A 285,137-nucleotide genomic window follows, 5' to 3' on the forward strand; every position below is an offset into this window, starting at 1 on the left:
GTGGCTTTGGTCATGGTGTTTCCTTGCAGAAATAGTAACCCTAACAAAGACAATGTAGGTATTGAGAATTGAAACTTGGGACCTTGGAAGAATAGCCAGTGCTCTTAACCACCAAGCCATCTCCTCTTTTAAAAAAATTGCTTATTTAATTTTTATGTATTTATGTTGGGTGCACATGTGCCCCAGCACATATGTGGTCACAGAAAAGCTTACACAGGTCAATTTTTTTCCTTTCATCATGTGGGTCGTGGGGATGGAGCTCAGGTCATCAGGGTTGGTGGTAATCGCTCTTACCCACTGAGTTATACTGACAGTCCAGTCCCTATGAGTTGGATTCAACTCTATGCTTATTAGCTAAAAGTTGTGGGGCATGTGACTTCATCCTTCTGAATCTCCTTGTCCCCTGTGCAGCATAGCCAATAGCAGGGCCACCCGCTGGGAGACAGAACCTGCCAGTTTGCCCAGATGAGGTACCGAGAACGGTGAGCACAAATGACAATGGCTTAGAAAGTTACCAGGACCACCCTGGGGCCCTGCAAATGCACCCCTACACGCATTCTCACAACTGACTGACACTGTGAGTACCTGTGCCCCCCTCTTCCCAACAGCCCACCACAGGAAACAGGGAGATGGAATGTGCCGGACACTGCCGGGGTTCAGGACATGCTACCTGTGAATATGGCCCCGGCGACTTCAAGCTGGAAGCTGTTGAGAGAGAGCCTGTGTAGGGAAGACTTGTTCTGAAGCAGCTCACGGGAGCTTCCTGTGAGAGGAGCCTCCTCTCCTGGGAAGACAGAGGGACTCTGAGAGGAGCCTGGATGGACAAGCTTGCTGGCTCTTCGCCCACTACTCTCTTCCACTCCCCACCTTCCCCCAAACTTAGCACACAATGTGTCATGCCTGCTTCCCCAGCTATTCATTTCCCTACCCAGCCTCCCCACGTCACAAAACTGTCCATAAAATTTATATAAAATGAGTGTGCCTGTTTCTCTTGTTACTCTGTCTTCTGTTATGAAGATCCGGTTGAGAACTTAAAAAGTGAGAGGGAAAATCTATCTTTCAAGTCAGGAATGAGGCACACACCTATAATCCCAGCATGTAGGACACTGAGGCAGAAGGAACATGAGCCAGTCTGGCCTTCGTAGCCAGACTCTGTCTTAAAACACCAAGAAAGGCCAGGCACGGTGGTGCATGCCTCTAGTCCCAGTACTCGGGAGCAGAGCCAGGTAAGTTCCAAACAGCAACAACAAAATAGAAAAACAAAGAAAGGGGACAGGGGAGATGGCTCACTAAGTGTTAGCTTCAGCTGGAATTTGACAAACACCTAGATATATCTGGGGAGAGGGATCTCGGCTGAGGAATTGCCTCCATCAGATTGGTCTGGGGGCATGTCTTGATTACTAATTGATGTAATTGATGTAGCCCATTATGGGGAGGGGGAGTTACTATCTCTGGGCAGGTGGGCCTGGACTGTAAGAAACCAAGTTGAGTAAGCCAGTAAACAGTCTTCCTCTGCTGTGTTTACTTCAGTTCCTGCCCTGGCTTCCTGCCCTGGCTTCCAGCCCCCAGCTTCCCTTCATGATGAACTGTGATGTGAAGTATAACCCAGACAAACCCTTTCGTTTGGGATCTCCAGCTTGGGGCCCCTCTCCATGCTCAGGTTTCACTCCTCTTGTTCCAAACCCCACCTCCAGTGCACCTAGCAGCCGGCCCTTCCCTGGAGCTGCCCTCTTTGAACTCCACCCCTAAGACAGCCTGCCAGAAGTCAGCCCTTCCCTAGGGCTGATCAAGACCACATCTATAGGCTACTTAAGACCTGGTAGCCATATTTGCCATGTGATTACTCTCCTGCCCTCCTGAGAGTCACTTGGCAGTTGCTTTGCTCTGTTCGTTAAACCTGGATTTGATAATTTGGTTTGATTGGCTTATTACATCAGTGGCAGCAAATTTCCAATAACAGGGATTCCAGACATATCACTTTTCCTCCCCGAGTTTCTTTTGGGCACCACACAACAACAGAGAACAAACTAGGAGCCACTGATGAAGCACGCACCGTGCAGTGTGGTGGTTTGAATAGGAATGGCCCCACAAGATCCTAGAGCTGGAGGGAGGGAGGGGAGGTATGGGTGGAGGGAAGGGGAGGGAAGGGGGAGAAGGAGGGGAGGGAAGGGGGAGGAGGAGCGGAGGGAGGGGGGGAGGAGGAGGGAAGGAGATGGAAATTTTTAAATATAAAAAAAAAATAAACCATGAGGAAAAAAAAAATCCTAGAGCTGGATGTCTGGTCATTAGGAAGTGCTTGGGAAGGATTAGGAGGTGTGGCCTTGTTGGGAGAAGTGTCACTGGAGATGGCTTTGAGATTTCAAAAGCCCAAGTCAGACCTAGGGTCTTTTGTTGTAGGAGCAGGGCCCCTTGTTCCATCCTGCCCGGCTAGCTTACACCAGAAATAATCATGCAGAAACTGTATTCATTTAAACACTGCCTGGCCCATTAGCTCTAATTTCCCATTGGCCAACTCTTACATCTTAATTCAACCCATTTCTACCAATCTGTGTTCACCACGAGGTCGTGGCTTACCGGGAAAGATTCTAACCAGTGTCGGTCTAAGGCAGGAGCTTCATGGTGTCTGCTACACTGCCCTTCTTCCCAGAATTCAGTTCTGTCTACTCCACCTACTTAAGTCTGACCCTATCAAAAGGCCAAGGCAGTTTCTTTATTCAACCAATGAAAACAACACATAGACAGAAGGACCTCCTACACCAGTCTTTCTCTTCCTACTGCCTCTGGATCCAGATGTAAAACTCTCAGCTAGTTCCCTGATACCACATCTGCCTGCATGCTGCCACGTTCCCCACCACATCTGCCTGCATGCTGCCACACTCCACACCATGTCTGCTGCATGCTGCCACGCTCCCCTCCATGCCTGCCTGCATGCTGCCACGCTCCCTACCACATCTGCCTGCATGCTGCCATACTCCACACCATGTGTGCTGCATGCTGCCACGCTCCCCACCATGTCTGCCTGCATGCTGCCACACTCCACACCATGTCTGCTGCATGCTGCCATGCTCCCCACCATGTCTGCTGCATGCGGCCACGCTCCCAACCATGACAGACTGAACCTCTGAAACTGTAAGCAAGCCCCAGTTAAATGTTTTCCTTTGTAAGAGTTGCTGTGGTCTTGGAGTCTTTTTCACACTGACTAGGATAGCAAGCATGAGGAACAGGGTTTGGACTCAGTACCCACTTAATGGCTAGGCAAGGAGGCACACTTCTCTAACTTGTATTGGGGGTGTCTTGGCTTCTTTTCTATTGCTGTGATAAATTGCCATTACCAAGGCAACTTATAAAGGAACACATTCAACTGGACTTTTGGTTCCAGAGGGTTAGAGTACATGATTACAGCATGGTGTTGGGTGGAGCAGCTGAGAGCTCACATCTTCATCAGAGAGAGAGAGAGAGAGAGAGAGAGAGAGAGAGAGAGAGAGAGAACTGGAATGAGTCTTTTGAAACTTCAAAGGTACCCAGTGACACACTTCCTCCAATGGGGCCACACTATTATGGTAAAATGCTGCAGGTCCCCGAGTGGTGAAAGTGGGCAGAGGGCACGAGACCCACAAGACTATGGCAGGCCATGAAGATTGCCGGGTGGTCACTGGTCATTGGTCAGTCAGTCTAGCTGCAACAGGAGCTTATCTCAAAAATAAGGTGACAAGCTGGGGAGATGGTTCAGTGTGAGGCCTTGCTGAATGTGAGGGCAGGGGTTAGCATTTCCGGAAGTCAAGGAAATGCTGGTGGTGTGGCGGCCTATCTGTAATTCTAGTACTCAGGTGGAGACATGCTTTCTGGAGCAAGCTGCTTAGCCAGACTGGCATGTGTGTGCACGTGTCTCTATGTGTGCACGGGCACACGCGATTGTGTATGTGTCATTTTTTTGAGCAGGGGTTTCTCTGTGTAGCTTTGGAGCCTGCCCTGGAACTAGCTCTGTAGACCAGGCTGGCCTTGAACTCACAAAGAGATCCACCTGCCTCTGCCTCCCCAGTGCTGAGATTAAAGTATGCACCACCACCGCCCAACTCAGACTAGCTTTATCAGCGGCTCTGGGTTCAACCGAGAGACCCTACCTCAAGGAATAAAATGCCGAGTCATCAAGGAAGGATTCTGCGGGCAGTCTTGACCTACACATGTAACACATGTGTGCGCGCGCGCTCACACACACACACACACACACACACACACATTCATACATTCCCTGCCCACCCTCCATATATACCACACATAAAAAGTCGGATGCAGAGCAGTAGAGGAAGAAACCTGACATTGCCCTCTGGCCTTCGTGTGTGTACCTGCAGGTGAACACACATGCATGTGCATGCACACACACACTCATGCACACAAAACCAGGAGGAGAGATGTGTCTCACAACACAGCACTCTTCTAATGTACCTGGGTTTGCTTCCCAGCACTAAAAATATAAGCAGAAAGCCTGTTATTTTCACCTAACACACACAAACACACACTGGAATATTACCCGGCCTTAGAAAAAAAATGACATTCTGATGTTACTGTGGTGTAGGTGAACCTTGGGAATAAGGCAGATTGGTAAATATCGCATGACTTCAATAATGGTCCTGGAGTTGGCACCTTTGCAGGCACTGAGACTGTCCTCATTAAGCATAATTCTGTTTGTTTCCCTGTTTGAATAAAGCCTCAGTATATAACCAGGCTAGCCCAGAACTCAGTCTTTCTGCCTTGCTCCCAAGGGTGGGGTTATGGCCTGTGCGTCAGGCCTGACCGGTAACAGACAAGCTTACTTAGGAGCTGGGGCCACTGGGTCCTCAGACCTCGAAAGGACCGTTCACGTACCAGGTCTCTGGGTCTCTTGGCTTCTTGCACGGGAGAGGGCTGCACAGAACTTTTTCTGTACAGTGGCAGGGAAAAGCGCCTTGAAGAGCTGCTCAGGCCTGGACTGACCCCTGGACTGGAGCAGGCAGGACACAGGCATCTTCATCGCCCAGTTTTGCAGCTTCGACCCTGGTCTTTGCACTAAGCGCTTTCTGCCAAGCCGCTTTGTCAGTACCCGGACAGGAGTCTCCTGCCCCACCAGAGGGCGCCCGCGGGCCTTGCAAGGACCTCTCAGGGATCCAAGGGAAGCCAGGGACTGTAATGAGAAACCCATCCTGGTCCCCAGGTTTGCTGGGAAGGGGGACGCTAGGGCAAGCTTCACAGGCTTTCTCTCTCTTTTAAATTATTAACATGATTTTATTTTAAAGATGTAATATTTTAATTTTTTGAGAAATTCATGCTTCCGAGTCGCCTAGAAATCTTTGAAAGTAGGTTTTGATCGGGGCCAGAGTGGGCCGGTGGCTCGGCACTTCTGATAGGCCCCCATGTGGTATCCTCGTCGCTGGTTCTGGGAATTATCCAGGGGATTTTTCAGCTCTGGCCACTGATAAATTTCTGACCCTCGTGTCCTGAATCCCTCTGCTTGCCAGGCACCAGTAATTCCAGCACTCCAGAGGGAGGCAAGAATTCTAGGTCAGCCTACTACATAGTCGGGCCCAACCAACCAACCAAAGGCCCCTTGCGGAGTGGTCTGCTGTGCGCACCCACTCCCTTCATTCCTCACAGGCCTTTCTGGGCCTCTGCTGGGGAGAGAGACAGGTAAGACGGGTGCAAGGACACACAGGCGGGGGAGAAGGAAGCTGGGTGAAAACACGAGAGATCACCTCTCATGGGCACCAAGCATGTGTGAGAAAGGTCAGGGAAAACTTACCCCATTCTCCCCTCACCCCACACACACCAGGGAAGAGATTCTGCAAATGTGCAGGTGTGCAGGGCAAAGGGGAGGTAGATAAGGACACTGCCTTCCCAGGTGGAGGCGGGGCAAGCCAGACCCTGAGAAGAGAGGGCTGGCCACAGGGGCTGCACACACAGATGTGTGTGTTCACTCACAGCATGCACATGTGCCCCTCAGAAGGAGAGATGTGGGCAGAAAGCAGCACCTAAAATAGTCCTTTAGGAGCCTGGGGGTGGGTGTTGAGGCAGGCTCTTCAGTGTAGCCCAAACAGGTCCAAAACTCACAGCCATCCTCCTGCCTCAGCTTCCCGAGGGCTGAGATTATAGGTTCAGACCACTGTGTTTGATGGAATGGGAAGTCAAAGAATTTCCTTGCCTTTACATATGACTAGGATGCTGTAATGGTTTCCATGGCAACCTACCTCTGTCTTCTACTCAATGGCCAAGACTCCATGGTCTCTAAATTTTATAGTCCACCCCAGCCCTAACTCTGGGCCTCCAGAATCAGAGACCTGACCCCTAGAACCTGACCCCTACACATCTACTTCTCCACCCTTTACTCTGTGCTGTGCCCCAACAACTTTAGAAGAAACTCAGGAGTTGGCCTCTTGGAGGCATCTGCGATCCAGAGACAGACACACATCCATGGGGTCTGACTCTGAGATTGAGTTCTTGCTGGTTGGAGTGTGTTAGGGTGGCCTGCCCTCCATCCTAAGGCCTTCACCCATCCTTCCATCCCTTGTACTCTCCTCAGTGCCTGCCAGGAACCCAGCCCCAGGGCAGGCCCAGCCAGAGAGACCTCCAATCCCCAAAATGAAGCCCAAGAGCACACTCAGATCAGGGAGGCCACTGAACACCTGTCAAGGTTATGGTGTTCAACAGCTTGTGGACAAAGATGGCAGAAGAGAGCGCCCTGAAAATCTCGAGCCAGCGAGGGGACACCCCAAGCTTCAGGGTCTGAGTTCCCCAGATCACAAGGACAACTTTCCCAAAGAAGAGGGAGCCCATACAAGGGACTTTCCCAGACCATCAGATGTGGAGTTAGATTAGGGCCCCGAATAATAATTATTATGGGGTGTCAGGAGCATCCTTGGAGGAGATTAGCCTGGTTCAAGGGTGGAGAGGCCACAATAGTCGTTGATGATCCAGTAGTGGCTCGGTGTCCTCTGAAATGGCTTCCCCTTCCTTGCTTCCTTGGTTCCCACTAGCAGGTCGGGGTTAATCTGGGTGACTAACCTCAGACTCTCGTATAAGTGAGGATGCCCTTGCATGCCCAGTCCTCCTGCCTCTCTCTAAGTGATGAGATTACCTGTCTATGCCTAGATGGGTACTGGACTCGGGGCCTCTCATATGCTAACCAAGTCCTCTGTCAACTGAGCTACAGCCCCAGTCCACCGTGTAATTCCCAAGGTGACATCAAAAAGACATGGCCACCCCATGTTGTCACTTGGTGCAGATCCGGAGATCAGCCGGGCTCTCCTTCCGGGGGCAGCCTATACCAACTGCAAGTTTTCACTAATTTTTTGCCTGCTGGCCTATTTGAAACCAAAGAAAGGTTAGTGGCAGGGTGAGGTGTCTCAGAAACAAGCCCTCCAACCCTAACAAATCTTCATAACTGGTGTCCTCCATGGTTCAGGGGGTGCTTGCCGGCAATCCTGACGGCCTGAGTTCAATTCCTCAAACCCACATGGCATAAAAAGAGAACCAACTCCCATATGTTGTCCTCTGAGATAACACCTGCTCTGTGTTGTATGCATGCCCCCAACACATATATACATGCCCGCACATACAAATAAATAAATGTGTTAACAACAACAAAAATGACCACAGCTTGATAACATGTGATGGCAAATGCACAAAACACAAGCGACCAAAGTCAGAAGCCCCGAGTGAAGTTGTTTCCAAAATCCTGACCCTCAAAATGTAGAGGAATAAGAATGGGACTTTGATCTAATCATAGAGACACATGCTTGTAATCCCAGCACTCAGGAGGTGGAGGCAGAGCAATCATGCATCTCTCTCTCTCTCTCTCTCTCTCTCTCTCTCTCTCTCTCTCTCTCTCTGTCTTTCTCTCTCTCTCTCACACACACACAAATATATACACACACCACACGCACACACACACCACACACAAACATATACATACATATATACATACCACCACACACAAACATATACACACACCACACACAAACATATACACATATATACACCACACATACACAAACCCCACATAAACATATACACACATACACACCACACACACCCCATACAATCATATACACACATACCACACACACATACCCACATGCATACTTAAATTTCCTATTAACACATTTCAAAACACCTCACTCATGAAATATTAATTAAAAAAAGAACAATTTTGCAATGGACAAGTCAAACAGACACTATCTTAACCAAGCTGTCAATATGGAGACAATAAAAGTCCTAAGCCACCTGGCAGAGTGCAGTAACAAGAACATGACAGTATGATTGGCTCTTTTGTTTTAAGATTTATTTGTTTCATTTAATGTGTCTCATGTTTTGCCTGCATATGTGTATGTCACCATGTGTATGCCTGGTGCCATAGCGGTCAGAAGAGAGTGTTGTATCCCCTAAAACTGGAGTCACAGATGGTTGTGAACCACCATGTGGGTGCTGGGAATTGAACCCGGGTCCTCTGTAAGAACAACACAAGCTCATAATTTTTGAGCCTTCTCTCCAGTCCTTGTAGTTGGTTTTAAAGACAACCTTCCACAGACTAGAATCGGGAAGCATCTACTGTGGGTAGCTTCCGGTCCCCTCAGCTGACTGGCCATTCTATTGCCGTAGTCAGTGTGGGAACACATTCCTCCACTGCCAGGGGCATCTTCTGGTCCAGGTGCCTGGGAGAGGAAGCTGACTAGTCCTCTACTCCCTTCCCTCTCGCTGCAGTTGATTTGCCCCTCCCCCACTTCCTTCACTGTCAGCAGAGCCAGGGTTCCCAGGCTTCCATCGCTGATTAAGGATCAGCGGTTCTCCAAGAACCGTCCGGGTTTTGGGTGCTGGATTGGGACTCTAAGGCACTTAGCCTTGTGGAGTGAGCAGCTGCTGAGCTGTTGGCCTTCCCAGGGAAGAGACAGCCCGCATGGGACCACTCCACCTGCTGAGGCACCCAGAAGCAAGGACTAACCACTACGGCAGTCTCGGCCTCTCGGCTATGATTCAGCCATTGTTGCTATTTTAATGTAACTGACTTAATAAATTCTGTAATATATACTAATATATATTCATCCCATTGTTTCTGTCCCTCTAAAGAACCCGGCTTATACACCACATGCTCCAGTGCTGTTCTTGAGGATATATGAGGTTTTATTACTTTTTATGTGTATCTTCAGACAGTGGAAGAATGGGATGTTTATTTCTTCTTTCAGTTCTCTTAAATTTTTTTTTGCTTTATATATTTTGAAGTTATGCTATTGGTTATGTGCAAATTTAGAATCGTGTCTGCTTGATAAATCATTTCCCCCACTTTTTAGCTTTAGCATGGCTTTTCTCTCCTTCTGCTCAGAGGGCCTGCTGCCTGGAGTCTGCCTGTTAGAATGCTTGCTCGCCACACACTCTCCCCTTTTTTCCCCCTGAGACAGTGTTTCTCTGTATCTTTGGAACCTGTCCTGGAACTAGCTCTTGTAGACCAGGCTGGCCTTGAACTCACAGAGATCTTCCTGCCTCTGCTTCCCAAGTGCTGGGATTAAAGGCGTGCGCCACCACCCGGCCTCTTCCTGTTCTTTATCCGTCTCTTTATCCGTCTGCTTGTCATGCCTCCTCTATGAGCACCACAAGTTGTTGTTTTTAATCATATATATATATATATATATATATATATATATATATATATATATAAGATTTAATCATATATAATGATATGACAGTGTTGTCTTTCTATTGTACCATTTGGTCTGTCTACATGCAATGTAATTGCTTGTATATTCCTTTTTCTTCCTCCATCTTGCCGCTTGTTTCTGTCTGTCCCTCTTAGTCTCTGCTATTTTTTCTCTTTTTCTTGTCTCAACACCCTGGAATAACAAATAGCAGGGAAAGTGCCTTTTAAAAGTGAGAGCGGTGCTGGGCGGTGACTCAGCTGGTAAATTGCCTGCCCCACACGGACAAGTGCCTGAGTTTGGATTTCCAGCACGTGTGTGTCATTGTCGTGTGTGGTCGTGAACGTCTGGAACCTGAGCATTGCGTGGGACAGTAGCTACCGGTGGATCCCCGAGCTTGCAGGCCAATCCCTCTGGTCAATCGGTGGGTGCTGGCTCATTGAGAAACCCTGTCTCAAATAACAGGACGGAGAACAATAATGGAAGTCATCACCTGACAGTAATCTCTGACTTCTACACGCTCATGCTCATGTGTGCACACACAGATGTGCACTCACATACACTGCACAAATGCACACATCCATGTGAAATGAAGAGTGAAGGTGAAATACTATAAAACATACAATAAAACCCAAACTAAGCTTTCACCAGAACACTGCCATTAGTGAAGGGGGATTTCTGGGTGGAGAGAGAGTCCCAGAAGGAAATATGTGCATGAGGAAGGAATAAAGGCCAGAGGAGAAAATATTTGTTTAATTTTAACCAATTTGTCTGTACAAAACAATAACAATCACAATGCCATGTGGAGTTTGAGATATAGAAAGAACTCGAATGTCAGATGGTACCAGATGACGCCCGCGCATAAACCAGGAGGGGTAAGTGGGTTTAGGTGGCCTAAGGTTCTGTATTTTTGCACCAATGATAAGGACAACTGCATTAGTTTCTGTCAGACCTGAGCAAGCCAAGGTGTGCTGGTTTTAGCACAGCCATTAAAAGAAAGGGAAATTAACAAATTAATAAAACAGTGACCTAAACAACTCAGAATGAAGTTTTAAAAGGATGCCTATGTGTAATACATTTTGACTTTTTAAAAAATATTTATTTATTTATTATGTATACAATATTCTGTCTGTGTGTACGCCTGCAGGCCAGAAGAGGGCACCAGACCTCATTACAGATGTTTGTGAGCCACCACGTGGTTGCTGGGAATTGAACTCAGTACCTTTGGAAGAGCAGGCAACGCTCTTAACCGCTGAACCATCTCTCCAGCCCCCACATTTTGACTTTTAAAACATGAAACATAAATATCAAAGGTATTTTTTAAAAGCTGCTAACGAAAGTTGTTTCAATCCTCGGGCTTGGGGGGGGGGGGGTCAGAGCATAGAGCACCTGTGTGTTACTGTGATGACGTTGCTCAGATCCACAGAATATGCCAAGTGGGCCTGGCAGCCAGCCTTTCACCCCAAGGTTCTGCAGCTGGATTCAGGGGACTGCTGGGTCAAGCTGCTGAGGCAAGCTAGTCATATGACCAAGCTTTGTGCTCAGCTGAGAGAACCAGTCTCGACAGATAAGGCAGAGAGTGACAGGTGACAGAAGGCTCCCCTTGTCAGTCTCAGGTCTCCACATGCATGCCTACAGATGTGCATTCTCACATGCAGGAACACACACACCTGCATACATACTACATAGCCAAACACATACTTTTTTTTTTTTTCTGAGACAGGGTTTCTCCGTGTAGCCCTTGCCATCCTGGTACTCACTCTGTAAACCAGGCTGGCCTTGAACTCAGAGATTTGACTACCTCTTCTCCCTGAGTTCTGGGTTCAAAAGTGTGTTTCTCCACCACCCAGCCCACATGCAAATTTTGAAAGTTTACTTAAATTAGGCAGCAAGCACACAACATTCTCTTCAATATGGTTCATAGACTTTAATAAGCCAAATATTCTTTAGTCTCTGCTTCTTGGTTAGCAAAGATAAATTTAAAAAGCAAAGCAAATTTCAGAAAGAGGCATGTATAATATGGTCTCATTTGTATATACAGCACACACAGAGAGAGAGACACGCTCACAGTTCTCAGTAGAAAAAACTCTGAAGTCTATTTGACAAAGTGCAATTCACGTTTAACTTGGCAGACTAAGAGGTGATAATTCTGGAAAAAAAACCACTGTCCATTTTTGTCTTATAGAATCCATGTCATTGGGGGCTGGAGAGATGGCTCAGTGGTTAAGAGCACAGGCTGCCCTTCCAGAGGTCCTGAGTTCAATTCCCAGCAACCACATGGTGGCTCACAACCATCTGTAATGAGATCTGGCACCCTCTACTGGTGCGCGGGCATACATGGAGGCAGAATGTGGTATACATAATAAATAAATAAACCTTTAAAAAAGCTTTAAAAAAACAGAATCCATGTCATTGACATACTTATTAGATATATTACTTAATAATTGCCAATCACCACCAGACCAATGGTGTTTTCATCTTGAAGAAGTGAATTAAAAATGCATCATGAGCCAGGCAATGGTGGTGGACACCTTCAATCCCTGCACTTCGGAGGCAGAGGCAGGTGAATCTCTATGAGTTCAAGGCCAGCCTGGTCTACAGAGCGAATTCTGGTACAGGCTCCAAAAACTACAGAGAAACCCTGTCTCAAAAAAAAAAAAAAAAAAAACCTTGCATCATGAAAGTCTGTATTTAATGAAATGTTCTTAGCTGGGCCTGTGGAACTCAGATGGCTGAAGCAGGAGGATTTTGAGTTCAAGGCCTGCCTGGACAACTTAACAAAATCGTGTCTCAAAAAAAAATAAGAAAATGTTAGGAATATTTCCTAAGTGAGCTATCTGACAACGCAAAAATTCCCAATCAAGCCAAATCAAAACAAGCCAAATTAAGAAATATTCAGGTTTAATGGAAGATCTGCGCTCTCGGGTGGCCCCGAGGGGGAAACCTGGAAGCCGCAGGAACGCGACCCCCAGGAGGGAGAAAGAGAGACCACGTGTTCTTCTTTTGGGGGATCACTTAAGTACCCTGGGGAGTGGGATTTGAAGTCCAGACCAGGCCTGGGGGGCTGGGATAGATGCAAGGGACTGGGACCTACGCTCCCAACCTAACATTCCAGACTCTTTGGCTATAGGGGTGACAGAAAATTGGAATGGTAATTATGACAAACTCTTAGGTCTCTTTGGGAACAAAGGGCGTAGACTCAAATCCGGCTACTTCCTGCGGGTAGGGGGCGGCGTGGGGAAGGGGAGAGCCAGGTGTCCACGTTTAGCGAGAGGTGTGGCTGGAAAGGCATCCCATGAACAGTCTGTCGAGGTCCGTGTGGGCCCCAACATAGATAACTATTTTCCCTAACTAGACTGGAACGGAGTCTCGAGGAGTAATTAGACACAGCTTACATGGTCATCCTTGAAGGGCAAGATCTCATCCTCATTTATTCTCCAAACAGTTTATATATCATCACAACAATTGAGCAGGAAAACACATTAGGCTGTATCCTAGGTAACCAGGTGAATGGCCTTTTGTCACGTACGCATCTACCTGTTTGCCGGTATGCAGGCTGTCACGTAGGCCATGAATTAGCATCTCTATAAGACATCCTCCAAATTACGAAAGGAAGGAGCACCAAACATCCTGATCAGCTTCAGCCAACACCTCTCCTCAGGTGATCTACATTAATAACAAAAGAAAATAGGAGCAGCACATCCAGGCTGTTGTTAGGCTGAGACAGCTTGTCTGCAAAGCTACGTGACCACCTCAGACCGGGCCTATGGCTCTTGTGCCATACCAAAATATGGACCTACAACTGTCATCCTGGAGAAGGCAGGCATCTGTTCCTTAGGGGAGATGAGAAGGCAGATGTCAAGTGTCTTGAGTAGGTGCCCGCTTGAGCCTGGAGAGATGATACCAGCATGGGTGTCTCAAGAACTTGGCAGCCGAGGGGTGGTGAGGATTACCGTGTGAGGTCCTGTCCATCGAGGCTCTAGAGACCTAGGAGTTAACTGTTTGAGGAGTACTCTGTCCCCTGGGGAGAGCGGGGCAGGTTTAGGGGCATTAGGGTCCACTGGTGTGGGGGCAAGGAGACAATTGTCAGCATGTGAACGGAGAAGGGACATTAAAAGGGAGAGTTAGGGTAGGTACCCCGCCAGTGGGGGAGTTTGAACTGGTAGGTGATGGTTAAGGAGAAAGGGCCTGTCATAAAGCAGCTCAAAAGGGCTCAGGCCCGTAGGGGAACATGGGGTGGCCCTGAGGCGAGGGCCAAGATAACCTGAATTCAGTGGAGGGCTTGGTAGGTTGTTGTTTGATGAGTCCCATTGTCCAGGAGATGTTGAAAGCTTCTGACACGAGCTCTATGACCCTGAGCCACCGCATCTGCTGTTTCCTTGGAGACTGGAAATGCTTCTATTCATCTTGTAAAAGCATCCACAAGTGTTAAGAGACAACGAAGTTTTTTATGAGTAGGCATATGAGTGAAATTAACCTGCCAATCTTTGCCCGGTTGGTGTCCACGAAGCTGGTGTATGTGGAGAGCTCCTTGTGGGTTGGCCTGGACACACGTCTGGCAGGAGGAGTGAACCTGTAAAATAGAATCTTGAAGATGGGTGGGGTTAAAAGGGACTCCAAGAAGGGGAACAAAGCTTTGGGGAAGGGGCTAAGGATATCTCCACCCAGTGAATGTGCTGGGCAAGCCAGTATCGCTAAGAAAGAATAAGAAAAAAATGTCCTGCAAGATGGTAGGGCAGTGGCAGAGTTTTAAGTGGGGAGGAACAGGTCCCGTCTACCCCCATAGCTGAAATTGGTGAGGGAAACTTAAGGCCCGAGTGAGAATAAAAGTAATGGACTTACCCGCCACTTGTAGCATGATCCTAGGCTAGGAGAGGGTTATGGGCAGCATCAATCCTCTGCAAGGCTGAGACGTTTGAAGGCTGGCACAGTTTCACTTGCCGATGGTGATGAGCAGACCTCAGTGCCTTGGCATAGAGGACAAGCCCGCATGGGGGCATTGTGATTTCCAGTGTCCAGGTTGCTGGCAGATAGGGCACAACCTTAGAGCAGGTGTAGTGCAGTATCGTGCCATGTGACCATTTAGGCCACACTTGATAGAGCCCTGTGATTGACTTCCCTTGTCCTCCTTCCTGTGACCTTAGGGCAGCTGGTAAGGCCTGGGCCTGTAGATTGTTGTAGCTTTGTCTGTCGGGAAGACTCAGCTGTTAGGTTGGGAGCTTATGTCCCAGCCCCCAGGCCTGGTCTGGACTTCAAATCCTCAGGGTACTTAAGTGATCCCCCAAATAAGGACACATGGTCTCTCTTTCTCCCTGCGGGGGTCACATTCCCTCGGCTTCCCGGTCTCCCCCTCGGGGCCACCCGAGAGCACAGATCTCCCATTAAACCTGGATATTGGCTTGTTTTGATTTGGCTTGATTGGGAATTTTTGCGTCATCAGAGAGCTCATGGTAGGAAATATTCCTAACAGTAAAATGAAAAGTAAAGTAAAAAGAAGCTGTTTCAATCTTCTGTACCAAACATAAACGGTATCCTGACTGAATGGAACGTTCCACTTCCTGTTGTGCTGGTCCACTTCTCCCACACGATGGCGCTGCTAGGCTGCCAAGTGCTTCCAGCCCCAAGACTTTGGAGGGAAGGGGCGGGGTGTCTTGGTGAACACATTGATTTCTTCAGCAGTCTGCTGGGCCTCACTAGGTGGCATCCGGAGCACAGATGTCCCTGTGGGTGGCTCCTGCTGCCGTGAGTCAAATGGCTTCACATCTCCCAGGACAAGCCTGATTCCTGGATCACGCTCATATGGCCATTAGGCTCCACTCTAGATAGAGGACCTGAATTCTAGGTCCCTGAGAAGCCCAAGTTCTAGTGACCCATCCTGCTTGTCACGGGAACTGTCAGAGAAGGGGGTTCGTGGTGAGGCAGTTGGTCCCGCCTCCCTCTGCACAGAGACTGGGCGCTTTGACTCTGAACCACTGCTTGCCCACTCCACAATTATCCTTCTTTCAACACCCCATCCCCTTTCCCCGGACTTCTCTCCTCCCTTTCGCCTGTCAGGGTCCTCTGAGTTTCTGCATGCTGCTGCCATTCTTGCAAATGCTCTTCCACTCCCTGTAGCTTAAATACTGCATCCTTCCGGAACTCTCCCCAGCTCCCTCCTTTCCCAACATTACACTTGATTCTGGCCATACGTTGGGCAGGGTCCCATGAGAACTTTGAGCCTGTCTGCCTGGATCATCACCTTTCCCGTGTGCCAGGACCTGGGGCATCTGGCAGGCACTCACATGTCCCTGCCCTGTGTGAAGGCTGAAAAGCAGTCACTGCTTTCTTCAGAGGGTTTCTTCAGAGGACCATGAAGACACGATGAAGGCACTGCCAGGGCCCTGGTGGGGTGGAATGGAGACGGTAGGCTAGAATAGAAGACAATTGCCCAGTCTGGGCCTCCCAGGGCCCTGCTGCTTATGGGCACAAACCAGGGTGGCTGCATACAGCTCTAGCTGCACCAGGCTGAAGTCACCACATCAGATAGGTGCCATACAAGCCTGGCCCTGGGAAGCACATGCCACTGTCTCCCAGATCCCAGAACCTAGCCCTCAAGACTCACTGGTGATGGATGGCCTCTAGAAAATGTCCCTGCATCCTGTCCGCTGATTTTATATCTCTTCTCTACCTGCTTCTTCTTGGTGTAGCACAGGGTGGACCCTTGCCCACCCATCACCAAGGACTTGACTGACTCCTAGGATCCTGTGTGAATAATTTCATTCCCTGCCGCTCCTTTTCGGTTCCTTAAGCGAGCAGAGACAGCTGTTTTTCCTGCCCTGTGCCCATGTTACTCCCACAGACCGGGCAACCCGTTTCCGAGGGATGTGTGCCAAATCCTTCAGTTTCTGCTCCTGCCCCCTTTCTTCCAGAAAGCCATCCTTAGTTTGGTGTCACTCCTTGGGGTCCCCACCATCAGCTCAGCTACCACCACGAGGCGCACAACGGTGACCTACGTTTTTGGTGTAATAGCCAGCATTTGGTCCTTACCATAGGCGCTAACCATCCCTTTCCCTGAGTGCACCATCCTTACAGAATCCCCAGGCTCTGAGGGTTCCCTGCTCCCAAGTCGTCTCTGTCACATGCTGGTTCCTCTCCTTGGACGAGTTTCACTCCCATCCTCTATGGCATGACCTGCATCCTTAGACTTTCCCACCCGTATGGCTCCTGGGGCTGCCTGCAGGAATACACCTTTCAATCCCAGTTTCCCTGAAGGGCATGAAGCCGCCCCAAACCTCAGGCTCAGTTTACACTGGCTACCAGCCTCTCTACCGTATCCCAACACCTCAGAGTGCAAAGCAAGCTTGTAGCTCAGCCTCTCCAGCACCTGTGGCTCACAGACCACACCCTCTGCCCTGGGAACCAGGGACCTTGTTCCATTTCTTTTCCTCCTGTCACCCCACAGCCAACCCCTCAAGAGAGCCTGTGACTCCTACAGAACACACCAGAGTCCCACGCCTTCTCACATTCCCTTGGGGACTACCTGGTCTTAGATCCCTTGTCGGATCAAGTTCAGCTCCCTCATCCCTATCTCCCCACGTCAGTTCTGTTCCCATGAAGTCTATTCCGAATGGGTGAGGCCATGGTCCCTCCTCTGTTCTATATCTTCTCTGGGCCACCGTCCCACCTAGAACACACCGAGCCTCTCCTGGACCCCCAGGTTCTCAGGAGCTGGTCTTCTGTTTCATTGACAGCCTTGGTGCCTTTGAGCTGGCTACCCCCTGACTTCTGTCTTCCCCAGGGCTACACAGCAGGCCCTGCTCTTCCACCACGATCTCTGCTCAGTGAGGTCTCCCTGGGTTAATTCTTCCAAAGCCACTCCCTAGCACTTTCCATCTCCTCCCTGGCTCTCTCATCACCTCTGACACATTACCCTTGTCTATGTGTTCATTATCTGTCTCCTCTACCAGACTCTAAGTCTGGGCGGGCAGGGATTTTCTTTCCTCTTGTGTTGGAGTCTCAGTGCCTGGAACAATATTGGACACGCGGTAGACTCTCAATAAACAGTTGCCAAGTTAGTGGATAACCAAGTCCATCTTCACCAGACAGTGAAGACCCAGACCGCAGGGGCATGCCTATGCTCACCACCATAGCCTAAGACTCAAGTCATAGGAAATGCTCAGAAAATATTGGTTAGCTGCATGGTCCAGAGCATTGACTGTCCCCAGGGGCTGCCACTTGGACAGGTGTTTGGCCTGAGTGTGCAGGAGTAGGCAGGGCTAGCCACTCTGGAGATGCCTGCTTCCTGAGCCATTCAGGATTGCCTAAGATAGTCCTAGATTCTATTTGGTCTCGTAGGAACCCCACCCTCACCCCCAGGCCCTGGGGAATTGTGTTCCTTCCTTCCAACAAAGTGGGAATGAGTCCAGGGGGCCATGCTGCTCCACACTTTAAGTTCTCAGGCCCCTGAGCGGAGCAGCTGCCTCTAGATGCCCCAGCAGAAAGCCTAGAGCCAGGCTAGAGCAGGGTGCGAGTCTCCACGGCACTGTATGTCATCGTGCCAGAAAGGGACCGGTCAGGTATGTGACAGCTGGAAGGTAAAGATCAAAGAGGAAGATGCAGTTACTAAAACCTCAACATAGAGAAGTGGAGGACTGGCCACAGCCATGAGAATGACGGAGCCTGGGATGGGGCTACAGATGTGTGCATTGAAAGTGTGCCGGAATCACATTTAGCCAGCCCCTAACTGCTATCACCCCAAAGTGAGAAGCAGGACTTGAAATAAAACTCATGTGGCCCAGTTTGACGGTGCATACCTTTAATCTCAAAACCCCAGAGGCAGAGGCAGGAGAATCTCTGTGAGTTCAAGGCCAGCATAGTCCACACAGTAAATGGCAGGACAGCCAGGACTACACAGAGAGACACTGTCTCAAGAAAAACACAAAACAAAAAACTATGTTGTTGATTCTTCTATCTATTGGCCTAATGAGCTCTTAACAATTAGACACCTTTTCTTCTGTCTCTGGTTTCCATCTTTAGCCCTCACTATGGAACTCGCAATATAGCTTAGGCTGTCCTCAGAACTCAGCAACGTTCCTGCCTTAGCCTTTCTAGTTCTGGGATTACAGGTATGAGCCATCATAATGTTTTTTAAAAAAATTGTTCCTGTGGCTATGTCAGCGCTTGATCTCCACACATGGCTTCCGAGCTTCATGGTGGGTAACGGTTTGATCAGCAGGAGGGTAAGAGGCAGGCAAGTTGAATGGATGGTAGCTGATTCACCAGCCAGGACAAGGACCGCCACCAGCTGTCAGCCTCAGCTCATCAACCTGAAAGCCTTGCTCTGGCGTCCAATGACCTTTTCTACCTAACACTAACACAGTTTCCCAGCATCCCCCACACAAACACAGGTCAGCAAACGACAAACCATATAGTCCTTCCGGCTTCAAGCCATTGAAGAAAAAAACCCAAGAAAAATACTATTTCATGACATTAGAAAATGGTAAGAGCCAGGCAGCGGTGGTGCACACCTTTAGTCCCAGCACCCAGGAGGCAGAAGTAGGCAGATCTCTGCAAGTTCGAGGCCAGCCTGGTCTACAAAGCGAGTTTCAGGGCAGTCAGGGCTACACAGAGAAACCTTGTTTTGAAAAACCAAGAGAATCCAGGTGGTGGTGGCAGTGCATGCCTTTAATCGCAGCACTAGGGAGGCAGAGGCAGGCCGATTTCTGTGAGTTTGAGAGGCCAGCCTGGTCTATAAGAGAAAGTTCCAGGACAGCTAGGATTAATACATAGAGGAACCCTGAATCAAAAAAAAAAAAGCAAAAAAGAAAAAGAAAAAAAAACAGAGAGGGGGATGAGAGAGGGAGGGGTGATTAGAAACTCTTTCAATATTCAAAGTACTGGTCTACTTATCTGTGTGTCTCTGTGTTTGCGTGCTTGGTGAGGGTGCCTATTCCCTGTGAGGAGAAGAGGGCACTGTGCATCTTCCTTTCCCCTTGAGGCAGGGTCTCTCCCTGAACCTGGGGCTCACTCTTAGCTAAGCTGGAAGCCAGCAAGCTCCAGCAACTCTTGTCCTTCCACGCACCTCAGAGCTGGGGTTATAGGCATTTGTGGGGAAGTCCTGTTTGCTAGACAGGTGCTGGGATCTGAACTCTGCTCCCATGATTTCAGATCAAATGCTCTTAACTGCTGAGCCATCTCTCTAACCCTAAGAGTAATGTTTTATTGCTCCACAGTCACACCCACTCATTTGGGAGTTGCCCATAGCTGCTTTCCAATTACAATGGCAGAAGTGAGTAGACCCACAAAGCCTGTAATATTTATTGTGTGGCTCCTCTGGCATATAACTTGCCTGCCCTGTGATGGATGAGTTGTGTGGTCTGACGCTCTGGGCTTTGTTCTTTTTTTTTTTTTTTTTTTTTTTTTTTTTGGTTTTTCGAGACAGGGTTTCTCTGTAGCTTTGAAGCCTATCCTGGAACTAGCTCTTGTAGACCAGGCTGGTCTCGAACTCACAGAGATCCGCCTGCCTCTGCCTCCCGAGTGCTGGGATTAAAGGCGCGCGCCACCACTGCCCGGCTCTGGGCTTTGTTCTTGTGTTTCCAACACTCCAAAGCTCCACAGTAAAAGAGCTCTTGCAATGGTGGGCACCCCCACATGGTGATGCTTTGAGGGTCCCTCTCCCATGGTTGAAGATCTCCATGGCCGGCACTCTGGCTGACTCATTCTCAAGTCTCCAGCCTTTGGCACAGTCCTCGGGCAGCATTTGCTGGATAGCACAGACTTCTGTTGTTGCCCGTCTGTAAACACTTCAGACTTCTTGTGGTTTTTCCTGACTCGCCTGAGCACTAGCCAAGAGGCCCAGCATGGGGAGGTTAGGTGGGCTGCACAGGTCTGAGATTAGGTCAGGAAATCTGGTATCTCGGGAGCTCTCCCAGGTACACTCACTCTGCCTGGCCAGGGAGGTGATAGCCAAGACCCACTGGGCAGCAGTAGTGGGAATAGGCGTGGTGTGACTGACCAGCAATGCCTGGAAGAGAGAGAAGTTCTTGCTCTACAAGGCACTCTGGCAGTGTGGGCAGGGTGTCATGGAGGTTGCTAACTTATAGAAACATGTCCTGGATGGGGTCTCCAGTGGCTGCTAACCTGGGGACACCTATGACTCTCTTGGATGGCTACCGAAACCAAGCTTTTGATGCTTGAAGGAAGAGGAAAAGGACCACCCATGGGTCTGTGCTTGCAGACCATCCCTGTACTGGCCTAACCCCTGTAGGACCATCACTGATATGCCAGGGCTCTCAAGGACACAAGTCCAGCCAGCTCCTGGGACTTTAAGGTGGGCGTCCTGGTTCACTGCAATTTGGGGAACTTTGAAGACCCCCATACCACCCTTCTGATCCCATTATCCTGGAAAACCCTCTAAAACCCCAAACTCTGGTCATTCCTTCCTAGCTGGCTTTTTTTGGAAAGACTTGGGTTATGTAATGAGCATTCACGGACTCTGTGGCTGACAGATGGCCCTGGGGTCAGCGGTTTGGGAAGAACAAGGACTCATCCTCTTTGGCAGCACCCTGAATGACTGATTTCTTTCTTTGAGAAAACTTTGTCTTGCATGTGTATGTGTGTATGGTGTGTGTGCACGTATGCACACATATTCATGTGTGTAGGCATGAGAACGTCTGAGGCTGACATTGCTTGCCTTCCTTCACGACTCTCTCCACCTTTTCCTAATGAGGACCAGTTTCTTTCTAACCCTGGAACTTTCAGTTTTACCCTCCAATGAGCTAGCCTGTTCCAGGGATTTCCTGTCTTAGTCTCTGGGCCCTGGGATCATAGGTAGGCCACCATGTCTACTTGGCTTTTCATTTAGGTTCTAGGGAGCCAAACGCCTGTCCTGCTCACATGACAAGAACTTTCCCAGCTGAGCGTCTCCCCTTGGACGCAACTCCTGTGGGTATGCAGAGGTCTGCCAGGTGCTCTTCTGGGTGCTTCAAGTACAGACAGGAGCTGCTGTAAGGGCGGAGCCTGGGAGAGTATGCTCATGGGGGTGCAGAGGCAGGGTGGATGGGGGCACTTGAAGCAATCAGCAGCCTGTGGTCAGAACCCAGATAGGGTACAGCTGAGAGAGCCTGCACCCCCCCTCCGCTCAGAGGCACTGCAGCAGCCCTGGGGTGATGGTTAAATTCCTCAGTGTCACATACCTATGACCTCCACACTCCAGAAGCTGAGGTGGAGGATGCTAAATTCCAACCCTGCCACTAGAGCAATACCCTCTTCTAAAACAAAACAAAGCCCACGAGGCTAACATGTGGCTGGGGTAGAAGGCTGAGGTGGTTTGGAAGAGTGGCCCCACAGGTTTATAAGCACGTTTAACCCCTAGTTGAGCAGTTTAGGAAGGAGCAGGAGGTGTGGCCTTGTTGGAGAAGGTGTGTCTCTGGGAGTGAGTTTTGAGGTTTCAAAAGTCCACACCAGGCCCAGTGTCTCCTTCTCTCTTCCTGCCTGTCTTCCAGTGAATCAGGATGTGGTTCTCAGCCCCATGCCCGCCTGCCATGCCCCTTGCCATGGTAGTAGACTAACCCTCTGAAGCTGTAAGCCAGCCCCCAGTTAAATGCTTCCTTTTGTCAGAGTTGCCTTAGTCGTGGTGTCTCTCCACAGTAACAGGACTAAGACGCAGGGGAAAAGAAAGGGAAGGAAAGGGAAGGGGAGACAAGAAGAGGTGCTACTGGGGGCTACGTAACATACTCCGGACGAGGTTCCTGTCTGTACTCGCTCTGCCGGACTCAGAAACTCTCCTAGCATCCCTCCAGGACAGACCCCCACCTTCCAGAGATCAAGATGAAGAAACTGAGGCACTAAGAAAGGAGCTGATTGCTGAGAGTCACCCAGCAGGTGCCTAGTGGGGTTTGGACCAAGGCAGGTAGATTGGCACCTGGTCTAAGCTCTGAAGTCTGAGTTCTGCCATCTGTGCCCAGGCAGTGTCAAGAGAGCACCCAGCCTGGCCAGATTCCACACCACTTAGTCCAGTGGGAGCAAGGCACTCGGGCTCCTCCTGGGCTCCATGGCCTTAGATAGAAAAGTTCAGCCTGAAAATCTGGGGCGTGAAACTTGAAGGCTGTTGGAGCATACTCTATCTCAGTGTACAGAATAGAATCCCATGCCTGCCTCCTCCAGTTCTGTGAACTCCTCTTCATCCCTCACAGTCCTATGTGGCCAGCCCCACCTTGGCAAGTGCTTTCTTGAATCTATTGAGCTGATCACTAGTCCTCATGTTCCTACCTTGCCCTGTACGTACCCTCCCCTTCCTCTCAGATCTCTGAGCACTGAGTCTTCCTCAGGGCGCTGAATCTTCCTCCCTTAGATCTAGCGATCTCCTGCTTGGCCAAGCCTAGGACTCGATAGAGCTAGCAGTGTCTTCCTGCTGGCCTGCTGCTGTGACCGTTCTGGAGGCGATGATCAAGCTAGGGACCAGGCACCTGTCCTCTCTCCTCCAAGCCCTCCTCCGCAGGGCTCCCATTCCCTCTCTCCTCCTATCCATGTCTGTCCACTCCTTATGTCTTTTTCAGCTCTCCTTCCCCTTTCCTCCTTACTTTCCTCTTGCCCCTCCTTTTTCTCTTCTGATGGGGTCTCCTGTAGCCCAGGCTGGCCTTCAGTGTATCAGAGGATTACTTTGAACCTTTGATCCTCCTGCCTTCATCTCCAAATGCTGGGATTACCCCGCCCTGTTTAATGCAGAGCTGGGGATGAAATCCGGGACTTCCTGCATGCAAGGTGAGCATTGCACCAACTAAACTGCACCCACAGGCCCTGTTTAACCCTTTTCTGTTCATAGAGCAATAGGTCCTGGAGTCCAGAAAGGTCTTTAAGTGGGCTGTCCTGCCGGGCTGTGTGGGGAACTGCGGGTCTCACACTGATGCCCCATCTCTTCCTTCCTGCTGCTATGAGCCCTCCGAACTCCGTGTCTCTGTATTCCTCAAATGGGCAAACACCACAGCAGAGGTCCCTGTGCCCAGCCCAGCTCTCCTCCTGTTGTCTCCCTCAGCTCTCTGGAGGAGACCAACTACCACGGCAAAAGCATTCAAGTCATCCTGGACTTTCACCCCTTCTCTGTTGACCATGAAACTGCCCCCGAGATCCCCACGTGGGTCCCGAATCTGTGTACTTGTCCACCCACCCTGGCACACGGGCCGCCATCCCAAGCCTCTCACCCATCAGCCTTCACACCGGCTCTGCCCACTCCTACGTGATGGCCTTTGTACAACTGGGCCCATCACCTCACTACTCGGAAGGATCCCTCTGGGCCCCTATTTTCTTCCTCAGTGGCATCTGTCTCTGATGGAAGTGTGTGCTTCTCTTCGGCTGGATTACAAAGCCAAAGGAGGAGGCACGCTGGCTATTCCAGGCCTACGCCAGGGCTAGGCTGAGGCCAGTACTTGTTAGCTCTTGGTAGAGAGTCAGACTTTTGCTACCTCAGACAAAGGCAAGGCCTTTCTGCCCCATCAACCGTGTATTTAGCCTACAGAAGTCAGTAGGCAGATGTGCAGGGGGTACATCAAGGCATTCACTGCAGGGAATGGACTCTGTTGGCAGAGACTTTACCTAGAATGCATGAAACCCTGAGTTCAGTCCCTGGCACAGAAGCAAAGCCAGGCATGGTGCCACATGCTCATGAGTCCAGTTCTTGAGGGGTGGGAGCCACAAGATGAAAAGTTCAACGCCATCCTTGGCTACACAATGAATTCTTCACCACTATGCAAACTCTGTCTTTTTTTCTTTTTTATTGATATTTATTGAGATCTACATTTTTTTCTGTTCCCCTCCCTGCCTCTCCCCGTCCCCCTTAATCCTCCCCCAAGGTCCCCATGCTCCCAATTTACTCAGGAGATCTTGTCTTTTTATACTTTCTACTTCCCATGTAGATTAGATCTATGTATGTCTCTTAGTGTCCACATTGTTGTCTAAATTCTCTGGGATTGTGGTTTGTAGGCTGGCTTTCTTTGCTTTATGTTTAAAAAACCACCTATGAGTGAGTACATGTGATAATTGTCTTTCTGTGTCTGGGTTACCTCACTTAAAATAACGTTTTCTAGCTCCATCCATTTTCCTGCAAAATTCAAGCTGTCGTTATTTTTTCTGCTGTGTAGTACTCCATTGTGTAAATGTACTATATTTTCCTTATCCATTCCTCTACCGAGGGGCATTTAGGTTGTTTCCAGGTTCTCGCTATGGCAAACAATGCTGCTATGAACATAGTTGAGCACATGTCCTTGTAGCACGATTGAACATCCTTTGGATATATACCCAAAAGTGGTATTACTGGGTCTCGAGGAAGGTTGTTTCCTAATTTTCTGAGAAATCACCACACTGACATCCAAAGGGGTTGTACCAGCTTGACTCTGTCTTTAAAAGAAAAAAAAAGACACTGATCGTAGGGTTGCTTGTTTGTGTGGCAACCAGCAGTAAACTCGGTATCCCTGGGTCAGGGATTGATTCAACACTCACAGCCACTGGGTGCAATGAGAGATAGACAGGCCTGATAGTGCTGATGTGTCACTGAGGAAAAGAAGGGAACGTGTGGTGGTGATATACGTTTATCTTAGAAGAGCCCTGAAGGGCGGGAGCATTGCGTTTATACATATGTCTACCCGTGGATGGAGAAAGTGCCAGAGATTCAAACTCTGTGCCTTGGCTGGAAAAGAGAGAGGGGCCAGGGATAGTGAGTGGCACCCCATGGAGGCACAGCTAGCGTGGAAGCCCAGGTCTCCCTCCTAGGACTCACTTTCTGCTCTGGACACTCTTGTGAAAGGTTTAGTCAAACCCTTCCGTGTCTGACCGGGCTCTGTTCTCTCCACTGCTGCACCACCCTGTGGAGAGGGTCAGAGCGGCAGTTAGGGTGAGCCACACCTCTCTTGAGTGTTAGAGATAGGCCGGGCCTAGTCTTCCCCTCCCAGGTTAACAGTAGCCCTGAAGGATAAATGGCTTACTCAGAACATCCAGCTAGTTAATGGCATAATTCAGTTATGAGCCGACCATAACACTATCTTTTTTTTTTTTTTTTTTTAAGACAAGGGTTCATACAGCCTAACTTAGCCTTGAACTCATTCTGCAGCTGAGGATGTCCTTGAACTTCTGATCTCCCTGCCTCTACCTCCCATGTGCTGGTATTGTATTCATGCACCACCAGGATTGGATTAAGTTATACTGGAGATAGAAACTAGGGCTTCATGAAAGCTAGTCAAACACTACTTTTGTTTTGTTTTGTTTTATTTTGGTTTGGTTTGGTTTTTCAAGACAGGGTTTCTCTGTAGCTTTGGAGCCTGTCCTGGAACTAGCTCTTGTAGACCAGGTTGGCCTCGAACTCACAGAGGTCGGCCTGCCTCTGCTTCCTGAGTGCTGGGATTAAAGGCATGTGCCACCACTGCCTTGCTATTTTATTTATTATTATTGGTGTGTGTGTGTGTGTGTGTGCATACACACACACCTGCCGCACTCCTGTGGCCTGCATGCATGCGGAAGTCATTCCACAGATCAAACTGACAGGCTTGGGTAGCAAGTGATTTTACCCACCAAGCCATCTTGCCAACCTGCCCCAGTTCTTAGGGTTTCACCATGTAGCTGAGGCTGGCCTTGAACTCACTATCCTCCTACCCCAGCCTCCCCAGTGCTTGGAATCACAGGTGTGCTGTAGCACACTCAGCTACAGCCCTATCTCACCTGCTATATCCACACTGTGTGCTGCTCAGAAAGCAGCTTTGGCTGCCTGTCTGCAAACGGACCCCAGAACTCCCAGCACACACACCCCTGGAGCCCCAGTACCCCCAAGCCCCTAGAGAAAGCAACTGTTATTGGCTGGAGGAATATGGTCCCATTCCCTATACTTAGGCCTCCCCACTCCCCAGCAGCCTTCCCCAGCTTAGTGAGAGATCCAAGGAGCTTGGTGCCTACAGTTGGCCTGGGTAGGGCCTGGCCTCCCTGTAATTAAGGCAGCAGGAGACTGGGAGCTTGGATCCTCTCATCCAAGGTGGGGAGGAGGGGTGAAGGAACAGGAGGAACCTCCTTGTGGCCAGGCTGACCACGTCAGCAGCCCCTGGCTCTCTGGGACAGCTAGGCAGCCGCTGGCAGCTGGGATGGGCCCAGTATAGATGCTATCCTTGGCTCAGCGTCTTCTTGATCCAAGCCCACACTTAGTGAAGGCCTGCACCAAGGACTCATAGCAGGAAAACCTTCATCCGAGTCCTGTAGACGCCCGCCTCTCCCCCTTCTCTTTCCTCTTGATCCCTTCATCCCAACTCCAAAGAAGCAGATCACTGAGGCTTGCCTCCTAGCATTTAGCAACGCTGAGGGCCAGATGACTTCTCCTCGTCAGCAGGAAGTGCTGCATGGAGGGGGGGGGGAAGCTGGGAAAGAGCTGCTCAGGGGTCACCTGGGCCTCCTCTGGAGAGGAAGCCAACCTCTGAACAGATACTTGCAGCTTCCTGTGGCCATTGGAGCAATCTCACACTCCAATTATCCTCCTGGTCCTCCCAGCTCTGTCCCTTCGTTCTTGTCACCCTAACCTCCTCTAGCCACACAATAGGCTGCTCCCACAGATATTCCCTTGTCAGTCCAGGTCTCTGCTCCTGCCACCTCAACAGCCTGGGCACACTTCCCTCTTCCCTTCCTCCCCTGTTAAACCCATCTGGACCCCGGTCACATTTCTCCTGCTGGACCCAGATGAAGTTTTTCCTGCTATGAGCCCAGAGTACTGGCTTGGACCAGGATGCTGAGCTAATGCCAGTATCTTTGTCATCCCACTCTCCGGCACCAAGGCTGTGGCCTCTCTGGGGCACAGACCTACAAGCTGTGGCCTCTAAGCTGTGTTGTACTTGTCTATGAAATGGGTTTCTATAAGAAAGAACCCTTGGGAGGCTCACAGGAGCCAGCATGGGCAAACACTTCAAATGGTACCACGGTGGGTGGGGGCTTAGCAACCTGTCCCCATGTGACCACAGCTGCTCTTGTTGAAGCTACAGACACTCAGCTCATTCCTGCCCCATCATTCAAACTGTGACCAGAGAGGCCTTCCTAAGGCAACTGGAATCATGTCACCAACCAGATGTCCAGCTTGACCCTCTGTGCCCTCCCTCCCCAGCGCTCTCTTAACCTATCTATTCATTCTAGCCACTGGAACTAATCCCACAAATGCCCGATGCGCAGGCCTTCGGTCCTTCTTTAACTGGCTAACTCCTAGGTAGCCTTTAGACCCTGTCTGAGGTGCCTTTTTCTTCAGGGAGCCTAGTGACTATCTGCCTCATTCCAGTGAGCCTCTCTTCTCTGTGCTTCTGAGGGACGACTGCCCTGCACTCCCCACTGCAGTAGCTGGCGTTCCCCGGGTGCTGCTGCCCCTGCAGCGGACCAGACACTGCATGTTGCTCTCTGCTGCAGACCCAGCACAGAAGAGTGTCTGGCAAGGACTGGATTTTCAAAAAATATTTAGTGACTGAATGGATGGATGAGTCAATATCTGCATCCCACACTGCAGGAAATGTCTGAGAACAGATTTGAGTGGGAGGTTCCTGCAAGGCCTGGGAGAAGCCCCTGGGCTTTGGGGTGCTATGTGGCGAAGAGCAGACACCCCTATCCCCTCCCACCCGTTCGCGCAGGCCCCCGGGGTCCCAGAGCCGGCTTCCAGATGTTAAGCTCCGTGTCTGCCTTACCTCCTAGCTTTTCCATCTGCACTGCCTGACCAGATTCCCGCAGCCAGCATCGCGGGCAGCCAGGCCAGCCGTCCCCAGCGTCTTCCTATTTTAGACATCTCGCCGCCTCGGTCCCTTCTAATGTTTCCAGGCAGGCTGCGGGGGGAGGAAAAAGAGGTTACTGCTACTTTAAATGTACTGTATGAAGGCGAGGGCTGGAAAGGGGCCTGCTTGCAGGAATACCCAGTCATCTAGTTGGAGAAGCCGCCAGATGGAATACAAAAGGAGAAGCTCAGGCGCTCATGGAGACGGCCTCGGTTCATAAATCAGGTGGGGCCGCGGCCCAGGGGCCCACACACCATGGAGCCCAACTCCCTCCTGGACCCAGGCGACTCCTACGGTAAGTGAGCCAAGCCAGCTAAGCGGCTAAGTGGCAGAGTTTGGGATTTTAGCCCACTGCTCCAGCAGACTTTGCTTAGCTTTGGGAATCAGAGTTGAACCGGTGTGGGGAGGCAGGCATCTGGGTGCCAACTGGGATCTGGGCAGGCATTCATGCCCTGGGTCAGGGGTCAGGGGTTAAAGGGACCTCTTAGATGAGACATTGGCATGGTCCAGCAAAGAGTTTCTTGGCTGTTTGAACTTTGCTCTAGGCCAAGAAGGAAAGTAAGTTTATGGCCCCTGCTCCTAGGTCCCCCAGGTCTGCCTGCTGCTGTGGCGAATTCAATTAGTGAAGTCTATAGAGAAACAGAAATGAGCAGGCAACTGAGTGTACCTGTAATTAAAGGCCAGGGCTAAACTGAAAATTCCCAGCTCCCCTCTCTAGTACAAAAGGCCCTAGGCTGCTCTAGCAGGGGAGATTCTCCGCTCAGCTCCCCAGGGCCACTCGGAGCCCTAAGCCAGGCTGGAAAAGAGTTACTAGGGTTAGAGCCCAGGAGAGTGGAGCCGGGACCAGGGAATGAAGAAAGGTTCCTCCAGGGGAGGTTTCAACAGGCCCGGGATCCCCAGGACCTGCAGGTATCCGAGCCTGCTGCTTAGTTAGCTGTCCAGACTGCTGCCCGTTTGGCCAGGACGCTGGCACACAGTGACTGTCTCCCAGCAACAGAGAGAAGCAGGAGGGTGGGAGGTTAGCGGAGGGAAAGAGGCTGGGGGGCAGGTTGAGGGGTTCGCTGGGGAGACAGGGTTGTTAGCCTCAGATTGGGAGGTCTTCTGTAGCTAATGGCTTATGTGAATCTTTTCGGGGCTGTGGTCCTCTGGGGACCACACACTCCATTCAAGAACGATGGCTCTTCTCCCCCCAGACTCCCTTGCTCTAGCCAGGTCTGGCTGCCTGGCCCAGAGTCAAGGCCAAATTCCCTTCCTCCTGCAACAGCCAAGTTCGGTCCAGGGAGAGAAACTGCTGCCCTCAGGGAGCTGGGCCAGGCCCTACTGTGGACCTGACATTTTCAGACAGTCAGGCGACAGAACACTGCACCCTGAGTGACCTGTGGGTCACTTCATCCAAGTAACAATCAGTCCTCAAAATGGAGGAGGGGAGGGGACTACAGCTTCTGTTCTGGAAGACGTTTTGGTCTGGAATGGGAGGCCGTCCATGATCTCAAGACCTGCTTTAGGGGGATGTATTCCCGATGGGGGCCCTGGGACCCACAGTCTGGGCTGTGAAATAGGCTTGCTGCTTCTTGGGATTGTCTGCCTCAAATGTGGCAAGGCTTGGCCATGGTTCTTAAAGACTCCTTCATGCTGCCCAAGAAAGACACAGCTTCAATCCGACCTGGGAAATTGTGGGGATTGGGAAGTCTTGGCCGTGTTCAATGTGGCCAAGCAAAGCTCTGGTGGTTGGGGAGCTCTTCCCTAGCTAGGGACATCTCAGGAGCCTACAAATCCCCTCTGAGTTCCCTGGGATTGCCAACAGCAGCCTCTGGGCAGGATGAGATTGGAAACTGAGGCAGCTTCCATCTCCATGGCATGCAGCCCACTCCTTGCCTCAGGCTGTTGATCTGCGATCTGGATCTGCTAAGGCAGAGCGTTCACACACGTGTGTGTCTGTGTGTATGTGTGTGTGTGTGTGTGTTGGATCTGGGCACAAGGCACAGGACAGAAGGTTTCTGGGAAGGCCAGAGGAGGAGGCCTTGCACACGCACTCTCTCTGGGATGGTCCCAGGAGGGCCAAGCAAGGTCTGACTCCCACCAAGCCAGCCTCAGAGGTCTATAGCTGAAACCTTTCCTGGGGCAGGGCAAGAAATGAAACCTCCCCTCCTGCCCTCGTTCTGTACGCCCATTCATTCGTTCGCCCAACCTCTACTCTCGGGTCTTGAGCTGGGCTCCAGGAGCCAAGAGGCCAAACTTTGCCTCTGTCTCTATGAAGTTCCCAGGTTAGTCTATGAGTGGGGACTATTCCAAGAAAAGAGCCCAGGAATTATGGAACCCTTTGTCCCGGTGTCTAGGAGGGCTTTCCAGAAGAGGTGATTTCATGACATTGCTAGTCTCTGTCAGTGTGGATGTCCACGACACATGTTTTAGGCTGGCCAATCCTTACTGTCCCAGAAGCTAGAAGTGTACGACCATTTCTGGGTGACCTGGTTTCTGCAGAGAACTCTGCTCCCAGCTTCTGCATGGTTCCCTTCTGTTCAGTCTGTGCACACGGAGAGAAAAGACAAGTGCTTTGGGTTTCCTGGATCAGGGAGTCACCTCATTTAACCTTGGTTTCTTCTGTGAGGCTCCAGCACCATGCACAGCCACACGGGAGGTTAAGGCGTGGCCGTGGGAGTGGGCAGGTCACTCGTATCCTTCAGGACTTCCTCCTTGAAACATTTCCTTCTGGCTTCTGGGATGGCCACACCTGCGGCTTCCTCCCATTTCCTTACCCTTCTTTCCCTACTATCCACGTGGCCTCCTTCCGGGGCTGAGCCATCTGAGTGCACTTGCTTCTCTCTGGGCCAGGCGTGCTGCCCTGACCCACCCCAGGGCCTTTGTACCTGCAGCTTCTGTCTGGGGCATTCCTCTCCCTTTTCTTCACTGCTCTAACTCCTGTTTCTTGTCCTGGATGCAGAGAAGTTGTCTTTTCTGAGAAGCCTTTTTTCTCTAGAACATGTTTCCTGATCCCACTGGATTGGAGCTACTGTCTTAGTATCTCTTGCCCAGTCTGTTCTGGTCTGTGGATTGTATTTGGATGGCATTAACTGCACAGCACCCTGTAATCTCTAAACTCTCCGAATCCCCAGGGCACGTCTCTCTGCTTGGCATTAGTGGGTCCCCAAATAGACTGTTGCTGAATGAATGCAGTTCACCCCGGCAAAGAGGCCAAGAAAGACATTCCGGGCAGTCAGAACAAGGGTGGAAAGGCCGGGGGCCCAGAGACACTCTGGAAGGTTCTCTACTTGCAATGATACTCTCGGCAAGCTGCACTCCTTGAGGGGTCCTGGGAACTGATGGGGACAAAGCTGGATGTATCCACACTAGGTGGAAGGAACTCTGGCCCTCCTCCCTCCCTTCCTAGAGCTGTAAGACACCCCCTTCGTTGTGGACATAGTGTGAGTTTGGCTTCCATTCGTAGGTTTTCAGGGACTTGGCCACTGGGCAGTGTCATAGCCATCACACTGGTGTGGAAAAGGTTGCATCAGAGGCTCAGAAGGGTGCGGTGGCACACGCCTTCAGTCCCAGAATTTAGGAGGCAGAGGCAGGTGGATCTCCATGAGTTCGAGGCCAGCCTGGTCAACAGAGTGAGTTCCAGGACAACTGGTCTCATATAAACAAATAAATAAACAAACGCATAAATATAAAGTTTTGATAGTCTCCTCGGTCAAGGCCAAAGAGGGCTGGAGGTAAAGGCATACCAAAGAGGGTCTTACAGCTAATCAGAGGCAGGAAACTCTTGGTTCTCAGTGTCCCTTCAGGGCACTGGTCATTAGCCTGACTCCTACCTGAGACCATAAGTTGTCAGGGGGTGGAGGGTGAGCCTGTCTTGCTAGTTGTAATCTCATGTCGGCAGCACCTGGCCCTGAGGGCACATCTGCATATCGTTGGATAGATGAATGAATGAATAGCAGTTGGAGCCCTTGATAATTGCTCTGCTGTCCCCAGACTGCCTCCCCTTCTCTGGGCTGCTGTGTGGGTAACTGTCACTTGTGGGTCTTGTGCATGTTAATCTCCAAGATAGAACATTACCCATCTAAGATTCTAGAACCAAATTGACTCTCAGCACCTCTGGGTTGCTGGGTGGCCTGGAGCCAGTCCCTGCTGCTGGCTCAGCCTCAGTTTCCTTAGCAGACAAGTGGACAAGGCTAGCCCTACCCTGTCTGTTGCCGCCAGTTTGCCTACATACGCCCAAGAGAAGGGAGGACGGCTGCCACCGGCCCTTGCGGGGTGGGCTATGACTCATGGAGATGAGTGCTTACTGGACTGAATCCCGGGAGGCACTGATTGTTCTATGACTCTGTGACGTGGGACAGAGGCTTAGAACCCTGTTCCCCTGAACCACCAGCAATCACATTTGTCCAGGGCATCAGGATCTCGGTGGCAAGGAGACAGCCATGCTTCTGCTGTGTTCTGAGCATTCCAGGTGAAGCAACCAAAACATACTCCCCCCATTACTGGAGATTGAACCCTGGACCTCAAACACGCCAGACAAGGGCTCTACCACTGACTTACACACTCCGCCACCCCCCTTTTCATGTTGAGATAGGATTTTACTACATAGTCTTGGAAGTAGGCCATGTAGATCAGGCCAACCTTGAACTCACAGAGATTCACCTGCCTCTGCTTCCTCAGTGCAGGGATTAAAGGTGTGCGCCACCATGCCACAGCTTCTTTATATATTTTTTTTTTTTATTTTGAACCAGGGTCTTCACAAATTAGTTATCCAGGCTAACACTAAATTCATTCAGTACCTCAGTAAGGACTCAAACTTGCAATCTTCTTGCCTCTGCTTTCTGGGCAACTGGACCCCCAGACCTGTGGCACCAGGGTCAGCTAACAGCACTAGCTCTGGAGTGATTATGTCTCTGCTGGACATGGTCCACTTGAATCCTCATGCCTGGCCTGCAGGTATGGTTAGTCTATTTTCTTCTTTTTTTTTTTTTTTTTTTTTTTTTTTTTGGTTTTTCGAAACAGGGTTTCCCTGTAGTTTCTAGGGCCTGTCCTGGAACTAGCTCTTGTAGACCAGGCTGGCCTCGAACTCAGAGATCCGCCTGCTTCTGCCTCCCGAGTGCTGGGATTAAAGGCATGCGCCACCACCGCCCGGCTGGTTAGTCTATTTTCTAGAAGAGGAAACAGGCTCAAGGGAGTTGAGAGTGCAGGGGAAGAGCAGTGACCAAACCCAGGCTGCTGGGTTCCAGAGCCTGGGACCTTTCTCTTGCAGCCCTGTCTGAGAGCCATCGCTGGGCCCAACTGGCCTCCCATGGGTCCTTCCATTTGCTGTGGAAAAGCTCCCCTTCTGGGGACTGTTTCCTGAACTAGCTCAGGACTGAGCGTGACTATGTGACATGGCAAGAACCGGTGTCAGCTCAACAGGGGACAGCAAAAGGCAGGCGCAGCAGCTGTGACAGGATGGGCTAGTCTAGAGAGAGCTATTTTGGGCTCAAAGCTGTCACAAGCCTGATGTCATGATGCCCTGGACCTTCTCCTGAGCTGGAGACAGGCCACAGATGCTGTCCAGGGCTTTGCTTCAGCTAGCCAGGAGCGAGGCTAATGGTAATGACCATAGATGTGCCCAGCCCCCCACCTCCACCTCATCATCTCATTCCCCTCCTACCAACTCTCAAGACTGCAGCTCAGAGATGCTGAGAAACTTGCCCAAAGACACAAAGCTAGCGACAATAACTAAATTGGGCCTATGAGGTCCTGCTCTGAGGGTGCAACTGTGAGTTCAGGCCTAGGAGGTTGTAATCAAGCCTGCCCTGCCTCTCAGGTCTCCTCTCAATTCTGAAGCTCGGCAGGCCCTGGACCAAGACCTGGGAATACTCAAGCCTCAGTTTCCTCATCTGCACTGAAGCAATAATACCAGCCTGGTCAACCTGAAGTAGGGAAGGAAATGCACAATTCGCTCCTTCCATTGTGTGTGTGTGTGTGTGTGTGCGTGTGTGTGTGCATGAGTGTGTGTGTGTGTGTGTGTGTGTAATCTCTCTAGCTGCCCTTGACAAGTAAAGCCGGGTATGAAGAGCCAGTCCCCCTGATTGAGGACGTCCTAAGCACCAGTCTGTGGGCTGAACACTCGTGGATGGAGCCCCAGACTTCCCTGCCTGCACTCAGAGAAATTATCAGGTTCTGAAGGGACCCAGGATCTACGGCCACAGACGATACTTGTAACTCAAACCCAGGACTTCTAGACAATGTGACAGTTAGTGTTGTCAACTTGTAGAATTTCTGGGGAAGAGAGTCTCAGTGAGGGATTGTCTAGACTAAGTTGGTCTGTGGGGAGACTGTCTTGATTATGTAATTGATGAGAGAATGGAATACCCAGCCTCAAAGTAGGTGGCACCATTCATTCCCTGGTTTTAGGTTTCAAACTATATCAAAAGCAAAAAGCAAATTAAACATGAGTATACATGTGTCCTGCTCTTTTTTTTTTTCATGGTTTTTTTTTTTATATTTAAAAATTTCCATCTCCTTCCCTCCTCCTCCCCCCTCCCATGTGTCCTGCTCTTGATGGTGGCTAGGACTACCTGTGTCCAGTTCCTGCTACTGGACCTCTCCAGAACCATAGACCGTAACCCAGGATTGCGAGCCTACTGGGCCTGTCCAGAACCATATACGATAACCCAGGATTCCAAGCCTACTGGGCCTGTCCAGAACCATATACGATAACCCAGGATTGCGAGCCTACTGGGCCTGTCCAGAACCACAGACCATAAGCTGGGATTGCAAGCCTATTGGACCTGTCCAGAACCATAGACCGTAACCCGGGATTGCGAGCTGAAACAAACCATCTTCCCTGGGTGTTTTGTCAGACATTTCATCACCCAATGGAAGTGATACAGGTGCCTGCCCTCAGGTGCCCATTAACTCTGGATTTCCCAGACTCTGATCCACTTTGTCCTCTCCATTGCCCAGGAAGCCTCGGGTCAGCCTTACTGTGGCCTTCCCAGTCTTACTCCTCACACTTGTTACCCGCTGAGGTGCCAACAGGAAGAAAGAGCAGTAAGGAAAAAAGCAGCAGAGAGGCAGGGCCTTGCATTGCTGATGCACCCAGACCTATGCAGCAGAGAGGCAGGGCCTTGCATTGCTAATGCACCCAGGCCTATGTAGCAGAGAGGCAGGGCCTTGCATTGCTGATGCACCTAGGCCTATGAAGCAGAGTCAGGGCCTTGCATTGCTGATGCACCCAAGCCTATGCAGCAGAGTCAGGGCCTTGCATTGCTGATGCACCCAGGCCTGTGCAGCAGAGAGGCAGGGCCTTGCATTGCTGATGCACCCAGGCCTATGCAGCAGAGAGGCAGGGCCTTGTACTGCTGATGCACCCAGGCCTGAGCAGCCAGCTGGGTAGGAAGGCTGGGGACTCAAGGGAGGAGGAAGCTGTACTGACCAGGGCAGGGCCAGGACAAAGCCCTTCCAGAGGGCAGCAGCTGGTGTCCCCTAGCCCTTTGGGAAGGACACCAAAGGAGGGAGAGAGCATTCACACTCATGGGTGCTTAGGGCAATGGTTCTCAACCTTCTAATGCTGTGACCCCTTAATATGGTTCCTTATGCTGTGGTGACCCCAACCATAACATTATTTCATTGCTACTTCATAACTAATTTTCCTGCTGTTATGAGTCTTATTTTTTATTTATTTATTTTTTTGGTTTTTTGAGACAGAGTTTCTCTGTAGCTTTGGAGCCTGTCCTGGAACTAGCTCTTGTAGACCAGGGTGGCCTCAAACTCAAAAACCTGCCCTACAAGAGATCCTCTTGCCTCTGCCTCCTGAGTGCTGGGATTAAAGGTGTGCACCACCACCACCACCCAGCTTGTTATGAATATTAATGTAAATACTTGTGTTTTCTGATGGTCTTAGGTGACCTCTGTGAAAGGGTCAGTCAAAACCCAAGGGGTCACGACCCACAGGTTGAGAACCACTGACTGGGGGCAAAGATGTCACATTCATGAAATATGTAGTTTCTGAAAGTCCTTTTCCCTTCTACCTCTCCCCTCTGCTTTTCTTTTATGAGCTCCTCAAGGGTGTGTGGGGTAGGCAGAGGTGGGGAATGGGAGAGGCGGGACCTGGCAGGGCCGCTCCTCTCGTGAATACCAGCCCTATACAGAATGACGGATCCTATTAACTAGTCCAGAGGCTGACTCAGCTCCCCTAAGCTCTCCTGCCCCTAATGCTCTTTCTGGCACATGTCCCATTCTCATTTTGTAGGGGACAACACAGAGGCACTTGTCCACATTTTAGCCCCACCCTGCAAGAGACAAGTCCTGATTCCCCCCAGGTACCATGACCACTGCTTTGGACCTGGATGTTCTGAGGTGAGCAGGCTCTTCCCAGCAGACCTCCCTCGGCTCTGGGCTCAGCCTTTTTCCACTGTCCAGCCCCACTGTTCTGCTTCCTGGCTAACCTGTAGGTCAGCTTACCCCAGACCTTCTGAGGCCACAGCCCTGCCCTGATCTTTGAGATGGCTCTCAAGAAGTCACCTTTAGAAGCCCAGTTTGTTTAAGACAGGGTTTCTTTTAGCCCTGACCATCCCAGAACTTGCTCTGTACGAGGTTGGCTTCAAACACAGATCTATCCCTGTGTCTCCTGAGTGCTGGGATTAAAGGTGTGCGCAAGCATGCCCAGTTCTGTCTTTAGTTCCATCTCACTTCAGCCTTGGACACCTAGGCTGCTGCGTCACCTCTTCTTTGGGTTCCTGCATATCCTCAGCTCCATGTACAGCTAGTCTCCACGGTGGCAGGGTAAAATTTAAGGTCACTGATAGACCATGGTCTGACCCTTAGATGACACTTGGCTCTGGCCTCAGTGTCACGCATCCTCCCTCTCTGCTGCCACCATAATAACTCCCTGTGTCTCCTTGACTTTGCTCTGGATGGTCTCCTATCCCAGCTCTCTCCATTCACCCTGGTCTGTCCCACCCACACCTAGGCCACTGCTCAGGTCACCTCTGCCTGGAAGACTCAGTGTGCCGTTTGGGTGCCCGGGCTTCCTGCTACTCCCCTAACGCTGATAAGTCCAGCTGCCACTTGCCTTGTCCCACATTAGGGCTGGGAATTGCCTGGCCAGCCAGACTGAGAGTTCAGAGGCTGAGGAGCGGAGTAAGAAGAAGGCACAAGGACCCCAACCTCTTGGCAGGGATGTGGGGCTCACACTGAGAAGGGGGACACAGATAGCAGGGAGATTCTGAGTGGAAGGGGTGATGGTGTCTGTGTGCACAGAGCCATGAGGTGGCTTTTATGGGGCAGTCTGATACTTCTTCCAGATGAGACCCCAATTTCAACATGGAGGGATGGGATTCTCATGTGCCCCATCATGTTCCACACCCTTCCCCTGGGAAGTCAGCCTGACCAGCCACGGCTCTGACTTTTCTCCTGGGATAGTCCATGTCGGCGAATGCTTCAAGACATTTCTTTTGTCTTTTAAAGATGCCACCTTGCCCAGTAGGGGGAAATCTTAGCGAGGACAAGGAGGCCTGCCCTGCCTTCCCTTGGGCAGCAGGGTGGCCTGGGTCACAGTGACCCAGGAGAGTGGAGCAGAAGGGGTGGAGGGATACAGATGTCTATCCGATCCGATGGCTGTGCAGGCCGGCTGGATCACCACAAGCCAGACTTCCTGTCGGTGACCTACATTTCCCAGCGCCTCTGTGTGCAGACAGATGAGAGTGTGGGGAGCAGGGCCTGTCAGAAAGGGACAGTGTCCCAGCAAAGGGGACTCTGTGGCTGCAGAAACCCTCATTTGGATGTGTGAAGGAGTGGAAGGGTTTTCTGCTTACCACAGTCCCCATAGGCTAATTCTGTGTCCACAGTGGCCAGACAAGGCACCAGAGCTGCTGAGAAGATCGAGGTGCATGTCTCCAGAGTCCCCCAGTTCTGCCCAGTTCTCCCCCACTTGAGGGGGTCTCATGTTGCCCTTCGCTATTGGCAGGATACTGGACATGGAGTGGAAGGTGTAGCCTTTAGTGCTAGCAGAAGGAAGTAGAGGAGGGATGGGGAGAAGGTGGGGAGGGGGGAGAAGGGCAGTCTTCAGAGGGAAAAGGCTTTGGGTCTGTCCTTGAAGGCTAGGTGGCTCAGGGCCATATAAGTTTCTCTGTGGGCTACTGGCACCTGGGCATGAGGCAGAAGAATTTCTTCCTCCCAGTGAGGTCTGCCATTAAGGGAGGGGCTATGTGAGCTCCATGGTTGGAGCTGGCATGTGCCCTGATGAGAGATACCCACCCGCACCCATCCCAATGCTCTTTCTGCCAGCTTTGTGGAGGGCAGAGGGTAGCTGTCGACCTTGGTGGGCTCTCCTTTCAGACGACCCTCTGTGGGCACTTTCTTGGTCCATCTCTGTCTCTCTGGCTATCTCTATATCTTTGGATTTGTGCATCTCTTTCATTCCTCTCATGTCTCTGTCTCTGACCCCTCAGCGAGGCCCTACTATGTGAAGAGACAGAAGCACAGTGGGGGATTCTCCTGTTCTCATGCCCCCTGGTGGGGGCCAGTCCTGTACCCTCTGCCTGGCACACCCTGGTCTCTTCTCTGAAGTCTGCCCCATTCTTTCCTGCTGCCTCCCCTGTGCGATCCAGCCCAGTCTCCCTGCTCTGGTCTCCGCTCTCCCACAGGGTCCTTGGGACCCCATCTTCCCAAGGTCCTGCCCTAGGATGTGAAGGTGTTCTGGCTGCGACATCTGTCACTCCATTGATGGCTAGGGTTGATTCAGCTGATCTGGCTGGCTAGGCGGGTTTCCCTTTCCTCTCTCACTGCTCCATGTGCATCCCTCCAGCGAAGAGGTCTTCATCAAGGGTATACACGAGTAGCTGCGCTCCCCTGCTAGAACCTCCAAACAAGCCCAAGGTCCTGCCCTAGACCAGAGAGTCTCACTACTGTATGATCCCACAGCCCTCAGCCCTGTCTCCCTCGCATGTTCTGTTCAGGGAGCCAAGGCAGCCCTGTCACACTCTGTGGTCTTTCCTGCTGCACTTACCTTGGAGCCCACCTAACTCAATCCCTGAATGCTTTCTCTGGAGTGTTTGTTGAGTGAAAATATGAATGACTGAATGACTTGATGCAATGAGAAGCATTTTGCAAGCTACAAAGTGTCCCATTTGGACCAACACATGGAGAACATGGTTCCAACAGCAGGGGATGCTGGAGGAAGCCCTGATGGGGAGGGCCTTCAGCCTAGGCAGGAGTCTTCAACCTTGAATTGGAATCATGATAACTGTTGGGGTAGAGCGGTGCTGTCCTGTGAATTATAGATGCTACTTTGTAGAGTCCAGCTGGGACAAAGATGGCCCTAGGCATGGCCAAGTTAAGTAGCCAGGTCACTGGGCATGGGAGTGCCTATTAGTCAGTATTCTAACACTCATAAGGCTGCAGGGAAGGGAAAGAGGGTCTTGAATTACAGGATAGGTGGAAAGAGGGAGAGAGAGGAAGAGGGGGAGAGGAACGGAGAGGGAAAGAGAGAGTGATTACATGCTAGTGTAGCCATCACTGTCCTGGAGAGGAGAGGTTTGAGCAGGGAAGGCCAGGGTAGCCCTCTGTACCCAGGAACAGTCCAAGCCTCTCCCCGTGTTTCCACCCTTGATGGTACTGCCTTATCTTTGGGTTTGTTAAGATCTAGTTAGGGGCAGGCTGATCTCTGAGTTCGAGGCCAGCCTGGTCTTCAAGACCTAGTTCCATGACAGGCTCTAGAAACTACAGGGAAACCCTGTCTCGAAAAACAAAAAACAAAACAAAACAAAAAGATCTAGTTAGATCTAGTTAGGGCTGAGGGCCAAGCTAGCTGCCTGGTGAACAAAAGAACTTGTATTTGGAGAAAGGAACATTAGCCAGAGCCAAGGAGGACTGCAGGGCTGTGGGAAGCAGGGGCAAGATATGGGGTTGGGGCAGTAGCAGCTGTCTTCTGGGCAGCCTTGGTCTTCAAGGCACGGTGTGGGACTCCTGTCCCAAGGTCAGGAGTGAGAGGTCAGAGGCCACATTCCAGGCCGGGAACCAGGCAGTGTGAGATGGACAGGAGGCAGCCTGAAGTCTAGAGCCCTATGTCCGTGTGCTGTGTCTCAGAGGGAACCAGGTTGTCTGCACTGTGTGTGACAGAGGGGCTGGGAGGAGAGATTGGGTCATGGAGCTCGTAGGCTCCGCATTCTGTGCACGGTCAGATGGGGCTGACAGTCCAGGTCTTGGTCACCACCTCCCTAGCTGGAGTCTATCATCGGCTCCTGAAACCCTCAAGATTCACCTCCAGATCTTCAACAGCCCCTAAATGTCCTTGATAACCCTGGGTAGATAACTTTCCCTACCTGCAAGGGTCACCAAGACCAGGTCAGTCTTCAGCCAGACTGAGTGGCTGACAGCTCCTTAAATAGCTTATCCTGCCTATCAATTCTGGGCCTAAGATGCTTGCTTCCTCTTCACCTGTGTGCCCAAACCCACCAGCTCCTACTTAGGCGTTGATGTCCCTTCGGTGCCCATATCTTCTGGGAAGCCTTTTCAGGTTAGTGACAGTACCAGTGGTTTGGATGGTGCCAGTCACTTCAGGAGGAAGTGGGAGGAGCACTGGAAGGAACAGGGAGGCCTGCTCTAAGGCCCAGGAGTGGAGGAGGTCTGCTCTAAGGCAAATGTTGGGTGTTTCACTCTTCTGCAGCCTTGGGCCTGTGTGTAACCAGGATCACTGTTAGAAGAAGGGGAGAGAAGATAGGAGGATTAAAACGACAGAGAGAAAAATGGGCCACCAGAGTCAGGGCACACCTGTCCTTCTGGCCATCAGGGCGTGTTCCGGGTAGACTGAACCTCATCCTGGAGCTTGGGGATAGACAGACACTGAGATTTGATCCTTAGGCTGCCACAAGGATAGATGGGTGTTCAGAGATGGGGTGGGACCCAGGTAGGCACATTTCAGCCCACACAAAACTGCAGGTAACATCAGCCCTCACTAGACCCTGGTCCTGGACTTGGAGCACCTTAGGATCCAACAGACTCTATGTCTGAGGAAACATGCAGGGCTATGAGCTGGAGAGGCCCCTTTCATTAACCCAGCTTCCATCAGATCACCTTCTTTCGGTCTGTTGGTTTTCATTTGAAACGGGAGTTCTGATCCGGGCATTGTGGTTTATGCCTACAATCCCAGCACTTAATAGGTGGAGGCTGGAGGACCAAGAGTCCAAGGTTTTCTTTGTTTACACAGTCTGATGCCATTTTGGGCTACATAAGACTCTGTGGTGGTTTAAATAAGAAGGGCTCCCATAGGCTCATATATTTGAATGCTTAGTCACCAGGAAGTGGAACCGTTTGAAGGAATTAGAAGGATTAAAAATTGTGGCCTTGGAGGAGGTGTGGCTTTGTTGGAGGAGTATGGCATTGGGAGTGGGCTTTGGGGTCTTAAAAGCCCATGCCAGGCCCAGTCTGTCTACCTCTTCCTCTTTATCTCTGCCTGCAGATCAGGCTGTGGCTCTCAGCTATTGCTCCAGTGCCAATGCCCTCACCATGATGATCATGGAATAACCCTCTGATACTGCAAGCAAGCCCCCAGTTAAATGCTTTCTTTGGTAAGAGTTGCCTTGGCCGTGGTGTTTCTTCGTAGCAATAGAGCAGTGACTGAGAAAGACTGTCACAAAAAGACAACTTCCTTCCACCTCCTCCCCATAAAAAGAGATGAAAGAAGAGTCTATAGCTCATTGGTTTAAAGAGTTGGTTTGAAAACCTAGAAATGGAAACCCCAGTTCTGGGAAGTCAAGGGGACTGTTGAGTTCCAGGCCAAAAATCCATACAAAGAGCCTTACCCCTCTTTTCTTGTAGAGATGGGAAGGCAAAGCCTAGAGAGGCCTGGGTGTGGCCTCGGTCCTCAGGGAGAATGGTGACAGTCAGTTCACTTCCTGACCCTTCCCTCGAACCAGGCCACCCTCTGCCAGAAGCGCAGACATGGACCAATGAGCATCTCAGAGTTAACAAACACGGGATGACAAGAGGAGCCGCTGGCTTCTGAATGAGGAGTGGGGGATGGGGCGGAGACATGCTCAGAAGCTGGAAGCAAAGGACAGAGCTGGGCAGTTGGGCTGCTGAGCCTGCCTCTTGGAGAGCCGTGTATCCAGCCTCCACCTGCGGTGTCACGCGCTTCCTAAGTTCCTAACTATGGCCAAGGCAGCACTGGGTTTGGAATGAGAATCTCAGTTCAGTACTTGACTCTTGCATCTCCTCACCACATTCACTTTGGCCAGACCCACGCCCTCTGAGACATCCTATTCTTTCCCCCATAGAAGGTAGTAAGCCCACCTCCACCTCCCAGTAATTGTAAAAAGGGACTGAACACTTCCTCAATATTCTTAATGTTTTTTTAATGAGACAGGGTCTCTCTATGAAGCCCTGACCTCTAAAACAATGCAGACCTGGGTGATCTTGAGCTCGGGGATCTGTCTTCCTCTGCCTGTGCCACCATGCCTGGCTCCCAGTGGAATAGCTCAGTAAATGCCTTAACCTCCCCAGCCTCAGTGACCCCATCTGCACACGGTACAGTGGCAGCAGCCCCCTCCTCCACGGGATGTAATGTGTTGGAAAGTGTTAAAATAGCTAAAATTGGCTCAAATCCATGATTATCATTAGTTTTACCCAAATAGCAAAAGTGTCTGGGCTTGCTGAAAGAACGAGGTAATAAATGAATGGGAGGGAAATTAGGGTTCTCCCAGAAAATACCTGATGGCTCAAACTCCATCTAGTGTGCCCACTTAGCTGGGTGTCCACCTGACTTCCTGTGGCCCTGCAGCTTTTAGCATTTTTCTCTTGACACATAGAGGTAGTAGGCTCCATTCTGCTCCTAGATGACTCTAGGTGGCAAAGAAGGAACTTCAGGAGCCTTGAATCGAATCTTTGCTTCAGAAAGTGTAACCTACCTGGAAGTCAGAATTCCCTGAAGCCAATGATTCTGGGAGGATACTTCCAGGCATTAAAACTAAATTAGACCAAGGTAGCTCTGCTATTACCAAATAATTCCCCACGATTACAGAAAGCAGCCATGAATACTGTCGGCGGCTGAACTTCAGGTGACTTACTCCAAAAATCTGCAAAACTGCAGGCTCATCTAATTGCTTCTCTGCAGTGTTGCAGGCAGGTAATTATGCTAATGGGCCTTAAAAAAATCACCTTTCTGGGCTGGGACTGAGAGGGCTTGAAATGAAATGTGAGCATGCTGAAAAATGAAGTATGCTGGATACTTCCAGCAGCAGAGGCTAGAAGCCATGTCTGATTCCAAAGGGGCCCTTTGTCAAGAGGGGGAAAAACCTGGTTATGCAGCTAGACGTATAGTGGCTGTATTCTCGACTCTTCAGATCTTTACACACATTGCTGAGTCTCGGCCCTCTGAGAAGCAAGCAACCAACAAAGGCTCAGGACCTTTTATCTAATTCAAACAGGCAGGTGTAGTGCGCTAGGTTCCAGGCAAAGCTCTGGCCACAGGCTGGGAGACTATCAACACCAAGAGTGCTTCTGATGCGTGCTAGACAATTAAACAAGGAGGAAACAGCGATGTCCTAGCCAGGGTCACTACTGTTGTGATGAAACACCACGGCCAAGCAACTTGGGAGGAAAGGGTTTGTGTGGCTCACACTTCCACATTGCTGTTCCTCACTGGAGGAAGTCAGGATAGGAACTCAGAGCAAGAACCTCGAGACAGGAGCTGATGCAGAGGGGTGCTCCTTACTGACTTGTTCCTCCAAGGCTTGCTCAGCCTGCTTTCTTACAGAACACAAGGCCACCAGCCTAGGGATGGCCCCACCCACCATGGGCTGGGCCCTCCCATCAACCACTAATTAGGAAAATGCCCCAGGCTTGCCTACAGTTCATCCTATAAAGGCATTTTCTTTTTTATCTTTTCTTCCTTTCTTGCCTTTTTAAATATAATTTATTTAACTTAATTTTTTGTACGTTGGTATAACGGTGTCAGATTTTCTGGAACTGTAGTTACAGACATTTGTGAGCTGCCATGGATGCTAGGAACTGAACCTTGGTCTTCTGGAAGAGCAGTCAGTGCTTTTAACTACTGAGCCATCTCTCCAGACCCTAGAGGTATTTTCTTAATTGAGGTTCCCCTCAGGTGACTTCAGCCTTTGTCAAGTTGACATATAACCGGCCAGCACAAGATCATGCACATATATTATTATTTACTTATCAGTTTATTTATTTATTTCCTTCGAGACAAGGTTCTCTGTGTACCTCTGGCTGTTCTGGAACTAGCTCTGTAGAATAGGCTGGCCTTGAATTTAAAGAGATTTGCCTGCCTTTGCCTCCCAAGTGCTGGGATTAATGGCAGGTGCCAGCACCACCCAGCAATAATTATTTTCTTATGTTGCTGTTTTAATACCTGGCCTTCTCCTAAGTGTTAAGTTTTTTTTCTGGTCCAGTAAGCCTCTCCGCCAATGCAATAATCCAAATTAAACCAAATCTGACCGAATTAGGAAAAGCCCAGGTTTAATGGATGCCAGCGCCCATGGATGCTGGGGCGGGGGTGATGCTTTCAACCAAACACTAAGGAGCCAACCTTACTTTCTTCTGAGAAAAGTTATGGCCATGGCCCCTCTGTTTCCTGGCCACTCTTTCTGACATCATTCTAGTTTCTGCTTCTGTCTCAGGTTAACTCCCCCTCTTCCTGAGCCTTGCCTGTTCTCCTCTGCCGTTGTCTTTTCTTCCTTTTTTATTTTGTTCATTTCTACTTAAATTTCCATTTATTTTATGTGTATGAGTGTTTTGTTTGCATGTATGTCTCTGGTACCCCAGGAGGCCAGAAGAGAGCATCAGATCCTCTGGGACTGGAGTTCCAGATAGTTGTGAACCACCATTATGTGGGTACTGGGAACTGAACCCCAGGCCCTCTGGAAGAGAGCTGGTGCTCTTAACCACTGAGCTGTCTCTCCAGCCTCACTTTATTTTTGAGACAGGGTCATCACTGAAGCTGGAGCTCACCCACAGGCAATACTGACCGGCCAGTGCGTTGAGCTCCAGGGATCTGTCTGTCTCTAGCCCCTAGGAGCAGGACTGCCGTTCCAGCTGTACCTGGCTGTTAGGTCCAGACTCACACTCAGACCTCAGGCTTGCACAGAAAGCACTTCCCATCGATCCTTTCCCTAGCCTCAGAGGAGAGCTTGGAACACACTTGCTCACTTGCTCGTGAACTCTTCCCTTCAGTAGCCACGCATTTCTGGCTGAACTCTCCTGGCTGTGCATCTTCACTCCCTGTTCCCTTCCTGAACTATCCCCAGGACAGTCTCTTGTCTTTCCCTTTAAATCTGCCTTCCTCCTCCAGGTACATACCTCCCCTCCCAGGATCATTCCAGCCAATGCACCCCCTCCCAAAGTCCAAGCTTCTGGGCATGGCATTTGGGGCCCAGGGAACCCAAGCTTTCCCGCATGTCCCTGCCCAGTGGTGCTAGCTGTTGTTCCCTTCCCCTCAATTGTCACCTCCTTGGAAGCCACTCTCCTACTCAGGCTGACACTAGTTCCCACAGCCCCCTCCTCTGTCTTAATAGTCATTAGTTTATGCTCAGTACGTAATAGGAAGGGCTTACTTGTGGGCCATGGGGAGTTTCCTAGAGTCTCCGCTGATAACAGGGCCTGCCACTTTCCCTAGCATCTGGGAGCAGCTCCCTGGCCTGTTCACCTTTGTTCCCAGCCCTCTGCTCAGAGGCTGCCCAGAGAGGCCCCATATCATTGACTTAGAGTCCACAGAAACGGGAGAAGCTGCAGAGGCACGAACTAAAGCCCCAGAGCCTGGCTAGACCCCCACAGGCTGCAGCTCTCCAAATGGGCCCACCCTCAATCCCTCCTCCATGCCCAGTAGCTCCTACCAGTGTATAATTCCCAGACCCCTCCCCTCACCTTCTCTTCCCACCATGCCTGTCATTCTTGCTCTGGGAGTCCTATGAGCCCGAGCCTGAGTGTGCATCTGAGGGTACTTCAGTCCCTGGGTGTTTGGTTGTTTGTCTATTGTTGAGAAAAGGTCTCATGTATCCCAGGCTATCCTATGTAATAATTCATGATGACCCTGATCTCCTAATTTTCCTGCCTCCACTTCTGAAGTGCTGGGACTGCATGTATGTACTAGCATACCTAATTACCATTCCTACTCTACATGAATATATGGTAACTAACAGTGTTTGTCCTATGATGAGAGCCTATACATGGGGGTCTGCAAGTAGACCTGGATTCATCCTCCAGCAAACATTTACTGAGCACATACTATGTGCTAGGGCCCTTGCTGAGGACAAGGGGTGATCCCTGTACTCAGGGACCCCCAACTCCTGGTGATCACACAGTGAAGGTACAGCTACCACCTGCCACCAGCAGCATGAAGGAAAACCCCTAGCTCAAGTGTATAGTGAACGCAAGGGGAGGCTACTCTCAGGAAGTGACATTCACTGACTCCTGGAAGAAGCTAACCAGGCCAGGAAGGGAAAGGACAGAAGAGGTGAGGTCTGAGGAAGGAGTATTATTTATCTGAGAACTCTGAGATTAGCTGGAGTGACTGACAACAACGAAGGCAAGGAAAAGCGGCACAGAACGAGGCTGGGAGGCTTTTGATCCTCCAGCTCCCAGGCCAGACCCTAGGCGTAGGCTTTTGTTCAGAACCAGTGAACTCCCTGGGAGTTTTTTTTTTTTCATCAGCCACACAAATACAACCCCTGCAAGCTTTTCGGCAGAGGTGGGGGGATGTGATTGGATCTGTGTTCTGCCAGTCTCTTGAGGTACTAATGGGCAGGGTCCACAGGGAGGAAGGCACAGAGGCAGGGAAGTAGCCTGATGCTCTGAGAAGCTTGGGCAAAGGAGCACAAGTGCCTGCTGGGCTGGAGATGCTCACGTGCGAGTCACTGGTGAAGGAAGGACAGCAGGGTAAGGTCCCAGGCTCCGACACTTGAAGTTTGTTCAGAACATTAAGGGCAATCAGATTCTGAGAATATTATTTTCCAACTGGCCAGAAAGTAATATGAAACAGCCCAGAAAAAAACTAGGGGAGAAACTGGGAGAATGTGATGAGACAGAAGGGAATAGAATTGTCCACACAACTACACAGAGCAGATGAAGGCACAAGAGCATCCTTTAGTGTTGCCAAAAAGACTGATGGTCTTCTAGACAGCCATTAAGAAAAATGGTAGGGGCTGGGAGTGTGGCTCTGTTGGTAGAATGCTGGATTAACACACACAAACCTTGGGTTTGTTCCCCAGCATATCCCACAAAGTCATGCATACACACAAAACAGACAGAAAAATAAGCAGGGTAGTACACACTTATAATCCCAGCCCAGGAAGGAGGTACAGCTAGGAGGATCATAAATTCGGGGTTATCCTTAGTTGCACAGCAAAACTGAGCTAGACTGGACTACATGGGCTACATGGAACCCTGTCCCCAAAAGAAGATGGCAAAATTTAAGTCAGGCGGGATTCCTGCCTTCCACGGCCCATTTGCATGAGACAAAGGACCATCAGTGACTAATATTTATGTCACTTGCGTGATGGGATTTAAATCAAAGAGACTGGTTTATTAGCTTAGAAGATCTCTCGTCAGAACCCTCGATGTGCACAGAGCTGTTCTCTTCCAGTGACCAGCCAGCCCTCTCGACTCCAAGCTTTCGCTTGCATGGAGAACATGAAACCCGGCTGATTCATCCTCTAAAGTCTGGACCGTAAGCAAGTCCCAATCCTGCATGCTGCCTTGATGGAAACTGCCGGCAAAGAGACATATGTAGATTTTGCATATCCAAGTGAAGATGATGCATTTGGTAAATCATTTCAGACATGTCCCCCGGGGAAGGTGCCGCAGGTTCTGTCGCCCCTACAGATGGAAGCTGGCAAGGAAAAGACAGGTCCAGATTGAGATCCTGGGATATATGTGAGAACAGATTGGAGGGGAACAGGGTGGCTACGGGAAGAAAAAGAGGGCCTGCAGGGCTGCCATGCTGTGCAGCTCAGCCCCTGGGAAGGGGCATGCTGGCATGAGGGATGGAGCGAGGATGCTCGAGCAAGCTCTTGACTCTTGGCTCCCGAGCCCGCCTCCAGATGAATGCTTCTTTCTATTCAGGACTGGTTCACACCCTTGTTGTTGCTTAACCAGCTTTCTACTTCCACAGTGGCCTAACTGGGTTCCTTCCACCTTCCTCTGCAAATGTCTTCCTCTTAGTCAATATTCACATAATTGCTTGACCTAAGAATGGGGCCATACATTTGGTTCTTGTGATCTCATAGCTCATCCCTGTGACAATCCTCGCCACATCCTGGTTGTTCAGACCCCGATAGTGAGGCTCCGATATCACACAGCTAGCAAGTGGTTCAGCCTAGATGTGAACACAGCTCTCTCTGACCTCAAAGTTCATGTTATTCTCAAAAACATCCCTGAAGACCAAGCAGTCCATCGGGCAGGTGGTGGGGTTGTCTTCCTTTTGAGAGTGTGGCATGGTTCCTTTAGATTTCTGAGTATTTGGATTCACTCGGCTCTTATATTCCTAAACCTTCTTAGTTGAGTTCTGTACAGAGGGTGGGACTGCAGTGGGGGCCCAAAAAGGTGTGATATGAGTTGATGTGGTTGTATTCATCTATAACCTTTGTACTAAGGAGGCTGAGGCAGGAGGATTGCAACTTTGAAGCCAGCATGACCTAAGCAGAAAGACCTTGTCAAAAATAAAAAAAAGTCTGCTTCAGGAGACAAATCTCAAACTAGGTGGCACTGCCCATCTTGTGATAATACAGACAATGAGACAGGAACAGATGTGTCAATAATAGATGTGAGACCCCTCACCCAAGGAGTGTCTTGCACAGCAGGATTGCAGTGCACACGCACTGAAGCAGAGACAGAGAGCAGTGTGCTAGGAGAACACCCTGCCTGTGCAAACTCGCGAGAGCATGCGGGAGCCGAGGCCTTGGAGGCTTGGCTTGCAGGCTGCATCTGGGCTAAGCAGGGCTTCAAGGGAGAGGGACTAGGAAGCTATTAGTGTTCTTCAGGTTTTCTGAGTGCTTCACCGCAGGCCAGGCTATGTTCATGCATCAGCACCTAGACATGATGACATCATTAAATTAGGGGGAAGGTATCTTTTGGAGCAGAACTGGCTTTTAAAGGAACTCCTACCAGGCTTCCTTTGTGTCTTAAAAAAAAGTTTGGGAGGCTATGGGTGTAGCTCAGTGCTTGTCTTGTCTGACATTCAAAGGGCCCTGGGTTCAATTCCCCAAAATAATCACACACACACACACACACACACACACACACACACACACACACACACACACAGAGAGAGAGAGAGGGGGGGGGAGGGAGAGATTTATGTACCACTCCAGCCAAAAAACCTTACCAAATGGGGAAGCCTCTTCCTTCTGCATCGCAGCACCCTCTGCCTCCCTGGGGTAAACACTTGGCCGAAAGGCGCATTTCTCATGACTCTGCATGCTCTCTGCTTTTACATCTGTGCACAGCCATGTGATATATGGGTATTTGTTTTGTGAGTGTGTGTGTTTGAAGAATCCAAATGAATGATACCATGCAGTTTGTTCCTCAGAGCTTGCTGTCTCCCTTTCTTGGACATTCAGACTCCCTCTCGTCCTGGTCCCCGCAGTAGAGAACTTCTCAGATCGCTCCATCATGTGTCCATGTGTTCTTCTGCACACGACCGTAGGCGGTCTTGCTGCAGAGAACAGAAATTCACTAGGTGTGTCCCCAGAGGATGACCAGATAGCTGGGTGTTTCTCAGAGCTCCTAGGCTGTTTTCCAGAGTGACTGGACCCATTTCTCCTCCTGGCACGCGTGTTCTCCACACTACTTATGCCACTCTCCACCTTGGGGGATAATCCGGCAGGAGCAACGGGACACTTTACTGGGTTTGACATCGTGTTTCCCCAGGTATTGTAAGGCTCTCTTTAAATTTACGCACATTTTTCTTCTGCCAATTGTCTGATCATACATACTTTGAGTTCTTTTTGTAGCTGAGGATGCCCTTGAACTTCTGATCCTTCTGCCTCCACCTCCCATTTAGCTGAGATTACAGATTTTTGCCACCACACCTGGTTTATGTGATGTTGGGGATCAAACCACGGCTTCCCTAATGCCAAGCCAGCGTTCTACCAGTTTCTTCTGAAAACTCATGTGTGGGAGGCCTTTGCATATTTTGCACTTGACTTTCATTTGTCTTCTTTTGGAAAACACAGGTTTTACATTTTAATTTAATGCACCCATCTTTCTCTTGATGTTCTGTGTATCTTCAAGAAATCTTGCTCTCTGCCAGGTTTGTCTACTTGTTTAGACTCAGATTCTAACTGTTAGCACAGGCTAATGGCCTGGGACTATGTAACCCAGGCTGGCCTTAAATTCACTATAATCTTCCTGCCTCACCCTCCCAAGTGCTGGATTTACTAATGTAAGACACCATGCCCAGTTTATTTTTATATTTAATTATCTAGTATACCTGAAACTTATGAATGGTATGAGGTAGGGATTCCATTTCTTTTTTTTCTAATATGGACATCCAATTGCTTCAGCAACATTTATAGAAGAGTCTCTCCTTTACTGACCTCAAGTACCACTTCTGCCAAATATTAAGTTTCCATACATGTGTGAGTCTATTTTTGCAGCCTCTATTCTAATCCTCCGGCCTATTTATTGACCCTTACCCTAACAGCACTTGTTATTTAAGTGCTTAACCTCCTTATTTAAGCTCCTCCCACTGCTTCCTGAGTATACATCCCTGGCTGATTCTGCATCTTCGTGGAATGCACGTGTACGCAATGGTCTTGTTTACAAAAAGTTTCTCAAATATTGTCTTGGGACTTTAAAAACTCCCTTTTGCAAGAAGAGATAGATCCAGAAGTGAGATGGTTTACCAAGGCCACACCATTGAAAAGTGCCCGGTTTAGGTGTCCTCCAGCTTCCAAAGCCGCCTGGTCCATCCACGACAAATCACTGGCCTGTGTTTGACATTCCCCACTTCGTTCAGCAAGAAATCTCAGAGTGAACACTGTGTGCATTGTTGGGGTTCTGATTCTGCATCGAAGGGTCTCTTCCTAACAAGAAGTGGGGACTCTCAAGTCAGGTAGACATGCTCTGCCCAATCATCGGAGGCATGTGAACATAAAGAAAGTCGGGCCAAGTTCCAGGTCAGTTTCCAGAGCCCTCTTGGGGCGTGTACTTGGTCCCAAGGCACAGCTTCAGAGGACGCATGCTTCCCCCTGGAATTACAGGCGTCCTCCCGCCCTCCCGCCTCGAGAGGCAGGAATGCGCAGGATCAGCTTTCAGCAGAGCCACGGCTGCCTTTCCGGGGAGCTCCCCGGACAGGCCCTTCCCCAACGGCCGAATTAACTGGTTCTGTCTGTCCGACTAGGAGAGCAGCTCCCGCTAAAAATAGCGCCCTGCCCAGGGCGGCCTGCTCCCTCCGTGGTCCGCGCCACAGCCGTGGGTGTCCGAGCCGGGACTGCACGAGGAGGAACGCCGGGAGAGCCTCGGCACGCAAGGGTCTGACCCCCGAGGCCCAAGCGGCGTGCGCAGCCCTGGCGCCACAGGTGCCGCGGAGGGTGGAAGGGCGGACTCCGGCAGGGATGGGCGCTGGGCGCTCGGCCTACCGAGCGCTCGCCTGGGCCTCCCTGCCGCTGCTGGGGCCTCCCGCGGGCGCGCTCTGCGGGGACACGCTCTGCAGCCGAGGTAAGGCCGGGCGCGCGCCATCGCGGGCCTCCGCCTCCTCCAGTCCAGGCCACTCGCGGTCACCCCGGGGACAGGCGTGGCGGACCCAGGCATCCTCCGACTTGGGGACAGGAGCCAGGCAAACTCTGTCAACTCACCTGTCATCAGATCGGAAAAGCGTTTCTCCCCTTTCTGGTCTCAGTTTTTCTATCGCGGAAAATGGGGCGATGGCATCTGTGTAGGCCAAGGACGCTGGGGGACATCCAGCCCGCGGGATTGGGGGTGCTTCGGAGTTTATGTGAATGTGGGTGCTGTGGTACCTTACCGGCGACATCATAATCGCCGACCCTTTCTCAGGCCCCGGTACCTGCCTCCAAGCCTGAAGTTGGAGATTGGTGCTGGACGTATAGGAGGAAAGTTTAAGGTGTCAGCGCGCGGGGGACGATGCTTGCAGGAGGGGGTAGTCAGAGGGTGACCGAGAAGTAATGACAGAGAAGCCTTGGTCATCTCTCTGTCCCTGGGCTACAGCTAGGTAGGCGGGGAAGAACCAAGGCGGGCGGGCTGAGGCGCTGTGCGAGCTGGACGCCGCTGAGCAGGGCCAGAGAAGAGGCGTGTGGCCCCGCCTGGATCCCGGCCAATCCCGGGCGGGGGCGAGCGCTGGCAGCCCTGCCTAGTCCGGCCAGGCGGCTGGTGGAGATGTGGGGTCGATCGACCAAACAGGTGCGCCCCCGCCCCTCCCCGTCCGCCCCCGCTGGGGCCCGTGGGCGGGCGGAGCTGCCGCTGCGGGGCCTGCGATTGGCAGGGAAGGACGGGTCGAGTGGCCGGGGAGCAGAGAGCCGCGGCGCCGCGGGAGGCGTGGAGCCGGCCGGAGCTCGCTCCAGCCCGGCCTGCTCCGCTCGTCCCTGCCCGCCCCCACGGAAACTTTCCTGCCGCCGAACTGGCAGTCCAAAACCCTGAGACCCGGAGACTTGGTGACTACGCGACCCTAGTCCTGGGCTGTCCGACTTCGCTGCCTTAGGGATGGCAATGCCCAGCGGCCAAGTCAGCACATAGAGGTAATTAATGGCTGAAAAGCGCGGGTCAAATTGAGGGGATCCTAACACCTGCAGGGATCCGATAGGGTTCTGCTTGAGGACCTTTGGGGCCTTGATATTTTTATAGGACTACAGAGCTGAGGAGTGCGCCTCAGCTTCTCTTTATTTACTTCTCTTTTCTGCTCTGCGGCAGGACCTCTGAGTCTTGTCTGACCCTTTAAACTTTGCTGTTTTCTGCCTCTATCCCTGACCACAGCGGGGCGCAGGACTGAAGCTTTCCTCTGGAAAGGAGGGCGCAGGCGGCACCAAGAAGGCACCTTTAGCAGGGGCCTGCAGTCTACAGGAGTTGGGGTACAGGGTTCTCCAACCTGCCAATTCCAGAAGCTTCCACTGACCCCCAAACTTCAAACCCCCACTACACACACTCCCTCCCATGTGGTCCACCAAGTTTGGGATGTTTGTATTCATTGCTAGCTAGAGCTGTTACTAAGGACGCAGGTGGGCCCAGAGTTCTTTCCTTGGCCTGCTTCCAACCTCACCCTCCACTAACAGAACACCTTGAGGAGCACACAGCATGGGGGAGAGCGACCCAAGCCACCATGTTTCCAAGTTCCAGCCTGGTGAGGATTGCAAGCTTATCTGGGTCTGGTCCTTTGGCGCTGTCTGTGATGCCTGCGCTGGGCTTTATCCCATCTCCTTCATCAGTTGATGTCGCAGAGGGGAGTGGCCGAAGACTTAACTGTCAGGAAGAAAATTATTCGTAAGAAAATTATTCGTCTGTAGCATTAACTCCATTCTATTTTCTTGACCTAAAGACTGTAACCCAGAATTAACCAGACCTAACACCCAGCTCTAGACTCTAGAGAACGTGGGTTCAAATCTCAGCTTCCTCTGCTCACTGTGTGGCCTTGGGCAGTCTTCTAACTTCCCTGAGCTTAAAGCTTCCATCAAAATGATCCTGTGGGCATCCGCCCACAGGGCCAGAGAATCCGGTCTCCTGGAACTTGAAGAGTTTGGTGCCTGAAGGGACCCATATTCTTCAGGTTCCCTCCTCTCAGGATCAAGTGAGCCCTGGGCCTTTGAGAAATGTGCACACACTGCATAAGGACAGACGACTGTAGGTCCCCGATTGCAAATGGTCCCAGGACCTCCCTTCTCTGCTGGGATTGTGTTGGAAAGCTAGACCTTTGAAAGTGGAGGTGACCCCTGTAAAATACTGAGGAGCCGTGAAGAACCATCTCGCATGTGATGCGAAAGAGAGAGAGAGAGAGAGAGAGAGAGAGAGAGAGAGAGAGAGAGAGAGAGAGAGACCAAGTGCAGAGCCTGGTCTCAGCCTTGGCTGGGATGCTCTATACTTGTGCTCTCCAATGTCCCTTCCTTGGGCTGCATCTGCACCTGATACATAGCTAGGCCCTTTGCTCAGATCCTCCAGGGATGGCTGGGCATCTCCAGTCAGCTAAAACAGTCTTACTGTTCAGAATGGAAATCTGTATCCCTGCTACATCTACCCACTGAGTGCTCATGCCCTTTAGGCGTCTTTGTGGATCCTTAATCCTGGCTTTCTGTGCCTTCTCTTAGGCACTCAAGGCAATGGGACTGAGTTTGGCAGTGGCTACAGCACTAGTATTGTTTATTGTGTACCAGGTCCTGTGTTGGGGACATTACACGCGTCACTGCATTCTTCAGACAGCCGTGGAAGGCTGAGGCTGCCTCTGTCAGGAGGAAGGGACTCACCAAAGGTCATTCAGTCAGTGATGGGGCTGGGCTATACCTCAAACCCAGCAGCAGCCATAGTCTGTGCTTCTAATTGTTACCTTTGATTCTGTTCGCATGCCCACCATGGTGTGTGTGTGTGTGTGTGTGTGTGTATATATACACTTGTATGTGCCCTTGTATGTGTATGTATACACTTGTATGTGTTCAGGCTTGTTATGTGTGCTGGGATGCTTTTATCACAAGCACATGGGATACTGGTTGAAATACAAATTTCATCGTCTTTACTCCTGACCTAGAGACCTTCTCTGCCACAACTATCCAGGCTGTTTGCACAGCTCAGCTTAAGAACCATCACCCTCAGGTACTGAGGAAGAGATTGTGGGTGTTGGTGGAAATTGGGGCATAGGAGACAGGCCAGAGGGGCAGAGGAGTCCAGGGAAGCTTTTCATGTGTCATACACAAGGGCAGACCTTTGACCTTAGCTTTCTGAAAGGATTGGCACACCTTGCCGAGACCCCTGTGTTCAGTTACGGGGTGGAGGTGCGGATACTGTAGAGGTGAGTGTGACCTCCCCGCTTTCTCCGCATTCCAGTGTGGGGAGGCTGTGTGCCTGAGCCTCTGGAGGAGGGCATGGAGTAGGTCTGTGGCTTGTTAAATTTGTCCTTTCTGGAGAGCATCTCTGGGGACATCTGCGGGCTGGGCTGGCTATGGTGGGAAGGGCTTGTTCACATGGAGTTTTCCAACAGCACATTTCTGCCCTCCACTTTGAACCCCCCGAAGGCTCAGGGTTATTAATATACATTTTGTGGATGAGTTCTTTGGAGTCCAGGAAGAGGAAGTGAACATCTAAAGCCCAAGTGTGTTTATATGGGAAGAGTTGTAGAAACTGGTAGTGTCAGGACTTGAACTCGTGTCCCCTGACTATATACACAGGCCTTCTCTGCACTATGTCTTTTCATGGTTTTCTTGCTCACCCAGTGGTGGGTTGATATTAGAGATCTTGTCCAGAAGATGGAGGGCCTTTGTGGTCCCTTCATGTCTTTAGGCTCCTCAGATGTGAAGGGAGGAGAGATGAGGCTGTTCAGTTAAGTGGCCGACCTCCCCTGGCATCTCTGAGGAGAGAGAACCCGAGTGGGTTCAGGGCCCAGACGAAGTTGCTGACTTCAGAATGCAGCAGAGCACTGCAAGAAGGTGGTGGCAGAAGTAACTGGGGCTCCGAATTAGAGCCAACGGGAGCTTGGGGCTCTGGGAGCAACCCAGCTGAAGTCTCCTTCCCAGGGTGAGTAGTCTGGACTGAAGAACCTAGGCGTGAGTGTCTAGCTCCTCTGGTTTCCCTCTCAAGGCACGGCCTCTCTCTCCCTTCAGCCTTCCCTACTTCTGCCCCTGCCCAGTGCTCTGGTCTCTTCTATGAGCAAGCCATCCCAGGTCCCTCCTGTCTTGGCTTACCTGGGGTGCCTAGCAGACAGGCGTCTTGAAGCAGCCCTTGTTAGTTAGCTTCAGCTCCCCTGGCTCGGTCATAAATCTTGTTCGCCCTGATAGTGGTACCCTACCACAGCATCATGTACCCCATCCTGTACCCCACCACAGCATCATGGCCCAACCCCGGGCTTTGGTGTTTGGCTTTGATGTTCCTTTCTGCTCGCTCCCCACTGCTCTTCAGGCTTCCACCATCATGGTCTGTTCCTGAGGCTTCTGGAATGTCCTTCCCTCTCTATCACTGTTTGACTGCCCAGCAGGTTGTCAACTAAGTATGAGCCACCCCAGCATGATACTGGCTAATTTCTGTGTGCCAGACTGGCTGTAGACTCTGTGTAACTGAGACTTGAACTCCTGATTCCCCTGCCTCCGCCTCCCAAGTGCTGGGATTCCAGGCGTGTGCTATCATGCCTGGCTTATTATGCAGTACTGGGAATGGAGCCCAGGACTTCCTGTATGCAAGGCAAACACTCTAGGAACTGAGCTATGTCCTACCTCTGCACGCAGCTCCTGTTAGTGTGCAGACTGGCCTGTCTTCCACGGCAGGCCCTGAACTTCCACAGGTTGTCAGACCCAGTATTTCCGAGTGGCCACAAGATGAGCAAGCCAACCCGGCAAGGACCTTCCTATGCTTGATGGCCACTCATCTAGATTAGCAGTACCCTGCTGATGCTTCTGGCCCAGAACATTTGCCTTGCATCCTGCATTCTAGCAGAGGCAGGCAGGAGACTCTGTGTCTGCTCTTGGGCTGGGCTGACCATTGTTGAAAGACAAACAGATGTTTGTGTCTTCTAAGATGATCGTGGATCTGTTACCTCCGTGTGTGTGCATGCATGTGGTACTGGAAATAGTGTTTGGGACCTTGTATATGATAGACGCGTGCTCTAACACTAAGCCACTGCCCCCCCACCCCAGTCCTGAACTGCTTTTCAGAAATTTCCAGCTGGACGGCGGTAGTGGCACATGCCTTTAAGCCCAGCACTTGGGAGGCAGAGGCAGGCGGATCTCTGTGAGTTCAAGGCTAGTCTGGTCTACAAGAGCTAGTTCCAGGACAGGCTTCAAAGCTACAGAGAAACCCTGTCTCAAAAAAACAAAACAAAACAAATTCTCTTCTGGCCTTATGACGTCAAAGATGGACAGGTCTATAAACAGGTATAAGAGAGCTCTTGTCAGCTCATTTCTTCAGACTAGAGTCTGTCTCAAATGAAAACAGCCTAAACCTCCTCTAGACTCGAGAGAACATTTGGGGATTATGAAGGGGCTGCTGGGGTTTGGGGGACTATTCTGGGCGCATAGATGTTGTCCTAGGGGGAGCCAAGAGGGCCACATGACTTTCTGGGGTTGCACAGCATCTCAGAGAGGGTTTGTCTCTTAGCTGAAAGAGGGCCGTGGAGACCTAGAGGCTGAAGAAGAAGAAACAAACCACAGACAGATTTATGCTAAACACAGCGTTTGTTTAAGCCGCTTGCCTTGTGAAGTCCACTTGTCCAATGGGACAAGCTTAACCTAGGCCTCCTCAGTCTCCTGGTGGCTCACTCACCCCACCCACCATCGCCCGCATTTCCTTGCTTCCCTCCTGGTTCTCGGTGCACCTGGCTTGGAGAGCTGTTGTGGCCACCGCAGGAGCACAGGCAGGGTTTGTCCTATGTGATGTCCCTGTTGGACAGTGAGTGAATGTAGGCAGAGGGGGGCTGGGAGGATGGACAACCACATGGATGAGTTTAGGACTGGGATTGTGTGGTAGAGTGCCTGCCTGCAATGCATGAAGCCCTGAAAACCATTATCAGTATGAGACTCATAGGAATGTAGCTGCCAGCTAACACTCATGCAGGTGGGCCTGGGGACAGGTAAGACCAACATCCTGAGGGAGGAAGCTCCTTGTAAGTCATGAGGGCTGGGGATCCTGGAGGGACAGGTGATAGCTAGTGTTCCATAACTCCCTTGCACAGATCAGAACCCTGGGAGCCCCAAAGGCCCCCATCTTTGCTAATAAATGTTCTTTTCAGGTTGCTTTGTCAGCTTCCCTGCCTTTGCCCCACAGAGGACAGGTGTCTCAGAGTTGACCCCTGGAGGTGGCCCCAGAGCAGGGCTCACTTGTCAGAGAAGGGCCAGGAGGGGCACTGGGTAAAGGAATAAAGAGAATGAGCGTGGCCTTTCTCAGCATGGAAATGCGACTGTCATGGAAAATACATGACAACCGAGTCCACTAGGAAATGGCTATTTTCTGGGAACAGTGAGGACCCAGCCAGACATAGTGGAAGCTGGCAGCAGTTGGAGCAGAGACCTCAGGGCCTTTCCCGGCAGAGGGACCGCCATCAGCCGTCAACACTGGCTGGCGCTACTTCCAGGAGGAGAGCATTCTTAAAAGGCCCTGTCACCCCGATAGGAATTGGCGGGGTGTGTGAGGGATTTGTTTTTTCGGTCAGGATGTGGGGAGTTAAAAATAGACGTTGTAATCCCTTGGGTTCATGTCACACTTGAGGCTCTGCAGAGCCCTCTGGCTCCATTATCTCCCTCGAGTGGCTCTGTGGCTGCTGTTGAAGTGGGTGGAGGCTGGGCTGCCAGCTTTCGTGAGTACACAGAGGGGTGCACCCAGTTTCTTGCTCGGCACAGACACTGCATCCAGAAGTTAACAGCAGAATCCTAGTCTGTCCCCAGCCTCCTGTATCTGAGTTCCGAGGAGCCCACTGCGAGTCAGCAATCGGAGGAATGGTGGAATCACATGAACGTGTTCAGATAGATTTTTCAGCCAGATACCAAAGGTGGCAAGAAGGGCAGAGGTGGATCAAGGCTCGGGGCACAGACTAGGGGTGAGAGAGCAGCAGAAAGCTGTGACCTGCCAGATTTGGGAGCGGGAAGGTGGTGAGGAGGCTGAGGTAGAAAACTTCCATGGAGTTGTCCATCTGGGGACCTTCGATGATGTAATAGGATTGTGGGCCAGTTACTGCTAGCTGTTCACAGCTGTAATCTCAGTACTGAGGAGGTCAACATATGAGTTCTAGGCCAGCCTGAAACTATTTCAAAAACAAACGAACAACAAAAACAGAAAAGGGGGAGGGTTGGGAACGTTCTCAGTGGCTGGCATATACAAGGCCCCGGGTACAGTCCTCACCACTCAGAGAAACCCAAAAGGATTGTGACAGCCGTATTTCCATGCTGAGAAAGGCCAGGCTCATTCCTCTCTTCCTGATCCTTCTGTGATAACTGGGTCCTGCTCTGGGACCACCTACAGGGGTCAAAGGACATTACAGGCGATAAGGAGCCTTTGAAGACCACGGAACAGGGTGGTGACCTGCACTAGAAGGAGCAGTGTCTTTTGTCTTTAGTGTGGGCACCCTGTAAATCTAACTGTGTCCCCATTTTCTTCTGTCTGGGGAAAGCCGGAACATGAGTTTCTCTGCTCTTTCTGGTTTTAAAGAGGCGGTCCAGGTTTCCCATCTGTCCAGTTCCTGAGGTGGGAGAAGGGAGGCGAGCGGGGATGGGGCTGTATCCAAAGGCCCTTTTTCCAGGAAAAGGCTGACTCCGGGAGCCTCTGCAGGACGCTCCACTCTGTCTTACCTTAGAGTCTGTCTGACAAGCTTCCAGCCTACCAGCCCAGCTTGTTCGACTTCCCCTTCCAGCCTGCTTCTCCAGGATGCCTGCCCAATCTGCCCACAGCACTGCCTTCCCCTTCCACTTCTCAGCACCTCCACGGGCTCTGCTACCTCCCACCTCAGCTGTGGCTGCAGGTGAGCCGGGTAATGACAGTGCGGGTTCGGAGGGGATGGACGCCAGCGATCAGCTGCCCCGCTTATCCTTAGAACCGAAGTCAGGCTGCCCTAAAGCTTCATGTCTGAACTGGGGTTCAAACCCTGACCTCTAGGCCCCTGATGACCCCTGGCTGCAAGGCGGAGCCACCCTAATCTTAGCACAGGAACTGGGGATCCCCACCTCCGGAAGAACCCTGGTTTTGCAGCTGTGACTCCTCCTGGGGCTAGAAGCCAAGTCTTTGGGTTCCCAGAGAGGGCTCCTGGCGTCAGTGTGGCTTAGTCACAGGCATGAGCTCACCACTCACCTCTGGCTGGGGGAGGGTGCCAAGGTTTGGGAACTTTCACTGTGAGCCATTGCTGGCGTGCGTGTGTGTGTGTGTGTGTGTGTGTGTGTGTGTGTATGGTTGGAACTTTACACTTGGCCTGTGATGGGCTATGCCTTCTCAAAGCTTCCCTGTAGAGGGGGTCTGTGTTGAGAAAGGGGTTGGATCAGACCTGGAATCTGATGTCAACACTTGCTGTGCCTCTTCCTGGCTGTGTGAGCCCAGGCAAGGCACATGACCTTTCTGAGCTGTAATACAAACACCCAGCAGCTGGCCCTTTCTGAGCAGTTCCTGAAGCTGGGCAGTAGGCTTCTTGAGCATCATCTCTAAGTCTCGGCCCAGGCTTTGGGATCTTTGGGCTTGTTCGAGTCACCGGGTGGGGAAGGACCAGGGCAGGCTTTGGATGCAGGACTTTGTATTGTCCCAGCTTACAGCATGGCCACACTTTGCTCTTCCAGCAGCTCTGTGGCGGCCTCACGAGGAAACATGGAAGTAGAAATGGATGCTAACAGGCAGGGAAGGGGAAGCCGGAAGTCCCCCCCCTCAGTAGCCTCCTTCCCTGTCTCCCCTTGACTCTGTTCTTGAGCAGCCAGAGTGGGAACAGAGAAGAGCAGGTCAGGCATCCAGCTGTCCTGAGGGGAAGCACATGTTAGACGCCCTGGTTTCACAGCCCTAAGTCCCTCTCTTTCCATCCCTGTAGCTTGCTGGCTTGTGGGGGTGGGCTGCTGTCAGTTCCTTGCCCATTTCTGTGGTCAGCGCTCGGGATGGTGATGCATATTCCGTGGACTGATCGATACGATGTTGATTTGGAACAAGGTCTGTGATGACCCTTGGGGTTGGGTGCGTGTGGGGGACAGAGTCAAATGCCTTGTCCCCCACAGCAGTCTGGGAAGTACTCACAGGTCCCACCCGGGAGTGGAGAGAGGGTGCTCTGGGGTTTGTTCCTGGGTTTGAGACCAGGACGCTGTACCTACTGTCTCTGTAACCTCAGTCAAGCCACTTCACTCCTCCTCAAACCGCTCTATAAATTAGGGACAGTAGTGCCTATTTGTGGGGCGATGACATAGAGAGAACACAGTCCACAGGCACATAGACGTGTGACAGGTACCAGGGCCTCTGCCAGGCACTGCGTTTCTCCCCCCCCCCCCCGGGACTTTATTTAAGAAGACCGCTTGGTGATTGGAGGGTACTCTGGACAATGCCTCTTTCCAGCACTTTCTGCCCCAGCAAAGTTCTGGGTAGCACTGCCTGAATTTGAAAGACTGTGTGTATATATATATATAAAATCTTATTTTTCTTATAAAGTTACGTGAAACTTTTCATGTAAAGTTTGGTTGGAAGGATGAGGTTGAGGGATAGGCTAGGGTTAAGTCAGCCAAATAAAATGATTTCCAAATGTAGGTTTCAAGGGAGAGTTTGGCAAGTAGAGGAAGGAGTAACAAAGATTCTTTAAGGTGCTTGCAGTTCTGGGGCTGTGTCCACCTTTGTTCCCAGCTGCTGTGATTGCAGGCACTGTGTGGGTTGAAGTCCACAGTTTAGGGGAGAGGTGGGTAAGGCTAGAGGAGTCTGAGGTTGGCTCTTCCTCTTCCTTCCCCTTAGAGAGAGAGCATGCCCGGCCTTTGGTGGGCCACACCGCTGGTTGGTGTAGAGAGTGGGTCAGGGGAATTTGCAGGACAGGTGCCCAGACTGCAGGCAGCAGGCTTGTCCAGATAGCTCTCCCCAGCTTGCCTGCACTCAGTCATCCCACAACCTTTATTGCTTTGATGTGGAGAGCCCCAAGCCTAGCCTGACAAGGGGACCCTCGAGGATCCCGGACAGCCAGAGAGTCCATTTTATCTTGGGCCTTCTTGGAGGACAGGAGGAAGGTGGGGATTCGGGGTCCTGCTGGCCTTGTCTCTGCTACTGTGTGCCCACAGATGGGTCGGTTCCACCCCCTTTCCTCAGTTTCCGTCAAATGGCCCGACTTTCATCACTGGGTTGTTTGGATACTAAGGTGAGGTAAGGTGCTTATCAGGGCTGGCCCCGTAATTATAAACCACCCCCAGGGACACACCTCAGCCCCCCCCGCCCCCCCCGCCGCCTCCGCTCCCCCTCTCCTGGAGCTGGAGTTCCTGTTTGTTGTTGACATCTGCTTCACCCACGGCAGCGATTTAGGGTATTTATATCCTCGCTGGAATTTCTCCTCACATTGTTTAGTTAATTACCTAATTGAATTAAGGCACATAATTTTGCTTCCTTTCCAGTACGGGGACAGGAAGGGTCTTGTGACTTCTTCCTTCTGATGGAAGTGATTGTTGGGTCATATTTGGGATGATAGTGGTGCCCCGCTCCCCAGGTCTGTGTCCATCTATGACAGCAGCCGTGAGTCTGCTGATGCTGAGGGTGCTGATGGGTTCAGCCAGTGTTTCTCTCAGTGCCAGTTTCCCACTTGGGATCCTGTGCTCACTCACGGATGGATGATATCCTTTTACATACTTAAAATGCAGATGCCTAGAAAGCGCTGTTCAGTGGGGATATAAATTAAAAAACAATCACGGAGGCTTCTGTGGCGAGGGATCGCGACTCCTTTCTGTGCGGAGGGCGTTGGTGGCCATAGCCCCTGTTCTGCATCATGGCTCTGGGTGGGGAAGCGCAGTGGTTAAGCACACTGATCTGAGGTTGTGCTTCGATCCTCCGGTCTCTTTTCTCTTGAAATGACGCACCCATGCCATTTGGATAAAGAGCAGAGGACCAGAGAGAACTTGAGAGCTGTTTCCCACAATGCCTGGCATGTGTAAAGGAGCCCTAAGAGGGACATTATTTTTCAGCCAGGCACTTTGGAAAGTTCCCATCATTTTCTTTACGCTGAGTCCTTACCCCATTCAGCGCTGTCCTTGGCAGTTGAGGACCAGGCTGTCCCAGTGCTGGCCTCTCTTTGTGCCACCTTGTGTCTGCCCGCCTACAGATCTCTTCCTCTTAAGGACCGTTGTGAAAGCTTCCTATGGCCTTCCGTCTCCCCTTTAATGCCTTGTTCTGTCCTTCTTGTCCCAGTGCCTGCCACCATTGTCTGCTGGTCTGTGTTGTAAGGAAAAGGCCACGCTCGTCATGGTCCGTTGTAGACTGCCAGTCTACATTAGTGATTTAAAAGGCTCCGAGAAATCCTACTGCGGCTGACTTTTGTGTATTCCAGAAACTCCAGATCCTAACTGTAGGACGTTTTCTCCATGGAATGCCAACAGGCACGCTCTGTGACACTCTTGGAGTGGCACTGTAGGCCATTTTTATTTAATAATAGTTTGATGCCATCGCCCCACATCACAGTTAAGGAAACTGAGGCCCCAAGGGTGCCGTAACTGGCTCCAGAGACATAAGGGACCTGTCCCTCGATCAGCACCTGAGGCCATGGCTGGTCCTTGCTGGGGTGCCATAGTCAGGTGCAGGAAGGGCAAGGGGTGAAAACCAAGTTCCTACTCTGGAAGAACTCCTGTTCTCTGGAAGATCACCTGGAATACGAAGACCATAACCGAAGAGAAGCCTAAGACATGAGGAGCAAGGATCTGAAACTGGCCCCACTTCATCCCACCCCCTCATGGATCCTGATGACTTCATGGGGGCTCCCCTGCAGGGGATAGCAGCTGGGGCTGGGAGGAGTGCTCTGCTTATTCGTGTACATTCGCTCCCTGCCTTTTAGGGGGAAATGCTTTCTTTTCAATTCGGGTTTTATTATTTGAAATTCTCAACGGACCAATTACCTGCCAGTGGGAATTACCTGCCATTTTTATTCTAGTGTCTGTCTGCCTGAGTTCTTCCTTGGAGTAATTGATTTGGGTAATTCAGAGCTGCTGAACATTGTCTTAGAAGAGCATACTGGCACAGAGGCAGGGATTACCTGTCAAGGCTTTCTCGGTAAAGGTGTTGTTGCTGGCAGCTGCTGACAGAGTTGCCAGAATGCAGACTGTGGATAATGCATTTTTTAGACCTGGAATTCCCCCCTTACGTGGGTTGCAAAGCACTGTCTTGCCTGGACGCAGGGCAGGTCAGCTCAGGGAAATGACGGGAAATGCAGCTTGTCAACTCCCATGCTTTTCAGGGAGGTCCCTGCTGGGCATTGGTTCTGGTCTGACCCTGGCCTTCGCCCTTTCCATCTGTCTCCCAGGAGGTCTAGGAAGCAGAGAAGGACCCAGGAGAGCTGTAAGTTTCTGGGCAGATCCACATGCTGATATTGGACCTGGGGCTGGAGGCATGGCAGTTCCTTAGGAGGGGAGGATGGATCATTACACCTGGCTCCACAGGGAATGGGCAGAGCTTGGAGCCTGTCTCTCAGTGGGGAGCTCCGCCATGGCTGGAGAGTGGAGTTCCTTTACAGTCTGTCCCTAGTGACTAGTTCTCCCTTCACACTGCTGTGAAGAGCTTGGGGTGGGAGCTCTTCACCCTGTCCTCTCAAGGTCCCATGAAGGGGATCCTGTGGCTCCTTCTCCCCAAGTCCAGGGCTCTGTGTTCCTCTCACAGAGAGAGTCTTCCCTTGTGTGGCTTGGATGCTGTGACTTCCTTCGTGGGCTTTGTCCTGGACATCTCATTGGCACCCCTATTTTTGGGGGTTTTGTTTGTTTTGTTTTTGAGACAGGGTTTCTCTACAGAGCCCTGGCTTTGGAACTCACTATATAGACCAGGCTGGCCTCGGATTCCCAGAGTGCTGGGATTAAAGGCATGTGCCACCATGCCCAGCCTGGTGCCCCTGCTTTACAGATGAGGAGGAAATGGAGGCCAAGGATAATTTTTGGGGAGTAGGAGAGACCACTGTGTTTTCTGATGTAGGACTCATGGAATCTTGAGTGCTTGGGGAGGGGCAGTTTCTCTGGCTCCATTTGGCTCTCAACTGGAGTTGGCACCATGCCTGGTCACCTGAGTATGTGTCTGTCTACTTCTGGATGGGGATTCCTGAAATCACAGAGACCCCTGGGAACTCAGGGATCTTTGTCACCCTGAAATACCATTCAACTCAAGTGTCCAACTAGTGCTTGCTTGGAGGTCTTCAGGGGGCATCTGGCACCAGAGGCCAAAGTCCCCTCAGATCAGCTCTCTGGACTCTTGTCTATCTGCTGCTCTCGCCTTGCTTCCCTTTTCTCCCAGCTCTGTTTTTCAACTGAGCTGTGGTGAGGGGGGAGGGCTCATAGGGTAAATGGGGTACCAGCTCCAGAACGAATGGGGCCAGTAGACAAGAACAAAAGATCCAGGGACACACCTTCAGGATGGTGATTGGACTGGGGGCTGGAGCCATAGCTTAGTGGTTAAGAGCATTTGCTGCTCTTGCAGAGAACATAGGTTCATTGCCCAGCACCTGCATGCTGCTTTACAACCATCAATAGCCCCAGTTCCAGTGCCCTCTTCTGACATCCAAAGGCACCAGGCACTCATACGGTTCACATACATACCTGCAAGCAAGGTACTCATAAGAATTAAAAAAAAAAGCAAAACAAAACAACCCCCCCAAAAAAACCCTTAAAAAATAAGTAAATTTTAAAGTTAGTGATTATATTCAATGGATTTTTGTAGCAGATTTCGCCCTGATTGGGAATTGACACCTTGGCCACCCTGTCAGCCGAAATACTCCCCGGATGATAAACTAAAGGAACGGAACCATCCTGCAGAGAGTGATTCAGCAGCAGGGAAGGGGAGCACTGCTGGTGTCCTGGCCCAGTGGAGTGGCGGGAGTAGCAGGAGGAGGGCCTGTGCTGTGGGTGCATACTGCTAAGTCCGCTGAGTCCGTGTGAACTGTGCTGTTGTTCACGTGCTTGTAAGCAGGCTGGGAATGTAGCTCAGCGGGGAAGCATGTTTACTGACAGCATGCCACAGGCCCTGGGTTCCACCTCCAGAGCCAGGGTGGGGTGGGGAAGTGCTCTTAAGGCCTGAAAACATTTGAGTCAAAACTAAATAATGTTGAAAGGTTCTTTCTGACTTTAAAAACAGGGAAGCCCAGGAACCAGATTGGATCATCTCTAGATACAGGAAATAACCTGCTGGTCATGATGGTGCATGATTGTATTCCCTGCTCTTGGGAGGCAGAGTCAGGAGGCTCACTGCAAGTTCAAGGCCAGCTGAGTTTATGTGGTGAGCTTCGCTCCGTCAGGGCAATCCACTGGGTGCTGTCTCAGGAAGGAAGGAAAGAAGTGACCTGTAATGCCAAGGTGACAGTGGAGCATGACTCTCAGAAGAGGTGGCATTCTGAGGATACCTCTGACTGGGACAAGAGTGAGTTACTGTCTGGGATGACATAGTTAACTTGTGTGCACTGAGTGTCTGCTACATACTGGGTACTGCCGTAGTTCAGATCTGCAGACTTTCCCACTGGGTTACACAGGGCCAACCTTTTGTTTATTTGTTTGTTTGTTTTTTGAGACAGAGTTTCTCTGTGTAGCTCTGGCTGTCCTGGAACTCTTTCTGTAGACCGGGTTGACTTCGATCTCAGAGATCTGCCTGCCTCTGCCTCCATAGTCCTGGGATTAAAGGCATCCGCCATCACTGCCCTGCAAGGCCAACCTTTTGAGGAAGGAAGAATTGGAAACTGAGGCAACGTTTCTTAGCAAGGGTTTTCTGAGAATCGAGCCATCTTTGTACTTGGATAGAGTGGACTCTGGCAGATCACCTTTGGTCTCTGAAATCCCATTATTAGTGACTGAGTCCTTTGAATTAAACTCAGCCCTTTCTGGCTTAGGTGTGAAGTACTAATAGAATAATGAATGGTTCTCTTATTGACTTCTAAACCCTTGTGGGTTGGAAGTAATTTGATTTTCTCCTATGGCAAGATCCCTAGAAGGCAGGTCCCTGTTTTCCGTAGGAGTGTAAATAGAAGGAGTTAAACAAGGGACCAGAATTTGGAACCAAACTTGGCAGGGCTGTATGTCACTGTGCCTGCCCCACCCTATGTGCTAAATTTAGCAACAGTAAAAAATCGTAAGCATCAAAGCCTTTTGGTGGTCATTGTTTTGAACAAAAACTGAAGGTCCACCTCTCCCACTCCCACCCTGCAGCCTTCCAGACTCTTCCGCTCAGATGGGAGGCTCCTTCTCTGGCTGCCTGGGCCAGCTGCTAGAGGAAGTTACTGGGTCTTAGGCCAGACTCCCCTTCCTCCTCCCCTGCCCAGCTGGAGGCCTGGCTGTGTCTTGTCCTGGTCACCTCTGGCTCCTAGGAGACCTTTTCCCACAGACCAGTTAGCAAAGCCTGGCCGCCTAGTTCAAGGCCTGTGGGGCCAAAGGAGCATAAGACATGGGAAATACCACTGTGGTGTCATTCTCGGTCAGGCGGTCTGAGCACCCAGACCCCTGCCCGCTTTTCCAGCACTGCTCCCTTAGACTCTCGAGTGCCCGTCGGCTCTCATCTCTCCACACTGAGGGTCCTAGTCTAGTACCCTTTTCTCATCTTCCAACCCTCACCTGAAGAGTCTGTTCATGCCCAGGGTGTCAGAGTCCCTGAGCCCAGACTTCTTCCACTGCTGGTTCTAGACCCCTTCTGCTGGCCCACCCTCTAGTCCAGATGGTAAGAAACGTCCCCTGCCGACCGCTTCCTTTCCCCTGGACGGCTCCCCTTCTGCTTACCGCTTCACCCCAGCCAGGGAGTTTCTCTCCTTCTTCTCCGTCTTTCCTGTCACTGCATACAGCTAGTGTCCATTGGGCACCATCTCCTGCACTCCTGACCCTGACTTCACTGCCCATTGGGGAATAACCCAGCCTTAGCTTCCTCTCAGGTTGCCAGTTCCCTTTCCTCCTCAACAGCTCCAAGGGAATTTTGAAATCTTGGGGCTCACTGGACTGCTGAAAGATCTTGGTGGGGGGCATCTGTCTTCACTGGTGATGAATCCTACCACTTAGTTAATGTTAGGTGGTCTGGTTCCACGAGGGGACCCCGTTCCTCAGCTCCTTTCTGTAGCCACCGGAAGCTGAGGCTCAGTGCCCCCATGTTTTCAGTGTCCCCTTGCCTGCCTTCCCAAAGCCAGCGGGGCCCGCGGCATACAGGTCCTCTCTCTAGCTCCTGCTTGCCAGAAGAGCATGACTGCTTATGTTCCTTACTCACCCCTCGGCTTTTGGGACAACCTTCCTTTTGGACTCTGTATGGTTTATAGTCTGGCTGATTAAGCTGAGTCTGCATAGTGCCTGGCCTGATGAGGAAGGCCACCTCCTAGGCACAGAGTAGGTGCCTCCGCAGTGGCACTGGTGGCCGTGACAGTGGCAGGGTGTGCTTGAAGCAGACGGTTATTGGGCCCTCCCACCGGGAACAGGGCTGAGCTCAGCATTTCCAGACTCGCATGTAGAAGGACCGCCATGTGGGCATTCTCAGCCGGTCAGGCTCCCTTCTGCTTACAGGAGGGGTCCCTACCCCAGCTCACCTCTCTGCTGCGAGGTGAGAGCTTCCTTCCAGGACCACGGCTGAGTACATAAAGCAATGTGAATGAAAGCAAAACAGAAGCAGGCAAATAAGAACAGAAGTCAGTTGTCAATGGCTTTAAATACCTCTGCTCCCCAACTCCAGACCCCAAGAGGGACGCCAAATGGTCACTTGATCCCGAGGAAGAGATTATTTTATAGCAAGCCTGGGATAGATGGAGTAGGGAGAGTGACAGTCCCATGGGATACAAGAGGGGTAGTGGACAAGGAAAATGCTTCCCAGGGTGACTGACCTCCATTGCCTTGACCCTTAGGGGTTCTCTCAGGGCCAGGCAGTTAACTCTTGGTACACAGGGTTACGGGGCCTCCAGCCTTGTCTCCCTTATCCCCTTTCCTGGACCCCTGTCCTCTACATCGTGTCTGATAGCAGTTGGTACCTTGAATGTCTCCTTGGGGAGGCACCCTGACCATGTGTCAATAAGACATCTAGCCAACTAGGTACAGGGTGCTCTCTTGGAACCCCCCATTTGGGAGGCTAAAGCAGGAGACTCATTAGTTGGTAGCCATCCTAAGCTACATGGGGAATTTCAGGCCAGTCCAGGCTTCAGAGACCCTGTTTGAAAAACAAACAAAAAAGCCAAACAAGAAATGAAATAAAATAAATTAAAAAGACAGTGACCCTACTGCATTTAGTCTCCGCGTGAAACTTTGATTTTCCCTTGTAGTTTGTACACATAAATAAACACACATACAAATGTCTGTATTTATGTTTACCTAGGGATTTTTTTCTTTATTTACAAAACACTAAACCAAATCCCGATGCAAATACATATATCAACTCCACTCTATCATGCTTGCCATTTCTCCTCTAAATATAACTTCAGGTTTAGCTACTTTTTCTGATTGAAGTCCAAAATGAGTTTCATCTGTATGGACATGAACACAAGATGGTAAAGAAACCATTTATTATTTTAGAACATTTTCTTTCCCTTGAGAGAAGGAGTATAGAGTAGGTGGCAGGGGGAGGGGGGTAGATTGAGCCAGCCTGCCCACCATAGCCTCGGAATAGCTTGGAGTACCATGGCACACGTCAGGCCCCTTCAGTGCACCTCAGCTGTTCCGATTTATTATGGCTTGTTTATGTGTTCCCCCTGGGATGGAAGCTCTCGAGGGCCCTTCTCTGCTTGGCATTCTACCTCCTCAAGGTTCTCAGTTAACATCTGTCAGGTGAGTTGACCTTCAGAAAAGCCAGCCGGTTGGTTAGGGTGACCAGGCTAGGAGGGAAGGGTTCCCAGAACACAGGACATGGAGTCTCCAAACCAGGAGAGTACAGAGTATCAGAGGGTCTAGCCACCCTGCCCTAGGCACCAGTGTCTGCCTTGAGAGGATGGAATATTCAAGGTTAAGGCTGTTTGAGCCCAGTTTGAGGCCCGCTTGGTCTACACAGTGAGTGAGTTCCAGGATAGCCAGGGCTATAGAAGGAGACTCTCAAAAAAGGTGCTGGGGTTAGGGCAGTGCTTCCTGCCTGGGTCCTGTCTGCTTAACTTGAGCTTTGTGTGGTCCTTGCTAGGTGGGTGGCTAGCAGTTCTCAGCCCTATTTTGCAGATGGCCCAAGGCCAACTCCTGATTGTCAAACCAGAGGCACCTCCCTCCTCTCACACACCCAAATTAAATGGTGTCTACTCAGGATTCTGGGCTATCATCCCCTAGACTCCCCTTGGGCAGGGTCTGGGCTAAATCAGGCCTATAGCCTGGGTGATGGATGGGGCCTGTCTAGTGCTTGTTCGTTCTCTCTGCTTATTCATTTGGGGCTGGAACCCAAGGCTTCATCCGCGTGGGGCAAGTGTTTCTATCACTGAGCTACACACCTAGCTCTATTTGTTTTTATTTCTTAAAAAGAAAAAAAAAGCCCGGTGGTGGTAACACATGCCTTTAATATCAGCCCTCAGCAGTGCTGGTCTACAGGAGGAGTTCCAGAACAGCCAGGGCTACACAGCACAGAGAAACCCTATATAGGGGGAAAAATGAATAAAGTGTGTGTGTGTGTGTGTGTGTGTGTGTGTGTGTGTGTGATGTATATGGGTATTTTGCCTGAATGTCTGTCTGTCTGTCTGTACAGCATGTGTATGCCTGGTTCCTGCAGAGGCCAGAAGAAGGCATCAGATCCTCTGGAATTGGACTTAACAATGTTGTGAGCTGCCATGGGGTGCTGAGAATTGAACCTGGGTCTTCTAAAGCAGCCAGTGCTCTTAACCACTGAGCCATAGGCAGGTGGTGGTGGCACACACCTTTAATCCCAGCACTCGGGAGGCAGAGGCAGGTGGATCTCTGATTTCGAGGCCAGCCTGATCTACAGGAGCTAGCTTCAGGATAGCTAGGACTGTTACACAGAGAAATCCTGTCTTGCAAAAACAAACAAACAATCAAACAAAACACCACTGAGGCAACTCTGTAGTCTTTATTAATTTTCAAGGCAGGGTTTTTGGGGTGTAGTCCAGGATTGCCTCAGAATCGTGCCACACCCTCCCAAATGCTGGATTACTGCGAGAGTCACTACTGTGTGACCCCATTGTTTAGTCTTAGGAGAATTACTTATATATATGACAGCCTTGACGTTCAAATCTGGTAGCTTCTCTTAAATGGGATTCCTGACCAGTGTGTTGTCCATTGGGGGCTGTAGTGGCGGGGCAAGTGTGTGTGGGTGCGTGCTTGCGTGCGTGCGTGCGTGTGTGTGTGTGTGTGTGTGTGTGTGTGTGTGTATCTCTGCTTCTAAGCCAAGCGGGCTATGAGACTGGTGGCCTCAGAGTATAGGCTCAGAAGCTGTGAACGTGAACTAGGGGAAAGATAATTCAAGGCTGGATGAGTGGCCCCAGGGAGCTGTCTAGACAGGGTTTCAGGGCTTTGAGACTACTACTGTGGACTGAAGGGCCACCCATTGGCTCTGTCCATATTTAATGAGCTCCTGCCTTGTGCTAGGTGCTGGTGGGTTCCATAAACTGCAGAGACCCATAAGCGGAACACACTCTGCTCAGATGACCTGTGCTTTGGGGCTTCTGAATGGCGTTGGAACAGCTTCATATGAAGGTGTGGGACGCTCTGGTTGGACAAGAAATGAAAATACCCCAAACACAGCTTTCCAGGGAGACCCAACTTTGGGATAAGGTTCGAATTTCCTGTTCCTCTCCAAGCTTGAATCAGGCTGGAATTTGGGGCTTGCCAAAGAATGCTAAATCCCACCCCTGGAGACTCAACCCAGCAGTCCTGACTTTGGGGACAATGTTGTCTTGTGTTTTTAATTTCTAAAGATTTTCAGTTTTTTCTTTTAATAGATTTTACTTTTTATAGCAATTTTAGGTTCCCAAGAAAAGTGAGCCCAGAGTATGAAGCGGGTTCTTTGCTGCCCTCCCCATGCACAGCCTCGCCCACCCTAAGCTTCACCCGTTATAATCTGGTTTCTGGTATATAAAAATAGCATATTCCATGACTTATTTATTTAAAATCAAAGCAAACATTGCAGACTGGGCTGGGGTATAGGCACTGGTAGAGCTCTTGTCTAACAGGCACAGAACCCCACACTTAACCCCCAGAACTGGAAAAGATAAACATTGTGAATAGGAACCAAGTCTGCCTCTTGTTTAACTCCATCCCGAGGTCTGTCCAGCCAGGCAGTCATGGCCTGAGATCCAGTGTGCATTTCGCCTTGCTGTGTATGGGCTCCATGCACCCTTACTTCTTGCTCTGGTCAGTGTCCCCTCCTTAGGAGTGACCCTAATAGTAGTGGCCTGAATATTAGTCCCTGTCACCCCGCACAAGAGCACGTAGGTATCCTCACACATCTACACACGTTTGTGAGAGTTTACCTGAGGGGTTGCATGAGCATTTAGGAATTTTTTTTTGAGACAGGGTTTCACTGTGTAGCCCAGACCTTGAATTAATAATTAATAGTGATCCACCTACCCCAGCCTTGTGATGGTTGGGGTCAAAGGCCTGTACCAAATGTCCAGCTCTTGGAGATACATATGTTATGGATTTTACTTGGCTTTCTTCTGTGGATTTTAACATTTGCCTGTTTGCTTACCGTGGAGGCTGAAGCCGTTCTGACTGCTGTGGGTTCTGGATGAGAATCGTTGGGCCACAGTCTCAAGCACAGCTGATCAGGCCTGGAGAGGACATGGGTGGTGGAGCCTGGAAGCAGAACCCATCCCATGGGAGAGGTGTTTGAGAGTGCTTTTCTTCATGCTGTCTCACAAGTTCATGGACACATAAAGCCATAAAAAGCTGTGCCTCAGGGCTGGAGAGATAGCTCAGTGGTTAAGAGCACTGACTCCTCTTCCAGAGGACCTGGGTTCAATTCCCAGTACTCACATGGCAGCTCACAACTGTCTGAAGATCCTGTTGCAGGGGATCTGACACCTTCACACCAATGCACATAAAATAAAATTAAATAGACCATAAAATATTTTTTTAAAAAGAAGCTGTGCCTCTTAAAGTTTCTATGGAATAATCATTTTAACTTCCTGCAACTTTTACCTTTTGCGCAGGAAGACATTTGGGAGACCTCTTCCAGTCTCCAGAGCTAGTTTGGACATGGAATTCTCTCTCTCCCTCTTCCTCTCCCTCTCCCCCTCCCCCTCCCTCCCTCCCTCCCTCCCTCTCCCCCTCTTCCTCCCTCCCTCCCTCCCTCCCTCCCTCCCTCCCTCTCTCTCTCTCTCTCTCTCTCTCTCTCTCTCTCTCTCTCCCCCCCCCCTCTGCCTGTGTCTGTGGCCTGTGCACCGGCAGCCAGAGTTTGATAAGTGGTCCTGAGCCTCCTGGTGTTTCAGGGATCTTTCTGAGTCTCATCAGTCTCAGTACCCGTGTCCCACTGTGTGGAGGAAGCACATTGCTAGGAGAAGGGCCACTGTGGGGAAGTCACCGGCAGTGATCCTGATCGTAATCCTGCAGTGTGTCAAGAGTAAAAGTTCTTGCAACTTAAACTTACGCCTGCCCCCACCCATTACTTTTTCTTTTTAATTTTATTTTGTATGTGCACATACATGTGTGCATGCCATGGCATACATGTGGGGGTTAGAGAACAACTGTCAGAAGTTGGTTTTTTCCTTCTACCATGTAGGTTCCAAGGATCATGTGGGCTCTGGGGATCAAACTCAGGCGGTCAGGCTTGGTTGACCCCAAGTTCTTCTTTTATCCACTGAGCCATCTTCCTGGCCTTGAGCCTGGCCCTTCCGGGCTCTTCTGGAGACCTGTGTGGCTGCAGGGGAGCTCCAGCTGGGCTGAGACTCTGGATCTGGATGTTCCTAGGGCTGGCAGCATCTACGATGTGATTGCTGGGCCTGCTTGGGCACCAGGGTGGTCTGGTCCAGATGGACACCTTCCCATTCAAGAGAGATATTCCTGCCTAAGGATGATAGGACTCGGACCCGGCGTGAAGTGGATGGGGAACATCTAGCTCTAGAGTCCCCCATTCGCCTGTCAGCAAGAACGTCCTTTAGACTTGAAGATGCACCTGCAGGGTGCCTGGGTCTGGCCGTGGGTAAGAAGATGGAGTGCTGCTGACTGTCGGGAAGCTCTGAAAGACTCTGTAGTGAGGATACAGAGCAGGGCCTGTGCTCTGCAGCAGGCAGGAATGGGGCTGGTGAGAAGTATGGGGATGAAGACCCAGGTCTCTAGGTTCCAAGGAGACCCTTGGCAGGACTGTGGACAGGCACCTTTGGACACTCTGGCTGTCTGTGGTTGAAGTCAGATCAACTAGGGTTTGACCTGACCCTGTCAGTGGTCAGCTGTGCCTTCTTAAGCCAGTCACATTCCCTCTCTAGTCCTCCTGTATCTTAACAGCGTGACAATTGTAGCATCCTCTTTAAGCCTGGTAGGAGAGTTGCTTGAGACAGAGTTACATTAGGTAGCTTCTGTGAAGGTGGCATGAAGTCAGTGTAAATTACCTGGGCCTGAGTGATGGCTGGAGTGGGCTGTGGGTGTGGCTAGAGTGGGCTGTGGATGTGGCTGGAGTGGGCTGTGGGTGTGGCTAGAGTGGGCTTTGGGTGTGGCTAGAGTGGGCTGTGGGTGTGGCTAGAGTGGGCTGTGGGTGTGGCTAGAGTGGACTGTGGATGTGGCTGGAGTAGACTGTGGGTGTGGCTGGAGTGGGCTGTGGGTGTGGCTGGAGGGGGCTATGGGTGTGGCTAGAGTGGGGTGTGCGAGAAGCCAGAGATGCATCCCTAGCACAACTCGTGTTCAGAGCAGGCTCAAGGTGTGTCTGGGGAAGGGGAAGGGACCTGTAGATGTCCCTTCCTTAGAGAAGGCTGTCTCTAAAGAGCCTCTTCTCAGAGACGTGAGCAAGCCCGCCCCCACTTTCCCCCCTCATTGGAAGGTGACCCTGCTGCCATCAAAGAGTAGGAGATCCTGGCCGCCAGGGGTCCAGGGACTTGCTCCCTGTGTAGTAGTGCTTGGGCGCGTCCTCATGGCGCCCTTTCTCCCCGGGTAATTGATGGTGCGTTCCTCTCGCCACAGGGCAGACAGCAGTGGGTACATCGGGACGGCTGGGCGGGCGCCATGCAGACAATCGGAGCCCACTCCACTCCAGTCTTCCCTGGCAATTTATTCCCTGTCAGCCTTGTTCTTTTGGGACATAAAACAAGTTCCCCGACGACTGGCAGGGACTGTCCAGGCAAAGCTTCTCCAAGGGATGATTTTGCCCATCTTCAGTCAAGCCTGAGTCATTGAGGGGCTTTGGCAACCATGAGGGCAGCCATACCAGGAACAAGGCTTGGATCCTTGGTGCTGGGACTGCAGTGGTAGAGCAGAGACAGAGGCTTCCAGGTCACACAGCCAGAATCTGTTCCAGGACAAGTCCACCCCCACTCCACATGCCATTTCAGGGCTCTCGCCCGGAGTCTCTGCATGAGTTCCAGAGCACTAAGCCCTGGAGCAGAAGAAAAGATTCCTACCCCGCCTTCATTCCCCTAACCTCTAATTACAATTATACATGGCAATCCCTTCAATTATCGTTGTAGGCGATAAGCCGCCCTAGCATTCTCCATGCTGTGATTTTGTAGAAATCACCGCTTCTGTGTTATAGGGTAGCTGTGGATATCTTGAAATAATACTGTTTTTGCTCATCACACCTCAAAATGACAGTCGTTATTAGCTCTAGATCTTAGGATTGCAGGCGCAAATAAAAAAAGCACAAATCACTACAGTGTTCTAGAGAGTACTTGATAAGCACATTGTGGTGCCATTGCTTTCCTTTCTAGTCCACTGTGCACGTATTTATTTGTGTGTGTGGTGAGTGTGTATGGGGGAGAGTGTGTGTGGTTGGTGTGAGTGTATGGTGTGTGTTTGTGTGTATGGTATGTGTGCTTATTTGTATTTGTTTATTGGGGGGGGTGTGCTCATGTTCCCCGGCCTGCATGAGGATAATGTGGGTGGGGTTCTCACCTTTCCTTCTTGACTAACTCCATAAGCACATTTTAGGGTCTCTTGGCTGCAGGCTCAGTGACTGGGGGGTTCTGCGCAGTCTTGTCTCTTCTCTCCTCCCTTAAAGAGGTGCTGGGATCACAGAAGTGTGTGCTTGCATTGCTGCAACCTGCTTTGACATGGCTTCTGGGGATCAGAACTCAGCTTCTCAGTCTTGATATTTATACCCATGGAACCATCCCACAGACCCTGGACCCCATGGTTTACCTTGTGCCTTTGTGGGGGGCAGCTTTTTGGGACAAGGTTTCCTCTGTGAAACAGTCCTGACTGTCCTAGAACTAACTCTGTAGACCAGACTGGCCTTGAACTCACAGAGATCAATGTCTTATGCATTTTAAATAAGTTTCTCTATGAAGAGGTTGATAGGCTTTATCAGGGACTGAAGGGGTCCATAGCAGGGGTTCCCACTGTGACCAGGGAAGTGGGTCCAACAGGCTGGCACAGGCTGCTCTGGTCACCCTTACTATCAGGGACTAACAGTCTCTTCAGGTAGACCACAGTGGGCAAGTACGCTTGCTTCCTGCTCCTAACAGGGACAGTCTTGTCTTTCAGGAGCGTCTGGGGTGGGGGTGGGGTGGGGCATGGGCTGCATACTCAGTGGCTCGACCAGGGAGAGCTCCTCTCCTGCAGTAAGTTGATTTGCTACCCTGGGAAGGCTTTGTGGAGATGGCATTGGATGAAGATCTTGAGAATTTGGAAATAAGAAACAGGGAAAATAAGCTTATTTTAGAGTACAGCCCCAGTGAGCAGGCAGCTCCAGAGAAGACCATAGAGAAAATACAGAGGGGAGTGGGTCCCTGGCAGGCCCACGCTGGCAGCCTGGGTATCAGGCTTTTGGGACGTCAGTTTGGGTTCAAGGTCAGACCTGAAAAACAACAGGTTTTGAAAGGTTGGTCTTGAAAAACAACAGGAGATACTGAGGCTGGAGGCTAGCTGAGGGATGTGGAGAGTGGATCTGAGCCCACCAAGAGTTGTCATGGAGACAGAGGCATGGCAGCTAAGGTCCAAGGTGGGAGATCCAGAGGCTCATACTTACATGCTGGGGTAGACTCTGGTTTGAACCCATCCCTTCCAGTCTTTGTTTTTTGGCCTAGGTACATCAGTTATGCGTGGAGGTTTAACAAAGTCTGGATGGAAGCAGCAAGTGGCCTGCAGGGCTGTGCAGTTAGCTCAGGTCCCTAGGAGCTGTCTTCCCTGAGCCTCCACAGAGCTGCTGGGACCCCTCATTCCTCTCTCTGTTCAGCTTTGCTCCAGTGAGGCCTGCCCTGGTCCACATCCCAGGAAGGGTGTGAATGAAAAGTCCCTCCCTGGTAGGAGGACCTAGCCCCAACCTCCTCCAGGAGACCTCAGGGTCGGGTGGGGAAAGAAGGGCTCAGATTGGGACTTGAAGAGCTCCGCTCTGGAAGGAGGGTTGAGTGGCCCAGGGAGCTGCATGGAAGAGGAACAGTGGGCACTGCCGAGAACTCGGTTCTCTAGTTCTTTTTTGTTTTATTTTTTGGGTGAGGGTATCATATAGCCCATGCTGGCCTCACACTTTGTGTGGCTGATTTGGTGCTGGGATGGGACCAGGGTCTAGTCAAGCCCGGCAAGCACACTACCACGTGACTGCATCCTCACCAACACTGTTTCCCCAGACTCCTCCGCCTGGGGGCCCACACCCCACACCTCTCCCTGCTCCCACAGCTCTGCAGCTGCCCGAGGAAGTCTGCCCATGGCCGACCATCAATTTGCCACGTTTCGTAGACCATGCAGAAGCATATTTGGGGGTTTTAATCTTCTTAATAAATCGTTCTCAGATTGTGTGCGATTAAACCCCCGGAAAATTCATGGGCACGCTGGGAATAGAGACCTCGCCGGGAAGGTTTGACAGGAGCAACACAATAAACACAGCTTCTAAATTGGGTCAGGGAAGCCTCCGAGGCCGTGCAGGACGTTCCTGTGGCCCTCCCCAGGCCTGTAAATTAATCATGCACACAAAGAGGGCTTTGTCCATTCTCCTCAGCGCCAGGGGCTGTGTCTCTGCCCATCGACTTCCCCTCACCCCCCACCACCTTCTCTGCTCTCCAAACAACCGGTAAGGCTCAGCTTCTGGCCTTTGTTATTCCTGTCTCCACAGCAAGGTGGGTGTACATTTCAGCAAGAGAGATATAGGTTAGATAGGGGGAAGAACTTCCTGGCGGATTGCAGGGTGCTGTGAAACACACTGGGGTAGGTTGTACAGGTAGCTCAAAGATGTCCTTTCCTGTAGGAGTTCAAGACCTGACAGACTCTTCCCCACTGTGGCACCCCTGGGCACTGCTGTGACAGAGGGCACCTCAGGACCAGACATGAAAGTGCCTCATTCAGGAAGAGTTAGCACCCCATGCCTAAGAGACTCAGCGAATGCCCCAAACCCTCTCTACAGTTGGAAGGGAGCTGTTGCTGGCAGGCTTCAGTGGACCTCAGTCCTAGCTTGGGGATGTGGTTCAGTTCATAGAGTGCTTGCCTAGTGTGTGGGGGCTCCGAGTTCCCTCCCCAGTACTGAGTAAAAATCAGGCTTAGTAGTGTATACCTTCCCAGCACTATTAGAGGCTGGGAAGTCAGAGGTTCAAGGTTCTCCTCAGCTACATAGTAAATTTGAAGCTAGCCTGGGCTGCATCAAACCCTGTCCAAGAAACTCAGTGGGCTCACCTTATACTCCACACCTATGGGAATCCCATCCAGGTAGCCCAGCTGCTACCTCCTCTGGGAAGCCTTCCTGGACTACCCCCTGAATGTCTTCTCTTCTGCTTCCGCAGCCGCAGCCCCTGTCTTCATGCCCCTGGGGGAGTGCACACACATCACTAAATTGTCAGCTCTCTTGGAACAGAGACTGTATTGGAGCCCTCTTGGGCACACACAGCGGCCATTTCTAGACCATGTTAGAACTTCCAGTTCCTGGGAATTGCCCCCATATACCTCAGATGCTAAAATCTCAGCTTCCCAATGGAAGTCGTGGGGACCCTGGAGCACTGAGCTATGAGAAGAGGGGGGCAGGAACAGAAGTGTGGGGCAGAGCCGTGACTGGCTAGACTTGGCTTTATGAGGTCTCATGTTTGGGGTTTCACCCCTCTCTCTGAGCTCAGCAGCACCTGACATGGTAGGTCTTCTGAGGGGTGAGACAGCCTTCGGCATAGGAACCCCACATTAAGATATTGTGGCCCTGGGCAGCCTTGTGCATTGTCATGGGCCACACCTGTCCTAGCACAAGCCTGGGCAGGTGAGCCATTCGGAGTGATGTGCAGGTCTGGGCTGGCAGTGAAGGTGGGGTGCACCATCAGCTCCGTAGGGAAAGGAGGGAGGCCCCTTGCTGGTGGATGTGGGGCATGGGACACTCAGGAGGAAGGGCCCTGCTGGTTCAGCGTTCAGAGGAAAACCGACAGAGACAACCTAAAGGACCTAGGATTTCCTTATGATCTGGCCAGGCCAAGAGGGCACTGTTTCTGTCAGCATGCTTCCCTGATGGCTGCACTTCTACGCGTGCATTTGAGTATGAATGCACACTGTGTGCATGTGTGTGTATCCATGTGTACACTTGTGTTAAGTGTATTCATGTTCCCCGGGAGTGGGAGGGGCTGGGGAGGTGGCTTGTGTGCAGGCTTGGAGATGGCTGGGCTTTGCTCCTGAGCTGTCTGCAGGCTGGCATCAATGCCTCAGGAGGTCAGCAGGTGGAGAAAGAGAGCCACTGTGAGTGTGGGTCAAGGAGCCTCTGGGCTGCTCACTAGAAGGCCCTGGCTCAGGGACTAAAAATAATACCGGAGTCCACACAGACCTAGAGAATATGCCAGGCTCTCTCAGCCCCCAAACTCACTTGAGTCTCATTTACCTGGTGTTGACTGAAGGGGGTGGGAATCCTCAGGCTTGGGGCTACCTTCTGGGGACCTACTGTGCGCTGGCTCCTGATGAAGGGAGGAACTGTTATCCTTGCCTGTGGCGGGGATGCTGTCTGAGAGAGCGGTCAGGACAGTGAAGAGCAGGCAGGCACTCCAAGGACAGTAGCATGATGGCATAATTGTGACGGGGTATCAGTAAAGACTTCTGGGAGTGGGGACTTTGGAACGTGGCTTTGGTGAGGGAAGGGTGTCCCATGGGCAGAGATACATTAGTGGGAAGCCAGTTTGCAGGTACACTGCACAGTACAGGCTCCTTTGAGAGTCCTTTCAAGGAGAGCCCTCAGGTCAGAGGTCATCCCAACCCTGCATCTTGCTGTGTGCTCTTCCTCTAGGCCAGGCTTCCTGCCCCACTCATCCTCTTTCTGCCTTGATCCTAAGATGCCAGAGTGACAGAGGAGAGGAAAACAATCAAAACCAGAGGTCGTTGCCACGGAAACGATGAAGTAGAAGCAGAAACTTCGCAGAGCAGGAGGGGGAGGGGAGAGGGGGTGGCTGGCAGAGGGAGCCCTGGCCCAGGCCAACTGGAGTAACTGTACTAAGCAGGGGGGCTGGTGTCAGGTGAGGGAGCTGCTTGTGGTTTGAGGAGGGGGATCTCATCTTCTGCCTGGGTATGAGCTTTTGGGTCATATGTCACCTGGAGCTGCCAGGGCTTCCTTGCAGAGTCCACTGTTCTGACATGCAGAAATGACGTGCACTGGGACTGGCCAGTTTACAAGGCAGCTTCCCACATGGTGCCTCATCCAGTCACGTGATAGTCCTGGGAGGAAGCCTGTCTGAGGAGCAGAATTGTGAATCAGGGGACTTAGCCCACAGAACACAGGAGGTGAGACCGTGGCTCTCAGGCTGCCAGCACTTAACTCTGGGCTCCCTCTGCCTGCACAGTTCAGCAGGAGCCCTGTGCTCCCTGCAGCTCCCAGCCCCCACTCCCAGGAAGCCACCACTAGCTTGCAATGCAACCTAAGGGAGGCTCCTAGTGGCCAAGGCCTCGTTTCTCTGTCTGTCAATGGTTCCAGTGCCCTTTGGCTTCTAAAGGTTTTGGTGAAGATAAAAGGAGACAGTCCTGTAACATATAAAGTCACCTCTGAACCTGGCAAGCTCCCTTGGCTCCCTTGGCGTATGTGGGGTTGGGTGCCAGAAGGGCCAGAATGTGACTCCTGCCTCAGAACAAGCCTTGAAAGGCACCAGGGCACCAGCACTTCCCAGCCTGCAGATGAAGGCCAGAGGGAGGCGAAAGCAGTGGGCCCTGCCCGCTGAGCCTAAATGTGAGGTCCAAGGTTCAGGCTTTAAATGAGTTCCTGAGTGACACCCGGCCTGTGTGGAGTGGGAGCCAAGCCTTGGTTTTCTCCTGGGAGAGAAGCAGTGAGTCCAATGCATTATTAAATGGCAGAAAGGCGCTGCTTCCGTGAAAGCTAGTGGGGAAGTGAAAGCTATCGATGAGTTGTGAAGCATGGGCTGAGGGAAGACGAATCATTTCTGCGCTGCGGCAGAGATGCAGGGCCTCTGGCCTGCTTTCCCGACAGCTTGGAAGGGTCATGATGCACAGGTCTGAGGGCCTCCAAAGTAAACACACGTGTGCACACATGTGCCCAGTGCTTTTCTGTATACTCGAGTACACACACGTGTGCACACATGTACCCAGTGCTTGTCTGTATACTCCAGAGTACACACGTGTGCTCACATGTACCCAGTGCTTTTCTGTATACTCCAGAGTACACTCACATGTGTGCACACATGTGCCCAGTACTTTTTTGTTTACTCCAGAGTACACACATGTGTGCACACATGTACCTAGTGCTTTACTGTATACTCAGAGTACACACACATATGTGCAATATGTACGCTGTGTTTTGGCCCACCCACCTCCTAATTGACACTGGCCCTATGACTCTCAGCACTGGCATGTGAGGTTGCAGGTGATGAGCCAGGCAGACAGGGACTTGACCCTCAGGGAGAGTCCCGTAGGCCAGCGGAGACAGGTGTGCGATGAGTCTCACTGCACAGTACATTGAGAAGAAGTGTCTCCTGGGAGAGAGGGTGGAGTTCAGAGCTTGCAAAGGTAGGAGCTACTTTTGTGGAAAGGAAGGGTGAGTGGGGGGTCGATCTCAGGTAGCTTGAGAGAGGTGTGTCAGAAGAGGGGCCCCTGCAGGCCCGGGAGGTTGGCGAGAGTATTCTGCACTTGCTTACTCTGCTTGCTAAATCAAAGTGGACTCTATATGTGAGAGAGCATGTGTGTGTCGGGGGACAACTGAGTGCTGTGGGCTCTCCAGAGCTAGACGCAGTGGCTCCATAGCCTTGACTGATGCCTGTGAGGATGGAGGCTGCTGGACATGACTGGATGCTGGAGATTGTGTCCTGGGTCACAGGAGAATGCAGAGAGGCTGATGCGCGCTGGGACTGGCGAGTCTAGAGAGCTGGGGAGATGAGGAGTAGAGACTGGTGATGCCCACTGGCCGCTGGCTAGGACCAGATCTGGCCCTCAGCCTTGTTGCTAAAAGACCCTGGGTTTGTACGCAGCCCTGCTTCCTTTGCCCTTGGCCGTCAGTCAGCAGCTTAGTAACCTGGGAACAGTGATAAACACTGAGACAACGCTGGGCTCTAGCAGGGACTGGCTGTAGAGACCAGGTCTTTATCACTCACCAACGCTGTGCTGGTGGCTGAGAGTCCTCGTGTCCACTCTAAGCGCTCACTGAATGAACACTGCCTGGCAGAGACCATATCCTCTATTGCATTCACAAGTGGGGACCCTGTTAGTGCCACCCCTCTGGGCCTGACCTCTAGTGCCAGCTGTGTTCAGCACGGGGGGAGGGTGACTGGAGTACATGGCCAAGCTTGGCAGTGCTGTCTTGGATGAGACTGTGTCTCTCTTAGTCTTGTAAGGGATACCCTGCCTATCAGAGGCGTAAGGGGATATCAGCCCAGGACCTGGGCAAGTCAGGGAACACAGAGACCAGGACAAAGGAGGCCAGTCAGGGTGCTTCCTGGCCTGAGCTGACCCGCTGGGCCCCTCACTCCAAACCACTTTTGGGAAACCTGGGGTGTCAGTAGGGTAACTCTGCAAACTGTTCTGGGCCTCACACGGTCTTGTACGCTGTGAGGCACACGGGTGATACTAAGGGGAACAGACTGATGATCATTTCTGTAGGGAACTCCACACAGAGCCTAAGAGGACGATAGGTGTGACCTTCAGAATCATCCACAGGCCCATCTCCTGCTGCAGAAGCGCCCAGCACAGCCCAGCATGGGGGCTTATATCTGTACTCTCGGTGCTTGAATGATGAGGCAGGGTCTCTGGGAGCTTCAGGAAGTCCTCACTGCACAGAGTGAGTCCCTTCTCCAGGCTAGCTAACTAAGCTAACTAACTAAGGTGGGCCTGGCAACCTGCCATCCTAACACTCACCCCCAGACCATCTAAAAGCCCCAGGCTTAAGTACAAGACAAAGACTTTGCTGGGGTGCTTCCCCTGGCAAGGGATGCACTAGCCAATGGTCCTGGCTGCTGAGTAGTTGCTGGCCTGGCTGGACCACGGAAGAGCTTGTAGGCTGGGAGTGGAGGGAGATGTGTATGCATGGAAGCCAGATTAAGTGGACCCAATAACAGGGCTCGCTAGACTAGGGCCAGAGGGTGCAGGTCCAGAAAGTTCTGGCATTACTATCCATCTTCCTGGGGCAAGGATTGTAGGGACGAGGAGGGGCCAAGGCTATGCTGAGGCTTCTTTGTCCCAGGATGTCCCTGATGCAGGGTGCGAAGGGACTCAGTGGCACTGAGACTGTGTCAGGGCTCTTGCTTATGTCTTCTGAGTTCTTAGAGAGGGCCAGCCAGAGGTCATCCCCCTGCCTCAACATTGTAGTCAAAGGGACCTGCGGTGTCTACCACTGACTGCTCCTTGGGGAGCCTGCAACAATAGCCTATTGCTGGAAAAGGGGAGGACCCTGGGTAGTCCCCAGCCCTGCACCCTGGTTAGAGGGTGGGAAGGCCCCACAAAACATTTTTCAGTTCCTAGGTGTGGAACACAATTCTGGGAGAAAGACCAGGGACTGGACCTGTAAAGTAGTGAATTCCTTGTCTGCCAGCTTTGGCAGAGGAGGCTGGACAAATTTTACTTTCTGTCATGCTTCGTGGGTGGTCCTGAACCATGCTCTCTTCACATTCGTGTGAGCTGACCATTAATCAACAAAAAGATTCATCTGGGGATGTACAAGTCTTAGCTGTGGACTTGCTAGTTCCAGGGTGACCTTGAACTTGTTTTTCTTGGCCCCAAACCTTCTGCTCCTTCCTGTTTGAGCAGGCACTGAAACTGTAGGGCCCCAGCCCTTCCTCTTGCCCCTGGTAGAATTTCTAGGCCAAATGCTGTTCCCAGAGTAGTGGCGGGGTTCATTGTTCTCACTCTCAGGGGCCTTGAGGGGTGAAGGAGGCAGAAGCTGCATTTCATTCCTACGTGGCCTTAGGATGCCAGCTGTGAGGTCAGGTGGTCCCCAGGCTCCTGCTTCAGCTCCTTCAGTGGCTCCCGCTTCCCTCGTGGGACCAAGCACAGACATTCATTGTTCAAGGCCCTGGCGGTGTACCCAGGCCAACCAGGAGGCACAAGCTGTGGCCCAGAGACTTGATCAAAGGCAGATGGCAAAGGAAAGGCATTCATTTATTCATTCATTCATTCATTCATTCATTCCTAAGTGCTGACTTTCAATCATTCTTGCGAAGAGTCAGGAGCGTACCCTGGCCTGGCGAGCCCCAGGCTGCCTTGGAAACGTAATCCTTCCAGCACGCCAGCCACATGTCACCTGGAAGAAAACCCAGGTCTTGAGAAGAGAGGCAAAGTCGGTTACCCCTGAGCCCGCAGCTGTCCTCTGAGAATGCCAGCTTTGAGCCCTGCTTTCTTCCCTTACCACATTCATGGGACACTGTGACCTGGCTGTGAACAGGACTACTAAGGCCCCTGTTAAGATTTGGACGGGAGGGGCTGGAGAGATGGCTCAGAGGTTAAGAGCATTGCCTGCTCTTCCAAAGATCCTGAGTTCAATTCTCAGCAACCACATGGTGGCTGACAACCATCTGCAGGCATACACACAGACAGAATATTGCATACATAATAAATAAATATTTAAAAAAAAGATTTGGAGGGGAACAACTAGGAAACACTCAAATACACAAGTAAAAGGGTTTCAGGAGGTCTGAAAGTTGAAGGAAATAAATCAGAACTGAAATACATCCCAGGGAGACTGCGACAAAGTAACCTGGGCTCAGGTGATCACGGAAGGGCTCCAAAGGTGTGGTGCAGGGTCAGAGCACAGCAGCTGAGATGCTTTGGATTGTGTATGAGTTGGCAGAGGCAGCTATGCAAAGGGCCTGTGGTTGACTGTGTCGGCTCGCCGGTGCTTAAAAGTCCTGGCTAGGGTACATACAGGAGGATTTGAGTCAACCTTGTGCTGCATAGCCAGACTGCCTAGAATTTTAGGGTGGAAAAAGTAAATAGTGGACTGGAGTTCTTGCTCGTTCTTAGAGCTCTTGGACATAGCATTCTACAAGACCTAGATTTAGCCCTTACCCCCCGCCCCCCACTGCCCGCAGATTTAGGTTTAGTGATACTGGGACCCCAAAGTGTATTCCTGAGTGAGCACCCCAACCCAGCCATGCACCTGCAGGCTTACATCGTGAGAGCCAGCCTTTCCATAGTTGCAGAGTGAGGACCAGAGAGGACCTTTGATTTATTTGTAGTAGCCCAGCCTTCTGATAGAACTAAGCCTCAAGCCGGGCCCCAGGGCAGCCTCTCCCTGTCTCTGATCTTGATTTCCTCCTTCACACACCCAGGCCTGCCCCTGAGTCCCCAGCTCACCCTTTTCTCCCGCTTCAGCTCTGCAACTGTCCATACTGTGGATCCATGTCCCCTGTTTCTTTCCTTACGCTGTTTTCCTCCTCAGAATGCACCCTGCTCTCTCCCTTGTTGACTCCTATATCACCTTCTAGATCAGTGTCTGTGACGCCTCCTCCACTCGGTATTCTAGGATTTCTCCCCAGTTCTCTCCTGAGGGTCAGGCGGGTTCCTCTACTTTTTTCCAGGGCTGCCACCACCTCTCCCAAACTTGAGTCTGCTCTGGTGCTGGGATCTCCTCTCAAGAAACCCACTGAAGGGGCTGGAGAGATGGCTCAGCGGTTAAGAGCATTGCCTGCTCTTCTAAAGGTCCTGAGTTCAATTCCCGGCAACCACATGGTAGCTCACAACCATCTGTAACGAGGTCTGGTGCCCTCTTCTGGCCTTCAGGCATACGCTATTGTATATATAATAAAAATAAATTAAAAAAAAAAGAAACCCACTGAGGCTGAATCCACTGTTCTCCGTGGCTCTCCTGGGAGGCCCAGAAAGGTGAAATATGGCCCCAGCCTTCCCACCCAGCACCAGTGAGCTAACTCTCACTCAGAAGCCTATTCCTAATCCTTGCAACTCCCACCTGGGCTACCCGGGGAATCGGCTGCAGGGCTAATTCAGAGAGCAGTGAGGCTCCTCCCCTTGGAACTTAGGCCAGTGCCAGGCCTACAGGGTTCGCAGATGACCAGGCTGGCATGCCTGAGAAAGGAGGAGGGCTCTGACCTCACACTGAGACCATCTGGTACCTTCTCTGGGGGCCTGATGTGTGTAGTAGATCAGTCTGCATCCTTCAGGGGATGGAGAGGAGGAGCTGAAGACCTGAGACTGGGCCATTGGTGGGGCTGAGAAGAGGACATGAGGGCTGTGTTGGGGCCCACCTGGAGCTGGGCAGGCTTTTTGGGTCAGGGCAGGGGGAAGAAGCAGAGAACGAGGGCATACCTTCAGGCCTGGCCATCTGGGCCGACAGGGAGCACAGGCATCAAGAACTGGAGGACACTGAGGGCCAGTGCTGATGGTAGGCAGTGGGGCTCACCTCTCTAGGGCCATGGGACCCTGTGCTTCTGGCTGCTGCTGAAGCGGGACCCTGGCATCTGGGGAGCATCTGATTCTAGGCATTCTGATTCTGCCAGAGAAGGAAGCAGCCTGGGTAGCTCAGGGGATCCCCTGGGGAAGCTCCAGCCTGGCTCCTACCCACTGTGAAAGTTTCATTTCCTCCACTCAGATGAGGCCCATTGCTGGTGGGAGGGCTGAGGGTGGGCATACCCTCAGTGGCTGTGGATTGGGTGCTGGATTTGGGTGTCTCCTTTGGGAGCCTCAGCTTCCAGATCTCATCACTCTCCAGTTGTACCCCAGGATAGGCTAACAGTGGGCTGTTGACAGGAGCAGGGAGATGTGTTTCCTTCTCTGGGTTTCTAGAGAATAGGCTGGGATAGGAGCAGGAGCTTAGGGAGGGCTTTAGAGCTGGGAGAATGTTTTTAGATTCCCATAAAACCGCAGGGGTGTTGGCTCAGCTGAGTCCTTTCCACAGGCTCAGAGATAGTGACAGAGGCCACACACCCTGTCACTTTGCTTTGGTTAGACCCAGTCCTCTCCCAGGACCCCGTTCTGTCAGTGCAGGTGGCTTGTTTGGAAGGCACTCTGAGGCAGACTGTCTGCAGGAGCTCAAAAGTCCATACCTGACTGGTCGCTGTTCTTCCAGCCTGGGATCTTGCCTGCTCCGCCTCAGCCATTCTACAAAGGATGCCATTAAATTTATGGGTGGCTTTTGGGAGGGAAGTTTGGGATGCAGTGGATGCCTGCCTGGCTCAGGGTGCTCAGGCAGGACTCCTTTGAAGGTTAGTCTGTGCCTTCCACTTTTGGATGGAACCAGGCTCTGCATCCCTCCAGTAGAGTTCTTGCTCCTGGTCCAGCCTCATTTCTGAATAAACAGTGGATGCAGGAAGCCGTCATTGCCTGTTAGACAGACAGCATCCTGAGGGGGAGGCTGTGACCTTAACCATGAGTGCTCTGCTCAGGCTAGAGAGTTAGAGGTGAAGCTGGCTGAGGAGGCGGATGTATGCAGAGCTGCCTGCCTAGCTAGGGACTTCCTGGTCAGTGCAGTCTACCCAGGTCCAGACAGGAAACCTGACAGGTCTGAGCTCTCCAGACACCATTGTATCGGGCTGGGGTGGGCACTGCTAGAAACTCACTTCCTCCTTACCCTGGCTTCTCTTGTCCCTGGAAAATGCTAGCTCTGAAGGAAAGACCCAGGCTGTTGTCCTGTCCTCATATACATGCGTGTTAAATCTTACTTGGCCCTAAGGCCTTTGCAACATCCGTCCCCTGGGTTCAGATCTGACTGCAAGCCCTGTGATCTTAACTTACTCTCTTGTCTCCAATATTATTTTTGGAAAAAAAATAGTAAGCTACCTGCCTGCTAGGGTCACTGGGAAATTAAATTATTGACCGTGTGGGGTGCTGAGGGCAGGATCTGCCGTGGATACTTGCTAAGGTGGGCCAACCGCTACAGACCCAGACTCCATCTTCCAACAGCCCCGGGTCAGGCTGTGACCCCGCAGTTTCTCATCTCTCCATGCATGGGTGTGGTGCCTGCATAAATGTGCGCCACATGCAGCATGCCTGGTGCCTGAGGAGGCAGTAGATCACCTGAACTAGAGTTACAGATGGTTGTAGGAGCCATCTTGTGGGTGCTGGGAATCTAACCGCAGTCCCCTGGAAGAGCAGCCAGTGCTCTTGATGGTTGAGCTTAGCTTGCCAGCCCCAACACCTCATTCTTGGTGGCAGTATTTCCTTCCTTGCAAAATGTTCTCTGCGTGAAAGCCAGGTCCTCTGTTCTGTGTTCAACTGAAGCGCTTAGTGACTCGTCCCAGCATTCCATTGGCATTGTCAAGCTTTTTAAAGGTAATTTGGTCACATGCTTGCTGTCAAACTCCCCCCACCTCCAAATGGGGTTTCTCTGTGTAGTCCTGGCTGTCCTGAAACTCACTCTGTAGACCTGGATTTGAACTCACAGAGGTCTGTCTGCCTCTGCTTTCCCAGTGCTGGCTGGATTAAAGGTGTGCACCACCACCACCAGGTTTAGCCTTCAAACTCAATGCCCTAGTAATACTCAGGACTGTCTGGGACTGGTTCCTCTTCAGACCTGGCCCTGGCCTGGTACATAGTGTACTTGGCCTTTTAGCTCTCAGCCCTTCCTTCCTTGTGGGTGGGGTGTGATTTGTTGTTAGTTTTCTGGCCTTGAATGTGGCAGCCATTCTATCAATGAGGCAAGTGACCAGAGCCTTTGGAGGCAGAGGAATGGTTGCTTTGTGATGAACTTGGTATTCTTTAACTCCTTCCTCTTCCTGCTTTTACGTTTATTTATTGAGTGTGGACCCATGCATGCAGCTGCAGTCCTGGAATTAGAGAACAACTTGCAGGAGTTAGTTGGTTCTCCTTTTCTACCACAGGTTCCCAGGGATCTGTCTCAGGTCTTCAAGCCCTCAGCCGTCTGGCGGGTCTTTTGACGGAAGGTGAAGATGGTGGCTGGGACTAGATCTGATTTGGTGAGCCGTGTTTCTGGCCTGGCACTTACTGAGAGGGCCTGTGTCTAGGCTCCATCCGCAGCCACTGGGCCAGACACTTTACATGATGCTAGAAAATGCCTGCTTTATGAGCTGGGGCAGTTGGAGACTACAGTCTCGAAACCCCACCCAGTAGATGGAGAGATGTGTGTTACTTCCTCACTCATGTGTCCCTCTGGAAGTGGGTCAGGGTGGAAGATTAATCCAGATTTTTCCTGTAGGCCCCCAAGCTCCTGCATCAGAGCCTGGGAAGCCTGTCTGTCTGAGGAAATCTTGGACGGCTTCCCTGCTGGGAGCGGGTGGTGGCAGCCCTCAGTTTGGGAAACTGCTAGTGAGGAGGAGGCCATTTTCCAGGTAGAGGCTGCAGGCTCGGGAGGAGGATTGGTTCCAGATGCTGTGCTGGGCTGCAGGAAGCAGCTTTTGTTGCCTCCTGGGTCTAGGACTGAGACAAGAGGGGTGGCGGGGAGCCAGGCCTTTCCCTTGTCTCTGAGCCCCGGCCCTGCCACTGTTCTTAGCACCCATCATGGGCCTGTAGAATCAGGCCAGACCTTTGGAATCCTGCTGTTTACAGATGGGGTCCTAAACGTCAGTCCTGCTCCTCCAAGGCCACCAAAAGCATCCCTATTACTGCCTGCTGGGGACAAGGCCAGAGCCTGCTCTCAGCCTGTCAGCCTTTCCCTAGTCTACAGGGAATTTAGCTGAGCAGGCCCAAAGGGAAGCAGAATGGGTCAAGAGAACTCTGCTCGACACTGAGACTTTCAGATGGGGACTTCCAACTTTTAAAACTAGATCATTCACCCCAGAAATGCTTGGTGTAGCCGGGTGGCTGAGAGCCCACCTTTGTGGGAGGTGCTCTCTGAAGGAGGACTCTGCCCATACCTGGGCTTGGAATCCAATGGCTGGGTGCACATTACTGTAGTGGTGGCCCAGTCGGTGTTGGGAAGAGAGACTGGAGGACTGGAGGCGATGGGATCTCTACAGCTGCGTTTAGAGAACTGCCCCCCCCCCCCCCCCCCCCCCCCCCCCCCCCCCCCGGTCCCGGGAAAGGCGCCTGGCTTCCAGCTGTGATCCACCCCCCCCACCCCATTGGAGGCCCTCCCTCCCTGACTGAGGAGCCAGGACGGGGGCTTCTTCTGTGAGGAGAAAAACCTGGCCTGGATTCCTGCCTAGGATGCCCTGCCCTACCCGGCTTGCAGACTGCCTCAAGCACCACCTGTGACTAGCCCACTCCACTTCCCTAGAGAGTTAGTGCAACAGTGTGCCATTACACTTTCTGTGACTGAGACAAGTTACACGCACACACACACACACACACACACACACACAGTCAACACATGCATGCATGTGCACATTTTTTTAGGTCCTCAGTTTCCCCTTTTGTACTTGAAGGGATGGAAGTCTGGTAGGTGGTGTGGTTAACTTAAAAGATTCATGTTGCTATGGGGACAGAGAGAGAAAGGGAAGTCACCTAGTCATCAGGAGGGTCAGGGACTCCCTGTAGAGGAGGTAAACCTAAAAAAATGGGGGGGGGGGGGCGGAGGAAGGAAGCAGGTAGATTACTGGTCAGAAGCAGAACCGAGGGCTGAGAGCTGGCCCGTAGCAAACTGGGTCAAGGCAGGATGGCTGGTAGGGGTGAGGCTGCAGGTGGTTTGATTGGTGCCGGATTCCTGGCGCTTCCTGTACCAAAAAGATGGTTGGGTTTGTAGCTGTTGTGCTCTGGGGAGCCACGGAAAGTTTCTGGAGCTGCAGAGGACTTGGAGAGAGCTTCTGGTAGTAGAGACCTCAATGTTTCCCTTTTGCAAGCGTCAGTTTCTGCTCTCCACTGTGGGGCTGTGATCTTCCTGCCTTCAGCCTCACTAATGCTACTAAAAATGTCGGCGGGGAGGAAAAATTCAGACATCCCTGGGGATTTATTTGGGGGATGGGGTAAAATGGCTTGGCAAAACCTCTGGTTACACAGGTGTGCCCTATATTCTTTATGTGTGCTTGAAATACACAAAATAGTCCCAATGCTATGAAAGCAGTATTTTTATAAGACGAGACTACCTTCTAAATGTAAAGAACAACTTAGTATCTTAGGCAACAGAGACAAGGGAGACTTTCAACCTGACTGAGGAGTGCCTGCAGAGCTGTGTGCGCCCGCTCACTTCTGGCCATGTTTCAGTCGAGTCATCAGGGACCCCTCGTCCTAGGTCCCTCATTGCACGTGCCTAGCCTTGGTGTGTATGCAGATAATGCATGCACCACTGCATCTGCTGTGCCATGGTTTGCTCCGGGCACCCCAGATGCGATGTGTAGTCTGAAGCGTGGGCGTTGGAGTTATTATGGTCCTGGGGTCCCTCCAGCGGGACAGGGACACTCCCGGGCCGCGGCGCCCCGATGACTCCAGGCCAGGATTTCGCCCGCACTGACTTTCCGGGCGGGTGCCAGCCCGGCCTCCGGGTCCCGGGCCCCTGCTGAGGGGCCGGCTGCTCAAGGCGGGGCGGGGGAGGCGGCGGAGGAGGAGTTGGAGCTACTTTGTCGGGCAGCCTTGGCCTCGGCGTCTGCTGCACCGGAGCGCGGGAGAGTGCGGGGCGCCCGCCGGGCGGTCCGGAGCGGCCGATGGGGCCAGTGTGAGCGCCCAGGCCTGGCCCGGTGCCCGGCGGGCGGCAGCATGTCCGCGGTTGGCAACGCCAGGAAGAGCACCGGGAGGCCGTCCTACTACTACCGGCTGCTGCGGCGGCCCCGGCTGCAGCGACAGAGGAGCCGCTCGCGCAGCCGGACCCGGCCCGCTAGGGGTAGGCTCCACCCCGACCCCAGACCCTTAGTCCCTCGCTACCTCCATACCACCAGAGGATGCCCTGGGGCACCAGGGGACCGGTTACGCGCTTGTGTCTGTGGGTGAGGGCCCCTCATTTAGCGATAGTGTGACTGTCCCATCTTCATTGCCCCAGCTTCTGTTGGTTTTTCTTGGGGAACTTGAGTCCCTAGTGTGCAAGAAGAAGGGAACTTGATATCCAGTTCCCCCGCACCACTCAGATCTGTGTCCCATCCGACTGTGCATCAGTTTACCCGGGGCCCATGCCGTAAAATAGTCGAAGTGAATCTTGGCGTGTTTCCGCTGTCTGCGACTCCAGCTTGGCCTACTTCAGTCCTGTATTGTTCCCTCACCTTTTGGATGGACAGCTGGGTGAACTTCCTGGAGGGAGCCACCTTTATAGGGACCTGGGGCCCCTCTGAGTGGTCCTTGGGAGGGGTACCTCTTTCAAGATGGGGGCGGATCGGGGTAGGCATACACAGCCTTTCCTCTCTCCAGTAATAAGATCTTCGCCAGAGATGCTGAAAGTTTTCAGGCTGCCTTGGGCTGGGCCAGTAAGTGGTAGGTCCAGGGGCTTCCACATAGAGGTCTTGCTTGCCCTGGGCTCTGGGAAGGCCAGGTTGCCTCTGAGGCTTAGGCCCACTGAAGGCGGCTATGATACAGAAGCTGGGTTAGCTTGCATCCCGAGGTTATCTAGGGCATGGGAAGCCTGTCTCTGGCTCAGATCCCTCCTCACCATAGGCAGAATCTGGCAGGTGTGGAAGGTGTTGGTGCCCCTTATTAGGGTGAGGGCCGGTGAAGCAGGCAGGCAGTGTGCACTGGTTTACTTCCCCCACAAATGGGGAAGAGCCAAGCAGCGATGTGCAGGGTTTATTAGGAAGTACTGATTTCCTGTGCATGGAGTTCAAGTTTAAGCTGTTTCTGCCCACAGGTTTGTGCTGGGACTTAGTCTGAGGATGTTAGTTTGTGATACCCCCACCTTTTGCGTTTCCTGAAGTGGCCTTTGGCTCCAGCCAGAGGACTGACGGGGGAAACCAGAGACCTGAGTCCAAGCTCTGTGAATGGGTTCAAATCACTGCGTTTCCTGAGCCTTCCTTTCTTCTCAGCTGCAGGAGGAGGCATCCTTGTGACAGGTTCCTACTGTGAGAATGGGTGTGGGGTGAATGTTCAGTAATGTTTGGTGCCCCGGGGGCCTCTCCTGAGCAGTGATGTCCTGGGCTGGCCTGTCCCTTAAGTGCCCTGTATGAACATGCCCTCTTCTGTACTCAGGGTGCAGGCTCTCAGAGGATGGGAACTCACTCTGCCCCTATTCAGTTAATGAGGCCAGGGATGATCAATGTTCAATGGATCAAACTGTCGTCTGAGCCTTGGCGCCTAACTTTGTTTGCTAGCCTGGAAGCTTGCTGGCGGTGGAGAGATCAGCCCTGATGGAAAGTCTAGTTGGAGAAATCCGGGAAGTCTTCGGAGAGGAGTTGACACTGAGACCGTGTCTAAGCTGGGTAGGATTTCCTTTGCCTTGCCGGGAGTGACTGAGTCAGCCTTAGGGCCAAAGCCTGGAGAAACTGTCTTTCCGCCAGCTGCCTCTCTGCATCTCAGTGACAATGGTGTTAGTGACAGCAGGGTCCTGTCTGGGAAGCAAGAAGCCTGTGTCTGCAGCTGGACCGTAGTTAGGTGTGAACCTGTGAACCGGTGTCCTTTACTAGGCAGAAGGGGACAGTCTGTGAAATATGCACAGAGAAGGAAAAGAAAAAAGCCCTCGGTGTAGGGTGTTTGTACCTGATAAGGGGCCTTCAGTAGTGACCAGTTGTGGGTGTGATCAGAGTTGCAGGTTGGTGCAGGGTAGCCAGGGGTTCCTTGCCCATTTCCCCTAATCCACAGCCTGATCTTGCTCTGGCCACACTCCTCTTTGTGGGCAGGTTGTGCCAGGGTATGCCTCCTAATGGGAAGCCACGCTAAGGTCTTCTGACCTTGGTGTCAGTTTTGGCATGATTAGGGGTTGGTCCCCTAAGAGTAGCATTACCCAAAGGGGGTGGTGGCAGCCCCTGAATCGACCTTTGCCCCACCTCAGTTCTGACCGTAGCTACTAGCAGGGCAGGAAAAGGAGCATAGGTTCTGTGTTCAGAAATAGAAAAGTCCATGGAGGTGCCAGCGTCTGATAGCAGGGATGCACAGATAGCCAGGCAGGGGTGTTAGCTAGGTCACTACATCCAACACTTCCGGGCTCACTGCCCTCTGAGAGGAGCATGTTGTTCTTGACAAAGCTGTGAGGGAAATACAATGTCTCCAGGGTCCCAGGGTCACACACTGAGTGGCACTAACCAAAGGTCTTCTCTCTTTGGCTTCATCATTTGAAGATTGGGCAGGGTGGGCCTTGCAGGGTGGAAGCAGGGAGCTGTGTGTGATGGGGTTATCTAGGCATTTCCACTTGAAGGCGGGGTCTGGCTTGTGTATTTGAGGGGAGTCTTGTCTCTAGAAGGATGTCACCAGCCAAGGTGCTTTGCTTCCCATTTCCTGGTTTCGGGAGAAAGAACGACTTCCTAAGAGAATTGGAACACTCCCTGTCCTTGATAAGCCCTGGCCCACCCACTGTTCAATACATCCCCAGCACCTGCTGGCTTTAGCCTGGTCCCAAGGCATATGGGGGTGAGTTGTACTTTTCCTGTTGGCTGGAGAGACTGACTTACTGGGGTACCCTGGAACACAAAACCTTTTTGAGGGACAGGGCAGTGGTTCCTAGCTATGCTTTGAACAGACTAGGTGATATCATTGGGTCTATTCCAGGCTCTCTGTCTCCCTCTGTCTAGAGGAGTTTATCGGACATCTCTCTGGGTGCCCACAGTAATTTCCAGGGAGATCTGGGCTGATCCTATTCTGTTGCCCTGTGAGCTTGGACACCTCTCTGGGTGCCACAATAATGTCTGGGAGGTCTGGGTTCTTCTGCATCCATGTCCTGCCAGTTGCTCCCTCCCATGCTAGGTGTTCCTAGGTTCAAGGGATTTGGTCAATGCCCCTCTTTCATGACGAGGTTTCCCCAGCCCTACATCTGTCTTTTATTTCCCTGTCTTGCTTCTGTGTGTCCCAACCCTACTTGGACCCTTTTCATGTAGGGACTGCCAGAGTCTGTGTGGAGCACCCAGAGGGGGACTCCCAAGAACCACCAATATACTCTGAAAAATGAAGGTATACCCAGAAGGGCTGGGGATGCCCTTTGGAGTGTGGTTTCCCCCCCGCTACCAGCTCAGAGCATGGCGTCTGGGTCATCTACCCTTGGAGTTCAGATATTGGGTGTGTGGTTCTGGCTCACCAGCACTCCAGATGGCACCATGGTTGTGCCTGTGGTCTGACACATTGGCTTCTCAGGAGAGCAGTGGTTAGAGAAGGACTCATCCCCTGCCAGAGGTGGGCTGGGGCTGAAGGACTGTGGGAGGGGGTGACTATGACCTTGCAGTGAAGCTGCTAACGTTGTAAATGGGGTAGGAAAAGGAGAGGAGGCCTTCGAGCCAAGGCCTGGCCTTCAGCTCTGCCAAACCATGGGGTAGTAAGACAGAGAGCAGACTCTGGTGTTGGGCAGAGCTGGGCAAGGCTCTCGGTCTCTGGCCTCTAGGTTCTTCATCTATAAAATGAAGATAACATCAGTATGCATCCACAGCACCACTAGGTATGTTAAATGTTAAGGTTCTGTGCAGTTAAATGATCCACGTTCCCTGCTGGAACAGACCAGGCACTCAGCAAACAGAAGCAAAGCAAATGGAAACAATTTCCACTCATTGTACCCTGTAAAGGTCGTGAGCCCATCAGTCCCTAAGGTATGTAAGGGTGAAGAGAAGTTGGGGCCAAATCCTGCATAGGCTCTGTGTATCTCAAGAGGAACAGAGACTGGAGGAGAGGGGAGAAGACAAATTGGATTTCAGAGGTCTCCCCAAGGCACAGACAGAGCATGCCATTGGCTCCTGGGGAGCATATTTGAGTACTTGGGGACCAAAAGATACATCCAGCTCCCAAACCTATAGCTGTATGCAGGCTTGTCCAGCTTGTCGGTCCAGACTGTGACCCCCAGGGCCTTTTGGCATGTCTGCTGGAAGCCAGAGCCCCACTGGCATCAATATGGCGTCATCATCACTCCTTCAGTTGGGTCCTCACATACACAGATTGTACCCACCACTGCCTCCCCGACCTCTCTGGCCTCCTATCTCACCTTTGCTTGTTGTCCCCTGTTGTCATTCACATTCTGCCAAGCATGCCACTCTAGTGGCAGATGACATACCTCAGGAGTTTCTTAGTGTGATGGTCCAGTGTGCACTGCATGGTGAGTTCCCAGCCGAGGCAGCCAGGCAGCCTGAGGCCCACTGCCTAGACAGAGCTTTAGGTTCTCAGGGAGGCCAGAGGCGCCAGTTAATCTGCTGGAATGTCAGCCCCATGGCCTTTGCCCTCCAAGGTGTCTCCATCACCTTTAGTAATTAGCCTCTTCCACCGACTGAGTGTGGGGCATGCATGCTGAGGGCCTCCCCTGCTGTCTCCTGGCTCTAACTCTCATTGTTAATCCATCCCCAGGTAGGGAGACAGAGCTCTGGTGAAATAGTACATGAAACTAGCTTTGGGGCCATAGTGCTGGAAAGCTCGCCTGGAATCACACTGGAGGCCCTGCCTCTCCTTGGCTGGTGTGACCCCGAGCCCTGGCTGGACTTAGTGTGTGCCCTTGACCTCTGTGGGTCAGGGTAGAGCTTGATTCCTGGGCACCTAGTTTCTCATTGCTTTAGTTCTACACCCACTGAGGCCCACGCCAGAGCCTTTGCTCAGTCTCTTACAGCTGCATTCCAAATAGGGAAACTGAGGTTCATAGAGCCAGTGCCTCTTGCCCAAGGTTACTGCTATTGCTAATGATAGCTGCAGTTTGGAACTGGGTTCTCGATGTCTTTGTATCCTATTGACATGTTGGTTTTGTCTGTTGCCTTTTCTAAATTAGCTCATACAAGTAAGGCCGCTGGTTCCTTGTTGGGTCTGGTGGAGCACGCAGGGATAGAACCCGTGTCTCATCTCCACAGACACAGTCACATCCTGGACCACATGCCTGTTTTGCTCTAGAAATGACCCGAAGCCTTTTGACTGTTTTTAGAAGAAAAGCAGAGGCTGCCACTTCTCCAGTAACTTCCTCTGGGGCCACTTGCTTAAATGTCAGGAAGGGAGAGCACTTCCTGGTCAGGAACATTCAGAGCTTGCCGGGAGCTGGAGTTTTGTTTTCTGCTCAGGAGGTAGTTTAGGGAGTCAGCCCCCACCCCACTTTGCCATTCCTGAGACTCCTCTGGCACGCGGGGAGCGGGCGCTGAAAAGGAGCCGCCGCTGTGATGCCGAGTGTCAGGTACTGGTTCTAGAAGTGGTGGCTGGTTATTTTTAGCTATTCTCATCCAGTAGAGGCATTTCAGCGTTTGTTCAATATTTAATTATCCATCTGAAATTGGCCCACGTGGCCTTGAGTTTGGAAGTAGGTATGCTGTGATTTCCTCTGATTGCATAAAGAAGGAAGCAGGAGAATCTCAACAGCCCTCTAAATAACAATAACGTGAAGGAGGCTGGGCTTGGACCGGCAGACCTGGTTCCCGTCTAGACGACACCGCCAGGGTAGTGAGGCTGCCTGGGACACCCTGGGACCTGCTTTGTCTCTGCAGTTCACACCTGCAGCAGCTGTGGTTTTCATTTGGGGTGGGCTCCCCCCTTTCTTGTGGGCCCTGTGTTTTCTTTGACAGCTGCTGGGTACCAAGTGGAGATTTGGGGATTTTGCCTTTGGAGGTCTTGTTAGCTTTTATTTCCCTCTTCTGACAGATGGGGGAGGGCTGACAGCACTGGAGCTGTGATTTTTTCCCCTGTGGCCCTTGGAGGTGATGCCTTGACACCCTGAAATGAAAAGGCAGAGTACAGGCAGGTGGATGGGCACCCACTGAGGAGGCTGCAGAGGAGAGGAGAGGAGAGGAGAGGCGAGCATGAGACCCTGGGAAGCTGGTGGGCTGCTGGGACTCCTTCCTAGAGGCCTGCTTGGAATGGGGAATGGTGGGTTTAGAGATTAAAAACCAGTAAATTGGCAATCTAGATTAGATGTAGGTGATTTTCTGTTCATTTATGCCTCTGTTCTGGAGGCACTGGGCTTGAGTCAGGAATGTAGCTAAGGTCAGGTTCCTGGATGGATAGATGGATGGATGGATGGATGATGGATGGATGGGTCATTTCAGGCAGGACATCCTTGGGCTCTGAAGCAGGCTTGACATAGTTACAGCACGATGGAGGACACGTTACAAACGCAAGTGTGTGTGTTGTCGTTAGTGCCCATTTGTCTAAATCACGAGTCTGTCGTGTTGATCCAGAAGTACACTGTGATGTCGTGGGGACTGGAATCATCTCTGTGGTTTCTCGGTGTCCCCTCCCCCTAGAGACTGCTCCAGGGAAAACCAGTACTCGGTCACCTGCCGTGTACACACTGTGGGCAGGGGCTGCCTTGGTGGTACGCAGTAGTAGCTCTTGTGTTGAAGGAGCGGAGCCCAAGGAGGGCCATGTAACCAGGTCAGCAGATGGTGTGGCCAGAAAGCTTGGCAGGGCCCTGAGTGGTGAGTCAGCCGTGCTCCCCCTCCCCCAGGAGCACAGGGAGCCACCATGAGCATGGTGGTGACGGCCTCTGTTCCTTGAACATGTGCACTGTGCAGGCATCCTTCTGGGTCCTTTCCCTGTCCTGCGTTCAGTCCTGGGGCTCGCAGACTGGCCAAGTGCATGGGAAAGGTGACTTGAGAGCCACAGCTAGACTTGCAATGAGCAGGGGAAGGGTGGGGGATGGGTGTCAGTGATCACAAGTGCCTCCTGTAGCTAGGAATCTGGCTTGAGAGACTTTACACCAGGGTGGGGTCTGACCCCTGGGAGAAGGATTAGACCAGTCTCTGGAGTGGGACAGTGTCAGGCCTCAAGGAAATGTGGGGGAAGAGGTGGATCCAGAGAAGACAGGGGCTTGGACACCGGCAAGGCACTCACTTCCAGAGAGTCTCTAGGGTGCTGTTTGCTATGAGGGTGGAATAGGAGAAGAGGGGAGCAGAACAGAGAGAGGAATAGTGTTGGGTCTCCGGCCTGTACACAGCAACGCCACTGTAACAAGGTTGCCGCCACATCTGTTTCTCTCTTTATTTAAAAATATATATTTTATGGGTATTTTGCCTGCATGTGTGTTTGTGCACCACATGAGTGCCTGGTGCCTGAGAAGACCAGAAGAGGGTGGGGTTATAGAAGTTATGGAACTGGAGTTATAGAAGGTTGTGAGCCACCATGTGGGTGGTGGGAATCAAACCTGGGTCTTCTGCAACAAGAGCAACAAGTGGTGTAACCCGCTGAGCACCCCTCCAGCCCCTGGACTCTTTGGGTTTCCAATTTCACTTTAAGGAAGTAGGAGATGGTGGTCCCTGTGGTCTCAGAACTTGATTTGGCAGGGCCAGAAGTCACAGCCCAGCCACCCAGCTTCATTTAAGCCCTAGAGTTTTTATTTCTGAGATTTGAACTGGTTCCTGGAATTCCCAAAAGCTCTCATGGTGAGGCAGGGTACAGTAAGGAGTGGAAAGGGGGCTGCGGTGCTGAAGCTGGGCAGTGGAGGGGATGAAGGGGTGTTGGCAGCTCAGCAGAAAGCTACAAGAGACTGTAGGAGTCTAGCAGTTGACTGGGGGAGTGGGCATCAGAACTGGCACTGTGGGAGAAGCGTGGTGGGAGTGGGGTCTGGGAGAGCCATGGGTTTCCATAAATCACCTGTGCTGTCTATTCATCTAGAATCCAGAGCTGTAGCTGTATCTGAGAGTTGTAGGTTTTAATATGTGGCTCCCAGCTCCTCTGGGACCCTGACTTTTAAAGAACCCAAATGCTCCCTGCAAAGGAAGGGACCTTTTTGTTGGCCTGGATTCCTGGATTGCTCCATGTCTAGAGGAGAAGGGATGACCCCTCTTGGGTCCTGTGTATCTGATAGTCCTCAGGAGACAGAACACCAGTAATGGGCCACACCTCCCTATACTCCCGTCCCTCCTTCCTTCCTCCTCTCTCTCTTCTCCCCCCTCCCTCCCTCCTTCATTTCTCTTCCCTCCCTCCTTTTTTGGTTGAGACACAATCTAAATAAATAGCCCTGTCTGACTGAATTCTGCTATGAAGAACAGGATGGCCTTGAACTTTCAAAACCCCACTTGCCTGCTTCTGATTCCCTGCAAGTCTAAAATATTTGACACCACTTTCTGAAAAAAGTTTCCCATCTAATCCCTGAAATCCCTGAGACACCGCTACCTCTGTCTGCTCTCCCCAACTGCCTGCATAGAGGTCTGCACCCTGCACCCTGCACTTAATGCTGCTGCTATAATGCTTCAAAATATGTAACTGTGGTTTAAAAATGGGTACAGAGAAACTGTACACAGCAAGGAGGAGCAAACACATGGCCAGAGAACCCCCTTTGCTCCCCAAATTCCAAGAATGCAAGGGGTTGCGGTTTTCTCTCTCTGGAAGCCTGGAATGGTCTTGAGGCTGCAAAGACAAAGGAAAAATACGTGGAAAAAAATGGTGAGGGTAGCCTGCAGACTGAAATGACCAGAGTTCTTGAGAGGAAGGAAGGAAGACTCAAAGTGAGAAATCTTTGAGCGAGTTAATCAATCTGTGGGGAGCAGCCAGGGCATCCACAGTTTAGAGTGGGGGAGATCTTTGGAAGCATGGTACCTTTCAGGATGGGGCACAGGAAGCATGTGGTATCAAAAGCAATTGTTAATACCTTGAGTAGTGTCTGAGCTGTCCACTAATGCTGGCTCTCTGTAGGTCTGTAGTGGGAATGAAACAAGCCGCTCCCCTGTCCTGAACAGGCTCTGTGCAGGATGCTGGGATGGACCCTGGGATGGACCCTAGGATGGTGGCTCCTCCCACTGTGCCCATCCCCACCCCAGCTGTTGTGCTACCTCTGCCCCATGTTAAGGGTTCTCTCGGCTGTGGCTATGGTGGGTACCCTGGACATAGAGCCCTCTACATGTCCCCATGTCTTCCCTCAGACTTTCCACAGCAGTGGACAGCGACAGTACCCACTCACTTTGAACTACACAAGTGTGCACGCATGCACACACATACACACCCCTCAGAAGACATGGTAATTGACTTGTAGTAGTAGGAACCTCTGGAAGCTTTTCATATCCTAGAAGAGCAGGAAGCAGAGAAGACAGACTTGAAACAGAAGGAGGCATGCCCTTCAGAGACCCACCCTGGGTTGACCTGATGACCCCAGCAAGACCCCAACTCCCAAGTTCTTCATTCAATGCCTTCAAAATAGTGCCACACACTAGGGACTGGGTGTTCAGAGCGTGAGTCTTTGAGGGACAGTTCGGACCCCAGGGCTCCTTCCCTTCTCCAAACCTGGTCAGTATCATGAACCCGGATGTGCATTTGAGCATGACAGAACTCATCCCTGCCAGCTAGAACTGGAATGGCTCTGGGGTGTGAGAGGGACCAGGGAGGACCCTCTGAGTCTGGAGGGGCCGGCACACCAGCTCCTTACTCGTCTCCCCTCAGATCCCTTAGGTTTATATCCTGCCTCAGTGCCCCTAACTGCATGGTCATGATCAGACCTGATTTTTCTTTTTGTTTAGTCAGAGCTGGCATAGTGTGGGTTCTGCATCTCTGTGTGTCTCCCCATTTCCTGGAGTCTGTTTTTATTACATTCAGACAGCCAGTTGTTCAAACATGGCTTGTTGAGAAAGCTTGCCTTTCCCTTGGCACTTTTTTTCAGACGTCTGTTGACCGTATATACGTGGTCTATTTCTGGACTCCATCCTGCCCATTGATCTATACATCTTACCCTTGTGCTAATTCTGCAATCTTGTTTACATTAGCTGTATTTCCAGACTTTAATGTATATCTTGAAACCCATTAGCAGCGGAAGTCCCCTAGCCCTTTCCTGTGTTCTCAAGCCTGATTGGCCTTTCTAAGTCCTTTGCTTTGCTGTCTGAACTTAAATTTCTGCTTGTTAGAGTCTTTGAAAAGCTTCATGGGATTTTGACTGGGATTGCATTGAATCTGTAGGTCACCTTGGGCGAAATGTCACCTGAACAGTATTGAGACTTACAGTGTGGTATTGGCTGTTCATTTCTTTAGACTACAAGATAATACTTTCAGCAATGCATTTTGGTTATTAATTTTTCACATGTGTAATTAAAATATGTTTTTTGTGTGTATGCATGTGTGCATGTGCGTGTGTGCATGTGTGTGTATGTGTGTGTGTGTTGGTCACCGTGGAGGGACTAAGAGCTCACTATCCTTGTTAGCCTGGTGGGGTTTTGTGGGTGCCGATAAACCATAAGACACAGGCATCCGGCACAGAGAACGGACTCATGGCTTATCCTAGCAGGCGGCTGGAGCTTTACATTTGTATTGACTCCCCTTCCATCCAAGTACAAAGAGCACATTTTAGGTTGATCTATTCTTGAATAAAGCTGTGTTGCTCTCTACTTTTCCAGTCCAAGCTCGTGTTCCTTATAGGATCTGATATACAGTCTATGAGTCAGTTGCTCCTTAGGCTAAAAGTTACACAAGGAATTGGGGTACAGCTTTGTGATAGGATGGCATCGTTAAATCAGTTTGAGTCAGGTGTATTGGCGGGTGCCTGCAGTCCTCGCTTTTGAGAGGTGAAGCAGGGGAATTAGGAGTTTAAGGATATCCTTGGCAAGGATGGGGCTAGCTTGGGCTCCATGAGGCTCTGTCTCAAAAGTAAACAAGATAAACAAGAAATTTGGAGATAATTTAAATAGAATTTCAGGCCAGATGGTGGTGGCACATGCCTTTAATCCCAATACTCAGGAGGCAGAAGCAAGTGGAACTCTGTGAGTTTGAGGCCAGCCTGGTCTATAGAGTGAGTTCCAGGACATGCTCCAAAGCTACAGAGAAACCCTGTCTTGAAAAAATCCCCAAAAAATATAAAATAAAATAGAATTCCAGGTTACACAGCACAGAAAAGTAAAGAAAATGTGAATATCGTGTGTGTGTGTGTGTGTGTGTGTGTGTGTGTGTACACATGTAGGCGCTGGAGAGATGCCTCAGCCTGTAAGATTGCTTGCTGCTCTTGTAGAGGTCCTGAGTTTGCATCCCAGCATCCACAATTGCCTGTAACTCCAGCCCCAGGGGATCTGACATTTCTGATCTACATCGACACCCAAACTTACCTGTGCTTACTGACGTCCACATACGCATAACTAAGAAGAAAACCTGCTAAAACTTAAAATCACACTTAACTTTATGCATGTGTTAGCTTGCTGCAAGAGGCAGGCTGTATCACACAACCGTGATAATCTTACTTGATGACACGATTTTTAAACAAAAGTGCAAAACATTAAGGAGCATTAAGTACAGAGGTGTGGTGGGGGAGTTTCTAATGACTGAATTACAGAGGTGTGATGGGAGGGTTTCTAATGACAGAAGTACATAGGTATGGTGGGAGGGTTTCTAATGACTGAAGTACAGAGGTGAGGGAGAGTTTTTTTTTTTTTTTATTTATTATGTATACAGTATTCTGTCTGTGTGTATGGCTGCAGGCTAGAAGAGGGCACCAGACCCCATTACAGATGGTTGTGAGCCACCATGTGGTTGCTGGGAATTGAACTCAGGACCTTTGGAAGAGCAGGCAATGCTCTTAACCTCTGAGCCATCTCTCCAGCCCGAGGGAGAGTTTTTAATGACAGAAGTACAGAGGTGTGGTGGGGAGGGTTTCTAATGACTGAAGTACAGAGGTGTGTGATGGGGAGTTTCTAATGACTGAAGTACAGAGGTGTGGTGGGAAGGGTTTCTAATGACTGAAGTACAGAGGTGTGTGATGGGGAGTTTCTAATGACTGAAGTACAGAGGTGTGGTGGGGAGGGTTTCTAATGACTGAAGTACAGAGGTGTGGTAGAGAGGGTTTCTAATGACTGAAGTACGGAGGTGTGGTGGGGAGGGTTTCTAATGACTGAAGGGGTAGGAAGCAGTTCAGTGTTGCTGACTCCCTTTGGTGTGCTTAATTAGGACTCTGTGCCCTAAGGTTTTGTTGATGTAATTAGTTTCTATTCTAAGGAAAAAATATGCAAGGTGCTGGGCTGGAGAGATGGCTCAGTGGCTAAGAGCACTGGCTGTTCTCCCAGAGGACCTGGGTTCAGTTCCCAGCACCCTCATGGCCGCGCACAGCTTCTGTTGGGGAAGTCTGACACCCTCTTCTGGACTTTGAGAGCACTGCATATAAGTGTGTGCAGACAAACGTAGAATCTTTGAGATCTGGAGGTCAGAAGTCTGCAGTCTGCTTCAGTGAGCTAAAGTCAAAAGGTCTTGAGGTGGTGACCTTTGTAGAGGCCCTGGGGCTAATGTATTTCCTTGCCGTTTTTAATCTTCTAGAATCTGCCTGCAAGTCTTAGCTCACTACCTCACCTCTGCCTTACTGAAGCTTCCCTGATAACATTGTCTTTTTGCCTTCTCTCACTTGTCTGTGTCCTTTTGCGCTGGGCATGGGGACACGTCTGTAATCCCAGCACCTGGAATACTGAAGTAGCAGTCAGCCCGAGCTACGTAGCAAGACCCTGCTCAATAAGTAAAGAAATTAAATAAATAAAAGTTAGAGTCTCTGTTATCACAGTGTGCTCACCCTGTGGTCTTCCTTCCCATACGGACCTTACTTGTATCTGGAGTCCATGTTGCCACATGAAGAAACACTTTCACAGACTGCAGGGGTCAAACTGTGATTTTTGGGAGCCAGCACTTGGCTCACAGGAGAAGGGAAAGGTTTGGAACCTCCAGGTAATACCTGGCTGTAGATGGAAGGTCAGAGGCTCAACGGAGAAGAGTGTGTAGTCTGAGGCAGGAGGCTGCCAGCTTGTGGCATTTTCAGCAGAGAACAGTAAGACAGATCTCATATGCATCCTTTTCCGAACACACATGTATCCACAGAAGCACACGCCACCTACCGCACGTCACAGACACCATGCATACATGCTGCACATACACACCACATATGCACACGCCATGCATATACATACCACACATACAGAGGCACCCACAGCTATAACTCTGTCTCAGAAGTTCCGAGTTTGCACCCAGACTCCCTGCCCAGGTCTTGCCATGGCTTCGGTATGTCTAGCACTCACTGGAGGGCTGTGCCCTTTGGAGCTTGCAATGCTCTTCTCTGCTGTCCGGTCACCTAAGCTGCTGTCAGTCTTGATATGCAATTTCGGTTTTTATTTTATTTTTTTCCTCTTCATTTCTCTTCAGACATATCCAGAGGGAGTGGCTTGTATTGCGCTACCCTGTCCCCTGTGTATGCTTTAGTTTTGCCATTACTGTCTGGAGGGCATCATTCTCCCTCACTGTAGTTCTCCAAAGAGAAGCTCCGTGGCTGTTCCTCTGTGTCACTGTGTGCACGTGTGCCCGGGAAGGAGAATGTGTCTGCTTCAGTCACGCGGACAGCAAATGCATTTTAGCCTGAAGGGTCCACTGCAGGCCTTAACTTCTGTTTTGAAATGATTACAGGTTTGCAGGAAACCGTTCAAATAGTACAGACGAGCCTAGGGCGAACCACGTCCCGTCTGTTTGCATAGCAGTGCTCCATACGAGGGACCTCCAGGAATGGTCTAGAAACCAAGCTGCAGTTCTGACTGTAGCTTGACTAGGTGATAAGGCACAGCTGGACCTTCCTCCAGGCCTGGGTGGCGGCCTGAGGGAGGGCCAGGGAGGAGGGGCTTGTGGCTGATTGGCTGCTCCCACAAAGTGAAGGAAGGCAGGGCTTGGGATTTTTATCTTTTTTTTTTCTTTTTGGCTATTTGAAACAAGCTCCTGAGTGTGTAGCTCAGCTAGTCCTGAGCTCCAAATCCTGCCTTATCTCCACCCTCGTGACCTGGTTCTTGTCTCTTGAGAGAGGCAGTTCATAAGCTGCGGATCCATCATTAATGAAATAATGGCCTTCGAGAGGAGGGCAGTTTTTTTGTTCCTTTGTTTTGTTTTTGCTGAGAGGAGACTGGGTGTTTTGTGGTTGGCTGTGACCTTATCTTTGTGGACTGCTTAGACAGGAAACAGCCTTGTTTGGTATTGCTTTATTGCTGTCCTGGGGTCACCCTGACTAAGATTGCCATCCTTGGAGGATGCTTATATCCAGGAGAGTAGCGAGGGTGGTGATCGTCCTGCCTCTACTTCCCAAGTGCTGGGATTACAGGTGTGAGCCATCACACCCAGCTTATGTAGTGCTGGGGTTGAACCAAGGACAAATGGTCTCCCAATGGAGCTACATCCTCAGCCCTTGCTTGGTCACTGAGTGGTGTCAGTGCTGCGGAAGTTGTTGGTGCTGGCTTTCATCACAAGCAGAGCGTCCTTGAGATCCGCCTGCAACGCGTGGCTCTTTAGTGCATTGTTTTTCACAGCTCACTAGTATTCTACTTCTACGATGGTACAGTTCCTCCCCCAGTTCCAGTTTGCCCCTGCTCCCTCCTTCCCTTCTTTCCCTTAGGTGAAATCCTGGGCCTCACCTGCTGGGAAGTATTCTACCAGTGAGCCACAGTATCCCGCTAGCCCTGATACTCTATTTCTGCTGCTGCTGCCCATATTCAATCTATCAGTGTGCACAGCACAGGTGCTGTCTTACAGTTCAGAGGATGACATTCCAGCACTGACATTACCAGACCCTGTCAAAGTGAAGGATCCCTGTACTCTAGAAGTGGAGGCGCGGGGAGCAGGGGTTCGAGGCCAACCTAGGCTACACAACAAGATCTGTCTCAAAACAAAACAAAAGAGACAAAAAGAAATCCCATGTCATCGGTCACTCCGTTTGCAGAATGTCGTTCCCTGCTCCTGTCAGCTGGAGTCCACTCTAGTCTCGAGATGGAGCCACCATGTTCCTCTGCAGCAAAGCCGGCAGTGGAGGACGGAGGCTACTCTTGGTTCTGAAACATCTGTCTCTTCCTCCTGCCGTAGCTCCAACCTCGACCTCCCACAGTTAAGGGCCCCCTCCCCCCCAGGGTAGCCTTCTACCTCCCTGTCATTATTCTCAAGCACACATCTGCAGAGTCCTGCAGTCCTGTCCTGTCAGCGTGGCTTGTTCGCAGGCTCCAGGCATTGGGGTGCAGGTTTCTTTGGGGGTCATCCTTTTATGCCTTGTAGTTTGTGTAACTGCTCTCCTATTGAAGGGTCTTAGTTGTGTTTAGTTGTGGCCACTGTAGGGCTGTCATGAACTGTCTTACAAAAGCGTTCATAAGAGGGTCGTAGTCTGTCTCCTTTAGCAACTCTTCTTCCCACCCAGCATTCCGATGCTGTTTTGTTTGTGTTGATCTGTATAAAGGTATATTGTGTGACAGGCCTTTCTGCTCCATGTGGCGTCCTCCTGAGCTGTGTTCTCTTCTGCGCTGTGTAGTCTTCCGCTGGGTGGCTATTCCAAGACACGCTCATCCCTATCCTACTGGGCTGCATGCAGGGTGGCAGACATCTCTGCAGCCACCATATACATGGGACGAACCACACTGACTACCTAGACTACATAGTGTGGTCTGGACTGAACCTGTGAAAGGGACAGGTCTGTCTATCTGTCTGTCTGTCTGTCTGTGTGTGTGAGCACGTGTGTGAATTGTCTGTTGTCTGATCGTTCTCCAAGCCTTTTCATGACGGCAACAGAGATAAATGAGTAGCACCCTATCTCTGCAGTACTGGGGGTCAGTGCTCATTTTAATATCAGGGTTGGTTTCTTAGTAATTTTTAAAATTATTTTCTTTTCATATTTGGACTGGGTCAGAATGTATGTGAAAAGTGTGACGTGGTGACTGGTAGTTCTGACTGATGTTTTCCTCACTGTGAGGACCCCCATCTGCTTCCCCAGCACCCAGCCTTTCTGCTCCTCTGCTGACCATGTGTCTCCCAAATTCCATGTTCATAGTTGCCACCTCACCTGCCTCCAACCATTAAGATCTGGGCAGTGCAACCCGACTGCTGAGATTACAAGATGTTCCTCCAGCCACTATGTTTCCATGGGAACAAGTAACAGTCATCCTTCATGATTAGGTGGTATCCATGGCAACCAAGCCAGCAGCATTTGAATGAAACCAATTTTATTTTATTTATTTTTTGCAAACACTTGAAGGTTAAGATGCCTGACTCTGGCAATGGCTTCCGAGAGTAGATGGTAGCCTGGTCTCGCCGCTTAAATGGGAACTTTCTCAGTGGAAAAAGGGATTGAGGGCCAGCTGATTCTAAGGGCCAGTTCTGTAGACTGGGAGGTTGTGTAGAGGTCAGATCAAGTCTGAGATGAAGAAGGACTTCTGGCTGTCCTCTGGGAAGGTCTGAGGGAGACTCCAGGGTGGCTGGCTCTCCCTTCCCATGAGCCATTCTTAGAGATACTCTCTTAGTGCTGTGTGTTCTTAGTGGACACACTTGACCTCTCTGGAATCCTGCTTCCACTAGCTCCTGTTTCCCAAGCCTGGGAAAAAGCTGTGCTGCTGTGTCTAAGGCCAGAAGCACAGGTTCTGGAGCTTAACGCTCTGAGCTGAGATCCCCAGAGGCAGAGGTATTGTTCCGTCTGGGGGCGGGGGACGGTGGGAATGTCAGACTCCACGCTGGTGAAATGAGGCCTCCATTGCCTCCTTGGCCTTCCAGGGACAATTCTCCCACAGGACTCAGAGATGACAGTGGGATTCACCGTCACAGAACTCATAGGCATCTGCCTAGTGGCAGTGCCATGTGCCATTAGGGATTGCCGTCCAGGTGTCAATAGTGAGCAGGAGCCAGGCCTGGATTTGGGCGAGAGACTTGGAGGCAGACGGGGAGCTTGGGAAGAGACTTCCTAGAGAAGGAAGTCTTCAGACACCCAGAAAGAGTGGGTGTCTCCTGACGGACTAGCGGAGTTGGGGGAGGAGTCAGTAGAGAAGCACAGCAAGGAAACAGACAGCGGTCACCTGACTGGAGGAGCCACTCGGGCTTGGTCCTTGGCCAGAATGACACTTGTAGTTGAAGGGGAGAGGCTGAGTGTTAGGGCACACACAGACTTGTACACACACACACACACACACACACACACAGAGACTCGTAATTGAGGGAGCAGTTGAGTGTTGGCGCACACACAGATGTGAACCTAGTTTGTTTTCTTTTTTTCAGAACAGGGTTTCTCAGTAGCCATGGAGCCAGTCCTGGAACTCACTTTGTAGATCAGGCTGGCCTCGAACTCACAAAGACTCACCTGCCTCCTGAGTGCTGGGATTAAAGGCCTGCGCCACCACTGCCTGACTGAAGGTCAGAGAGTTTGAGTTTCTTTTGCTCTAGTTGTTGACAACGAGTGTGGCTACATCCTGACCTAAGGCGTGGCTATTTGGTGTTTTGGACCTTCAGAAGGCCCGTAGAGAGGTAGATCCTCTCCACCCTGACCAAAGGTCAGAGAATTCAGACACACTTCTCCTTCTTTTGTAATAGGAGGTTTTACACAGGAAGTGGCTACCTGCAGGATACTTGATCTAGTGTGTTTTTACTGACTCAAACATCAAATATCTTTACTCAGGATATAGGCTTGATGTCTCAAGGATTGAAACAAGTAACTGTTCTGGGTGTCCTTTGTATCAAGTTGAAGCAGTGTTTTGCCTTCGTCCCCTCTTTTTTATTAGGGTATAATAAAAAAACAAAAAAAAGAGGCAGAGACAGGCAGATTTCTGTGAATTTAAGGCCAGCCTGGTCTACAGAGTGAGTTTCAGGACAAGTTCTAAAAGCATAAAAAAAGGTATAGAAAAATAAACGTGGGTGAACTCAGAACTCATAATTTAATAGTCACTAAGTTGTCCTCCTGTTACTATCCTGTGTCTCTGTTTCTTTCTTATCTCTGTTCCTCCTACTTAACTTTTCTAATTCTCATGCCCCTACCCTGGAACATACTAACCCGCGGCAGCTAGGATCGCAGCAGAAGTCACCCCAAAAACGTGGCTCAGGACACTGGGGAATACCTTTTCAGTCAGGAGAGAAGGAGGTAGGAAGTGTGGATAGGGTGTTCTAGACTGCTCTGCCTTTGATGGACCTGCTCCTGTGACCACCTGTGTCCTCTGTCCTGCATCTGCACACATCCCCCCTTGCCGTGCCTCTGGGGTATGCTTGTGGAAGATCTGTGTGAATGTGAATGTGTGCACACATTGGCCAGGGTGGTCTCTGATCCAATGCGCTCTCTCTCTTTCTCTCTTTCTCTCTCTCTCTCTCTCTCTCTCTCTCTCTCTCACACACACACACACACACACACACACACACGAGAGAGAGAGAGAGAGAGAGAGAGAGAGAGAGAGAGAGAGAGAGAGAGAGAGAGAGAGAGAGAGAGAGAGAGCACAGTGACCTTCTCAGCAAGGGACAGAATCAGCCATTGCCAGAGGAGTCAACATGCCAGGCAGAGGTGTCACCAAGGACCTCCTCAGACTGTCAGGATAGCCGGCTAGTGGATGAACCTGGAGGAGTCTGTGGTGGGCCACACCAGCGCAGGCAAACAGGCAGCATCTATATTCTGAGGGGATGACGAGAAGCAGTTGGATTGAGCTGACACAGGCCTTAAATAGGCATGTGCAGGCCTGGCTGAGGTGTGTCTTGTTCTCCACCACTCCCAGATGTCACCATTTACCAATCTGAATATTTCACAGTTTAGAAATAAGCCATAACCTCATTGCCCCTCTATCGCTGTCTCCTCAGCCGTCCCCACTGGAGCTGTGTAGCCTCTGCCTTTTCAACTCCGTTACTGCCCGATCCTGCAGGCCTTCCAACCTTAAAACTTCAGGAAAGGAAAGCCCAAGTTGGAGGACAGAGGTCACAGATGATCTTGGTTGAAGGGACTGTGGAGGCCAGCCATCTAGTCTCCCATTTAATATGCCATTCTAGGGAAAGGGTCAGTGATCTGTCGGCTGATAATCCTCTTGTGACAGGGTGCTTGCTCAGTATGCACAAGATAGTAGCATTGAGTACAGACTTAGGAGCATTTAAAAAACAACTGTGGCCAGGTGGTGGTGGCACACACCTTTATCCTAGCACTAGGAAGGCAGAGGCAGGTGGATCTCTGTGAGTTCGAGGCCAGCCAGGTTTATAGAGCAAGTTCCAGATCAACCAGAGCTGTTATAGAGAAACCCTGTCTCCAAAAATTAAAAATGAATAACCAACAATACAACAACAAAAATAATTGTGAGGGGCTGGAGAGATGGCTCAGTGATTAAGAGTATTTGCTGCTCTTACAGAGGTCCCTGCTTTGGTTCCCAGCACTCGTAACTAACTGCCTTTAACTTCTGGGGATCCACTGTCTTTCCTGGCCTCCATGGGTACCAGGCATACATGGTGCACACACATATAGTGTAGGCAAAACACCCATACACATGACAACAGTAGACCGTTTAAAAAACTGTAGAAGCCCGGCACTCGGGAAATGGAGGCAGACTGCTGAGGAGTTAAAAGTCATTTTTGAATTTGGTGGCAAATTCAAGGCCATCCGGGGCTACGTGAAACATTGTCTCAAAATAAAATGCAATTGTAGTAAATGCATGCAGTTTGCCATTCTCTCTCTTCCATCTTGGCTTTTGGAGACCAGGGCTCACACTGAACTTGGAGCTTGCTCATGGCTACACTGCCTGGCCAGCAAAAGCTTCCAGGATCGCTCTGTCTTAGTCTCCCCAGCACCGGGATTGCAGCACCTGGCGTACCTGTGGACACTGGGGATCTGAACTCAGGTCCTCAAGCTTGTGCATGAAGCACTTTACCAAACTGAGCAATCTTCCCGGCTTCATTTTAAACGTTTGTAAGTATACAAATGCAGTTGTACAACTCTCCATTTGTGAAACCTTTTCCTCTTCCTACACAGAAACCCTACACCAGTAAGTCATAACCCTCACCCCTTCTCAACAGTCCTGGCTAACCTTTGACCTACTTTCTGGGTATAAATTTGTCTATTGTAGGTATCTCCCATTTTGTTCTAGAAGAGTCTTTGCCCTTTGGTGTTTCTGGGTCCTAGTAGCTCCTTTCGGGGGAGGGGATGGGAAGGCATGGAATCAGTGGTGCAGACTCTGGGGTCAGGTGGAAGGCAAACAGCCGACTCGTTTATTCAGCCATGGGGAGAGCCTTATACACCCTCCTCCCAGCACCCGGGTCGTTTCTATCTGTTGATATTGTGTGGTCACCCTTCACTGGCTAGGCGCCATCCGGACCTCTGACACCGTTTGTTGCTAGGCCCTCAGGTTAGCTCATCTCTCTGCCTTGTAGGCCTTACCTCCCTACACTTTGGTTTCTGGTTTCTGTCACTTGGCAGATGTTTTCAGGATTCATTCACATCATGTAAACTGTTTCACGGTGTCCATTCGATCATCTGTGGATGGGCAGATGAACTATATTTATCACGTGCCTGTTGTGAATATCGCTGGTGTCAAAATTTCATACAAGTGCTCGAGTCTGTGTTCTGATCCCTTTGGGTGTACTCGTAGGAGTGTAGCTAATTGCCTGGTGTACAGCCGTCCTGTCTTTAGTGGGGAGGGCACACCGCTACACCTTTTCTCAGTGGCCACCGTCTGGCTTTTGTGTAGTGTGAGGACGTGGAGGTTAGCAGAAGCCTCGGCATCTCAGAGCATTTGAATTTTAAACTGCCCTTCCTTCTTCCACAGAATCACCCCAAGAAAGGCCGGGCTCCCGGCGCAGCCTTCCCGGCAGCCTGTCAGAGAAAAGCACCAGCATGGAGCCCTCGGCTGCAACCCCGTTCCGGGTTACGGTAACTATCTCTGCGTCACCACAGCCACTGCCACCACCATCACCACCTCGCCCTGCAGGGCTGCTCTGCGACCCCGCATCCCCCTTCCTGGAGCCTCACGGACCGGGAGAGCATCCAGCCTCTCTTGCTCTAGGTATCCAATCCCCTGGCGGCTCCCTGTTCTCTGGGGCCACATGGGGTTCCATTCTTTGAGGGCGGGGGCAGGTGGAGGACAGCCTAGGAGGCCACCAGGGCTGGCAGAACAGGCTGGACTGGATTAGAGCCCTTGACATGTTCACACTGCCCTCTGCCCTTAAGATGCACATCTGTGTTTGGTGTCTTTCATAGAACAGTCCAGGGCATGTCATAATCTGATTCTGTCTTGACAGGTAAGGAAAGAATTCTGTATTCTTCAACTGATAATGCCTTAAAATTGACTCAAACACAGCATGTGTTCCATTAGCTATTCAGTTTAGATAGCCGACATTTTCTTTTTCTTTTTCGCCAACCTAAATGAGGGCTGGAGAGATGAGAGGGCTCAGTAAATAAAATGCTTCCCTTGAAGACCTAAGAACCTAAGTTGAATCCCTAGAGCGCATGTTTAAAAAAATGTTCCAGGTGCTGTGTAATCACAAGAGCATATAATCACAGAGAGGAGAGGCGGGTATAGGCAGGTCTCCGGGACTCGCTGGCTGGACAGCCTAGCCTACTTAGTGACTGTCTCAGAAAAAGTGTATGTTACTATGAAGAATTTTTCTGTGGCCTGTACACAAGTGCACACTCTGTGTACATGCACAGCATGCACACACATGGATGCATGGTTTTCACACATATGTATGCATCAAAAACCCTAAATGACTTCACAGAAATGGACCTCAGTGATGTTCAATGTCTCTCACTCCTATGTATTCTCTCTCTCTCTCTCTCTCTCTCTCTCTCTCTCTCTCTCTCTCTCTCTTTCTCTCTTTCTCTCTCTCTCTCCATCTGAGCTAGAGTCTTACTATGTAGCCTTGGCTGGTCTGGAACTTGCTCTATAGATCAGGCTGGCCCCAAACTCACAGAGATCCACCTACCTCTGCCTTCCAAGAGCTGAGATTAAAAGGTGAGTGCCACTGTGCCCGGCTCCATGTATTCTTATTCTCTGCACTCAAACACACATTTGCACAGAGCCGGTTACACAGCGGGCATGACTGTGCTTGTTTCTCTACTGTGCTGTGGCAGGCACCTGGCACACTGTCTTCCCCAGTGATCTCCAGTCTGGGTCAGAGATCGAGGTGTGAGCCTTTGATCATCCATCCATCCATCCATCCATCCATCCTTCATTCATTCAGCAAGTTTTTCCGTGTACTCGCTCTGTGCCAGACACCATTCTAGAGATAGGCCGAGTGGTAAGATTGTCAAAGCCAGTGCATGGTGGGTGGAGTCTTGAACTCCATGGTTTGTGTTCTTGCCGAGAGCTGCTGTGTCTCGGGCTCCAGGGGAGCTGATATGACTCTTCTAGAAGGTGGGACAGTTGTCTTAGGCCCAGAAAGCCCTGTGGAAATTGGCTAGGTGGTGATGGTGGTGGTGGTGGCGGCAGTGGGAGTGGCGGTGGGAGGGCTTACGGTAGGGGTGACTGTAGTAAAGGTGAGGGCTTACACTCCACTGCTGCTGCTCCGCTTGGCGATCAGGGTTAGATAACTGGGTAGGAGGGGAGGCTGGCCGTGTGGCACCTTGGGTACCAGGCTGAAGGGACAGAGCCTTCCCCAGGGCTACTCACCTTCCTGCTTGTCTGAATGCTATGAAACTAGGTTCTGGGGTCCTCTCACGATTGCAGGACCTGGGTATGCACCTTTGAATGTACTTCCCCTAAGAGGTAACTCAGAGTCAGGGCTGAGGGTCAGTCTCTGGCCGGGAAGAAAAGTCCCTGTTGAGGGACTTTTTACACCCCTAGATGTAACAGATGGTTTCTGGGGGCTCCATTGGAGCAAGAACTAGATGCACCCCTCCATATGAGGACCACTGTGGGCAAGGTGAACTTTTCAGGACCTTGGAACAATGATTGGCATCACCATGGCCCTACCACTGATGGCATATCTACTGTGTGGCTGGCACTATCATATTGTGTACCAGGCACTGTGGCCTACACCCCTGACCTGCAATCATTCAGGCAGTGCTGATATTGATCTCCCGTTACAGAGGAGGGAACTGAGGCTCAGTCGGGTAGGTAAGTCATTCGCTCAAGCTCAGGCTGTTGAGTGAGAACCTTGGGCCCCGGGACTTGATTGCGACTTCCAGGACTAGGCACAGGAGTGTCATGGGCATCCTGTGGCCAGTCAGTTCCTCTTTTTGTGGCTCCAGTATGCACATCATCATCCTCCACACTGCTGTGATCCATGGCTTGGTAATTGCCCGCTGAGATTGGCATTTTTCCTGTTGTGTCTTCACTGTTCCCAGGGCAGAAGCCACCTGAGGATGGAAGTCAGCGCCAGCTCCAGTACTCAGAACCCACTCAGGCTGCTGGACTCGAGTGGGATTTGCACAGTGCAGGGGCATGCTCATGAGCCATTTATCCACCCACCTCCTGAGGAACCCAGGGTTCATAGTCATTGTCTCTGTGTCATATAGCCCCTGATTACAGGCACTGATAGGGCTGTTGGCCATGTCACTTTCTTGTCCTTAGGCATTTTGGTCCTTTGTTTCTGTAGCCTTTAAGGACGGGTGTGTGTGGAGACTCTTGGCCTGGGTACCTGCAGGTGCTTGGGTATGTAGATCTGGGTTCAAATCCTAGCATTTCCCTGAGTTATGACGTGACCTGGTTAGCCACACAGCCTGTCAGAACCTCGGCCAGTAACCTGCCCTGTGTCAGGTACTTAACCGATGAGATTCGCTGGGGCCAATCATATGCATCCGTTAGCTCCAGGTCCCAATTGCAGTTCTCTTTCTGGAGATTAGTGGACGGCTGGAGAGAGCTGGCCTAGAGGACAGAAAGCATGGAGTTTGAGGTCCTGGGGGGAGGACCTCCTGACCCCCATTTCCGAGCACTTATTCTTTCCCAAGTTTGCATTCTCCATCTGCAGCTTGCTGCTGCTCCCTGTAGACCCTGAGGGGGCCTGAGGAACATGGCTTTGCCTGGGGGAGGCAGGGGAGATACCACAGGCTGTAATGAATCTGCCACTGTTGCTGCCATTGCAAAACCCCGGTGATGGGATGTCACTGTCTCTCACAGAAGATGCCCTGTGGAAGAGGACTGGATCTGACAGAGGTCCCACCCAGCTGAAAGTGCTTCTGAGCTTGGGTTGTTTGTTCCTTCTCAGAGCTCCCAGGCTTTCTGTGAGAGGTTGTCCCCATTTCATAGGGCACAGGAGGCCCAGTGCTAGCCCCACAGCAGCCTCTTAGACTGGAGGACTTGGGAGAGCCTGTTTTTTCTTGCTATGAAATGAAGTTGAGGGCTCTTGTGGTCCGGCTTCTGATGTGGCTTTAAGGCCTGGTACCAGCTTTAAGGTTTGGAAGAGTTGGAGATCCTTCCAACTCAAGTGCACCTTCCACCATCAGGAGGCAGTGAGCATGGGGCTGTGTGTGTCCCAGCACTGCCGGGTAAAGAGCCGATCGGGGAGGGGCTGAGGGTAGTTGACCACAGTGCCTCCTGTTTCTCTGGATTTCACACCCACGCTGTCTTCTCTGACCCAGGTTATTGGGAAGTGGGAGACAATGAGAGGAAAGAACATGCAGGATGTGGGGCCCTGGATCAGCAGGCATGTTGGCCAACCCCTCCTGGGCGACAGCCTGCTCATGTGTTCCCAGGGACTGTGGATCAGCAGGAGTGTTGGCCAACCCCTCCTGGGCCACGGTCCCCTCGTGTGTTCCTAGGAATCAGGTTGTTGAGAGAGCAGGAGGTGCTGACAGCCATGGTTCCCTGGAAGGCCCCTTAGCCTTTGCCATCCCTAGGTGTGGGCTGCGTCCTTCCTCCTTCCTCATCCCCTAGGCTGTTGACCTCGAGGAGCCCCAGGACTGGAATATGAGGTCTCAGAGGCTCTGGGAAACTTGACAGCCAGTTGATCCCTCCTTGGGAAGCTGAGAGTAGAGATGCTTGAAGGTTTGACTGAAATTAGGTCTCAGGGCTATGAGATGAGTGTCAGAGGGGAGTCTCAGGGGGCTGCAGAAGCTGCAGATGAACTCTGGAAGCAGGCCTTCGGTTCTGTGCCGTGGTTCACTTCTACCAGTGCAGGATTGTTCATACTCTCCGTGTTTCTGATGCAGTGACAGGTACGCCGGGCGAGCTGTGGGAGCCCAGGATAAGAGTTCTCTGGCTGAGGGAGGCAGGAAAATTCTTACAGTGGGGACCTTTAGAAGTGGGCTTTCCGAGACATGTAGGAGTTTTTCAAGAAAGGAGATAATAGTTTGTTTAGAGGAAGATCTAACCAAACAAGAACAAACCAGTGGTCCTGACAGGAGAGGCTTTAGTGGGGGCGGCGCTGAAGCCTTTGTCCTTTCTCCTTAGAGTCAGGAGCTACAGGGGGCAGTGGCTAAGGTTGGACGCCTCTGGGGACCCAGAGGGTTTCAGCTGCTCAATCCTCACCCCATTCCTGTGTGACTTCCTCATGCATGAACCATCTTTCTCCCCAAAACAGACATGCGGAAGGTGGGTGACCTGGCTGGAGAGTGCCGTTCTTGCCAGTGTGCTTTCTGCAGGAGGCTCTTTCCCAGAGACAGAACGTTCAGGTGGGATTCCATCAACGTGCCAGATGCAGGAACTATTCAGGATTGGCCAGGGCTGAGGAATGTCTGAATAAGCAGGGAGCCCAGGCACATGAGGTGGGCAAGACTGTCCGGATTTGTGCTCAGGCTGAGAGCCAGGAGTTTCATCAGTAGACAGAGACCTGGGCAGATGAGGGACTCAGGATGGGTCGGGGACAAGCCAACTGCTATTCTCATCTGACCCTCGATCCTCTGAACTTAGATGTCCTCGTGGGCGTCTGCTTGCTCAGGCCTGGAGAGGACTGGCCCAGCCTTGGTAGCCTGGAGAGGCTCCCACCCCTTCTTTTCAGCTCCAGAACCTTCTAGAGTGTCCCTTGTTCTCTGGTAACTACTGAGGTGTGAGTGGCGTTTCCTGGCCTGTGTCCCTGGCTCAGGGTGGCGTGCTGGGAGCAGTGGCTGGCTTGTAGAGCGCCAGGAGGCGCTCTTCTCTCTTCTCATGACCACCTGGGAGGAAGCAGATTTGAATCTTGACCGCTGCTCCCCTCTGTGGGCAAGTTGCTCATCTCCAGACCTCTTTCTGCAAACTGGGCAGCTGTGAGGGCTCCAAACCGTACAGGTAGGCGTTCAGTCAGCGTCCACCTCTTGCTGCTTGCTGTTTCAGAGCACACCCTTTCCACACTTTCCCCTGAGCTCTGGCTAATAGGGCCTATCCTTCTACTTCACACTGTCTCAAAGCATCATCACCCCCACAGCTCCCGAGGCCTAGCTGGGACCAGGAAGTGGAGAGGGGAAGGAATGAGCGCTTGGGGAACCAGAACAAGTGTTCTGAGGGGACAGAACTGGCCAGAGCTGACCAGTCTGCAGAGTGTTTTCCCACCAGTTGGGGGCAGCAGAGGGCAGCGAGTGGTCATCTGGGTGGCTACTCTCAGCAAGAGCTGAGGTCCTAGTTGTATCCCTGGCCATAAGGAGCCATTAGGTTTTGAAAGCTGCCAGGTGACATGTGGGTGACAACACTGGCCAGGGATTGGCTAATAACAGCTGGGGGATGGCATGGGTGGCTGAGCTGGCTTGGCCTGGGTTGTTCAGACAGCTGTCCCCTTGGGGCCATTGGAGGGCCAGGGTTTGGGGCACCCACAGGCTTGCCTCAAGAGAGGCTCAGGGTGAGAGGTTGGTGTGTAAGCTGACAGGAAGGGTTAGGGCACAGTTTGAACTGTTACTGGCTCCTTGGGTCCCGTTAGTATCTCCACTACTTTGGGAGAGAGTAGAAGAGAATTCTAGGGGAGGTAGATGGCAAGTCAAGTCCTGACTGGGTCCCAAGCTCAACATGGCTGTTCCTGGCAGTCTGCAGGTCTGTTCGTTTCCTCCTTACAACTCCAGGTCACACACATTGTACTTTCCAAGATGACTGCAGTGCACACGGGGAAAGCCCAACCCCCAGGCTGCCTCTCTGTGCACCTGGATGTGGAGAGCCTCATGGACCGTGCTGGCTGCACGTGGCCAATGTGTGCTAGCCAGTGTCATCATTTGGATGAGGGCTCTCAAACTCACAGAGGGGAGGTGTGTTTCCTGGAGATCACAAAGTCAAAGGGGGTCAGAGCTGACATTTGAATTCAGGCTCCCCTCCCCACTTTCTTTTGCACAGCACATGGGCTGGCAGGTGTCTGTGTAGGATAGATGCTCCAGCATAGGAGAGAGCTTATCTCTTTGCACCTCACCTTTTAACCCTGCAGGTCCTATTAGGCTCCTGGATAGAGGCATGGTTCGGATGCCTTCATTTTCCTACTTTCTTTCTCACTGTGTGTTGTGTTAATGTGTTCTTGTGGAGGTGCACGTGTGTATATTGTGCCCGTGCTTGCGTGTTCTCCTGGGGGTGCACATGTCTATGGTGCCTGTGCTTGCATGTTCTCCTGGAGGTGCACATGTGTATATGGTGCCCGTGCTTGCGTGTTCTCATGGAGGTGCATGTGTGTCTGTGGTGCTTTCGTGTTCTCCTGGAGGTGCACATGTCCATGGTGCCCGTGCTTGCGTGTTCTTGTGGAGCTGCACGTGTGTATATGGTGCCCGTGCTTGCGTGTTCTCGTGGAGGTGCACGTGTGTATATGGTGCCCGTGCTTGTGTGCACATGTGTGTGTAGAGACCAGAAGTTGACTTTGGGAGCTTCCCTCCGCTTCTTTCCCTCTCTCCCCATCATCTCTGATCTCTGAGACAGGTCTCTCCTTGGCCTAGAGGTTGCTGGTGTAAGCTGACTGGCCAGTGGGTCCTGGGACTTGCCTTTCTCTACTCTCCCAGCGTGTGCCACTAAGCCAGGCTTGCTTTCTTTTCCTTTTCCTCCCTTGGCTTCTAGTGATTGAACTTAGGCCCTCATTCTTGCGTGATGTACACTTTACTGACAAGCATCTCCCCAGCCCCCACCCCTTCTCTTTTTTTAGACAGGCCTTAGACTCTTAATTTTTTTGGCCTCCACCTCTTGAGTGCTCAGAGGACAGGCATATACCATCATGCTTTCTTTATACAGTTCTGGGGATCTAACTCAGGGCTTTGTGTATGCTGGGCAAGCGCTTTACCAACTTCGCCACACAACCAGCCTGATTTTCTCACTGTTTCCTGCTATGAATACAAAGTGATCCTGTGGCATCAGGGTTGGATTGCAGACATAATTACATGTGAGTTCTTGGGTAGGATTTGCTTCTGAAGCCAGGAGGCCGTCTGTGGAGGTGGCTGATACTGACATCTGTTTCCTACACTAGTCTACACATGGTGATGAATAACTGCCTGTGGGGTTGGTTAAAGAACATCTGAGAGGAACCATGAATGTCCCTCCCCTGCCCTGGTGCCTACTAGGGGGTAGGTGGACCCATTTCCCCAGCCTCACATCCAGGTATCCAGAGCCCCACAGGTCTGTTCCAGCCTCTGCCTTGGGGCAGGTTGGTCTTCCATCCCCTGCTTTAGGAGCCTCTTATTGGCAGCTGCACTCTCTCCTCTCTGAAAGGCTTTCCTGGGCAGACATATCCTGTCCTTCCTCTGCTCACTCTGTCACTAATGATCCACCACGTGCGTTTTCCACCTTCTCAAGGGCAGGACTGGCTTCTGATTCCTTGGAATCTTCAGACCTGCTATGGGCACCTGCTAGGGGCTGGTGGAATAATGCGGGGGGGGGGGGGCGTAGGGATGAAATTAATTAGATGGGGCTGAAGTGGGGAACAGCCACCTCCTCAAATCTGAGAGTCCACCACTCTGTGCCTGAGGCCGCTGAGGCCACCTACTCTGAGAGAGAAGGTTGACCTATTGCCCAGAGCCCGATAGCACATCAGCATGGCAAGGCTTAGACTCTGCTCACAGTTCCTCCGAGCCTTCAGAGGCCATGACTGCCCGTCAGAGCAGCCTGCAGCTAGTGGCCTGACGTGGAGGCCAGCAGCCCATCTGTGACTGTTTTGCTGTGGACAGGCACTGGCACTTGGCAATCCTGCTGCTCGGACTGCGGTTCCTGCTGCACCAGACTCTCAGTCTGGCTTTTTTTCTGCTCAAAGCAGAGGCCCCCTGGGGTTCCTGTTGTTTCCCCAGTGTTTAGCACATCTCCCTGCCTTGCTCCAGGCCTAGCCAGGCCTAGTCCGAACTCTAAGGTATCTGGGAGGCTCCACCATCTGGCCTAGCATCCATCCTTTGGGTTAGCCACTGTTTTGGGTTAGGTCCTCTTTCATTTGTCATCTCAGCAATTGAATTCCTGTTGATGTGGTGGGGGAACATACCCCAAAAACGAAGGGTTTGGAGGTCATCTAGTTTCTAGACCAATGAAGAAACAAAGTCACAGAATGGCTATCGTGCTTGTTCAGGGCCTCATGGTTGGTTGTAAAGTGGTCTGCCCAAACTGAACCCAGCACTGCTGCTCCCTGGCTGTATGGCCCTGTGTGAGGTTCTTGCCCTTTCTGAGCCTCTAATTTCCCATCTGCATAATGGGTTGTAAGGACCAAAGGAATCATGAAAAGCTTTAGCACAGGGCCTGACGGGGTCTCTCTCTGTGTGTGTGTGTGTGTGTGTGTGAGAGAGAGAGAGAGAGAGAGAGAGAGAAAGAGAGAGAGAGAGAGAGAGAGAGAGAGAGAGAGAGAGAGAGAGAGAGAGAGAGAGAACAGGGAGGCTGAGTACTCTGCTGGGCCGCCCCAGAGCATTTGCTCACACAGGATGGGGAAGGCGTGATTCACTAGGAAGACCGGCCTAGTCATGGCTAGTCATGGGATCTCAGCCCTGAGGCCAGGGGACAAAGATGAGAAGCCAAAAGCAAGGGAAGGCACCCTGGTGAAATAGACTTCCTGAAGTCACCTCCTGTGCTAGCCTAAGGTCAGCCTAGAACAATGGTTCTCAGCCAGTGGGTTGTGACCCCTTTGGGGAGTCTAACACCCCCCACCCCAATTGCCTAAGACCATCAGAAAACACAGGTATTTACATTACATTTCATAACAAAAGTACAGTTATGAAGTAGCAATGAAATAATTTTATGTCTGGTGTCACTGCAACATGAAGAACTGTATTAAAGGATTGTGGGATTAGGAAGGTGAGAACCACTGGGCTGGAACATGTTGGCCTTCAGGTATCTGAGCCAGTTGATGCTAAAGGCATGTCCACAGGTCTGGTATTTTATGGGATGGTCAGCCACTCCCTGGCTGCTCCCCGTGTCCCAGCCGAGCCTGATTTCCGCATGTGGATGTCTGCTTAGGCCCGGGGGCAATATTAGAGTGCCGTGTTCATATAGCCTTTTGCCTCCTGTGTCACCCACCCTCTCTGCCTTCTCCGGGCCTTAGGGTTTCAGGGACCCTTGCCTTGCATTTCCTCATGCTGTGTCATGAGCCCGGTCTGGTAGTCTGGAAGGTGGAGCCCAGGGGGCCCTGCAGCATGACAGGGATCTCCAGAAGCAGTCACGCTCACTGCCGTCCTGAGCCCAAAGTCTGCCTGCGTTGCCCTCTGTGGTTGCCTTGGCCTTGCCTCCCTCAGTAGACCCACCTGCTGTCCCATCATCCGTATTTCTAAAAAGCTGCCTCCTCTGGTAAGCCCACCAGGATTACTCCTAAGTGGACTTCTTTAAAAAGTCTTCTTTTGCCAGGCAGTGGTGGTTTACGCCTTTAACCCCAGCACTTGGAAGGCAGAGGCAGGTGGGTCTCTGTGAATTCGAGACCATCCTGGTCTACAAGAACTAGTTCCAAGACAGGCTCCAAAGCTACAGAGAAACCCTATCTTGATTGTGTCGTAGATATAAATTCACTCCAGAAATAGTGAAATCCTGCCAGGCTTGCGGCCCCTGCTCTGGGGTTTTGCAGTCCAGTGTGGCTGGGGGGCTGTAAAGATATTCATTTGTATTGAAAATGTCCACAGAGGGACCTGACCAAGACTGAGGGCATTGGGGATGCCAGCTCAGGGACCTAAAAGGAGGAGCTGGGTCCTCCAGGCAAAGGGGCTTCCATTTCAGATAGCCCTTTTGGAGTCTTTGCTGGTCAGAGGGAGCAATAAAAGCAAGGTCAGGGGAATTGGAGGCCATGGCTAAGATAGTGGGCAAGAGGCTCACGTGCTGCAGTAGGCTGGACTCCCCTGCGGGTTCCCGTTCTCCTCACAGACACTGCATTTTTATAGTTATTTTCCCTTTGACAGGCAGGGAAGCAGCCATGGTGTCCAGTCCCTGGCTTAGGCAGCATGACTCCTGAAGAATATTGTCTTCTACGCCCCACTTTTTCAGGGAGATGGAAGGCAGATCTCAGATTTGGCCTGGACGTTCTTGGGGTTTTGCCACTTGGGGACTTGTGAGTGTGTTAGATTTAGGGCAGAAAGACATGTTTGGGGCAGGAGTTTGTTGCTCTTTACAGAACCCCGAGAGCCACACATCGAGGCCCTGTAAAGATGAGTAATCGGGGTGTGCTCAGAGACACCCCAAAATGAAGCCTCCCACACAGGCAGGGAGAAAATGTTGGTGGCAAAATTAAGCTAGGTCTTCAGGGCCACTTCCCCTTCTTTCCCTGGTGTGACTGGCGTTTGCGACAGTGTCATTTGTGGCTACCCGTTAACTGCTGAGCCTGTGTGTGTGTGTCTGGGCTCGTTTCTATGTTCTCTTGATTTGCATGGTGTATGTGTGTCTTTGTCTTGTGTATGCATACACATTTGCACGCGCATCTGTGAGTACGGTGGTGCTGGAGAGACGCATATAAAACCTTTCTTGTGGGTGTGCCTTTTGTGTGGACATTGTTGCCATGCCTGTCCCTGAGCTTGAATATGGTTTCAGGCTTGTATATTTCTCCATGCGAGAATGTGTTTATGTGTGGTTTTCTGGCCAGGATGTTGGTTTGGGACAGAGTTTCATTCTGTATCCCAGGCTGGCCTGCAACTCAAGATCCTCTGCCTCCTCCGTGCTGGATTACAAATTTCTTGGCTATTCAGTATTTTGAGACAAGAGTTTATTCTTGAATGTCCTAGTCTCGTTTGGGGACCTCATGGTCTGTGGTCCTTTGTTCTGCTAACAAGGGGGACTATGAAGATCTTTCATGTTTAAGGGAACACTGGCATAGGTCAGAGGGTGATCTGTGGGCAGGCCATCAGAAAGACAGCAGCTTCCGATCCCAGCTTAAAATTCCTCTTCTCTTTCTCCTGTGACCGTGCCTGTCATTTCATTGAGTCATTCCCCAGCTTCGGTCACCTTTGATGTTGGAGGAGGTTCGGAGGAATGGCACATGCGGAGGACATGGGCAAAGCCAGAGCATTCTTTGGCACTGAGTGCCAAGCCTGGGAGATCCAGGCAACCCAGCTGGTCACTGATCTTAACTTCATAGGACTGGCAGGTGCTGCACTGGCGAGCACTCACTCACCCAAGCCCCTTGTGTCTCCCGTGCAAGACTGAGGAGGCCTGGACAAGAGAAATACAGCTTCCTGGGGGAGTCTGGAAGCATGGTGCTAAAGCTGGAAGGAACTGAGGAGACCTAGGTATTGTGCTTGGTTATTCTAGACAAATCTGACAAATCTGACCACCCTCTGGGCCTTGGTTCCTGTTTGTACCATGTGGGTCCTATTGCCTTTACCCATGCACTTAGGAAATAGGTCTCTTGCCACCCTGCTCCTGCCCTTGCCTGCTGTGTGCCCAGTGCCTCCAGAGGTGGCACTCTCTGGCTGGGATCTTCCCCTGCCTTTTCTATTTTGCTTATTTAGATGTGTTCTTGGCATTTCGACAGAGCCCTAGAATGGAATTGAAGGAGACATCTGTGAAAACAGCCTCCCTCCCGAAGCTTCCCTGTTTGGGTTTGGACTTTTAAAACCTGGCATGGGTAGAGCTGGGTACTGCCCAGCATGGATCCTTGGCATTCTGCCTGCCTTCTGAGCACCACTCAGAGTTGCAGGTTGTACAGATAAAGGAAGACAGAGGTATGCCAGGCCGTTTACACATCTGCAGTGACCCAGGGTCGGCTTACAGGTAGGGGAGGAGATGAAGGCTGGGCTGGGTGGAAGGTATGTGTTTTGCTGGCTGGACACTGAGGGTAGGGGAGGAGCACGCCCTTGACTGAGTACTCACTGTCCTCTAGGTCTGGGCTCAGGACTGTAGGAGATGTATAGCCGGTAGGAGACCCTTAGTGACGAGGGGCTCCCAGGGTGGCGTGGGTGTGTACACCCTCTAGAGTACAGTGCCTGTGAGGATCGTCCTCCCCTGTGGGTTCTGTGTGCAGAGGATGGTCTGAGCTGTCTTTTTCACCTCTGGGGAAGGAGGTCCCCACTCTACTCATCCCACATTCCAGAACTCTCCTGGGTAAGGTCCAAGTTCTGCTAGATAACAACCTAGCCACTCTGAGCACAGATCTTAATCTCTTCCAGCCTCCACTTCCCATTCTGAAAACCTGACGTTCTGGTACGGAAGCCAGTGTTCTCCCAACGACTCTTAGCAGAGGCCTTGAGCCTCCTAGGCTGACTCCCTCCCTGCTGAGAGATGTGCTCGGAGTTTTCATGGACACAGCAACTTGGCAGAACAGGAGCTTGCTCGATAACCCATCATTTATCATCATCATCATCACTTGGAATTGATTGAAATGGGTGAATGAAGAAATCACGCTTCTGGAATTCTGAAAGGGTTCTGAGCTGCTGGAGAGCCTCCCAGAGACGAGCAGGGGTGGGCCAGATGTTAGGACAGAACGGCTGCAATGGGAGGGGGTGCCTGGTGACCTGTCCTTCTAGCCAGAGACACCTGTGTTCTCCACTCTGGTCTCTCCTGGGTCTTGGCCAGTGAGAGAGTGGGGTCAGCTGTGAGTGGTTTTGTTCTTTTGGGTGGGGGGCATTCACAGAAGGGCAAAGCAAGGACTAGCAACAGCATCCTTGTATGAAAGCCCTGAGGCCTTGCTTGAGTTCAGTACACTGGCACAGCTGCCTGTGTGTTAATGGAGGCCAGTACCCCACAGGGGTGGAGCAGGCCCTGTCCCCGTGGACTGCATGCTGCCTGCTGCCTGCTGCCTGCTGTGTTTTACACTTCAGTCCCTGCTCCCTGGATGAAAGCTGAGGCCTCACCTGAGCAGCTCCATGGCCGCACATTGCACATGGGGAGTCCTTTAGAAGAAAGCTCTAGTTAAAAGAGTGGTTCTCACTCTGTGGCCGCAAGCAGCTTCATTCATGTCTCTGTCCCCAGCGCTAGCAGCCTGCAGACTCCGTAGAGTCCCAGGCAGACTCTTCCCAGTGTCGTTCACCCATACCTTGGGACAAAAAGAATTGGCTGCACTTGAGCCAGTCTCAGAAATGGTGACAGCAAAGTCACTACATGTGATTGCTTAAATATCTGCTGACATCGTGGTAATATCTGAGCATAATTCTTCCCATAATCCCGGAAAGTAGGTCCCACCATTAGCCTGTTTTATAGGTAGGACACTAAGACTTAAAAAGGACCAGTAGCTTTTACAGAGGTTGTCGGAACCTAGACCAGACATGGTGTTGCATGTCTGTAATCTCAGCACATGGAAGGAAATAGAAAGAGTAGGAGTTTTGAGGTCAGCCTGGGGTACGTGAGACCATGTCTCAACCTCTTCCCCTGGCAGGGGTGGGATGGGGAGATTTGATCCTAGGAAGCCAAGTGTGATGGTGCAACCCCTGGAATCCTAGCGCTGCGGAGGCAGAAGTAGGAAGATCATGAATTCAGAGCCAGCCTGGGCTACATGCTGAGCTTCTCAAAAAAACAATGATCAAAGATTTTTGAACCTAGGCACCATGAAAAAGTTTGAGGTGCCCAAAGGTTGATTGGCCAAGGCCAAATCCTGTGTGTGTATAGTCTCCTAAAGAATGTGTGATGAGACTGGAGGAGGGGTAGCAAGGGGTGACTGGGGGGCGACGGGGGGGGGCGACCATGGGGGGCGCCGGGGGGGGCGACCGTGGGGAGATGGTGGGGGGCGACGGGGGTGACCGTGGGAGGATGGTGGGGGGGCGACCGTGGGGGAATGACGGGGGTGACCGTGGGGTGTGACGGGGGTGACCATGGGGGGATGGTGGGGGACGACCGTGGGGGTGATGGGGCGACTGTGGGGGGGGGGTGACGGGGGCATAGGCAAAGGAGTGATCATGCAGTGATTTGTTGAAAGCATGTCTAACCCTCACAGACAAGCTAGCCTGACATATGCTATTATAAACTGCAGGCTTTTATGATACCTTTGTATTTGGAGGAGTTACTTGTGAGAATAAACTTAGCTTTTGTTGGAGGTTCTGTTCTGCACCCCAGACCTAAGCTCTGGTCAGCTTTATGTGTCCTGGTTAATCCTTACTGCATGTTCCTCTCTAACTTATTTCACAGTGAGGTGACAGGCCTTGCCCACCAGCTCTCTGAGACAAGCTGGGGTCTGGTACAGCTGGGTTTGAGGCCTATGTGCCTACTTGCACTTCTTAGTTCTCAGGCACGGGCTGTCAGTACGCACATCACAGCCCCAAAGTGGGTGCCAGGAGCTATTTGTTTGTTTGTTGAGACAAGGTCTCACTACATAGCCCTGGTTTGCCTGGAACTCACCAAGATCTGTGCCTGCCTCTGCCTCTGGAGTGCTGGGATCGAAGGTGTGCACCATCAGGCCTGACTTGAAGGAACAAGAACCTTGTCTCATGCCGCTTAGTTAAAGGTGGACTTGGGCCTTTGTTCTCCCTGTGGTGGCATCAGGCTCGATACCTGATACATGGCAGGCAGGCACTCTGCCACCGAGCTGCCTCCCAGCTCTTTGACTTGGGCCTACCATAGTTTTCTGGCTTGAAGACCAACTAGCTGCTCTTCATGATTTCTGGCTCTGACTGATCCCATGAAGCGGGTGGGGGGAAGGCTTGTCTCTTTCATCCAGGGCAGAGGACAAACTGCCTGACTCTTTAGCCCAGTGAATCTGGGCAGAGTCCAGGAATGCAGCTTGGGGCCTTTGATCTTGGGAAAGCCCTTTCACCTCTCTGGACCTTTATCACCCTCAGTAATGGCTTTTTGGCTATGAGTCTCCTTCCAGGAAGAGGGTGTTTATTATATGTGGGGCTCTGGATGGGGACACAGGTCTGTAGGGCAGATTGTGGAGAAGTGGGTCTCAATAGGAATCCTCAACGACTCCCTGAAGAACCCCTCATGATCTGAGTTCCTGGGCCTCTTGGGCATGTAAACAACATGGCTGCTGTGTTCTCTGTGTCTTGTGTGGCAGGCTTTTGGAGTACTAGTCCCCAAGGCCATTGCTGGCTTGGGTAAGGGGAGGTAGCAGGTAGCATTGGTTTTCAGAAGGAAGTCACTGCCGTCTGACAGCTGGCATCTGAGCCTCATGAGGACAAGCGGGGAAGTTGCAAGGGTCCAACCCACTTTCTTAAAAGGGAGAAGACTTTTTTTTAACTCAGAAATAGGGTTGAACTGAGGATATTATTATAGAATGGGCTCCATTAATTGTCAAGTGGGCTTTGTGATTCTTTGTACCTAAGAGTGTAACAATTGTGAAATCTTCATCAGTGCAGAAAATGAAAACTGGGGCTGGAGAGATGGCACAGAGGTTAAGAGCATTGCCTGCTCTTCCAAAGGTCCTAAGTTCAATTCCCAGCAACCACATGGTGGCTCACAACCATCTTTAATGCCCTCTTCTGGCCAGCAGACATACACACAGACAGAATATTGTATACATAATAAATAAATAAGTATTTAAAAAAATAAAAAGAAAGAAAATGAAAATCAAGAGAAGTCCAAGTGTGCTTGGGAGACTCCCTAACTTAACGCTCGTGAGGGAGGGCCACACAGGGCAGCCAGGCGGTTGGGGGAGCCCAGCGTTTGCTTGGAGGTGCAGGGCCCTGCCTGCATTGTCCCAGAAGCTTCAAGCTCCCCTAGTCTGCAATGCCTTGCCTGTGGATTATGTCTCAGGAGGAGGGTCCCTCCAGTTTACCCTGTAAGCCAAGAGGCACCTACTGAGTGCAGTGCGTTTGAACACCTTGTCAGGCCATGTGGGCACAGGGGTCAGATGCACTTGGACAGTACCAGCTAGGAAAGCCTTTGGGTGGGGTAGCATTTTAGTGGCCCTGGGAGAACATGTGGAATACTGGCAAGTGACAACAGGAAGAGGCTGCTATGGATGGAAGAGGCTGAGGAGGAAGAAATGTAGAGGGAAAAGGGCAAGGTGAGGGATAGCTTAAGATGTCGCAAGAGACGGTGTGTCCTGTGGGAACTTCTCTGGCATTAGCCCCTGGAGCTGGCTGTCCTCAGGCAGACATCTCTGAGCAAGGCTTCTTCATTTGCAGGCAAGGTCTTTCTGGTACTTTCTGTGTGGCACAAGAGGATTTACTTAGCCCATTTTTGAGCTCGTCATGTCTGGGGGGGTTGAGGCTGCAAATGTCCCCCTGAGCTTCTGAGGTCAGAGGACTGTCAGACCCACCTGTTCTCCTGTGATGGATGAAATGTGACGTTCAGATCTCAGCGACAGCACTGACATCAAAATAGTTACCACCCCTTTACTTCTGTCCTAAGATTACCCAGGATGGAGACTGAGTGGGTGGGTCCCAGCACCCCTCCCAGACAAGCCCTCCTTGGGGAGGTCCAGTTCTCAAGGTGCCTGCAGGTCCCAAGCTCAGTGTCTTAGAATCAATCTCTCTCTCTCTCTCTCTCTCTCTCTCTCTCTTCCTCCCTCCCTCCCTCCCTCCCTCTCTCTCTCTCTCTCTTTCTCTTTCTCTCTCTGTCTGTCTCTCTGACAGGGTCTCTCTGTGTAGCCCTGGCTGTCCTGGAACTCACTCTGTAGACCAGGCTGGCCTTGAACTCACAGAAAACTGCCTGCCTCTGCCTCCCCCGAGTGCTGAAATTAAAGGATTAGAGTTTCTAACGCTATGATTAAAACACACACACACACACACACACACACACAATAACCAAAGGAACTTGGGGAGGAAAGGGTTTATTCAGTTTATGCTTTTTATATTTTAGACCATCACTGAAGGAAGTCAGGACAGGAACTCAAGCAGAGCAGGAACCTGGAGGCAGGAGCTGATGCAGAGGCCATGGAGGGGTGTTGCTTTCTGCCTGCTCCCCATGACTTACTCAGCCTGCTGCCTTATAAAACCCAGGACCAGCAGTACAGGATGAAACCACCCACAATGGGCTGTGCCCTTCCACATCAATCACTAAATTAACAAATGCCCTACAACTAGATCTTGTGGAGGCATTTTCTCAGTTGAGGTTCCTTCCTCTCAGATGACTAGCCTGTGTCAAGTTGACAGAAAACTAGCCAGCTCACTCAGTAAGACACAGCCGTGGCCCCTTGAGCCCCGCATTTCATCATCTATCAAGGGAGCTCTGGTCCAGCCTGCGTGTACTGACTGCTGCCTGCCTCCTCCCCTGCTTCTTCATTAGTCTGGAAGCTCTGGGGTGGGGTGATTGGAGTTGGGGATGGTGGTTTAAGCAGGAGCTTCAGGTTAGCGCTGCCAGGTGAATCTAGGCATGGTCTAAGTCCGGTGTCCCAAATCTGAGGAATACTCAGGAAATCCTTCAACACCTCGGGCCCCTCCCTAAGGCGGGAACTGGGGAATCCTGTACCCGTGGGAATTGGCCTTGCCGGGGTCCAAGGGTTTCAGCGCCCATCCAGACATCCAGTCACTGCCTACTCTGGTCTAGATGGCCAGAGTGCTGCTACCAGGCGCTGGCCGCCTAGAGGGCCTGCTCTCCCGGCCTTAGTTTCCTTCTGTGCAACCGCTCCTGTCAGTCCCGGACGGGGCGGGGTGTGGATTCCTCCCGGAGGTTGGGGGTGTGGCCTGGTTGTGAAGGAAGGCTGGGAGATGAGGGGCAGCTGGTGGCGCGCGACCCCCAGGTCCCCGCCCCTCCGAAGCCTGGTCCCCCTCAGCCCCCCGCCCTCTCGGCACCAGGGGGGCGGGGTAGGGGGGCTCGGGCATCCTCGGCCACTGTCGGAGACTCTCGGCTCGGCGTCGCCATGGCAACGGCGGCTTAGGGGCGGGGGCGACGTGGCGGGCTGGGCCGGCCGGCTGGCGGCGCGGGGTGGGCTGGGCCGCGCTGCGCGGGCCGGGCCGTCGGCGCTCGGTCGGCGGGCGGGCGGGCGAGCGGCGGCGCGGGCCGCGAGCTGCTGGGGCCGAACCCGGCCCGCCGTGGGCAGCGAGGGTGCGGGTCCCGGCCCGCCGCCGCCGCGCTAACCCCGCCTCCCCTTCCCCCTCTTGTCGCCCCGCGCGCAGGGCTTCCTCAGCCGTCGCCTCAAGGGCTCCATCAAGCGCACCAAGAGCCAGCCCAAGCTGGACCGCAACCACAGCTTCCGCCACATCCTGCCGGGGTTCCGGAGCGCAACCGCCGCCGCCGCCGCCGCCGCGGACAATGAGAGGTGAGCCCGCCGTCGCCCGGGCTGTGCCCCGAGGGCGCGGGGACAAAGCCGGAGCCGGGCAGAGCACGCTCCCGCAGGAGAGACGCCTCGCCGGCCTCCGGGAACTCCGGGAACGGGGTCCACGTCGGGCCGTGGGGCCGAGGCTGCACCCTTTGCTGCCCCCACCGGTTGCCGGAGGTCCAGGGAGAGGCCGGGCTGCAAGTGCTCTCTCGGGCATGAGGGGTCCTGCTTCATCTGGCCGAGGTGGGCATTGTTTCCCGGGCCGTGCGGTGCCTGGAGGTAGGGGACGGAAGTGGCGCCTCCACCCTCAGGACCCATCCCCCGGCCTGCCGAGTCCCTCGGTGTCCGATACAAAAGGCATTTTCGGTTGGGTCTTACCCAGACCAGGCAGCGCTCGTGGCGCGGAAAAGGGTGAACATCTGGAGGGGAGGAGCAGGGGGCTGGGCTGCTCAGGGGGCACATCTGCGCTAAGTAGGGCACGTGCTCCTCTGGGGGCTGGGGCGAGTAGAGCGGGCAATGCCCAGTCGCTGGGTTGATAGGAATAGCATGAGACCCCGGAAGATGGGCCTTCCCCCTCCAGTCTGGGCAGCTGCTCCCCTCCTTTTCCTCCCGCTCCCAGGGGTGTCTCCTATTCCCTGCTTCCTTCTGGGTAAGCCTAGAGCAGGTGTGGAAATTCCAGGGGGAGGTGGCTTGTGGGGCAGAGGAGCGGGGAGGAGGTTGTTGAGCCTGCTTTGGAGTCACTGGCAACGTGCAGGCTTCAGCTCGCAAGGGCAAGCCATCCTGTCCGTGCGGGGGCACTGGACGGGCACAGTCTCTGGGGGCCCTGGATCTCCTCCTAGAGTCGTGTCAGCCACAGGCACCTTTCTACTTAGGCACAGGCACAGTGATGGATTCCTGTACCAGTTAGAACGTGTCGTGGAGGTGAAAGGAGCCAATGGGCTCTAAGAAGCCTTTTCAGCATTCAGCCCCAACATCTTAGGGTACTGGCGTCTCCCTTTCTAGGTCTGTGTCCGCTTTACCATTGGCGAGTTAGCACTTTTTGTGTGGAAGGCACAGGTAGAATGATAATGTCTCTCCTTTCCTTCTTGGTTCCAGCAAGCAAAGGAGCCCAAGTTATCCCAACTCCTGCCCAAGGTGGAATGACGATTAAGTGACAGCTAGCGTCTTCCCCCAGAGTACCCCTCCCATAACCCAATTAGAACCGCTAGACCTTCCTTGTCCCTCAGCCCAGAGCGGTTCTCCAGTGCATCCCCACGGCTGTCTGCACCTGGCTTCCTGCCCCAGCTGCCCAGCCCAGCCTAAGGCAGGACCCCCAGCCTCACACTGGTGGCTATGGTGCCTCAGGGGACCAGGCGTTCCCTGGCAGGAAGATGCAGCCAGGTCAGAGCTCAGTGCTGGGTGCAGCCACTGCGTCTTTGAATCTCCATTCCCATCTTTGTTATTATTGTCTGTCTGGGCGGCAGGCCACCCGGTTTGCTGCCTTCCACTCTCCTACGGCTCCCACCTCCGGCTGTGTCCCCCAAGAACATGCCCTTCTCTGCGCTTTCCCTGGCAGGGGTCCGGACCTTCTGTTCTCGCATGAGAGGACTTGTGTACGTACCCAGTTTTGTGTGCGTACCGGTTTTGTGTGCATGTGGTGGTTTTCCGGGAGCAGGAGAGACAGCAGGCAGCCTGGTCTCGGCTCTCCCAGTGTGTCTGCCCGCTTGAGAGCAGGCAGCATGTGTGTGGTGTTTACCTCCCACCCTGGGAAGCCGGCAGCAAGCGCTTGACTAGCAACCCTAGCCAGAGGTCCAGGCTCCGTTAAGATGACCTCGGATACATCCTGTTCAGCCTGCTCTCAGGTTAGCCTTGTTACATGCAGGGGGAGGGGTAGGCAGAGTCGGGTTTGAGAGTGAAACTACAAGTCCATTTCTGGAAATGTGAACGGCAGCAAGAGGAGCTGAATGTCACAGGCAGCAGTGTGGAATTGTCTTTTTAATTTTCTCTGAACAAGATCTGGCCTAGTGGCTTGTCTGGAATCGGAAAGGAGCCCAGGTTTCCATGAGCAGTCAGGGAGACTGGGTTTGGAATCCTATTCAGTCTAGAGGCTGAAAGGGGCTTTGCCAGTACCGGGGTCTCAGTTTGTTGCTTTGTTCGGGAACAGCTCCGCTGGCTTGAGCTGGGTGCATTGGCAGATGTTCCTCTGGGACAGTCCTGGAGTCATCATTCTCGGAGTTCACTGATTCATGGTCAGGCCTGGGTCAGTGGAAAGGGACCTCTTCACTCTTGTGGGTGTTGTGCAGCCCAGGTGGGGTGGAATGAGCAGATCAGGGAGAGATTGAATTCCCTCTCCATGGGACTCCCACTGACCGCCATGCCTCTCCCGGGGGCTGGGGTAGATACAGAGACACCAAGCAGTGAGTGGATGCTTGAGATGGGAAGGATGCTTGGGACGCAACGACGGAAAAGGGAATAAACGCTTCCACGGTTGCGTGCACGAGCCCTGATCCCAGAAGCCCTCCCGTGTAGATGAACAGTTTGGGGCTATCTGGGTCAATCTCTTGAGTCTGTGTGTGTGAATCTGCCTGGTTTGTATGACTGCTAAAGAGGCGTGTGTGCTGTCTGTGTGCTCTGCAGACTGCTGTGCTGGGGCGGTCCTTTTGTTGTTGCTCTGGAATTCTCCGTCCAGAGGCTGGAAACCAGGTAGTTCTGTGCCGGAATCTTCAGGACTCTTGAGGAAGAAATCTGCCCTGAGTGTCGGCTGCTGCCCTTTGGTTGTGAGGCTTGGGTCAGACTAGCAGAGTCTTAGGGGCTCAAGGGCTACAGGACAACAGGACAGGTTTGAGCCTTTGCACTTACTTTGCGCTTATTGTACTGAAGATGGCTTCAGGGGAGGTTCCCAACTGGTCTCTGATCTCTGGGCCTCTCAGACACTCCTGTCTCCTTTAGAGGCTTTGCCAGTAAACATCAGGGGCAGGCAGTCATTTCTCCTGGACAGCAGAAGTGAGTGCTGGCCAGCGCTCCCCAGGTGAACCGGTGCTGGCAGAAGCATTTTCCTGAAGGCTGGAAGTGTTGCTGCTTCATTGGCAAGGGGTTTTAATGTTGGTAAAAGCAGTAAAGGATATGGTGGTTCTGCCTTCCCAGAACCTAGTCACTGAGCTAGGTCAGTCAGCTGACATCCTTCTCCCTTCTTTCCCCTGATACCATTTCTCAGTAACTCTGGGTGAGAGTGTCCCCTCTGACTCTCTGTACTCTGGAGTGGCGGTACCCTCTCATTCTTGCCAGTTGGCCTCCTATGACGCTTAACTTAGGAATGCAGTCGGGTGCAACTAGGCAAGGCTGGTGTGTGCACAGTTAGAGCTGCACTCTCCCGTTCAGAGACTATGGCGCTCCGTTTCCACAGCTGAGAGTTACTCAGGTGTATGGGGGGGGGGTAGATAGTTGGAGGTGGGGGTGGGGTTGTTACAGGGACTCTCACCTGGCCTGAGAAGAAGGCAGATAGGAGTTCTGTCTCCAGGCCTGAGGTAGCCCTTGGAGGAAGAGACAGGAAGCTGGGCAGAGAACAGGAAGTGGAAGGTAGTGCTTGTCCATAGGCCAGTGATTATGTGCTGGTTCCTGCCCTACTGTGCAGAGGGAATGGGACATCAGGCCCTTGTCTACTTTCCCTTTTGACTGGTCTGTGAAGTATAGTGACTTCAAGTTTAGATACTTACTAGGTATAATGTCAGCTTTGTCTTCAAAGTCCTTGCTGGAGCAAGTCACTTAGGCTTTCGGGAGCATCAGTTTATACGTCTACGGAGTGGACACAATGAAAATTATGATGGAGGTACTGGTGTTGATACATTCAGTATTTAATCACAAGTATTTGATCTTACTCTGTGCTGTTTCCTTAGCATTTAATACTGGGTCTCACACCTTCTTAAATGTTTCTAAATTTGATTAAGTAAAACAGAATGTGTGAAAGAACTTCACCTAACTATAGGATTTCAAGTATTAGTTAACATCAGTTGGGGGAAGCCATCTTGTTTGGTAGGCCTCAGTTTTCTCATCTGTGTGCCAGGACTAACAGTCAGTCATGTATCATTCCATAGTTCTAGAGAGATCATAGATGCTACTGCTCCTTGTAAGAGGAATTGAGTCATAATGGAGAGCGTTGTTAACCTTGAGCAAAGCCGAGCGAGTGCCTGGTAAGAGGCCCTCCGCCTGTCCTTTTGTCCTCCTGTCTGTCTGCGCCTGGGAGTGAAGAGGTTTCCTGTGTGGTTTTAAAATTCCTTTTAAATGTCCACTGTTGTAGCTGCTCCTGAGCCGTCTTTATTTTAAATCATTTAGCATTTAGTTTTACTTTTTCTTTACTAATTTAAATTTTTGAGCATTCACTTTTTGCCTACATCTCTTATTTTCCCATAGGATAATGTCTTAGAAATAGAATTACTAAGTCAAAGAATATGAAGCTTGAAGTTTTTGGCACACACAAAAGGCGCATCAAAAGCCTGAAATGGTTTAGTCTCTGCCAGTGAGAGTGGCTGCCTGTTAGTATTTCTTTACACTAAGAGATGAGCTGTCTGTCTGTCGTCATTAAAATGGTCTCCTTCATCTTGGAAAGGCAGAAAAATGGTATTTCTTTATTTGCATTAATTTGCTTGATAATGGTTGGGTACTGACTGCTCTCCTGAGTCCAGTGGCCCACGGTGCTGTTTCCTCCAGGCTCACCCCATGTTCTAAATTTCTGACATCCCTCTGCAGACTTTCGGTTACCCTGACTGGCTGGCCTTCCTTAGCATCAGGAGGCTGTGTATGGGTGGGTCCTACATGTTATGAGCTCTACAAGAAATTCACTAACTCCTGGGAGGAAGACTTCCTGGCTTTTATCTCCCCCTCCCCCATATGGGAATCAGATTTAATTCTTGAAACAGTAATCATTACAAGGAAACTTACATTTATGGTACTTGGAGAGGGCATCTGTCCTTTACAGGGTCGATGGGCAGAAAAGGGACTGAAAGGTCCAGGGACACTGAGTAGTCACACTGCTTCCCTGTGCAGCTCTGTATGTGGATCCTCAGGAGGGTGAGCAAGTCCAGCTAGAGCCATGTGTGTGACTCTGAGCCTCAGCTCCAGAGGCGAGGAACGCCACAGAACACAACCTGGATACGTGGAACAGCCAGTTTATTTGTGCTTTCTCATTTTCCTTGCCTTCCTTTTATATCTGCGGTCCCCTTGTGGACTTTCTAGGTATCTGAGCTGGGTAATATTTTAAGGAATGGTGGAATTTAGCTAGTGATCAGCCCCAGGCTGCCCAGCTGAAGTTTCAGAGGCTAGGAAACTTTGAACAAGCACCAATACACCTGCATAATTTTTATTATATTTTGCAAATGTGTATCTGTCCTCAGGAAGGTGTGTGCATGACATGTAAATATTTTGGTATATGTCTATGTATTTGCAACAGACCAGTTTGGCATCCTGTTGGATTAGACCAGATGAAGTTTTAAGATTTCTGTAGGTCAAATATAGGCAAATGATTCGATCTAAGTACTCAGTAAGTTCTGACTACCATATTACTATTGTGCATTTTCTTGATATGTTAACTCCTTTTGTGTTTACATATATTCTGTGTTGCCCAGGTGCATGTTCTGTATTTTCTGTTAATATATGTGTGTAGTCTCTGGGTGCCCATGTGTACATTCCTGTCCACATATGCAGTACTGTCTGGGCATGTGGACATGCTGGCCTGTTTTGTTAACAAGCTGCCTAACTTCTTGGGGATAACTTACCCATCAGCAGCCTTTGGACTCCCCTCTCAATCTCACATGCTAAGTAGAACCCATGTCCTGGTGGCAGCCAGCCTTGGGGGTACCATGGGGCTTCTCTCCCCAAGTAGCCTTGCCTATTTCCAAGCCCCATATCAGAGGATATGCAAATCGACTCTTTAATGGAATTCCTTTGCAAAATATTATTTGAACCAGAAAGTTAATTACTAGGCTCTAATTAACGGCTATTTCTAAAGACCACAGAAAGAAACTAGCGATCACAGAGAGAGTGAAAAGGGGAGAAGGAAACCACAGACCTCCCTTCTGGCTGGTGCCTGTGTTTGGTTTCTCACTGCTCTGTGCTGCCAGCCCCATTCTCTATGAGAATGAAGGACAAAGCTTCCCTTCCCAGAGACGCTCTGATGGTTACAGATTCTTGCTTTCTTGAGTATGTCTGTCTGGAAGGAGAGCCCTAAGTCCCTCTGGAAGGAGGGACTTTCTCCTGTCTGGTAGGAGCTTTATGGGTGTGTGGGCAGCAGGTCTGCATTGAACTGAGGCTCCCCCATCCTCAGAGTTCCACCGTGCCATGCCCAAGGCCTGCTCTCTATACTCACCGGCTTTCTTCCATGACATGGCGCATTTCCTACTCACCCTATGCAAGGGGTACTCTTCCTTAGCCCCGCAGAGCCTCGACAGCTGCCATGGCCAAACCCCAGCAAACCTCTTCAGTGCACATGTGGAGTCAGTGGTCTGGGAGTAAGGCGAGACTATACTTGGTCTTGTGCTGTCTCCTGGTCTTTGAATACTGGAGGTTTCCCCTTCCATCCCTGCTGTCTGAGCGTGTCTGAGCTCCATGGACACATGACTGTCCACCACATGTGCTAGTCTACATGCACACATAGATTGCTTTTGGAACTTGGGCTGTAAGTACTTACAAAAGCCATCACTTAGGCAAGTAGTGGATATGATCCCAGGAGAGGGTGGAAGAGAGTGTCTAACCTGACAGCCTTCTGGGGGACCACTTGGACAATCTTAGGCTAAGACGTGACCCCCAAAACTGGAGGTTAAGCCTAATCCTGGAGAGATGTCAAGAATGCCTTTGGCAGGCCTCTGACTCCTGACAGTGCTTCTGCAGTGGGCTGGTCAGAAGCACTGACAGTGCTGTGTGCTGCCCAGAAATACTTAGTACCGTCAATGAGTGAATAACTTTGCATATGCTCAAGTTTCTTAAGAGAGTTGGGTCAGTGGGCAGCCTCGAGGCCCTGCTTCTGGGAACGTTCCCCTAAAGGTATCCTGGCAGGCTTTTGCACCTTCTGCTGGCACTCATGGGTACTTTGGTGTTTCTGGCCAGGCTGGCACAGGGGCTGCAAGAGTCACAGGCATGCTCTGAGTCCAGCTTTCCCATCTCTTGGGACAGCTCCCTGTGTCTGTCAGCTACATGGTGAGTTGTTCCAGCACAGCAGTCTCCCACCTTCCTTTTTCCCATGGGAAACCCCCACTGTGGAGCTGGGGGGCTCTTCTACCCTCTCTCAGCTGCCCTGGCAAATCCCCTTCTGTTAGCCCATCCTGCCCGCTGTTGACCTGTCTTGAACAAGCAGGGTCCTGCTTGATTGTACATAAGCCCAGTTGAATTGTAAAAGAGCATTGGGCAGAGGGATAGATGACATCAGGGTAGCACACACCCTAATAAGATGCAACATTGTCATTGGGAGTTTTCATGCTGAGGGCAGTGAATTAGTGTAGCATCTCCCTGTGCCCACTGACTAAGAGGAAGTTAATTTCATGCTCTGTCTTTCTGACATTCATAATCAGAGCGTTGTATTGCAGCTGCATATTGTTAGCACATGAAGAATGGCCAAGCCTCAACAATTAGTGTTTCTGGCTGGGAAGGAGATTTATTAATGGATTGTTCCTGGCTCCACCCCTATTCCTATTCCCATGTATGCCTTTCCAGTCCCTACCCCAGACTGCAGCTAGGAAACTGAGTCGCAGAAGTGTCTGGGATGGAGTTTGTCACAGATGTTCAAGGTAGGGGAGAGTCATCATTAGAAAATACAGGTTCTTGAGCTCCACCCTAGACCTGCTGGATTAGACTTTGTGCTTGGGTAACTTGAGTCTCCTTCGAGTCTGAGAACTATTGCCCAAAGTTGAGAACCATTGTAGAGGGGCAAAGATTGTGACCCAGCTGTGTGTTGGCAGCTTGTCTAAGCATATCCCATGCTGTGTTCTTAATTTCTCACAGAGGTAGAAACTGAAGCCAGTGTGGAGTGGCCCTTTATCACTCCTGAGAGATCTCTCTGCTCAGGCAGTTCATTCCTTGGCCAGAGCTCAGCCAGAGCTGAGATTGTACCCTTATCTGGGCCTGCCATTTGCTTTAAGGTTGTAATGCCTTTTTAAAGAACATCCCAGCCAGGCGGTGGTGGCACCCACCTTTAATCCCAGCACTCAGGAGGCAGAGGCAGGTGGATCTCTGTGAGTTCGAGGTTAACCTGGTCTACAGAGTGAGTTCCAGGACAGGCTCCAAAGCCACAGAGAAACCCTGTCTCGGAAAACAAAACAAAACAAAAAGAACATCCCAAACCAGGAGTCTTCTTGTTAGAAATAAGTTCATGGTCAAAGAAAGAAACCAGCACCCAGAGAGGCGTCTCCCTGAGGCAGCCTGCTGCTCTTGCTCAGGCAGGCACTCATTTTTCTGCTGTGGAGAACTTCTCACTGGTGTTTACTCTATGGTTCCATTTTGGAAAGAGTCATTAGGCCAGTGCTCAGGGCTCCGTGGAGGTGCTTGGATGAGGCCAGGCATTGACATTGTGGTCAGCAGGTAAATGAACTAAGAGGGGAAGCCAAAGCTGGAGTTGCACTTGGTCCAGTATTGAGCCCACATGGATCACCAGGGCCCAGTCCTTACTCTGACTCCCTGATTCTAGGGGTGATGTTGAGGTGCAGAGAAGTGACTTCACTTACCATGATGAAGTCAGTGGCAGCCATGTAGTTCAAGCCCAGTTCCATGAAGGCACCCCCCATAGGACAGCCGGTGTAGGGGTGTCCTGTCCTGCAGACAGAGCTCTCAGCGTAGCCTAAGAGAGGCCTGTCTTGAGGGGAGTAGCCAGATCAGCCCAGGCCACCTATCAGATGGTTGGTGAGTGAGAGGGGTAAGGGGGTCTGGCTTGTGAGGCAGGGTCTTGGAATTTAAACCCCTGACTGCCCAGTCCCTATCCCCTTGTAGTTCCCACACTGCCTCATGCTGAGGAGTCCTCTGAGACCTGGTGCCACCTGCTGTTTCTCTCTAAGCTTCAAATTTTCTATTTAGTGAAGCAGGCCCCAGGTTTCCTGAAAGGAATCCTTTGCACACTGAAGGTGTGTGAGGTCTTTGTTGGGCTTGGTTCATGGTGCTCAGGTAGTGAAGCCCCTGGAGCTTCATGGACCTCTGTGGCTGGGCGGGATGCAGATGTCCTTCATCTTGCTGTCTACATGGCAGGCTTCTCTTGGTGCTGGGATGGCCCCACCCACTACTGTTGAGTGGCCACTGAAGATGGGTTCTGCTCAGTGTTAGCATTTCCATGGTTCACCCTTACAGGTGCTACTGCCATCCCCACTTTACAGAGGAGAAAGCGGAGTCCCAGGGTAGCCCTATCAGCTGTCTTCCATGTGGTCTCCGCTCACATGTTCATGTTACATTTCTGATAATACTAACAATAGCGAACTGCTTACCATTTTTGAGGCCCCTGTGTCAGGCATTGGGCGGTGAACACACACCATTGCTGATGCCCTGGCCTACGCCCACTTTATCCTCCTCCAGGGTTGGAGACAGTGTTCTCGCAGTGCACTTGGAGACAGAGGAGTTCTTTGCCTACAAAGTCAGGGTCCTCTAGTGTACTGGTCACATGGTGAGTGTCTTCCAGGTCTGCTGCGTCCTCAGCACTTTGTGCTCATGACAGGCCAAGCCACATGCACTCTTGTCACCAGAGCTCGGGTCCAAACCCAAGCAGTCCATCTCCCATCGTGAGGGTCTAGCTTTAACCAGTGCTTTCTCTATTTTACAGATGGATAAAACCATCTCCGGGTGGGGAACGACCTCAAAATTGGTTTCAGAGGTTCCTAAATGTGGGACTATGCGTTGTTTTCTGCAGGGTTGGTTTCCTTGCTTGCCCCCAGGAGGTTAGAGCCTTTGAGAGGTCCTGCAGTGAAGACACCAGTTCTGTCTATTTAAGCCAGGGTTTCTTGCTCCCACCCCATCCCCAGGAGCAGTTGTAGACGTCTGCAGGGGTGTTCTGCAGAGCATCATGTGGTAAACATGAGCTTGAGGTGTTCCCTCTCCTCAGAAGTGTGTTTCTAAGACAACTTTGCATGTATTCACTGCCTTCAGGATTTGCAGGACTGAACCTTGCATAATGCTCAAGTGACGGGTGATGTGATTTTGGGAAAAATTATTATAAGGTACCCAGAGATGATCTTCAAAGTAGTTTCAGGGGCTGGTGAGATGGCTCAGAGGTTAAGAGCACTGACTATTCTTCCAGAGGTCCTGAGTTCAATTCCCAGCAACCATATGGTGGCTCACAACCATCTGTAATTTGATCTGGCTCTCTCTTCTGGCCTGCAGTCTGAACACTGTGTAATAATAAATAAATATTTTTTTAAAAGTAGTTTCAAACGTGTGTGTGTGTGTCCGTGTCTGTCTGTCTGTCTGTCCGTACGTCTGTCCATCTGTCTGGTCTACACCTTCATTGGGTTAGTGGTTTGACTAGTACTAACCTTAGCCAGGATATTGGGAGTTACTGTTCCTTTTGTGGGGTGAGTGGTTCCCCTGCACACAGCAGCTCTGACACTGGGCCTCCCCATCCCTCTCAGGCGCTCTCTGCAGAAGGTTGCCCAACTACTGTTGGGCAGAGGCTGTCCACAAATTTGCATAATTGTACTGTCCTCTGAATAATTAATAAAGCACTGCCCTTGCTGGGAGCAAAGTCTGTGCCATTATGGATGGGTCTGCCATGAATGGGTTTGCAGGAACTCCTCCAGAGGAGCCAGTGGTTCCTGGAGTCCTTGACCTTTCAAGGAGCCCTCTCTTAAGAGAGTCCCACTAGAATGGGACTCCCTGTTCATGGGGACAGACCATGCTAGCTAGCATGCTAGGGCTGAATGTGCCAGCCCTGGCATGCCCCGACACCTTTGCCGTGGGGGGGGGAGGGAGGGAGGGAGGGAGAGAGAGAGGAAGGGAGGGAGGTGGAGTGTAAGTAGATCATTTACCTCTTGGCTTCCATACCAGCTAGGACTTTGGCAGGACAGGAATCATCCCATTTTACAGATGAGGCTCAGAGAGTACTTATCACACCCAAAGCTACAAAGTTTGCATTTTAAATTTACACTCACCAGGTGAGCCTTTGGCTTTCCTCCTACAGCTACTGAGAACCATTTGCTCCCTGGAGAAATGGCAGTGTCGGCTAGGGTGGGGCTGTGGGGACTTGTTGCTCCTCCAGCTGTCTTCTCCACTTGCTTGGAGTATCTGGGGTGAAGATTAGCAGATTCCCTATTTAATAGTTTCCTTCTGTGGAATTGGCTTTGGCTCCTGTGTCAGTGTGGGCACAAGACTACCAGATGCCCTGACGGGTTACCTTTTCTTCCTCTAGCCTTGTGCTTTGAAAGGTGGTTTGGAGTGTTTTAGAAATATTAGAAGTTCGTATTTGTCTTAAGCTGTGGTGGTAGGAGGGAGAGGAGTCTCCAGCTGGCTTGACCGACCCTTTCTGAGCCTCGAGGTTGGATGGGCATCCTGAAGTGGACATGCATGGGCATTTGTACTGAGGGGGAGGTGTGGTTCAGGGTTTAGACCAGCTGTTTCATATAGCTCAAAGGGGAATGGAATTTTCATCCTCACCCCACAAGCCACAACTGATAGCAGAATTGTACTCTACGATACATGGACCTGTACCTGGTCTAGACTCCATCATCTTGTGTGATGGGACAGGTCTCCTGTGGTCTTGAAGTCTGCCCGAGATTGCATGTTTGGTCATTTTATCATCTTATTCTATCATATCATCACACATTGGAGCCCCAGAATCCTGACAGTAGGTCCCCTCAGCACTCCCAGGGTTCACCCCTTCATGTAGCAAGAGATGGCCCAAGACAAGCAGGAAATGATGTTTGTGCTGACATTTCTTCCACTTAGAAAATCAATATTCTGTGGTCTGCCTAATTGCTCTGTTGCTGCTAAATGAGTCATTATGGAAGGAAAATAGCAAATGCATTGTGAGATTAATGGGAGAAAGTAGTTGGCAAATGACTTTGGTTTGCTTCTGAAACTTTGAGAAGGTGTTACTATAAGAAATCTGGAGAGTCATGCAAGTCCCAAGCAGTGGGGAGACAGACAGCTATTGGGTGGCGAGGTGCTAGAGGTGCCAACAGGTCTAAGATGCCCATTGGTAAGTGCCAAGTTAGGACCCCACAGCAAAGGGACTTTGATGGCCTGATCTTGAGGGTCAGCACCAGACAAGCTGGGAGACGGAGTGGTGGGTGCTCAGCCTCTCCCCTCAGAGGGCTGGGATAAAATTGTCCCATAGGCAAATGACAATTGCACTGTCCATGTTGGCGAGTCCAGGTGTGGAGCTTGATTCGGTGGGAGTCGGGTAGGAACAGTGAGCTTCCTGGGCAGGTACACGAGCTTATGCACATTCTGTGGTCTGGGTGCCGGCAGCTGGAAGACTGTTACCCTAAACCTTAGACAGTCCTAGGAAATACACTTCTTACAAGTGTGGAAACTAAGGCTGAAGACAGCTAAGGACTTGGCTAAGGTCATGTAGCCATTAAGACGGGCTGGGTTTAAACTTGGGCATGCATAACCCCAAGCCCAAAGGCATGTTCAGCTGCTGCAGGAAGCTGGAACCTTTGGATACATCTGCAGCTAGTGTCAAGGACTTCATTCCTACAGTAGTCTGGCAGAAGCCAGAGACACTGCTGAGCTAGGGGTCTGTAGGACGACAGCAAAATGTTGACCTCAATATCCCCAAACCAGACTTTTCTTCCTCTTAATGGCAGTTTGATGGTTTTGTGATGTTCCAAATGCCAAGTATGTTAATGACTCTTGAAAAGGTTTTGAAAAGGAGGAGACATGGTTTTCCTCCTTCCAGGAGGCCTGTTGGTTTATTCCTTACTAGTATCCCACATCACCTGTTAAAACATGGAGCCTGCTGGCTGTCTGCAGAGGTGATAGTGGAAGTGTAGTTAGCTGAGCAGACTTGGAGATCTCTGGACTCCCCAGGGTTTCAGAAGTGGCAGCAGCAGGTGGCGAGAATCCACCTTCCCTGTGAGCACTAAGAAAGAGGCCTTGAGGGCATCAGAGGCCATGCCGTCCTGCTTTCTGGAGACAGCTGAGCACCTTTATGCCAGAGAAGCCATACAAAGAATCCCAGGCCAGGAGGGCCAGATCCTTGGGGTCCGCGCCTGTGGTCTGTTCTGGAGTGTGTGTCAATCCAGAGATCCCAGCTGCCTATCTTCCTCCCCCACAGCCCAGGCTTCTGGAGGAAGGGGAGTGATGGTGTTGCAGGCAGGGTTGTATGCTGTGTCTTTCTAGGTGTAGAGTAACCCTGGTGCTGGCTGTGCAGGACCTGCCTGCAGCTGGAGCCAGGCCACAGAGTGTCCCTGTGGACACGGTAGGACAGGGCCAGATGGACTCAGAAGAGTCAGAAACTTGCTGTGCACGTTTGCTGCTGCTGGCTGGAAGCCAGGTTTCAGACCAAACTTGGATCTGATTGGCTGTTGCCTGCCCCCTGCCAATGTAAAGTGCCGCCCTCCCTGGCCAGAGGCTACGTGGGTTGGTTAAAGAGCCCAGCTCGGGCTTTGTCCCACTCTCATTTCGTTTTCCAAACATTCTGCTTTCTTTTTCAAGTAAACAGCAAGGCGCTTTTCCTGTGGGACTGTCCAGCCCTGCCCCAGTACCCCAGTGTGCTGCCATAGGGAGGCTGAGGTAGCAGCAGGGAGATGCTTACAGGGTCCCTGCTGGTCTTGCTTCCTCCTCTCCCTGTTGTGACTAACACCATGATCAAACCAAAAGCAACTTGGCGAGGAAGGGGTTTATTTTTCCTTACCATAGTCCATCATGAAGGGAAATCATGGCGGGAACTGCAGCAGGACCTGCAGAGGCTGTATAGGGAAATGGTGCTTACTGGCTTGTTCCCTGGTTCTGTCAGCTGGCTTTTTATATAACCAGACCATACCTGCCCAGGGGTGGTGTTGCCCACAGAACAGACTGATGGATCTTCTTAAGGAAGGTTCCCTCTTGTTTGTGTCGAGTTGACAAAACTAACCAACACACAGCTTGGGCTCTGCAGTGTGACATTTTACAGACACAGCCATGACCCTGGGTACAAATCTTAGGCCTCTTCATAGAGACAGGCTATGGCCTGCCGGACCCCTGGAAGATGTGGAGTGGAAGGTCCCTCGTTAAGTTTTTCCAACATGCACATACGCTTGCTTCTCTCTGGGCCATGAGAGGATTTGAGATTCTTCTGTATTTCCATTCCAGCCATCATGCTAGTACACGTAGGTGGTACCCAGTTAAGTCCAAGTAGATAGTAGGCTGTCCTCAGAACCTGGTCTCTGGGTGCCCACCTGAGCAGCAGTCTCTCACTCCTAGGTCAGAGTGGCTGAGTTTCTAGTCTGAAGATTTGCTGTGAACAGGGAGCTTGGGCTCCTTTTGAGTAAGTGTTGCTGTGGCATCAGGAGACTGCCGTGGACACACACAGAGCAAACAGTCCTGCATTCTTTCCTGCTTGTGCTTCTGTCTGCTGAGGAGAACTGCACATCATTCATTCCTAGCATGGACCAGCAGCTCCTTACTTACTCAGGGGTCACGAGGCTTCCTTAAGTGACATCAGTCTGAGTAGAACTTAGGATGAGCACCATTGGCAGCATTAGTCTGCTGATTCCCTGAGGCTCAGGGGAGGTTTCAGACAGGGTAGTAGCGCCTGTGAGGTCAGTGTGAGGCTTCTCGGTGTACTTCAGAAATGCCGAATCCTTCCTAGGGCAGTTTTAGAGAAAACTCTGTAGACCTCTGGGTGCCACCATGGATTCCTAGTTTTGTGGCTCTGCCCTTGGATGGATTCAGTTTTGGTTCACATGTTTTTAACAGCGCTTGGAATTCTTCTTCTGTGTCAGGTTGGACCACATACATACATAGTCCTTAGCAGTAGTCTGACAGTCTGATCTGGCCTGGTAGAAGCTCAGGGGGCCTGTTTTCCCCTCACCCTTTCCTCAGCTCCACTTCCCCCAACCCTCCCAGAAGAGCAGGCATCCCAGATGGCAGATGTCTTGCACGTGAGCTCTGCTTCTCTGGGATGGGAACTTGAAGCCCATGGCTGAGGTTGCTGCCACTGGCCATTGTGCTGGTAGTCCAGAGAGAGCATGTGCTAAAGCGCTCCGCCTGTGAAGGCAGACTCCTCAGCTGCCCTGGCAACAGCTCCACGCCAGCCTGTGGTGTGGCCACTGAGCATGCCTCCTGACTGGCTGCCTTCTCCGGCTCCTCAGCAGCAGCCTTTATCAGGCTTCAGGCAAATGGTGAAAGAAGGCTGGGGGATTAGGGTCCTCAGACTGCTGGCAGCCCTCATGCTCCTGCCAGGTGCCCCCTGGGATTTGTCATCTACCTCCGCTAGGGTGGATCTGCAGGGACTGCAGAGCTACTTACTTCAAGGGTTTAACAAGCCTCCAGGCTCTTGCCTTTGTTGCCCCCAACCTCCTGTGCTCTGGGCTTCCCTGTATTCTCATGCAGATGTCCCAGGTCAGGGTCTGTGTCAAACCCCCCTCTGTACTACTTACCTGTGAGAAGGGATAATTGGGAGTCTTGAGAGTAGTAGATGAAATTTACAGTAAAATGCTTGGCATGGCACTGTCATGCCGTGCTCCCCTGCCTTGTGTCCCCTCAGTCCAGATGCCTCCTGCTCTACCCAGTCTTTCAGGTCCTAACCCCTTTTGCTTAGGGCTTGGTTCCCTGGTGCCCCTCGCCCAGCCTCCTGAGCTGTTCATTTGGGTCTCTTGGATCTGCTCCTCAACAGCAGAAGGGCTTCTTCAGCACACACTGGCAGTCTAGCTCCTCCCCAGTCTACAAATAGCACTCCACCTCACTCAGGATAGCCAGGCTGCAGTCCAGGGCTGTAGAAATTAACCCCGTGGAGAGGGACCAAGTGAGGAAGGGATGGATGTATCCAGGTAAACAAGGGACTGGACACTCTGGCCTCGTCTTCTGCTGCCTGTGGCAGAGTATAACAGGAGTTGGATCCTTTCTCAAGGAATCAGGTGAAGTGGTGATAGTGTTTGGGGTTTGAAGGAAATCAGTCCCTTGGGTGGCAAAGCAAGGACAAAGGCACTGAGACCGGCAGGAGAATCTGGTGAGGACAGAGGATTCCCTTTCTGTCTTCTTGGACAGGCTGGGGGAGGTGAACAGGGCTGGTGGGTGCTGGGAGAGTGGGAACCAGTTCTAAGGGCAGGAGCAGCAGGTAAGGAAAGGTGAAGGCTGAGATTGAGGGGGGTAGAGGATGAGCCCAAGAGTGTAGTCCCTTTTGTGCTGGGTGCTTTGTTGTGGCATTAGAAGTCCAGGAGGTGAGCTTGCATTTGTGCCAGGAAGAGGGTGTAGCGGGGGTTGTTGACTGGTTGGGGTCTTGAGGCTAGTACCAAAGAGCCAGAGTGGACTGCCAGATGCACAACCCTTAGAACTGCTGGTGGCCTCAGCCTGTTCAGGGCTGGCAGGCATGTCCTCTCAGCCCGGTCAGGTCGGTAGCCTGTTCTCTAACCACATGTAAGAGCTACTGAGTGTCCATGAAAGCTTGGCCCATATAGTACTGTGGCATTATCTGGTTCCTGGCACACATGACACAGGGGTGTGTAAGTGAAACCATCAAGTGGTTTCAAGTGGTTTCACTTACACACTATTGAACTATGCCCGAGGAAAGAACCAAATCTCTTACCCTGCCTCAAGGAGCCCAGGACCGCTCTCTGGGTCCCACAGTGTTCTGGCTCTTACCTCCTTGTAGTTCTGACATGCAAGACCCCTCTCTAGCCCTTGAGGGCAGACCTCCCACAGACAACTTAGACCTCTTCTCCACTTGGCACCCAGTGTGAAGCCTGGCACAGCTCAAGCTGAATAAACATATTCATTGAGCACCTACTGCATGCCACGCACTGCGTCAGGGACTGGAATAATTAACTTTGGCATGGCACTTTGTGATTCCCACAGCTCCTCTGGGTCTCGTTAGGAGTTTGAATCTTTCCAATTGGGTATTTATTTTCTTATTTTCCAAGTGAGGAGACTGAAACAGAGAGGAGAGTAGCCTGAGGTAACATCCTCAGCCACCAACAAGGGACCAAGCCCATCCTGAGCCTTGACCCCCTCCCTGGGCTGTGGGTATACTCTGGGGACTGGCAGCTGTTTCTTCCCAAACTTCTTGCTAAGATTGAGCTTCAGGAAGCCAGGCCCACAGAGAATCTGTATCCAGGGGAGCAGGACTCCTGGGGACCACAGGAAGCACCTGCCTGGTCCTTGTCTTCACCCAGCAGGAACTGGTTGTTGGGGACAAATGTCTGTGTTTGGGGTAAGTCTGAGGTAGAAGAACAAAGAGAACCCTTCCTGCCAATAGAGTTCTGACCTTGAAAACCCTGTGAAGTTTCATTTACTGGAAAGAAAGAGGGAAGAATTGGTTACCAGCTTCAAAGAGGGGCAGGCCTCCTGCAGGCAGCATCCAAAGAAACCTTGACTTCCTGAGTTCTGCTGTTGGATTTCTTCTTTTCAGTTTGACAGACTTCCTGGGGATCTGTCTGGGCTGGCCAGAAGGTGCAGAGATGCCAGGAGCACTAGGCTTCCTTTGCCTAGACACTACAAGACCTAACCTTTAAACAAAGACCATACAATGATTCCAGAGGTCTAGACACAGCCTGCAGATGACTATCCCACTTGCCCTACTGCAGGAGTCCCCAGCTGTGGGAGGGACCTAGGAGTGGAGCAGTTCAGCTGCACATGTAGGGGACAGGGCTTTTGCAAGGAAACTGTGGCTGTTGGGAGGTCCTGGGTGTGGAAAAACCCAGGGTTTATCTGACTTATCTGCTTTGTTTGTCTCTGTCCGTACACATTGGCAGGAGCTGGTGTGACCGTAGGAGGGGTCTGATGTGTTGTGGGCCCTTCCTTGCCCATGTGACATAGGAACCCTAGCTAAGGAACTTCACAGCTTATGGTGAAAACAGTCTGTATGGCTGTGTCCCTCTGGGGTCAGGGACAGCTGTTCAGTTTTGATGGCAGAACTATGGGTTTGGAAGAAAATGCCCTAAAGTTGTTTTTTTTTTTTTCCTGACATTTAAAAATTTCACATCTTTAAATGTTGGCAATTGATTCAAAACATAAAAATGTCATACACTGTGTGGCTAAACAAAGCATGAATGTTGAGCAAATACAACCTGCGCTCTGGTTAGAGTCCTTTACGGTAAGGCTGACCAGAGTTCAGGTGGCTAGAAGGCATTGGCCAGGCCTTCCTGCAGAGGGACAGGGCAGAAGCAGTGGGACCCACTTTCATTTACTGAGCGGATGGTGCTTGCTTGGCTTTGGGCTGGCTTGGTCCCATTGGTGTGCAGTACTGCCTTGGGCCAGCATATCAGCTAGAGGCTAGCCCAAGCTGCCCTGAGAACGTCCACCTGTGTTCACTGCTCCATGGGTGCTTTCCCCAGTCTGCCGAATAAATAAGCCCCTTTGGTCAGGCAAGAGCCCAGGGAAGAAAAGTTGCTTAGGAGATGTCCCAGTGACTCCCTCTTGGGCAGTGGTGCAGCTATATAGCGGTGGGATGGCATTGTCCATGCATGTGACCTTGCTGCTGTTAGCATTTGCTCTGCTGCCTACAGGACAGTTCCTTCCTGTGCTGCTGAGGAGGGCCTTTATGGGACCTTGTGCCCTGTCCTTCCCTTTCAGACTCCTCAGAACCCTGGTCACCTCCATCCAGGCCTGTAGGCATAACTTTCCCTTTCCTTTCTCCACTGACTGTCACACCCTGTTCAGTCTGCACTTGACTTTATAGAAGATCACCTGGTGCCTGGGCCTTCCCGGATTGTTCTCAGGCTTAAACTTTAATTATCCCTTTATTGTATGCAAAGCCTCGGGCCAGAGCCAGAGGCACCTGACCCTCATAGGTCAGTGGAGCAGGCCCAACCTCAGTGTTTCCAACCTCAGTGTTTCCAGCCTCAGTGTCTGCAAAAGCATGAGGAGAATGGAGAGCACCCTCACCCATGTGGCCTTGCAGAGTCTGCCACCCCAAAATGCCTGTGTCTGAGGTGGGGCTCCTGACTGTGTCTCAGCCCTGCCTCTCTGTGTTCTGGGTGCTGACCTGAGGTCAAGCAGAGGTTAGGCAGCATTCGCGCTTTTGGATCTTAGGGGTGACGGAGCCATATTAGCCAGCTCTCAATCAAGAGTCCTCACTGCTGCCCTCCCATTCTCTTTCTTTATCTTCACCTAAGTCTGTTTTCCATGTAGAGATAATTAAAATCAAGAGCTCCGGGCACAGATTGCAAGCCCTGCTATCTCAAAACTCCCACTCCACCACAACCACCAGGGACCTTCCTCTGCAGGAAGTTTTTTTTGGGGAGGAGGGTCTCATAGAAAAAGAACTGTCCCTGCGTGTGGGCCAGGTGCCCTCTCCTCAGCTTACCTCCTCAGCTTACTTGGTTGGAAGGCAGGTAGTAAAGTTGAAGTCCCCTTCCTGTGAGCCCTCCTGCCCTCACCTGCAGCTTCTGGGGCCAAGACCAGAGAAGTATTTGAGTGCATAGAGGAGTGGGGCCAAGGGTCTTGAATACGGCTTCTGAGAAGCTTCACCCAAACTCCAAGGCAGGCAGGTTGCCTGTCTCATTTTCTGGTGTGGACAGAACTCCCCTGAGGTATCCTTGGGATTAAGTTATTTCTGGTTTTGTTCACCTGTGCTAGGCCCTGGGGACAAGGACAGAAAACCAGCTGTGGTCCCTGCCTGTGTTGGTGTGGGAGAGGTGTCTGCTGCTCCTGGGAAACCCGTCTTCACCACGGCTTTACCTGGCTCTTTGGTACTCCAGAGGGAGGTCCGGCCACCAAGAGTGTGTCCTGGATTTTTAGGTGGGCCATGGAGGTCTTCATAGGTTCCACAGTCCAGGGTGGGTGGAGTGCTGGCCCGAGGCGCTGTGGCGCTGCCTGCCCTAGAGCTTAAGCGAAGTTCTCTGTCATCTGAAAAGCAAGTGTGGAGCGCAGCCCATTCCTGGGGTTCTCTTGAGGATCAACAGAGCAGCCCTGGTTGTGGGGAGGGGTGAGCATTAGGGGTGATGGGTTGTGGGTGGTAGTGAGTGACAGGGACAATAAGAAGTATAGAAGATGGCCTTGTGCCCTAGCTGGTCTCCCCATTTCCCCTTCTACTCCAGTCTTGCCAGTGCAGAGCAGTTGGTGGCTTTATTTGATTATTTTTGTTGTTGTTGCTTATTTTTTTTTAAAACAAGGTCTCCTTACGATATCCCACGAGGCCTCAAGCTCTCCATCCTCCTGTCTCTGCCCTCCAGGTGCTGGGATTGCATGCACAGACTCCTGGCAGTACTAGAGTAGTCTTTAAAACAATACTCCCTTGGAGACCTTCTTGAGGGCAATGCCTGCCTGTCTTTCTACTCCCTCTGCTGCACTGGTCCCTGATCCCTGTCCTGCAGTGCAGCTCCATCTCTGTCCCCACTCCACCAACAGTGTCCTCTTGGCCTTGCTTTATCTCATTCATGTGTTAATCTTTGAATCCTTCCTGCTTGAACCTAGACTTGAGTTCCCCCATCTTACTCCCTGTACATTTGTACCTGGCCCACAGTTGACCAGCAGCCTGAGAGAATAGACTTCACATCTGCTCCTTCCTGTGTGTCTAGGACCCAGGATAGGGACTGGGGTGTCAGTGAAAGAACACACAATTCATTTTATTTTACCCTGTGAGGTAGACACTTGGAAGAAACTAATCTAAAGAAGTAGGGTTACTGGCCCAGGGACATATAGCTGCAAGAGGGGATTTGAGCATAATGTCTTGCTTTAAGTCTTCCTTGACCACTAGAAGCCCTCTCCTACCCAACCCCCAGTGGTCAGGCCTGCCTCTTGGATAGGTAGGAATGTGAGGGGCCCAGAAGAGGTAGGTGGGGTTTCACTTTGGGAATATGAAGGATGAGGCCAAGAGGTAGTGATAAAGGAACTACAGGGGTCCGAGCATGCCAAGTGGCTGCATGTTAGGGACTGTATTGAGGCTCAGGACTGAGAGAACCCCAGCAGAGTGGTTCCTGAAATCACCCCCTAGGTGCTAGCTGTTCTAAAAAGAAAATACCAAACAGCTATAGCTGTATTACCCACCCACCTTCAGGCTCCTTGTGCTAGCTCTGGCTCCTGGCATGTTTTCTGTTTCCCTCCCAGGACAGAGAAATACGTGTGTGTGTGTGTGTGTGTGTGTGTGTGTGTGTGTGAGAGAGAGAGAGAGAGAGAGAGAGAGATCAGCCTTGCTGTTTGCACTGCCCTCACATCTTAGTCATTCTATTTCTGGGAGCAATGACTTCATCTCCTATGATTCTTGACACAGCCAATGTAAAGCATCCATGGAAAGATTGGGCCTGGCACCATTCATATTCCTCTAATGAGTCTGGTCGGGAGAGCGGTTGGTGGCCTTGCTTTGTCTGACTTGGCTTGGGGGCTTACAGTTTAACTACCTCTCCCTAGATCTGGCCCTATTGACCTGAGGAGCTCAGAACAAGTTTAGCCATCTAGTACTTCTGAGGACCCATTGTGTGCACTGTCAGAGCAGTGATTGGGAATTGTACCCAGCCAAGACTCCATCTAGGCTATGGAAGGTATTAAGTGGCAGCCTGGACTTGAGTAGCTGCAGAACCAAGAACCAGACCCCTAGATAACTACAGTGAGGGTGGGCAACGACTCAACCTCGAAAACTTGGTAGTGTTTTGTTTTCTGAGGGAACCTTAAAGTATTCTGTCACAGTCACTCCCAGTCCTTAAAACCTGTGACTCAAATATGTATGAGTTCCTATCTGCCATTATGAAGTGTTTGTCAATGGAATTAATAGTGTAAGCAAGATTTGAGGAGGGTGGACAGCAGGGGAAAGGGTTATTTAAACATACTTCAAACAACACTGGCTCTAGCTGCTGAGCAGACATTTGCATATGTAATGACTACTAATTATGGGTGGCCTCAGCTGCTCACACGTTTGCCTGGCTGTGCTGCTTTATTGCAGTCACCCACTCGGGATTCTCTGGCATGCTTTTCACTAAAGATAACACAACAGGAATAGTAATACCTATCGGGTTTTGATCCCGTGCTATGTGCCAGACATCCTACCAAGCGCTTGGCAGGCATCATCTCATTTAATCCAAGTAGCACTCTGCGCTCCACAGATCCTTATCGGGGCAGGAGACTAAGGCTGAGGGAGCCTAGGTACTTCCTTAGGCTCAGTAAAGTCAAGAGCCCAGAGAGTAAGGCAGCCTCACAGAGAGGCTCCCTCTGCTCTGAGGACTCTTGGGGACACTGGGTAATGTTTTTATCTCTAAGCCTTTTCTCTTTCTTGGCCCTCTCAGAAGCCCCCATTTTGCTAAAAAGTAATTTGAAATTTGTCTTAGGAGGGAAGTAAACCCCGTATCTTCTAAAGTAAAGCCAGGCCAGGCAGACCCCCCTTCTTCCTGCAGTCTGCTAGTGGGGTGAGGGGTGAGAGGTGAGGGTAACCCCTCAGTAGCCAAAGAAAAACTAAAGCAGTAAGCAGGGGGAAGAACACTATCACAGCATAAATTAACGTAGGTGTGTTGCCATTAAACTAGAGGTTGCGCAGTGGCTCATGGCAGTTGTAGCCCACAGACAGGCTGGGTTTTACGCGATGAGGTAGAGTGGTGTTCCAGTTTTCCTGTTTTTTTTTTTTTTTAATTGATTACCAGCAAGCACTTACATATATCCCAAACTATTCACTTCAAACATTCTCCTCAGAGCCCAGAGTTGTGGATTTTCTTGGACTAACATTCGGTAGCTTTGGACTGCGTTCCTGTTCCCATGACTCTCACCCTACATGCTTTTCCATATCTGCTTTAGTGACACTGGAAGCAGCGGGGGTTGTTGGATTCCCACCCTAGAGGAAAGGAGACCAACAAGGCTATCCCACAAAGCTGTTAGTGAAATCCATCCTTATTGTCCAGCCATGTGGGTTTCTACCTCACTGCTTCCCAATTGTGTCCAACTCCCTCTGGCCACCAAGGAAAGTAAGAGGCCTTTCCCTGGCCTAATGACTCAAAAATAACCAACAGTGGGCCCAGGGGCCACTTTTGGTTCCCCGTCCCCTTTCTGTCCCTCCTAAGCCACTGGGGACATGGGAAACCTATTCATTTAAACTTGATCATTTTCTTGAAGATAGAATAGAGCTGAATTGGGTCAATGGCTCTATTTGCTGTGCTCAGCTGTTTCTGCTGCAACACCATCACTACTGGGTCTGCTGCTGGCTCTGTGCCACCGAGCTCACCAGTTAGAATTCCTTATCTTTGGCCATCCTCAGCAAGCCTGGCTCTGGCAGAGAAGAGTGATGTGTGAAACCACTAACCAGTGTCATTCAACCACATGACGGCCACCTCCAGGACACAGGCTTCAGGTCCTCAGCACCATTCCACAGGGGCCCTGCTTCCAGCAGCAGTTTGTGCAGGTGGAGAAGCTCGGGCTTAGTATTCGCTGGAGTACAAGCCTCGGGGTCAGACACAGCAGGCCCTATACGCTCTGTGGAGTGGGGAGATAAGAACGCCCCACTCTGCACCTGTAAACAGGGCATCACCTCGAAGTGCTGGGCTGCCCTGGTGTAGACAGGATGTGCCATGTCAGTGGTCAGCCCTGGGCTGTTTGACTTGCATTGAGAGGTGTCCTGTGTTTGGAGGGAGTTGTAGGACTCAGAAAGGGTTGATCTGGGTCACTCACCTCTCTGTGTAACCATTCCCATTCTCAGCTCCCAGAATTCCAAGGCCCCACATTGAACAATAAAGCAGCTTCTTCTAACCCATAGCTTCTCATATGTGCTTTCACTTGGCATCAGTTTGGTGTACCTTTCCTTTCCACCAAGCTGCCAGCTTTCTAAGGGCAGGGACAGGTGTCTTCCCCAAGCTTGCTGACCCTGGCTAGGTAGCCTGGGCAGGCTGTCTAATGGGACTGTGTTGTCATCTATAGTGGAGTTGGGGATAGGACTTGGGGACAGGTTACCAGCTGACATGGGGGTATAAGTGAGGCACTAGTTAGAGCCCAGTGAGTGGCTCTATCTCTGAATAAGTCTTAAGGATGGGGAGCATTGAGTACCAGGTAATGCTAGCACAGTCACTAGGGATTGGTTATGGTCACCGTTTGCCTCCTGATAACACACAATCCTTGGCACACCATGAATTGCTACCCAGCACTTGGCAATGTGACCACGTAGGAATGGAAATGCTGACCATGTCTCATTGCTTGTTCAAGTAAATTTACTCTGTGTTTCCAGAGGAGGTGTCACACGGGTGGGAGTCTACTCCCACGAAACGCTTTAATGGAAACATTACATTTGGGGAGCCAACATGTGTTAACATCTCAGTAGGGGAAAAGGGTCCAGGTTTCTCTGCCAGCCACATTGCTCACCACAAAGCCCTGCTTGGGGGCCTGGCAGATGAGGGTGCTGGTGGAGGGCAGAGGTGGCCAGAGCTGGAGCTGGCTGGACTTAACCTGGAAGAGACGGGGCTGCTGAGCAGGTAGAGAAGAGGAAGAAAATTGAGGTCTCTGGGATGGCAGCTTTCCTTAAGCACCCACACAGTTCCCAGCAAAGGGGAATCCCCAGCAAGGGGGAGTCCAGAGGCACAGACAATAGGCCCTGGAGTAATGAGTGTTGGGGAGCCCAGAATTCCAGCTCCCTGCGTGACCTTGGGTAGCATTTCTACCCCTCTGTGCTTCCGTGTCATTTTTAGGCAGGTGTCGTGTGAGTGCCCATGTTTAGAGCCTGGGGAGGCTTACAGAGATAATGAATGTAAAAGACCTCTCAGGTTGGCACGAAGTGGGTGCCAGGACACATTTGTTTTTTCGTTGGCGCTGATAAAGCCATACAAACATGGATGTGTGCACATAAATTAACAGCTGGGGTGTGCTGAAGCTGCTTCCTGGTGTTGGCCCTCAGTCTAACATCTGCTGAGTATAGAGGCCCTTGTCCTTGAAGAGCCAGGCCTGACTGACTCCTCTGCAGTGGTCCCTCACTGCCCTGAATGACTTACAGGTTAGGTCTTTGGACTATAGCAGCTCCTCCTCCGGGGTGTGTGTGTCCTTAGAGAGCAGCCTACGGAAAGGAGAGAGGAATATGTAACTGTGGTAATTGCTGTTGCTGTTTCTGTGACCAGATGCATGGCAGAATTTTGCTGGTAGTTTCAAATAGTTCATTCAGTTCGTGGACATTGGCCCCTTGCCACTTGCCGAGAGCGAGATCAGCTTAGGGTAGACTCTGGCAGAGGAGTGCTGTTCGCTCCCCGGCCCTCAGAAAACAGAGAGCAAGTACACTGCAGACACATGTGACTCCCTGACAGTGGGGTGGTTTCCTCTCCCTCAGCACATCATCCCTGGAGATACCTCAGTGGCCTGGCACAGGTGTACATCACCAGTCACCTTAGTGATTCTAGAGCTAGTCATGTTGACAGTGCAGATGAGCCAGGAATGTGCAAACAAGGCCTTGAAGTGTCTTCACAGTCTGGGGCTCATTCTCCTTTCACATCCAAGAAACAGAAGCTCCTTCAGGGAGACGTTTCCAGAGTACTACAGAGACTGTACCTGGTTGGTAATGACAATTTCAGGCCTTGAGTTTTGACTGGCCTGAAGGGTGTGTATGCTCTTTGTGCCTTGATCCAGAGATGAATAGACCCCAAGGAGGACCTGGCAGATCAAGAAGCAAGCCTGTGAGGGTGGAGTGGGGGGAAGGGTTCCTTTAAATGGGAGGAGCCTAGCTGGGCTTTGAAAGGTGGAGCAACGAGACTAGGGGTGTGGCCATGAGGAAGGGAAGGGTCTACTAGAGTTTACTAGCCTTGGCTGCAAAGGCTGAGTATAGGGTTGATAGGGCCTGTTCAGGAAGGCTCGCCCTCAGGCCTGTCAGTTCTAAGGATGTGTGTGCCCCTAGCTGGGGCTGGGAGGGTATAAAAGATACACTTTCTCCAAGACCAGACAGCTGGTGAGTGTAGAAGCCCAACTTAGGAAACAGCCCACATCTGCTTTTGTTACCTGTGACCCCGTCCTGTGACCACTGTCACGCAGAACAGAAAGTTCTGCTCTAAGTCCCCGCTTGCTGCAAGATCATAGAATTAGGTAGCGACTGAGTGTGTTGGCACATGTTTATGATCTCTGCAGTAAGCCAGTGTTCTGGAGGCTGAGGCAGGAGGGTTGAATGAAAATGCGGGTCCACTGGCAGGGAAGGGCTTCCTGCCTGGAAGAATCTAGGAGGATTTCCAATCTGAAGGAGTATTTGAAGGAGGCATACCTGCCTTCAGATGTAGTTGGGTCATTTGTGCAGTGACTGTCTGTGAATCTGACTTAATATGGGGAGTGGCTATCTTGCCTTTTATTGTATGCGCAATCATAAAACTGGGGGTAGACGGTCTGGCTTGGAGCCAGTACCTGGTGCTGGGACGGCAGGCTCTATTTGCTCATTTCCTGTTGGCTTGGCCACTGTGGAACCAGGGGTGCCTTTACTGGTCCCATTTGTAAGTACGTTGTTACCTCTTCCTGCTAGGAAATGTTACTAAGATTTGAAAACTGGGAGTATAAGCCTGGACTCCAGAGGAAGTCCATGGCTAGCTAGGAGCCACCAGGCCATGTATCCTGAGGGGTGGGCAGGCTCCTGTGTGGCCAGATGGAGTAGTGTTGGCCCACCATGCCCAGAACACAGCCAGATACAGAACTGGGGCCCAGCAAGATGGAGTAAGCTGGGTACCCTAAGGTTGGAGTCACCTGGGACCAATAGGACAACTTCATCACCAGCTTGCCCCTGTAGAGTCTTGCACACTGTAGGTCAGACTCTAGCTGCCATGGATGAAACTGGAACCTGTGGTGAGACCAGGAGGGCATGGCCTTGGTCAGGGGCCTTCCCTACCAGCCCTTTCCGTCTCTGTTTCCTTTGGGGACTTGAAGCCCTTGAAGACTTAGCTGTATGGCAGGAGTGAGGCGAAGCTCTAGATCAGCCCTTCTGCCTGTGGCTCTAAGGGAAGGGGGTTGACCCCATAGTGCTAGAAGATTAATAAGTGGAGCCTGGGACTGTGGCTTGCCTTTGTGGTGTAGGAAAGGGTGAACCAAGCAAAAAAATGTCTGGTTGACTAGGAGTACCATCACAGAGCTACAGCATTTTAGTGAGGGCTGTATGTGGTGAGGATGGATCTCCAAATTGGGCTCCTGTAAATATCTGGTCACCACTCACCAGCTTGCCTACGTCGCTGCCTTTAACTATCTCCTTGCCCTCTTGGCCCAGACACTTTCTGCAGTAGAGAAACCATCTCAAAGTGAAAAGACTGGGACCCAGGAGCTACCCACAGAAAGGAGTGCAAGGAGTTGAGCTGCCCTTGGTACCAGAGGTCCTTCTCTGGACCTCTCTCTCTTTGTGTTGCTTTTCACAAATATCTAATTGGAAGTGGTGGTAGTGCCTCTAAGAGGGAGGGATGTTTGCTGTGCTAGTGTGAGCTACATGGAGCTGTCTCCCTCTCACCTCTCTCCTGCAGTGAGTGCCCATCTGAATCCACAGTATTTTAGAACTCAGTCGTAGTTGGAGGGTGCTGTTGGGATTGCAGGGAGCCTGAAGGGAGGTTGCAAAGGCACATGGGGACCAAGCCAGAGTTCTCAGCCCCTCATTCCCTCCAGATTGTTCCCATTCCCACTACTTCACCTCTCCCTGCTCCAGCCTGCTCTGGAGGCCAGCTACAGGTCTCCAGCCAGTTGAAACAGAAAGCACCCGGCCTGGAAAGAGAAGGGAAGGGCCCACTCCAGGCCTGGGAGGTGGGGCCAGGAGAGAGTGCCCTGGAGCATGCAGTTCCCTGGGAGAGAGATCTGGACTGCTTGGGTGGAAAGAGGGTGGAGAGGTACCGGATTCCCTCAAATTTGATGCTCTAACTCTTCTTTAATATAGCTCTGGCTGGCCCATCTCAGACCAGTTAGGAAAATAGGTTCATAGATTTCAAATGCCTATCAAGTTTCTGCTTTTTGGCAGACAATGCTTAAGGTGTTCTGGGCTTATTGGGCTGGACTTGAGGGAGGGGGAGACTACAACAAAAAAAAGCAGAATGACCTCAGATCCCTGCTATGAAGAAAATGAAGCTGGGTGATAATGGATGTGGGGGTGGAGAGTGGGAAAGGCCCTCCCAAGACTGATCTTTTGATCTGAGACCAGAATGCATCCAACTGGGACTGCTGGGCATTGGCTAGCGCAGAGGCCCAGGGGCGGGACTCCAGAGGGCAGAGCCAGCACTCCAGGGGAGGTGCTTGCGAGAACCTCTGAGCCAAGGCTTCCTGGAGTTGCTACTGCTAGTCCTACACCCTCAGAGGCCCTGGGAGCTTGCTGCGCGGGCTAGGAGAAGCTGTTTACTTACAAGAACCCTTCTGACTTCTTGGACCTGGAGGCCTTGTGGTTACCTGTGTGGAAGACTGTAATTTTCCTCTTGTTCTCTGGGGAACCCGGAAATCTCTAGATGTTGTCGACTCTGTGTTTAAGACATTTGGGGAGTTTCAGTGTGGAAGACGTGGACTCAGTTGTGCTCTGTGGTAAGGGGGAGCCCTTTGGGTTTACCTCTTAGATGTCCACCCTGGCCACCTGGGTCTACACAACCCTTGGGAATGGGCCTCTGTGGCCTTGGACTCCTCAGTGACAGCCTTGGCAAGATCCTGTGCCGGACTGGAGGTGCCACTCCCTGGAGGCCCGGCCATCCTCGGAAACCTCATCTGGCTCCTGGGCCTCAGGTGCCCAGGTCAGCAGAGGGGCCTACACTCCTACCATTGCCAAGGTCTGTGCCTGGACGTGCAGGGAAGGAGGAAGAGGACAGGTTTCTGTTTCCTATCCTGTGCATTCAGCCAGGTGTGGGGGCTGGGCAGGGCTGGAGACTGAGGGGCTTAGTTCTTCTTGGAGGTGTGTCACTAGGAGAGCTGGGCAGTGAACTGCAGCGGTGACTGAGGCCTAACCAGACCTCTCCATATACCCCTGCTCTCACCAGAGAAAGGGGAAGAGGGGGAGGATAGGGGTGGGGCTAGGGCTGCCGGGCAGATTGCTCCCATGCCATCGCAGCCAAGCCCTGTCCTTAGGGAACAAGGACCAGGAAACCAGCAGGTGAAGCTGGGAGCACCTGCAAGTTGGGTGCCCCATGCTCTGGCTCTTGATTCTGGCCCAGAGAAGCTGCAGTTTGGGAAGGTGACCTCTGAAGAAGGGGCTCTAACCAACTGCTTCCTGGGCTCTCAGCAAAGCTGCCCACTCCCCAGCCCCCATGGTTCTCTCTGCTTCTTGGGAAACAGATTTAATGAAGTTTGTCTTCATGGTTACATCTGTAAGAGAAAAACTTTACTTCTGGAACTTGCGTTGATCCTGACACTAAGGGCCACTCTCTTCTTTTTCTGCTCGAGCAGAGAACATCAGAACCTGAAAATAGAAGGGTTGACTTTCTCTAGTACTCTGGCATGCAGCACCCTTCTGTATTCCAGCAGTTAAATCGAACTGCTACATGTGCATCCATCAGTCCCCAAGGATGGAGCCACTAGGCCCATGCAGCTCTGAAGCCCTCCCTTCTCACCTGAGGGCCGGGGCCGACAGACTCTGGATTTCATGTCTTTCTGAGTTTGGTTTCTTGGCTACTCTGGTCCTTGATTTGCTTGTGCTGGTTTATTAATAGAGTTTACATCATATCAAACACTCTTAGGACAAATGCAGCAGCCATAGACCCTGGCCACACACAGCTTCCCGTGTGGTAAGACAGAGGTAAAAGTAAGTAAGCGACACCTGCCTACAAGTCCAGGACTGGCTTTGATCAGCGTCCGACCCCAGTCTTTCAAATAGGACCTGGCACATAGTTTGCACCTTGTAAAAAATATTTGTTGTCTGAACAGGCAAGATGCTCCCAAGGAAACAAGCCATGCATGTTGCTGAGGAATGATGGAGGCAGGACAGGGCCTGACGTGGAGTAAGGAGTCCAGGAGAGATGATGAATTCCAAGAGAGGACAGGCGCCATCCATTTCGAAAGTGGGGTAGAGTAACAACTCTTCTTGCAGATGCAGCATCCTCATGGCAGGTGGGGCCCAGAAGCTCAGGGCCTTGCTGGGTAGAGTCAGCACAGGCAGACACTAGTAAAGAGTGAAATGTTTTTAGATCAGATGGAGGGGTTCAGTGTTCACCTGGTCCTACTGCAGAGTCATCCAGGAGTCACTGAAAGGTTTTTGCTGTTGTTGTTTTATTCTAACTTTATTTAATGTGTGAGTGTTTTTCCTTCATGTATGCACCATGTACCTGGTGCCCACCGAGGTCAGAGGATATCAGATCACTTGGAATTGGGGTAATGGATGGTTGTAAGCCACCATGTGGATGCTGGGAAATAAAGTTGGGTCCTCTGCAAGAGCAACAAGTGCTCTTAACCATCTCTCCAGCTCCCATTGGAAGGTTTTTAGGGTTTCACCTTCCTGAAGAGTCCTCTGACTTGTAGAAGAGTGGAGAAGTCTAATGCAGGGGCGGCTCCTGCTGGAGAGGCTGGGTTGGGAAAAGGGGTTCTTTTAGGCCTGAGGTTCTCTGGGGCATGGAGAAGGGTGGGATGTGCCTCACCCTTGAGAGAGGAGGCTGGAGCTCCTAGGGAGGATGTGGTGCAAAGTTGGAGTTGTGAGCACACTGGAGTATTTAAAGCTGGGGGGCATGGATGACATCACCACAGGGAAGCAATTTTTGCTTCCAAAGCCAGAGCCCTGTGAGCCTAGAGGAAAGTTAAGACAAAAACTTGTGAAGGATGAGGAGTCCCTGGTGTCTCAGGTGCTGTTGCAACCCTAAGGCCACTGGTAATCAGAAACCTGATAGGACAGAAGCTGTCTCAAAGCTTCACCAGCATGCTTCAGGTGACCTAGCCCTCCTCAGTGGCTTCTACATCCCCCAAATGCCAGCAACTTTCTGGGCCTCCCCTTACCTGCCCTGGGTATGTTTTACTTTTTCAGATTCCTGATGACTTTCCTGACTCCACTGATTCTTTATTCCCGTGCTTTTCCCAGGACCCCAGGCCCTGTGACCTCTCCAGGGTCTTTCTCAGAACAGAGGTAGACTTCTTTAGGCTAGAAATTTCTAGGCACATTGTGAGGTCTTAACACTAACCTTTACCTCTGTCCCAAGGTCTTGCTGGCTCTGGGAAGAGTTTAGAATGTGTTTTGATTTGTTGGGCAGGGTTAGGGACAACTTGCAGCCTAGTGGGTTCTCAGTGTCTGTTGAATGAATAGCTGAAGTGTTTGTGTCTTTCGGGGTCCCATTTGCTTGGTTAAATGCCTTTTCTGCTTTGGCCAGCTTGTTTTTAACCTATTCTGTCTTCAGTTGAGGGGTTTATTGTTTAATTTTACATACAAGGAAACAGAAGCCCTAGAAACCACAGGGCTCGCAGTTGCCAAGAAGCATGGGCAGAATTGTAGCTGAGGCATGCAAAAGCCCTCCCAGCCAGTTTAGCACAGGGTCTCCTGCTGTGTTGAGAATCAGCCATGGACTGTGCCAGGACTGGAGACAGTCCTGCTGCTCTGGACCTAGTTACTCGGGTGCTGCACCCCCCCCTCCCAATCAGATGCATCAAGCTTCAAGGAGCTATAGACCACAAGGTTGGCGGGCTTGGGGTGTTTGTGTTGTGGGGACCCCTAGCTATTAGGAGGCTCTGTGTGCAGCAGCTGTAGGTTGCAGGCTGCTTGTGTGGCTGTGGTGCGAGCTAGTTGGTGATCTAGTTGATCTCACAAGCTGGCAAGGCACCTGAGAAGGGGGTGCAGCTGAGACCCAAACATCAAGTATGAGACAGGCTCTGCCATGGGAGATGAAGCCTGAGGTTGCCTCCTAAGAAGACCTCCAGGCTTAGGGCCCCTTCCTTCTTACCCTCTGCCTACTCAAGTGGGCCTCAACTGGGCCTGAACACCAAAGTGGACTGTGTGCTGCTTCAGAGAGTTTGACTAGATCTCATCCTTTCTCGGGCTTCATTGTCTCCAGGGAAAGGCAGTCATCTCAGCCGTCCTGCTAGGGATCTCTGAAAATTCTTTCCCAGAGCAGAAATGGCTTGCCCACACCATTACCCTGGAAGCTTGTCCCTGATGTGTGCCTCTCAATGTGCTAACTCCTTCAGCCACTCCTTCAGGCCTCTGTAAAGTGCCCACTGAAGCCAGGCTTGTTCTGAATCCTGGGAAGTGAATGCTATTTTGAAATGGCCCATTTTACAAAGGAGGAAACTGAGGGAGGATTGAGACATGGTAGCAAGTGGTACAGCTCAGATTTGAGTGTAGACAGTTATAGATCCTCAGACTGACTTGATTTCCAGACTGTAGAAACAATGAAGCATCAAATCCTCGGGTCTTAACCCCTGCAGTATGGGGCTCGAGGCTCAGGTGAGCCATACAGCACTCATTAAATCCAGTCATTCTGGGTCGGAATGACTCGCCCTTCTTGGCAGCCTTCTCAGATGAGGTTCCGGCAGTTAAGCATCTTTCCTTCCTTCTTCCCTTGCCCATGCTGGGGAGGGGGGTGGCAGCTGCCATTCTGTGGCTCTCCCCTCCATCCCTGTAGACAGACTCAGTGTTCTGAGTCTTGGGCTAAAAAAGACATTGAATCTCACCTGTTGCCTCTGTGGTATACCTGTTTGTGGGGAACTGGGAACCTGTGTAGGCTGCAGACCATCCTCTTTCCTGATGCTCTGCTTCTCCTGGCATTTGTCTCCTTTTGATTCCTGTGATAATGTAAGATAGAGGAAGAAGTAGAAGAGGCCTCACAGGCGTTTGGGTTTCAGCCTGAAAGCCCAGTGGCTGGGCATGTTAGACAAATGATTTCGTGCCGCCCTTTCTTAGAAGAAAAGGGACTGAAGGGTGTGGATCTTGTGAGACCTAAGGTTGGAATAGGCAAAAGCTGGTCTCTTGGAAGGGACTGGAGGGTAGAGCTGGAGTCCTCTACTCACACTGACCTCTGTGGGTCGAATCTGGGGAAGTCCTCTCTTGACCTCAGTGTTCATCTGGAAGGTGATGATGGTACTGCCTGTCTGGGGAGTTGTGGGGCATGGAGCCCAGCGCCAGGAGTGCTGAGCCTGTGTCTGGTAAGTAGGATTTTTCAGAGCTGGCAGTGTTCCCTGCCGTTTAATCTCACTGTTTCTGTTTCAGATGCTTTGGGACTTTCAAGTGAAGTTTAGATTTGTCTCCTGCCGTCCCCCTCAGAAGTCTAAGGCTGCTAATCTGATGTGACTCATGGGCTGTTGTGTCACTTTTCCTGCCTCCTGAGCAGAAAAGGGGATCTGTGCCTTTAAGTTCCCACAGAGCTGATTGTGACACTGTCCCTTTAAGAAAGCATTACAGAGAGTTGGAACATGGCTTTTGTTTAACGAGCCCTGATTGGTCCCAGTGGATAGGACTGGAGTGCTGTGTCTAGAAGCTGAGGGAGCACAAGACTGGTCTGAGGCTGGTGGGGACTAGCCAGGGGCTAGGTCTGGTCTCTGTCTCCAACTTGGTAAAACTGGTAGCCGTGTTCAAGCATGGTGAGTAGCCTTAGTGAAGGTTGGGTGAAGGAAGCCATCCAGCCTCCTGGTCCCAGGGAGTAATTGTCACAGGTGCCCCAGTCTGGGAGGGTCTCAACTTTACAGTGATGATGGCTCTACCCAGATAGTCACTACTACCCCAGAACTTGGAAGCAGTTGGGATGGGTCTGTCTCAAGTGGGAAACCAGCACGAGTGCAGCTCCTGCAGCTGCTGTTTGTTTCCAGGCGAGGGGACCTGGTGGCGGTGATGCTTTCTGCAGGTCCCAGGTCCCGTGGCACCGTAAACAGGGAAAGGCCAGGAACTGCTGGGAGCAGTCTGATCGCTGAGAGCCCGGTCTTTGCTCTGGTTGTCCAGCTGGGCTGGGCAGAGCTGCGTTTTCTCCTGCTTGGGCCTTACCATCTTCTTCCACCAGCCTTGTTGTTACTCTCCACCCCCCTCGGCTCCTGGGCTGTGTCTGGTCCTGTGTGTGTCGGCTGCAGCTGGAGAGCTCATCAGAGACCAGATGGCTTTGATACGATGGTCTTCCCTGGAGCCTTCTTGTCTGGTGTAGCCCTCACTCCTTACCTCACCAGGGGCAAATGAGACTGTGCTTGCAAGATTCTTTCCCGCTATGTTCCAGGGTCACCTGGTGGCAAGGCAGGGCCCAGGGCAGCTCTTACCACCCACAGTTGTAGAAGGAAACGGCGGGCTGTGTCCCGCCACCCGGCTAGCTTTACCCAAAATAATTACATGGAAACTGTATTCTTTTAAATACTGCCTGGCCCGTTATCTGTAGCTTCTTATTGGTTAATTCTCACATCTTCCTTTAACCCATATTTAGTAATCCGTGTAGCACCACGAGGTGTGGCTTACCAGGAGAGATCTTAACCTGCATCCATCTCAGAGAGGAGAATCATGGAGACTCACTATGGCTACTGCCTGAAGCGTCTCCCCACTGCCTGCTACCCCTTTTCCCACAATTCTGTTCTGTCTACTCCGCCTACCTAATTTTCTGTCTCTTAAAGGGCCAAGGCAGTTTTCTTTATTAATTAACCAATGAAAGTAACATAGACAGATAACTCTCCTCCATCACACAGTTCCTGTAGTTGTAGGTTTGGTAAAAATCGGAGGCATCACCAAACAGGCAGAGAAGAGTTTGTAGTTGGAGTCATTATGGCCTGTGACCCTGGGCAGAGCCAGTTTTCAGTGTGAGCTGGAGATAGTGAATTATTTTGTTTGTTTTTTTTTTTTTTTTTTTTCTTTTGGTTTGGTTTGCCCCCCGCAAAGCATCTTGCAGTGTAACCTATAGCCTAGGCTAGCCTGAAATTTAATTCTTCTGCCTCAGCCTTTTGGCTGCTGGGATTACAGGTGTGTGCCACCATGCTGGGCACTCAGCTCAGAAAGGAGCCTGCCTGTCAGGAGTGGCTCATCTTTGTTTGTTTGTTTGTTTTTGTTTTTTGTTTTCGAGACAGGGTTTCTCTGGAGTTTTAGAACTTGTCCTGGAACTAGCCCTTGTAGACCAGACTGGCCTCAAACTCACAGAGATCTGCCTGCCTCTGCCTCTTGGGATTAAAGGCGTGCACCACCACCATCCAGCAGGAGTGGTTCACCTTGAGTAAAGATGGGCTGCCCCATATAGTAGTTACTAGAAGGGTTGAGCAAGGCCAAACAACTGGCTTGGTAAACACCTATCTACTTTAAGTGTGTTCGCCTGAACCGCTGGGATGCCTTGGACCACAGCTTATGACAGACCATTCTGGTGTATCCAAGAGTCAGCTAGTGTGGATTTTGTTTCAAAGAGAGACTATGAAGGCCATCTTTAAGTCCTTAACTGTAGTGACGTGCAGAAGAACCAAAGGAAACCAGTGCTTTGGTGCACTTCCTAGGTGGGTGGCTCAGCAGCAGCTGTGTGGGGGACTTGAGAGAACCTTCTGTGTGGCACAATTAATAAAAACCCAGAGACAGATACTGCAGTTCAGTCTGAAGGCCAGAAAAGCAAAACAGCCAGCCACTGGCCCTTACCTCTGCCTCAGTCCAAAATAGCAATTCTGCCTCTAGGAATCCTCAGAATGAGACTGTGAGTGAGAGCTGTCTCCTCCCATTTTGTGTTCCTCTTTAGTGCTGGGGTTAAAGGCCTGCACCACTACTGCCTGGTTTCTATGGCAAACTAGTGTGACTATTAGGATTAAAGGTGTGTGTCACCACTACCTGGTCTGTAAGGCTGACCAGTGGGGCTGTTTTACTCTCTGATCTTCAGGCAAGCTTTATTTATTAAAATACAAGTGAAATATCACGACACCCCGTTTTTCTTTGATATGTTTTTCTTCCCCCTAAGGTTCTAGTCTTGTAGTATAGGAGCTTGGCTTGCCAGTTGGTGCCCTCTTGCTGATTTGCTACCCATGAGAGCTCCTGGCTGCTTCCTGCTGCAGCTTAGATACAGTAGCTCTGTTGCCTACAGGGGGCTGCAGGCTGGAGGATGGTGTAAGGGAGGTGTTGAACTGTTATATTCCCTGCTCAGAGCAGGTGTAGTGTAGCCGCAGGATAGTCTGTGGCCTTTGTGTCTACTACTTCTGTCTCCTGAGGGGTGCTGACATGGACCTTGTGTGGTCACAAAGCCTTCCATCCCCAGTGGGAGTTGGCGTCTCAGTGGACATGCCGATTTCCAGCTGTGTCCTCCTTGAGCAGGGGTGTTGGAGATGTCTGCCCAAGATAACCTGTCTTTTTTAGCCTGCTTCTGGGTGGAGGGCAGAGCCAGTGAGGTTATTTGGGATCATTTGGCAGAGAAGCTTTTTTAGGAGCCTTGCTGTAGGAACAGGGAGGAAGGATCTGAACTGAATGAGAGAGGCATCTTTGAAATAGCATTGGGTCAGGGAGAAGCCGGGAGTATCCAAAAGGAGCTGGAAAAGAGACCAGAAGGCCTTGAGTAAGGCAGAGCATAGAGGCTACCAGATCTGACCACAGGGGCTCTAGACCCATAACACACTACTTGGGTGCCTTGTTCCACAGCAGTAGGGCCCAAATGCCAGCTCTTGGCTTATTAGTTTGGCCCAAATCACAGAGTTTTGCATGTAGGTTTTTGTTGTTGAACTTTCTATGTAGTGGGGGCTGGCCTTGGGCTTCTGGTCCACCCACATCTGCCTCCCAAGTTTTAGGATTGCATGTGGCACCCTGCCCGACACTGACTTATATGTGATCAGTACATTTAACCAGTTATTAGAAGTGTGGCCCAAGGGATTGAAGGAGGTCGTCCTCCAATTAACTGTCACCCTAATGGAAACAACCAATCACATGGCATGGCACCTGGGTCTTGGTGGAGAAGATGAGGCAGAAGGTACTGCCTTTGTCCCCACATTCCATCCTAAGGGAGGGAAGGCCCTGGAAATGAGGACTGGGGGTTTAGTTCGACAAGATAAGCTGCCTCCTGTGGAATTCGGCTTGCTTTTTAGCTCATTTTTTATTTTTATTTCATGATCATTCTCTACGAGCATTCTTATTTCCAGGGCCGTAGAGGCTGTTTTTGGAAGTATTTGTGGTAGGATTTGGGGGGCAATTAGGAACCTCCACATTCAAACCAAAGGGACACCTAGGTGTGTCCTTGGCAGGGATCCATTGAGCTCACTTACAGAGGAAAGAGCACCTTGGCTAAGGCCTTGAAACTTCTCCAGATAGTGGATGGAGAAGATGGGGGGAGCAGGACAGGGTGACAAGCTGAGGTGCTGCCCTAAGTGTCCTGCTGTGCCATGCAGGGATATTGGACTCTGTATGGGGATGCAGGTGAAGACACATTCCCTGGGGAGCTGCAGGCAGCCTTGCTCTCTGGTGTTTCTCAGTGGCAGACCAGACCTGGAGTTGACTCCTGGGGACCAGTTCCTTGAGGACCAAGAGCTTAAGCAGTAGTGGCCACTGAACCTCAGCTCTCTTTGGAATTACTCAAATCTCATCTTGTCCAGCTAGTGTTCTTAGGTTCTTTTAAAATTCAGGGCACTTCAGGCTTCTACTGGGGTTTATGAATGTTTGAAAACTGCTTTGTGGTCCCCAAAGTAATTTGACAAGTCTGACAGCTATTGATTAAAAACCCAAAATTATTCAGGCTGCAGGATGATGGGGGCTTAGATGGAAAGTTTTTTGTTTTTGACCTATCCCCTCTGGAGGAAGTAAGCTGTGAAAAGTGAATGTGTTCCCAGAGGTCTGCCTGGTCGTGGGGAGGGTAGCATGGGGTGACCTGCTGAAAGCTGCCTGCTATGCTGGAGAGGCCAGCACTGGCCCAAGGCCCAGGCAGCAGTGAAGCATCACTGTTACTGTTGCTGGTATAGTGTAGCCCTCGGTAGTGACCGACCAACTCTTGAGTTTATCTTTGGGAGGTGAGGGAAGCTTCCTGGTAGCTCAGCACGTGAGGAAACAACCCAGAGAAGAGAAGGAACTTGTTTAGGGTCCAAAGGAAAAGAGGGTTGGCCAGGGTCACTTAAGGGTGGAGATAGAGTAGGAGCCCAGGACTCCTTGGCCTGTTTCTTCATCCTCCTGTGTGAGACAAGAAACAGAGACCATTGCCGGGGCCCGAGGCTGACAGGGTGATCAGGTCACCAGTTTCCCAGCTGTTGGTCTGGACTTGTGAAACCATGCCCTCTCTCTGTGTGTGGCAGTCACCACTGACCTTGGCTTGTTTGAAACCCTGTCTGCTTTGGACAGCATCTGTGGTTGTTGGGAGAAGGCTGTGAGGTGATGTGTGTGCTAGGACAAGAACACCTGGTAGGTAAGCATAAAGTCCATCCCATGGACACCTGGGGCCAAGCCTAAGGCCACATGGAGCCAGTCATGAGCTGTCCCGTTTTGGGAGTGTTCTCTTCACATTCTCGGCCCTGTGGTGTGGGGTCCCAAGGGTGTGTATGAAGGAAGGCATCAGCCGCTGCATGGTGACTCCGCTGGGTCCTGGACTGGGGGACACATTCCAGGCTGCTTTCTCAGGAAGTCTCCCAGGCTGACTGGCCAGCTTCTCTCCTTTTTTTAGGGTGGCATTTGTCTTCTCAGTCTGTTCTCCTTCCCCTGTCCAGGATTCCAGCTGGGCCAGGAGTGAGGACAGGCCTCAGCAGCTAGTTCTCAGGCCTCACAGGGCTGAGGAGAGATGTTCCCAGCAAGGTGTGGCCCAGCTTATGTCCAGCACTTGGTTCCCAGGAGGTCAGTGCCCTTGTCCTGACATGCTCCAGGCCGTATCCAGGAGCAGTCTACATTGTGGACAAAGCTCCAGTACTGCTGCCTGGGCTTGCCCTCTGCACAGGTACCGAGAGCTCTGCCCGCTGAGGTCAGAGCCCTATGGAGACCTAGAGAGTTTGCTGGGTTCCCACTCGAGAACTGGGTCGGTGGCAGCTTTGGAAACACACTTTGCTCATATTTTTTCCCTGTCCCAGGCCTGGTATAGAACCATGATACAAGCCTTCCTTCCCCTTAAATTAACTAAAGAAAATTCACTGCTTTTAAAACGAAAAAAAAAAAAAATTGAGGTATCCTGGGCATTTGGGCAGCTAAGACAATTGGTCCTCTCCTACAGATGGAGGAAGAAGTAAGGGAGTTGAATGGTTAGGGAATGTGATCAGAGATCAGCTTGGGAAATGCCAGAAGGGCAACCTAGAATTGTCGTCACTTATTTCTTGACCCCTGCATGGTTAAGAACTTGGTAAAGAGAGATGGATGGTCACAGTGACTGATGACAGTTCTGGCACTGGACTTACCCTCAGGAGCACACTCTCTTGCAGTGTCTCACTTGATTTGAGAGTGACCCCCATGAGCATTGTGTCCATGCCTCTACCAATAGAGAGTTGAATGATTGCCACTCAATGCTATGTTTTTTAGGTGTAGATCTTGGCTTGCTGCTACAGCTGGCACCGATACTAAGCTCTCTTGTCTTGCTGCCCGCTGGCATTTCTGTAGTAATATAGTAATTCTGCACATGGGTGTGTGTCCTCCAGGGCTCACTCTCTATCTGTATGCCCTGTTACCCTGTAGTGCCATCTGGCTTTTAAAAATACTTTATTTTGTGCGTTTTGAGTATTTTATGTGCTTGTATATCTGGACACCACATGTGTGCCTGGTACCTGCAGTGGTCAGAGAAGACCCTGGATCCTCTGAAAGTGTAGTGACACATGGTTGTGAGCCGACATGTCAGTGCTGCAAACTGAGCCCAGGTCCTCAGCCAGTGTTCTTAACTTCTGAGGCGTCTCTCCAGCACTGCTCCTGTTCTTTCTGTGCCCCATTTGGAGAAAGCCTGCCTGAACTGTAGCTGGCCTCTCCTGGTCCCAATCCTGTCCTGGGGCCTCTGTCCCTTTGAGGTTTGGAGGGTCACCTTGAGCCCCCTTACTCAACAGTTCCTCTGCAAACTCGCCCACCCATAGCTGTGAGCCCACTCCTGGTCCATGAGTTTTTCAACTATTTTGGTTTTTGTTTTGGATCCCTCCCTCATTAAAATAATGGGGAATTTGCCTAACTTCTGTGTTCTTTGACCTTTTTAGAAAAAAAGATCAGAGTTGAACAACAGCTTGTGGGCTGTTAGGGAGGCTATCAGATAAGGCTGTGCCCCAGGAGCAGACAATGTCCCCTTGTTCCTGCTTCTGGGCCTCACAATAAGTTGCTGTTGGGGCTAGCTCTGCCTCCAGCAGTGCCCCCCCCCCCAATGCCCATGCCTACATTTCCTGGGCCCTGGAATGAGGGTGTCACAAATGAGTCTGCCCTGCGATGGCCTTTGCACTCGCTAGTGCCCAGTGCCTTCTGTGGACTGATAGAAGGCCTGGCAGAGGCTGGGGCAATGCTAGTAGAGTCACCGTGGGCTCCTCTCAGCTGTGGAGGGCGGTCTCCAGCAGTCACTTGCTGCTGCAGATCCTTGAGATGGTGCTGTCCTCAGGCCCTACAGGGCCGGTGAGAATTAAAGGAGGCAAACAGGGTGGTGTGGAGAAAGCTCAGGCAGTGCGTGTACCTGGAGAGGCCAGGCAGTGTGGGCTGGTCTTTGAAGCCATACAATTGCGTTAGATAGAAATGAAGGCATCTTGGTCATTGACCAAAGTGATTTTTGAATGTTTGGCCACTACCTTGGGTCTGGGGCTCTGAGGGGGAGGAGGAAATGGAGTGGGCCATACTCTGTGGAAGGGCAGAATCAGTGGTTGGGGAGATGGCCATTGAGTCACTCCCTTCTTCCCTGCAGACTGTTAGGGCCTGGTCAGACCAGCTCTAAGCCGAGGAGTTCAGTGTAGATCGCACCCTAAGCTCCTGGCCAGAACGCGTGTTATTCCATCCCATGTGTATGGTGAAAGGGCCTCTGGTTCTTGGAGAGCCACTGTAGGGCTAAAAGAACTTTCTGTGTTTGAAAAAGTCTCAGAAGGGTCAGGATGGACCGAAACACTGCCACCAATGGGAAAATGAGCCTCTTCGTCCTCTCTACTTATTATTATTGGGGTTGGGGTGGCTTCAGGACACTGCTCTCAGGAATTAGCCGTGGTCACCCTCTTTTGAGTCATCTTTGTCACTTCTCCTAGGGAAACACCTGGACTCAGGAGGTCTGCCTTAGTCCTAGCTGACTTGACCTCCATCGGTTATGATTGAACTGGGCTTCTGGATCTTAGGAGCTTTGGCCCAAGAACTCTTGAGGCTCTGGAGCTAAGACAAACCCAGCCTACCCACAAGGAGTAGGGACAACAGTGTGACCTGGCTAATGAACAGGGTGATCTGGAAAAACTTGTGTGAAAATGCTTGATGCTGGATGTTGAATTTGGTGGAACCAAGGCAGAGTAGCCAAGTGCTAGGGAGCTGCTGAGGAGACACAAGGAATTCCCAGGGTGGGGCAACCCATAGTGTGGGACCAGGGCTGGAACCTGAATCTCATTACAACTTAGAGGCCTAGGAAGCAAGTGCCCATCTCCAAACCTTGTTCTTGCAACCCTTCCTCAGTTATGTACCCAGTCCTCTTGTTCTCTGCTTGGGGCAGAATCCCTCCTTTCTCAGATAGGAAATGGACCCAAACAACACTAGGATGGGAATCTGGTCACTGTCTCTTGGGCTTTTGCAGATTCTATGAGGTGATACAGGTGATGTGGCTGGTGGCCCAGGGTTAATCCTTTTCCAGGGTACTGGCTGTTCTCTGGTGAGGGCACACACATGGCTTCAGACCTGGGCCTGTTGTAGACATATGACCTAGCTTCTTTGAGTAAGTACAGTATAGTCACACAGAATTCCTGCAAGGTTGTTGGAGATGTTCAGATCTGGGCTGTGGAGTTGATCCTCAGGTGGAGGTCCCCACTGGAGACATTTTACTTCCTTTAATGTCACCTTGCCAAAAGGACCAAGGCTTTGATCTTCAATGACTACAGAGGTCAGGGAAGGAGCTAGATGGCCATGCATTTGGTTGTTTTCCCTGCTTCACCCAACCTTGGTCAGCCATGGGTAGGGGGTGGTAGAGGCCTTTTGTACAATCCATCAGCCCTAAACACTGACTGCACATGGCAGCTGAGGACAGGACTGGGCAGGTCTCCCAGTGGGTAGCCTCTGGCAGATCAAACAGCTTCCTGAGTCCGCCTTCCCTTCTGTGAATGAAGCTCTTGGTAGGGCTGTATGCTGCTGAGCCGCCAAGTGTCCAGTCTGTGCTAGTGGGGCATAGTTAAGAACACCTCTTACCCAGGATAGGAAGGCCCAGGCAGGCATGCTGCTTACCTCCCATCACCTGAACCTCCTAATGAGGGAAACTGTGCCCACTCACTGCCCCCTTGGAACCAGGATGGTTTGGGGTGCTCATCTCCCTCCTTGCTTCAGGCTTCTTGATGCCATGTCAAAGGCTGGAGGTGAGAAAAGAAATGACCCCACTATGTGTACGAGTGGAAGGCATGGTGGGGCAGAGGCGTGACACAGACCAATGGGGCCAGTAGTCCTTGGGTAGAGTGCCCAGAGATGTTGCAGACACAGGACAGAACTGGCTTCCTGGAGAGGTGCTTCTGAAGCCATAAGATGGCCCTGCTGGATCTAAGACCTGACCAAATGACCATTCCCCTTACTAAATTCTATTCTTCTTACCATCGGTCCCCACAGGCATACCCTAGTGGGTTGCACCAGACCAGCTCCCTCTAGGCCTTTATGGAGTAGGCTGAGATTGTGTGTCAGGAACCTGAAGGGCAGAGGGGTAGCACACTGACTTCCAGCTCAGGGAAGGAAACACAAATGGATAATCCTTCAAGTCTTGCCACCACCACCAAGGGCCCTGCTACCCAGGAGCAGCAAGCCAGGGAGCCCTTAGAGATATGCTCTGCTCCATGGCTCCTTCATGGAGCAGACTGTGGGGAGATAGGCAAGCCAGGACTGCTCAGCTGTCGCCAGTTGGGCTAGTCCAGTTCAGATGCCCTGAGGGTTCTGAGCATCCTTCAGCCCTGTTTCTCCAGGAGTCTTCCCAGGGAGGCTCAGGCCAGCTGAAATAGCCTGGGGAAGAGAGGGAGGCAACGGTTTTACAATCACTGGTTCTGGCCCTAGTTGTTTGGGGTCTGGCCTTTGGGCTCCTCCAGCTCCAGGTTCATTTGAGCAGGCCCTGGGTGATAAATTGTGCCTCACATTTCTGTTCCCAGCAACCAGAGGGTAACCCCAGCTCTTCGGCTCCTCCCTTTTCCTAACTGGGCTCCTAACCATATCTGGCTATCAGATCAAAGGGATGAGGAGCTCAGCTCTTCTTAGGCCAAGTGACTTCTCTGGCATCTGAGGCAGGAGGTAACTTCCGTTGAGTTTTGAGTTATGAAGACAGGTGGTTTGTGAGGTAGGCTGCTCACTTACAGCGGTGGTGGGCTGGGGTATGAGCCGGGATTCAGTTTTAGAGAAAAGCCTGTCTAAACAGCTAAAATCACATGGCAGAACAGATAGACCATGGTTCACTTTTGTAATTTGGGGCAGCCCAGGAGAAGACGAGAAGAGGGGCCTTTAGGTCCAGGACAGGAACAAACGCCCATTTTTAACTCCGGAGCCCCAGTTGCCTTCTCAGGCTGTGCAGGACCAGCATCCCCCTCTGGTCCTGGGTGGTGGGGTGTGGCAGACTGTTCCAGGCATATCCTCTGCTATGCAGCAAGTAGGCCTAGGCCATGCCACACACCGCGAGGGATGCTGAACGGAGGAGCATGAGTGGGTTCCTGGCCAACTTGGATCTGCCACAGCTCCCTCTGGTTCTGCCCATCTCCTTGGAGCTCAGATGTCACCTTTGTACTGGGTTAGAGAGGCACTGTGAAAAGGTTGATGGGTCTCATGGGGTGGCTTAGGTGGCTGTTCACGCAAGGGCTGGGGAAATGGAGATTGCTTACCTGGGGCTGCATTAAGAGTTGTACATTTCTAGTGCCAAGCCTATCAGAGCCAGCCTGGACCTGTCTTTACTTGGTTATCAGGTGGCATCTTGGTGTCTTGTGTTTAGGCCTGAGTTGGGCTTCAATGACCATAACTTGGGCCTCAAAATTCATGGTATATGAACCCTAGCCTAGTACCAGAGTTTCTGGTGCTGTGTAGAAAACTGAGGTTCCCTGCTACCCAGAGGCTCCAGGAGCTTCCCTGCCTCCTGTGGGTATGGCGGGGGTGGGGCAGTGCCTGAGAAAGGACTTCGCTGGCAGTAACAGTCTTGATGAACGTTAGGACAGAGACCAGGCAGAGGACAGGGAAGGTGGGAAAGGCCTCAGAGGACTCCAAGGTCACAGCTCTTTTTTGCAGGTTTGTAGGGCAACTGCAGGGCCAGGCCAGACCCTTCCCCAACCCCATGTGGACACAGACTCCTCAGCAGCTGCAGTGTGGTGGGAAGGGCTGTGACAGCCCTCCAGACCTGTCTGTTGAAGATGACAGTCGGGTTGGGAGGAAGGGGAGCAGTGGGGACAGGCAAGACAACTTGACAAAGGAATGGAAATCTGTTTGGTGCAGATATTATCAAGTCCCCTGTGATGTTCCTGTTACTTACTTCTGCAGGTCCCATCTGATGCCAAGGCTGAAGGAGTCTCGGTCACACGAGTCCCTACTCAGCCCCAGCAGCGCAGTGGAGGCGCTGGACCTCAGCATGGAGGAGGAGGTGATCATCAAGCCTGTCCACAGCAGCATCCTGGGTCAGGACTACTGCTTTGAGGTAGGCACCTCCCACAGCTCTCCTCTGGTCACATAGCCAGCCTTGCTCTGCAGACCCCTCCACGAGTACTCAGTGGCCTGTCAGCACAGGTTCTTGGGAACAATCTTAAATGGTCTTATCCCTCTATTTCTAGGATGGTTTGTACCCAGTCCTTACCAAGAGTAATCATGCTTTCAGGGATCCCTCTAGTTGAGGAGTGAGCCTAGTAATGACAAGCCATGGGGGCCTAGTGTGGGTCCTCCTGGCACATGCCACTCTGTGCCCCTTTATTCTTCTGGGTTAAGACTCCAGGCCAAGTCAGTCTGGATATGGGCTGAGGTATCCATGCCTGGGATAGGCTGGGAGAGTTGGGGCCCATCTTCTCGTTCTCAGCAGAGGCTGTTATAGAAGGAGCATACCCTCCGGTGCTTGGGTGTGGGTCTGCCTTGTCCAGTGGAGCCTGCATTTGCTGGGAACAGCAGGGTCAGTGAGGGCAATTCTGGCCAAACTCCCTCACCTCAGGAAAACACCCAGATTACAAGTAGGAAGTAAACAGAGTTTATACCGGTAGTGGCCGGTGAAAGTCTCAGGCCTGACCCATCCAAGAAGCTTGGCTCTCTTTTCTCTAGACTCTAGCACACTGCTAGATTTCTGTGATCATCATTGCCATTAGCTGATGGGTGAAGGGAACTCCTAGGAGGAGTCAGTTTAGAACGAAGCCTATCCTTGCTTGTTTCCTGGGAGCCTGTGCTCTGCCTTTACGGGAGACTATACTTGGGATAGAGTATGCACTCTGGCTCCAGCAGGGTACCCCATACTGTCTCTTTCTTAGTGAGGAAGCTGCCTTTCTGTTGGATAAGAGAGAGGTGGGGCAGGTACCCAAAAGCCCAACTACTCTCCTGCTGCTGACCTGCTGGGGCACAGTGGGGTTCAGAGGTATCAGGCAGCTTCTCTTTGCCTCATCTGTGGCTGCTGTGCAGTCATGGTGGCCTTGGCGTTTGATGGCTGACCAGCCTTGTTGTAAATCCCTTCCCCCACACCGTCCTTGCCCCAACAGGTGACAACATCATCGGGAAGCAAGTGCTTTTCCTGCCGGTCAGCAGCTGAACGAGACAAATGGATGGAGAACCTGCGGCGAGCAGTGCACCCCAACAAGGTAGGCCTGGACCCACTCTTGCTGAAACCCAGACATAAGGGCGTAGAGGCATGAATCCTGAGTAGGGGCAGGAGTGAGCAGACTAGGAGGAACTGAGTTCTGAGCTATGACAGCTGTTAGGTACTTCTTCCCAACACTGTACACTGTGGAGCCTGGGACACGGAGCTGCATTCCCCTTTTAGAAGTTGGGACCTGTGTCCTGCAGTGCCACTTCCTCCTAGCCAGCTGTGGCTCCTGCGTTCTGTTTTAGCCTAGACATCTACACCTTTCTCCAGGTGGTGTCCTCTTATCTTCAACTCTCCCTGGACTCTTCATCTGGTTGGGCCCTGACCATAATTGCTCCTGTGTCTGTCTTCCCAGATGACTTGGGGGTCTAAACTGAATTGTGATTACATGACATCGCTAAACAAGGGGTCTTAGCAGCAGTCACCTACCTCTAAGTTGCTTTATGGACCAAGAGACTGAGAAACTATGGTGCCACCACCTGTAAGGCTCTAGTTGTGCCCACTCCTTCCTGGTCTCACTCTGAGGCAGGGCCATTTCAGTACTGTTTTCTAGGAGACCTAACTGGGGCCCAGGTTAAATCAGGTGCTTATGGTTAGGGAGCTAGCTAGTGATCAGCAGTGTAGACAGATCTCTCCTGTCACTACCTGTATACCTTGCCACTCAACCTCTCCCGGGTCTCCGAGGACTCCTGGACTCTGGGCTGGCCAGTAGGTAGGTAGCAGCCACAGTTGACCACCCCAGACCCCTCTTCTGCAGGATAATAGCCGGCGTGTAGAGCACATCCTGAAGCTATGGGTAATTGAGGCCAAGGATTTGCCGGCCAAGAAGAAGTACCTGTGTGAGCTCTGCCTGGACGATGTGCTGTATGCCCGTACCACGGGCAAGCTCAAGACGGACAATGTCTTCTGGGGAGAGCACTTTGAGTTCCACAACCTGCCGCCTCTGCGCACAGTCACTGTCCACTTGTACCGGGAGACTGACAAGAAAAAGAAAAAGGAACGCAACAGTTACCTAGGCCTGGTGAGCCTGCCAGCTGCTTCTGTGGCTGGGCGGCAGTTTGTAGAGAAGTGGTACCCAGTGGTGACACCCAATCCCAAGGGGAGCAAAGGCCCTGGGCCCATGATCCGAATCAAGGCACGCTACCAGACCATCACCATCCTGCCCATGGAGATGTACAAAGAGTTTGCCGAGCACATCACTAACCACTACTTGGGGCTGTGTGCAGCTCTTGAGCCCATCCTCAGTGCCAAGACCAAGGAGGAGATGGCATCCGCTTTGGTGCACATTCTGCAGAGCACAGGCAAGGTCAAGGTGAGTGTGGCTACCTGTCTGCTGAAAGACTGCCAATGGATGCTGGGCTGTCTGCCCTTTCTAGACCTGGAGATACCCATTGCAGCCAGTTGGGCTCCCTGAAATTGAGCACATTGCCATGAGTTGGGGGAGAACTTTGTACTCTACCAATAGCAGGGCTGAACCCCAAAGATACAGTGCAGAGTGGGCCTCCCCTACTGTCCCCTGCAGTACTCAAGCAGGTATGTACCTGGGCTTTTTCAGTATATGAGCCCAGACCCACATACCCAGTGGGATATGGGTTGACAGATATCCCCAACAGGTGAGCCACCTTCGTAGCTCAGCCTCCACCCACACCTTCATGCATGGCTTTTGCACACAAGCACATGGGTGCACATCCGCCCTTGCTGAGTGTAGAAAGCCAGCTGAGGCCCTGGTGCCTTGCAGGAGTAGGGATCAAAGAGTCATGCAGTAGGCTCTGCTTCACAACTGAAAGGGCCCAGCTCCTGCTTTTGCCACCACCTTTCACAGCCTGCTGCTCTTGAAAAGGACCCAGAAAGGACACCTCCACTCCATCCTCCTGGTTTAGAGGACAAAATGTCCCCAGTAGACACACCATCTCTTTCCTGCCTAGCTCAGTAGCATATGGCTTCCCTCTGCCCGCATGGTGAGACTCTCCCAGTGAGCACAAAGCAGGAGTTGTCCTGGCTGCCTGCATTGTAGTAGACTTCAGGTGACTGGCCAGGGAGGGAGGGGGGCACCTAAGCCCTCAGGGAACCGAGCTTCGGTTAAGACTCCACAAGCCTTTGGTCAACTCTGACCTCTTGCTAGAGGCCCTGGCAGGGCTAGGCTATGGTTGGAAGCCCTTTGTCCTCTGCATCTTCCACTGCCTGCTGGACTGACTGGCACTGTGCAGTAGGACAGGGAGGGAGAGGGATTGCCTCACCCTGACTCCATGTTGCCAGGACCCTCCTCCCCTGTGCCTGCCTTTAGGCTGGCTGCCAGATAGGCCATCTCTTGAAGTACTGCATGTTTTTATTATTGTTGTTTGGTTTTTAAATTTTATTTATTCTTTGTGTATGGGTGCTTTGCCCAAGTATATATATATCTGTGCACCACATACATGCCCGCTTCCCACAGAGGCCAGAAGAAAGCATTGGCTCCCTGGAACTGCAGTTACAGATGGTTGTGAGCCACCACGTGGGTACTGGGAATCCAGGCTCGGTCCTCTGAAGAGCACCAGTGCTCTTAGCTGCTGATCCACCTCCAACCCAAGCGGTACTGCTTTGTTTTGCTGGTGGGTAGTGGGCTGGAGAGGCTGCAGACTGGAAATTACAGAAGTTTTGGACCAAAGAGGGCAAGCTGGGAGGCTTAACCCTTCCCTGCTGTGCTTTTAGTTCCTAGTCCCAAGGGCTACTGTGGCAAAGTAACTCCTGTCTCTGGGTTGTTGTCTCTGGAATAATCTAGAACTAGCAGAATGTTCTTGAGCCAGGTAGAACACATGTAGAAGATTACTTGTGTAATGAGGGGTAGGCAGTCTGCCTTCCCTGGGTGACAGCTGTACTCTGGGGTTCCCAAACCTGTGTCCTGACACCCCCTTGCCCTCTATCCAGGTCCTGTTTGCCTAAGCTTTTCAAGTTCCAATCCTAGGACCCCCTCCCCACGAACTCTGTGTATGATCTTGGAGGGATAATGGAGCCTCGGAGGCAATACCTGGCCCCAGATAGCTGTGTGGTCATGGGCAAGTTGTTTTCCTTCTCTGCTTTGCTCTTAGGAGTCATGTCTTATACCAGTGCTGAGGTCTAGCACCTGCCACAGCTCAGGAAGACGGCGGATCTGAATAGGAGTCATGATGGTGCTTCAGGGATGATGGGCCCCTTACCTCTCTGCTCACTGGGTTCCCAAGATGTGATTCTAGAATCCCAGAGAGGCCAACTGTAGCTTCTCCCGCCCCAAGACCTACCTATCTCTCAGCCCTTCTTTTGTTGGCTAATCAGGTCTCATGAATCCAGGTCTTTTTTGTGTTTGTTTTTTCTTCTTTTTTTTTTTTTCTTTTTTTTTTTTCTTTTTTTTCCTGAGACAGGGTTTCTCTGTGTAGCCTTGGCTGTCCTGGAACTCTTTTTGTAGACCAGGCTAGCCTTAAACTCGGAGGCTCTTCTGCCTCTGCTTCCTGAGTACTGGGATTAAAGGTGTGTGCTCCCATCACCTGATCAAGGTTTTGATTCTGTATTTAAAAGCATCCCCAAAAATCAGCACATTGGAATGAGGGGTTTCCATAGCTCTAGAAACCCTGGCCCATGCTGGCTCTCTTGCAGGTTCTGCACTGGCCCCTCCTCAGTTGCTGCCACTGAGTCTCTTTCTGCTTTGCCTCTTTTCCCTCTCCTGGGTCTCAGGTTGGCTTTGACCTTGAGGAAGGGAGCAGCCACCCAGTCAGGTACTGTAGCCAGAGAGGAAGGTGTGGCTGAGCTCCTCTGCCAGTGTCTTCCTGCTGCATCACGATGAGCAAGCTGCCTCCGAGTCCTGCTGGAGTGTCCAGCAGCCGAGAAGAGTGATGGTTCTGCCGTCACATCCGCTCAGCTCAGGTTCTGCTCTGCTCTCCTCCCGTCTTCCTAGGACTTTCTAACAGACCTGATGATGTCAGAAGTGGACCGCTGTGGGGACAACGAGCACCTCATCTTCCGAGAGAACACACTGGCCACCAAGGCCATCGAGGAGTACCTCAAACTTGTGGGCCAGAAGTACCTGCAGGACGCATTAGGTAGTTGGGGACATTATTGGGCCAGCAGGTGGCAAGGGCTGGGCAGTGCTCATCAGACCCTCACTGCCTTCTCCATGCTTACCCAACCGCAGGTGAGTTCATCAAAGCTCTGTATGAGTCAGATGAGAATTGTGAAGTGGACCCAAGCAAGTGTTCAGCTGCTGACCTTCCTGAGCACCAGGGCAACCTCAAGATGTGCTGCGAGCTGGCCTTCTGTAAGATCATCAACTCCTACTGGTCAGTGCCACATGCCTAGGCCTCCCATCCTTCCATCTTGGCTGTCCTCTTTTCTGTCAGATTTCCCTCCTCCCCACTCTCCTTGGGCCTCACTGAGTTGCTAGATTGCCAGGTTCCTGTCAGGGCCCTTCTGAGTTCTAGGAAAGCACTCTAGAATATCTGTAAGGTGTGTGAGTGTGTGTGTGTGCCTGTGTGTACCTGGTGTGTCTATGTTGGAAGGAACGTGGAGATGGCAGTTCATCTGCACCTATATAGTGAACAGCTTGCATGGGTCGAGGCCAGTGTCAGCTCCCTGGTACAGCATGGAGGTAGAATCCTGTTTTTCTGGCACCTACTCTCAAGGCTCCTCCCCTTTCTGTCTCTGAAGGTTCTCACACTTGAATCAATTGAGCAGGGGTAGGTACGAATGCCTGAGCACCAGCTAGGCCTCCAGCCTCTGTTTGTTTGCTTCCCTGCCCTAAGACTTTAGACCCGCCCCTCCCGTGGCCCTTCATTTCAGTCACTTAGTCATCTGTCTTGTTGACTGGGAACATTCTAGAGTCCACCAGGGCAGCTCTGGAATGGGAGGTGTTTGTTATTCACAAAGGACAGGCAAAGGCAGGCCAACTGGGTGAGCAGTGGCCTTGGGAAGGGGTCAATGGCCAGTCCTGGGGGTAGGTACCTATTGTCCAGGTCCCTCAAACTGTGTTGCACCAGATGCTTTGATGGTGTAAGGAGACAGCTGGAGAGTCTTGAGATCCCTCAGAATACACTGCCATTTCCTGCGGAGCTGAGTTCTCAGCCTCTGCCCTCTGTTCCACAGGGAAGACATTGTGCTGTAGGAGTCTTCTTTTTTTCCCCTCTGGCATCTGGCAGAGGCTTCTCTCCTGGAAAAGTTCATCAGTAGACATCACCTGGCTCAAGCACCAGGTGTGAGGGCTGCCTACCCCCACTTCTCTAGGGCAGCCCTGCTGCTTCAGCCTTCTTTGTTGCCACATGCCCTGCTGGGCAAGGGGGATGGGAGCCGTGTCAGGCTGATCAAGTCTAAAGATGGCTCTGAGAGCTTGGGTAGGCCTCCTAGAGAACCTGAAACTGAAACCCAGGAAAACACAGGGTCTTGGTTAGGAACCTCCTTCTGGGCTCAAGACAGAGCCAGAAGTTGACTAGGTCCAGGGGTCACTGGGATTCCCAGGGTGGAAAGGAAGGAAAGCCACCCTAAGGCAGGTGGGTTGGGATACTCAGTGGAACTAGGAATCCTGTTTTCATGTCTTCTTACTGTGTCACCACAGGGAAGGTTTATTAGACCTTGGCAAGCTGTGTTCTCACTAGCTGAGGGTACTCCTGCTCAGTCATCATGAGCACTGTGGAAAACTCAGATTCCTGTGACATCATTCAGGCAGAAATGGGAGCCCAAGGAACAGCAATCTGTCTGCCCTATGGTTTTCTTCTTGCCTTCAGACCCGGAAGCCTGTCGTTAGGGTGGAAAGATAAGTTTCCCCTGGGGAAGATGCGAGATAGTGTCATGTCACTCTTGCTGCTGAGCCTGGCGTGGAGTCAGTTCTGCCAGCCTCAGCGCATGCCCACGTGAATCTTGAGCCTAGCCTGTGTGGTGTTGTTTCCGGCCTGTTGAGCAGCCTCCCTGCCCAGCAGGTGTCTTGCCTAGTTGTCTGCAGAGCCCTGAGCTCGTGCCCCTGTCGGCATGGAGATGGCAGTGAAACCAGATCTGGCCCTGCGCTGTCCTGGACCCTGCCTGACCCCCAGGCCCATCTTTGTGTGTTCCCACTCAGTGTCTTCCCACGGGAGCTTAAGGAGGTGTTCGCCTCATGGCGGCAGGAGTGCAGCAGCCGAGGCCGACCAGACCTCAGTGAGCGGCTCATCAGCGCCTCCCTCTTCCTGCGCTTCCTCTGCCCGGCCATCATGTCGCCCTCGCTCTTCAGCCTGCTGCAGGAGTACCCTGATGACCGCACGGCTCGCACCCTCACACTCATCGCCAAGGTCACCCAGAACCTGGCCAACTTCGCCAAGTGAGTTGAGGTGTCTGTACCTGACCTGGGCTGGCGCAGCGGGCCTTGCTTTTGTCGCTGTCACTCTCGGCCCCCCCTTCAGAATAAAACCTCCTCCACACCCATCCTCCCAAGGAAAAGCACATGCCATTTTGGTATTCTTCCTTGGATTTCAAAGGTGGGAAGACAAGATATTTTTTCCTTCTGCTTTTTTGAATTAACATATTATCATAACATGCCATAAGGGTTCTCCTGTGTCTTTTAAGATCAGGCTCCACTTTGCAACAAATGGCTGACTTCCCGAGTAGCTGGGCACTTGGGGTAATGCTGCCAAGATGATTGCCTATAAAGCACTTCTGGGATTGGGGCTGCATTTTTCTTCTCTTTTTTTAAAATTAGATTTGTTTTATTTTATGTGTGTTTTGCCTGCATGTATGTCTATATACCACGTAAATTCTTGGTTCCTGCAGAGGTCAGAAGAGGGCGTCAGACCCCCTGGAACTGGATTAGGGATGGTTATGAACCACCATGTGATGCTGGGAATGAGCCTGGGTCCTCTGCAAGAGCAGCTTGTACTCAACCATGAGCTACCAAGGGCTGAGCCCCTTGGCTGCCATTTTAGAGAGTGTAGTTAGGCGTGGCAGGGCTGGGGTGATCTTATTAATTCATAGTTGTAGATTAAACCTTTTTCCAGGGCTCTCTGTGCTGGGTCCTGACTGCACCTGTGTTAGCCGTGGCCCTGTGCCTCCGGAGCATAGCACGTCAGCCAGGGAGACACATGTGGTAGATAGACGAATGGGACTAAGACTGTGGGGAGGAGCGATGGGAAGGCCAGCAGCAGAGGCTAGCATGATGGTAAGGGCCTGGCACCCGAGGAATCTAGGGCATTAGGACAAAGCCAGAAGAGACAGGGCACAGTTTTCGGGAGGGCTGCAGGGAGCCAAAGGCCACATGTGTAGAGGGGCACCCACCACTCAGCATGGCCCTTGCCTCTTTTGGATCCTGAAAGGGATCTACGCTGAGCAGGCTCTGCCTGGAGGAGAGATGCTGAGGGAAACTGTAGCCATGCTTGAGGCAAAAAAAATGACAGAGGCACCGGGGAAGGAGGCCGGCGACTGCTAGGGACAGCAGTCACTAAGTGACTAGATCAGTCAGCAAGCCTTGTCATGTGGAGATGAAGAGGAAGGGATGGACAGCTGCAAAGCCTCTGGCTGGCTGTCCAGTGGATGATGGTGTCTGCACTTGAGATAGGGAACTCAGGAGGAGGGCGCTGGACTTGCAGTGCCTGATGACTCCAAGAGCTCAGGAGAGACCTGTGCACCACCAGGCCTTCAGATCGCTTTCTAGGCAAAGGCCCATAAGGAGCAGTCTAGAGGGAACACAGCACCCTAGAGACTTTAGCTCCTGAGAAGAGTGGTCTTGGCCTTGGGAAGAGGGCCCTGGTGACTCAAGAGTTCTTGAATGGCAGTAGCTGTGGTGGGAAAGGAGATGGGACCTGACTCAAACGAGGGCACTCACTTTGGCTGCCCTTTGTGTCCAGGTTTGGAAGCAAGGAGGAGTACATGTCATTCATGAACCAGTTCCTGGAGCACGAGTGGACCAACATGCAGCGCTTCCTACTGGAGATCTCCAACCCTGAGACCCTCTCCAACACAGCGGGCTTTGAGGGCTATATAGACCTGGGCCGGGAGCTGTCCAGCCTGCATGCCCTACTCTGGGAAGCTGTTAGCCAGCTTGAGCAGGTGCCTGTTGCCTGGACTAGATGGTGCAGCTCCAGGTTGGAGGGCTCACTGTGTGACAGATTAGCCTGTAGGGTACTCCCTGTTACAGGGACCTCTGTGGCTGAGTGCCATGTTCACTCCCCAGCACTGGCTGGAGCCATTTGCTCTGGGTACTGGGTTTGGACCTGCTTCTCTGGGCTTATCTCTGGTGGCCAAGTACCACATATGCTCACCTCTTACCTTGATGGTATGAGAAATGGGTCTGACTTGGTTGCTTTACTGAAAATGCCCTTGCTCTTGATTTTGTAGCCACTGGGAGGGAAAACTCTGAGGATCCTATCCCTTCCCATGTCAAATTGGAATTTGGGAACCTCTGTGGAGCAAGGGCTTGTAGCTCAGTGGTAGGGTGCTGATTTAGCATGCACACGACCCTAAGTTTGGTTCCTAATTCAGGAAAAGAAAGCTTTTTATAATTGCCATTGGCTATCAGCATGTATGCATACCTGACATTCCTTCAGTCACCTAGCCCAAGCAGCCCTTCTCTAGCTTGGCATTCTACCGATTCCCCCAATGGGTGCAGCCCCCAGTGAGCCTGCCAGGACCCACCTCTTAACTGACCGTGCATTCCAGAACTCTTGGGGGTCACTTTACAGAAGTAATGATTATTGACCTATAGCTGGACTTTTCTCTCCTGCCCGCCAGTTCCCTAATAGCCACTCTGAGGCTTAATATTAATTACAAACTATTTGGCTTGTTAACTCAGGCTTATTGTTAACTAGCTCTTACAACTTAAATCAACCCATTTCTACTAATCTGTATTTTACTACGAGGCTTTTAGCTTGTTACCTCACATCTTGCTTCTCCTGTGTCTGCTGGCATCTCACAGACTCAGCTTTCTTTTTCCCTGTGTCTTTGCTTGGATTTCCCACCTGGCTCTATTCTGCCTGGCTATTGGTCAAATCAGCTTCTTTATTAACTAATGGTAATAAAACATATTCACAGCATACAGAGATACATTCCACATCACTGACTCCAGGCTAGAAGTCTCTTACCTCTTGTCCCATCCCGAGAGATGATTCATCAGTGTACTTTGCCATGCTGTCTTGTAGACATGTTTTCACACGCAGGCATGAGCACATGTGGATCTCTGTTTTGCTATTTGTTTTCTAGTGAGAACTTAATTGTGCACGGCCATTATACCCCTCACCTGCTCTGTTTGTGTCTTCCTACATCACGCTGTCCAGCACCATCTCTGGCTTTTCAGTGCAGCAGAGTACCCTGTCATGGGAATACCTCTAACCTCACCCGTGCACACTGGTGGACTCCAGTCCCTCCCAGAGTCTCACCAGCACTCTTGCTGTTAAAATTGCAGGGAGGCAGTTTTGTTTATGGCTTCCTCCCTCCTTCCAGTCCTGAGCCAGTATGCCGGTCACTGCCCTGTGGGTCTCAGAACAAGGCAGAAAATACAGAAAATGACCAATGTTGTCACAAAAGTGTCCACTCCCTTCAGCTCAGCCAGAACCCTCTGTGCCACATCTACACGGTGACAGGGAGGTTCAGAAGGGCCCAGGCACTATATTTTCTTGGGCCAGTACCCCATGTATCTGTTCTATATCTGGCCTGTATCTACAGGCTAAGGTGTAGAGAGGTCAAGTCTACCCCCTGATAAAGAGGCTAGCACAGATGCCTCTTGGGTAGGGAGGTATAGAGTGAGAGAGGCCACACCAGTATTGGGGGTTATAACATGGCAGATTTGTAGCACCTTCCCAGACTTGCTGGGTCTGATTGGTGGGGAGCAGGGCTCTACATTTCTGTGGTTCCAATAGGTGACGACTGCCTTTTTCCATTTTTGCAGAGCATTGTGTCCAAATTGGGACCCCTGCCTCGTATCCTGAGGGATGTCCACACAGCACTGAGCACTCCAGGCAGTGGGCAGCTCCCTGGCACCAATGACCTGGCCTCCACACCAGGCTCTGGCAGCAGCAGCATCTCAGCTGGGCTGCAGAAGATGGTGATTGAGAATGACCTCTCTGGGTAAGAGCTGCCAGGTGTGCTGGGTGAGGTGGGGTGTGCATGCAGGCCAGGCACAGGCCAGCTGTGGTGTCAGGAAGTTGGTGCCCATACAAGTACTTACAGCTAGCCTGACGAGACCCAGAGTGTGGGGCAAATTTAAGGGATAAATCAGAACAGGCTTCTCAGAGAAGGTGGGTGGTACTTGTAGTGCATTTATGCTTTTTGGAAAAAATTCTGTTTATGGAAAAGACATTCTTGGGTTTAAGGCTGATCACAAGCAGAGAGCTGAGAAAGCCCATGGTTAGGGATAATTACTGACCCCAATTCCCTGAGATTTCCACAGGACCTGTCCTTCTTAAAAATATTCCTTGCTGGGTATGGTGGTGCACACCTTTAATGCCATTGCTTGTGAGATAGAGCCAAGCGGGTCACTATGAGTTTAAGGCCAGCCTGGTCTACAGAATTAAGTTCCGGGACAGCTCAAACTATGTAGGGAAACCTTGTCTCTAAACAAATAAATAAAATAAACACCCGTTCTTGTATTTCTAGGGCTTTAGAAAGTTGGTTTTGAGATCCCTAGTCCCAGCTTCACTGAGCACTGAGCATAGATTAACTGGACATAGTTACTCTGAACCTCAAAGGCAGAAGGAGTGTTCGTAAAGAAGTGTGGAGTTGGTTAGACTGTGTGCCACACTCCCTGCCAAGGCATGGGAGCAGCTCGTGAGGAAGGCTGGAGTGGCAGAACGGGAGACTCATTCTGGGGTGGTAGCAGCTTCGCACATTCTTACAGCTGTGCCTGGTGTCTGGGGAAAGTCCAAGGTTAAGACGCAGACAGGTCTGGAGTGAGGAAGCTGTCCAGCCTTGGTAGAGTCGGGGAGGGTGTGGCCTGCAGCACAGATTCAGACTTGCCTGCTTGCCTCATGCCCTTGACAACTCCTCTGATACCCTGTTTTTGTCAGGAATGGCAGCCCCCGCCTGCCACTCAAAAAGAGTGGCATTAGGAGGTGGGGCAGGGGAGGTTTCTTTCACTAGCTCCCTCTCTCCCCACTAGAGTTACTAGACTGACTAGGAACAAGAGGGGAGGCAGAAGGAGCCCCAGTCACTTTGAAAATGATGTTCGCAATTCAGAACCCAGGTATGGCAGAGAGCCTCCGAGCTTTGGACTCAGGTTTAATTATGGGGCACTTCTAGACCTTGGCAGTCATTGTTCCAAGATGCACCTACAGGGATAAGTCCTGCCCAGTAGACTGTCCTAAAACTAGCAGGGCTGTCCCTAAAGAGAAGTTCTGTCAGAACAGCCACCTCGCCAGTGACCCTCCTGCCACCCAGCCGTGTCCGCAGCCCTGGTTCAAGATGCCAAGCCCAGCAGGTGGTGGTGCTGTTGGTTTGGACACACGAGGCTGGACTCACGGTTCTTTTCCCCTTCTTTCCCTGTGTGTGCTTGTCTCCCTGCAGTCTGATAGATTTCACCCGGTTACCGTCTCCAACCCCCGAAAACAAGGACTTGTTTTTTGTCACAAGGTCCTCCGGGGTCCAGCCCTCACCTGCTCGCAGCTCGAGCTACTCAGAAGCTAATGAGCCTGACCTGCAGATGGCCAACGGCAGCAAGAGCCTATCCATGGTAGACCTCCAGGATGCCCGCACACTGGATGGGGAGGCAGGTTCCCCAGTGGGCCCCGATGCCCTACCTGCTGATGGGCAAGTGCCTGCAACTCAGCTGGTGACTGGGTGGCCAGCCCGGGCAGCCCCAGTGAGTCTCGCAGGGTTGGCCACAGTGCGGCGGGCAGTGCCAACACCGACCACACCAGGCACCTCTGAGGGTGCACCAGGCCGGCCCCAGTTGCTGGCCCCACTCTCCTTCCAGAATCCTGTATACCAGATGGCGGCTGGTCTGCCGCTGTCACCCCGTGGCCTTGGTGACTCAGGCTCTGAGGGCCACAGCTCCCTGAGCTCTCACAGCAACAGTGAGGAGTTGGCAGCTGCTTCCAAACTGGGAAGCTTCAGCACTACTGCCGAAGAGCTGGTGAGGCGGCCTGGTGAGCTGGCACGGCGGCAGATGTCACTGACTGAGAAGGGTGGGCAGCCCACAGTGCCAAGGCAAAACAGTGCTGGTCCCCAGCGAAGGATTGACCAGCCGCCGCCACCACCGCCACCACCACCTCCTGCCCCCCGGGGCAGAACACCTCCTACCTTGCTGAGCACCCTACAGTACCCACGGCCCTCGAGTGGAACCCTGGCATCAGCATCACCTGACTGGGCCGGTCCTGGCACCCGGCTGCGGCAGCAGTCCTCCTCCTCCAAGGGAGACAGCCCAGAGCTGAAGCCCCGTGCTGTGCACAAGCAGGTCGGCACTGTGGGTGGGCCTCCTGGTCAGCCAGCAGTCATCGCATGCCATGCTCTTCCTTGGTCATTTCACCTCACTTGCACCCAGCTGTCATCCCATGCTGTTGGGGCTGTCCCGCCACATCCCCTGGCCCACCCACCTTATGCACTCCTTTTTCTGACAGTCGGGACCTTTAAGGCTTTAAGGAATGCCAGGCTCCTTCACCAGTTCCCCAGGGTTAGGCTGAGTCAGGAAATAAGGCATGTTTCTGTTCTTTCTTGCCCAAACCCCAAGCCCACTTGTCCTTCTGGCTCTGGTTCCTGAAGCACTCACAGACTGAACCTACCCCTGAACGTAACTGTCAGGAAGGTGGCCCATCCCTTCCACCCAAGGGTTTCAACAAGACAGATTATTGTGCAGTGGTTGACCACCCCTCAGCCAAGTTGCCACAGCACCTGATGGTAGCAGAATACAGTGCTCTGAGCCCACCTGGGCTTTTGGCTGGCTCTAGCTGCTGTCTAAAGGTTGATGTCCTTAAGAAAGTACTCGGGCAACTTGAGGTCCTCTCCCTTTCCACCTGTGACTCCCTAGTGACCATCACTGCCCACCATCTCTGCCTCTCACAGCCCCTCACAGCTGTGTTTTATTGTAGGGCCCTTCACCCGTGAGCCCCAATGCCCTGGACCGCACAGCCGCTTGGCTTTTGACCATGAACGCGCAGTTGTTAGAAGACGAGGGCCTGGGCCCAGATCCCCCCCACAGGGATAGGCTAAGGAGTAAGGAGGAGCTCAGCCAAGCAGAAAAGGTAAAGCTGGGCTGGGTGGAGGGCGGGCTGCCGGCACCAGTACAAGGGGACGGGGTCTTGAGAGAGCCTTAGTGGGGTGACAGTGCTTGTTCCTGTCACCGTCAGTCCCTGTGGAGACGGAGCCACAGACCTGGGAGGAAAGCAGCAAGAGTGTTTCCATTACAGGCTGCACATAGTTACTGGAGAGAGGGCATTGTGCAGTCTTGGGACACGGGTCAGAGCATGAAGAAGGCCTCTTGCAACTGGGCATTTAAGGAGCTGCTAGAGACTCTTGGGGAGCCTTGGGAATGAGGAGCCAGAGGCAGGGGTCCCATGACTGTTATGAGATCCACACACACACAGGTTCTTTCCCCTTGATTTAGGCCTGCCTAGGGCTTAGGGAGTTACCAAGATAAGGGATAAGGCTACATTGCCAATGGGATGTGCTCTTTCACCCAGGGAAAATTTAAGTTGTGGAAGTTCCGGATCTCACCCCACCGTGTATCTAGCGTTTCAGGGGCGGTGGCGTGCTTTGACTCCCCACCCAAGTCTTTAGTAGTCATGGCACCTCCCTCGACTCATGAGCAGGCCTTACCTTTCCCTGGATACCAAGCTCCAGGTAGATGGGGAAGCCAGAGTAGGACCCCACAGGCAGATGCTTCTCTTGCTATTCTCTTGGTATCGAGTACCCTTGGCCCTTTAATAATAGGGCAGCCTGTTGCAGCCTCATGCACAGGAGCCCTTTGTTCAGGGTGGCAATGTTCTCTGTTCCCGTGCCCCCCTTCAAGGGAGTCCATCTCCATGCTGCATTTGCTGTCTGCCACCACCCCCTTGGTTCACTGCACCCACCTGCTTTCCCCCAGTATGTGAAAGGAATTTGGGGACATGGGACATGGTGTTCCCAGAGCCATGGTCAGGAGAGCAAGGAGGCCTGGCCTCCCTGCAGGCTCCCTGCTTCCTCCCTTCTCCCCAGAGGCTGAGTCACATCTGGAGAGCCCGGGGTACCTTGTTTCCTTTCCCCTTCCTTGTTCTCTCCTGTCTGCACTACCGTCTCGTTCCTGTGGTGGTCTGATCAGGCAGAGGCTGGGAGGCTGGGATCTCATCTTGCTGGGCAGTTGCTTCTCATGGGACTTGTCCGAGTCTTGCTGTCCCTCCTCTGTTCCATCTACCTCTCGGGGCGCTGTCAGGTATCCTCCATTTACCTCAGGGTTTCTTATAAAAGGTCGCAGGGCCGGGCGGCGGTGGCGCACGCCTTTAATCCCAGCACTCGGGAGGCAGAGGCAGGCGGATCTCTGTGAGTTCGAGACCAGCCTGGTCTACAAGAGCTAGTTCCAGGACAGGCTCCAAAGCTACAGAGAAACCCTGTCTCGAAAAACCAAAAAAAAAAAATAAAAAAAATAAAAAAAAATAAAATTAAAAAAAAAAAAAAAAAAAGGTCGCAGGACTGGAGAGATGGCTCAGCAGTTAAGAGCACTTTTTACTCTTACAGAGGACTCTGGTTCAGTTCCCAGCACCCACATGGTGGCTCACAGCAGTCTGGGACTCAGTCCCAGGAATCTGACATCCTTTCCTGAACTCCTCAGGGCTATAAGTGATGCATATACCCATGTACAGGCAAAACACGCATTAAAAAACAAATCTAAAAAGCGATTTAAAAAACAAAGTTCAGCCGGGTGGTGTTGCACTCCTTTAATTCCAGCACTCGGGAGGCAGAGACAGGTAGATCTCTGTAAGTTCGAGACCAGCCTGGTCTACAAGAGCTAGTTCCAGGACAGGCATCAAAGCTACACAGAGAAACCCTGTCTTGAAAAACAAAAACAAAACAAAACAAAAAAAGCCAGAGTTCAAACTTTGAGATTTGGGTTGAATCTTCACCCTCCTACTGACTGCCCAGTTTGGACTGGGAGAGGAGGAGACAGACCTTGGGCAGCCACAGGCTTGAGCCTCATCACAGAATTGGACTGGCTGTTCCCTGTTGGACTCGTTCCTACCCTGCTCGGGCTGATGAGGCTATGCTCTCTGTCCTGGGTGCTGGCCCTTGGCTTGCTGCCCTTCTGGCAGGACCTGGCAGTGCTGCAAGACAAGCTGCGAATCTCCACCAAGAAGCTGGAGGAATATGAGACCCTGTTCAAGTGCCAGGAGGAGACGACGCAAAAGCTGGTTCTGGAGTACCAGGCGCGGCTAGAAGAGGGTGAGGAGCGGCTGCGGCGGCAGCAGGAGGACAAGGACATCCAGATGAAGGGCATCATCAGCAGGTGAGGTGGCCTCCCACGTGTCCACAGAGGCCTCTGAGGGGCAGGAGGGGCCACAGGGCGGGGTGGAACTTGAGGGTCTGAGGCACCTGTAAGAAGCTGGTCTTCCTGCCAAGCTCTAGGAGGAATTTGACAACTGGGTTTAAGATGCTAAGCAGGACACTGTGAGGAAGCTATTGAAGTCAGGGAGAAGGACGGCACACCTGGGTGGTGCCCCCTGTCAGTAGGGGTACAGTTTGGGTGGGGAAGAGGGGTGGCTGTGCCAGCTTGGGGTCTATTGGGTCTCTAGTGCCCTGGCTTGTCTAAAGATTTTCTGCGGTCAGTTGGTTCCGGTAGCTAGCTCTCTTCCCTCTCTTCCCATTGTCTCTGCCCAGGGACAGGGTGTGTATACAGCCCTTGGTGTATCCTACCTCACAGTAACACCAGGTATAAGGAGTGTGTATTTATAGATAGCCTTGTCATTTGTTGAGACCTCGGACTGAGCAAGTGTGAGGTAGGCAGGGAACTCCCCCTTCACCTTGTTTTGTCCACAGCTAAGCCCTTCCCGGATCACCTGTGCTGCCCTCCTAGTGTTTGTTTTCTGTGCTGTGCTTCTGACTGCTACAAATGATGAGCAGAGCGAGCCTAGGTGCTTGACACCTGCTCAACACGGCACGTCCTGTCTGCACTTGGCTTCCTTGGCGCCTAGCCGTCTCTGCTTCCTTGGTCTCATGTGGCCTTGCTGCTCTTTTTTTTTTTCAATGTGCTTGTGTTCTCTTGGTTTCTGAGAAAGCAATATTGAGCTATCTAATCCTGATTTTTTTAGAATGGTTGTTTATTTAAATATTTATTTATTTATTTATTTATTTATTTATTTATTATGTATACAATATTCTGTCTGTGTGTATGCCTGCAGGCCAGAAGAGGGCATCAGACCCCACTACAGATGGCTGTGAGCCACCATGTGGCTGCTGGGAATTGAACTCAGGACCTTTAGAAGAGCAGGCAATGCTCTTAACCTCTGAGCCATCTCTCCAGCCCCCTCTAATACTGATTCTTCTGTTGGTTTTTGTGTTATTGACACTCTCTGGTCTTACATGGGTGTTCTTTTAGGATTATTATGCACTGCTAACAAACTGACTTTTATGGGTTTTTGTTGTTTGGTTGGTTGGTTGGTTGATTGATTGGTTTTTCAAGACAGGGTTTCTTTCTATAGCCCTTGACTGTCCTAGAACTAGTTCTGTAGATGAGGCTGGCCTCTAACTCCCAGAAATCCACCTGCCTCTGCCTCCCAAGTGCTGGGATTAAAGGTATGTGCTACCTCCACCCGGCCAAAATGCATTTTCTATTTATAATCTTTCCCCGTGATATTTCTAATGTAGCCACTGTAACTTTCTTTAACTGGTGTTAGCATGGTATATCATATCCTGTCTATATGTTTTCAAAGCATTGTTAAGTCCGTTTTCTCTTCTATAACAAAATACCTCCACTGGGTGGTTATACACAAGAAGAATTTACTGTTCACAGTTCTGAATGTTGCTGTGTCCGAGATCAAGGTGTCTGCTGAGTTAGTATAACTCTCCTTCATACCTTGGTGCTACGTCCCTAGAAGCAAAATCTCTCCAGCTTCTTTGGTAAGGGTACTAACCCAGCAAAAATACCTCATGACACAGTCACTTCTCAGAGGACAGCTGGCGACATCATGGGGTTAAGTTTCAGTGGACACAATTGGGTGTGGGCACGAACTTCCAGACTGTAACACCAATCTTTGTGCTTAAAGCTTGCTTTATAGGTTTCTTATTGTTGGATCTGTTTATTAGCTAACAATTTCTGCCTTTTAATTTGAGTGTTTAAGCCATTTACTTTTAATGTAATTCTTTTTAAGCCCCGTTGCCTCTGGTGGGTTTCCTATTTGGGACAGCAGCATCTCTTTGTCTCTTCTTGCCTTCCTTGTACTCTGTCTTTTATTCGATAGCACCTTTCTTGTTGGCTTCCATACTTCATCTCCCTGATGCTTTGGGTATTTGTTGTCAAGTTTTCCTCCGAGGGCAGGTACTAAGTGTGCCAGGCTTCGCAGCTGCAGTAGTAGCAGTAATGATACTGATACTGTGTTTGAACTGCTGTTCCAGCAGAGCCGGGTGGTGTGAAGGTTTACGCAAGGAGGGGAACATCGTCCTATCTTGGTTTTTTCCTCTAGTTATTCTTAAGGTACCTCTCTTGGCTAGAGCCATGCTCATTGTTAGAATGCTTGCCTGGCATAAACAGGCTTTAGGGTGGATCCTTAACACTAACAGATTTTTAAATGTATTTACTATTGGGGTGGGGCATGTATATGCCTGTCACATTTGTGCCACTGTGTGTGTGTGTGTGTAGGTATGTGTTGGTGTACATTTAGGTATGTGGGTATATTAATGTAGGCATGTATGGGGATATATAAGTATTATATGGTGTGGGTCTGTGTGTACGTGGGTGGGTGTGTCTGTGGGGGTGGGCAGTGTACTTCTATTGACTATGGGTCCTGGAGATTTAGCCCAGCCCTTAAGCTTGTGTGCCAGTGCTTTTACCCCGAGCCACCTGATCCTCCCAATATTGTTTTCATTAAATGTCAACAATTTGATTTTACAGTCTGGCTATAACATGCCTGGTATGGTTTTCTTTGTGTTGCTATTCTTAGATCTGTAGGTGGATGGCCCTGCTTCCTATTTCCTTTCTCTGACTCCCGCCCTGCCCCATTTCATTGATGCTTGCTTCTCTCTCCTCTCCTCCTTCCCCTCTCTCAACTAAATCCCCACCCCAGCCTTTTTTTGGGGAGTTTTGGTTTTTTGTTTGTTTGGTTTTTTGGTTTTGGTTTTTGTGAGACAGGGTTTCTTTGTGTAACAGTCCTGGCTGTCCTGAAACTAATGTGTAGACCAGGCTGGCCTTGAGCTCTCTGAGATCTGCCTGCCTTTGCTTCCTGAGTGCTGGGATTAAAAGGGTGTGCCGCCACCACCACCAGGCTCCCCCCATTTTATTATTTTATTTTACATGTATGTGATTTACCTGCATGCTTTCTGTGTCTGCTACCACAAAGGTCCGCTGAGGTGTTGGATCTCCTGGAGTTAAGGGGCTTTGGCCTGCCCTGTGGGGACTGGCAGCTGAACTCAGGTCCTCTGAAGGAACAAGTGCTAACAATCCACTGAGCCGTCTGTACAGCTCCACGCTTTTCTTTTTCCGTCCTTCCCTGAGTTTTGTTTTATATACATTTTTATATTACTGCATAGGGATTTAACCCAGGGCCTTGTTCAGGCTAGACAGTTCTCTGCCCCTAAGTTATACTCCAACCTTTTTCCTTGAGACAAACTCTCAATCAATTTCCTGGACTCTCCTTGAACTTGCTCTGCAGCCCAGGCAGGTCTTGAACTTGCTGTGTTCATCCTGCCTCCATCTCCCAGATAGCTGGGAGTATGGGCCTGGGTCGTAGGCGTGACTGACATGAGATGCTTCCTGTGTGGTCTGAAATGACATACCCCTGCTTCCGTGGCCCCTGCTGTAGTCCTTCTGCTTGAGTATGTAGCTTTCCTCTCTAGTTTGTCACGGTTTAAGTCTTCCCGGGCGTGTGGGGTGTTTGTGGAGTGGCTCTCTTACTTGTTTTGTCATCTGCCATCTGCGTCTTTCCGCCCATTTTCTCCTGGCTATAGATTTATCTCCTTACATCTCTACCTCGGCAGCTTTGGTGAGATGCCAGGCATTGTGAGTTTGCAGGGGTCGGTGGTAGGGGTTTGTGCTTGTTGCGTGTGTGGGATCTGTTCTGGAACAGAGTGGCACTGCCAGGCATCAGCTGTATCCTTGCAGGTTCATTTTGGAGCTTTGCTGGGGTAGCACTTTCAGACCTTCGGACTTGACCTCGTTGGGCTATATCATGCATGCAGGTGCCTGCCCAGAATTCTTCACAGTGTCCCATGTAGCCCATCTTTCCCAGAATCTAGTTGGCAGACCTATTTCCAGGGTTGAGACTCTTTCACAACCCCTGCCCTGCCTACTGTTTGCTTACCTGCTCACAGGGTAGAATTAGAACTCTTGCAGAGACTTGACTGTCTAGATCCTCCACCTCAATCCTGCTGAAATCCCCCATCACCCTACTCGCAGGGTGATGGAGGACTCTCATTGGTTAATAAAGAAACTGCCTTGGCCCATTTGATAGGCCAGCCCTTAGGTGGGTGGAGTAAACAGAACAGAATGCTGGGAAGAAGGGAAGTTAGTATGCCTCTCCTCTCTGAGACAGTCACCATGAAGCCAGCCACCAGGTCAGACATGCTGAATCTTTCCCGGTAAGCAACCACCTTGTGGTGCTACACAGATTATTAGAAATCGGTTAAGCAAGATGTGAGAATTAGTCAGTAAGAGGCTGAAACTAATGGGCCAGGCAGTATTTAAGTAAATACAGTTTCCGTGTAATTATTTCGGGTGTAAAGCTAGCTGTGTGGGATTGGGCAGGATGAAAAGCAGGCCTGCTCGCCTCCTCTCTACAGATGGCGCCCAACGTGGGGCTCAAACCCACAACTCTGGGATTAAGAGTCCCATGCTCTACCGACTGAGCTAGCAGGGCAGCCAGGAGCCAGGCAGCAGGAACGTAGCCCGCAGCTCCCTACTACAGCAGGGGGCTGCCCCACCCCCTGCAGCAGCTATACAGTCTGCAGTTATAGGCCTGGTGTGGTGGTCCCAGTGCTCTGAACCCCTTCTCGAGGCCCACACCACCTCAGTAAATATGACAGAAGAGGGTCTAGAGCCTTCCGGGCCTTCATTGTATTCCCTGCTACAGATCCTGTGGCATGGCATCTCTTGTGTCCTGGAAGTGCACTAGGACAGGGCTAGCCCCAAAGAGCAGAGCTAGAGGTGGGGAGTCGTGTCTGTGCTGGGGGACAGGAGGGTCACCGCTCATTTCATTCTCTGGCCCCAGGTTGATGTCTGTGGAAGAGGAGCTGAAGAAGGACCACGCTGAGATGCAGGCGGCTGTAGACTCCAAACAGAAGATCATTGATGCCCAGGTGGGCTCTGGCCACAGTGTCAGTGAGTTGGCGGGATAGGGTAGCTGGTTTCTCGGTTACACCTTATTGTAAAAGCCAGGCGCCAGTAGCCACAGTGTCACCAAGGATACTGACTACCTGGACTTACTGGGAGTGGGGGAGGTGAGAGCAGGCTAGGGAGGGGGACTCTGGCCCACAAGTCCATTCACTCAAGCCTGTGTCCCTTTCTTCAAAATGCCCCCAAGAATTGGCAGGTTTGGTTAGACTATAAACTGTGCAGCCTAGGAATTAGGAACTCTGGGTGTCTCGCATGCATGGACACATGGGCTCCTGCCTCTGAGCCTCAGGTGCCAGTAGCTCCACTTTAACTCCAGACAGAACCTCAATACAGAACCTTTCCCACATGGAGCCGGCCACTCCACAGCCTGAAGCTTTTTCCACATTTGGCTTCCAACCAAGTCCTTCCTGTTTCTCTTGCCTAGCATGGTCCTCTCTGCAGTCTAGAGCCCATCCTATGCCCTACTGATGCCCTCTTTGCCCACAGGAAAAGCGCATCGCCTCGCTGGATGCTGCCAACGCCCGCCTCATGAGCGCTCTCACGCAGCTGAAAGAGAGGTACAGCATGCAAGCCCGTAACGGCGTCTCCCCCACCAACCCCACCAAATTGCAGATTACTGAGAACGGCGAGTTCAGAAACAGCAGCAATTGTTAACTGCCTGAGGAGAGGGGGACTGGTGGCCCGGGGCAGGGTCTCGGTCTCGGTCGGGAGGCTCCCCGCAGTGGGGGACACAAGACTGATGGAGTGTGGGCCTGAGCACACAGTGCCCCCTTCTCTTCGCCCACCTGAACAGCGGGCTTGGGTAGATCAGCAGAGACTGCACGCTGGGGAGTGGGGACAGCCTGGAGGGAGGCCTGCCAAATGTGTCTGTTGGTTGTTGAATTGGTATGTGTTACCTTTTCCTCCTCGACCAGCCAAGTGCATGTACCCCTTACTCTTTGCCAGGGAGGGAGCTACTTGGAAAGGGCTCAAGTATTATCTAGGGATCACTCCTGGGGGTTTCCTTGCCTCCTGGGACCCTAATGGAATGGTTGACTGGTAGGCACAGAGAGGTTCTGTGGCCCCTGCTCATCTCTGCCCTGAGCCCCTGCCATTGCATGCAGCCCATCAGGGACCCTTCCTGTTCACGCAGAACTGGAGTCTCCTCGCTCCTGTGCCTAGCCCAGTGTCGCCATCTTCCACCTCCTTCCTTTCTTATTGCATTGCCAAACAGACAGTGAGCATTGCACTTTCTCTGCAGTGCCCCCCCCCCCGGCATACTTGTGGGGGATCCACAGCTTCCCACACTTCACATGTGGGCCTGGCTCATGCTCTTGGGATTCCCAGAAGCCAGAGAGCTGGGCAGAGGTGACCAGGTTGCACCATGCATTGTAGCTGCCTTCTCCAGGGTCCCAGTGCATCCCAGCACAGTGGTCCTGTGGGGAGTGGCCCACTGGTGCTCATCCTGCAAAAATGATCTCATTTCTCTGCTGGTTTAAAAGAAGAAGTCTAATGCCTACAGGCCCTGAGAAGGTGGATAACTGTGATTTTTTTTCCTTTCACAGTATGCATTAGAAACAAAAGCCCGCTTGCTCGCTTGCTGGAACACAGGGGCCTTTTAAATTGAGCGTGCGCACTGCATGGGAAATAGCGGCCCTGGAGGATGTTAGACTTGCTCCCTCTCCAAGACAGCAGCAGCCTGCACCAGGCCCCGTGTGTGCAGTCGCCTCTCCACACCCTCCCAGCCCCAGCCAAGGACCCAGGCACTGCAGGCAGGGAGGGGCACACCCCACAGCTGGGGCTGGTCTTTCCCAGCTCTAGGCTGTTGGTAGCATATCTGTCCCTCCCCCCATTGTGGGTCAGAGATGGGCAGGAGCTCGGATCTCTCCTGGGTCCCCATCTGTTCCCACCCTAGATTCCAAGCCCTGGTTCTGAGTCACCTAGGGCAGGAGCTGGGGCCTTTGCCCAGACAGCAGAATGGGGCTAGGCAAGCTTCACTTGTGCTCCTAGAGTCCTCGCTAGGAAGGTGGAAATCCTGGAGGTGTGGCCCGCCATGCTGCACCCCATCCTCAGTCTGTGGACAGGCAAGGGCAGATGTAACCTACAACCCAGTTAGGCTGCAGACTAATGCTGGGAGAGAGGGCTTGGCTGTCAAGGGTCAGAGACCTCAGGAAGGAAGGAGGCGGGACTGAGGTCCTGCCACTGCCCCTTCCTGTCCACACCCCTGCACGCCTGTGCATTTCAGCCAGGGTGGCCTCTTGGGCAGGGCCTGGCCTGGGTCTTGCCCTTCCACTGCCCAGGAAGCCCTGTTTTCCTCCCCACCCATACTCTTGCCCATGCCTCATAAAGTGACCTCTGTCTGAGCGCCTCCTAGCAATATGGGGAGGTCCCCAGGCCTGGACAGGAGGGCGCAGGACCAGATGCAATGGCCCCTCTGGTGGGGTTGTTAGCTCTCAGGCCGAGAGCCTTATTTACCTAGTGCAAAAACTGTAAAAGTGTACAGACTCTCCACAGATTTTTATCTTAATTGCAAGTCTGACGATTTTTGTAAATGTTCTTGGTGTTTGACTGTAATGGAACTATTTCTCCCAAGGGATGTACATAGTCCTTTAGTCCTGGTGCTGCGAGGGCTGGCCAGGACCGCTGCTCTCACGGTTGATACTGTAGCCTAGAGAACGGTGCTGGGCAGGACAGCAAGCTTTGCAGTCTAGGTGTCTGTCTTTTTCCTGCCTGGGGCGTTGATCTGTTGGCTTTGCAGCATGCTGTTGGGGGGTGGGGGAGGTTGATGGGGGCACATGCCCCAATGGGGCCAGTAAAGCATCCTCCTGCCCATAACCTTGGGGCTAAGCTCTGCCTACAGCAAGGGCTGCAGAGGCCCCAAGGGAAGGATGGTCCCTGCTCTGGGAAGACCCTGACCACTGACACCCAGGCTCTGCTGGAGAGAGCTGCCCCTCCCCTGCCAACACAGACAACTGACCTTTTTGTTCAACTTGTATGTTCAGGATTAAGGAAACTGCCAAACTTCCTTGGAGCGAAGACCTCTGACTACCCAGCAGTGGGGGTGGGGACCAGGGCCAGAGCTCCCGTGTACCCCAGCACCTGTCTGAGGGTAACCACTCCCTTATACCCATATGTCTGGGAGCCAGACTGTCCAGGGAACCAGCCCCTCTTTTCTATATACTTGGCCACAAGGCTACCCCTGTCCCCCACTGTACCCACTTCCCCCTTTTGTAAGTATGTGAAAAGGAAAAAATGCAAACGTCAGAGTCGGCTGGATCCCTTCCCTCCAGCCGTGACTTTTAACCATGTAATAATGTACAGAGAACTTGTTGGTGTTTGAAGACTCCGTGTGGCTGTGCAATTTCTGTACATTTGCAATTAGAAATATTAAAGATTTATTTAGCTATTTTAAGCCTGCCTCGCCTCTTATTTGGCTGTGTCATAGATTGTTTCTTATGGGTAACTCTGAAGCTTGTGCTAATATAATAATGTGTTCCAGTCATGACCCCTAACTCGGTGACCTGGGATCACCCCTCCTCTCTGCTGAAAGCCTGTGCTGGGAGCGGAGCAGCCTTCCTGACCCCCGTGTGCCTGTGGTGCCATTGACTCCTGGGGGCGCGAGTAGCTGCCGCTGCAGAGGCTCCTCCAGGGCAAGCCCTGCCAGTCCACAGCAGCCTGAGAGAGAAGACACAGGGAGAGGAAGAGCTGTGCCCAGGGTTGCCGGTGCTTGCCAGGGCCAACGTGGATTCCTCAGGGTCAGACCCTCCCGAGCTAAAAATGAACTTGTCTGAAACTGCTTCAGCCATACCTGCTGAATGAGTTTCTTACATCCCTGGGTGTCTGCCCAGCATCTGCTGGCATTTGGGATCCCATCTTTGATGTGTAATAACCTTGGGTTGAACACATGGGCTCTACAGGGATGCACATAAGCCCACAGCAAACAAACAAAACACCCAAAACCCCTTTTAAAAAAAGAAGAAGAAAAGAGTTGGAGGGTTTTGAGAACTTCTAATAAGCAGGAATGCATCAGTCTTTCACCCTAGTGAGGACACACCTGCTTTTGTTGGATTATGACTTGGAAATTACGTAAAGTTGGCTATACTGAGATATAAAGAAAATGCCTTTCCAGGCTACAATGAGAAATGATATAGAAACCAAATAAATAAACATGCACCACTAGGATTTTTTATTTTTTTTGAAGAAATGAATCTTGAAATTGAGTGAGAACTCTCGACCACATGTGATTGGTTCCTCCCCAAACACTGTGCTGGAAAGATTGATGTGGGAGGAGGTTCTTTTGTCTCCTGAATGCTGATGCAAAAGGCTTTGCCCCATACCCTTCACGGAGACTTAGATGGAAGTCCCCAAGCCCAAACATTCATACATGTGCTGTTAGACAGAGCCAGGACAGTCAGCCGGAAGCAGGAAAGAGTTCCTGCCCCTGTATAGCCGTGGAAGTACTGTGCCCACTCTCCTGGCAGGGACTGGACTTCATTCTCTGGAGAAACTGAGCCCTTGAAGTCTGGATTGCGGACATCAGCCCCTGGACTGAAGCGCAGCTGAGGGGAAGTAAGCCTGTCCTTCCCCTCTGCCCTTCACTCATTTCGGAGAGGTTTCTAGATGTTTCCTCAGTGAAAAGACTGAATCACAGTGCCATCGTTGTAGAAGTCCCGTGCTTGTGTACAGACACTCGCAGAACGTGGGGCAGCTGGAGAAGGCTGGCCGTCTGTCAGAGGGAGTGACTCGGTCAGGAGCTGTGGCAGATGACACTCGACAGCGGAGAAGAGGGGACTGGAATGTGCAGATGAACACATCCCTTTCTAGAGCAGCAGGGGTCCTTGTTACACCGTCCACTCCATGTAGATGACTTCATTTTTATATCCAATTCATGGCGCCCCATACTTCACTTTCTCTAAGGCTGTGTGCCCACTTGGTATCACCACTTGAGGATTTCCCAGGTATCAGACTTGATATGTCTGAAATAGAATTCTTGACCTTGGTCCATTAAAACTTGTTCCTCTCGTTTTCCAACTCCCCCCCCAAACATTCCAACTCTGCTACCATTTATTCAAGCCAAGTGCTAAACTTGATTTCTTTTAAATGTGAATTCTTGATTCTTGGACTTTAATGGAGATGTACAGATTTAGAATGATGTTCATGTTCCATTCTGAGCGAAAAGCAGTCAATCAGTGTGCCTGCATTCTAAAGAAAACCAATAAACCCACCGCAGGCAAACACATCCCACTGTTAGTGGCAGTTTGCTCTGGAGAGGAGGAAGGGAATTTGAGTGTTCTACTTTATATTCCTTTTTGTTGTTTGGATATTTTACAGCCACTTTTATTTCTTGTTTTGATATGAAGCCATTTAAAAATAAATAAAACATACCCATATAATGAAATGCTATACAGCCATTAAATTTGTGGAAGAATAATAAATGACATTGAAAGATGTAAATAATGTATTAAGCATAAATGCTGATAACAAAATTATACATCCAGGAGGATTCCAGTTTAGCTTTTAAATCATGTTCACAAAAACATCTGGACTGGGAGACGGGTTAGGTAAGAGCTTGAGTTTGGACATGTGGGAGTGGCTTTTGCAGTCTTGATGGCTATTGACCAGCAGGCAGCATGGTCTTAGCATAATGGGACACTCCTTCCATTCTTAGTTTCCTCACTGTGACTGGCGGTGGCAGCAATGTCTGGAGAAGTCTTCTGGGAGGGTGTACAGTTGCTAAGACAGCGTTTGTTGTTAATAATATAAGAGTATTAGTAACATTTTCAATGGCTGGAGAGACGGCTCTGTGGTTAGTGCATGTCGTGCTCTCTCACCTGAATTGGTTCCCAGCACCTACCTCAGGCAGCTCATAAGCACCTGTAACTCCACTCCAGAAGATCCAGTGCCCTCTTGTAGATTCTGTGGGCACCTGCATGCACATGTCTACACGCCCACTTAAAATTTTTTGTTTTCTTTTTTGGTTTAACTTTTCAAGACAGGGTTTCTCTGTCTACAGTCCTGGTATCTGCTTTGTAGACCAGGCTGGCCTAGAACTCACAGAGATCCACCTGCCTGGTAAGTGCTGGAAATAAAGGTGTGTGCCACCATGGACATGCCTGGCTAAAAATAAATTTTTAAAAGAATAACTTCGGGGCCGGGCGATGGTGGCGCACGCCTTTAATCCCAGCACTCGGGAGGCAGAGGCAGGCGGATCTCTGTGAGTTCGAGACCAGCCTGGTCTACAGAGCTAGTTCCAGGACAGGCTCCAAAGCCACAGAGAAACCCTGTCTCGAAAAACCAAAAAAAAAGAATAACTTCGGGCTGGAGAGATGACTCAGAGGTTAAGAGCATTGCCTGCTCTTCCAAAGGTCCTGAGTTCAATTCCCAGCAACTGCATGGTGGCTCACAACCATCTGTCATGAGATCTGGTGCCCTCTTCTGGCCTGCAGGCATACACAGAGACAGAATATTGTACACATAATAAATAAATAAATTAATTAATTAAAAAATAACTTCCTAACAGAAACCTTAAAATCATACTTAGGATCATTAAAGGGATATATTCTAAGGAGCTGATAATATGTGACCTTGATACCAAGTGTGGCACTTCTCTCTTGGCTTACCTATATTTTTAAGTTATTTTTCTCTCCTAACATGTGTTTGCATTTATGATGAAAACCTAATTAAAAAATAGCCTGGGACTCGGGTAGAGTGCCTGCCTTGCATGCATGGCGTCCTGGGCTATTTCCCAGTACTGAAAAAAAAAAATCTCAAAGCCAGTGGGCAGTACCATGGCAGTACTGTGGCGGGTGGCCACCTTCTTAATAGGGTAGGAAGTAAGAAGTACAGGGGGGTGGGGGGAGCTGCCATGTTGATGCAAAAGATTAGGAAAGAAGTTCACTGTACTTACTGTGGGAGGCAGGCAAGAAAACAAGGCAAAATGGGATTTTCTTAGAATTTCCCATCATAAAAATGGTGTTGCTTAGGCAGGTGGCTGAATACAAAATAAATATACAAGCTAGAAGCCGCTTTCCCAGTGGCCACCAGTGGCTGTCAGGAGGGAAGGTGGGTGTTGGTGGCATATTGCACACCTCAAATCCAGACAGCTCAGTGAGGGTTGCACGCTGTCTGGACAGTCATTACCAGACTCCTAGACAGAACGGATAGCTTGTGTGTGTCCACAGCTGCATCGTTCAGTGAATTCACAGGAAGATGGTCATGTGTTCCACATACTGTGTAGCACTGACTGCTGCCTTCATGACTCCTGATTGACATTTGTTTCTGAATGTCTGAAAACTCAGAGGACAAAAGAGTCCTTCAGAAGGCCCAATCAGAAGCCACCTGCTTCTCTGAGGGTGATGGTTTGTCCTCTGTGCCAGACTTGGCACTGAGGCTCTGAGGGCTAGGGTGGGGTTCCTGCAGAGTTACTCCGGGGGTGTCCATCTACACCTAGTCATTCTGTGAAGAGTTACAGACACTAGAATGTGGGTCAGGAGCGCCACGCTGGAGGGAGACGGATCCAGTCTCAGAAATATCCCTTACAAAATGTTCATTACTTTTACCTTTAATGACAGAAAGTAACAATCGTGTGAAAGCATATTTTTGACAACCAAGACTTAACATATGTTTAGCATTTTTTAAATTCACTAATTAATGAGGAAACCAGTCAGTTGTCACAGCCAATTCAAAAGAGAATTCAAAGAGCTGTGCATGCAGACAACTGGAAATTACAAGGAAGAAAATTTACAAATCAATGCAAAATCAGTCTGTCTCCAGGGTCTCCAGCAGACCCCTTATCCCAATCTGCTGGACAAAGATCACAGTGCTACCACCATTTCATTACCTAAAGAAATTCAAGGCCAAACAAGTTATGGATCCAGGAGACTCACAACCCAAGATGTTGAAGTCTCATATATTTTCCTAAACCCAGCTTAAAAAAAAAAAGCCAGGCAGTGGTGGCACACACCTTTAATCCCAGCAGTTGGGAGACACAGCAGGTAGATCTCTGTGAATTCAAGGTCTGCCTGGTCAAAGCTACAGAAGAAAATCATGTCTCGAAAAACAAAAAAATAACAAACAAGCAGAAGTAGAGGGCGCAGTGTTTAAAAGCGTACTGAACTTGTAGAGAGAGGGCTTGGGGTCCCTTTCCATTGCCCACACTGTGGCTCAGAGCACATGGAACTCCAGCTCCAGGGACTCTGGGTTCTCGTTTGGCCTCCGTGGGCACAGCACTCATGTGCACATACCCCCAATGCAGATGCAGATACTCCTACACATAATTAAAAACAAAAAGCCGGATGGTCCCAGCTCTCAGGAGGCAGAGGCAGTGAATTCAAAGACAGCCTGGTTTACAGAGCGAGTTCCAGGACAGTGAGGGCTACACAGAGACACACTGTCTTGAAAGACCCAAAATAAATAAAATTTTTGCGCTGGAGAGATGGCTCAGAGGTTAAGAGCAGCTGTTCTTCCAGAGGACCTTAGTTCAATTCCCAGCAACCACATGGTGGCTCACAAACATCTGATCTGGTACCCTCTTCTGGCCTGCAGGGATACATGCAGGCAGAACACTGAATACATAATAAGCTAATAAATAATAAAAATAAATAAATTTTTTTTAAAAAAAATAAAAATCAGATAATCATGACCAAGCAGGGAAGAGGTAATGTTGAAAGGGGTCCACTGTCTAGAAGCTCCTCTCAGTATAGACGCATTCATTGTTTACAACTATCAAGTGGACTTTGCTCTTGCCCGTACAACCTAATTTCTATTTTATTATCCGAGGTAAAGTGTCACTCTGTATGCAGCCAAGGCAGACCTCAAGCCTGACACTCCTCTGCCCTGCCTCCTAAGTGCTGGAATTACAGGTGTGCTCGCTACATTCGGTGCAGACTAGTACTGTAAAGACAAAAATAGAATCAAGCAATTTTGAAAGATGCTTTTATTTTTATTTTAAAGAATAAAATGAGTGTGAGTGAGTGCTTGCATGGATATATGTGGACTACGTATGTGTCTGGTGCCCACAGAAGTCAGAGGGCGGTGTAGTTCCCCTAGAACTGGAGTTATATATGGTTGTGTGTTACCATGTAGGTGCTGGGAATCAAACCCAGGTCCTCTAAAGGATCAGACAGTGCCCTTAACTGCTGAGCCATCTCTCCAGATCTCAATCGATAGTTTGAGTTTTGTGTTAAATTTTAAATTATGTGTATTGTATATGTGTGTTTGTGTGTGTTTATATGTGTGTATGTCTATACATGTATATATCTATATGTGTGTATGTTTATATGTATGTATATGTGTGTATGTGCATGTTTATGTGTATATGTGTGTCTATGTTTTGTGCATATGTGTGTGTGTGTTTCTGTATTGTGTCTATATTGTGTGTCTATGTATGTATATATATGTGTGTGTGTGTGTGTGTCTGTGTGTCTATATATGTTTTGTGCTTGTGAACAAAGATGCTCTTAGAGTTCAGAAAATGGCACCAAGCCCCTTGGGGCTGGAGTTACAGCTATTATAAGCTGCCTGATACAGGTTCTGCAAGAGTAGTCTCTGCTCTTAACCACACTCTCCTGCCCCTCAGCCCCGCACCCCCCATTCTGTTGTTTGTTTGTTTTGAAGAGCATGTTTGGGCATGGCTGTAATCCCAGCGCTTGGGAGGTAGAGACAAAAGGATCCCTGCAAGTTTGAGGCCAGCCTGGTGGTCTGCATTGTGTGCATAGCATGTCCTAGGTCAGCCAGGGTTAACATATCCTGTCCCAAACAAAGCAAAACAAAATGAAACAATAGGGCAAAAGCAACAACCAAACAACAACAACAACTGCAGTGTTGCTCAGCCTAGCACTGCATTCACGGTCCCCCTGCCTCAGGTCCTCCAGAGTAAGCGATGTTTGTAAGATAAGCTCTTGCTATCCAACTAAGAGGTTTGCTTTTGCCGCTTGGCAGTAGATTGTGGACACCATTCTTTTTTTAATATTTATTTATTTATTTATTTGTATACAATATATGTCTGCGGGCCAGAAGAGGGCACCAGACCTCATTACAGATGGTTATGAGCCACCATGTGGTTGCCGGGAATTGAACTCAGGACCTTTGAAAGAGCAGGCAATACTCTTAACCTCTGAGCCATCTCTCCAGCCCCATGGACACCATTCTTTACAAATACCATCTTTCACTTCATTTTTCTTAATGATTATACTTGCATATAGTTTAAAATTTTAAGCCTTGCAAATTGATGGAGCTGGAAAATACCATTTTGACTGAGGTAACCCAGACACAGAAAGACAATTATCACATGTACTCACTCATAGGTGGTTTATAAACATAAAACAAAGAAAACCAGCCTACAAATCACAATCCCAGAAAACCTAGACAGCAATGAGGACTCTGAGACATACATAGATCTGATCTACATGGGAAGTAGAAAAAGACAAGCTCTCCTGAGTAAATTGTGAGCATGGGAACCTTGGGAGAGGGATGAAGGGGAAGGGAGAGGCAGGGAGAGGAGCAGAGAAAAATGTAGAGCTCAATAAAAATCAATAAAAAAATTTCAAGCCTTGAATTCTGGTTTTGTTTGTTTTTTTTTTGTAAACTTTTGCTTTGGTAATAATCTCACACTTTCAACTAAGTTGTTTAAATCAACAGTACAAAGAACACCCATGTGCCTTTCATTCTAGATGCATGACCGTTTAACCTATTTGCTTATCATGTAGTCTCTCTCTCTCTCTCTCTCTCTCTCTCTCTCTCTCTCTCTCTCTCTCTCTCATTCAGTTGTCGTGTCTCTTTAGCATCTTCTAATCTGGAACTTTCCATAGGCTTTTCTGGTCTTTTGTGACAGTGGCATTTAGGAGAAATACAATCAACTCCTCCCCTTGCTCCTTGCTAAAGAGCATCAATAGCGAGAGAGAAGCAGAACTGTGTGCTTATCTGATGTGTCTTCATGACAGCAGCAGAGGCCTCCCTGCTATCCGTGTGGAACTGAGGCATTCCTATTAAGGGCATAGAATTCATTCCTCAGTTTCATTGTGACAAAGTCACCCAGAAGTTCTGGGCGTGGCCCCTGGGAGCCCCTTCAAGCTGGTGCCCTAGCCTACTGACATACCCCAGTTTCTGAACTTGTCCTTACTGTCTGACCCAACATGACATCCAGCTTCCTTCCCTTGTACCATCCCTGCCCTGGCTCTGGCATTTGTTGTTCCTCTGAGCAATGTTGGGAAATGGTATTAACTGGCCAAGGTCAGGACTGCACAACTTTACAGAGGCAAGTGCTAGAAATTGTGAGTTGGCTCCTCTGCCTACAGTTTCGTGAATTTTCACACACTCACAAACACATATCCATGCACACACGTGCGTGCACACACAACACACATAAAAGATGATGGGTCTCAGGGAGTCTGTTTCCCTCCTGACACACACATACACACACACACACACACACACACACACACACGAAAGATGACAGGTCTCAGGGAGTCTGTCTCCCCCCTGACACACACACACACATACACACACACACACACGAAAGATGACAGGTCTCAGGGAGTCTGTCTCCCCCCGACACACACACACACACACACACACACACACACACGAAAGATGACAGGTCTCAGGGAGTCTGTCTCCCTCCTGGCTTTGCATTCACAGAGTTGTGGTGAGTTTTGCTTTGTATACACTTCATTTGAGTGACAGCATCATCAGGTAGCATGGAAGCCTCTTCGTGGGCCTTGAATGGCATTTCATCAATAGATCGCCCTGCCCTGCTTAGAAACACCAGCTGTCTTCCACTTTTGTTGATGGTGAAAATGTATGTGCAGAGGGATCCATTTCTACCTGAAGAGTTGAAAAATTAGACCATCAATTATCCCAGCAGAAAAGCGGGCAAAAGAATGAAATGACAAGTTGAAAAAGAAAGATAAGTAATCAACAAAGAGTGTAAACCTAGCCGGGCAGTGGTGGCGCACACCTTTAATCCCAGCACTGGGAGGCAGAGGCAGGAGAATCTCTGTGAATTCACGGCCAGCCTGGTCTACAGAGTGAGTTCCAGGACAGCCAGGGCTACACAGAGAAACCCTTTTTTGAAAAAACAGTCTAAACCTAGAGTGGTGACACACATCTGTAATCCTGGTACTTGGCAGGAGTTCAGGGACATCCCCAGCTTCATAGAGAATTGGAAGATAGCCTGGGCTATAGGACATCTTGTCTCAAAGTAAACAAACTGCTCACCCACACTAATAATTCAAGAAAAGAATATGAAAATAGCAGTTAAGTTGCTTTTGTTTTTGTCTGTCCGTGTTTGAGTAATAGAAACAAAAAGGAAACCAACCTAAGAAGAGAAACACAGATGTTAAATATTGACATGCACATAATTTTGACAGAGGTTTCTGTCCCGCCCAGTCCCTCAGCTGTTCAGTCCTGAGGAAATACACAGAGATCTGTATTAATTATAAACTGGTTGGCCCATTAGCTCAGGTTTCTTATTAACTCTTACATCTTAAAGTAACCCATAATTTTTTTCTGTGTTAGCCACGTGACTTGGTACCTTTTATCAGTGAGGTATTCTCATCTTGCTTCCTCTGCCTCTGGGTGATGACTGAAGACTGAGTCTTTCTTCTTCCCAGAATTCTTCTGTTCTAGTAGCCCCGCCTATACTTCCTGCCTGGCTACTGGCCAATCAGCATTTTATTAAACCATTACAAGTGACAAATCTTTACAGTGTAAAAAGCCATTGTCTCACAGCATACATAAGGTCTGGAACTCACTGTAGCATTGTTATGTCAGGTTGTCAACTCAGCTTTGTTAATTTCTAAGCCTTTTCAGCTTTAGATATTTAGCACCTAAAGTGATGCTTGGCTCATGAGGAGTTCAATAAAGGAAGGGCCATATTTGTTTAAGATTTTCATGTGTATGTATACAAGGTACCCTTGCAAACCAGAAGAGGGTGCCAGATACCTTGAAGCTGGAGTTACCAGCAGTTGTGAGTTGCCCGATGTGGGTGCTAGGAAAGGAACAAAATCAAAGTACTTAAAGAAGCATGTATATGATGTGGTCTGTGTGTGTGTGTGTGTGTGTGTGTGTGTGTGTGTGTGTGTGACCACATATATTTATTGTTTTTATTCCCAGACACTATGTGACTAGGAGCTGTAAACAGTGTAGAAGGGGGTTAAAGCATGCAGGAGGTGGTTGCCACACAGTCTACACATGTACTACCTCACTTTACATATGTGACTTGAGCATTCTTGGACTTCGGTGTCTGAACATGGAGGGATAACAGTACTAATTGATGGGTGCGTAGTGTAGCGGAGTGGGTCCGTATAGCCTACACTTCTGCATGCAAGTGGGTATCTGTGGAGAGAGGTATCAGTGTGTGTGTGTGTGTGTGTGTGTGTGTGTGTGTGTGTGTGTGTGTCCTGTTCCAGTGTGAGGAAATGCCATAGATCTGCATTGTGAGCTGAAGACACAAGACCTGTGGCTTCCAGGAGCCTTAGCAGAGCTAGTTTAACATAACATGGGCTTCAGCAGCCAGGTCTTTGGCTAGCCCAGCTATGGGTTCCATTGCAACAGCAGCAGTGCAGTGGGGGTAGAGACCAAGGGGACCCAAGGACAGGGACAGGCAGACAAGGATGCCCCTTCAATCTCCCTGTCACTCTCTTCCTTTGGAGATTCAGTGGGGACCAGGTGCGAGTTCCTTGAACTTCCGTTTCCCTTGCAGAGGTTTGGAAGAGTATTCTTGAGAGAAGAGGGGCCATGTGTCCATTACAGGAAATAGCTGTGTGATTGTATTCCAATAAATCAGTGCAGATGTCAGAGCACTGTAGGGCCTTGTGGGCTCTGCGGGCTGTAGAATTCAATATGATATGCTTCAGCCTGTGGACTAATGGGCTGCTGCTGGACGCCACGCGACCCAGCCTTCCCGAAGATGCGAGGCAGGGCTGAAAACTGGCATATATCTATTTATTGGGACAGTGTGTATTTCTGCTGGTGGGTGTGTGGGGAGTCAGATGGGAGGAGACCCGTGTTTCCTGAGACCTCAGGGTCTGGCCCTGCTGTGTGTGTGTGGGGGGGGGGGGGGGGGGGAGTTGGAGCCAGCAGAAGAGTGCAGGCGCCCTGTCCCCATGAGGCAGTAGGTCTGAGGTCTAGGGCAGGGAGAATGAGTGGTCTGGTGCCTGCATCCCATGTCTCCACTGGCTGCGAGAGGTCCAATGCCCTTTGTACCCGCTAGCCTTCCCCAGAATGCCAAGAGGTCTAGGAGAAGGCATGGGAAAGCTCCATGCAGCCTAGCAGGGCAGACCAGGCTACCTGGGAAGGACCTCTGCTACATTTCTTAAAATTTACATTTTGCAAGTGTTAATGGATGTTTACAGGAAAGGATTGCCTTGTGGCAACTTTGAGTCTTACAGGGGCTTCTGGGCCTTGACCTTTGCCCCTGTGTTCTCTGAGTTCTGTGGCTGCCGTCCTTTGTTCCTCTCCCTCCCTCACTCCTGCTCTCCTTCCTTTCCTCTTTCTCCATACAGCTCCTAGGTCTCCTCTTGCTGGGGTCTGGAAGAGGTGCAGACCTGCCCTAGGAGTGGAAAACAAAGAGCATCCCCCACACACACACCGCCAAGTGATTGACAGGGCTGACAGGGGCTCAGGAGCTTCAGGGTGGGAGGATCTGCCCCAGAAAGTGGAGGCAGTCTTGCAGAGCTGGTGACCCTTAACTTGGCCTTTCAAGTTCCCCAGACCCATGGCAGAGAAGGACACTGGGAGCTGAGGAAGCCTTTGGACCTAGCACTGGGGGGGATGACCAGCAAGGGTTGGTGGAATGGCAGAAAGTGTGGGGTGGGGTAGGGGTTATAAGTGTTCAGCAAGGCTGCTCACGGCTTCCAGGAGGCGGCGGCTCTTAGCTTCTTCCTTACACGTCATTGATGCCAATGGAGGCAACAGTCTTGTGACTTCATGTGGTGGTGGCTGTGTGACTCACAGACTGGGAGTAAGCCCCAAACGTGAAGGGGTTCAGAAACGGATAGGAGTCAGCCTGAATCACAGTGGCAGAAGTCACTTTCTAACTTCCCAGGGAGTAATGTGGTGGCGTTGGCAGTACAGAAGGGATACTGTCAAGAAAGGACCGAGACAGCCAAGAGTCCTCTGACTTGGAAAGAAGAGGGATTTTGCAGACCTGTGAGCAAGGTCCGGATCTTTTCATCAAAGAGGTGTTGCAAATCAAGAGGGAGGATGGTGGGCAGAAGAGCTGAGGTGGAAGCAGCCAGACGACAGAGCAAGAAATGCTAACAGCTTTCCACACACAACAGAATCTTGAAGCGAAAATTAAGTCTGGAATGATGCCGTTTTTCCACCCACAGCTGGCCAGCAGCTGCATCCTGACGATTCGTCCTGCAGTGCGTGTTGGAAATGGCATCAGCCTGGCCCTTTCACACGGGTTTAATGGGGCTGGAAAAACTTCCCAACCCCTTTGAGGGTCAGCTGAACCACACTGGTGCAGTTTTCAAATGCATGCACCCTTTGATCTGGTAATCCTCCCTCCTGGACACACAGGCCTTGTTTGTGAGGTCAGAAAGTGTGTGCGACAGCCACTCCCGTGGCTCTTCACAGTAGCAGAGCCGGAAGCCACGTGAGGCTATGGATCAAGGACCAGTGAAGAGCTCAGCGGTGGTGGTTCACAGCTCCAGTCCCAGCACTTGGGAGACAGAGGCAGGCGGATCTCTGAGAGTTCAGGGCCAGCCTGGTCTACAGAGTGGAGCTCCAAGACAGCCAGGGCTACAGAGCTACCCTGTATCTTGAAAAGGGACCAGTGAAGGAAATGACAGTATGACATGTAATTGCAACACATTGTGTCATGGGTCCTACCATGTCACTAAAAAGCTAAGATTTACTTCCATGTGTGTATCATGATACAGTCATGTATGTATCAAAAGACAGTGTTGGATTAAAAAAAAAAACACAGTGCAGGTTGGTGTGTACCGAAGAGAAGAACGGGTACAGACACACGCACACACACGCACAGAGACACACATGTGCAGATATAGTCACACACACACACACACACACACACTCTTAAAAGATCTTGAATGTACGTGAACTTCCTAAAAAGACAAGAAACCCATCAATGGCAGAGGTTGTACATCTCTTGTCACTATATGCCTTTGAACGGGCTTTTTTGTTTAATATTATATAGTGTGCTGTTTTGTTTTGTCAATGTGACACAAGGTAGACTTATATGGGAAGGGGAACATCAATTGACATGTCTCGTCCAGATTGGCCTGTGAGCATTTTCTTGATTAATGACAGATGAGGGAGGACCCAGCCCATTGTGGGTAGTGCAATCCCTGAGCTTGGGGGCAGGGGGGATCCTGGGTTCTATAAGACAGCAGGCTGAGCAAGCCAAGGGGGGCAAGCCAGTAAGCAGCAGCCATCCATGGCCTCTGCCTCAGCTCTGCCCCCAGGTTCTTCCTTGAGTTCTTGTCCTGACTTTCCTCAGTGATGGACTGTGATACCGAATCATAAACCAAATAAACCCTGTCTTCCCCGGTTGCTTTTGGATGTGTTTATCACAGTGATAGAAAGAAGACGAGGCAGTTTATAGGGGTGTGTGTGTGTGTGTGTCTATACACACACACAAGTATATGTATATATGTGCACATACATATATTTACTGCATTTTTAAAATTATAACAACCAAAACCAAAAGCCCAGACAGTTTCATTTCTTGTTCTCCATGACTGAGGGCTCATTTTAAGCAGGGTTTTGAGGTGTGACTTTCCATGGAAGTGAGTTTTCCAGGTCTGGCGAGGATCAAGACTCTTAGCGATTGTTTTCAAGGAAAGCATTCATGGTGAACTCACAGAACACATTTTATCAAGAGTGTGGAATGTGGGTGAAGACTTTCTGGGTGCCCTAAAACCCTTTGTTCCTGCACTTACGGCCTCTTTGCTTCCAAGAAATGATCTTATTTACAATGTGTGTATGAGTGCACATGTATGTGGCATGTGTGTGGAGGTCAGAGGACAACCCCTGGGACTCAGTTTCCCCTTTTACTGTGTGCATCCAGGGGCTAGATGTCAGGTCAGCAGGCTTGAGTGACAAGCCCTCTACCCACTGAACATTTCGTAGGCCTCAAGGCCCCAGGGTTTCTCTGTGTAACAGCCATGACAGTTCTGGAACTTGCTCTATAGACCAGGCTGGCCTCGAACTCACAGAGATCCACCTGCCTCTGCCTCCTGAATGCTGAGATTAAAGGTGTGCACCATCATTGCCCGGCAAGGCCTCTATCTTAAGGAGACTTTTGTTCTTCTCAGATCTGACACTGTGAGAACACAGAGCAAGAGCGGCAATGGGGACAGCAGTAGGGAGCCTGCACTGTATGGGTAGTGTCTATTGTCTGCAGGGTCAGGGGCCAGACTCAGGCCAACACTGGGGAGGGATGGGGGCCTTGTGTTCTCTGCTCACACATAGTGCTTGGAGTCAAGAAACTTGCGGGCCTGCAGTAGCACGAGCAGTGGCTTTTCTTCTGTCAGCTGTCACACAACTCTTCACCTGCTGGAGTCAAAGTTTTACTTCTGGTCACGTGGCCAGTGGCAGGTGTAGTGCCATTTCAACTGTATTTGATCTGAGAGTAAAACAGCCCCACTGGTCAGCCTTACAGACCAGGTAATGGTAACACACACCTTTAGTCCCAATAGCCACAATGACATGCACCTTTAATCCCAGTAACCACACTAGTTGCCACAGAAATCAGGTGGTGCGCCAGGCGGTGGTGGCGCACGCCTTTAATCCCAGCACTCGGGAGGCAGAGGCAGGCGGATCTCTGTGAGTTCGAGGCCAGCCTGGTCTACAAGAGCTAGTTTCAGGACAGGCTCTAAAAAAGCTGCAGAGAAACCCTGTCTCGAAAAACAAAAAAAAAAAAAAAAGAGAGAGAGAGAGAGAAATCAGGTGGTGCATGCCTTTAATCCCAGAGGTGCACACCTTTGAGCCCAGCCCTAGAGAGGAATATAAGATGGGACAAGACAGCTCTCAGACGCAGTCTCCGTCTGAGATTCCAGGAGACAGGATTGCCATTTCAGACTGATGTGGAGGTAAGGGCCAGTGGCTGGCTGTTTCGCTTTTCGGATCTTCAGGTTGAACCCCAATTTTTGACCATGAGTTTTTATTAATCGTGCTTCAGGTAGGGGGCATTTTCTGTGACTCTATTTGCTCAACTGTAAAATGGGAACCATGCCACGATGTCTGGGTGACTGTGGCAGCCAGAATGAATCCGGTGGTCAGGACAGATTTACTTTCCCCCTCTCTGGCCAGGAGCGAGGCTATCTGAATTATGGGAACCATAAGTCTTGGATTCTCTGGTGCTCGTTTTGCAGTCAAGCTCAACCATTTCCACAGGCTAGGCCCCATGACTGACTTCAAGATTCCATGAAGCATAGGGTCATGGGTGACCACAGGGAGTGCTGGTGTTCTTTTGATGGCTTCATGAAGCTGAAAGCTCTTTGGAGAATCTGAATGCTGCTATTGAGGGACGTCACCAGAACCTCACACTGCTCTGGCAGTGCTGGAGCGTCAGCACTGCCCATTCACTCATTCACTCATTCATTCATTCATTCATTCATTCATCCATTCACTGTATGGGGGCACGTGTGGCGTTTTGCATGGGTGGAGGCCAGAGGACAGGCCACGTAGGTTAGCAGTGAATTTCTTAATGTTGAGCCATTTATGTGGGCTCTGGAGGTCCAGATCTGAGACCAGATTCAGCATTAGCAAAGGGCTACCATGGGCAAGTTACTTCTTCTCAGTTCAGCACCTCAGTTTCCCCAACTGTACCCTGGGGTGATGTGGTGAGCACACCTAGCCCTTCACTTCCTCGAGGGTCCAACCAACACGTGTTCAAATGTGTTTCCCCAAAGGAGTGTGTCTGTACTGAGTAGGGGTGGATTCTTTCCAGATCGTGACCCCCTTCCCACTGTAACAACCATTTTCTACAGCACATTCATTGTGTTCAAGGTTACAAGTCTAAAGGGTATTGAAAGTACGCAGAAAGACATACATGAGTTACATCCCAACAGTACACCATTTTACCATCGTCAACTTGAACATCCTCAGAGTTCCATGGTGCGTCTGGCTGTGCTGGGAGTTCCATAAGCTGGTGTGGATGGATGTATTTCACACCCTGGACCGTAAGAGCACATTCATGGTGAGGTCCAGGTGTGGTTCACTCGCTAACAGGCATGAGTAGCCTAGTTGAGTTTCTGAAGAGGTGAGCAGAAACAGAATTGGTGCTCTTATGAAAGGACCCCAGACTGCCTCATCCTTCTGCCCACAGCTGTGAGGGCCCTCATCAGGACTTGACTATGCTGGCATCTTTCCTGATCTTGGAATTCCAAACAGGAAGAAATAAATTCCCGTTGTTTATAAACCTTTCAGGTTATGGTACTTTGCTACAGTGAGCTAAATAGATTCAGTCACCCATCCTGTCTGGGGCCAAGCTTCTACCTCAGGGCCTGGCGTGGACCAGTTTAGCAACTGTACACCTTGGCCAGCAAGAAGCTGGCAAGGCTAGAGGTGTGGGTCATGGCTGAATTCAGGTAGCTGGCAAAACCCCTGTGGTCATGAACTTGGTCGTGTGTTTCTCCTGGGCCCCAGCTTTATAAAAGCCTGGAGTTTACCTCACAGATGAGAGCTGCAAAGACAAGACAGTGCTGGAGGTGTCTGCTGTCAGTGTGCCTGCAGATGTGTGGTCGTTAGTGCACCTGCAGATGTGTGGCCATTAGTGCACCTGCAGATGTGTGGCCGTTAGTGTGCCTGCAGATGCATATATGTCTGTTAGTTCCTGCAGATGCGCAGCTGTCAGTATGCCTGCAGATGCACAGCTGTTAGTGTGCCTGCAGATGTGCAGCTGTCAGTGTGCCTGCAGATGCACAGCTGTTAGTGCACCTGCAGATGCGCAGCTCTTAATGTGCCTGTAGATGCGCAGGTGTTAGTGCCTGCAGATGCACAGCTGTTAGTGCGCCTGCAGATGCACAGCACAGGTAAGAGTTGTGTGTTATGGAGTCCCTCCATGACAGTGGACTTGTGGCTGTTTGTTTAGTGATGGCCTAAAAGCTGGCTCCAGTTTCTGTCATTCTGGTTGTGTAGAACAAAATAGAGATCTTCATGAGGAGACTTAGCTTACACCCCTAACTTGCAAGGTAGAAGGACAAGGATCCCCCTTGAGCCCCCTCCTTTGTAAAAGAATAGCCATGCACACAGTTTTACAGAGAACTGCTCACATGGTGGGGGAAGCTGCTTGGATTAAAGACAGAGGTGGGGCCTGACCCTCTGAGGGACTATACCGGATGCCCAGGGTTTGGGGGAAGGAAGCTGGGTGAAGAGCTTCTCTGGTCTGGACAGTCTCAAATCCAAGCCCCAGAGACCCAAGTAACCATGCCAGGGTAACTTTGCGGGCCATCTACCATCTTCCCCACATAGCTGGGGGTCTCCCGGTAGGCAAGCCTGGGTCTCTCTACAAGAGACAGAGGAGTGACAAAGAGCCATGGCCTGTGTGTGACACAGGAGCCTGGCATGGAAGGGGTAGAAGGCATGTGTGGGATCTGATGTTCAAAGGGCCTAGGAGTTGCCACCGTGCACAGCCTGGCTAAGTGGCACAGGGGCCGTGCCAAACAATGCATCTCTGAAGCCACTGGGTGGGGGTGGCGAGTTCCGAGGAGCTGGGGGTCTTACTTTATTTTTAACTCTAGGCCACCTGCTCCCAGTTCCCACCAGGTGGGCCCCAGTCTGGGAAATATTCAGAGTGAACATATGCTGCTCCCGGGGCGGGGTGCGGGGGTGCTGAGAAGAGGCGTTTGTGGGGGTGGGGGTGGGAGAGCCCTGTTCTCAGGAGTTGTGGCCACCGGGTCTACCCGTGGGACTCCTTGTGGCCTCCTTGGTGAGAGGCCTTGGCTTTTCAGTCTCGAGGGAGGAGCTACATGAGGTGACTTCACGGTCCAGGAGCTCTCTCAGGACAGACTCCTCCCAGAGTCCCTGACAGGTGACCCCCTGCTGAGAGGCTCTTCCTCCAGCAGACTGAGTTTGGAGGATATCCCAAATCCTCCCTCTGACTCCCCCAGGACTTCGTGGATCCCTAGAGTCAACAGCTCTCATGCACACATCAACCATGTGGGGAGGAAAAAACAAGAAAATTAAAAGGTGCCCTTTTCTTACCAACTGACCCAAAATGAACAAACATTGTCCCCCCTCCCCCGGGCAGGTTTGCTGTCAGAAATTACCACACACACAGACCCTGTCAGTGCTCCAGCTGTCATACAGTGACCTGTGGTGAGCGGTGCTCGGCTCCATTTTATCATTGCATTTTACAAAGTTACCAAGACAACTGAGGCTGTAACAGAGCCTTGACCACATGCGCCATGAAAATTTAATAAAGAATTTTGAAAGGCTTTTAAGAGGTGGGAATGGCAGGGGAGGGGGAAGCGAGGTCTCAGCAGACTTCCAGGAGCCTCTCCTGCCAGGGCTCCTGGCATATGGAGACCATACCTTTCCTCAGCAGACATTGTGAAGATACTTCCCTGGTGCCAAGTCTCATGCCAGGCTCTTTGGGTCTATTTTGACATGATCTCTGCTGCACAGAAGAGGGATGGGTGTCGGGGACGAGAGTCACCCTTCCATGGCCAAGCAAGTTCACCCTCACATCAGACTTCCAAAGCCCCTGGTCCTTCCAGAGGGCACAGGGACTCCTTTGGCTTCTCCGTTCTGGTGTGAAACAGGGAAAATATCTCTACAGCCCAACTGGGGCTTGGGAGAGTCGAAATGGTTCCTTCAGCCCACAGCCCTGGCCCGAGTCTATGCAAATGCTCCGCCTTTTCAGGCGCTTCTGTGTAAGCAGGGTTTGCGACACAGAGCCACAAAGAGCCTGTTTTCCAAATCACTCACAGAAGCAAAAAGCCAAAAACAAGGAAAACATTAGTGACTTTGTCATTTTATGCTGGAGCTCAGTGTGTGTGTGTGTGTGTGTGTGTGTGTGTGTGTGTGTGTGTGTTTACACATGTGTCAGTGTAAACAGAGGCAGTGTGTTTTTTCCAGTTAAAGCGAAAGCAAGACTTTTGGTTATGAGAGGAGGCAACTGGAAAGCATTCTGCAGAATTTCTTTGTCTCTGAGAACAAGAAAAAAATTGCGTTATTTGTGAGAAATTGTGGGAAAATTTTATTCACATTCATCAGTTGAATTGGGAGAGTGGCTAAATTATCAATGGAGGCTAGGTAGGTTTCAGGCTACACTGCTCACTGGTGAATTTCCCTCATTGAGCGTGGGCAGCTCTCTACCTCTGGGAACACAGCTCCCAGATGAGGGCTCGTGAGTCCTGAGCTTCAAGAGAAGGCACCCAAAGCCAGCCCAGTCTCACAGAGCTGAGGAATAAAGGAATTAATCAAGGAATGAAGGTGTGCGGGGGAGTGTGTGGATTTGATCCATGTTGGAGTAGTACTCTGCCAACCACAAGGCCGACTCCAGACATCTGAGGCGCGGCATTTCCCAGCCTGTGTCTTTAGATGTGTGCGGATGAGAGGCAGCAAGGGGTCGCCTTGGCTCCGTCCATCTCCGTGAACATTATTCAAGGAAGCTTGTCATCATCTTGCCTAATGTCCCCAAAATTCTGAGAGAAGACATCACCCACATTTGGGTGGTGGAGGACCTGGAGTCCTTACAGGCTCCATGGGCTTAGGGGTCAGAAGAATAAGCTGGAAGGCTCCAAGTCCCTAGAATCCCCAGGTGTACTCTGATGGACCATGCAGCTTCCCTGTCACACAGGCTGCCGTGTCTGCTCAGCTGGGCTTTGGACAGGTGTCAGAACTAGTGATGGTCCCTGTCTTTCACCGGGTAGCTTGGAAGATCAGACAATAAGAGACATTGAAGAGAACCCTTTGAACTGTGGAGCACTGAAAACAGGTTCATCCACACAGGAAAAGGAGTTTCTCAAATAATCTAGTGAGGCTGGAATGTTCCTCACACACCTGTCCAGCTCCTTCCTAACTGGCTGCAGTCACAGCACACCACCGTCTCTGAATGTGTGCTGTGGCTGTAGACCGGAGGCAGGGTGGATAGCAGCCCTTGGAGTCTAGGGCTGAAGGAGAGGGGGTGCCCGCTCAGGAATAGGCCTAGGTCCTGAGCTGAAGGTCACATGGAATCTGGCTGTGGAGAGACTCAAGGATCAGCAAAGCCACTGTCTACTCCTGGGCTCATGGGACAGCTACCATGCCCGGGAATGGGAACAGCCAATTGGGAATCTGGGAATGTTCAGCCAAATAGCTCGGTGAAACTTAGAAAACCACGATTCCTAAGGGCATCCACAGCACGTGGAGAGAGGGCGCGTGTCTCCTCACCTAGAACTGCTCTTTCCTGCCACTTCAGCAAGCATCTCTGCCCCTTAGCAGCTGACCTGGATCCAACAGCCCATGCTGGCCCTGAAGTCACAGCTGTGTTTCCACGGGTAAGCACAGCAAAGGGGGCTCTCTGCATTCCTGGGCATATATGGAAGAGGCTGTCCGTTCTGTGAGGGGGAAGGGAATGGGCTGGGGTGAGCTGCAGCAGGGCTCTAGAACCCAGCCTCTCCAGAAGAAGTTGTTTGCTATTGGCCAGAGGGCTCTGACTGGACCAGGTAGTGGTAGAAGCAAGTGCAGGGTGGGGGAGTTGGGGGCAGCGGCCTGCCAGGGTCTTCCTGCCAGAGGCTCATTGTTTCCCTGGCCACAGATTCTAGGAGCACTACGAGTCCAGAAGGTAAAACCAGGCCTATGGGGTCCTTGCGGCTCCTAGGGAAGAGAAGGAGAAGCTTGATCTCAAGGCCCTTGACTGGGGACACTTTCAGCAGGGATTTGTGGGCTCCCTGGTGGTCTGGCTCCCTCCCAGAAGCTAGAGAGGGAGGGGCCGAGGGGTATAGGGGCAGAGGCATGGCTCTATCTGGGAGAGACTTGCTGAGGGCTAAACTAAGAAGAGACAGAGAGTTCCCTGGGATAACATAAGGGGAGACACACAGCTCCCACCCCGGCCGCCAGGAGGCTCCAGGAGGCCCTGTTCTGCCAGCGGTGGGGATGGGGTGGGCATCTGGTAGGACCAGCATTTCAACAGCTCCACTGTATCCTCGTATGTCCACTATGTCCTTGTAGACTCCTGGCTAGGCTGGAGGGTCACGGTCCCAGCCTCCACCAGATGAAAAGCTGAGTCCTGTCTGAAGGCTGGGACCTCCCAAGTGGCCATGGTTCTCAAGGGGCCTCTACAGAAGAAACTTAGACCCCAGCCGGTCACAGAGCCTGCAGCGCTCAGCAGAAGTCCCTGAGCCTGGATGGGCTCTCTGTCTACTCCTTCCCTGCAAGAGGAAGGAGCCAGCCGGATTACTTTCATCTCAGTCACAGCTTGCAAAAAGTGAGGGGCTGGTCACAAAGTGAGTAAAGGTAGCAGTGTCTCTGGGAGATAGGGGTGGGACAGAGTCTCCTAGTATGCACTCTCAATTCTGACAGTATTGGGGGGCAACTTGTCCGCAAAGGGCTTCCCTAATCATCACTATAGAGTCAAATCCTCAGGGATGTGGAGCCTCCCAAGGGCTTGCACTACAGACTGAGCGGCTCTGTAACCAGGGGACCAATGGTGACCTACCTCTAGATGACTGCACACCCTAGAGAGGCTATCTCTCACCGTGAGTGCTGGCATTTTCACCGTGGGTGCTGGCATTTTTATATCACCTCAACATGGCTGCAGCTCTACCTCTTGAACCCATTTCCCCTCAGCTCCATGTTGGTGAGCACTTTCTGAAGACTCATTTTGAGAACGTGTCAAGTTAAAGCTCTGTTTAATAGGCCCTGTACAGCTTCTGTGGCTGGTCAACAAGCATCCCCACAGTAGAGCATTCGAGAACACTGATTACTCAGGTCTAGACCCCCATGCCCTCTGCACACACTTCTTGTCCTGTCTCTCCTCTGGGCCTTATGTTCTCCCTGGATGGGGAGACTGAAGAACTGATTTCTTAACTAGTAATAAATCAATCACTGCAGCGACAAGCAAGTTAAGGAAATACGTGAGGTTACTCTGTTAAATACACCCATATAGCACATGATTGGGGTGTCTGCTATCTTGATATTCTACTTCTTTCAGAGGACAGGTGGAAGGAAAGCGATGCTTCAACCCTGAGCTCTGACCAGCAGGCTCGTGGAGGCCCCAGCAGACCGCAGGTGTGACTTCGCACTCACGGTTCCTCGCTTTGAGATGGTCTGTCCTTTCTCCCATCCTCCACTCCTCTGTGGCCCCAAGCACAAAAGAACTGCTCAGTTGGTGCTTCCCAGGAACCCGGAACATTAGGTGCCATCTGTCACAGCTCAGGTGTCATACGTCTACTGATGACTCACAAGCAGGGTGGGTCACCATGAGGTGCTGGGAGGAGGGTGGGCAAGAATTAGCCATGGGAGGTGAGAGCCCTGCAGAACACAGAGGACTCCCGGCCATTGCAGCTGGGACCCTGGTGGCGCCCCACAGATCAGGGCAGCCCAGGGTACTCAGCCCCCGAGAGCACACCTTCTTCCAGGACGGCAGGGGGGCCTTCAGGAAAGAGTGTGTCTAGAGTGGGACAGCTTATTAGCACCATTTATGCGGGGTGCAGGGCTGCCTGTGGCTGACTGGGTTGTGGGGTTGGTCTCCTGAGAAGGACTACTTTGGGGGCGCCGGCCCCGGCCACACACCAAGCGCTTCTCATCCAGCAGGGACAGGTGGTATTCACACAGGTCAATCAGGGAGGCCACCTGCTCATGCAGAGGCAACAGCTTGAACTTCCTCTGGGCCAGGAAGAAGAAAGCTTCGACAAATGCCTGGAGACACATCCCTGTGGGCAGAGAGATGCTGTCAGAGAACTCATGGTACCCGGGGAGACTCACCCAGAGCACAAAGGCTAGCAAGAGCCATTCTGCTCACCACATCTCCATTCGGAAACTACTCGAGGCCAGCACAGGGAGGATCTTCCATGCCCAGGCACTCTGAGTTCAAACAGTCCCAGGAAGTAGATTTAATTCTCTCACACATATGGGGAAACTGAGACACAGGGAAGTGGGGAGACCTGAGTAGAAAGTAGTGGTGCTTAGATTTCAGACTTGCCCCAAATTTATTCCTGGGCACCATGGTGAAATGTCTTCCCGTGAAAACCCAGCTCCCAAACTTTCACCATCAGAGAGGGTAATATAGCTATCAGTCCGACAACTGTGCTCGCCATTCTGATACAGGTGTATGCAGTCAACTGTAAAAACCTTGAGCCTTAAATGTAAATTTATGCCTTAAATCTTAAGGTTTATGTGTTTTGCTACTTGTAAAATTTACCTCATCTAGTAAAATAAACCCAGCCTTCTCTTTGGTTGTCATGTTGTGAATTTGACTACTCTCCCACACCACACAGCACAGACACTGTGTTGAGTGCCTGGTCTCCTGCTAATGGCACTATTTGAGAAGGTTCTGGCAACGTCAGTTTCCTACCTGAGGTGCCTCCCTGAAGGAATCTGGTCACTGGAGGCATGCTTTTGAAGACTATACTTGTCCCTCTGGCCCCTACTCTTTCTTTACTTCCTGCCTTCCACAGGTGACCAATCTCCTCTGCCACTCAGTCCTACCACCATGAGTTCTCTCAAGTACATGGGGCCAAGGAACCATGGACAAACCCTCTGGCACTGGGAGGCTAAAACTCTTCCTCCCACAACGTTGTTCCCTAAGATGCATCTTGGTCACAGCCACATGAGAATAAACACGCCAGCAGCAGGGATGTTCCGGGATACATGGTGTGCCGTCCCCACCATGCCCTGGAATGTTCCTCATAAGTTCCTGCCCGTTCCTGAGATTTGAGCTCAAAATTCCAAGGTCAGAATTAAGCAGGCCCCATGGTATATTTGGGTCTCTCAGGGTTGGGCCTAGGACCTCAGGCCCTATGAGCACCCCACAGGCTCTACCGCGGACCTCTGTCCTGGCCCCACCTGCTTTGGCATCGAGTGGCAAAGTAGAGTTTGGTGCAGTTTCAGGTTTGTGGATAAATGAACAGAAAGTTCCCAGGGGCCCTTGCATCAGTCACATAGCTTGTCACAGTGTGACCCACTTGTCCCAACTGGTCAACCAGTATGGAAGGTGCAGGTGTATGCCTGGGCGCGTTCTTTGCTTTCTGTAGTTCTGTATTTTTGGGAAATGTGGAAGTCAGGTGTGTCTGCTTATGACATCACATGGAACAGTTCCACTGCTCCTCCCAGCTGTCTGGCTTGCACCCGCCATGCCTCCTCCACCTCTCCGATCCTTGATGAACCCATAATTTTGTTATCGCTCTAGTTTTGCCCTTCCCAGAGGGCAGCCAGCAGGGCCTGTTGCCTTTCAGAGAGACTTCTTCCACTCAGCAGGTTCTGCTGGTGTCTGCGTCTTCATGTGGTTTGGTATCCATCCCCCTTCTAAGACAGGGTTTCTCTGTGTAGCAATCCTGGCTGTCCTGGAACTTCCCCCCTCTTTTAAATTAAGTTTTAAGGTCACCATACACGTGATGGGGGCTCCATTATGGACTCTTCATATGTAGCTTTCATTACTACATTCTGGTCTCAGCTGTTCACCTCCCCACTGCCCTTCCTCATGCTCCCCTTCCCCCTCCAGCCACTTCTCCTTTCCCCAGCTCCTCCTCCATTCTGCTTTCCAGAATATTCCATTCATTACTGGTTCCATTTCTCATTTCCTTTAAGTCTCTTCCTCTATTCTCAAGGCCTCTTTTTAGTTTTGCACCCATAAACACACTTACATACACACCACACACACGCAGAATTTTAAATGTAGAGGGATGTGAGTTATTTTTCCAATTGAATCCATTTCCTGCAAATGTCATTGTTTCATTTTTCTTTATGACTGTATGAAATTCCATTTATATATGGACCATGCTTTCTTCATCCATTCATTCAGCATCCATGAACATCTGTGCTGCTTCCATTTCTTGACTGTTTCAGAACTTGGAAGTGCAAGTATCTCTGCAGTGTTTTGATTAGAGTCCTGCGGGCACACACCCAGAGGAGCTACTCTAGGTTTGGTTTACTGGAGAAGCCCCATACGGATGTACATGGTGGCTGCCTCAGTTTCCCCTGCACCAGCAGCGAGGATGTGTTCCTCTTTCCAACATCCTCAGCAGCATTTGTTGTCCTGTCTATTTATTTAGAGACAGTGTCTCCCTGAGTAGCCTGGCTGGTCTGGAACTCAGAGTTCTGCCAGCCTCTGCCTCCTAAGTGCTGGGATTAAAGGCGTGCACCACCACCACCAGGCATCTCTCAGTGGGATCTAGGGCTCATCAGTTAAGCTAAGCTGACTGGCCAGGGAGCCTCAAGGATCTGCATGTTTCCACTTCCCTAGCGGATTCTGATCCTGTCCCGCCATGCCTGGCATTTTCCGTGGGTGTGGGCTTTTACTCCAGATTTCATGACTGCGTGCTCAGCTTGCATTTTACCAGCTGAGCTCCCCTCTCCTCGGGGCAGTCTGCTCTAGATCTCCCTGGCGGCCAGGGGCACCTTGGCGGGTACTTTTACTGGCTGCTTATGTTTCTTCTTTTGAGAGCTGTCTGTTCAGTTCATCATCCCATTTGCTAACCGGAGAACTCAGGGTTTGGTGTCTTTGTGGTAATCACTGAATCTTCGATATCAGCCTCTTGTCAGATGTATGGTGGACTTGGCTTTCCCCCACTCTGTGGGCTGTCTCTGTGCAGAAGCTTCCTAACTTCATGGAATCCTGGTTGTCAGTTCCTGGGATTATTTCCTGTGCTGTTGGAGTCCTGTTCCGAGAGTCGTTGCCTGAGTTCACATTGTGAAGCCTTTTCCCTCCAACCCCTCCTTGCCCTTTCCTTGGCAGCACCTGCTGGAGCCTGCAGCCTGCTTGGTTTTGTTTTGTGGCCCTTTGGCTGTCCTCACTTTTTTTGCTTTTTGTTTAGTTCATCGCTCTGTCTCAGCGACAGGAACCCAGAAGGTACTCAGTATCCATGAGCAGATGATGAGCTGGGTAGATGGTGGGGGAATGAATGTGTCAGCATGAGGCGCTTTATAGATATTGTCACTGCCCCTCCCAGGATCATTATTGTGCTCTAAGATGAGGAACAAGACAGAGATGAAGCAACCTTGTGAGGTCAGCAACGGAACAGCGGCCTGGGAAATCAGTTTGTAAACCAAACTGTATTGAACGAAAGGTCCTGAGCCTTCCCAGCGTCCACATGAAAATGAACTCGGGGATCCTTGGGGAGGTGAACACTATGGCCAACATTGGTGCCTTGCAGCATGCTAGCCAAGGCTGGCTCTGCTGGCTGATCACCGCTGTCAGGTTTGCATGCACAGGCTGCCCTGGGGCCTGAGAACACCTTTGACTTGGGAATGCAAGTGGGGCGGAAAAGGCTTTGTCTCCTTCCAAAGGCAGCGGCTTTGTGGCTCTGCTCTTGCTAGATGCCCTGCCAAGTCCCTTGCCCCACAGGAGGAGACGGCAAGGGTTGAGGGGCTCTTCTGTGTAAGCAGAAGCCTGCTGTGGGCAGATAGGGAAACGGCCACAGTTTGACCAAGAGGCAAAGGTGTCCCAAACATCTGTGCTTGGCTAGGTTTACTAAGGAGGGTACGTGTGTGTTCTGTGCATACAAACACATGTGTGTTAGAGCATAAGAGTGTGTGCACGTGAATGTGTATGTTACAGTTGGTTGGGTGCCTCAGATAAATACAGTGGAAGATGCTGGGCTCTCAGCCAGAGAAACACAGTCACCCTCCAGCCTCCCATCTCTGTGGTCTAAACATTTCTCTCGAAGCCTGGTCATGTCTGAGACCGTGATCTCACTGGAAACCGAGGGCCGCGTCTCAGACAATGATCTCACTGGACACCGAGGGCCGCGTCTCAGACAGTGATCTCACTGGACACCGAGGGCCGCGTCTCAGACAGTGATCTCCACGTCTCAGACAGTGATCTCCGCGTCTCAGACAGTGATCTCGCTGGACACCGAGGACCTCATCTCAGACATCTAATAAGATAAAGAGCTTGGACCAGAATGTAGATCAGCCACCTCATCAGTAACGTTGATTACATGAGCTGACACTACTTACAGCTAGTCTTTCTCAACAAAGGGAATGGCCAGCTGTTTATGCTCTGGCTCAAGCCTCAGGTCCAGGCTGTGACCAGCAGTTTGCAGGTCACGACTCTGAGTACTTCCAATGTCCACACACGGCATCGCTAATGGCCATTCCAATTACCACTGTCTTGTTAAATGTGGCTTCTAGGGTGAGGCCAACGTGTGCATGCAGTTAGGTCTGGGGCTGCTGGTGTTTGGACCACACTGAGCAGCAGGACGGAAAATCCAGCTCCTGTAGCTCATGGGTTTACCTTTGCTCCCTTCACTAAAGACTTCCTATGATTTGAGCTGTCATTCACAGAAGGAATATGTCGGGAAGGGTCCATGGCTGGATTGTTTGGATGAGGATATTCTGAGAGGAGAGGAGGTTTAATTCACTACCCTTGGCATCCCTTTTCCTTGTCTGTCTTCTTTTCTAATTTCCTAGAGCGAATGTGTATGAAAAACATACCAAAAGTATATTTTGTCTTTTGAAACAAGTGGTAAAGGGGCTTGCCTTCTAGTCCAGGCCGGCCCCAAACTTGTACAATTCTCCTGCCTCAGTCTTCTGAGTGCTGTGATTGCATGTCTGCACACTTGACTTGACTTGACTTGGAATGGGGAATTAGAGTGGGTGGAGGAGGTGGCTACTGAGTATTTGCTTCTTGTTTTGTTTTTCAAGAGAGGGTTTTTCTGTAGTTCTTTGGAACCTGTCCTGGAACTCGCTCAGTAGACTAGGCTGGCCTTGAACTCACAGAGGTCAGCCTGCCTCTGCCTCTCAAGTGCTGGGATTAAAGGTGGGTGTCACCACTGCCCAGCCAGGGTACTTGCTTCCTTAATGATGAGCCTGAGTTTGAATTTCAGTACGCATATTGCTTTGAAATAATGCAATGCAAACACACACACACACACACACACACACACAATTATCATTGGAGGCATGTTTCAAGACTCTCCAGAGAAGCCCTGAAACTATAGCCAATACAAAATACTGTAGTGCACATTTTATATTTTTCTCTTCTATGACCTGCAGCAACATAACACAGCACCAGAATTAATTTGTCTCTTCCTGCTTTATCCCCTGATGTCACCTTTGTGTCTCCCATCTTTGTGCTTTGGGCCACTGCTGGGTAGTAAGGCTCACTCCAGCATAAGCACAGCCATGCTGTTGCACCATATACAGGGTGGATACACCAGATGAAGGCATGATTCGTGGTCTGGTGGAATAGATCAGGTCAACCGGGGATTCTACCATGGGATTCAGATACATAATTCACAACATGAAAATTACTTATTTCAGGAATTTTTCTTTGAGTATTTAAAGGCTGATGTTGATAGTGGGAAGCTAACTGGAAAGTGATGCTTTGGATAAGGGGGGCCACCATAAAGGGAGAATAAAAGTGAAGATAACAGGCGGGGCCTCACACAAAAGTGTCGTCCTGCCTGGCATGGTGGTGCTTGCCTTTGATCCCAGCACTTGGAGGCAGAGGCAGGCAGAGCTCTGTGGTTCGAGGCCAGCCTGGTCTACAAAGCTAGTTCCAGGACAGTCAGGACTACACAGAGAAACCCACTCTGGAAAAGCAAAAATAGAGGAGGGAGGGAGGGAGAGAGAGAGAGAGAGAGAGAGAGAGGGTGGCAGCTCGCTGCCCTCCCTTATAGACCTGTCCATCTTGCAGGCCCCCTGGCTCTTCACAACCCACAAGGCTACCATCATCACTATCGAATCCTTGCCTAGCACCATTGTTTTACCCAAGAGTCGGTGTATAAATCCCAAGTGTGTAAATTCTGAGTCAGTCAGTGTAGAAGGAGCGGCGGGGCTGCGTCCCGCCCCCCGGCCGCCGGCTAGCTTTACACCCGAAATAATTACACGGAAACTATATTCTTTTAAACACTGCCTGGCCCATTATCTGTAGCCTCTTATTGGTTAATTCTCACATCTTCTTTTAATCCATATTTAGTAATCTGTGTAGCACCACGAGGTGTGGCTTACCAGGAGAGATCTTAACCTGCATCCATCTCGGAGAGGAGAAGCATGGAGACTCACTATGGCGACTGCCTGAAGCATCTCCCCAACTCTGCTTCCTTTTCCCACAATTCTGTTCTCTCTACTCCGCCTACCTAATTTTCTGTTCTCTTAAAAGGCCAAGGCAGTTTTCTTTATTAATTAACCAATGAAAGTAACATAGATAACTCTCCTCCATCAAGTCAGTAATCTACAGCATGAGGACCAGAGCCCAGCTCTCCCTATGTGCGCAGCATAGGCTCAAACCACACAGCATCCCACTCCCAGAGTAAAGTCAAGGGCAAGATAATGGCAACCTTCAGACTGTGGTTCAATCACTTGGACTTTGGAAAAGCAGAGGATTAACAGTCATTATAGTATTTAACACAGCAATGACAGACCTAGAAACTCCCCAAATACAATGCACTCTTGTATGGGTGATATATTACCAACTCTGCACAGTATAGACCTTCCACGGTGTCTTAGCTAGGGTTTCTGTTGTGAAGACACACCGAGACCATGGCAACTCTTATAAAGGAAAACATTTAATTGGGGCTGGCTTACAGTTCAGAGGTTTAGTCCATTATCAACAAGGTGGGGCATGGCAGTGTGCAGGCAGATATGGTGCTGGAGAAGGAGCTGAGAGTTCTACATCTTGATCTGAAGACAATAGGAAGTGAACTGAGACACTGGGCATGGCTTGAACATATATGAGACCTTAAAGCCCCCCTCCACAGTGACACACACACACATTTCCTCCAACAAGGCCACACCTTCTAATAGTGCCACTCCCTGTGAGCTTATGGGGACCATCACATTCAGACTTCAGCATACAGCATTAGAACCTTTTCTGGGGGGGCTGGAGAGATGGCTCAGAGGTTAAGAGCACTGACTGCTCTTCCGGAGGTCCTGAGTTCAATTCCCAGCAACCACATGGTGGCTCACAACCATCTGTAATGAGATCTGGTGTCTTCTTCTGGCCTGCAGGCATTGGGGCTGAACACTGTGTGCATAATAAATAAATAAATCTTAAAAAAAGAACCTTTTCTGCTTTTTTGTCTTTTTCAAATGGTATCATATGTGCTCACTTTTAGTAATAATTTTTTTTTTTTTGGTTTTTCGAGACAGGGTTTCTCTGCAGCTTTAGAGCCTGTCCTGGAGCTAGCTCTTGTAGACCAGGCTGTTCTCGAACTCACAGAGATCCATATGCCTCTGCCTCCCGAGTGCTGGGATTAAAGGCGTGCGCCACCACCGCCCAGCTAGTAATAATTTTTAAAAAAATAGAAAAAGCTTATTTTTTAAACAAATGCTCTAACCATACTCCAGGGTACTGGTTCTTTGAGGCTCCCCTTGGCCACCCAAAGTGGAAGTCAGCTAAGTCAGCTACATTTCCTAGTGCTTCTCCCATAACCTCCTACTAGCTACAAATCCAAGCGTGCATGGCCTCTCTTCCTGGGAGAGAGGAGTGCTCTGGAGGCATGCTCGAGACACGGGTGCTGTGAAGGCCATCGTACAGATACTAGAGCAGCTGAGGCAGACCCACGGACATGCTGAAGGCCCCTGACTAGGGGTTCTGGAACTTCAGCGTCCCCTGACCACCCGAGTGGGAGGGGTATTGGAAAGCAGATAGAGGAAGCCAGAGCTTCAGATCCAGAAGTCCAAGGTGGGGCCTGAAAAATCTGCCTTCATCAGTTCCCACACGATGCCCAGCGCCAGGGACCAGAGACTCCACTTGGGGATAATCCCTTCCCCCAGCTGCGTCCTGCCTGGGTAAACTTTACTCTTAATGCCCTAAAGTGAGAGGAGCTTGACTTTGGGCTAAAGACATTTTTTATAAGACATTTATTTTAAAATATTGATTGAGAGAAACACAACCCGTTATTTTTAAAAGCCTAATAACAGATCTGAGAAACCACAGACCTGTTCCAGTGGTGTGCCGAGCCCTCCTATGATTTCTGAGAGACCACACACTTGCGATTCTTGTGGCCTCACTGCCCAACCACTAAGTGGGGAGACTTCCGTGACCTCCTGGTCCCTGCTTCCATCGATTGTACTAAGGTATAATAGGCTAGGAAGGTTCTAGAAAGCTAGGTCACAGATGACCCTGTAGACCATGGCAGATTTCCGACTGAGGAAGGTGAGAGGTCAGAAGGGTGTCTGAGGTAACAATATGGCTGCCGTTCCATGCTGAAACAAATATGGGGCATGTATGAAAGACAAGGATTCTGCACCAGTCCAAACGAAAGCTGACAGGGGCACCTTGGCCCTCTGTGATAGTGGAGGGGACGGCAGTGAGGGCTGAGCAGGCTCTGGGCACAATCTAAGAAGGGTGTCAGTGCACGCTGAGATCTGCCCGCAGGCCAGATGTAGGTGTGATAGAAAGGCAAGCATCCTGGTAAAGCAAGGCCTGGGAGACCAGCTCCAGGAGACAGGCCTTCTCTTGGTTTTATGCACAAGGTAGTTGGGAGATCTTGCCAGAGATGCAGTTTTCTGTCCCCTTCTCTTGGAGGCCTGTTGACAGCGATGCATCAGAAGATGCATTTGTCACGGCGACTTGGGGGCCTTTCGGATGAACACTCCAATGTGTTTGTGTCTTGAGGAGGCAGCATAGTGAGGAAGCCAGAGGATGCTCTCTGAGAAAGCTAGCACTGTATGTACTGGCCTAGCACGAGGGCGGCGAAGAGCCCTTGAGGATACTGGGAAAGCTTTTTCCTTTAAGCACCACTGCCCACCACCCCTGTCCTCAGGCGGCCCACATACTCGATGACAAAGAGCAGCCAAACTTCCTCACACTTAGAGGCTGGAGGTGCCAGAAGGCTGAGAGCGTGGTCAGGCTCTGGGAGGCAAATGGCCTTATTCTTACTGTGCCTTCGTAAGTCAGAATGTGTGGTCATGCCCTCTGCTGTCTTTTTTGCCCAGGGAACTAACACAATTGGAAAGGGGGCCTCATTTAACACTAGCTGCTTCCTTAGAGACTTCCTTGATCCATAATCCAGCCCACAGGGGATAGGCCCAATATGGGAAGTGGAGGAGGGTGCTGCACTGCAGTCCTGCTGAGGGGACCCTGCCTTGTGGGAATACTCTCTAAGTCTCTGAGTCCCAGAGACATTTAGGGAAGAGTTAAACCCTCACCTGTCTCCCTTGCTCCTGCGCCCGTCACAGGGAAGACCATTAGGCTGGGCTTGGGCTCTGGGGACATCTCATGACTCGTTACAGCCAAAGTAATGAATGTTAGTTCACAGTTATTGAGTCTTGTTATGTGAAAGCCCTGGGATAAAGACATTGTTCAACCGGATTGTACCAAAATCTTATAAAGCAGGTGTTCTTCAAAGCCATTTCACATTCACGAAACATGCTAAAGTCACGTGGCTGGCAGGTGCGGCCCAAGCAACAGTCTTTAGCATTTTGCTCAGTGCTGCTTTGAGTCTTCAAACATCTGGCCACCTCAGAGTTGCCCCAGGACTGCGGAGAAACAAACAAACAACAACAAGATGCTTAAAGAAGAAAACAAAATTCCAGAAGCAAAATCAGTCTTGGAGTGATTAAGGGTTGAGCACCATCCATATCTTGGCCAGATGTCAAGAAGGACAGACAAGGTAGGCAAGATCCACACGTGTCTGTGAACACGCTTTCCCCACACTTGAAGATAAGTGATGGGTGGGATCTGAAACTTCATCAGAGTTGGCGTTGTCACTGAAGAAAGCTAGTCTTTGACACATTCTGATTGCAGACTCATGCCTCTCACTGAGATGGCCATTGCATATTGAGATAGGGCCGCTGACAGGACATGGCCTCATTCTGTCAATCAGCAGGTGACGGAGGGCCCTCTAGCTTCTGCTGGAGCAGGGAGGCCTGGAACACGTCTGACCTGAGGTGAGCACAGCAGCTCCCCAGGAAGCCCATCTTTTAAGGCTTAAGGATGGAAACAGGGTCAAGGGCTTTCTTGGTGCCTTCCAGTTCACAGTATCTCCATCTTCTTATCCAGAACTGAGACGTATGCGGGGGAGGCTACTGGTCCATGAACTTTCCACCTGAAGGTGAGGGACACATACCAGTGGCCAAGCAGCAAGTCAGGGTGACTCCCTAATAGAAGAGGTAGCATTTCAGCCCAGGTCTATTTCATACTCAAACCTGCATTCTTTTCCCAACCTAATTAAGCTTTCGTCACATTTGATGGCTATGTATTATTTTACACTTTCCAGAATGCATTTACATATTTGATGTAATTAAATCCAAATCATTGTTGACAGCCAGAGACAGCATCCCACACTGAAGGCAAGATCCATCTTCCCCTGCCCGTCAGTCTCGGCTCTCTCACACTATTCAGATCTCCTTCTTACTCAACAAGAGTGAGGGCTTCTGCATCTGAAGTCGTAAGTGTGCACACATACTGTGTCTGGAAGTCACCTCAGCAGCCCTTCCTCACTGTGGCCTCTCCGGTGCTTTGCCGTGGCACCCAGAAGAGCCCTCTGCTAGGAGCCCTCTGCTAGGAGAGAAAAGGCACCAAGTGCTCCGTCAACAAATCCTAGCCTCCTTCCTACTTCTGTGGTGCCCAACAGCCTGGCGCTCTGTTGCATAGACAGTCCTCCAAGCCTGGTGCTTGGGTCTCATAGATCTCATAGATCAAACCCAGGCAGTTCCCAAGAGATGGCAAGGGGCTCAGTGAATGGTGACTGGGACTCTGGCTGGGTCCTACCCCAGCTCTGCCACAGACAAGCTGCCAAATATTTCCTTTCTCTATGCTTGGGTCTTCATCTATAGAGTGGAGACAGTAACATTTGTCCTGAGTGGCTTTTCCAAGGAGCCACTGGACAAAGGCAATGTAGGATTCCAGAAGGTGGCTATGGGCCTGTCTGTCTCCTCCCCATTCTCTGTATTTCCAGACCCCGCCTCTCTCGCCTTTCAGGAGTGCTAGCTTCTAGCTCTGGCTTTTCCTTTTATAGCTGGCCAGCCAAGGTCACAGAGCAGGACCTTGGGTCTAGCGTTTCTCTTTTGGAGACTAAGGTCTCTTGGGATTCTAGAAATACTGGTAGGTAGGTGATTTTATCTTCTGGATGTCTAAAATAATGAAATGATGGTTAGCGTGTCAGGGGTCCTGGATTGTGTAAGTGGACTAGCTGAGAACTAGCATTAATTTGCCTCTTCGGACTGTGGATACCATGAGACCAGCTGCTTCAGGCTCCTGCCGCCTTTACTGTCTTGATGTGATGGAGTGCACCCCAGGAGTGAGCTAAGATAACTTCTCTTCCGTAAGTGCCCTTCTTGTTTTATAATAGCAACAGAAAAGTAATGGGGATGGGACAGCTAAACCACCGCCAGCTGCTAGAACACTACCAAGTTCTGCCGGATAGCCCCCCACCTCCCAGGCCCCTTCCATGCCCCATGGTAGTCCAGAGGCTGGCATGATTACTCTTCATATTGAGGAGCCACAGTGTACAACTCAAGAGGCCAAGGCAGGTACCCAACATCAAGTTCTTCTGGCTTCGGTCACATTTCAGAGATGAATGGTGTCCTAGTCAGCTTTCTGCTGCAGTGACAAACCATGACAGAAGCAACTAGGAGGAAAGGGTTTATTTCAGCTTACAGCTCCCAGGGCAGGAACTCAAGCTGAGGACAGAGAGGACGGAGAATGCTGTCCCTGCTCCCAGAGCTCCTCCCAGCTTGCTCAGTCTGCTTTCTTATGGAACCCAGGACCACCTGCCAGGGACAGCACCGCCCACAGTGGGCTGGGACCACTATTACATCAATCAAAAAAATGCACTACCGGTTTGCTTGCCGTCCAGTCTGGTGCGGGGATTCCTCAGCTGAGGTTCTCCTTCCCGATGGCCCTCGCTTGTATCAAACTGACCAAAGCTAACTGACGTAGAGCTAGTGCTGGGGTCGTCCCCACCACTGACCGATGTAGAGCTAGTGCTGGGGTCGTCCCCACCACTGACCGATGTAGAGCTAGTGCTGGGGTCGTCCCCACCACTGACCGACGTGGAGCTAGTGCTGGGGTCGTCCCCACCACTGACCCTTACTCATTTCCTCTCAAGCTGGGCTGGGGAGGAAAGCCCCTCAAGGCCCATCCTTTTGGGGAAGAAAGAGCCGCAATCCTCCTGTGGTAGCTCCCTACACACGCAGTCCCTGTCTACAAGCGTCACAGCAGGAAGAAGCCACTACTATCACATTTGTCCTTGTCTGGAGGGAAAAATGAATAAGTGGCAAGACAGAGCCATAAATAGAACTTGCAGAAAAATCGTTACCCCAGAAGCCCACGGCACCCAATGCCAACACGAGCAGAGACGAAAGCACCTCCTCCGCCTTTCATTACCAAAGGTCACAGACTGGCCCTGGGCAGAGTGGTCCAAGGTCCCCGTCCTCTCCCATCTGACATCACACCTGATTCCACCATAACACACACACACTTCAGACTCAGAGTGGAGATGGGGCCTCAGGAGTGGCTATCGCTTCTCTTGCTGCTTCATGCCACTCCAGATAGTTCTTATGTGACCAGTAGCTCCATGGACATTCTGAGGCTCAATACTTATTCCTCAGCAAGTTGCCAAATCCGACAGAGACTGTCAGAGACAGCACACTCCGGGCCTCTAAGCAGAATTGTGGGTGTCTAGCCCCGCTCACATCTCCAGCTGACTCCCTCCACTTCCCACCTCTTCCTCTGGTTGCAGCCCTTTTGTTTGTCGGTCTGATTTGGTGGGTGGATGGAAGGATCCAAAGTTGTTCACATCGACCTTAGGTTAGGCTCAGCAAGACCTTCCATGCAGGTGCTGCTGGTACCTGCCTTCTCAGAGGCGGGGAAGGTGGTGCCTGAGGCAAGCGCACAGAAAAATGTGACTTCCTGTATTGTCCTGTGAGGTTCTGGGTCGCAGACTGTCATTTCTGACAGTGCTGCCAATGGCCATCCAGAGCCCCTTGACTGTTTCCAGGCTTGGAGCACCCACTCTCTGCTGTTCCCAGAGGACCCTTGTGGCTGCTGTGTGATCTCGTGGGCTCAGTCTGGGTCCTGAGATGGGCGAGGCCTCTTCCCAAGGCCTCACTAACACAGGGTGAGCTTGACTCTCCTGTGACAGCCTTGTCTGTGAGGTCAGCCACTGTATGAAGGCAATTCTATCAGGAAAACACGCAGATTCATAAGCTCCTTCCTGGGCTGGGCCAAGTGGAGAAGGACAGACGTGGAGAGGGTGTGGCTAGGGCTGGAATCCGAGGGGGGGGGGGAGATTATCGTTTGTAACGGAAGGAGATAAACTCCCACAGAGGAGACTGTCACTGTGGACCCTGTGAAAGTCTGTCTTCTCCAGTTCCTGGGCTTGAAAGGGTGTGCCATCTCTGATACACAGGAGTCTGTAGACATCAGTAACTCATCTGTATAATACTGTGTTGTATGCTGTTTTTTCTTTTTCTTTCTCTCTTCCCTCCCTCCTTTTTTCTTTCTCTTTCTTTCTTTATGGGCTTTTTACTAAGTGGCCCAGGCTGGTTTCACTCCCATCTTCCTGCTTCAGGCTCCCGAGATTCCAAGCCTGGGCCGCCACACTGACGATGCACTGTTCTCTTTAACCATGTCTTCTGCCTCCTGTATCTGCATACACACATCTACTCAGCTTTTCAGACTGCACACAAGTTTCTAGTGTGTGTGCCACAGAGCTTTAAGACCCCCCCCCACACACACACAGGTGGACCCTCCAAATGTTCTTCCTTCTCTCCTTCTTTCATGTGCTGTGGTTGTGTGATGCTGCAGTGAACATCTCTGCACACCTATCAGCCATGTCGTGCTTGAAGGAGCCATGCCTGTCTTCAAGGGGAGGCTGCTGGGTCACATGGGTAGCGCCTGCCAAAGTCTCCTGGGTTGGGACCCTGGGAGAACAGCAGGAACACTGCACAGGAAGACCTTTTTATTTATTATTATTATTATTATTATTGTTTTTTGAGACAGGGTTTCTCTATGAAACAATCCCATCTGTCCTAGAACTCGCTTTGTAGACCAGGCTGGCCTCAAACTCACAGAGATCCTCCTGCCTCTGCCTCCCGAGTACTGGGGTTAAAGCCACCACCTCCAGGCTGTGATCTTTTTATTTATTTAGAGACAAGGTCTTGTGTAGCCCAAACTGTGCTTGAACTTGCTGCTGATCATTGACCTTCTGCTCCTTAGGTCTCCACCTCTCAAGAGCTGAGATTACAGGCACGTACTGCCTTGCCTAATTTAAATGTGGTGCTGGGAATCAAACCCCAACCCAGAGCTCTGTGCATGCGAGGCAAGTGCCCTACGGGCCGAACTACACACTCTTGGGGGACTTTTATAGTGAGAGAGAAGCTAGGTCATGCAAAATGCTATGAAAGGGCTTTCTTGGGTGTCACGGGGCCTGGCAAGAGGCTTTGGGGCAGTGGGGCAGCAAAGAGAAGAAAGGCAGGTGCCTACAAGCCTGTCTCTTTAGAGGATACTCCAGCGGTCTGCTCAGCCAGCAGCCAGCCTTGGCCACCCCAAGTGGAACTGGCTGCTTCCACCTACCCCACTCAGGCAGACCTCCCAGGTGCAGACTGCTCCGCAGAGGCACAGCTCTGCAGCTCCTTCCTTCTCGCTCAGCTCGGGGTCACTGGGGTCTAATGGGACTTTTGGAAGGAGGCCCCCTTCCGTTGGCACACCATCTCAGTTTCCCCTGCATCCCCACCCCCACCCCAGGGGCCACTCTGCAGCCTGATTTCCCTGTGGTCCTGAGGGCTCTCACCCCACTGCCCCTCTTTCATCCTCCTCCCAGTCATTCCGAACCTGAGCTTTAAACACCTGCAGGGAGGCAAAGCGGTCTAAATTTTTCCCAGTCCTTATCTGCAGGCCACAGGGCTTTTGCCTCTGGGATGCCTCATTAGCATCTCAAAGAATCTGTTGAAGACAGCGTCTGGGTTCTGACTTCCGAACCTTACAAAGATAAATGGCACCTCCACCTACCTACTTGCCAGGAGCCAGAAGCCTGGGGTCAGTTTTGAAACTTCCCTCCCACAGCCTCCCCGCCTGTCCCCCAAACACTTACCCAGGCCTGCTCTTTACCTCCCAGGCCTGGGACTCCTAAACTGTTATGCCCAGATCACAGAGTCCCACCCACCCTCAAAACCAGCCAGGCAACTGTATGTAAAAGCAAAAACCCTTTATTTTTACACAAGTTTGCAAACTTGGTTTCTCCATGTGTCCAATGTATTGGAATGATCAGAGAGCCCGAGCCCTGTTAGAGTTGGGTATTTATAGTAGTAAAGGTGGGGGTGATTTCTAAAGTTCAGGACCCCTGATTGGCTGACATTTGTCTAGGGGTGTCCTGGTGAAAAGCTATGGGTGTGTGCTGGCAGGTGACCCTATCTACAACGTTTGGAACGTTAGGAATTTCCTTTGGATGGTCTGTTCCTGGGTGGTGCCTGGGTGGTCTCAGTTTGTGGTCTTTCTTGCAACCAGGTATTGCCTTAGGGAAAACTACTGAGGTCCAGGCCTCTATTGAGCATGTCATGGCTGGGTCCTACACAACAATCTCACCTGTCCCATGGCCTCCAGCACCACCTGCATTCCATGGACTAAAACTCTGAGATAGACCCACACTCCACATCCTCTGGAGGGCCTGCAAGAACTGTCCCCAAGCCCTCGCCCCTTCTCCAGAAGCTTGGCCTAGCAAGGTCCTCTCCTTATCATTCCACCTTCTGTCTCCAGAACACCCTGGTCTCCAGCACTCCCTCTGGTGGCCACGTCCTTTTTTGCATCTCTCCTGGTGACCCCTTGTATCTTTTATCTACTGACTGACCTGGCCTACCTCCTGAGGGAAATTACTGTCTGTTACTCTCACTGAAATTTATTTTCCTTTACAGAATTGTCAAAAATGCCTTAATTACAGGATGCTTTTCTGTTGAGCAAGTGCCTCTGCTCCAGACAAGGGCTTGGATGCTCCAGGCAACACCTGTACGGCAAGCACTTAACCCAGCTTCCTACTAGGTCCAGGAAGAATCCAGAGTGGCTATCAGTCACTGTGTGTGAAGGCAGGAAGTGCCTCAGGTGAGCTGTGTGGTGACCTGGGCCTCAGGTGAGCTGTGGTGGTCTGGGCCTCAGGTGAGCTGTGCACTGGGAACCTCAGCTTCTACCCTGGTTGGTGGGGAGGTGGGGGAGGGGAAGGGGGAGGCCATGTGTCTGGCCTGGGGAGGATAGAGGATACCCATGAATTAGCTGCCCCCCCCTCTTGACTTTAAGTCACCAGAGGGACTCAAGCCTGGAGGGACCTTGCAGGACACCCTCCTCCCACACCCTTGTGGTGGACCCCACTTTCCAAGATGGGCAGTGTTGCCCCTTACTTAGTTACACCTTCTAGACTTTAGAGAGACTTAGGGTTCAGCCTCAGAGGGTGAGGAGGTGGGCCGTGGGGGTGCTATTCACTCACAAGGGGACCTAGCCCTGTCCTCAAGGGCCCCAGGCACTCTTCAGAGTCTGCCTGTCACTTGGAGAGGTGAAAAGAGGCAGAGCAGTGGGTTTCAACTTGACTGGTGTTGGGAATGTCACATTAGCGCAGAGAGGGAGGAGAAATGCTCTTTTATGCAGGAGTTTATTTTTGTCACTTTGTCAGAGAGAAATTGCAGCCCTGGGGGCATTGGAGCTGCACAGAATTACCCAAAACATTAACATGTAAATTGCCTTCTTTAGAGAGGGGAGGGTAATTTCATTAGTGCACGGAAATCAGGGGGAAAAAATTAAAAAAAAATAAGCCAGTTTCTTTCTTGTACCTTGCCAGGGAGCAGTGCTGTCCTGGAGCTGGTTAGGGCCAGGGCACAGGGGGAAGTTAGGGAGAACCTGGAGCTGGTTAAGATTTTGTCACCTCAGCACACAGCTGGGTGGAGCTACACAGGTGGAGGGAGCAAGTGACTACCTCACGACCTCACTAACACAAGAATCAGTAGAGAGCCAGATGTGCACCAGCCAGTCCCTGTGGGGCTGGGAAGCCACCCCATGGCTCTGAGAATCAGAACACCCCTGCTTGTGTGGACATTCAGTTACCCATTCTTTCTAGACGATTCCACTGGGCTAAGCCACTGGCCCCAAATGAGAGCCAGGATCCAGCAGAAGGCACCTGTAGCTGGTGGAGAGGGGAGGAAAGTGTGCTGGAGGGATATCAGGAATGACCACCGAACTTCAGGCAGGAACTGTCTCAACAAGGGCCCGCTCAAGGCCGTTAGGACAGAAACATTTGGACAGAGGGGTAGAGACGGGGTGGGGTTGCAGAGGGTGGAGACAGGTCGGCAAAGATGCCTCTGAAGGGCACAGGTTCCAGCTTTACTCTGCTGTTGGCAGTTAGCTAGCAACCTGTAGGGCTTGCTTGTAACAGAAAAAACCACAGGCCCTGTGGGATTTTAGGAGGGAGGGGTTTCCCAGCCCCAGGTGCCAAAATAACAGAAGGTTCTATGAGGCTGCGATTATATAAGGTTCCCTCCTCCCTTTGCAGCAGCAGGAAAAGCAGGGGCAGAGACGCCCACAGCTACCAAGAAGCACCTAGGTGATGTCAGGTCTCCCCCAGCAGTTGTGTGCAGTCTTTCCAGGAGGCCACCGGTGCCACCTCCTCCAGGCTCAAGATACCTTCCCGCGCCCTTACTTGGATGGCACTGTGACAGGTACTCATGGTGGGGCACAGGGCACTTTGGAGAGCTCCAGTGGTTGTCTTTAGGGAAGCCCAAGGGGAACCGTAGTTTGCTATTGGCATTTGGAGATGAGTATTTCTTTGCTGGGGTTGCCCAGGGCATCATGGGAGCTTGGTAGCTCCCTCGGATTCTGCCTGCTAGATGCTGGTGTCAACTTCCTACCCTCAGTGTGACCAGACATGCTCACACTCCTGGGGGACTTGGGGTACTAGTTTTAAGCCCTATGACTTTGTGGCAATGGAATGAGTGCACCTTAGAAAAGAGGTCCTGATGCTGAGCTCTTTGCTGGATGGTCTTGGTCTGTCTGGAAAAGACATTTTCTGACCCCAGACTGGACGGCTGGACTTACTAGATGACTGTTGATTCTCACATCCCCAAGAGTCCACAGAAAGTCTCCGGAGAGCCTCTATGGAGAAATGTCTCTGGGGGACTTGTCACTGGGATGGACTGACTCTCATATGACATTAGATTCTGAAGAAAGTAGCTCTGCTGCTCATATACTGGGCCACCTTGGGCATATCACTTCTCGGAAGCTCAGCTTTCTCCTCGGATCTGGGTTCGAAAGCACACCTTACAGAGGCGGTGGGCAAAATGTTACATGCTTATAGAGGCCTTCCTAGTTTTAGTTCCAATGTGTATGGAACTCAAAGTCTCACTCCAGGTGGAACAAGCTGAAAAGCAATGACTTTTCTTGAGTTCAGGGACGAATTGAGAGATCATGGAACCAACTGCCACGCAGGAAACTGGAGATTCAAGTGACTCAACAAGGAGAGAATCAAGGAGGGACAGAGGCACCAGAGGCAGTGACAAGAGAGACGCATTCATGGTACCATCTGGCTGATGGGAGCGGAGTGTGAGCAAGTCCGGGGTGGGTGGTGGTGGTCACACATTCATAGATGAAGCCCCAAGAGCCCCAGAGGCTTCTCAAGTTGCAGACTGGCGGAAGACCTCCCCCAACCCCCTTTCTGGCAAGGTTGTGAGGGAAGAAACTCTGAAAATATCCAGACCTTTCTCCCTAACAAAGGCAAATGCCCCAGACACCTGAGGGAGGCAATTAGAGAGCTGACCGCACTAACTTCAGCTGGCCTGTCCACCCAGAAGGAAGAAACCAGAGCTGAGACACCCTTGTGGAAGCCTTGGTTGTGAACTCTGGCCCTCTGTAAGCTCATGTTCTTACAGAGCTCTTCCTCCGTGGCACCTGCCCTGGCAGCTTTATGTCTGCTTGACACAGCTAGAGTCCCTGGAGAGAGGGAGCCTCAGAGTGACGGAGCCTCAGCTGAGAAAATACCTCCATAAGATCAGGCTGTAGGCAAGCCGGGAGCATTTTCCTAACTAGTGATTGATAGGGGAGGACCCAGTCCATTGTGGGTAGTGGCATCCCTGGGCTGGTGGTCCTGGGTTCTTTAAGAAAGAAGGCTGAGCAAGCCATGAGGAGCAAGCAAGTAAGCAGCACCCTCCAAGGCCTCTGCATCAGCTCCTGCCTCCAGGTTCCCGTTCTGTTTGAGTTCCTGCCCTGACTTCCTTCAGGGATGGACTATGATCTAGAAGTGTAAGCCACCAGGTTGGTCATGGTGTTTCACTGCAGCAACAGAAACCGTGACTAAGACAGCACCACAGCCCCAGCACACAGTGGAGGACGGTCAGGCTCAGTTCAAGAAGGAGTTTTTAGAGAAACCGAGGCAATGAGGGGAGGAAAATAAAACCAAAGAAATGAGAGGAAACACGGGCCTCTGGCTCCAACAGCACAGCCAACACAGCCAGGGCCTAGGCAAGATAAATATAAAACTCCCAGAAACAAGGACCCAGGAGGAAGGTAAAAATATTTTGAACAGAATGAATATGGAAACAGAACTAACTTGCTGAAATGTGTGGGACGCTGTGAAAGCGGCGATGTGGTTGGCCAGATTTTCAGTATCAGATACAATGTATTCAACAAGAAGTTCTCATGCTGGCTCTGGACTCAGGAAAGAGGCACGTGAATCTCAGGGAGTTTGGGGCCAGGCTGGTCTACACAGTGAGTTCCAAGCCAGTCAGGGCTGCATAGACAGACACCTTGTCTTAGAGGAAAAAGTTTTCATTTCAGGAAACAGGAAAAAGAGCAGATTCAAAATGGCAAAAGAAATGGTGAAAATCAGGAAATAAATCAATGAAAATTAGGCAGAAAATCGATAGAGAAAAATCAATGAAACAGAGAAGCTTATCCTTGGAGGAAAAAAAAAAACCAATAAAATTGATAAACCTCTAGCCAGCCTAACTGCAGAGTAAAAAGAGATCATTAATTACTAATTACACATTACCAGTATCAGAAATCCAAGAGTCCTAATAATTGCGTCAGAGATGTTCCTCCCGACCCCAGGAACAGTATTGGGGTAACAATGTAAATTTGGTAATTCAAATGAAACAGACCAGTTCCTTCAAAGATAGTACTTACCAAAATTTACATAAGGAAAATCCATAATCTGATGAGCCTGTTATCTCTTAGAGAAATTCAGTAAATAATCCAGAGCCTCCCTGAAGGCTCCAGGCCCCAGCAGGCTTTCTGGTGAGTTCTCCCCGACGTTTAAAGCAGAAATAACCCTGTTACATTAGAACCTTCTAGAACGTAGAAGGAACTCAGATTGCTTAGACATGTGCTGCTTGGTGTGCAAGGGGCTTCCCAGCTCTCTTTGTTCTTACTTTGGTTTAATTCTCTTGTGGTCTGAGAGCAGTTTATCTAACTCTCTACTTAGAGTGGTCAGGCCTGAAGGTGATCCCAGCTACAGGGAGGCTTCAAGTCCAGTCTGGGCAGTTTAATGAGAGTTTATCTCAACAAAACCAAACGAAGCAGGGTGGAGATGCAGCTCAGCAGGAGGACTTGTCTATTATGTAGGAAGCAGGCCCCGGATTCAACACCCCAGTCTTACAAAAAAAATAAAAAAAAATGTTAACGGATGTTTTAGGGCTTAGAGCACACGCAGTTTGGTGACTATCCTGAGGACAGAGAAGGACGTGCCTGCCGGTCCTACTGCAGGATGCCTTTGAGACACATATGGACGTGCTGTGCTGTACGGTGCACCAGTATCCTGACCTGCTTCCTGACCGGCTAGTCTGTTGGCTGCCGGTGGGGATGCTGAGGCTCCCACGATAGCTGCAGACGCCCTCTCCACTGCCGACAGGTGCACTCATGCTAAGCCTTCTTATGTGGCTGGAAAACTGACTCCCTTTGTCCCTGGCGGTTTCCCTTGCTCCAGGGTCTGCTCCGACAGCACTGTTCCATTGCGATCTGCTCTGGGTGAGCAGGAAATGACCGTCTTCCCTCTCTTCCTCGTTACCGGTGTTTTTAAGGTTTAAACGGATTTTCCTAAGTAGTATTGAGTTGAGTCTTGTTGGTATATTTTTATTTTTATATTTATTTATTTATGTGGCTCTGGCTGTTCTGGAACTCAGAGATCCTCCTGCCTCTGCCTCCCAAGTGCTGGGACTAAATGTGCGCCACTACACCTAACTTGACTTCTCAACAGGTTCTGCAATTTAAGTGACACAGCTGAGGCTTTCACGTTAGAGCCATGGCTGATATAATTGCATTAATATCTATTATGGTTGTAACTGCTTCCTATTTATTGTCTATGATCTTCTCATTTGAAATCTTGAAATCTGCCTCCTTTGGTTTTAAACAGAACATTTAATATGGACATTTTCTCTCTTCTTTCGGCACATCAATTCTTCTCCAGTTTTTTTCTCCTTTTCTTCTCCTCTTCCTCCCCGTCTTGCTTCCTCTTCCTCCCCCTTCTTCCTTCTTCCCCTCCTCTTCTCCCCTTTCCTTCCCCTTCTTCCTCCCCATCATTCTCCCCCTCTTTCCCCTCCTCCCCATCTTCCTCCCCCTCTTCCTCTTCCTCCTCACTCACATGGTGTGTGACACCATACCCAACCTTTTTAAAATTTAAAAATTAATCACTAGCCTAGTTTATAACATGCTTAGCTAGTAAGCCCATTTTTCAAATAGCAATATGTCACTTCACAGAGAAATAAAAAAAAATCTAGGTGATTTTATGTTTGTCTCTGAAATTTTTCCTACAACTTCAAGAGCAAAATCTATGAAAGAAAAAAAGAGAAAAGTTGGACTTTATTAAAATGAAAAGCTTCCATTCTGATAAACAAATTATTTTAAAAGTGGTGTTGGGGTATATAGCTCAGTAGACGAGCCCTTGCCCAACATACCCAAGACCCCGAGCACAAACTCCAGCATGGGATAGGGTAGAAAAGGAAAGTCAAGAGACGATAGACGGGAAACATTCGCAAAATATGCATGGCCAAAAGCTGTCTTAAATTGCAACAATAAGAAAATAATTCAAATTTTAGAAAAGGACCAAAGATCTAAATGATGCCTCCCTTAGGAATATATATATATATATATATATATATACATATATATATATATATATATGGCAAAGAAGCATATGAAAATATATTCAATATTAAAAATGTATGCCGAGTTTCAAATTACAACAGTGAGGTATATCCACTAAGAAGCTTAAGCCAAAGGAACAAAAGTTCTCTGACTATTCTAAGTGTTGACAATGGAAAGGCAGTCCTCAGACAGACAGACAGACAGACAGATGGATGGATGGATGGATGAATAATAGACAATAGGTTAATCTAGATAGCGGAGAGGGGACTTACTAGGGGTATTAGTTATGCACTTATGGAGACAAAGGCATCCCACATCTGACTGTCTGAAGCTGGAGTCCCTGGGTGCAGGGTCTGAGGCTCAGGCCTCAGAACTAGAGAAATGGTGTACAAACTCTCACTCTGAAGCCAAGGGCCAGAGAACTTGCCCAGCAAAGTAGTGTAAGGCCAGGAGTCCAAAACCCAGGGAGGCTGGGGCTCTGATGTCAGGAGAATAAGAACCAAGGGGAGAGAGTCCCCCCCTTTAAAAATTACAATTAATTAATTGTGTGTGTGTGTGTGTGTGTGTGTGTGTGCACGTATGCGGGCACATGTGTGCCATGATATGAACGTGGAGGTCAGAGGACAACTTGTGGGAGCAGGTTTTCTCCTGCTACTTGGGTCCCTGGGCTCAGGTCATAAGGCAGCTGCCACTTTATCTGCTGTGTCATCCTGCTAGCCCCCTCCCCTTTTCGTTCCTCCTGGGTCCCCAGCTGATTGGGTGGCACCTTCTCACACTAAGGGTGGACCTTCCCACTCTGTCCACCGACTCACGCGCTAGGCTCCTCCGAAAACACCTCACAGACACATCTATAATGGATGCTCTAGCAGCTCCCGAGGTATTCCTTTGACCAGTTAGGCTGACGCCCAAAATTAATCATCACAACCATATGGTCCAACAGCTACATTGATGGGAATTCATCTATCCGTGTAAAAACTTATGTCCACACAAAACCTGCACATGAATATTTATAGTTAATTCATTCCTCATTACCAAACTGTGAAGCAATCAAGATATCCTTTAAAAAGTAAATATGTTCACAAATTGTGATAATGCCCATTTAATGGATGGTTATTCAGAGATTTAAAAAAAGTGGACTATCAAGGAACAAAAAGGCATATTGGATTCTAAAGGCTGCTGGGTGGGAGGGCCAGTCTGAAAGGCTAGGCACACTATGACCCCAAAGTGACAGCATTGTGGAAAAGGCAGACTACACAGTCAAAAGCTCACTACGGTTGTCAGGGGTCTGGGGGTGCAAGTGTGAGTGTGTGAGTGTGTGTGTGCACGAGCGTGCGTGCATGAGTGTGTGCATGTGCATGTGTGTGAGTGAGTGTGTGTGTGTGTGTGTGTGTGTGTGTGTGTGTGTGTAAGGGGTGAATTGGGCATAGAAAGGCTTGAAGCAGTAAAGCTTTCTTGAGTAATGCAGGGCTGATATGTACAGATCCTTATTCAGTTGTTAAAAGTCATAGAAGGGGGCTGGAGAGATGGCTCAGTGGTTAAGAGCACTGGCTGCTCTTCCAGAGGTCCTGAGTTCAATTCCCAGCACCCAGACGGCAGCTTACAACTGTCTGTAACTCCAGTTCTAGGGCATCTGATACTCTCTTCTGGCCTTCATGGGGACCAGGTTCACAAGTGGTGCATAGACATACATGTAGAAAAACACCTATACACATACAACTTAAAAAATAAGAATTAAAAATATAACAATAAAATCATTTTTAAAATCCTCACAGAATATGCAACACAGAGAGTAATATGGACTGTCTCAGTAATAGAAAAGTACTTGCTCACTTCTAGGGTGACTGTGGACAAGGCAAGGGAGGGAGTGTGAGCTGTCTGCTCTGTGCTTCTAGAATCTGGCTCATGTTGGGTGTTGATAACTGTGGCTCACATTGTGCTGGTCACGTGTGATCAGGTCAGGACATGGTCTGCCGCAGAGGCTTTGCTCAGGAGACCTAGAGGTCTCCTGCTGTGATTAGCTGGGTGTCCATGGAGGTGGCACCTTGGCTGTCTGCTTCTTCCGCAGCTTTGAGAGAAAAGAGGGGTCCTGGCCACAGCACGGCTGGGTGCACCCACAGTGTGGTCATCACTGTAAATCATGCAAACATTCCATGGCTCCTTTGGGGTGGCAAGTGACAGATGAGGCAGGGCTTCCTGCACAGCCTGTCATTGTCTCCACTACCTATACCAAGACCAAAGATCAGACTGTTACACTGACATTGCTCCCTCTGTCCTCGGTGGCCCGTGTGAGTGGCCTCTGTCCTCGGTGGCCCGTGTGAGTGGCCTCTGTCCTCGGTGGCCCGTGTGAGTGGCCTCTGTCCTCGGTGGCCCGTGTGAGTGGCCTCTGTCCTCGGTGGCCTCTGTCCTCGGTGGCCCGTGTGAGTGGCCTCTGTCCTCGGTGGCCTCTGTCCTCGGTGGCCCGTGTGAGTGGCCTCTGTCCTCGGTGGCCCGTGTGAGTGGCCTCTGTCCTCGGTGGCCCGTGTGAGTGGCCTCTTTACTCTCCCTCTCTTGAAACTTTACTTTCCTCCTCTGGAAATAGAACCGTGAATAAGATGGAGCCTTCTGGAAATGGGAGTTCCGAGCTGACAGCTAGGAATCCATCTTGTCAATTACAATGCGCACCCACATCAGGTCATCTTTGCTGGTTGGCTGGGAAAAGGCAAAAGGAGCCACAGCGGAGCTGGGTTTATGCTTCCTTATAAATCTTGATTACCACCAACCCAAGGTGGATGTCAAAGGCCCTGTGTCTCTCAGAGGCTGCTGAGGCCCCAGAGGAGAGGAGATTCCTCTCAGAGCCTGACTCCACTGCTGGCTTGTCCCATGACACTCAGCACCGTTGCTGTGGCAGCTCCCACAAGCTGTGGGAGCCATAAAGCAGTGGGAGCAAGGCAAGGGAGGTGCCAGGGAGCAGCCCGCTCTCTCCCTCTGCCCAGGGCTGGTGCAGCTGCAGTCCGTGTTCTCTTTTGCCTGGTGACTGAGGACCAGGAAGGCCAGAGAGTGGGTTGGAGTGGTACCCTGGGGTGAGGTGAGGGTCCTCACAGTGCAGCCTGTGCCTTGCAGGCCCTGAAGACCCACATCATGGCCGGGGAAGACAGGCTGGTATTCTCCTGCCTTGCTTTTATTAAAAAACAGTGGCTATTTTGTACAGGTATAGATAGGGCTTCCCCCTAGAGGGACCCATCTAATTGTGAGGTAACTTGAGAGCTGAAGAAAGTGGACAGCCCCAGGGCACCTCCAGAAGATGGACGGCCCCAGGACACCTCCAGAAGGTGCTGCGTGCTTCCCGCCTGGGGTGGGGCAGCCATGTATATGCATAAGGGAGGCCTTGCTAAGCATGCCAAGCAGAAGTACTTTTAAACATTTCAGTACATCATCAACTAAATACGCTTCAGCAGGAGCATGTTCCAGCTGAAGAGAGTATGGGCGTCACATGATTTGCATAAGTCGACTGAGGGAATCTGGTGAGAGACGACAGGGAGCTGCAGACGCCCACAAGATGGGATGCTGGTAGGGTCTGATCCACCCCATGCCTATGTGTGGAACATCAACCATGCGCCAGGCACAGTACTGCGCTTCTGAAGGACAGGAGAACATCAGGATTGGTTGATTTAACCTGATTGCAGGCACTGCCCTGTAGAACTGGCTGAGGAGGGGGTTCCAGTCCAGTCTGGGCCTGTCAAGAGGACTTTCAGGAGAAGGAGGGCCCTGGCTTTGGCCATGAGGGGAGGGGATCTCTGTGAGAGGCAAGGACCCTAGTGAAGAACTCTGAGGTGGTTGGCACTCTGCCTGGAGTGAGGGAGTACCACCTCCCCTCAAGTGGACCCATGATCCTGCCACCACAAGGAATTGCTTCGGAGTTGAAAGATGATTTTCAATGAGTTGGCATACGTGGTGTCCTAAGGTAGGGAGCCCTGCAAGTTTCTAGCCTGACAAAATGTAGTGAGAGGCCTGGGCTGGTCAGGCACTGATGTCCCAGCCTTCTGACCAGACTGTGAGGAAATCTTTCTTTTTACCCATCCCCCAGGGTCCCTAGAACCACTCTGGATCACAATGGCAGCAGGTTAGTTTTCTGAGCACAGTGGCAGACCCTGTTGGCAACTTCCCTCTACCAGTTTTGGAGGCAGGTCTCAGGATCATGCTTGCCTCACAGGTGATGAGCAGGGGGCTTGGAAGGAGTCAGGCAGTTTGCTCCAGACCACCTAGCAGGCAAGTTATTAAGCACAGGATGGATCTCCTGTTTGTCTGAAACTAGAGTCCAGTGTCACTCGAAGGCTAAAGAGGTGATTCAAAGAGTAAAAGCACTTGCTGCTCTTGCAGAGGACCTGGGTTTGGTCCCCAGCACCCACATGGTGACTCATAACATCTCTAATTCTCTCCAGTTTCAGGGGCTCTAACTCCCTCTTCTGATCTCTGCAGAAACCATGCACACACATGACAGAACACTCATACACATATGAATATCAAAACAAACAAATCTAAAAAAGGAAAAAGATAGCCACTCACAACCAAGACTGCAGAGGAGGGGACACATAGCTCAGGGGCCCAGCAAAGAGATGACGTTTTCATTTGGTAGAAGGGTCCCTAGTATTATCAGATATTAAACCATGCAGTCTTCGATTTCCCTCTGAGTCCTTTAAGCCCCCTTTGTTTTCTATTCTTTTCCCTTTTGTTGAGACTGAGCCTCCCTGGAAAGCACAGACTAGCTTCCTGCCAGCCTGGGATTCCAGGTGTGTGCTGCCAGACCTGGCACAGCTTTCTCCTCAAACAGGAAAGCACCTGGCTGCAAAGAAAACAGAGTCCCCCAGTGTCCAACGCGTTAGAGGGTGATGCCCTGCTACTGGGACCAGGGGGCCCCGTGCAGGTGATTGCGGCACCAATGACAAGGACACTTTGTTGCCTGATCAGGATGCTGTCCTCATTTCTCCTAGGGAGATGGTCTGGCCATCTCTGGCAGGAGCAGAGAGCAAAGTCTGAGGCGATAAGAAGTTGTGAGTCCCATTTACTGAAATCACTGCATCTCTGCACACAGATTCAGTTCCTCATTTGGTTCCGGCCCAGAAGATGGCTGTGGCTTCCAGTTTTGCTCATAACAACCTCATTTAGACTTTTGTGTTGGGCTGGAAATTCTAAGGATGGAAATGAAAATCCTTAATTTTGGTGGAAAAAAATGAGAACTACACCGGCGTGCTGGAGAGTGGGATGTGTTTGTTAAGTTCTTCCAAGCTCCTGAGCAGACCTGACATCGTGAGAGATTATCCGGGGGACAGACAAGGGCTCCACAGTGGAGGGGAACAGGCCGAGCCAGGGAGCCACATCCGAGAGGCTGTTGCTGTGAAGTCTGGCTTTTGTTTTGGGTGAGTCTTCTGGCGCTCATTCCATAACTGAAAATACCTAATTGCAGGGCTGGAGTGAGAGCGTAGTCGGTGAAATGCTGGCTTTGCGAGCACGGTCTCAAACGAGAACCTCGCAGGTGTGGTGGAGCAGACTTGTGGTCCCAGTGCCAGGGAGAGAAGATTGGTGGATCCCCGGGTGCTAGCTGGCCCAGCTCGGTGAGATCCAGGCAAACGCGAGACCCCATTTTGAAAATCAATTGGATGCTACCTGAAGAATGGCAGCCGAGGTTATCCTTCTCTCTCCACATTCACATCCATGTGCACATACCCTCCCCAGACACACAACACGCACCTGCACACAGGTGCTGGCACCTACCGTGCAGGCTGGGGAAGAGCAGGTTGGGCAGGGATGTGGTGGAAGCCACTCAGCATCCGAGGACACCAAAGTCAGCTCCACAGCAGTGGCTTAACAGGAAACAAAGCTCACAGTCAGGACCAAGGCTGCTGAGATGATGCCCCTGAGTTATTACATCCCTAGCGCGAGTGCTTCTTCTCACCACTTTTGACCTCTTCCTAACCCATCTTCCCAGCGCTGGTTTTCTCCACATCAGTAGGAAAGTCCCCAGTCATAGGCTCTTTGTTCACGTGCTCTCACCCACGGGGGTGTCTGGGTCACCCTTTCTCCGGAGCACAGGCGCTGGGGAAAGGGAGGATCCCATGGTGCTGGGATTCTGCTGCTGCTGGGGTGCACGGCAGTCCTGCGCCCCTGGGCGAGTCGCACTGGGCATACAGGGGTGGGAATAAGGCCTTGCCAGTGAGGCCACTGCTTCTGCAAGCTGTGACCCTTCCCACTTAGAATTCCCTGCTTCGAGTATGTGGTAACCTTAATTTCGGTTTGTCAACTTATTAAATACTAGTTGGGACACACAGACAGACACAGAGACACAGACACACACTTGGACAGATACAGACGTACACAGACTCACTGGAATGGAGTCCTGAAGATCACTTGGCTCCATACCAGAAAAGGAAGAGGAAAGAAGCAAAGAGATGGACAGATGGGAAGAAGGGAGAGAAGAGGAGGGAGGGAGAGACTTGGGGGGAGGAAGGAGGGACAGAAGGACTCTTTGGTATTTCTGCTGCTTCATGCCAAAAGCAAGAACCACACCCAGGCACAGATTTCTCTGCTCCCTGTGAGCATCTTGAATGGTCCGTGTAAGGCAGCTGCTTTAGACGTCCTTTCCTGTGGGGAGGGGGTAGGGGATGACGGCGGGGGAGGGGGAGGACGACCGGTGGGGGGACGGACACACGACTGGGCCAACCTTGAGAAGGACTCAACAGTGACCTGGTTGGCAGCTGGGATAACAGGGCCTCCATCCCTACAGAACAGCTTCCATTCCGAGGCCACCAACCCCTGCTGTTTCTTTTCTGCAACGATGCAAACAGGAAAATAAGCTACGAAGACGAGGATGGGGGCGCGAGCTTGGACAAGACATCCACAGCCCACATACTCTGGTTGTGCCCCAGTGGGTTTCTGTACTGACTGAAGTGATCTTTCAAAAGAAAATGATCTTGATATATGATATTTACACGTATTTATGAAACACAGTGTGAGGTTCAGTCCATGTAAGCACACGTGACATCACATCCGGCTAATTAGCATATCCATCATCTTAATTACCGTCATTGCTCTGTCATGAGGTCCTGTAATCCTCTCTCCCAGCTCTTTGAGACACATAGTGTCGCTGTCAGCACACCTGCCAGCCTCTGCATCACCTGAGTTCTGTCACACAAGCCCTGTCCCCTCCCCATTGTACAGGGAACAGACATCGTCTGGTGTACGTCTGTGTTAGAGACAGTAGCTGGGGCCTGGCAGCTGAGTCCTGGGTTCACATCTGGCCTTTGCCACTCGTTGGCTATGAGGCTGTAAACAGGTCCCTTTTGCTCTTGGAACCTCAGGATCCTCACGTGTGAAATGAGGTGTGATCTCGCATAACAAAGCTGTGAGAATATGCCACAATAAATGGCCGCATGAAGAAGTCTCTAAAAGTCCTGCATGACCTGTAGTTACTGCTCTACACCTTCCGACTGCAGATGGATGCAGAAGTTCCGGGGATCCCAGCCCCAGCTTCACTGGTGGTAAATGTATTTCTCGTTTTCTTGGTTTGGTCAGCAAAGTCTCGAGACCCTGTCGGACCCCAGAAGGTCTTTGTGGAGCTGATATTGTGCAAGCTCCCCTCCCCCATGGATTCTGCTTACGGGGAGCGATTTTAGGAGCAAGCAAAACAAGCGAAGCTATTGGGGATGAACAATGGGCCAGATGGCAATGCTGGCTGGAAGCAATAGAACATGATAAATAGCTTCCCACTGTGACTCCTGATCAATTTCAATATTTAATAATTCCATTGCACCCCCACCCACTCATCTGGCCCCCTCCACAGGATCCTGCGATGACACCCGGTGTTCAGCTTGTGGACCAAGCAGATCTCTTTCTGAGGATGTCAGCAGAATGTGACACAGCGCACCTGTCAAATGGGCTCCCTTAGTCCTCAAGATGATAATTAACCTGCCTGCATGTCCTGCAGGTGTGCCTCCTCCATTCCTGCCGGGGAGGCTGGAAGGCCCCGCCAGCTGAAGATGTATGCTCACCTTGTTGGCTCAATGGCTGCTAGCCTTCCCTGACTTTCACTTTGGAACTAAGCAGAGCAGCAAGCAGCCACCTTACCAGCACCCCAACAGTGGGTAGGAGGAAGTGACCCAGACAGGAAGCCTTGAGTGTTATCCTGCCATTTTCCTTCTGAGACTCAATTTCCTCCTCTGAACAATGGACACGGTCAGGCCTGTCCCTGGAATGGCAGCCGGTGCCACCCATGTAAAGCTTGTGGCTGTGCTCGGCATAGAGGCAACAGCCAACAAGTGGTATAGTTATCAAATATGAAGCTAACCTCAAATGATTTCTGAGTGTCAGTGCTTTGCGGGGTGGGTTGGCTGTGTCCTTGTGGTTGACATTTCTAGCCCACATTGGTGAAGGGTTTGTCACCAGTGGTCACATAGCCTCTCCTGAGAGTCTCCCCCAGCAGTAAGACAGGAAAGAATCCACTAATAAGGTTAACCACCCTGAATGGTTGGCAGTGACCCCAAAGGCATTAGTAGCTACTGATGTATGCGCCTTCAGGGCCATTTAGAGAACATACACACGTACACGGATGAGAAGCTCCAGAGTGGGGGCAACATGACTTCTGGCCGATATCAGCAAGAGACTGTAGCCACTTCTCATCGAGATCTTTCAGCGTCTGACTTCACGTCCTCTCTGCCCACTCACAGGAGGAGCAAGACGCCCTGGCAGGTGTGGCCTCTGCGTATGTGTGAGGGCAGGGAGGATGGTGCCTGTGTGTACCTGGGTCACTAGAGCCACAGGTGATGGTGAAATGAGGCTCCTAACCCCTCAGTGCCGGGTCACAGGGACATAATGACAGAATCTTTGCGGTTTTGTGATGAGCTGTACAAATGTCCTTTATGGTAACTAGAGTGGAGATAGGAAACTCATCCATTCAAAGGTAGAGTCTCCTAGCAGAAGAATCAACAAGGAAAGAACAAAGCAGCAGCTACCGTAGTTAATGCCTTTGTGTGGCATCTAAAGTTTGCCATAAGCCCATCTCCTTGCCTCTTTTGCTTTCCTCCACTAAAGCTAGTTGGGGTAGCCTGGGCTCAATGGCCTTTTCCACGTGTTGCTGTGTAGGCAGGCCCACATTCCTGCTCAGGTCCATCCTCACCCTAGTCACTCATTTATCCAGTGGGTTCCTCCTCAAGAGGTCTTCTGTGTCCTCCTGGGAGGAGGACCACCCCCATTCTCATTCACCCCCACCCTCACTATGTTAGCGTCATTTCTCAAGTGTCTCAAGTCCACAGCATTCTCTCCAGGCAAGAGTCAAGCTCTCTAGTCTACCGAAGGCCTAACCACTGTGTGCTCAGCAAGGGTCCGCAGGGCCACAGACAAATAAATGAACAGCGGTCTACCTCCAGAAGTGATTAAGTCAGAGCCTTAGAGGGGGGATGGGGTAGGGTGTTGGTGAGGTGGGGTGGGGCAGTGAAACTTCCCATGGGACTGGAATTTGGGGAGGGGTTGCACAGCCTTGGTAGCAGACAGTGCCTCAGGCTTTAAATTCTACTCAATTCTCCTTCCCTCTCCCCTCCACAATATAAAGGACCGAAGACGCGCAGACCCCCCAACACCTGTCGTGCAAGGGCACCATGGGATGTGAAGGCAGCCGTCGAATACCTGTGTCCCGCTGGTCCAGGGTCACGGAGTTCCACCTCCTTGTGATGTCAATGTAGAGGATGTCCACTGCAGCCATGGACAGGCTGCTGCTACTCAGCTTGCAGTTCCTGCCACGACAGGGAAGAAGATGTGTTATTCTAAGGTACAAACTTCCGGCCCCTTTTCATTCAAGCCTATGAGACTGAACATTTGTGCCCCCTTGAAACACACAGGGGGGTCTTTGGCACTTTAGAGGTCATATGGGTGGGGACACTAAGGGGAGGAGAGCTAGCCGGTTTCCCTGCTCCTCACCACAGAGAAAGCAGCTGCAAAAGCCAGGAGCAAGCCTTCAGCAGTCACCTCTCTGCCAGGGCTGTGGCCCTGGCCTCCCAGTCTCCAGACTGTGAGAAGTCAGCTTCTGTTGTCTAAGCCACGGGAGCTGCTCAAATGGAGACCATGTCTTTGCTCAGGCCATGTTTTTCTCCCCAGAATTTTTGAAGATCAGCAGAGGAACAGTGGGGAAAATGTTGTGAGTGGGAACTGGGGGTTGGAGACCATGGCTTTAGTTAGGACTAATGAGTGGACCTGCTGAGAGCAAGGCTGTGGAGACAGCCATTCTTGAACCAAATCCTGGCTCTGCCACTGAGAACCCAGGCAAGCCACTCGCGTTTCCAGCCTTTCTGCTTTAGTGTTTTCCTTGTGTCTGCTGCGCCTCATACAGTCCTGAAGACCCTGCCAACTCTCAAAGAGAGGCAAGGCTCTCTCTTCCTCTTTTTTAGTATCATTATTACTATTATTATTATTGCAATAGGGTCTCATATAGCCCAGGCTGGCCTCAAACTCACTATATGGCTGAGGATGATCCTCCTGCCTCCACCCCCCAAGTGCTGGGATTACAGGTGTGCACTACCACACCTGGCATTTAAAGTGGTCCTGGGGATGGAACCCAGAGCCTCATCCATGCTAGGCAAGTATTTTACCAGCTGAGCCACACCCCAACCCAAGGAACTCCATCGTCAGGAAATATCCTGTGTGTGTGTTCATCTTCTTACTGTTTCAGAATACAAGTACTGCCCTCTCCTGCCAGTGCAGGCAGCTTACTGGGTCACAGTCACGTGGCCTGGCAACGACAGCTCACCACTGAAGTGACTGAAGTCATCACTGTGGTCTGGGAGCTGTTCCTCCCGGATCTTACCAGAGGAGTCCCTGAGGCCGGACATGAAGACAAGAGGCCTGATATGTCTCTACTTCACCTCTGTTTTATACAAGCCCCGAATCAGTCACACACAGGCCCAGACAAGCAGAGTGGAAAGCGGAGACAGGGCCCCAAGTCACTGGAGAGCCTTCTGCACCATGCTGCATGTTCGTTCCTGGTCATCTGGAGCCAGGAGGAGGGTGGATGTTCTGATGCTCCTTCTGCTCGTGTGCAGGGACACCAAAGAAGGGGACATAAATCTGATGTCAGCAGCAGTGCTCTGCCTCAGCCATGGAGGGGTAGTTCGGAGCCCCATCCCCTCCACTGATTTATTTGGTCTGCAGAAGTGGGTAAACAGCATTTAGATGCTTGATTGTGGATAGTTTTCTTAAATCTCTCCACACACCTTTGTTTCCCAATCTCTGAGATGAAGGTCACGCCTGCCCACATGGCTGCCAAGGGAGGCAGTGAACGTCTGTGGGCACCTGTGTGCTGCCGGGTGCCCGGGAGGCTCCCTCAGGCCACAGGACCAAACTTTCATTGCCCTTTTGAGGTAATGAAACCTAGGATAAGAGAGCCTAGGCCAGCCATTGGCCTGTCCGCCTCTCCCACGGCCCTCTGGACACGATCGCTCTGGGAGGTGGGATTTCCTAAGAGTCCTGAAGGCTGGACTGGTCAGCTGTCGGGGTGTCAGAGCTACAGCGACACTTCCAGAGAGTTCCAGTGCATCTCATCTGTACTCAGCGGATGGCAAAGTGCTTCTCTGACGGCCATTTGTCATTGTTCTCTGTGCGAACAGTTCCCGTAGGTGCCAGATAGGTGAGGCTTTGATTGACAAGTATGATTGCCACCTGGAGGTCCCTATCCAGATTCAGGTCCACTCCTTAACCATGGTGGTTGTGAGTATGCCCAGCATGGTGCCTGGATGAGGCCCCTGCACCTTCTGCCCTGGCACACTCGCTTGCCCCTCCCTCCCCTCCTTTCTTCCCACCCACCTGCATTTTCCAGACCAACAATTCACATCCTGTTCCATATTTCAATCACGAGGCGCCATGGCAGACTTCAAAGCATGTCAGCGCCTAGTGATTGAGTCAGTGGGCACTGAGCTTTTCATGTCGCCTGTCACGGAGATGCTATCTCTGGTGGATTCTGCTAGGGACATGCTGTCGGTGGACGCTGCTCATTTCCAAGGCTTCATTAGGAAAAGGCGCAGCCCTTTCCACATCAGAGTTCTAGGACTACCTGCTCCCTGGAAGGACGGAGAGCTGCCTGGCTTGCTCCATGGGTTAATGAAGGATAAAAATGGAAACTGAACTGACCACTGGTATATAGTTATTTTTTTCCTGACAGAAAGAAAATAGAAGTGTCAAACCTTAGTAGAAGCCGTAATTTACCAGGGAGAATTCTCCCTTTATCCCCTTTCCAAGGTAACTCATCCTCCCCAGCAATACTGCCAAATACAGTTGATTACGGTGTTTGCAGTTAGAGAGGAGGCCCATCCGTGTCGGCTGCAGGAGGCAGGAAATGCTTAAAGAGGATTGGATTCTGTAGGTCTTTCTTGGGCACTATATCCTTCCCAAGGTCTCAGAGCCCTTGTAAGCACCTATGAGGGAGGGGTCCCAGTCCCATTTCAATGGGGGAAAGATGAGGCACAGAGGGGAGTCAGGACTTGCTGAAGGTAACACAGCTCAAAACTGTACCCCATCTCTCCTTGGAGACAAAGGGAGGTGGTCCAGCTTGTGGTCCCAGGAGGAGCCTAGGATCAAGATATTTATATTTAGCTCAAATAGAGGCTAACATCAAATATTTGGAATAACGCTTTTGGTTCATATAGTCACTGAATACATAACTCGTCTCCTATCATGCTGGGTACCAGTGTTCAGGGCCCAGTGACAGGGTGGCACAGCTCTCAGAGCTGCGCAGGAGATGGCGTGTGGTGGACCGGTCATTCCCGTCATGGAACACAACCTCCCCTCGTGCCCTGGGACAAGCTCCCTCAATGAACGGGTGGAAGAGCACTCTGAGAAACAGGGTATGGGAGAGGCTAGCCATTTTCTAGAAAAGAAAGGGACCTTGGGTTTTGCTGCGTGATTTTGAGCATGCCATAGAGGTTCTTTTCGTTTGTCTGAGGTGACCGAGGCGACCCACCAGACACGGCCCCGACACTGGCGCTCCGTGCTGGGCACATGTGGAGAAGAAGCTGACAGCAATCAAAGCCTTGCCTAGTGAAGAAGAATCGGCTGAAAATGATGATTTTTGTATTTCTTGTTGTTTCTCTTTTTTTCGGAATGGAAGTAATCTGAGTACATATGACAGGAGAGATCACAAATCATTGAAGTTCATTAGGAGCCTGAGTGTGGGGGAAGCTTTGAAACGATCATCCATTTCCTCTAACTGCCTACGTCTCTTGGAAAATTTAGGGACCAACTTTTTACACTCCACAAAATCCTATTTATAGAATTTCTTTTATGTTCATCCTTCTTTGTGGTGAAAAAAAGAGCAGCTTTTCTTCCCCCCAGAGGTCTCTGTAAGGTAAAAGGCAAATATCCATATTTATTTTAGAAAAGGGGGGGACAAATCACTAAATATTTGTGAGGGGAGGAAAGAGGTGGCTGTGGTTTAGAACATCCATGGTTTTCAAGGCTATGGAGAAGAATCACACACAGTTTCTGGGAGGAATGGCCACAGAAGGGACAGTTTCAAAGGCACTAAGGAGTTCATGTTAAAGACAGTGGGCTCCTTCTACTTCTATTCTAGAACATTTTAACATGTCATGCCTCTCAGAGGGAAAAACCCTACAGCTATCTATTATGAAGCATATTAATATCTCCAGACAATAAAAGGGAAGTGAAAGGGAAAAGGAGAAAGAGGGAAAATATGTCCTTTAATTCAAACGGAGACCTGGGATCAGAAGCAGCGAGAGTGTCCTAGGAAGGAGCCTGGCTGGGGCCAACTGTTGACTGTAGCTGCAGCATTCAGTGGACAGTCAGGACACTGGGAAAGTGTCCTCCATGAGTCCCATGATGTCTCCCCACTCCAGCTAGTGACCCATTGACAGGAGCTAATACAGACCCATCTCTCTCAAAGGAAGCCTCCACACCCTGGCAATTGTTAGAAAATAAAATTTCCAAAAAATAAAAAACTAAAAAGCAGAGCTCAGCTCACAGTGATGATACGTGCTGCCCGACGATGCCGGCTCCTGAGGAAATGACTGGAGGCTGGGGAGAGTGTCTAGACAGGAGAAAGAAGAGCTTTATTTCTCATTCTCGGAGCAAGAGTGGAAGATGGCTGGGCGGGCATTAGCATAATTCGCTCTGAAAACTGCTGATCTATGCTGCGAGTTCTGAGCGATGGACACTGAAATTAAATCCAAGCGGACTGTGTATTATTTTCTTCTCTTCTCCTTCTTTTCAAGGAACGTGGAGAGGAACAGAGTGGGCAGTAGATATGAGAGCCAAGTTTCACTTGGGGCATCTGTGGGAGCCTTTCAAGGAGCATGCGCTGTGCTGGGAATATGTCTGTTTCGGCAAAGGGCACTTGGTTCAACTCAGCATATGGTATAAATATTATTAATTCATAACGAAGCAACATTTAAGCCAAAATGGAAAGGAGATAGAGAACAGTTGTTAGCAGGTGGTGAAATTTAATTTGCAAGACTGAACATACCCAGATAAATTGGAAGGCGGAGAATTACCATATTTTACTATTAAGCTGCCATTGGGGTTTCTTGGGACATCTTTAACCGAGTGCCGTGTTCCATCCACTTCCTCCTGCATCCTTAGTTAGGATGGGCATTTGCTGGGTGGCCTGTTGTTGGGTCCATCTGCTGGAGCCGCCTCTTGGCCACCTGAAGATGTCTGGTTTACTGCTATGTTCTGCCGCAGTTCCACTGACAGCCCTGGCTGGCCACAGATTGGAAGTGGTGGCTGCAGAACCTAACAATCCCCAATCTTGAAGAAATCAATTTCTCATGCAAATGCCTTCAATGACGGGAGAATCAAAGCCTGTCACGCCCAGGCAACTTTGCAGGGACATTTTTGTCATTAGCCCATTCTGACCTGAGAGTTAAACTTATTACAAACTTTTTTTTTTTTTTTCCCACAGGGTTTCTCTATGCAGCCCTGGCTGTATGGGAACTTGTTCTGTAGACCAGGCTGGCCTCAAACTCAGAGATCCATCTGCCTCTGCCTCCCGAGTAATGGGATTAAAGGCATGTGCTACCACCACCCAGCCTATTAGAAACATTCTTAATTCTATTTTCTCCAGGCTTGTGTAAAATGTGGAGGTCTTTTTAATAGATATCTCCTGATCTCAAACCAAGTGTCACTCATTGGAGGCCTCTGTGGGTGGTCCTGCTTTGATAGAAGTCGTTTTCTGAATACAGAGATTTTTTTTTTTTTATTTTTCGAGACAGGGTTTCTCTGTGGCTTTGGAGCCTGTCCTGGAACTAGCTCTTGTAGACCAGGCTGGTCTCGAACTCACAAAGACCCGCCTGCCTCTGCCTCCCGAGTGCCATTAAAGGCGTGCGCCACCACCGCCCTGCTGAATACAGAGATTTTACATGAAAATAAGCATCATAACTTCATCTGAAGAGACCCAAAGCTCTGATGATGTCAAGTGTCCTAGCAATGGTTCCCGGAGGTGATCCAACCCCTTCCCATCAGAGCTCACTGTGTGTTTGGGGCCTTGGTGAGGAAGAGAGGGGAAGACCCAGAAGAATTTGAGACTGGAAGCTTGCCAGTGTCTCTAGATCTCTCCCCTGTCTTCTTATCAGGCAAAATTTCCCCACAAGTGGCCAGGAAGTCTCCCAGAACCTCTCCTGTGTCCTCAGCCAGGGCACAGAGCCTCAGGTCCATTGCAGCTTGCATCACACAAAATCCTTCTACTGGCTCTCCCTGCTGTCTGGGTGGTGTGTCTGTCTACTGCTCAGCCAATCACAATCAGTAGTAGGACAAACCCTGCCTCCTCCAGGAGAACCTCCCCTGTTCTTACTGCCAGCCCCCTGCTCTGCCCACAGCTCCAGTCATGGAGCCCTGGCTCACTGCTTCAGACTTTGCCAAAGGCTGACGTGAAGAGTCTGTTCCATGTGTGGTTAGTTTGGGAGTTCCAGGGGAAGGGAGGCTTCTTTAATTTGTTCTGTCCCCATGTTGGAAAGAGATGGGCATGGCTCAGATGTCACAGCAGCCATGCTCCTTGCAGATTCTGACAGTTCCCCACATGAAGCTCAGTTGGCCCTTCAGTCCCTCAGGTTTCTAATGGGGACTTATGTGTCATGGTGCAGAAGCTGGGCAGGCCCAGAATATTCAAGCCGTAGATATGCTGTGAGGACGAAGCAGTGTTCACTAGCTTGTTCACCTCACTGCTCGGATCGGGGTCCTCTATGTCCCAAGGCTCAAGGAAGAACCACAAAGAGGCAAAGACTGCCTAACTGTTTGTTTCCTTCTTTCTCCTTTTCTCTGTGATGATAGCAATATTTATACATTTTATTTTTTATTTTATTATTATTATTATTATTATTATTATTATTATTTGGTTTTTCGAGACAGGGTTTCTCTGCAGCTTTTTTAGAGCCTGTTCTGGAACTAGCTCTTGTAGACCAGGCTGGCCTCGAACTCACAGAGATCCGCCTGCCTCTGCCTCCCGAGTGCTGGGATTAAAGGCGTGCGCCACCACCGCCTGGCTATTTATACATTTTAAAAGAAAGAAATAACACACGCCCCACACAACTCCAGGGGTAGCAACATGGCTCAGTGGATAAAGACACTTGCCACCAAGCCTGACAACTTGCGTTCAGTCTCTGGGATCTGCATGGTGAAAGGAAAGAACTGGTCCTGAAAGCTGACCTCTGACCTCCACAGGCATGCTGTGACGTGTGCACCTGTACTCACACACACTAAATAAATGAACGAATAGATACAGTACAAAGTTGGTTTCCCAGCTTCCCATGTGACTGTAAGTAACCAACACAACAGAAGCAGAAATCGCTACCTATAGCCTCCAGGGTAGCATTTAAGGAGTCTAATTCATCTGCAGGGCAGAGACTGATGCTACCACCCCCTTCTTCCTTCTTTAAGTCTAGCACCTAACTATGGTGGCCAGATTTTGAGCGACCATCCTGTGACCGTAGGCAACCTGAAGCCATCAGAACACGTTTAGTATGGGGGAACAGAAAGGAGGTAAGGCATGGATGATATTGTGGAGTTGCTCGCCAGTCCGAGAACCCCTGGTGGCTTTTATGTTCTGAGCCACTTAAAGACACTGTCCCATTACTGAGCATCAAATGCAATCCTGACAAGGGTGAAAGCTCTCATTTGGCAAGCAGATCTCATGATCCAGGCCTTGGGCCAGGCACTTTATGATACATTATACACCGGACTCAAAGTACCACACCAGGCAGAATGTCTGCTCACATGAGGGAACCAGGACTTAGAGACTGATGGAGGATTTGTCAAAGCCAGACAAATGAGTAATATGCTTGCTCCCAGAGCCAGACTGTTAGACCCCAAGGCCTATGTCCTTCCTTCCTCCAAACTCCCTCCTCTGAAACTAACGCATGCCCTTCTCAAGCCATCCTGTAGCTAGCACTGCAGGTTTGCTAAAGTGGCAACCATGGCCACCAAGCCTTGGACTTACCAAGACCGGAAGGCTGGTGGCAGTCTCCATAAACCATATCTGGAGAAGCTGTTGGCTTCTAACTCATGGCATCCAATTATTTGCTTTAGTGAAGAGAACTCTAAGGAGTGTGACTTTGAGATGCAGGGTAAGGGTGTTAAAGCGAGCGACAAGAGGTGACAGCCATGCTGAGGGCTGTCAGAGGGTTTTCTTTCTGAGGTGGCGATGCCACAGAGAACTGCAAATGAGCAATTCCATGCTGCAGCCAGACCACACTAGTTGAAGAGGTCTAGGGTCGTCTGTTTGGCATGGCTGTCAGGTTTGTAGCAGACCCTGTGTGGCCCTGGCTTGCTTGCTCCTCTCTCTCTTCTCTCCCTTCCCTTCCTCTCTGTGTATGAATTTATAGAACTATATGTAAATTTTCATGGCATTCTTTAACCATTGTGGAAAGAAACTAGCATTTATTAATCAATTGTGATATGCTAGATGTTTCTTATGGTTCTGATTAATTCTATACACACACACACACACACACACACACACACACACACACACACACACACAGAGAGAGAGAGAGAGAGAGAGAGAGAGAGAGAGGTCCCCCATGACCTATGTGGCTTCATTCTAATCTATAGGATAAAGACCCCAAGGTTGTGAGCTGCCCTGCGTCACCTCCAGAAGGTTCCCAAGGGAGCAGGCGAAAGAGTGAACCTTAAAGATGGACAGCAAGGAGCAACTTCTCACTTCCTAGGCTGCAGCAAACCTCTTCTTTATGCTTTACTCTTAAAACTCATGCAAGTGTATGGCAGACACTATAAGCATGTTATTTTAATATTAGAGCTAGTGTGCTGTGTGATTTGCCAGACTAATAAACTTTTCCCTCCAGAAACTCACTGTGGAATGATATGCCTTTGTGAACTCAGCCTTAGCCAGGCTGGTCCTACTGGGAGAACGCGTGTTAGGAAACACAAGGTCAGACTCCCATGAACAATCCCTACTGGGTGCTGAAGGGCCTGGTTCAGGGTAACTGTCTGAGGAAGCCCCCTATTATGACTTCACTCTGTTGCTGTGATGAGATACTTGAACCAGAGGCAGCTTAGGGGAGGAAAGGGCTTACACTTCCAGGTCACTGCCCATCGCTGAGGGACCAATGAGTTTCAGGGCAGAAACTTAAGGAGGTCCTTGAAGAAGCTGAGAACATGCTGCTTGCTGGCTTGCTCACAGTTCCTGCTCAGCTAGCTTTCTAATGCAGCCTAGGTCCACCTGCCTAGAGATGGTGTCCCAACAGTGTGCTGGGCCCTCCTGCTCAGGTTAATCATCACGACAACCCTCCACAGACATGCCTATGGGCCAACCTAATTTAGACTTTCCTCTCAGAGGACTTGGGTTGTTCCAAGATGACATCGCTAACTAGGACATCCCCTGAGGATTTACATGTTGGAAGCATGGACTTCGGTGTGGTGCTCTCGAAGTGGTAGCATCTTTAGAAGGCAGAGCTTGCAGGTCTTTAGGTCACTGGGCATTGGGCATGTACCCTTGGAGGGTACTAGTTCTTGTGGTCCCCTGAGTCGTTACAAGAGGGAGCCTGACTCCTATCTGCTCTGCCATCATCTCTGGACATGATCTTTCTCTTGCACACGCCTCTCTGTGGTATCATCTGTCATTAGACTCTTACCAAAGACAGAACTAACAGGGCTGCCTGACCTGAGAGTTTAAGCTGTTAATTTAAACGACTGTGAGCTAACCAAACCTCTTTTCTTTATAAAGTTATCCCGCTTCAGGTATTATGTCATAGCAACAATAAAAACCACTACTACGGTGGGCAGTTCCTGAGTGTGTGAGGATGCAAACACCTACGCACGTGTACGTGGAGCCCGGGGGTGGGTCTTGACTGTCTTCCTCTACTCTACTCCACCTTATATTTTGAGACAGGCTCTTCACCAAATCTGGAGTTGTACTTTTGCTAGAATGACTTGCAGGAAGCACTTATCTTGCCCTGCTCCCCATTCCTGGTGAATTACTACTGCATGCTGCCAAGCCTGGTTTATGTGGTACTAGGCTCTGCACACAGGTCCTCATGCTTCTGCATCAAGAGCATTGCTTATTGAATTATCTCCCTCAGCCCCACAACTGCTTATTTTAATAATGAACCTAAGATTTAAATGTTATGGTTAGAACACTGTTAACTCATTTGACGAGAGTCTATAATACGCCAGCTGTGAGGTAACTGCAGCTTCAAACAAGGTACCAATTCAACACTATGGTCTCTCAAGAGCAGTCAAGGGCCACGTGGCATTCAGATGAGTGATTGGATTCTGCCCTCTCCAAACCTCAAGCGGGAGAAAGCTGGTCTCACTAACCTTATGAAGGTCCGAAAGCCAGTTGGTCCCAACTTCATTGTCCCTTTGATTCCCAGGAATCGGATAAACAAATTGGCCATTCTGTCTACCAGGCGTAGATAGTTGAACTGCTTGGCATATTTGGGGAACACCTGCTTGAGGCAAATGGAGGGCAGGTGGGCTTCGGGGTTGGAGTCGGGATCACCGGTCGGGTCACAGTCCAGGTCTTCCTTCCCAGTGAAAGGCTTTCCAGGATGCTGAGACCTGAAATACAGAGGCACTCGTGACATACTGCCTCCCTCCCATGGCTTCCTTCCCTTGTGCCGTACAGCAGCCCCAGGGGAGTGGTGTGTACAGCTTCTGTTTTATAGACTAGAGGGGTGGCCTGTTGAGGCTCGCACAGCTCCTGTACAGTGAAGCCAGGGCTTGAACCCAGGGCAGAGCCAGGACTGGAAACACAGGCTTCCTCCATCCTGCCAAGTCAGCTTCACTCTGCTCACGGCTCAAGGAGACACTCCACAGGGAGCAGTCTGGGTTTGAGTAAATGAATGATTAAGAAATAGAAAAATCTCACTGAGGGTTGGCAAGAAGCCGCAGGCACAGTTCAGTGGACAACGTGGGTAGCTTCTTCCATTCCCCAGTCCTGGGAACACAGACGATTTCCTGCCTGAACTATTTGTTAGGAACTCATATAGAAGATGACAAGTTTTGTGACTCCTTAGCCTGTGTGTTTTATTGTGAAATTATTCTGATAATCAGGAAAATGAATAGCCACAGACTTTTACCTATCCCCATCTAGCTGGAGATGGTCTCAGTTCCTTCTCGCCTCCAGCATGACACAGCCCTTCCCCCACCCAAAGTCTGTCCCAGAGCTCCTTGGTGAGTCACCACCAGAGATGTGCCAGTTACCCAGGCGGGCAAATCAGAATAAAAGCCAACTCTTGCTCTGTCTCCACAGTCAACGCTGTATCACTCTAGCCCCCAGGTCAGCTCTCACAGGCCAGCGTTCTCCGATTCTGCCGTGCTTGGACCACTGCACCATGTGTCTCAGTCGGGATTTTGTGGCTGTGCAGAGACCCCATGACACAGGAACTCTTATACAGAAAAATACTGAATTGGGGCTGGCTTACAGTGTCATCATGGCGGGAAGCATGGCAACATGCAGGCAGCCATGGTGCTGTAGAGGTTGCTGAGAGTTCTACATCTGGATGAAAGCAGTAGAAAGAGCAAGTGACTCTGAAACCTCGAAGCCCACCCCCGGTGACACACTTCCCAACAGTGACACCCACTGTGGGCTTATGTGGGCCATTTTCATCAAACCATCACACCATGTTTCTGGGCTTGCCCTTCCCATTCTCTATTCTGGCACCCAAGTGGCTTTCATTTTATTATTTTCAGTTTTGAGACAAGGTCTCACTATGCAGCCCTGACTGGCCCTTGTAGTGAGGTAGCTGCAGGCCAGCTCCCGGCCACCGGCTAGCTTTACCCAAAATAACAACACACAAATTATATTCCCTTAAAGACTGCCTGGCTCATTAGTTCCAGCCTCTTACTCACATCTTGATTAACCCATATCTAATAATCTGTGTAGCACCACGAATTGGTGCCTTACCGTTTAGTTTTTAGCATATGTCCATCTTGGGCTGGAGCTTCATCGCATCTCTCTTCTCTCTGAGGAGAGGCACAGCGGTCTGTCTAACTTAGGAGAGGTGTAGCATCTGACTGATCCTTCTACCTCACTTCCTCTTCCTGTTCTGTCTACTCCACCCACCTAAGGGGCGGTCTATCAAATGGGCCAGGCAGTTTCTTTATTAGCCAATGAAATCAACTCAAACAAAAGACTCTCCCACATCATTATTGCATATGTTTAGTAAGTATAAAACATTTTTTTTACATATATACTGTGCCTTTATTTATATGTATATAGAGCTGGTTTTGGAGTTGGACTATGGCTCAGTCCTTCTTCAATTCCAAGCCTGTTTATAAGGGATATCTCAGAGTTTCTGTCTCAGGTCAGGAGCCATATCATTTGTTGCACATTTTGGAAGTTTCCGTTTGTACTTCCTGGTTGCTTAAGTAATATTACTTCCCTTCTCAGATCTTTGATGGGGTTAAAGATTAGATAATTGTAGTTACCCTCTACATTATTTAGACTCCTTGAAATAGAATGCTTAGTAAAACTTTTGTTATATGTTTCTTCTTAATATTGTTTGTAATTTTATATTTATTATTTGTTCCTATTAAATATAGTTGTATTTGGTTTGGTTCTGTCTTATTTAGACAAAAGGGGGAGATGAAGGGGAAGCCTAGCCCAAAACCTTGTTTTGTAAGGCGTGTCCCCCTTGGTTTAAAGGCGTGTCCCCCTTGGTCTAAAGGCGTATCCCTCTTAGGCGTGTCCCTCTTAGGCGTGTCCCCCTTAGGCTAATATTGACTTATAAAATCTTGCGGGCCTGCGGCCTGCCTGCTCTTTGTTTTCCTGCCCTCCTCGCTGGAACCTTGGATTTGTAAGTTCCCTTTCCTTTCCTTTATTAAAACTGACTTATATATATATTAAAGCTTGTCTGGTAAATCATAACTGCCGATCAACCACACACCTTCAGGCCCTAAACTTGCTATGTAGCCCAGGCTGCCTTAGAACTTATAATTCTCCTGGTGCTTCCTCACAAATGCTGGGATTATGGGCGTGTGTCACCATGCTTAGCCCTGTGGCAACCAACATACCTGATTGGGCCACTCCCTCTGCAATCTTGCCTTGATGCTGGCCTCTTTACAAGTGCCTCATCCTGGCGTTCCTGCTCCCTTCCCGGACGCCCTCGTTTCTGAGTCCTCGCTGTCTAGACACAGGTTCGGTTCCAGGCTTTGACTGTTACCCTCTACCTTGCTGTCCATCAGTCTGGCCTGGAGCCCCTGAGTTCCCAACTCCCTTCCTTACTCAGTGCTTCTCTCTACATCAGTCTCCACCCTTTCCTGGCTCCTGTCCCACCCAGAAACAGGACCGTGGAAAACCAGCCACCACCCGTGGTCGCCACTCCTAAGACTAAATCCTGAACACACTGCACAGTCAGTAAGGCCCCGGGAAGTTCAACGCACATCTTGTGGTGCTAACTCAAGGTGGGTCGCTGTGACTCTTCCTTGAATGGCCTGTCAGCATCCCACTTGCAGGCAGTCCCCACACTAGGCTGTCATTCTGTCCGTTTCCCCGCTTCTCCCTGACCCTGGCTGTGTGGCATGTTCCTATACTACTCGGCCCCAAGATGTCCCTTTGGCCACACCAATGATGCGCTTCCTCATCCATTCTATTCCTTGGATATGTCTCTCTGTCCCCACGTACTTCAGCTCACAGGTCAGCCTCAGGGTTCTGTGAGCCACATCCCAGCCCACTCATGTCTATAGCATATGGGGTATATTAGATTCCTGGGAGCAGGGAGTGGGAGGCAGTTTTCATCAAATTTGTCGCATTGTATGGTGATTGGAGTGAAAATGGCCCCATAGGCCCTTAGGCAGTGGCACCATTAGGAGATGTGGCTTTGTTGGAGGAGGTGTGTCACTCGGGGTAGGCTTTAAGGGTTCAAAAGCCAAACCAGGTTCAGTTTGCTGCCACCCGCTGAACAGAACTCTCAGCTCCTTCTCCAGCACCGTGTCTGCCTGTCTGCCTGTCTGCTGTCATATGATCCCACAATGTGATGATAATGGACTGAATCTCTGAGCTGTAAGCCAGCCCCAGTTAAATACTTTCCTATAGAAGTTTTGTTATAGCCATGGTGTCTCCTCACAGCAATATAACTATGACTAAGACACATTGGGAAAGTCTGCTTTTAACAATGGCATAAACCAACCAGGAGCGTCTCAAAGCCGTGACGCTTATTCCATAAGCCCCTGAGAACGGGAAAGAAGCCTGAGAGACAAACGTGTTGGAAAGCTCTGCCCAAGTGGTCCCCTTCTCAGACCAGCCCCAGGAGCCAACCTCTAGGGAAGACATGTGTAGAAATCCAGAAGGCCTGGTCACAGCTTCTTTCAAGTGGACCCTAACTCTGGACTCAAAGCAAGAACGGGCAGAGGATCAGAACCAGGCATTACAAAGGAAAACCTCTTTCAACGTTTCATGACATTGCAAAACCCTCCTCCTGCATGTGCAGACCCAGCTCGTCAGCAGAGTGGGTATTCTTAGGGTACGCGAGTCTCCTTAAGCAGAGGTGCTATTGTCACCACCACCTGGATGGACTTCAGATAGTAAATAAAGGTCAGGTGCTTATCTTTCACACAAAATGAAGTGTTTTCTCCATGACAGTTGTAGAAAGAAAAATGGGGTGGTGGGTAAACTGACAGTCTTACCAGAAATTAGCTCCTAAATCACTGAGTAGGTGGTGACAGCTGACGTTGTGAGCACTCAGGAAATTTCATCAAGAGGAAGACAGGGAGGTGCGCAGTGTGGATGCACAGAGGGTGGAAATGGCTCAGGGAGCGCTCAGGCACAAACCCACTCTCCGTGAACCTCTGTGGAGCAGTCTTTGGCTGCAGCCCCGTTCCAGACACAGAGACTGAGGATGAGGGTGGCATCTCATCTCTGAATAAACCAGGACTACAAACCAGCTCTCCAGCGCTCCCTCTGGTTTACTATGCCCTTATTCTAAAGCACATCATGACTCACACTGGGAACACAAAATTCTGAATACTATTGTTTAATTTTTAAAAAGACTTTTAAAAGTATCGATTGCTTTTTATTTATATTATTTATTTATTTCCTTTTATATTTTAAGAGCAAGGTCTCATGCAGTCCACGTTGAGGGCGATCTTGAACTTCTGATCCTCCCGACTCCACCTCCCCACTGCTGGGGTTACAGGCATGCACTCCTACATACAGTTTTATGTGGTGATCAAACACAGGGCTTTCTGCATGGGAGGTAGGCACGCTGCCAACTGAGTCACAGCTTCAGCTGGGAGCTTTTTGTTTCAGAATATAAAGGTTTAAGTTCTTTGTGGGCCTTTGGAGAGAAGTATAAAGGAATCAAAATGATTCCTAATCCCAAATTTTGAATATAGATACCAAAAATGTTTACATGCCTGTATTTAGGGTTAGGATGACAGGACACGTGTTTAAACTGTCGCTCACCCCACGCACGATTCTCATGGACATCCACACAGTCAGAATTAAGCCTTAACCATAAGAAAGCTAGCATTCCTCCTCAGTTAGAGATTTAATGGCCGATTGACTTGCCATTGGCCTAGCCCCTCCCTCCCCAGCACAGATGTTGCAGTGTGTTAGCTACAAGTGACTTTGGTGTGAAACATACATAGAAGCCACCATTTAAACACGTTTAAAAAGTGCGGTTCAGTGGCATTTAGGCCTTTCATGAGGTTTAGCACCAGCGCTGTCATCTAGTTCTACAACATTTCACAACAACGCCCTTTCAGAAATTTTAACCCAGGTAGACAGGATCGGATCTATGTCGCGGCAGGCTGTTTAAGACAGGACATGGTCTGAGGGGCAGCCTTAGTTTGGACTGCCAGATGGGGACCTCATCACCTCCATCCAGCACGTTCAGACTAGACAGGTCTTCCCCATGTCAGTCCAGGGGATGAGGGTGTCCTCTTCTGGAGACACGTCTGTCCAGTGCTGCCCAGCACGCACCTTTCACCACTTCTCCGATGGCTGCCCTCCCTCCCTCCCAGCCACCAGTGCCCAGCATGCACCTCCGATGGCTGCCCTCCCAGGCACTCAATGTCCCTTCACAGACCCTGGAGCACAGCTGTCCAGGGAAGTGGTTTTCCTCACCTGGGAAGTACTAAAGATGCAGTTGATGTATAAGGGGAAATAAAAGGATAAGGAATGGCTTCTTTGCTGGAGATAATTGCAATTATCACACTGAGACCCAAGCCATCACAAATACTGTAAAAATCCCGTTTTTACTTAATAGCATTTTAATGGAAATGTCAGGCTTTTGGAATAAAAGTGACTGGTAAAGAAAACATAAATCAAGTTTACTAGTCCTTTGGGATCATTTCTGGAAAAAACTGAATTTGGTATAGCCTTGATTCATTAAAACAGAGGAAAGAATCCTGGAATGTTTTATCTATTATCATTTTTCAAACAAAGTGGAATTCTTTTTCATGAAAACGCGTGTGAGAAAACCACCTGTCTCTATTTTGTTTGGAAACCTTACTGCTAAAAATCGCCACCAATTATTAGGGACCTTCTACATGTCAAAAACGAGCTAACCAGTTTACCTCGGTCATCCCATTGTTTCCAATGACAGGCTTCTGAAGGAGGTAGAAACCATTGCCCCTTCACAGGGTGGCCAGGTGACACGCCATCAGTTGAGGGACCAGCATGACCCTAGGGCCACCTCCTCACGCCCACACAGGGCTCACTATACAGTTCTTATGCTTCCTTGATTTCAATCAAATCAGAGGCTTTTCTTCTTCTCTATAAGCTATATACAGTCCCAGAGATTAACAGAGGCGGAAGGTAGCTATGTCAAGACCAAATCCTAGTTTCACAGGCGTTGCTTGGACACTCTCTAGAGGAATACCTCCATCTCTTGTTGAGTATGCCTTCGGTCATTTTCCACTCCCAGCTATTTCCCATCACTGGCACGTCCCTGCTTGTCCCTGCTGCCCAGAGGCATGTGACTGAGTGGGGGCAGGGAGAGGCCCTATGAACCACACCGCTAGTGTCATGTCCAGGGGGCTAGCACAGATTTTGGTCTCAATACTGATTTCTAGAGAAGTTTGCTTGGTTTGGAAGTGAGGGAGACTATGGGAGGTTTTGATGCAGGGGGAGGCATGATGGGAACTGGCCACAGTGAGGGGGGATCAGCTAGAAACACAGATGACTTATAAAGAAGGACCTTAGGAAACTCCTGGAACGGTCTAGAATTCAAGGGAGTCTGACCTTTTGGATTCTCTGGACCATGTTGGATAAGGAAGACTTGCCTTAGGGTACACATTAAATCTAAGTTGTTTGAGTACACACACACACATGCACACACAAACATATATTCATACATACATACATAAATATATATACATATGCTTAATCTTTGTGACTTTGTGATTTTTGAGATATGATGTTGATATTGCACCTATAAAATTCATGCTTGAGACTCACATAATAGAGTTATCAGAAAGATGCAAAATAATCTCATGAGATTTTAAGTAGGTTTATGATTTTGTGTTAGGCTACATCAGTGGCTGTTCTGGACTGCAAGAAGCCCTTGTGTTGGGCTGCATGAAGCCCTTAGCACAGGGGTTGAACACCATGGTACATCAACCATCTTGAAAGTGGGGTCCATGGACTTGCTGCTTTGGTGTCTCCTGAGGACTTGCCAGAAATGAACATTCATGCTGTAGAAACTTTGTATGGGCTGGGCCAATAACCTGGGAGGTTCAGACTCAGGGCGGAGTCTGAGACTCACTATTAGACAACTGCAGATGAGGTCTGCCTAAGCCAGGGCCAGTGGATGAGTATGGAGCTAGGCAGCCACTGCAGAGGACTTCCTGGGTAGAAATGGCAACTGCTGTTTAAAAATAGGGACAAGGAGGCCGAGAATCGGCAGGTTACAGGCAAAGCTGTGTCCTGACAGGATGCCCTGCGGCCTGGGGGTTCTACAGGACAGAGAGATGTAGTAGGCTTCTTTCCCTGCTGTTTGGCATGGTCCCTCCATCGCTAGATTTCAAAAGTGCACGTAGCACACCGTTGCTCATGAAGAAATGCTAACCACGCACCATGCAGTGCCTTAAATTAGGACTGCAGCTAATTTAAAGCGTCTCAGGATGAAGTCGCTAAAAATAAATGTAGCTACCAAAAAGCCCAGCTCCGTCACTTGATATATCTCTGCCATGACAGAGCCCCATTTGCTTGATTGGTTACATGATGCAATTTGAAGAGGAGGTGCAGACTGTGGCTGAGCAGGGCAGACCGGGCACATGCTCCCAAGAGATGAAGAAAGAATTTAAAGAGAAGCCTCTGTTGACATATTCAAGTCCTTTTAAGAGGCAGACCCAGGCTAACAATGGTCCTACCTGTGCCGCTCCCTCCCCAAAACTCTGGCCACTCCCACCCCATGTGATCACTTTCTCTGAGGCAGGACATATCCTCACTAGCAACAAACACACTGTTGCTGCCATTGCTGTCAGCCAGTAAATACAGCGGGTTTTAATTATGTGCCTTCTGTAAAATCTCAAAAAGTGGACATTTTATTTTATTTACTTATTCTTCTCTCATACAATATATCCTCACTGCAGCCTCCTCTCCTTCCAGTCCGATTCTCCTCCCCAGATCCACTGCTCCTGTTTCCCTTCAGAAAGGAGCAGACCTCCCAGGGACATCAACCAAACATGGTATAACAATCCAGTAGGAGGAAATAGGTCCCGCAAGCAGGCAAGAGAATCAGAGACACCCTGACTTGCGTTGTGTGGAGTCCAACAAAACCCCCAAGCTAAAGAGCACAGCATGCATGCAGAAGGCCTGGAACAGACCATGACAAAGTGGATGCTATATCCCTACTTTACAGGAAGGGGAACCAGGACATAGGAAGACAAACAATGCACGGTAGAGCCAGGTTAGAAAAATGTGCATATATATCTATATATTTGTATACACATGTATACGCGCATGTAAATCTAGATTCCACACATGAGCGAAAACACGATATTTTAGGTGGCTCCATTTTAGGTATGAGGGAAATGTGTCCAGACAAGTCAACCACCTTGCAAAAGTCACTCCGCTATTAAATTTGAACACAGGTTCAAATTTAGGTTCAAAACTGGGCCCTTTTCCTTCATTTTCTCAGCTCGACTCATTTTCTTCTCCTTATGAAGAGAATCTTTTAGTTTATGCTGTAAAGAAGGCTTAACGGGGAGAATGGATGAGGGTGGGCACAGCCTGTGCCAGCATGAAATGGGGATGCTGCCTGAGGTTTAAATTCAGCCTTCTATGAGGCACCAACATGAGCTAATGAAGCAGCTTCTGGAGGTCAATCGCTCATCTGAATGGACTTGCCCAATTTTGCTTGCCAGACAGATTAGTTTGTTACTTGACCACATTGGGCTCTTGTAACTCATGGCACGGAGTGTTTGTAGAATGCAAAGTAGCAAGGAAGCCGAAGGCAACAGCAGCCCATCTCTCTTCCTGCTGGGGGACGCTTCATGGAGCCATGACCTGGGCTGGCGCTTGAGCGTTTTCTTGCTTGGCCAGACAATGAATCGGCAGCAGGACAAATGTGAGGACCCAGTTTCGTGGCTGCTTCCCCAGACCTGAAGGTGAGTCTTTTGGGAGCTGGAGAGCCCTTTAGGGGTCACTGGGCTCAGCTCTCTCATTTTCATTTTCCAGACGAAGGACCTGACAGCTCATTTTCCATAGGCGTCCCAGCAAGCGAGGCAGGCGCTCTCCGTGTCAGATGCCTTCCCTGCTGTCCCTTGGCTATGTTGCAGTGCAATCAGTAGGTGGCATGTTCTGTGCACACAGCTCGGGGAGCCATGCTATTGCGGCGCCTCTCTGGTGGGACCTGGGCCTGGTGAGCTGGATGGTTTGGGGGTCAGGAGATTGGTAAATCAAGGAATAGTTGGATCATCTCTCTGCCGCTTGAAGCCACATGACCTTAGGCAAGTCACATAATCTCAAAGTTTTATATAAGACAGAGTAATAATGGCTCCCTAGCCCACAGACCTGATAGAGGTAACAGTAAGCAGAGAATGGAACATGAGCTAAGCACAGAGCCTTGGTCCTGTCGGTCACTTCTGTCACAGTCACCTGGTTCTTCTTCATCTCCAAAGGTCACCAGCTGACTCCAGCCGCCTCACGTAACTAAAACAGGGCTGTCTTCACTGCTCCAGCTGCCGGAAGTCTCATTTTAGGCTACCTAGGCCAATGAGACTTCTCTTCTTCTAGCTTAGACTGGGCTCCATGGTGCCCGTGATAACTCACTAACCACACCTTCCCTGATGTTTTAATCTTGGCTCAGGGTTACTGCTATCATAACATCCTGTGCTGATGGAGGTGTTGCTCCCTCCCCCCCCCGCCCCCCCGCCCAGTCTTCCAGGAACAGTAAACACAGGAGTTAGAGGGCACCAGGGAGAGGCCAAGGCCAGGTCCCATGCTCATGATCCCCAGCTCAGAGTTTTTATGTGAGCAAAGGGGAGAAAAAACATTACATTGAGCTGGAATGCCCTGATGGCTGGAATTCCACATGGACTCTGAGCACTTTGGCCAGGGGGGAAGGTGACACTTGTCCAGGCTTCACTTTTCTCTGGAACCCAGAGAATGTTCTTCCAAGTCTGAGGTTGCTCTGAACGGTGTGCTGTCCTGAGGCATGCTAGGCCAGATGCCCAAGTGGAACGCTGGTGCTTCGTGTTATCTCCTGACCGCCAGCCTTCTCTTCCCTGCCTACCTTGCCTCCCTTGGCAAGTGTGTTCACTCTTGACTCAACTGTCCTATCTTTTCTCTGTCTCTATGGTTTTCTAGGAAGTCATCCTTCCTTAGCCCATCGTCTTCCTGATGGACAGCATCACACTCTATGTTGCCGCTTCTTTTGCTTTTTGAGACAGGCTTTCTCTGTGTGACCCTGGACCTCGCTCTGTAGACCAGGCTGGCCTCAACCTCAGAGATCCACCTGCCTCTTCCTCCCAAGTGCTGGGATTAAAGGTGTGCACCACTATGCCTGATCATCATCATATTCTTGATCACTACCAGATTGTCAACTTCATTCTCATCGTTATCATCCCCTGCACCGGTATCAACACAGTCATCACCATCAAGTTCACCACCGTCATCTTGATCACGGTCATCACCATCTCCATCATTACCATTGTTACATCATCTCCACCATCACCTTCAGAGTCATCACCATCATCATGGTCACTATCATCGTCACTGTCATCAGGATCACAATAATTTCTGCCACCACCACTCTGCTCAGGACCATCACCATCACCATGACCATGACCATGACCACCTCCATCACCACCATGGTCTTTATCATTGCTGTCATCATTATCTCCATCACCATTATCATCATGAATAAGTTCACTGAGAACTTATTCTCTGATCTTCAGGATGCGAAGAACAAAATACACTTGATTTTCTTTCTTCACAGAACGTATCAAGCTTAAATGACTAATTTTTTTTTTGGTTTTTTTTTTCGAGACAAGGTTTCTCTGTAGCTTTGGAGCCTGTCCTGGAACTAGCTCTTGTAGACCAGGCTGGTCTCGAACTAACAGAGATCCGCCTGCCTCTGCCTCCCGAGTGCTGGGATTAAAGGCGTGCGCCACCACCGCCCGGCAAATGACTAATTTTTTAACTGTCCATGGAATATCTGCTTCTTTCTGAAAAATTCCAGAAGGGCAGGCTCTGTAGTTGCTTGACCTATGACTAAACTTGTCGTCCCCACAAAGCCTCATTGTGCACACATCTTGCAGTGAGTATATTCATAGTTGATAGAGTTCTCACAGCGCTCTAGACACGATGACTAACCTGAGTTTACATCTGGTGACCTTGAGGCTTAGGGAGGGCGAATTGGTGGCCTCAGTGATGAGGGTGTGATTGGAACTCTATGCCGTACCCCATGTTCCTAACCCCTACCCATCTCTACTGTGGGTTGTCAGAGCAAACCTTTCTTCTCCCCTTTCTCCCTCAGTCACTGTGAGATCCTGCATGCATTCTGGGAAATGAAAATTTTCTAGTAAATTCAGCAAGAGACTATGTGACAATTGTAATCAGCGGTTGTATTAGCCTGTCCCACCACCTCCAGAATTAGCAGAAAAGGCTAACTTGAGCTTTTATTATGCAGCTCTGCTAATGAAGGGATCTTCTTAATTACACACTCAGTGCAAGGCTGCAACACAAAACAGTTTAGTATTTAAACACAGTTCTGTGTCAAAGTACGGGCTGCGTGAATGCGGGGGAAATGGGGACAGCCATGTGTGTAGATGGCACTCTTTGCTAAAGCTGCTTTCTTCTTGTCATCCAATGTCACCCAAACCCAATCCATTGTCTGCAGAGGTCCTACATCTCTCTTGACTGCTGTGTATCCCAGGAGTCCTCATTCAGTGGTTTCACAGGACTCTACCAGGCTAGAGAGTGGCTCAGCAGACTTCCAGTCAACTCTGTTACTGGCTGATTTTCTGGGTGCATTCTCTCAACCTCATGATGCCAGCACACCTACGCGAACCCTGAAGGACTGATGTTGAACCCCAAACCACCTTCCCTCAGTGACATGGGGCTCACAGCATTTGTATCCCACTTTCTTTGTGAGCCACTCAGTAGAGTTAACGTGAGAGGGCCCTTCAGGGACCAACCGTTCTCAGGCAAGGACATCCTGTTTCTGTGTGTGCATCTGGTCCCTCTCCAGTAGACCAGCAATTCTCCTATGTGCTGACTGTCAGTCTGTGGCTTCCAGAGCCAGACCTATGCCCAGGGATGTGTGCAGGCACCTGGGTCCAGGAGGCTGAAGACCTGTGTACCCTTCATCTCCACTCAGGTTCTGATTCTTTTTGTCCTTCACAGCTCCCCTTAAAGACCAGCCACAGCCTCTTTCCTCCCTCCCACCCAGAAGTATATTTCCTGTATTTCCCATGGTACTTCTTGGTGGAATGCATCATTTTCTAAACTTGCAGCATGGCCATTTCTCCTGAAAGACTGTTGGAAACAATTGACTTGTATTCCCCTGGTCTTTTTACATTTCACACATGTGAGGAAGGCCTGCTAGGAAATGACCGTGTAATCAATGTGTTCTTGAACGGTATGACAGGACTCAGGGTGATTCTGGCTGAAGGCATGCATACCATTTGTTGGATGTCATTGTCAGGAAAGTATTTGACTTCCTTAAGATTAACTATATGGCTAAAAGAGTTACTAACTCATAATGATAAGAATAACTTCATCCTGGATCCATCTTGTACTAATGTATGGCTGTTAAGAAACTGTGTTATTGCTCAGCCTCAGTTTCCCTTTGGTGAAATGGAAATGGACAGTATAGTCTGGCTCCCAGAGCTATGGAGGGATTCAGTGGAAGCACAAAAAACAAGGGCTGGCATCCGGGCTGAATCATGGTGTGGAAAGCTGCTGCCACTCATAGGATGTGTGTGTGTGTACACACGCACGCACACACACACACACACACACACACACCCACACATGCACATACATGTATACCTGTGAGATAGATAGATAGATAGATAGATATAGATAGACAGACAGACATATAGGCCATCTTGTTATGTAGCTTAAGATGGTCTTGAACTCAAGATCCTCCAGCCTCAACCTCCCAAGAACTGTCATGTCCCACTAGACACATATTTTATCAAGTACCCACTCTGCAGTGAGGGACAGAAGGTCAGTTCAAGAACACCTTGTCCAGAAGAGTCCACCTCCTCCACTCTACAATCTCCTTTTCCTTAAAGGACTCTGGCCCTAACGAAATTTGGTATTTTCTTTTGTTGCTGCTGTTTTATTTTGCTTTGTTTTGAATCAGCTAATAAATTAGGCATGCATATTAACCATCAGGTCCAAAGAGAAAGTCTGACTTTTTTCTTTATGCAATTTTTTTTTTTTTTTTGGTTTTTCGAGACAGGGTTTCCCTGTAGTTTCTAGAGCCTGTCCTGGAACTAGCTCTTGTAGACCAGGCTGGCCTCGAAGATTTAAGTTTATTCAATTTTAAATCCCCTTAACAAAGAGTTGTTGTCAAAATCCATTAAAGTATTTAATTTCTCTTATCACCGCTCAATTCCCTGAGCAGACATCACGACAGTGTGCTGTGTTGTTTCTTACAGAAGCACCAACTGTTTAGTTATGGCGGTACATGCTTTAGGTGACGTCTCCCCGATGAGTAGAAGCCGCATTGATTTCAAGCACAAGGTTAAGTTGAGGTGGTGGAGCGGTAAGAGATGCAGGCATTGTGGAGATCAAACAGGCTTGCCCTGTTTACTAGCTGAGTGACCTCAGCAAAGGGACTTAACCTCTTTGGGCACCAGTTTCCTCATCTGTGAAGTGGTAACAGTGCCAAACCGATGAGGTTTCAAAAGTTCCCAGTGAAAAACCAAATATAGAGAAGATGGGGAAATGCCAGACATGTCACTGATTCTCAACACAAGACAGTGGAAAAGCCTCAAGGTGTGATGGTACAGGGACCAGGCTCTAGAGGCTGCCATCCTCCCCCACCCCCGCTCCTTACAGCGACAACTTTGCTAAGACTGTAACTTGCCTTTTTTCCCTACTTTGTGTATGGGAGGGGCACACATATTTTATGTGTCTGGGTGTTTTGCATGAAGGTATGTCTGTGTGCCATGTGTACAGTACCTGTGGAAGCCAGAAGAGGGTGTAAGATCCCCTGACGCTACAGTTACAGGCAGTGGTGAGCCTCCATGTGGGTGCTGGGAATCCAACCCAAGTCCTCTAGAAGGACAGTCAGCACTATTAACCACTGAGCCTCCAGCCCTCCTTTTTTGGTCTGCGACTAGATCTGTCACCAACCTTGAGCTTGAGTTAGGTAGGGACTCACCTATCTCCACCTCCTGGACATAGGAATTATAAACACCTGTCAGTATGCCCGCCCGACTGCTTCTATAAACAGTGGTGCTTGAACTCAGGGCCTCATGCTCACACAGCGAGCACTGTACCAACCAAGCTGTCTCCCTAGGCCACTTGGCATGTCTTAAACAGTAACTCCTGATAACACCCATTCATCCAAATAAATTAGTATCTACTGGACTGGATGCATCCAAAGGTTTCCAGACCAACGGGACTATGGTGGGGACCTCATTTTTCAAGGTGGGGAGACAAAGTCCTCACCATTCAGCTTCACTACTAACAAGCAGGCACTAAAGTCAGAGCTTGCCTCTTCCTCAATTGTCATGGCAGCAACTAGCAACCTACCCGCCCCCCTCACCCTGCCACACACACGTGCCACATGCAGTAGGGTAGGATGTGTGGGAAGCGGTGGTCTAGGAACAGGGGTAGATCCTGTCCAGGGAACGCCACAGTGTTCACGTGAGACGTATTGTCTCATGTGTTTTGTGTTTTAGTGAAAGTGTCTTTTGTCAGAAAGAGGTGCAGCTTTTAAGGTGGTTCTGGGGAGATCATCAGTGCCACCAAGGCCCTGATGGAGAATGTGCATCAGAGAGACTGGGAGACCTTTCCAGGTTCCGTCCTCCGCCTGCTGCTGTTGTGGGCTCAGAGCACACTTCCCATACCTGACTGGATGCAGCCTGAACACCCCTGGAAGAGCAGAGCAGTTTGCCCAGTTCACAGGCAAGACTGAGTACTGGGGACCACTGGCCAACGAGTATGGAAGCTAGTTAGCTTGCTTTCTGCCTTGTCCGCAGACAGCACAGCAATCTGCCCAAACAAGTTTAATTTTCTTCCTCTTTGGCTCCGTGTAGCTTTTAAAAGTCACCTTCTAAGCCCACACCTGCCAGACAAATCCATCCAGATGTCCCACCTGCATCTCAGTGGGTCCAGCATTCCAAGTTGAACACAATTTGTTTCCCAGAACCCGAATCTTGCTGGTTCTTGTTGTTATTGGCAACTTGACCAGTGCAGTGAGCCAAGCCTCAAAGTCCTGAAGTTAGCTCTGGCTCCTCTCTTGTCCTCACCCTAGTTTCTGGGGAGCTGCTTTAGGAGATTCTAGAGTGTCCCCATGGTTGGAAAGCACCGAGGACAATGTCCGCGGTGAAGCCAGGATGCCTGGGGCTCTGTTTGAGTCCATGCTTGCATCCAAGCATGCTGATCTTTACTGCGATCCTTGGAGGTTTTGTCTTCTTCCCAGGGTTCCCATCTTCCAGATGAGACATTGCCCAAGAGACTAGGATGACACAATTTGCCCAGTGCTGTCCAGAGTAGGGCAGATTATGAGTGTAGATCTGCCTGACTCCGGGGCTCACACCCCGCCTTCAGGCCCCCTCTCCCAGCCAGCCTGGAGTCTCCTCCCCAGTTTGATTTATTCGAGGCAGGACCTCACTACCGCATATCCTGGGCTGGACTTGAATTTACAGTCCTCTGCTTCCTGAGTGCCGGGATTGCACAGGTGTGCCATCACACCTGGTTCAGGACTATCCTGGTTACATGTTGACTCCATAAGACTGGAGCCAGTGGCCCTATGTATCTGATGGGATGGGCGAGTAGCCAACTGGATCTTTTTCGAGAGTGCTAGTTCAGACCCCCAGCCTGGATTCCACTCCATACCGCAGGATATTTTCTTTCCTCCTCTTCATCCTCACCTCCTCCTTTTCTTGGGGGGGGGAGGGGAATCTCACACATGTGTATCATGTCGTTGTGATCAGATCCACCTCCACCCCTCCCTCCCACTCTTCCCCTCTCTTCTCACCCCTCCTCTGTTCCTCCCACGACTATTTTTCTGAATTTCATGCATGCACTCCTTTTATAAACACTCTGAGTCCACTTAGTGCTCCTATGTGTGCGTGGGTGGAGGGCCATCTACTGGAGCATGGGTGGCCTCTCTGGGGCCACAGCCCTGAAGAAATCTGACTCTCCTCCATCAGTTTCCAGAATTTCCTCAGGTAGGGATGGGAGTTTTTGTCTCCTCCCCGTCCATGCTGGGACATTATCTGGCTTGGCTTTGTGTGTGTTGTCATAGCCACTCTGAGTCCATGCGTGCAACTGTCCTGCTGTGGCCAGGAAACACTGTTTCTCCGTAGTCTTCCACCACCCCTGACTCCTACAGTCTCTCTGCCCTATTCCAAGAGGAGGGGGTGACTAGATATAGATACAGATCCAGCCATTTGTGACTGGAAAACCCACAGTCACATTGACCAGTCGTAGAGAGACCATGTCTTCTTGTGTGACCTTAGCAAGACAACCTGGAAGGAACTGCTAGTTAAGGGCTAAAGAATTTGATGGATTGAACTATGCCCCACATTCCAGACATGTCCAGGTACTAATCCCTAAGACTATGCCTGTCTGGGTCTTTTCCAGGACAGTCTTTGCAGACAAAATCAAAGGTTGGAGATCATCTTGATTTAGAGAGGACTCTACATCTGGTGGCAGCCGTCCTGAAGTAGAGGGCCATCCATGTGACATGTACAGAGGGAAGGGCCGCATGACCCTGTACAGGCAGGGGCTGGAGTAATGGCATTACCAAGGAGCAAACCAGGGACTCCCAAAGCTGCCTCTCTCTACTACACCAGAAGAGCTGTGGCCCCATGATTTGCACACAGGGTCCAGAACCACAAGGGGATCTGTTTCTGTGGCTTTGTGGCCCCATTTGTTGGTGACTGGTAGAGGCAGTGTTCAGAAATGAGCAGCAGGCCTCAGCATTCTCCTCCCTGGAATGGACACTCACAGAGGGTTATTCTGCAACAATGTAGAAACAGCTCCAGCAGAACCTTGTGCGCAGTGGGCCCTGCACGACAGTCAGGTGCGCAGAACCAGTCTAAGACCTTCCCAGGCGCCACCTTGTAAACATCTTCCCTAGGCACACCTGGCTGCCTGCCACCACCTTCGCTCTCAGATTGGCAAACTGCTTAACTTCAGATGCTAGACATCAGAGAGAGGAGCAGTCCCTGTGAGCCCACCTGCCAGGGATAAGGGGACAGTCCAGAGGCGTCTGTGTCCTTGCAAGGCTGGTGACTAAGTGCTGGCCTCTCTCCAGCCTGAGATGATGAGCCTGTCACAGTGAGTTTCACAAAACATCTGTTTCTGAACAAGCTGGTTGTCTCAGGCTGGCTCCAGCGATAACAGTATGTTTTTCCTATACACAGCTGTGACATGATCACTGAAGCCCAGTGTTTCTACATGTGACCCATTTCTTAAGTGGCAGAGCTCATCAAACTCTTCACAAGAGTAGCAACATGTGGATAGCCTAGGAAGCTTCCTTTGTCACCACAGACCTGAGACAACACTGTGACTTACAGAGACACTGTTAGGGGAAAGAGACAGCACTGTTCCTAAAACTGGTCCCTCTAACGGCTGTGCCTGATTCTGCAAGAGAGTCAGGCCTGTGGGCTTCATGCATATGGATGGCAGTCATGGTGAATGATAACCTGCAATTTCTCTGCCAGTGTTAATCAACTTTGGTTGGTTACTGAGAATTTGACTAGGATATGCTATGCCAATGCACACACCAATGCTCTCTAGGATCTGAACACGGCTTTGCTGGATTAGATTCAATTCCAATTCCAGCTTGAGATAAGACCTCATGAAGTAGAGTGTCCCACATGAGATGGGCACACCGTGCCTTGGCATGAGAGAGAGAGAGAGAGAGAGAGAGAGAGAGAGAGAGAGAGAGAGAGAGAGAGACCCAAATAGGAGAGAGACAGACACTGTCTTCATGGTCTGAGGGGCAGGGGAACAGAGACTCCTAGAGGGAGACTGGGATAGCCTGGCGCATGCATAGAGCAGATCCTCTGCACCTGGGTCACTGGGTTAGCCCAGCATCTGTTGGTCTTCCCAGGACAGTCTACTTGTACCAAGACAGCTGTTTGTCAGGCCTCAACTGCTCAGAGAATCAGGGGCTCTGGAATGGGTCAAGCTTTCTGCCACCCAGGTCCCTGCTGACTTGCAGCTCTTTGGCTGTAAAACTGTCACTCCTTGTCCAGTCATGTCACAGGAGACCACCGTCTGTCTCTCTGCTCTCACTCCCTCCAAGTTCTGTTTCCCGTGTTCTACACGCACCCTATGTCTTTGTTTTCCTTGGCAGTCTGCACTGGGACCCCAAAATGCCACGGGGGTCAATCCCATCTGGACTGACAACTAAGATCCCAAGGTCAAGTGTGAATGGGCAGAAGGCAGGGCACACAGTGTGCCTTCCCCAATCATCAGACGCCCGAAGACTGCTGCTCCCCAAGAGAAAACAAAGAGGCTCTGGCCCAGACCTGCGCTCAGTGTCCTTGTTCTGTATGCAGGCAAGGACTGAGCTCTGCAGGTGGAACATGACTTGTCCAAGAAGGTTTGGAATATAAAGGGGTGACCCAGATTCCCAAACCTTAAATTTGAAGGGACATTATCCTCAGGTCTTCCTGGGGCCACAGTCAGCTCTTTGCAGACAGCAGCTGGATTGGGGTTGTCTCTGGCCCTCAGGCAGCAGCATGGACTCAGTCTAGTGCAGTGGTTCAGTCCACATTGCTTAGGCCTAGTATGGCCCTGTATCTGGAATATATGTACATATATCTCAGACACGGACACATCCCTGAAGAGGGATAATTTCAGGACTCTGGCTACCAGCTCTGAGCAGGAATTTTCCCTGCCTGTAACATCATGTGGAAACAGATTACACAACAGTCAGAGATGCCATGTCACGTGACCATGCTATTTTCCTCCTGTGTATCTGTGACTCTGCTGCCAGAGGCCATGGCCCAGAGTCCTACCAAATCTCACTCTCGGGGATTACCAGGAGCTTTGGACATAGTCCCACCAGCCCCTCTCCACAGATGGGAACCAAGCTTGGGGAAGCTAGAGGGTTTGTGCAAGGTCACACAGCTCAGAAGTGCTGGGGCACTGGAGGGTTCTGCCTCAGCCCAGCTATGGGAAGAGCAAAAATAACTGACAGACGTCAAGGGTTTGCTCTGTGCAGGGCATGGAAGTGTGGGTGTCCTTAATCATTTCCCACCCCCAGCCCCACGACTCTACAGGCGAGGATAAACAGGCTTAGAGACACAGAGTGACGTTTCCAGGTGACCCACACCCAGCTAGGGAGAGACAGAGCCCAGAGTCAAAGCAGGGTCTGCGTGAGGAGCTTTGCCTGGGGACTCTGCATGCCTGACTTTGAGA

At 50.8% G+C, this 285,137-nt stretch overlaps 2 protein-coding genes across 13 annotated transcripts in view; one reads left to right on the top strand and one right to left on the bottom strand.

Moving 5' to 3' along the window:
- Positions 1-53,074: 53,074 nt before the first annotated feature.
- LOC119818763 (DAB2 interacting protein) lies at positions 53,075-200,935 on the top strand. Of its 11 annotated transcripts, none has more exons than XM_038336519.2 (16): positions 53,075-53,091; positions 112,914-113,017; positions 131,330-131,472; positions 175,850-176,003; positions 177,040-177,138; positions 177,901-178,455; positions 181,048-181,192; positions 181,285-181,429; positions 183,196-183,432; positions 184,952-185,153; positions 186,988-187,166; positions 188,601-189,489; positions 190,121-190,273; positions 192,314-192,507; positions 197,420-197,507; positions 198,031-200,935. In XM_038336519.2, the coding sequence occupies exons 2-16, from the start codon at positions 112,982-112,984 to the stop codon at positions 198,196-198,198; spliced, it is 3,387 nt and encodes a 1,128-aa protein (XP_038192447.1). In that variant the 5' UTR covers positions 53,075-53,091; positions 112,914-112,981; the 3' UTR covers positions 198,199-200,935. The 11 variants fall into 11 exon arrangements, with proteins under 11 accessions (XP_038192447.1, XP_038192444.1, XP_038192446.1 ...); XM_038336516.2 differs by lacking the exon at positions 53,075-53,091 and adding an exon at positions 92,036-92,269; XM_038336518.1 differs by lacking the exon at positions 53,075-53,091 and adding an exon at positions 92,036-92,269 and having other exon boundaries at positions 188,667-189,489.
- A 21,380-nt stretch (positions 200,936-222,315) lies between these two features.
- The window catches only part of Ttll11 (tubulin tyrosine ligase like 11), a 234,086-nt gene continuing 171,264 nt past the window's right edge, over positions 222,316-285,137 (bottom strand). For both annotated transcript variants that reach the window (XM_038336304.1, XM_038336305.1), the window contains 3 exons: positions 265,439-265,681; positions 255,293-255,399; positions 222,316-223,355 (listed from right to left, as the gene is read on the bottom strand). In XM_038336304.1, the coding sequence (XP_038192232.1) occupies positions 223,078-223,355; positions 255,293-255,399; positions 265,439-265,681 (628 nt within the window). In that variant the 3' untranslated portion in view covers positions 222,316-223,077. The remainder of the gene's footprint in view (positions 223,356-255,292; positions 255,400-265,438; positions 265,682-285,137) is intronic.

The sequence above is a fragment of the Arvicola amphibius genome, chromosome 7 (genome assembly GCF_903992535.2).
Source record: "Arvicola amphibius chromosome 7, mArvAmp1.2, whole genome shotgun sequence".
Taxonomy (NCBI): domain Eukaryota; kingdom Metazoa; phylum Chordata; class Mammalia; order Rodentia; family Cricetidae; genus Arvicola; species Arvicola amphibius.

Bases quoted from the DNA above. Each gene is read 5' to 3' on its own strand.
- LOC119818763 (XM_038336516.2), top strand. From the start codon at position 92,146: ATGTCCGCGGTTGGCAACGCCAGGAAGAGCACCGGGAGGCCGTCCTAC. The intron at 177,139-177,900 runs GTAGGCCTGGAC...CCTCTTCTGCAG, and splicing joins GAGCAGTGCACCCCAACAAG to GATAATAGCCGGCGTGTAGA. The intron at 178,456-181,047 runs GTGAGTGTGGCT...CCGTCTTCCTAG, and splicing joins AGAGCACAGGCAAGGTCAAG to GACTTTCTAACAGACCTGAT.